A 288,358-nucleotide genomic window follows, 5' to 3' on the forward strand; every position below is an offset into this window, starting at 1 on the left:
GAAGTGGACCAGCAAGCTTCTTATTTTTATTTTAAGGCATTCAATGTATCAAATATTCATTATCAATTTCACATAGAGGTCCAGCTTCTCCCAAATTTCCCTTTGCCAGTAATTCTTTGTAACTGTATTTGCAGTACAAACCACAAAAACAAGCTGGTTGGGAGGGAGTAGTGTTTCCTGAGAGATCTGGAAGCTAGTTAGTATAGTAAGTCTTTTTTCTATACTTGCTTAAATGAATATCTCTTTCTCTCCTAGATGGCTTCCTAAAACAAAGAAGACACCTCAATTTCTATATTTGGAACCAAGACTAAAAACTATGATGTGCTATCTAGAGAAACAAACTCAAAGAGGTTAAATCAGCTGCCTGAGATCTCCATGGTGGGAGGATGGGAATTGATCCCAATCCATCAGAATCTTGGGTACAGGACCCTGGGTGATGCATAGGGCTGCCATGAAAAGGATAGGGGAACAAGTTAAGAGCTAAGTGGGTGGTTTATGGGCCAAGAGATCTGTATCAGTCAGGGTTTACTAGACAAACAGATATAACACAAGATACACAAATGTATAGGAAACTCCAAGTTTGGCTTATAATGGTCAGTCACAGAGTTGGATGAGGAAGTATGCATAGGGTGTCTGTATGCATAGTGGAGGCTGAAGAGTTCTGTCTGAGGTATGGAGCTCACTGCAGAGTTCATGCCAGTTGATATCAGGAGGCCAGTGGGTCTGTGAGGCTGAAGAATCTACTGTCATTTTACAAGACTCATCTGTCTTCTGCACAGCCAAATGAGAGAATTAAGAGATGTGGTGGGAACCACCACCCCTGCATCCTTCAAGTCCTTGATGGTGGTACTAATGTCTGGAATACCTCCAGGAATGTGATAATGCTCTTGGTTTACTATTTTACTAGGCAAGGGAAACTCTAATGGCTTCCATTTGGCCTTCTCAACAATAATAGCCCTTACACAATTGTTTAGGGATCCAATGTAATAATTCTTCCAAGCATGAAGTATATAATGTAATAATTCTTCCAAGCATGAATTATACATTATGGAACAGAGTAAATGACTACAAGATGGATTTGAGGACTTATTGGACCCAATATGAGTTAGACCTTTGCTAAAACAGCATTGATTTCCTGACCTCCATAGGCCTCTACTCTCACTGGAGGGCCACAATGATATTTTAGATACCCAGGAATCTGTTAGTTCAAAACCAGTCTCCAGTAGTCCCCAAAAATGTCTAGTCATTGGCCTTTCCCCAGTGTTTAGTCACTTGGGAAAAAGATCTCAGGTCCCTCTGGGGAAAGATGGAAGAAAGACTGATGATATATACATTTGGTGCATCAGGATCCTTCCTAAGGGGACCTGGTCTCCCCTTCATTTGTGGAGTTCTGGATCTGTAAAGTAGCTCAAATGTGGGAACTAGTTAGGGATCATGATTCTCTGTTACTATTTGAAGTAGGGTTCTATTCATTCGTCCTAAATTTTTCAGTTTTAGAAATGTAATAATTTTGTAGTGTAGGCCTCTTATCTATTTCACTTTTGGGAACACTGTGGCTAATCAACCAGTGCCATAGTTCTGTACATGTCAGATTATTCTGGTCATTGTTCTGCTTCTGATTTCCTTTGTGGTAAACATAGGGACAGTGTGTTTGATGACTGAAGGCTGCCACTTGACCTCTGTCTTTCCAGGATGCAACCAAGCCCATTGTCCTTAAATTTCCTAATTGAGTAATCACACTCCCCACGACAGAGAAGAGCAATAACAGGGCTCTTCAGAGATACTGGTTCCCCTCACAAATCTGTTTCTCAAGGTGTTTTTGAAGGGCACATTTTATTCATCACACCAATATAGAGAACTAGGTTTAACATGACAGATTCATTCCAATATTCTCATTTCACTAAGCCTCTGAATCCCCTCATCACTAGCAAATCATGGAACATCAGGGACCTCTAAATCATTCACAATGGGACATCTTTTGTTCCATATGTCTGACAACTAGACAAATAAACTATTAATATCTTTCTTTACCCCACTCCTGGTACCTGTTTTGGTACCAAAATTCTGTTTTGGTTACTTTTCTTTCATGACTGAGACAAAATAGCTGATATCCAAAATTAAGGGATGAAAGGTTTATTTAGCTGGACGTTTGTAGAGTTTTCAGCCCATAATCAGCTGGCTTTAAGGCAAGGTGGCAGAAAATAGTAAAAACAAGAAGAGCAAAAAGTAGGGAATAAGTCTTTTTTCCTCTATTATATTGTAGGCAGGCTACCCACCTTGGGGCAGTATAGCACTCACATTGTCAATCTTAGTACTAGACAATGAATCAGTCACACTCTCCAGATTCAGCTGCCTCCAAAAGTCCTCCCCGTCCATAACTTCATGAAACTTTGTTGGGAGGGAGACATCTAGACACCCTCCATAACAAAATCTCATGGGTGGAGCAGGAATTTTCAGGCAACGCCAGTTCCAACCAGCTCATGGATGACAGAGATTTGGTGTTAAAGTATGTTTTCAAGTGGTAGCTTGGGATGCATTACTAGGGCCTAACCCAGGAGCATAACTAGTTCTGTCAATAAACATATTACATGTAGTGGATTGGTAACTGGTGATCAACTTAAACACCTGAACTGAATCAGCATTGTGCTGAAAGTAGATGGCCCACTTGAGGAAAGTTGCCAGCAGATAAAGGAGACACGGAGAGCATTGTGAATTCTCCTAAGTGTTGTTTTTTGGAGTCACTGGTTCTCTTGAGGAGCTTGTCATACTGGTTCCCCTGATATGAACTCAGCTGTTCTCATCAGAGGAACTTGGGGCCTTGTTTCTGAGACTGGTTGTGGTTCACTTTGGACAAGCTCTGCTTCTTATTTTGAGTATCATTTCCTGACTCTGGAGGGGAAGACATGTGTTGTTCAGTCTCCAGGAGAAGCTTATCATACTGGTTTTCCTCATATGAATTCCATTGTTCTCGTTGTCAGAGGAGCTTGGATCCTTGCTATTGTTGAGGATAGTCTCTGTTTTCTTTGGGGGAGTTCTGTTCCTTACCTTGAGTGTTGCTTCCTGAATTCAGTGCAAATTGCTCAGGCTGGTGGTACAGATCCTTTGCCACTCTGGTGTAGACCTTCTAGCTTCCACCACTAAACTTTGAGCATTCCCAGTGCAGATTCTTGATACAGACTTACATGAGATATTGTGGTGGTTCAGTCTTCAGCTGAAATCATGGAGGACATTGTCATGGGTTTTAAGTCTTCAGCTGGATTCATTCAGGACATTGCCATGGAATTCAGTCCCCCAGGTGGATTCTTTGGTTCTTTAGTGCATGGACAGATCTCTTGCACTCCTCTACATTTAATTTTTGGGTGAATATTATAAAATAATCCTATAAATTATGTGTCCTGTATTAAATCTATTCCCTTGCACATGCTGACTCCAACAAAATTCTATGTTAATTTAAAATAAATTTTGGGAATATTTGAATGTGGATTTGATGTTGAATAATGCTATGGAATTATTGTTGATTTTCTTAGGGCCATAATGATATTGTGGTTACGTAGGATAGTATCATAAGGAGATCCATTCTGAAGTGAAAATTTCAGGAATAAAGAATTATAGTTATCAACATAACTTCAAAGGAAATAAATGTATATAGATATAGACATAGATATACATGTATGCACACAAATAATGACATTTCACTCTATACCTACTTAATGTCTAAAGCGGGGATAAGGGCCAGGGATATAGCTCAGTGGCAGAAGTATCTACCTGGCAAGTGCAAGGTCCTGAATTCAATTCTTGGTGCCAAAAAAAGAATAATAAAACAAATATAAATATTTGATGGATCTAGATGAGGCTATATGAATGTTCATTGTAGTGTTCTGTAAAGTTAAAATGCTTTAAAATAAAAAGTCAGCAAAAGTTAGATTTAGATGGTTTGAGCTCTCACATGTGCTAGTGCAGACCCAGCCCCTGTGGGATATGCTCCTCACCCGTGTTTCTTTTAGTGAATAACAGTCAGTACACTCACCTGCCCCAACCCTAGAGACACTTGCTTTGGAGTTGGCTGTTAATGATTTCAAAGAAATACACTTTTCCCACCTAGTGAGCTAATTGGGACCCTGACCTATTTAGCAATCTTCTACTTTAATTCAGCAGGCCACAGCCAAAGAAAATCTTGGTATACACTGAGTTAACCATGTCTCTGTTTGCTTCTCCCTTCAAAGATTAAAGATGTGGTTAGTATTCAGAGTTAATGGTACTATCGAAGAGGAGAGGACTGTTATCTTACCACTCTGACAGGGGTTTGGAAAAGGGGAGATATGGTACCCATTCTCATTAGCACCTTTTACATGGAAAAGGGGAAAATATCTTGTGAATATCACTTATTACCCAAGGGTCAGAACATCTTGTGTCCTGGAAAGTTATAAAACAGACCTGTGAATTAGATAAGGAGATAAGCTCCAAGTAATATGGGAAGCAAACAGCTTTGTGCCCATGACACCACTCTCCTCTACTGAAAACTCCTGATCACATGTGCAGATCACTAGAAGGTGAGAAGGGTAAATCATGTTGGCATGGATGGATAGAATGGCCCCTTTTACTCTCCTCTCAGCATCTGTGACATTAAGTGACACTTAGTCATTAGCTTATTGCTTTCTAGATGTTGATTTTCTTTTCCTGACAAACCCTTGTAGCTTCTATGCTTTCTGTCTCCCCCATGTACCTTGCAGCATGGTACTGTGCCTGGCACTTGGTAGATATTTAGCAAGTATTCTGTGATTGACATAATGAATTTTAAAGATTCAAGCATATCATAGTAACAGAAAAAAAATCAAGATGAAACTGTCTTAAAACCAGGAGTGTAGTGTCACTTATAACTTAGGTTCAGATACTAGTGACCTTAGGCATAGATTGCCTTGGGGTCTTAAAAAGTGTCAGTAAGGCCTAATCTTACCAAATCTTTTCTCTTTCCTATGAGTTTTTAGGATTTATCTGGTGATCAGATGCCTGCTCCAGTCCTACATCTTTTAAATTTAAATTTAAATGAAATGAAAGAGGGTCTTTCTTGGCAGAAGTTGCATTGGCTCTCCCAGGTCATGTGTCTATTCTTGGACTGGTCACTGTGACTGGAATGGTGTAGACTCCATTGGCCAGGTCAGAGTCAAGTGCAGTATATATCCCTGTGACCAGGAGGAGATCAGCTTCCCTAAAAAGACAACCTTTGAGAACAGGGAAGGGGTAGTTTTCTTAATCACCTCCTATCCCGCCTCCTATCCATCCCACAGGGAGACTGCAGTTCTAGCGTTGCTGAGTTGACAGATCTGTGAATTTTGACTATGGGCAGATGAGATCAGCAGTATTTATTAGCCACATACACTCATGCTGGGGCTGAGACACTACATGGTTTTCAGGGTTCCATGGAAGCTGCACTTAGAAACAGAATAAATAGGCAGAGGCCATGGATGTCTGATTTGTAGTATCAAGATATCTGATGCTTGATTTTTGGTGGAAGGAGGTTAGCCTGTTTGAATAATTCTGCAGGGTGGCAAGGAACTGCAACCGACCAGTGCAGAGAAATTGGAACTGTGCCTGGTTTTCTTTATAAGAGGGGTCCTCTCTCAAAAGACCTTAGCCACAAGAGCAGAAAGAAGAGAAAGATCTACCACTAGGCCCTTAGAATCTCTTTGTTTTACCTGCTCTCAAGGTAACATCTAATGTTACATCTAATGTTGTGCTTTAATTTCAGGTCTCACATGATCCTAAGAGAAAACTAAGAGACTATTAATGTAAGAAGGGAAAGTAGATACTGGTCAGAAAATTAATATATTCAGTCTCCCTGAGTCAAGAGACTTCATGAAAGTGGTAAGTGGTTGTTGGTCATCAAATGCTAATTCTTCTGTTTATCTAGACTGATCATCTTGATGCTGACCTGTTTTGATAATTTCCTAATGCTCATAATGAAGGAGAGAACCAAGTAAATATCAGGGCACAAAATGAAATCCTGTGGATGCATGAGCTAGAGAGGGGAGCCACTTCTTTGGGGGAAGAGAACTTAAAGTATAGGCAGCATTTGGCAGTGTCAGCCTCAGGAATACCCTGAACAGGCCTGCTGCCTTGCTGTAGGTCACTCACTCATTTTTCGTAAGGTGCAATAGTCTTCACTATGATAAGGCTTTTAGTGAACGAGGGTGAATGGTCCACTAGGCCTGACTCCACATTTAATCATGGCAGCGTACATTAAATGACACTTTTAAAATGGTTCCAATTGAATAACCTTGCATACATCAATTGGAACCATTAAAACAGTGTCATTAATGCATCTTGGACATAATGCTAGAATTGTTGCTGATGAAAGCTTACTGAAATCATAGGTTATTTGATCTGATAATTGTTAAGGCAGAGATTCTTACTTTTTCCTACGAAATTTTATGAGAATTGGGCTAAACTCTATAAACATCAATGAAATAAACACACATCCCTAAACTTATAAACAGTTTCTGGAATTTTCACGTAGTCCCTAAAACCTCAGCATTAAACTTACACTATGATTCCAGAACTCCACAGCTTTTTTTAAAAAAATAAAACAACACAAAAAGGAACAAAGCAAATCATACCATAAGAATGCAAGCAATACAGGACTTTACACCAAGTCAACAGGAAATCAACAGTAGCTACTGTAATGTCTCTTGTTTTCTTTGAAATAGAATCCATACCCTCACACACAATACAATCAACAAAACAAAATAATATAAAACCAATCAAAAGAATGAAAGTATTATGGAACTTCAGAACAAGACAATAGAAAATTAACAATGACTACCATAATATCTCTTGTTCTCTTTAAACTAGCTGTCCACATACAATGAAAAAGTCATATTTGGAGAAGTAGGCTACTACAATTTAATAAAGCAAACTTTTATACCTGGAGGGAGCCAGTGCTGTTTCTTATCTGTGATGACTGCATATCTACAGCACAATAGCTTTAGAAATTCAGCAAGCCTGTGCTATTTATTGGTCATTAGTAGAGTTGTTTTGGGCTCCTGGTTCAACGTGTACATAAAGCTTCATTGGCTTCTCTGAATACATTGTGTTGTATTGTATACAAGCAATTGACTCTGCTTAATATCTTTGAGGAATTTAAGCATGCCAAAGACATTTTTAGAAGTTGTGCTCCAAGACATAGAAAACAAGAAATGATATTGGATGACATCATTAAAAATATGAGAACTTCATCACATTTTTAAGCCCTGGATAACTCTGAACATGAGCAACATACCATTTTGGACATTATTGTCCAGGAAAATTTGAGTTGAACTATCTGTTGCTACTAGAGAAATGGTAGTTGATTCACCTGCTGACTTGGAAGACATAGTGTCATAGATAAAACATACTCTGTACACTCATGTGTACAAGGTTCTATGAGCACAGGTATGCCTGGCCAAATTGTGGAACAAGCCATCTTCTTCACCCTTAGTAGCCTGTCCTGTGCATTCTCTTTCCAGGCACTGATTCGCTGTTCCATTTCTACTCTCTCAATTCAATCAATCTTTACCTGATCAGTGAGGGCCAGGTGCTTTGGCAAAACAATAAATCACTGAGCATAGTATGGGAGGAAGTTTTGGCCTATCAGCTCTGTGTTTCCCATATAGGTGATCTGGGTAAGCTATAGAATATTGGTTGGGATTTCTCTTCCAAAAATAAAGGTGGAATCAAACATATCAATAACAATAGCAACAACAAATTCTCTTTCAAATGAGTTCCTAGTGAGAATCAAAGTAACACATAAAAGAATGTGCCATGAACAGCACATTTACATGTGAAAAATGAGATGCTGTTAATAAACAAATGAAGGTATGACTTTTCTTGGAAAAGGGAATCTTTGGAACAGGGAACCATTTCATTTTCACATGAGTGAACCTATGATGGTGAAACACTGACTTTGAATGAGGGCGGATATTTTGAGTTATGAATTTCTTCCTAACTCTTTAGTTATCTGGAGCAGGCACTTACCCCAAGGATTTTTCCCCCCAGAATAGGAGCTAAGACCTGAAGTTCCTCGATCATAAAAGAGGGCACTCTCTTTTCATGGTAGATATTTTCAGCATTTAAAAAGCAAGAAGTGGTGTGGAGGATAAAGGATAGATCAAATGGATGGCCCACCTTTTCCAGCCAGCAGCAGAACATGCTTTACTTCTGAAAGAAAGTAACCAATACATGGAATATATAAGAAAAAAGAGTGATAGTTCATGAAGTCTAAGAACTTGAAAACAAATGAAAACCTACCTCAAAAGAATGGCAGTTCCAAACGTACTGAGTTCATCAGTTGGATCAGATCAGTGGCCAGATTCATAATGGTTGGAATGCTGGGACTCTAGTTGAAAGGAGTTGATAAATGGTATCAGAATTATGTCTAATTCAGAGATGTTAAATACACAGAGATGCTCAGAGATTCTGAATATCTTCAGTGTGTAGGTTCTGTGCAGTGGAAAGAGAAACACAGATTCTATCTTTTGACACCTCTAGCTAGTTTCAGCGTGGACTAGAATACAACATTTTGATCACCTTTTTAGAGTAGCCTACCATTCAGAGAGTGTAGATTTCAGGGAAAATAACTTATACTGCTATCAGATTGGCTCCTTGTAAGGAGCATTTCAACAGTTTCTATTTCCTGGAAGCAATGTTTAATCTTGGCCTTTGGAGAAAACTGGTACACTTTTTGTGGAGTACATCGAACCTCTGGCAGGCAAATACATAGACAAATTAAGGAACTGGCTGGGTGGAAGCATATATAAAATTTGCTTTAGTGACCTATTTTTTTCATCTTTCTCTTTTAAAAAAATCAAGTCATAATGTACACACAATAAAATCATAGATTCTAAGTGCAGAGTTGGATAAATGTCGGTAAATGCAAGCATGCATATAATAAACATCTAAATTAAGTATTTCTAGTACTTCATATTTCCTTCGTTCTCCTTTGTTGTCTCTACTCAGAAGTAACCATCATTTTGTTTGCTTTCACGTTCACAGAATGCCATCTAAATGGAGCATATGGTATATTCTTGTTTATGTGTGATTACTTTGTTTAAAATAATGCTTTTGAGATTCATTTTTTTGCAGGTATCCATAAATCCTTTAATTATTGTCCAGTATTCCATTGTCTGAATGTGCCACTGTTTATTCATTGTTAAAGATCATTTGATTTGTTTCTAGTATTTTGTTATTGTGAATAAAGATATTAAGGGTATTTTGTACAAGTCCCTTGGTATTGGCTATCACAGAGCAGAACTGAAAATAGTTGGGAAAGAAAACTGAAAGAATCAAGTGGACCCGGACAAATTGTTAGTTTTCACCAAGATGTCAAGGCAATTCAATGTGAAAAGATAGTCCTTTAAGTCAGTGATACTGGAATAACTGAATATTTGTATGAAAAAAAAAAAAACCTTAGTCATTACTTCATGCCACAGGCAAAATTCAATTGAGGTAAAATATAGGCTTAAATATGAAATGCTTCTAGAAGAAACTAAAAAAGAAAATCATTACAAATGTAGGGTAGATAATGATTTCTTTGGATACAAAAAGAACAAATATAAAGCAGGAAAATTTTAGATTAGACTTCATTAAAATTAAAAATGTGCTCTTTTCATTTTCTATGGAATGTGATTACTTGTCTAGTGGGAGAAACCCGAATTGGATCTTCTAGTAATCGTAAAAGTGCTCTATCACAAGGAATAAACAATACCTCACCTAGATGTGGTTGTAAAGTGTGAGGCTAGTCTTTGGAAATTGCTTCAGAATTAGATACTCATTGGGTGCCTCCCATAGAAAATGAAATTCCATAGAAAATGAAAAGTGATGTTAAGAAAACGAAGTTATGTATCAGATGGGCAGAAGATATAAATAATTTGTGTAACTAGTGAGGGATTAGTATTCAAGATATAAGTTCCTTCAATAACAAAAAGCAACAATCCTATTTTAAAAGCAGGGAAAAGACATAAATAGGTACTTCACAAAACAAAGATGAAAAATGCACATGAAAAAACACTCAATATTATTAACTTCCAGGAAAGCACAAATCATAACCACAGTGAGATATCACTCAAGAAGCAGTTGGTGCCATGAAACAGGTCATGGTGTGACTGGGGGACCCAGCTGCTGGACCTGCTCAGACTCCCTGTGCAATAATATAAAACCTAGTTCATTATTTTTTTCTTGTACTACACAACAGGATTCTAATTTGTGTCCTAACACCTATGGCAATGAAAAGCTTGTTTGTGGCTCCCACAGAAACATTTCTCTTTGGATCATTCAAGGGAAGTAATACCTTGACTTTTCACATGACAAATTTGAAAATAATAGACAAAATCATAGGAGGAAAGAAGGTCTTTAATTTAAACTTTCCTTGAATACTCTCTTAATTCCTGGATTTTCTGATTTGGTACCATAACATCTAGTGTAAATATATGAAAGGGTTAAATCAATTTCGCTTGCCTTACCTCATTACTGAAAGCAGTAAAATTGCTCCCTATCATGTGCAATTTGGTCTCATATACTTCAATGTCAAGTCTAATGCCATATTCTCAGAGTTCTTCTAAACATTACTTCTGGGAAGTAGGTGAAAGAACTGAGAATACAGCAATATCTGGGTTCACAAACACTACTTACTGCAAACAATTAGGTTCCCAAACAAAAGCTTTCATTCACAAACTCCACATTGGGTGACAAACATGACCTGACCCTGGTCATTGTCTCCACTTAAGCACAAATGCAGCCATCTTCCCCAAATCCTGAAACAAATACATCCACTGAGATAGCACTGTATTAATTTGGAGAAGAGAAGTTTTTTCTATTTCCCTCTTTCTATCCCTTATCCTGCACCCATCTGTATTTATCTATATCAGTTTTGGTAGCCATGGAGCAATCAGAGTGCTATACTGTAGAAAAATAGATACTTTATTTATTCTGTATAGTCCCTAAAGCATAATTTAAACCCATGGAGGTAAGCTAGACGCAGATCTGCTCCTATTTAAACAATGTAACCTCTCTACAGATGATATGAGAGCGCCTTTGCAACCCTGATAGTGTCAAGTGGGCAGCTATAATATTGAAACCATTGTGGAAGATATTCATGGACCAGGTGGAACTAAATGACCTAACTCACATTCCTCCTGGGTAGTTGATATCAGGCATCTATTACAGAAAGGTGGGATGTAAAGGTTCCCATATTTAAGGGTCACTGTGCTGGCTCTTACTTATGGCACAGGCAAGAAAATGCTGGGGGAGAGTCTTAGAGCTGCTAGATAGGTGCCACTTAGATATGAAGTGTAACTTTAGGAAATAAGATTATAAGAAATTGTAAATTTGAAGTTATCCAAAGGTGACTTTGGTTTTGGAAATAGCTGAAAGGGGTCTTTCTAGAATCATCATGCCGAACAATTCTGCTAGTGGAGTTGAAAAAGAAACACCTTGCCCCAAAAGAATGAAGTTGATTTTCTTGGCAAGTCCATAAGCTCGAAATGAAATACGAGAGAGTTCCTTAAAATGGCACTTTGAAAATGCCGCGGGTGGGAGAAGAGGCACTCAATGAGTATCTAATTCTGAAGCAATTTCCAAAGACTAGTCTCACACTTTACAACCACATCTAGGTGAGGTATTGTTTATTCCTTGTGATAGAGCACTTTTACGATTACTAGAAGATCCAATTCTGGTTTCTCCCACTAGACAAGTAATCACATTCCATAGGAGCCTTAAAAAGACGCAGTAGAACTATCTGGTCTAGTCTCTGAAGGCTCTAGCTGCACTGTTTTTTCTCTGCCATTGCCTCTTCACTCCCTTATGGACTCATTTATTTTCTGGCATGGCAGCATGGCCTTTGTGGAGGTCACTAGCTGCTTAGCACATGTTTACAGCTGGACAGCTGCTGGATCCAGGCATGTCCAGACACTGATGGGTGGCTGCCTGCATTGTAGAATCTGAAACACTGAGTAACATCTGCAACCCTTTTTAGTGGGGATGGAGTCTGTCTGCCTTTCAACAGGGATCTGCTTAAATAATTAATTCTATCACAGGAAGTACACTGAGAAATTCTGGTTCAGATTTATATAATGAATGAGACTAGAGCCTTCTCTGGACAGCAGACTTTGGTAAGTGAAAGAAGAGATCATTAGGGCAGATGACAGCATGCCAAAGAAGCTGGGCAAGAGACTAGGAAGCTGAAGACAACTGCTAGGATGACATCACAGTGTCATTTCAAATCAGTCTTACAAACCTTGATGGATGAAGGAAGAAATTGGACAGCCATTATCACAGAACACCTAGAATAACTCTCTTTTATTAGTTAAAAATCTCCAGGTTGGACAGAATGCAGGAAGCATGTAGCTGTCTTCAGTTCACACGGCTGCGGAACTGATGGTTATTTATCTCCTCATCAAATATTTCCATACTCCAAAGTATCAGCCTTCTGTTTGTGTTTCCTCCATTCTTGGCTGGGGACTTAGGTGAGGATAAACCAAGCAACCCAGGTTTGGACGATCAACCTATCATAATTTTCTACTCACAGCAATTGGTTTGGGATTAGCAGCAACAATGACATTCAGTGATAATTTTTCTGGGACCAAGACATAAGTCTTTCTTGTAAGGTTGAACCTGAGAGAATATAAGGTGAGATAGCTTCCAGCCATCTGGAAACCACCAGGAGCTTGAGATTGAAGCCAATACAAGGCAGACAGAGCAGAGAGGTAGAAAGAACTGTCTCGACGACATTGCTAGTATTTTGAATTCAGCAAAGCCTGAAGCCTGGTCTTCTCCTTAAGTGAGTTTAGTGTGATGCATCTGTTTGCCACCACAGAAGCTATGAGTGTATCATGACTGTATCAGTTCCATGCAGCTGATGAACAAGGAAAGGAACAGTGGGCAAGACTGTTGTCAGAAGTTACTGGGTGGTGAGCTGTAGTATGCCATGAGCAAGAGACTTCAAAAGTATAAAGAGGATACAAGCTCCCTTGAGGGTGAATGCCTTTTTTGATGTGTGGTAGGATTTTCAACCTACACAGAATGGTCTCTTGGAAAGGGCAGTACAGAATACACTCAAACATCAAATGGGAGGAGTTGAATTGGGTACTGTTTAAATCTCCGTGTTTCAAAGTAACTTCTTGGTGACTGTAGCAATAGAGGTTACATGCCTTCTAATTTCTTCTCTAGGTCTCTCAAACATAAAGAAGAAATGGTAAACATAATGTGGCGTAAGGATTGTAATTCTGTGGTCCTGATAATAACCCTGGTGGTCAGAATTTTCTCTATCACTGATCTAATGTTGATCAACCCCACTGTATGATTCCTGAGCTCCCATTTTCTTCAGGGAAAGATGAGTTATGAATCCTAGTACTTACCCTACAGTTTTGCACAGGCTGCACTCAGATGGGGCTTTACAAGTAAGTGATGTCTCAGCATGAGCAGCTCTAGTCAGGATCCCCTTCTGGAGCACAGCTACTTGGGCAATCTTAGATGTGGTCATTAGAGTTTCCTGGGTGGATGACAGACTCTCCTATACCACTTTACCAGCCTATGGGAATCCAGCTGTGCTGAGGGAAACTGCTGGGCTCAAGACACAGAGGAGACAGAATCACACAGTCTTTAAGTCTTTTCTATTTTGTGTGCACCTGACATTGCATGTGGCTGAAAAGATACAAAGGTATGCATTCATTTGTTAATTCAGCAAGTTCTCATCAAGAATCCATGGTGTCCATTTACCTATAAAAGCCTCAAGATCACCCCTTTTTATAGCTGAGTAATATTCTACTGTATAAAAATACCACATCTTTTTCATCTATTCTGCAGTTGATGGACATTTTGGTTGTTTCCAGGATACAGCTATTCCAAGTTGTGCTGCCACAAACATGTGTGTACATATATCACTGTGAGTAGAAAAGGATGAGCTTGAGGCGTTTATAAGGAAATGGAGGCAATTTGAGACTATCCTCATAAGTGAAATAAATCAGACTCATATTTGCAAATATTGTATTGTCTCTCTACTATAAAAACAATAAAAACTGAAAGAATAATAAGATCCAAATTGTATAATAGATATTGCAACAATGAAAAGGAAAGAAGTGTTCAAAGAATATAACTGTATGTATGTTTAAGTGTGTAAGGTAGATAATCATAGTACTAAGTTTTTGTTAGTTTATCAAACAGAATAGTTTGTACTATTATTGTTTGTACACTTTTTATGCTTTGGTTTTGTAACTTGAACAACTACTTCTAAGATAACAGTATGTAATTTATCAACTAGTGATTTCTTACTTTTATTTTTTTTAATTTTGTATTATTCCTACCCTTTTTCCCGATTTGCTCTTTTTTAAATAAAGAAAAAAATATATATATGTAAAAGAATCCATGGCTTAGGTTGTTCAGTGCTGAGCAAAGCAGAAACAGTCCCTGCTGTGGGCTTCCCATGATCCCCTTCCATCCAGCCTGGCCTCCTCCTTTGCTGCTTGCTCTTGAGATGCCTGGGTCTGTCCTGTTTCCTTTGGAGTCAGGACTATTTGCCCTTTGCTGATGCCAAAGCCCTTGTCTTCAGATCTTCTTTTTACTTGCCTCTCCTTTTACTTTAGAAGACACAGCTCCTAGAACCTAGGAATCTATTTCTTAATTGTGCCCGATCACAGAATCCTGGCTGGGTTCTCTAAAATGCAGCTGCGGCCTGGGCTTCGCAGGAACAATTTAATGATTAGGATCATGGCGAGTTTTACATTTTAAATATCCGTTTGGGTTAAATCAGGAAAGCCCAGTTCAAATTCTAAGTATGCATAATCCTGAGGGGGGTGACTGAAAAGGTTAACTTGAGGTTACTACTCCCAGCGGTGGTTGAAACGTTGACTCTAAAGCCTGAGGATGAGGGTCCTGGCTCTACCTGCTACCCAGCTGCCTTGAGTGCTGTGGCACAGACACACTCTGCCTGCCTTCCATGCAGAAAGGATTGTGCCAGGCTCGTTTTTTCCCCATATTTCACAGCCCAGCAACTCAAAGCTGCAGGGGCGGGGAGGGGGAGATGGGATTCCCATCCCCAGGGACCCCCTTGCCCTCCTATCCGGGTAGGATCCGGGTTCACTTTTTTAACCTTCAGTCTGGACCAGGGCTCTAGCACCTGACTGAAACCTCCTTGGAGCAAACAGAAGCCAGCTAGTGATCTCGGGAAACTTCCTCTGTGTGCTGTGTGTGTGTGTGTGTGTGTGTGTGTGTGTGTGTGTGTGTGTAGGGTTGGGAAGGTGTAAAGAGGCAGAAAGCTGGAAGGAAGGAGCGCTTCTGCCAGAGACGGAGAATTCTAATGCTACCCTGAGTCAAGACGATCCCCAAAGCGCTCGTGTACTACATGCCCACGTGCGTGCGTGCACCAGCGGAGCAAAGACCTGAGAGTCGGTGTCTGAGGCAGCACCAGGAGACGCAGAGGGACCGCAGGCAGGGCCCCGGCGAGCGCGCTGCCCTGGCGCTCAGCCCAGTGGCCGCCCACTGGCGGGGGAGCCGGGAAGGGGAGGCGGTGGCCGCGGCGGCGGCGGCAGGGTTTCCCCGGGCTTCCCCTCCCCGGGTCTCAGGCGCCCGCTGCAGGCCCAGCGCGCTGAGGTGGCGCCCGGGCGCTAGGGGTCGGGGAGTTCCAGAGGCGCCCCGGCTTCCCCGGCGGACGCTGCGTTCGAAGCGCCGGGAGCGGCCAGCGCAGCACCCCGGAGCCCCGCGGCCCCGGCGCGAGGTCTGGGCCGAGCCCTCCCCGCCCGCCCCCGCCCGCCCCCGCCCGCCCCCGCCCGCCCCCGCCGGCGCCCGCCTCTCGCCCCCGCCCGCGGCCTGGAGCGCGCCTCCCTCGCCGCTCAGGGTCTGGCGGCGGCGCCGGCTGAGCCGCGGGAGCCGCGGAGAGCGCCAGCAGCCGCTGCGGGAGCTGCTCCGGCCGCACCATGCGAGAGCTGGCCATCGAGATCGGGGTGCGCGCCCTGCTCTTCGGGGTCTTCGTGTAAGTAGTGGCGCGCGGCGGGCGGGGCGCACCGATGCGAGGGCCCACTGACCGAGCCTTTCTGCGCCCCAACTTTGTTTGCGCCGCTGCATCCCTCCCTCCTGAGCCTGGGCGGGAGGTCGCCTCCGCGCCTGGTGGCTGGAATGTGTCCTAGGGGACTCAGAAAAGCCCCTGCCTGGGACTCTAGACACAGAGTGACCCTCGGGGACCAAGGCCAAGGCTGGACCTTCTCGGCCTTGGCCGCACTGTGCGGCGGGTGTGCTGTTCTGATCTCCCCGCAGACGCCTTTCTCTGGCCCCTCACCACCTGTCCTGTCTGGGGAATTTAGGCTGCACCCGTGGCCTCGGACAGCTTCCTGACCCTCGGGAAGTTTCTCCCTTTGTGAGACCTTTCCAGGCCGACTCAGGCGGTCTTTGCTCTTGGTGCCATCCCCTCTCTCTTCCCCACCCCTAGCCCCATCGCCACCCTGCCTTGTCTGGGATCAGGCTGTCTCCTGCACCTTCCCTGACTAGTGCGCCCCGGGGTACCCCTGAGTGTTTTCCCAGGAGGTGTTTGCCTACTTCTCCCACTGGAAAACTGTTGCCAAGGAAGCTGAGGAACTTAGGGACTTCAGCCCGGGTGTGGGCTGTAAAGGTCTGTCTAAAGTGGATATCTGCCTCAGGTGTGGGGCAGAAGGCCTTCTGGGGAGGCAGTGAGGTGTCTTGGGGTCTCCCAGCGACTGGCACCTGGAGACAGCAGTTTCAGAAAGGGGGCGGGGACACTGACACAGATTCCTTGCGACATGTTTGAGTTTCCTCAGCTGCCCCGGGATCCACATCAGCCTCCAGAGGCCCAAGTGGAAAGGAGGTGTCCCATCCCTGTTCAAGAACAAAGCCCAGACTCCAGCTCACTCTGCATCCTCCTGTCCCTCTTTTGCATCCACCTCTGCACCTGTCCCTCTATTAGCAGGCCGGGTTCTTTCTGTCCTTCTGCTCATGACTCTTCTGACACGTTTTAAAAATTAAAGTTGCATGAACTTTCCGGTTACCACTTTTTGGGTCAAACCCCCAGCAAGACAAAGTGGAAGCCCCTCTCTGAATTTCTGCCCCAACCGGATTCATCTACGGCAGGTGTGTGGTGTCAAAGATGACTTCTGTTCTTGCAACCCAGGGTGTACACATGGAAAGAAATGCCCTTTTTTGCATGTGTTTCTTTACTAGGGATTAGATTCATCCAGAGTGTTTATTCACACCATCAGAAAAGGCCATGAGCTCCCCCAGATGCAGGCAAGCCCCCCTCTCCCGCTTTCTGACTGAACACTAGTGTTATTCACTGAGAAGAAGGACTGAGAACTTCATTTGGCTCCCAATGCATTTGGAAAAAAAACAGAATACTTCTCCCTCCTCTTACTCTATTTCTCTACCTTTGGAATATACATCAAAACTAGCGATCGCTGTGTGATCAAATGGGGACAGTTTCTAGTTGGCAGAGAGGCTAAAACCTCATTAAATTATTATGTGATAGAAATGATAAAATAGTGTTCAGTGCACAGCAGAATTTAACATTTGTTGGGTGACTGCTTGTGTGAAAAATACTGAAATAAAGTGAGATCGGCACTTAGTCTACCTGTTTCCATTGCTGCAGGGAATTCTTATGTTAAAAATGGTCTAGTAAAATGTAAAATATTTATATTGTTTTCAAGTTTCCCTTCAAATAGCCCCCCAGCCACTTATGAGATGTTTACAAATATACAATGGCCTGTGCAGTGAATTTAAAAACTTGGTAATTATTGTTTATGTGCTTCAGGCTTCCACTAAGAGTGTTATGTAAAATCAGACAGGCGTTTTACATCCTTTTTGTTCCAGAGTTCCCCCTTGTATTAATTAATGTAGGATCTGCTGTCATCTCCCCCAGTGGGACACAAATGGGTATTGGAGGCATTTTTGGATGATTACATGTTTCATATAAAATTGGAAATGTTAACTTGTAGGTCTTTTTTCTGCAAAGACTGGCTTTGGCACTGATGCAAGCCCCCCCATGGGGGTGGGTCTTGTAACTTCTGATGCTACTATCGGGCAGATAGTGACTTCCAGAAGACCCTAACAACACAGACACAGCTGACCTCTTGTTTTCTCAGAGAAGTTTTTGATGCCTTGACAAAAGCTGGCTTTGGAGGAAAGTTTCATTCTTTCTTTCGCCAGTGCTGGAGGACTGACAGAAATTGGTGGGTTCTATGCAATTCTGCCCATGAAAATTACGGTCTTCCCAGCTAGAGGAGGACTGTGTAGTTTGTTTGGGCAAGGCAAATCTGATTTCCCTGCTTCAGGGTCCAGTGTAGCTGATGTAAGTCATCACCTGTTTTGGCTTGGCATGTTTCCCAAGATGACAGCCTAGTTTTGTCAGGGGGAAGTACACCTTACTTCTACAAATTCATGCTGTGAAGAAACTTTATCTGTAGATGTACTTGTTTTCTGACTGCATCTGTCCCCTTTGAGGAGCAGGGATTCCTGCTCCCAAAGATTCCAAGTTAGACCTAGTAAAATGTATTTTGGACCCATAGGTAATAGGGATGTAGGTATTTTTGTTTGTTTGGTTTGTTTTATTTTGGAAGTGTCTTCTATTAGCAGATCATATGTGGTACTAATGTTTTGTGCAATGAAGATTCCAAGAGGAAACTCTGTGGATAATTTTCATAGATGCTCAGAGCCTTTTGAACAGCCCTGCCTAAGATCCTCAAGTAGCTGGGAAAAAAATTAGCAGGGCTGGCATATAAAGTTTACCCTAAGGAAAAGTAAATGGTTACCCAGTGTTTTGGAAAAATAAAAGTTTATGTGTAGCTTTGAGGCTACCTTTAGTGTTCTGAAGCTTATGGGCTTGGGACCCTATTGCTCTGACTTAGGGACTGGGCAAAGGGAAGAGCAGCACCTCGGGATTCCTTCTGTCTGCTGCCACCTGAGATCTCAGGAGGGATTTGGTGAGTGCTTTCACCAATACCAAAGGTAGACCTGGATTACACTCACCAGCACGTAGCTGTTGGTCCCAGTGGTATATTATTACTAGTGTACTATTTTGCTATCATCTATAAAGCATCTCTTGTTTATTGACTTCTTACTACACATCAGGCAGTAATGAAGACTGTCACAAATGCCATTTACCTAATGAGGGAGCATACTGATATATGTTTGTCGTAGGTTGAGAAAACTGAAGCACAATCAGATTAAGAAGCTGCCCAGGTTATAGAGCACAGAAACAGCTCTGAGATTTAAATTCAGATGCTGAAGCTATATAGTCAGGATCTCATCACCTCTCTTCAGAAAAAAATGCAGCCAGAATTGGTCAGTTGAGGGCTTACTGTGTGCACAGAGTATGCCACATGATTTCTCTTTGAAGCCTCTTCTCACTCTGAGGTGGATCCTGCATTACTCCCAGTTTACATTTAAAGAAGCTGGGTTTCAGAAAGGCTGAGTGACCTGCCTGCTTGTTCAGCTAGGCAGAGGCCTAATGTGGATGTAAACAGGCAGTGGATCCTTTATCCCAAAGCCATGAGCTGCCGAGATAGAAAGTATCCAGTGCTGAGGTTCACAAAAGTGACAACATCGTATGAGCAAGTCCCTTCTGTTACCTGTTACTTCCAGAGAAGCAAGGGTATGTGGTCGAAAGTAGCCATGGGAACAAATACCATTTTAGCTCTAAAATTAAATTTTAGGTTGACTCTTCAAAAATGAAGGGAAAACAGGGATGGTTTAAACTCAGTAGAATATGGGACTTAGACTTGCTGAAAAATTGGAAGGTAGGATATAGTCAATGAGTAAACTGCTGGAAAGAAGTTAGATGGCCATCAGACACAGTTCAGAAAGTCCTGCCTTTGCAGCACTGTAGAAAGGACCTGGAAAGACAACCACCATGAAATGCTCAGCTGGGATGAAGCTACCTGCCACCACTTGTCCTCCTGGGTTTCCGGCAGTCCTCTGTCCCTCTATCTCTAGGCTCTTTTCTTTCTTTCCTCCTGATGGCTCCTGATTCTCTCTGTAATATTCTACCAGGTATAAATTTGCTTTGGATTCTGGGATGCTCAGGTTGTGGCATCTGCCTCATCTCAAATCAGTCCTGCATCTTTCTTTGACTACACAGGAAATCTTTGTCAGGTACTTGGAATGAGAGAAAAAAGGCCTGGAAACCTCCAGTGAGTGTACTGTCCAGTTGAAGAAGTGAAGAGTAGTCCACTACGTACATGTTCCCCCTAATGCAATTGCTGAATTTGAAACTTTTACCTTCCTACATTTCTCTTTTATCACCCATCAAGTTGCCAAATCTTTATTTGGCACCTTTCAGATGCCAGTATTATATTTTTTCCCCTGCAGTAAAAAGTTGGATTGGTGTAATTCTAACAAGACACAGGGAAACTTGGTGCTGTAACTGGTCTAGATGACTTGCTTGAGAGCATTAGATAGAAGGTTCATGTTTGAAATATTGACACTAACATCTTTGTCATTATTGCTCCTAAGAATGCTGTCTGGTGTTGCTCCTAGAGTTTCATTCCAGACTGAGACAATCATCTTAGTCTTAGTTGGAGCAGAGTACTCAGTTTTACTGAAAAGGAGGGATAATTAACCCTGGAAGGGATGATAAGCACAAGGCTGGTGCTAGGGAAGGCTACTAATATCTAACCTGAGACTTGACCATCTAGTGTCAGGTGTAAATGGCCTGAGAACAAGGACATTGCTACAGAGCAAAGGCCCAGAGGCATGTTTTGGGAGGGAATCCACCCTTATTAGGTGTGGTCTCAGGTTATGCTTTAGGGTTTTAGGATATACTAAGAGTGGAGTCTAGGATGAGAATGTGAGAAACCGCAGACCCCTGCTGGGTCATACCATAACTGGGAGGTCCCAGAGATTCAAAACTAAGAGTGCTGTGGTCAGATATTTTCCGAGTAATAGAAAGAGACTATTCCATTGGTCATGCAGGCCTCGTTCACTTTTGTGAGTGACAGTAAACAGCTCCACCGCTTCCACTCTGCTTTACCACTCTCTGAGAGTCTGTCTTTTATTATGCTGTGCATTATGGCCTGTCAAATCCATGCTTTGCTCTGGACTGTCAGCGGCTGCATTCTGGGGACTAGGGTACATCTTTGTCTTCCTCACTTTCCTTTTGTTCCACCATTGGTCTAGCCATGAGCAGGGTCAGTGTCACTTGACCAGATTTCTCATGATCTTTTTCCTAGAACTATGAGTCTTTTGTATCAGTCCAGAACAAAGCTACTTAAGGGTGGTATGCTGACTGCCCGATCAGGCTTCCCTGAGCCTCAGATCAGATGTTGTTATGTTGGTATTTGTATGGATAAAATTAAGGAAAGAGCCCTGGAATCTGCATTTTTATCAAGCAGTTCTTCCATCCTTCAGATTTGGAACTACTAATACAGTCATTTCAGGGTCTCTTCTGGTTCTTCTGACCTTTCTGCCATGCAGCCAAACTTCCCGACCTCCCCAATCCCTGTTGTGGAATGAAATGAGGTCAGGTGATGAGCTCTGATCAGTGAAACATGGGTGGAATGACAGGAATCATCCCTAAATCAAGAAAGCATAAATCCCCTTCCTTATGGCATAGAGTTCTGTGCTGACATGGCAGAAGTCCAGAAGAGAGAGGTCAGGATGACGTCCCTAGATGGTCATGCAAGTGGAAGTAAACCCTGGTGGGAGATGAAGACGGGAACTCAGTGTTAACTGAGATGTAGGGGTAGTTGGCTACTACAGTGTAGGTTTATTATAACTAATATACCTATCATAACTTTCCTTTTGTCAAATGAGCAATTGTCAAATGAGTTGTATAAAGCAAAATGGTATAACAAAAGGCCATGAACTTTAAAGCTAGCCGGGTCCATGCTTGAATTTTGGCTTTGCCACTAATCAGCAAGATGCTTGAAATCTCTCAATCCCAGTTTCTTTATTCGGGAAGATAAGATAATACCTATCTCACAGGCTTGCATTAGATAAGATGCTATTAGTGCCACAGTATATGCGATTAGGTGTCTTCCCACTCTTGTTGATTCTGATCACATATATGTAGTATCTGTGAATGGAATTGTAGCATGGTGGTTATGATCATGGCCTTTGGATGTGGGCTGTCAGGATTTAAGGATGAATTAAATTTCTGACCTTTTACAACAGTGATTTCAGGACAGTGGATCAAAGCATTATCACCAAAGCTGGGTTGAATAACGTAAAGAAAATACTCTGTCCCTCTTGTTGATTGTAAAGTCTTTTTTTTTTTCTACAGAGATTAGTCAAAGCAAGTCCAGGGAGCTCTCACCATTGGATGCAGGCACAGAGGATCATGTGTCCCTGAGCTCTTTTTCTCTCCTTCCTGGGAAGATATTTGTCTGTTTGTCTGATAAACACAGCATCTTTTTTGTTTGAGATATTATTTGCCACTGTAAAATGAGTTGCCTTATCTAGAATTCTGAGAATTGATGGTTTTTCCCCACAGAGAGATAGATGCTTATAGCACAACAAAAAGAGATCATTAGTTTTAGGACTCGTGGCTACAGTTATCTCAATTAGTTATAAAGGTTATACCTTTTTTAGAATCACACAAGGCTTGTAAAAGCTCAGTATTTCTGTTTTTCTGGGATGTGTTTATAAATATGAAAATCATCTTAGCAATATTGCTTCTTTTAAAAATATCACCCTTGATGTTCTGTGTAGAATTAGAAACATTGCTTTGCACTGAGGAAGCTAATTCAGATGGGGCTGCTGCCTGTTGGCATGTCCTGATGTGTTAGCCAAAAGCTAGGCAGGTGTTAGGGGAGCTCTGAAATTTTTGGGATGACGGACAGGCAGGGGAGAGGAGCTAGCACAGGAAGCTCAGAGCCTTATCACAAATCATCCCACAGAAGCCTACCTGCTCTTCTGTCTCTGCTAAAGGCAAAGGAGCAAGGGAGAGAGGCAGTTAAGCTGCAGGGGCATTTAGCTTGGTTTTCAGAAAACTGGTAGTCTTCTGGTCAGTAGTAGATATTTCTTTCTGCCTTACCAAAGGACTTTTAAAAAGACATGTTTTTACTGAAGTATTAGTCTGAACCATATGAAATTGCTGATATCTGCCTATTTTGGACTATAAAACTGGAAATTTCATTCAGTTCAACCTAAAAATAACATACACAAAGAAAAATGCCCTATTCATAATTGTACCACTACCTGGACAGCGCCCACCTTCCAAGTCTACCTCTACTATCTGAAGGTCACTACTACCCTAACTTCTAATGCCAATTTTAAACTCTATATAAAATGAAATTTTAGTGAATGTATGTGTGTGTGCATACACGCGTGTGCATGTGTGTACATGCATCTTTGTGTATTTTGGCTTAGTATGTTTTGAAGATTCCTTTGCGTTGTCATGGCCAGTTATAGCTTGCTCATTCTCATTCCATGGTATCGCTATATCCCTATTTATTTACCCACTTTATATGTAAGGATATCTGCATTATTTATTGTTTTTGTGATGAAGTATAAGGCTGTTGTTGTTTTTTGTTAAACATATTTGTAACTTATGTGGGGTATATATACTTTGGAATGGAAATTCTGAGTTATTCTCTAGAGATTTTAAAAGAAACATTTGACTAAAAGCAATAATCTAGTCTTGCATTGCACTGATTTCCAGCTGTTTAAGCAGCCACCTTGCATAAAGCATATGAGTGCCTGGGAAGTGAAACAAAGAAGCCTAAAGAAGATTGCCATACTGTAGAAGAATCCTGACTCTGTGTATGTAAAGATGCACACTGACTTTTTCATTTATAAAATAGGGACACAGTCTCACCTCTTTTTCTTTATTTAAAGAGAGAGAGAGAGAGAGAGAGAGAGAGAGAGAGAGAGAAAACAAAACAAAGCTGTAAAAGGGTACAAGTAATACAGAATTTCAAGAAAAAATAAACAGTAAGAAACCACTAGTTAATAGATTACATATTGTCGTCTTAGAAACAGTTGTCCAAATTACAAAATTAAAGCATACAAAGTGGACATTCATACAGTGAGATTGCATACAGTTCTGTTAATGACTCAACAAAAACTCAGTAAATAAAACTTTGTAAATAAATGGATGCATATGGTTTTCTATCCTACACACTTAAACATACATGCAGTTATATCCTCTAGATCACTTGCTTTTCCTCTCTTTTTTTACAATAACAATTACACTTTTTGGGTTTTATTACTCCCACAGTTTTTATAGCTTTTTTTGAAGAGAAAAAAAAAAAAAACCAAACAAATGTGACAAAGCAAAACAGAGCCAGTTAGAATGGAAGGATGGATATAGTACATGATGCAAAAACAGAATACCAGGTCAACAATGGTTACCGTTGTGCCTCTTGCTATCTTAAAAAGAGTTGCCTATATCATCAGGTATAGTAGAATTGAACAAAACAGTACAGAACAAGACCAATAAAACCTACATTGGAGACCTTATAGGACTTCAAAAGAAGATAATAGTCAAACCATAATGGGCATCATAGTAAATCTTATTGCCCTCAAAGTGGTTGCCTACACCCTAAAACTTGATATTATCAAACAAAACAGAATATAGTAAAACAAGTCAGAACAAGATGGGGAGAGCATTACAGGGGTTCAAACAGATTAACAGGAAAACAAAAAATTACTATAATATATCCTGCTATTTTTTACTTAGTTTTCCCTTAATTAAAAAAAAAATTAAAAAATAATTTTTTTTAAAAGAAAGGGAAAAAAAGGGAGATTGAGATAAAAGAGGACATAGCAACAGAACAACACAGGTCAGAACCGAACAATTTAAGCATCATTGTGTTTCACCACCAGATAACCTGACATAATAGTAGTCACAATAGTGTCTCTTTCCTTGAAATATTTGAGTATAACTTCGTATACTATAGCATCAAATATATCAAGACATTGTGAAGCCATTCAAGAGAATGAAAATATTACAAGGTATTTAGAACCAGCTAACAGAAAACGAACAATGATTTCTATATTATCTCTTTGCCTATAAAAAATTTTTGTTTATATAATCACATATAGTAAAATATGATAAGATACAATATGTTAAAATCAATGGAAACAGATGAACAACAGCTTGATGGGAATTTAAAACAAGATAATATTAAATCAGCACTAGCAATTATAATGCCTTGTTTTCTTCAAAATAGCTATTCGTACTATCACAGACAATAAAATCAAACAACCCAGATCAAAACCATTCCAATTAATGAGTGAAAACATTATATGGCTTCAAACCAATATGATTGAGAATCATGATTACCACATACTTTTATGTATTCTTATCATTTCTTACACTAGGGAAACCATTTGATGTTTATACATGTGAGTTTGATTTATTTCACTTATGAGTATGGTCTCAAGCTGCGTCCATTTATTTACAAATATCTCAATGTGATCATTCTTTATATCTGAGTAGTGCTCCATTGTATAAAAATACCACAACTTTTTTATCCATTCCTCAGTTGATGGACACTTAGGTTGTTTCCAAGATCTGGCGATTACAAATTGTGCTGCTATAAACATGGGTGCACATATATCACTGTGGTATGATGCTTTCAGTTCTTCTAGGAATATGCCTAGAAGTGGAATAGCTGGGTCAAATGGAGCTTCCAATCCCAGATTTCTGAGAAATCTCCAGACTGACCTCCATAATGGTTGCGCCAGTCTACACTCCCACCAACAGTGCAGGAGAGTTCCTTTATCCCCACAGCCTCTCCCGCATTTGTTGTTGGTGGTTTTCTTGATCTTCGCCATTCTTTCAAGAGTGAGATGAAATCTGTGTGGTTTTAATTTGCATTTCTCTAATGACTAATGATAATGAACATTTTTTCATGTATTTATTTGCCATTTGTATTTCTATATCTGAGAATTGTGCATTCATCTCAGATGCTCATCTTTGGATGGGATCTTTGAATTTTGGGGGTCTGATTTTTTAAAATTCTTTATATGTTTTAGACAAAAGTCCTTTGTCTCAGGGACAGTTCACTAAGATTTTTCCCAGTTTGTGGGTTTTCTTTTCACTATGCTGGAAATTTCTTTTGACGTGCAGCAACTTTTTAATAAGAGATGATACCAGTTATTGACTCTGGGAAGTATTTCCCATGCAGTTTGAGTCCTGTTCATGAATTCTCTACCTTCTCCTATGTCTTCAAGGATTTACCCAATTTGTCTTCCAATAGATTTAGTGTTTCTGTTTTAATATTTAGATCTTTGATCCATTTAGATTTTAGTTTAGTACATGGTGATAGGCATGGGTCTAGTTTTAGTTTTTGGCATATGGAGAGCCAGTTTTTCCAACACCATTTATTTAAGAGACTGTCGTTCTTCCAGTGAACTTGTTTGGCCCCTTTATCAAACATAAGGTGGTTGAGTGTGTTTGTAGTTGTGATTGTATCTTCTAATCTATTCCATTGATCTTCAGCTCTGTTTTGGTTCCAGTACCATGTTGATTTTACTACAGTTGCTTTGTAGTAGAACTTCAAGTCAGGGATTGAGATGTCTCCTGCCTTGCCTTTGCTGCTTAGAATTGTCCTTGCTATTCTAGATCTCTTCTTGATCTAGATGAATTTTAGGAGTGATTTTTCGAGATCTGTGAGGTATGTTGATGGTATTTTTATCAGGATTGCATTGAATCTGTATAAGAGTTTTGGGAGAATGGCCATTTTCACAATATTTATTCTTCTTACCCATGAGCAAGGATGTCTTTCCATTTTCTGAGATCATCTTCAATTTCATCTTTCAGTGCATTATAATTTTCCCCATATAGGTTTTTCACTTCTTTCATGAGAATAATTCCTAAATATTTCATTTTTTGGTTGCTAGAGTGAAGGTTGTGGCTTATTTCTCTCTCTGTGATTTTGTTTTTGTTTTTAGTGTATAGGAATGGTATTGATTTTTGAGTATTGATTTTGTACCCAGCCACATTGCTGAATTCATTCATTTTATCTAAGATTCTTTCAATGGAGTTTGGGAGTCTTCTATGTAGAGTATCATGCCATCTGCAAATAATGATAATTTAACTTCTTCTTTTTCTATCTTTACGTCCTTTATTTCTTTCTCTTGTCTAATTGCTCTGGCTAGTATTTCCAGTACTATATTAAATAGGAGCGGTGATAAGGGACATGTTTGTCTTGTACCTGATTTTAAAGTAAACACCTTCAATTTTTGGCCATTTAGTATGATACTGGCTATTGGTTTGTCATAGACAGCCTTTATTTATTGAGGTAAAGTCCATCTATTCCAATTTTCTGCAAGGTTCTTATCATAAATGAATGTTAGACCTTATCAAAAGCTTTTTCTGCATCTGTAGAAATGATCATGTGACTCTTACTTTTGGCCCTATTGATATGGTGGATTACATTTATTGATTTACGTATGTTGAACCATCCCTGCATGCCTGGGATGAATCCCACTTGGTCATGGTATATGATATTCTTGATGATTTGCTGCATCCTATTTGCCAATATTTTATTGAGGATTTTTGCATCTGTGTTCATTAGGGAGATTGGTCTGTAGTTTTCTTTTTCAGTTATGTCCTTCTCAGGTTTTGGTACTAGAGTAATATTTGCTTCTAGGAATGATTTAGGAAGGGTTGCTTCCCTTTCAATTTCATCGATTAGTTTGAGGAATGTTGGCATAGGTCTTCTTTGTATTTCTTGTACAATTCTGCAGTGAATCCCTCTGGGCCTGGGCTCTTGTTGGTAGGTAAGGACTTAATTACGTTTTCAATTTCATTAATAGAATTGGGTTATTCAGCACTTTTACATCTTCTTGACCTAGCTTTGGTACTTCATATGCTTCTAGGAATCTATTTCTTCTGTGTTATCAAACCTTTGAGAGTAGAAGTTTTCGAAATCAGTGTTGATGATCTTCTGTATTTCTATAGGGTTTGTAGTGATTTCACCTTTTTCATTCCTAATTGCATGAACGTGAGTTTTTTCTTCCCTTTTTAAAATAAGATTGGCTAGGGGCTTATCAATTTTATTTATTCTTTCAAAGAACCAACTCTTTGATTCACTGATTTTTTTGGGTTGTTTTCTTAGTCTCTATTGCATTGATTTCTGCTCTGATTTTTGTAATTTCCTCTCTTCTTTTGGCTTTGGGTTTGACTTGCTCTTTTTTTTTCTAGATGTTTGAGGTGTAACATGAGGTTATTTATTTGTATTCATTCTGTTTTCCTGATGTGGGATCTCAGTGCAATAAATTTTCCTCTGAGGACAGCTTTCATTGCATCCCACAGATTCCTGTAAGTTGTATTTGTGTTTTCATTTGTTTGTAGGTATCGTTTAATTTCTTCTTTAATTTCCTCTGTGACCCACTGATTACTCAAGAGTGTATTCAGTATCCATGTGTTTGTGGGAATTTTTCAGTATCTTTTATCATTAATTTCTAATTTCAGAGTGCTATGATCTGATAACATGCAAGAGAGAACTTCAACTCTTTTGCATTTATTTAAATATGTTCTGTGAGTTAATATATGGTCTGTTTTAGAGAAAGACCCATGTACTGCTGAGAAGAATGTGTATTCTGATGTTGTTGGGTGGAACACTCTGTATATGTCTATCAGGTCCATTTGTTCACAGGTGTGATTCAGTTCTTTTATTTCTTTGCTGATTTTCTGTCTTGTTGATCTGTCCATTGGTGTCAATGGTGTGTTAAGATCTCCTGTTTTAATTGTATTACTTCTAATTTGGTTTTTCATTTCTGTTAATACTTGATTTATATAACTGGGTGCTCTGGAATTTGGTGCATATATAATTAAGATAGTTATCTCTTCTTCTTGAAGTTTTCCCCTAACCTGTATGTAATGACTTTCTTTATCTCTTCTGATCATTATTGGTTTGAAGTTCACATTGTCTCCAAACAGAATAGCTACCCCCACTTTTTTTTGGGTTCCTGTTGCATGAAGTATTGTTTTCCATCCTTTGACTTTCAGTCTATGAGTATCCTTTTGGGTTAGATGGGTTTCTTGTAGACAGCATATGGTTGGATTTTGTTTCTTGATCCATTCTGAAAGTCTGTTTCTTTTAATTGGTGCATTGAGACCATTTACATTAATGGTTAGTTATAATTGTTATTTATTGGTTTATCTTTGATATGTTATCTTTCTGCTGTTGCATCTTTATCTTTCTGTTCTGTTTGTCTGCTTTGTTTAGTGGTTTTTTCCTGAGTCTATCTAAACTGTCTTTCAGTATTCTTTGCAGTGTTGGGTTGGTGATCATGAAGCTCTTCAGCTGTTCTTTGTCATGAAAGTATCTTATTTCTCCATCGATTTTGAAGTACAGTTTTTCAGGGTACATCAGTCTAGGTTGGAAATCATTTTCCTTTAGGATCTTAAATACTTCACTCCATGCTCTTTTTGACTTTATTGTTTGTGCTGATAAGTCTGCTGTGATTCTGATAGGTTTTCCTTTATAGGTGATCTGTCTTTTCTCTCTGACAGCTTTTAATATTCTATTCTTTTGCTCGATTTCTAGGATGGTGATTATATGTCCAGGTGTAGTTTTATTTTGGTTATTGCGATTTGTAGTTCTGTATGCTTCATTGATCTTGATATCAGTTTCAAATCTCATGTTTGGGAAATTTTCAGCTTCTATCCTCTTGACATCCTTTATGTTGCCCCCTTCTTTTTCATTTATCCCTATCAACCTTATGTTGTTTTTCTTTGCATCATCTTGCAAGTGTTGAATAGTTATTTCCTGATTTCTTATTATTTTTAACAGATCTTTCCTTTCCTGTTCACTGTCTGCAATCTTGTCTTCGAGGTCTGAAATTCTATCTTCACATTCATTGAGGTGGTTTTTACAACTTTCAATGAAATTTTTGATTTCCTGTATATCTCTGCATCTGCTTTATATATTCTGTTTCTTATATTGTTCATCCAGGGATTCTATCTTTTTGTTTAGTTCCTCTAATTTTTTAACTGTGTCTTCTTTAGATATGTTCAGCATCTCCTTCATTTCTTTTATCATTTCTTCTTTTACCTGAGAGATTATATCTAGTTTGAATTCCTTTAAGGCTTCCCGGAGTTGCTTCTTTATTTCAGTTACTATTATTTCAGGTATTTCAGGCATGTGGCATATATTTTCTTCTGTGTACATGGCTCCTAGGCTTTCTAGTGTTGTTCCAAAGCTTCCCCTGCGTGTGTTGGAAATTGTCTCTTATGTTCTGGACTCCTGGGACTCCTCTTGTAGTGTTGCTCCCTCCTTGGGCAGCAAAGCCCCCGGATTAAAAGAAGGTTACCAGGCTCCTCTCAGGTAGACCTAAAGCTTCCTCAAGCTATACAGCTCCGGCCTCTGGCAGCAAAGCTTCCCTGAGGGAAAGAAGGCCACCTGGTGTGGTCCAGGCAATCCCAAATCCCACTAAGCCCAATCTAGTGTGGCTGCAAGCCCAGCGGGCCCCCAACCCCCTAAAGCAAGGATCTCATACTCTCCCGGGGATTGGATGTTGTGTAACCATCCAGCTCCTTGGATGGCAAAGCTCCCCAGGCTGATAGAGCATCCCCCTATGGCCTAGGTAGGCCTTAAACCTACTCAGCAGGGTTGTTCCCTCCTCCAGGTGGTGGCAGTAGTGCTGGTGTTCTCCAGGCCAAAAGAAGGTCTCAGGCAAGGTTGGAGCAGTTTCCTGTAGCTTGGCCCAGCTTCTTCTTCCGGGTGGGCAGCTGTGGTGTGGCCTTCGGGTGAGAGAGGGTGGTCCACAAGGCTGGAACGGAGACCTGCGGCTTGGCCCATCTCCCTCTTCCCAGCTGGCAGCTGTGGTGTGTCTTTCAGGTGACAGAGGACAGTCCTCAAGGCTGGAACGTGGACCTGCAGCTCAGCCCAGCTCTGCGGTGTGGCCTTTGGGTTAGAGAGGACGGTGCACAAGGCTGGAAAGGAGTCCCGTGGCTTGGCCCAACTCCCAATCTAACCTCTTAAGAGTTTCTATAGAAATTAGGTAACATAATGTGTGATGAGTTTCTTATATAAAGAAGGTAAATAGTATGCGTGAACAAGTTTCTTTTCATTCTTCTATCTCCTTTTCTTCTTATGCCTGAGATTAGAACATTAGTCAATTAAAAGATGGCTAATATCTCAATGACATAATAACAGGGAAAGGGCCTTTCTCAGCACCACGGGATAGAACTGAGGCTCAGACTGGGATCTAGGAACTTTGGGGAGGGCATTCTGAATGATTACTCAAGAAAACATTGGTAAATTGATTGTTCATATATATGTATATACATTCATATATGTGTACATTGATATAAAGATAATATATGTATATATAAATATTGATTATATATGTATTTGGCATTGATGTGTGTCTCTGCCTTAGTTTTAGGGAGGGTAGGAGGTGGAGGTGGAAATCTTTAACACTTTCTATGTGCCAGCTTTGAATTAGGATGGTTGAATTTCTACAGCTCCATTAAGAAGTGGTGTTTTCCTTTACACGAAGTTATGCTCATATTTGGAGAGCTCTTACCAACCAAGAAGAAACAAGAAGAGAACTTCAGTAGAAATATGGGCAATGGAAATGAATAAGGAGCTAATAAAAACACAAATAATGAATATGACTATAAATAAGTGACTTCTGTGGAAATGTGAGATATGGCCCCAGCCAAAATAATAATAATAATAATAATAATAATAATAATAATAATAATAACAGCGCTGAATATAGATTAGCACAAACTTTGTATGTGCTCCTGTGACAGTGTGTGCAGCCATTGAAATTAGTTATGTGATTAACTATCAGTTGATTTGAGAAGACATTTGTTAACTGTTGCTAAGTGATAAAATGGCTACATAAGTGCACGTGTAATGCAGCAATGTACTATATTCAATTTGTCTTTTTGTCTACAAGAAAAAATGTCTATAGAGATCCACAACAAAATCTTATGGTATTTTTTCCAGGCTGATGGGATTATATAATATGTATTATTTTTTCTTCTGCCTGCTTGTTAGTGTAGTGTTTTATATCAAACATTTCTTACTTTTATAGATAATCAGAAAAAAATCAGTATGCATGCTTACCCTTAAAGAAAACTAGAGAAGCAAATGCCAGTCTTTTTGAAATGGGCATTGCATGATTCTTTGTTACTGATTCAGGAATATTGAATGCAGTTCAGTGTCAAAAATCAGCATTTCTATATTTTACACCAATTAAAATATTTATTTTTTATTTTAAAGAGAAAAAATAAACAAAAGTATTTAGAGAAGTCATAGAGTAAATACTAAAACTCAGAATGTGTACATTTATGTTGAAATGAGTACTCAGATGCTGCTGATGGAACTGAGAATGGGCATAGACTTTTGGAAAAGCAGTACTGTAGTGTATAAGTGGATATAAAATAGTTCCTTCTTTTTTGATATAAGAGTACTGGAAAAAATACGTCAAAGCACTAAACTAAGAGGTAAAAAATCTCCATTGCTAAAAATTTTCATTGTTTTATTTTCCCTACAAAGTATGGTAAATATATTTATGGAATAAAGATAAATTAATTTAAACTCATGGTTAATATTTGAAGGTAATTTGGCAAATTATGCATACATGGGTAATGTCATAACCATTGAAGGAAGCATTTGGAAAATTGTGAAAAAACATGGTGAAATTTTATAATAAAATATGAAAAAGCACTATATAGAATATATCTCAGAATAATAAGCACTTGAAGTATGTCTGCTTTGAGAAAATATTAGAAAAGAATACATCAAGGTGAATGTTATAGAAATAAATATTTTATCTCATCTAAAGAAAAAATTTTAAAGGTTACAAATATTTATCAAATTAAAGAAATACCAAAAGTGCAAAGTTTCTTGAAACTTTTCCTTTCACCTTTCTCTATTCTCCATTCCTTTTATTTGTTAAACTTTTATGTAATTGAAAAATGGAAAATAGATTTTAGTACAAAATTTCTTATTATGTATTGGAGTTATTTCCTACCTATATAGATCTCTTGATTCATTTTACTGGCTGTATGGTTTTCCACTAACTATTCAAGGAATTTTAGAACATTTTCATTTTTGCCATGACAAACACCATTACAGTTGTGCATAAATTGCAGTGCACCTGTTTATTTATCACTTTCTAACAAACTTTTACAATTAATTTTCCAGATCAAAGTCCTCATGTGTATTAACTTTCCCATTGCTGAGGTACAATACCTGACACCCACAAACTAAAAGAGAGAAGGTTTAACTTAGCTCGCAGTTTCAGAATATTCAGTGTATGGTAAGCAGGCTCCCAGGCAAAAGCAGCGTAATGGAAGGATGTTGCAGAATGAAGCTGCTTAGTTCATGACAGCTGGAAAGCAGAGCAGAGGAGCAGTGCCAGAAAGGGGTAAGTGGGCGACTCTGTGTAGTTCCCAAGGCCATGCCTCCATGATCCACCCAGAAACACTCAGAAGTGTTCTTTACTAATCTGCTAGATATTTCTTAACCCAGTGAAGTTAACGTGTCAGTATTAATAGTATATATTTGGTTGGACACTGATAAGTCGCTCTGTTATATGGCTGATATTTACATTGCACTGACAGCATATGGAGGTGTCTGTTTTTCTAGCGCTGGATGTTAATATTTTATACCTTTGTCATGGGAGGTAACATTTGGTTTCCTTTCCAATTTAATGTTGAACACCTTTTACATGTGCATTGGACATTTATATTTCTTCAGTAAAATACTTGTTTTCCCTTTTCCCCATGCTGCTAATGGACCTCTGAATTGATCTTAATGATGTGTAAGGGTGGTTATAGATATTAATCATTTCCTTCACGTATTGAAAATATTTTTCCACATTCATGGTTGTGTTTTAGGTTTCTTTGTGATTTCTGTTAGTATGTACATGCTTTAATTTTTAAGTAGTTAAAATATGCCTTTTTTTTTTTCTTTTATGGTTTCAGTTTCACTGTAATTCTACTTAGGAAGTCCTTTTTTATTTGAAACAGAAATACTCTTTTGTATTGCTTAGTATTTTATACTTTTGTTCTTTAATTTTCATTCCTTTGTCTATTGGTTATTTTTCACTTGTATGGTATGGAAGATTCAGTTTTTTAATCAAATGGTTTGTTAATTATGAAATAAACCATTGTTTTTGATGAGGCCCTTAACCGATGCAACTGACTTAGCTGATCTGACTCAATATTTTAATTGTTGTAGTTTCATTGATACTTAGATATGTGTAGAGGAATGGTCCCTAGGCCTATACCTGTGCCAGGACTGTGCAGAGGGCAAGAATGCCTAGATTAAAAACATTATCCTGCTGTTTCTAGTTGCATGGACTTGGGTAGGTTGTTTCTTCTCTCTGTATTTCAATTTCCTAGTCTTTAATATGATGGTGATTAGTCCTGAAACAGTTGTTATATTGAAGTCAAAAGTACGGATTGTTTGATTTCAGTGTTTTATACTTGATTATGATTTTCTGTGTGATCACACACATGCTTAATTCTTTTGTAAATTTACACAGATTGAACATGATGAATATTCTCTATTTGGTGGCTACAAAATTCTAAGTACATTATAGTAAGTTGACAGTGCTGTTCAGATCTGCTAGAGTCATACTCTTACGTGTGTTCTAAACTTGTTTCTTCAAATGTGAAAATATACTATTTATATCAAACTAAAATAATTAAGGTTTTCACATGGTGTTGTCATTGCCAATGAGGAGATAATTAATATTTTGTCTTACTTCTGCCAACTTATTCTGTGTTTTCTTTTTGGGGTGTGTATTTTCATGTTTCTCCCCCTGCTATGAATGTGTTTCCCTAAAAAAACACGTTGGAAATTTAAGTACCAATGCAGTTGTGTATGGAGACCTAGTGGAAGATATTTAGATCATGAGGGCTCAGCCTTCCAACATGATCTGATTGATGCAGATTATGAAAGGGGTGACACTATGCAGATAGACCCGAGCTCTCCCATGCTTTCTCTTGCTCTTCCTTCTGCCACAGGATGGTGTAGCATGAAGGCCTCTGCTACACAGAGGCTCTTCAGTCTTGGACTTCTTTGCCTCCAGAACTATAAGAAATAAATCTTGTTCTTTGTAAATTACCCAGTCTCATACATTATGTTGTAGAAGTGCAAAATATTCTGAGATCACTTTTCCAGTATTTCTTGCTTTAAGCTGAGTAGCTCATGATAGTTTTTGTTTCCGGTTTAGCTTTTGCTACTCTCCTTTTTTCTTTTAGTGACCTGGATGTCATTATTTCTAATTTCTAGTTAATGTTCTTATATTTTCATCTCTTTCTGATGAATTGAACTTTACCTTCACAAAATTCTTGGTGCAATTCCTTATATTGAACTCTAGTTTATCTAACACTAATATATTTGTGTTATCTTCCTTGAAATTAAAGTCTGCATTTTTCTACCTTTTTATTGTCAAACTATTTGTGTTTTTGTGTTTAAAGCATATCTTTTGCAAATAGCCTTTAGTTGTATCTTTAATTTTATCAATCTGGTCAGTCATTACCATCCCTGTGCTTTTTTTATATTTAGAGAGAAAGAAACAGAAAAAAACAAGAAAAAACAGAGAAAAAAAGATAGAAATAATACAGAATCACAGAAAATTAAACAGTAAGAAATCACTAGTTGATAAGTTACATATTGTCATCTTAGAAATAGTTGTTCAGGTTACAAAATTAAAGCATACAAAGTGACATTCAATAGTGACACTGCCAACAGTTCTGCTCAATGATCCAACAAAAACTTAGTAATATAGTTATCAGTCCTATACCTTGTTTTTAATCTTAAAAAGGGTAAGATTAAACATATCAAAACAGTTCATAAAGAAACAATTTAAAGAAATACAGATTTCAAAGCAAGTTCACTGGAGATCTTCACTGTTTGTCTCATTGTCTCTAGTTTTCTTCCAGATAGTTGTCCCCATCTTCATACACATTGAATACATACTGCATATTATAGAACTAATCAAATCACTACAGGACGATGAAGGCTTTTTAGGTCTTCAAGATCTGACATTGGGGAAGTCAATAATGACTACCATAATGTCTCTCAGTCTCTTCATAGTAGCTGGCCTTATCTTTACGTATGCTGAAATTGAACTTAAGAGACTAGACTAATATCACTCTGAACAGTGAATAATAGTATTGCTAGATTTTATATCATCATGTTACAGAATTAGCATTGAGTTTCTTAGTGTCTCTTCTTCAGACTGTCTGTTCATTACATCTTGCATTATATAATCTGTTCCTGTAAATAGTTTAAAAAATTCTTCCCTTGTGTGAATTTCTACATGTATATCTATCCTCTCTGTATTATAGGGAAAAACAGATCATAACAAGACAACAAAGCAAATTCCTAGAAAAACACACAATGAAAAAGACACATAAGACCACAATATTAGGTGATCTACTGTAGTTACTTTGGTTTCTCTTGTTATTTTCAATAGATTTGTCCACATAATCAGGCTTAATATAGTTAAGCATAGTACTACATAGCTATTTTTATAGAAACACAACTTTGAAGACATTGTAGGACTTGAAAGTGATTAATAATCAAAACCGGTATGGATATCTTTTAAATCTTGTCATCTTCAGAGTAGTTGCCTCTACTTTTAGACTTGATACTATCAAGCATTCCAAATTTGAATAAAATCAGCCAAGGCAAAACTGCAGTCTTACAAGCTTGATTCAAATAAGATCAGTCATAGTAAGACAATGTAAGTAATACAGGGTTTCAGTTTAATTTAATAGGAAATTAAGGATAGTTACCATGGTATAACATGATATTTTTGGGTTAGATGTCTGTGCCCACAAATCTGATATGAGTGGACAGACTGGAACAAAATAAAATCAAACTAAACAGAGTAATAAGACTACTGTGACTTTTAAATCCTGATACACTATTAACAATAACCTCTGCCTTCCTTTTTTAGGCTATTTTTCACCTTTCCCCTTCTCTGGATGCTTTATATGTCTTGGCTCCCACTGGCTCCTTTAGTTTTTAGATTAGGGGGCGAGCCTGTTGTCTACCTGAGTGTTGCTGAACCTTTTTTACCCCTGAGCTTGATCTTGAGCTGTGCTCCTTTACTCACTAAAGTCACAGGGTTTTCCTTCCTTCTAGCTGTGTAGTTTTACACTGCCCAAAAGTGTCATAGCTTTCCAATCTATCTGTGGCTGCTGGATGAGTTGTCCCTATTTCTCTCTGGTTTCCTGTTACATATAGCTTTGCTTTTTCATCCTTGACTTTCAGTTTATTAACCCTCTTTCGGGTTGAGTGTATTTCCTATTCAGAGTGTCTCGATGGAACCTGACTCCTAATCTACTCTGCTTTTTTTTTTTATTTTAGTGTATGAAGGCTATCTATATTAAAGATTATAGCTTACCATCTCTGCCTCATGTCTGCTATTCTATTTTACTGCTATAATTTGTCTACTTTACTCCTTCATTCCACTATCTACCCCGTTCATTGAGGCCTCTCTGTCACTGTTGCTGGAATGTTGGTATTTTTCCTCTCTCTCTCTGGAATGTCCTTGAGTATTTTTTGTAGGGTTGGGTTGGTGGCCATGAACTCCCACAGTTCCTCCTTGTCTTGGAAACATCTTATTTCTCCATTAATTTTGAGAGAGAGTTTTTCTCAGTATATCAATCTTGGTTGCAGATTATTTTCTTTCAGGGCTTGGACTATTTCCCCCCAGGCTCTTCTCGATTTGAGAGTTTGTGTTGATAAGTCTGCTGTTATTTTGATAATTTTTCCATTGTAGGTAATCTGCTTCTTTTCCCTGGCTGCTTTTAGTATTCTGTTCTTTTGGTGGATTTCTGGAATCTTGATTATTATATGTCTGGGTGTAGATCTGTTTTGGTTGTAGGTGGCTGGAGTTCTGTATGCCTTATTTATCTGGATATCATTTCTTATTCCTATGCTTGGGAAGTTTTCATTTATTATATCTGTGAATAGTCTTTGTAGATCATTTTTGGTTATTGCTGCTTCTTCACTCACATGCTTTATTCTTAAGTTACATATCCTTTTGCCATCAGAATTCTAGCCTTTGGATTGTTTATTTGTGGTTCCTCGTTATTTTTAAGAGATCTTTTCTTTCATGATCATGTATCATAAATCTCTTCAAGTTTCAAAAGGCTAACTTTAGTTTCTGACAAGCCATTTTGCTGGTTTTCAATGGAGTTTTTAGTTTCCTGGTAATCTCTTTGGATCAGTTTCATGTATTCTAGGTTATGTTTAAATTCTTCATCAAAGGTTTCTCTTTCTTTTCTGATTTCCTCCATTCTTCCATCTGTGTTCTTTTGGGAAGGGCTTATCATTTCTTTAATTAATCTTTTCATATCTTGCTTCACTTGGATCAGAAGTACAGTTTTAATTTTGTCTATGAGGTCATTAAGGTATTTCTTTATGTTCACTGATGCTGTGTCTAGTATTGGATGGTTACTGCACTGGTTCTGTTCTATATTTACTTCTTCTGGTCTTATTTTCCCAGGTTCAGCAGCTGGAGATATTCTTTTATTTCTATTTCTTGTTATGTTTCTGGTTTCTTTTAGACTGGTGTGTCCGGGGGGTCTCTGGCCCTCTCCCTTTTGCTTAGGGTCTTTCCGAAGCATGCTGACTGGGGTTTTGCTGCCCTCCCCAGTTTGCTGTTATCTGAGGTACATGCAGGGATGCAGGGATGGTGCAGGCTAGCCTTGAGCCTCTGAGCCAGTCAATCCACAAGTTAGGCTGTACTTTGTGGACATTACAGAGTCGTGACAATTTTGTACTTGATTATTGGGTCCCAACCAGAGGCATAGCTCAGCCCCGGGGGACCCTGCCAGTTCTCTCTGCTCCAGGGGCGGCTGTCTGATGTCACTACAGTGCCAGGCTATGCCCAACTCCAAGATGTCCTTCACCAGTCCTCTCTGTGTCAGCAGCGGCTGACTGATGCCACCATGGTGCTGGGCTCTGCCCAATTCCAGGATGTCCTCCAGCCAGCGACAGCATCCATGGGACCTAATCCCTAGCATTCACTGGGAATCAATGCAATTCTTCCTCTTGGGTCCACTGCACACTGTCCTGCATGTCTTCACTGTAAGTGCGGATCAGTCAGAAAACTGCGCAGAGAAACTTGCTTCAGAGCCCAGGTGTATGATCCTCTCACAGTCTCCTCCGGCATGGCCAGGTGGCTCTGGCTGCTCCATAAGGCCCCGGGTCCCAATTTCCAGCACTCACCGATAGTGAATATAGCTCTTTCCCTTGGATCCACTGCTCACTGCACCACGTCCTCCCATTAAGGACCCAGGATTCACCGACTCCCGTTAATGGCAGCTGCAGTCTCAGCGCGACTTTGGACCCTCCAGGCGCACCTAGTACAGTGCACAGTGGGTCTCAGTGAGTGTGTCGGGTTTTAGCTCTCCATCTGCGCTTTTCCTTCATCTTTTTAGTTTTATTTTTCCCTTCCATTACTGCCTTGGTTAATAAGAATCCTTATCCAATCGTCTGGTCCTCTCCATGTTGCACCTGATCTGATTTCTCCGCAGAGACTCTCCATCCAGCCCCCTAGCAAGCCGCCATTTTTTCTCCTCCCATTCCTGTAGTTTTTATATTATTCTTTAACATTCAGTAGTTTCTCTAAAGATTATAATATCCAGTTTTACTCATCATTATCAGAAAATCAGCATCACACTTTCATATACAATGTAAAAATCTTATGATGGCATACAGTGACTTCTCTTCACACCTTCATTACATTATTAGATTTTGCTTGTAAGCATAAATCCAATAAAACATTTAAATTATTGTTTGCTTTAAATAATATGTTTATAAAAATTAATGTTTTAAATATGTTTGTCCACATATTTAACATTTCTGGTGCTCTTTATTACTTGTTTTAGATTTGTTTTTCCATTTAGGGATATATCCATTAAGCCTGAATGTCTTCCTATAGCATCTTGTGCAGTTTTCTGCAAGTGAAATTTCTTGGCTTCTGTTTTTCCTGGAACTGTCTTATTTTGCCATTTTTCTTTGTTCTTATTAAGTATAGAAGTCCAGGTTGGCAGTTGTGTTTCAGCACCTGAGAGCTGTCTTTATGTTATCTTGTGGATTCCATTGTCTCTGAAGAGAAGTCACCTGTTCCTGGTATCTTTGCTTTCCTGAATGTAATGTGTCATTGTTATTGATAGCTCTTAAGACTTCCTCTTTATGTTTTGCTTTGTTTTGTTTTCTTGGTAATGGGGATCGAACTCACAGCCTCACATCTGATGGCAGGTACAAGTATAGTTTACCTGTACTATTTCTGAGTTGATCATATTTGTGTTTTTCTTTCTTGGCTTTATTGAGATTCTTGGAACAATGGCTTTATATCTTTATTAATTAAATATTTTAAGACATTTTTCTAATATTCTTTGTACCCCATTCTTTTGTTTCTCTCCTTTATTTGGTTTCACATATATTGGGCAGTTTGATATTGCTGCATGAGTCTCAGGTGATGTTATGTTTTATTTATGTTTGAATCTTTTCCTCTCTGTAGCTGAGTTTAAGACAATTTTTATATTGGCTTGTTTCAGACTCACTAAGTTTTTATTCTTCTAGACCTATTCTGTAAGTCTGTAAAATAAATGTTTTTTCCCACATGTTCAGTTGTTTAATTTTTAGAATTTTCATTTGTTTTTTAGAGTTTTGGTTCCTCTTTTGGTATTTTTCATGTATTTCCCAATTGTGTTCATCTTTTAACATATTTAAAAAAGAAATTTTTTTCTTCTAATTCCATCATTAAGGTGGTCTATGTTCTGATTTTTTTCTGACTGTGGGTAGTATCTTCCTATTTTCTTTGCCTGTCTAGTAATTTATTTTATGAATATTGTGAATCATATATTGTAGAGATTCTGAATTGTTAATTTTCCCTACAAGTATTGAATTCTGTTCTTGCATGCATTGAATTTATTGTCAGAAGTTTGTAATCCTTGGAGCCTTTGTCTTAAGTTATGTTTGGGCAAGTCTGTTTTGGATTTGCCCTTGATCCTATGTTGTATCCTTTAATCCTGGGATATGGTTTTTATTCTCTAAGTTGACCCTATTGAGGTTTCAGTGGAAAGTTTAACTTGGAGAAATTTCAGCCCCAAACTGGATCTCTCAGCCCTAGCAAGCTGCTGAAATCCCTGCTTGACTCTTCAGACTGCAGCTGTTACTCCCACTGGGTTCCTCGGAGCCTTGGCCTGCGGCTTGCAATTCGGAGTTAGCAATGATTTGAAGGAAATTTTTACACAGAAATTTATATTTGCTTTCTATGGCTAACCTTTACAGGGAAATTACTTTATTGTGTTGTGCATCCTTTTATTCCTATTGGCTTAATCTTTTTCATAATTCTCTTTCCTATTCTGCTTTATTCACTAGTATCATTTGAGGCTCTTCAGTCTGGAGATGGATTTATATTTACATTTTTTTCAGTTTTGAAAAGGAAGAGACATGTTAGGTTCAATCAGGAGCAGGTTGTCTTTTAAAAAGATTTTCAAAATTTTTTGATGTAGATGTTTCACTTTTTATATAAATATTACATTTTAGAAATCCATCAATTTTTACTTTCACCATGAATAATTTTATGGTTTTCTGAGTTATTTTTTAAATGACTTCACATTGCTATTCAAATCCTATTTAGTTTCAGAAACTTAGCTCTAACTTTACTTCTCTGTGGTGACTTGTCTGACTCCATCAGTCCTGAAACCAGTGGATATATCTTGGATAACAGAGTTTTATAGAAACATCATGTTTATCCTTCTTTTAATGACATAAATACTTGGAAACCAGGAAATCAGGAAACACCTGGTTTTCTTATGCTTAATGCAGTCTGGTAGACCAAGGAAAGGGTCTTCAGCCACATGTAATAAGGACATGTTAAACTGAACTTTTAAATTTTAGTGTCTAATTTATGAAAACCCATAGGAAACAGATGGTTTGTTTTGATTTTTTTCTTGACAAAAAAAAAAAAAAAGAGATCCTTTTACTAATTACTAGAAGTACCAATCTGGAGCACTTTTTGCTTTAGAAATGAGGATGATATGGAGGAGACGGAGGAAAAAGAGAAGATAATAGTAATAACTCAAGCATACTAAGTATTTACTGTATGCTCTGCTCACACAGACCCACTTAAATCCTCAAACAGCTTTGTGAAACGAGAACCGCATAATTCCTTTATTTTTTGAATGTGAAGTCCAAGGCTTAGAGAGGTTAAAGAACTTGCCCAGGGTCACACTGTTAATAAATGAGATGTCAGTGCTTTGCGTGAAAGTTTTAAATTGAGTATTTTATGTGTTGGGATAACTTACCTCTGGTTGGGTGCAAAAAAAAAGGAGGAAAAGGGACTGGTTGTAAGGCTTTATGATAATTAAATGACCCTAACAACCTCAGTAAAATGATGGCCATGTGAGAGATCAACACATAATGGAACTTTGACATTCCTCAGATGGCGCCCTAGAGAGAGTCCTGTGGTGCCCAGTGTCTCATTGGAAGAGGCTACAAGGACTGTCTTGTGTATCTTCTTTCAAATCATTTGTTGTTTTTATTTGTTTGTTTGTTTTGCTTTTTTCTTATCAGAACCTTCTGTTGTTCAATGGCAGAACTGAGCCTAGTATCTCATTCTCTTGGCTTTTCGACCCTCAAAGTCATACTGTGGTGTGTCGCTTCCTATAAATGCATGACTTTGAATGTTTGGGCTTGTCCTTGCCATCCTTTTGGGATCAGTTGAATGCAGCCATGTTTCTAGACAGCCTTTGTGAAAGCTACTTCTTATTAAAACCAACTCTTTTCCTAAAGGAAGCACTGACAGTTCACTTCAGTGTCTCCATTGTGCTTGTGTGTTACAGATGAATGATGCATTCACAGACCCAGAGACCTGCATGACAGACAAGCCATGCCTGAAGGGAACCTTCATGGGCTCCCTTGCCTGGGGCTTCCTATAGGCCTTGTTCTGAGTATCAGGAAAACAGATGAAACTTAAATTCAGAGTGAATATTTCTGGAAGTGTTCTTTCCTGCAAAGATTGGCTTGAACATCCTAATGACCCCTCACGTCACACTAGCTATAACTGTACTTTGGGCAAGATGTCTGGATGGTGACACATGATTTTTTCTTCTTTGGTTCAGCCCTTTGTTTTGGGACATGGGCGGCATAGTGTCCACTCTTCCTTCACTTAAGATGATGTACATGGCTTCACTTCTGCAGCTTCAGATATACACACCAACCCCCACTGTGCTGGGTACTGTGTCAAGCTCTGAGAACCGAAATGAATAACGCTACCTGTCTGCCTCATTGCTCCAGGGTATACCAGAAGTGGAAAACAAGACCCCTAGAGAACAGCCTGCAGCTGCGCTTACTGTTCTGAGAAATTGCCAGTGTGGGGGGACATGCCAGCAGGAGTTGTGGGCTACAGTGGAGCTGGGGGCTTGGGTAGGAAAAATGGTAGTGCTCAGAGCTGGGAGTAAGGACTGAATAGAAGGCATCAGAGAAAAGCTTTGCCTGGAGGCAGCTGTGTTCTTCCCTGTGTAATCCTGGCTATTCTCCAGTGTCTGAGTCTGCACTTGATTGTTATTATGGGAATAATAACGAATGCTAGAAAAGCAGTTCTTCCTTCTCCTCTTCCTTCTTTTCCTCCTCTTCCCTAATTCACTAAATGTACCAGGGAGGGGTTTTGCTTTGCTTTGTTTTGTCTTTTTCAGATAAATTTTTGCTATGCAATTCAAGCTGGCCTTGAACTAACTCATTTTGTAGCCCACAGTGACCTCAAACTCCCCACAATCCTCCTGCCTCAGCCTTTTGGGTGTGGCGCCACGCCTGACCTTAGATGGGGGTCTTAAGATTTGTGTGCAGTTAAATCATATAAACCTTACATTGCCACTACAAAGTAGAAATGTAGAGGTTCTCATTTTTCTCACTTTACAGGTAGGCAGCTAAAGCTCAGAGATGCGAGTCATTTGCCTGTGGTAATCTGCCAGTGGGTAGCAGAGGTGGAATTGAAATCCGGTCCTCCCTGACTTGCAGAATTTTGTTACCAGTGCTCTGTTGCTTGCAGGTGGGTGGGGTGCTGTGACTTGAGTCTCATCTTGATTATACAAATCTGTATTTAGATACAGACAAGTCTCATGGTGATGGTCCCAGATCTAGAGCCAGAGCGTCTGGTATCAAATGCAGCTCTCCTCGGGTTACTTTATCCTCTCCTTCCTCAGTTTACTAATCTGAAGAGGAGGAATATAAATATACTGCCAACCAGATGGGGCTGTCAGAGGGTAAATGCTAGCAAGGTGCCACAATACAAAGTCACCATTTTTGCTTTATTTTTGAAGTGCTCATCACAAAACTCCCCTGCTCTTTTTTGTTCCTTTTTTAAACCAAAAAATTTTTTTCTGGGTCATTCTCTCAATGGTCCTCTTGTCACTCTGAGTGAATCTGTCTTCAAGAGCCATTTGTGCATAAGGACTTTCTTTCTTAGTTATTGCAATTGTGGTTTCTTTCTTTAACAAATGAAAGTCCTCTTGCTTTCCAATAGCCAACATAAAGATCATCAAGATGAGCTTTGATTAATTATCTGTGAATTTTGTACCTAAAGAGTGAATCATGATTTTCATTTTCCTCTCAAGAATGTGAGCTGCCTGATTTGAATTAATCCAGGAAAAGTGGTTTTTTTTTCCCCCGTCTTTTTAAAAAAATTCTTACTGCTGCCTCAGCATTTACAATTACTGCCCAAGGGTTTATTTTTCCTTCTGAGACTCTAAAGATATATCAAATAGTTTTTATGTTAAATTTAATTATTTCCAATTTAAATATTAAAAAAAAAAAACTGGTTGAAGAGTGTGTTCTGGAAAGAAGCATCCCCCTCTCATCACTGGCGTTTTTGTTTCTGAACAAGGCACTTTGGAACCAGCTGGAAATCTTGACAGTCTCACCTCCAGTGAGAAGTCAGAAGGCACGTTTTCCTGTGACAGAGCTAGTTTTGATTTCATACTGGACAGACCCAGGTCCTAGTGCAGACCAATGTCAGATGAGACAAGCCTGTATTTCATTCTATGCGTGGCCCTGAGTTATGCTATCATTTGCCCTGCTAGATGTGAGCCCTCAGGAAAGGTTAGCTGTGTTCACTACCTATGTTTCTCCACTCTGGTGCATTCCTGATCCATCCTACATGCTTCAGAAATAGTAAATGATGAAAGAAGGCATGGTAGTAATGTGCCTTCAGATCACACTTCTGCCAACTGGAAGAATGGCTCTGCTTCTTGAATCTGTTGCACCTGGACAGGGAACACTGGGCCTAGGGTATAATTAGATGGACAAATTGAAAGGGCAGGTATTATGATTAATATCTATAATGGTCCCCTTCAGCAGTGAGAAAGTAATTAAGTTAGATTTTGGTGCCAGAAGTGGCTCATTGCTATGACAGTACTTAACTTTGTAGTTTACTTTGGCTTACAAGAAGAGTTTGGAAACCCTTGGAGATGCTAGCTATCGAAGCCCCACAATGTAGTAATCAAAGCTCAATGGGAGATTCTTGATGGAGCTCAGAAGGCCAGAATGTTTATAGAAGTGCAGACAATAAAAGCCAGGTTCAAGAGGCTTCAGTTGGGAACAAGAACTACACTGATGACTAAACTCAAGACTGTGTGTTATACACTAGCAGAAAATTTATTTATATATTACTCATGTCCTGATACTTTTCAGGAGATTGAGATTAAAGACAGAAGACTAATCTGTGGGAGAAAATTTCAAAGTAGCCCAATATTCAGGCTGAAGTGTCAATATCACTTTCTGGGTTTTGGGTGTTGTTGTGTTTTGTTTGTGTATGTGTGTGTGAGAAGAGATTCACAGTGTGAATAAGGAGCATAATGCCCATTTGAAAAATTTTCAGTTTCACCAGAAAAGAAACACTTGTAGAGTTCGAGTAGAGCAGAGCATGGGTGCTGAAAATTAGCATTAGAAAGAATCCAAATACTTTGCATCAGTAGAATAGGAGATGGTTCCTGCAGCATTTCAGGAATCAGCAAGACTCTGACCTTTGCAAACTCAAAGTCTTTGAAAAAGACTTTGCTTTGAGATTAAATTAGATTCCCAGAGCACTCTGCTTGAGAAAGGCCACCTAACAAAATGGCTCCCCAGAATTTGTTTCACAGTGCTTAGCCATTCAGACATGAGATGCCTCTGAAGCTATGACTTAGGAGTGCCTTACTGCTGCTCAACCTGGCAGCAAACCTTTGTATCATCTACATGGTACTTATTTTACAGGCATGCAGAATGCAAGAGTTGCAGGATCGTGGAGGCTTCCACCTAGATTTCAGAGGAAGGACTACAAGGCCAAGCAGTTGACAAACCCCCAAGAAGGCAATGTATAGACATGTAACAGTGAAGCCAAAAGTGCATTGGAAAGCTTAGGGAGCTGGAGATGCTAGCAACCTGGAATGTCTGAGGAAATTCATTGATAGTGAGCAAAGGCAACTCATCAGAGTGACCATGAAGTCTGCAGCCAGTGAGAATACTAGAAAGGCGGGGGTATGCGTATGTGAGCATGTGTGTGTTGAATTAAACATTCAGACATACACTATGGTGTTATGCAGCTCACTGTGACAAAATTCCTTACACAAGTGACCTATGAAAGAAAAAAATTACATTGTCTCATGATTTTAGAGATTTCAGCCCATGATCAACTGGCCACATGACTTTAGGTCTGTGTTGAGGCAGAAACATGATGAAAGGGCATGAGAGTAAGCTGCTCACTTCATAACATCTGGGAAGTGGAGAGAGACAGTGTGAAAGCACAAGCCTGAGGGTGAAAAGTAGCCTTCAAAGGCATGCTCCTAGTAACCTAATTCCTCCAATCAGACTCTACCTCCTAATAGCCTATTCAGCTATGAACTTATCAATGGGTTAATTCATCGATGAGGTTCTTGCCACCACAATCCAGTCATCTCTTTATTCTTGTATTAATGTAATTAAGTTGAAAATCAAGATTACCTTTCATGTCAGGTCCCCATTTCCTAGCAGGCTCATGTCCACAGCTGACTGTCCCACCTTCTGCTGAAGCATCCCTTCTGGAGTTTAGCCAGTTTCCCCAGGTGTAGACCTTCCACTCAGTTTCTTGGCTCTTGTTTCCAATGAGGGGCTTTTCGCGTGACTGCCTCATCCTCATAGCTGAAGTGTCCTTCCAGATCACCACTTTGAGGCAAGTTATCTTTCTGAATTCTTTTATTTTAAATAAAAGCTTTTGTTATGAAACATTATTGGCTTGATGCAGGAAACTTATATAACAGAGAGAAAAATGGAAAGAAAATGAAATTATTTATGATCGTACTACCTGGAAAAAAACCGACTAACATTTTAATTGTGTTTTTTATTCTCTCCCCCACATTTCATAATGTAAATACTTTTCTGCACAAAAGATGCATGCCATCTGAAATAAAATTTTGTGACCCCTGCTTTTTCACTTGACATTATGCCCTTGACAGTCTCCTATGCTAATAAATATTCTTCCTCAACTTCTTTGTCAGAAAGCTTCAACAAAGTCCAGTAGATGAAGGCAAATAATTAAACACAGTTCCTCCTCCAGTGTGGGTAGTGAGTGGCTATTCCCAGTGTTCTGTGGATGCAGACAACACTGTGATGAACATGTTGGTCTGTATATCACTGTGCACATTCTGGTTATGTCCGGTTAGATAAGGAATTTCTGTGTCAAAGGGTTTTCCCTTCCACTTTTACCATACTGCCCAGCAGAAAGGTTGTCCCAATTCCTATTCCTTCTGGCAGTGCCTGTCTCGCTGTCTGTCTTTGAAAGTCCTGTTCATGCATCCCTTGCTGGAGAACCCTTCACAGAGCATTCTGTTTAATGTCCTATGCCTCACTCTGTCACATTAACTTTTATGTATTACAGCATATATTATAATCTTAATTCATGCTGTCTGTTCTTTGTTGGTACCCTATTTTCAGGTCTTTCTGTTCAGTCAGGACTGTGCCTGCTGCCATCCTTGCTGTCCTGCAGTGCCTTTTCATAATTCCTTAAGACTTAGCTTATCTCAGGGTGCAGAACATGTTTGTTGAATGACTAAAAGTTTACTCACACCACCCTTGACACTCATTATACATAAAATGTTCTTATTTTTTTTTAAAAAATAAGATATCAATCATAATTAACCCTATGGCTGGCTACAATATGGTGATATACAATCCTCAGGTAGTCATGTGATTCTTCCATTCTACTAAAGTATGAGACTCTTTTCCTGTGCACCAGTTTTGAGTTATAATCATTCTGTTTTCTTTCTTATAGTTTTAAATATCTTCTCTGTTCTTGAAAGGGTAAAAACATTATGCTGCCTAAAGCAGAGTATATTTCCACTTGACTACTGCTAATCTGTCTCGGCACTTGAACAGTTCTCCAGTGCTAAGTGCTCGAGCATTCTGCATGCAGAGGGTTTTTTGAGGCTGTTCCTCACTGAGGAATGGTTTGAGTGGCTGAGGTGCATGTGAGAGAAATTTCATGGTCTTGTTCCTATGTGTGTTGGCCCTGGGAGTCCAGTAGCTGAGCTCTTTTGGCTAATCCAGTAAAGTGTGGACAGGGAGTGTATGCAGGCAGCTGGGTTTCTGCATCTGAGCACAGCCGGAGGATGCTTCTCAGGGTCATGACTTGGGACTTTAAACCTGACCTCCTTTGTCCAAGAATTTTATCAGCCACTTGAATAAAGACAAAAAAGTCAGGTTGATCAGATTTGTGAGTGACACAAAACCAAGATGGAAGGCTAATATGTCAGATAATGGAATCAAGACTCATACAAATCTTGAGAGGAATGATGGGCCTGCAACTAACAAGGTAAGCCCTAACAGGATTACGTGAGGAGCCTGTGGCGCCCTTCAGTAGGGCCAGCAGCATTAGCCCAGCACTGGAGAGACCTGGCTTAGAGCAGTGTGGACCTAGGAAGACCTGTGGTTTTCCCAGTTGCTAATCTTTAAAGTAGTATGACTTATGCCTTCTGTATATAGCAGTGGATGCTCAGATCTAAAGGCTGCTGGTCTGGTCCCCGTACTGCCCCTGTTCCCACCCACACCACGAGTTTCCTCTTACGGCCTAGATACCACACTTCCTACTTGTTCCTCTCTCTCACATGCTCCTCATCCAATCCATAAGCTTTTAAGGCAGCAATTGGGCTCTTACTTTCTCTGGTGCTTGCTTGAGGCCTTGAGGCACCCTGATTTTTGCTGTCCCTCCAAATGCATGGGTAACCCCCTCATTCCCATCATAGTGGTCCTCAAAGTAGATGTTCAGGCTCTCATGGTTTATCTTTCCTCTGCATCTGGACTCCTTGCAGGCAGGGACTGTGTCTGCCTAGTCAGATACTCCGAACAGTGATGCCTTGATTGGCACAGAACAGATATTCAGGGTACACCCTGGTTTGTGGCATGTCCATTCCACAAATGTGAAGTGGGGCCCGATTCCCACACCAGTGCATCTTGTACCCACATGGACTACTCAAGAGTGACAGCTGTTCAGACTTCGTCCTGTGGGAAACAGCTGGTGGAATTGTGAATGCTTGTTCAGGGTGTCACGTGGCACGGACAAGGACTATGCCCTGTACTGGCTGCCAAGGGAGGTGGTGTAGACTCTTCTGGGCAGCTCAGGGTACACCAGGGGGAGGAACAACTCATTTTTTGAATTAAACAGCCTTCACTCAATTAGTGCTCCAACCACATGTGGACTGCTTGCTTAGTTAACTTCAACTGCCAAAATGTGGAGAGAATTTTGAAGTTATAAATGGAGGAGTCACACAGTAATGATAACAGCAACCCCAGAACCACCAGGCTACCTTCCTGGTGCTTTATTTTCCTCCACCAGAGCTTGGTGCTCTTGTGACCTGCGTGGGGCAGATGTGGATGCCTAGGAAGATCTAATAGGGATCTGATGGTTGATGTTTGTGCCAACCAAGGCCCCCTGAAGTTGTGCTTCTGCTGGTGGCACACAGCACTTCTTCCACTATGTGAATGTAGGAATTTTTTTGGGTAAATACTGTATCAGTCAATGCAATCTGTTCCTTGTTCTCTGTCACCAGCTGACTCTTCACTGGCTCCGTGTGTGACCCATACTGAGGTAGCTCTCGGGAGAGCATAGAGCCAAGCTGGTCGCACTGTCAGCTCACAGACATTCATCTTCTGCATGTGAAGCACTGTGCAGTGATAGAAAGACAGCCTCACAGATTAGAAGTCAGACAACTCTGGGTTTCAGTGCCTGCTGCCACTTACTGGCTGTGTGGCCACGATCCAATCACTTAACCTCTCTGATCTCAGCTATAAAATATAGAGTTAGTATCCAGTTTTATGAAGCATTTGGCAAAGGACCTGTTTTGACAAAAGATGAATGCTATTATCATCTGTTTTTTTTTTTTTTTTTTTAGTTTTCAGCTATGTTGCTTGTAGTCAGAGTTGTTCAGAATCTGTTGTCCAGATAAGCTGAGAAATTCCAAAAGAACATAACTGATTTGCTATCTTTACATAGTGTGCACAGCTAGCCAAGCTTTTGCTACCTAACAGTAAGACATCAGAGCAGAGAAGGGAAGGGTGAAATCAAACTCTGCTGGATTTCTGATGCCTTGAGGGCTCTTGACTCTTTGTCATCTGGCCTATGTGGAGTTTTCCAACTGTCATGGAGGCTATAGTGTGTGTGTGTGTGTGTGTGTGTGTGTGTGTGTGTGTGTGTGCAAGCTTAGTCTTGAAAAATATAATTAACTTTCTGTAGTTCTCTTCTACAGCCAAAAATATGATTACAGACCATGTAAAGGTGTGCATGGGGGATGCTCAGTAAGTGTATGTGACTTTTCCTTTGAAGTTGCAGGGAGGGATTGTTCATTCACTCAGCAAACTCTTTTGATCACTTGCTTAACATCTGTTGGAATTCTAGACCCTGGCTGTGCAGAAGTGAACAAAATAATGAAGTCCTTGCCTCAAAGAGCTTATATTCTAATCTGGTGAGGAAAACTATAAATAAGTGCACAAATGAAAAAAAATGAACTACAGAGAAAAATTAAATTTGAGGCAGAAAGAGAAGCCTGATTTGGGTGAGAGTGTTGCTATTTTATATAGTAATGTCACAGCAAACCTGGCAGGTGAGATGCTGTTTGATCAAAGAAAGACCTGAAGGAAGCAAAGGGTAAGCCATGCAGTCTTGGGAGGTGAATTTTAGGGAGGAGAGAAAACAAGGCAAAATTCCTGACAACCGAGCTGTTTGGCAAATTCAAGGATTTTCATGGAGGCTGGTAGACCTGGAGTAGAGTGAGAAGGTACAAGATGACTTTTGCAACCTCCAATAACGACAAGAGATCTCAGCTCCCCACTGGAGACCTCTAATTCCCACTACTCAGAGAGATCATGGTCCCAACTGAGACTTGGGGTGGGCAAGTGAATACCCAAGATCACAGCACTAAGCGGCAGAGCCAGAATCTCAACCCAGACTCCCAAGGCTCTGAAGGCCTTGTACCTTCCCACTGCTAGGCTGCTGGAGATTCTCACTGAACGCTCCTCATCTGAATCTCTGTCCTAGTCCCGTACACCCCACCTAAGCTGGCACTCCTAGAGGCAGGCAAGCATGCTGGATGACACTTCTGGGGGTCCTGAGCGTAGCTTGAGAGAGGGATGCTGGTGTGGATTGTTCATAGCAAACAATGGAGCACCTCCATTAGAAGGCCAGTGAGGCTGATGGAGTTAATGTACATAAAAGCAGTTAAAAGGGAGCAGGTATGATGAGGATCTTTGGTTATTGTCTACTGTCAGCCACCACCACGGGCTTGGCACCTCTCCATGGATGGAGTTCTGGGCTAGAGACAGAAAGACAGATGAGAGCTCTGTGGTCATGGAGTTTAGAGTCTGGTGGAGCCAACCAGCAATGAGTGATATCTGCGTGGAACTGAGTCCCATTAGACTCAAATGTGAAGTGACAGCGATGAGGCAGTTACTATCATTGGTACCATTGTAGGAATTGTCTTATTGACTTTTTTCCTATCCATATTTACATGTTATTTTAGTAATAAAAAGGAAAAAGTAAGAGCATAGGATCTGCTCTTTTTCCCTGTCACATAACTGTGTATGCAAGTAGCTATACACAGTCAGTGTGTGGCAATCCCGTTTTGCCAAATAAATCCACGTCCTCATAGTTGAGCTTGTGAGTATTTTCCTGACATGGCCAAGGGAATTAAGTTTGAAGATGTAGCTAAGGTTACAAATCAGTTGACCTTGAGATAGATAGGTTATACTGACTGGCACATGGGCTCAATCCAATCACCTATGCTCTTAAAAGTAGATGAACAAGGGGCGTAAAAGAAAGTCAGAGAGATGCAACATAGGTGGGTTGGCTTTGACACTGAGAGGGCCACGGGCCATAGGAATGAAGGTGTCCTGTAGAAACTGTGAAAGCCAGGCAGTGAATTTTTTCCCTGAATCTTCCAGAGAGGAGCACACATCAATTTTAGACTGATGAGACCTACATCAGAACTTTTGACATCCAGTACTCATGCTATTCAAAGCTGTTAACTTTGTGATTGTTTGTTATAGCAGCAGTAGTAACCTCATGCAGTCAGTTTTAAACTTGTGCCTTTTTCTGAGATGAGGATCTCTATGGATGGGGGCTAATGTCTCATCTACTCTGAATCCCAGCACCTGCCATAACTCTGTGGCTCAAATACTCACTAAGGTCTTTGTGCCTACGCAGGAGTTGAGCCTCTCAGTTGGGGCTGGAGAGGGGCCACCTGGTCCCTCTTCCTGAAGTACAAACCCTTCTCTTGATATGTCCAAAAAGAGTGACCTTCAAGGACTACAGTCCTGCTTCCAGTGTAGACTAGTCTAAAACAAGGACAAACAACACAGACAGAGAGAACATTGCCTGCTGGCTTAGCTCCAAACTGACAGGGGAGTCCCCACCACATAGAAAGGTTCATGGGTGGCACTTAAAACATGCAAATGGTTTTTGATGCCAGTTACTGTGGATTCTTATACATTTTTGAAAGGTCCATTATTGATTCATTCAGAAAGGAAACAAATGAAACAATGACAAAAAAATCAAAGAGAAAATTCAAATAAAAGGAAATAAGACCAGTGAACAGGATAAAGAGATGTGTCCTATTGACCTGCCAAATTGCTGACTCCCTGTCTCTTTGTAAGGTGGCTCCAGAGCAGGATGTCCCATCCCAGTTGCACAGAAATTCTGATTTAATTGGTCTGGGGTGAAGCAAGGCCAGAGATATTTTTAAAAGCATGGCGATGAAGTCTAATAAGCAGCTAGGGTGGAGAAGCAGCACTCAAGGTGTCGTTGCTCTGCTCTCTTCTCTCATTCCAAGCTCTCAAGTCTAGAGTATCATTAAATGGTGCCACTTGGAGTCCACCCAGATGGACAAAATATGGTTTAGAGATGCAGGTGTGCCAAAGTTGGTGACGGGGTTGAAACCAGGGCCTCCTCCTATGGATTTATACACCTACCATGGGTCTTATTGGTGCTGCCAACATCTTAAAATCAGGCCAGCCCCACCAACTTCCATCTGGGAGGGGATTCTTTCTATTCATTTATTTATTTTTGCTTTTCCCCAGTGTTCTTCTAAATGGTCAACTTTGCTGGGTAGTGAGGACCTGTTCTGCCTTCCCCTTACCTTGAGAGGGGAATATTGTCTAGCCAATATAATCTTGGAATCTCCATGTGACTGTAAGATCTACATGCATGGATCCTATATGGCTCCTCGAAGCCTCAGTTTGACTATCTATGAAATGGGTTTCATGCAACTACATATTTCATGGGGTGTTGTGGGGTTGAAAAAACGTATACCCAGAACAGTGTTTGGCATATAAATGCCAGCTGTTGTGAGTAATGTGGCTTTAATTATTTTTAATGCAGATAGGAGAATAGCATTTCAAGTGCCCAAGCCAGTAGCCAACATTAATGGGTGCAGTTTTTACTACTGCTTTTCAGCTGTCTTTGGAAGGTATCTTCTGGTAGTCTTGGTATCCTGTCCTTGACCAGAGAGGGCCAAGTCCTTTCTTGGAACAAGTGGTAGTGGATTTCCAAGTAAGTGCAGTGCAAAGAGCTTGTTAGCTTTAGAGTAGGGGCTCATGGGGCACTTATCTGTCACCCTACCAGACAGGATGACCCTCCTGTAAAATACCATTGGTGCATCTAAACTACTACAGGCTAAGTCTGTGAAAAAGTCATCCTGTCACCTGGACATAAAGCTGCTTTGTTTGAAACTGTAACAGTAAAGCAACCTGCCTCTCTCTGAAATGGAAAAAAATTAGAATAATACGAGTTTTCTCACCATTCCTAAGTCATAGAGGGGTTTCTTGGTACAAGCAATAGTGGGTTTCCAAATAAGTACAATGCAGAGAGCTTGTTTGCTTCAGAGTCACTCACTGGATACTTACCTGTCACTTACTCTGTCTCTCACGAGGGGGACAGCTTACCCCGCTGTCTCCTGCAGGGAATCCAGGCATAAGGGCAGATTTGAGCCTTTGATCATTGAGGGTTCAGAAGCGATCTGTTGCCTTCTCCTTCACTGTCTCCATTATGTGAAAGTTTTCCATGCAAGTAATTGCAGAATGGGGTAACAAAGAGGATAATAAGGGAGATAATTGTGGATAAATCAGCTTGATTACACTCTTTCCCAAACTTGATTATCCACATTTGCAGTGCTGTGCAAAATCTTAAAAGCCAATTAAGATCTTCCTGGAAAGACTGCAGATTCTGGGGAAGTCTCTCACATAAGTCTTGCAGGTTGTGCAACAGGTTGGGAATGGTAAGAAAAGTCTCCTTATTCTGAGTTTTTATATTTCAGAGAGAGAGGCAAGTTGTTTTACTGTTATATTTTCAAACAAAGCAGTTGTATGTCCAGGTGAGAGGGTGACTTTTCCATGGATTTAGCCTACAGTGATTTAGACACACCAATGGTATTTTACAGCAGGGTCATTCTGATTGATAATTTTGCCAGTTTCACTGAATATTGATTCATTTCAAGATACTTTGATACTATTTACAAAAGAAGGTAAAGAGCTTTGATAAATCACTTAAGGAGGAGAAGCAACAGTTGATTTACTTCACAGTTTACTATTAACCAACTATAACAATATTATTTGACCTTTAAACACAGTTTCTTAATAGGAAAAAATCCCTACCCTAAAGGGCTGTGCAAAGTCCAAATGAAAGTATAGGTTAAGTGCATCATTTAGCACCTGAGATATAGAAGGCTTCTAGGGCTGTTGGATTCTCCATTACTGGAGAGGTAAGAGTCACAGAATTCAGACCAAAAGAAAAATGGTTTTCCAGTTCAGTTCCTCAGTGAGAAAAATGAGGAACAGAGGAAGATGAGATGAACTATTCAAATTACGTTAGCAGCTGATCCAGGTACAGAGCACGAGAGTCCTGGCTCCCAGTGTTGGTCGGGGCCAGGTTCCCTCTTGGACTTGCCTTGTTTCGCATGTTAGCAAGAGACCTATAGCTGTCTCTCCAAGGGCAAATAGAGAAGCAAGACAAGAGGTAAATGGGACCTTGGGGGTTGAGCCATGACTGCAATAAGGCCCAGGAAATCAAGAGTTCCCAGGGGCAGAGGTGGTGACCATTGGAGAAGGATCAAGTCCCAAGATAGCCTGGTGGGGCAAGACTATTCATGAAGGCAAGAAGAAGTGAACAGGGAGAGTGATCAAAGAACAGAAACGCAGTGCTCAAGGGGCCTGGGATCAGTGGTAGCCCCCTTTGAAGAGGGCGACAGCTTATAAAGCACCTCCAATGTTACTATCATAGTTGAGCATCACAACAGTTCTGCCATGCAGGTGAGATGCCAACATATACTGCATGAATGAGTGAATAGGTGAATAATGAGTAAAAGCTGATGTTTATCAAGTCTCTTTATTATGTGCGAGAGATCTTGTTTAGAATTCTCACACAAGTGATGGAGCTGAGGTACACAGAAATTAAGCGTCTTGGCCAAGGTCACACTAGAGGAAGTGGATTTCAGGATCTATGCTTTGCATTTAACTACCTTGTCTTATTGAAAATAAATAAGAATGTCCATTTCACCAGCAAAGAAGTTGAATCACTGAAAGGTGGGTGATTTTCCTACAATTACAAAGCAGCACTAATTGAGTTGCAGCAAGTTAGTGCTTTTGACCCTTAATCCAAAGCTGCTAACCAGCATCCACTGACATCCCCTTACATGTATGTGGGCAGGCTCTGGCTCTTCCCACTGTGCCCCTTAGAGTCAGGCAGGTGCCGTTAGCCTTTCCATTGCCCTGCCTCCTTCCCCTATTTCAGAGAATGGGCGCAGTGGGAAGACCCAAGATTATGGTTAGAAGTTTGAGTCTTACTTTTGCTCATGTTGCCTAAATCACCTTGGGTTGGTCAGAAAAATCTCTTTGAGCCTGTTTTTCTTCCTGGAAAATACAGAAAATCGTGTCTACCTTTCTCTTGTGAGGAGTGATTGAGACAAGATGTAAGAAGCATATGGCAGGTTCCTGGCATGTGGGAAACACTCAGCAAAAGATCAACAGATCTCCCTCCATCCTTCCTTCCCTCTCTCCCTTTCTCCTAGGTATCTCTGCAGATGTATTTGCTATGAATGCATGAAAAAGGTATCCTGGCATGTCTCTGATGTATCCAGCTTGGTTGCAGTGAGTTCTGTGGGGCCAGTATTCCAGCAATGAACGATGAAAAGGAGAGCAAGTCTACAAGCTGGCTTCTCACTGGGAATATGGTGATGCTGATGGTGGTAGTGGGGTGTAGTTATCACACAACTGCCATGGATCAACTAGTCTTAATAAACCACTCAAGGAAGTCAGGTGCAGTTGTCAACAATGAGCTGACTTCATAAAATAGCTCCAGCGGGACCTGAGGACAGTTACATGCCCTGCCTATAACAAGCTAGCAAACTGTCTCAGTAGCCAGGAGAAGAGAGCACAGGTGCCACATTGCACACTCAAAATGGAAATGGGTCACAGGCACATCTGGGTGCCTTAGTCTGGATGGTCTGGACAATTGTGAGGTGGACATTTCCAAAGTGGGCAGCTGATGTTCCAAAGTGGGCGGCTACTTTTTTAGCTCCTTTGACTGTTGCCACAGAGGGTTGGAGACCCATAGTGACAGGACTGAATTCTTTAATAGAAGCCTGAAATTTCAATTTTGATCTAAAAACTCCTGGTTTTTAAATATTGGCCAAGAGTTGTATTTTTACAACACTGAGCAACCCACAGCAGCAGGCTGTATTCAGTCCAAGGGCTGCCAGCTGCCAGCTTTAACTAAATGTTCCATGTGGCAAAGTATTGCATCTTTATGGGGGCAGCTGTCATGGATGTATTTCTTTGGCACTGATTCAGTGCATATTTATTAAGCAGCTACTACATGCCAGACACTGTGCTAAGTGCTCACAATGCAGCTTTAATCAGAAGCAGATAAAAATTTCTGTTGCCCTATTGGAGCTGACATTCTGCCATTGGCCCTCATGTTCTGTCTGGAGCCACTGAATGCACAACAGTGCTGCTGATACAATTATTTGTCATCTTTCTTGTGGGAAGATTTCAAGTGAGTGGCTCAACTCAGCCACCAAGCTCAGTTGTACCAACAGGCATCTATTGCTTGTCCTCCATAAGGATGCTGGCTGCTGTGGGACCACAGGCACTGGAAGAGGGTTGTCTCCTGGGCCAAATTTAAGCACAGATCCACAGGCCTGTGTCTACATTTGACCTTGGGTTCGGGAGTCAAGGATTTCCAGTGAAGGTGGCCATGCAGACACCTAGTGATGCTCACCATCAGCAAAACAACTTCTGTGCCAAGAATGAGCATACTTTAGCTACTTAAAAACCTTAAGCCCAGGCATTCTATAAGGTAGAGGGTGGAGTTCCCCACTTTCCCAAAGTTTAGCTGCTCAGCAGGCTGGTGGGTTCTAGGGAAATGATTCATCACATGCAGGTGTTCTCAGCCTTGTCCCGAGCCCCTGTTCTTGGTCTCACAGCTGGTTACAGGTTGTCCCCAGGCTTGGGTCTCCTGACTGTGGTTGTTCCTCTCACTTGCCAAATAGAAAGAACACAGTCTCACCCTTCCATGGGGGGACTATGGATCATATAGAAACGGTCAGGGATCAGTTTAGGACTGTGCTGATTTCTGGATCCTTGAGGTGAGACCTTGAGGGAGCAGTAGAAAGGCCTGATGTCACCTGGCTGCTGCCCAGTGGCCCCAGGAGGAATTCAGAAGAGGGGAATTTAGTGGGAGGGAAATCTCAGAGACACTGCTAGACCTCTAGATAGGAGCTAGTGCTCTCTGGCTGGTGTGTTTATGTTAAAATACAGCTTTGAAACTCCTTCACATTAAGTCCCCCCTCCTTCACGGTATTGATTTGTGTTCTCTTTTGCCCAGATCCTCCAATCTCCACTCAGTGCTATGTCCTAGAATCTGGGTGTGGTCTGGCCTAGGTGTGTGTAAAGAATGTTCTATAATGTTTTAGGTTCTGGTTAAATTCCTCAAGGCTTCTATTTAATCCAGGAATAAATATTTTACTTGGCACTACAGTGTAAAATAGTGATTGGAAGCTGAGTTCTCCTAGCATCATTTTCCATGGATAAATACTTCAACATTGGGTTTACATAATGGGTGAGAACTTAAAACCAAAGCCAGGAGACAAAATAACAACAGAAACTCAAAATAACTCCCTCTTTTTAACACCTGATGATATTAACACTCATTGGATTCTAACACTCATTAGAATCCAAATAAAGTCCACACCTTGTTCGGTGTATACATATTTCTTTAGTTATAACATCTCCATGATTAGTAGTATTAATGCTAGTTGCTGAGTGCCTCTTTGGGATCCTGATAATTGAATGACAGTTAACTCCTCACCACCTCCCCATGTCATGTTCCCTTCACTTTGTAGCCAAGGCAGCGTATTTCACAGCATACAGGCTGACTGTCCTCTGCAGCGTCAGGCTCTGCTGCCTGGGCTTATGCAGAACAGGATTTTCTGTTTGCATGCAAGCCATGAACACATTGCCAGTTCTCAGTTGTTCCCATCTAAGGGGAAGCTACTCTCTGTGGAAAAGTTTAGAATAGTTGGAAATAGCAGTTATGCTCACTTGTGCTTCTGGGTGATGCACGCTTTCTGCATGTTGTGTTTGTGCAAGCGTGCTGACAGTCTCACCTGTGCTCTACTGTGGGCATGTTTGATTGTGCACTGCTTTTTCTGTGGAGCAGAGATGGCTTTTAATAGACTGTCCCTGCTGGAAACAATATCCTGAGCCTAGAACAGCCTGGCTCTCAACTGCATTCATTCTGCACCTCCTCCCTTCCTTCCTCATCACTGTTCCCTGAGGTGGGCACATTTACAGCGGTGGCCATCCGGCTCATACAAGATCATCCTTTCCCAAGCTCCTGCATCTTATAAGTGGCAAGAGTAGAATATAAATTTTTTAGCACCCAGGACTTTGGCAGCTAACTGGTCATCTTTCATGGTAAGGTTACCTCTGTGCTCTGTACTGCTCTCCCTTTTTTGGTCCTACTTGTGGACTTGTACAGCTGGAAAAGTAGAATGTCTCTCCACTGACTCCACCAAGATTTAATAGCTGTTAACATTTTATCCTATTTGTTTTACACTTATATTTATGTTTACATATCCATTTTTCTGAATGACCTGAAAGTAAGTTGCAGATACATCACGAGTCTAAACCCATTAATGTTACTGCTGTTAAAAAGGTATTTTCCACACTTCCATGTCTTTATTACACAAGGGAAATGACTTCTAATACTCAGTTCATTATTCTGTCCCACAGTTTCTTCCAATCATCCTCAAAGTTCTTGTACTTTATTTTAAACAACTCTTGTTTATGTATTTTCAACCTACAATCAAGCCAAAGCACATAGGTTGCATTTGGCTATGTTGTTTCTTCAGGCTCCTGTATATGCCACTTTCGTTCTTTCTTCCTGGCTTGCTTGTGGAAGTGTTTGATTTATTACCATGTCCCTGTTGGGTCCAAAATCCTGATAGATTTGGGGTTTACATGCTGGGAAGGAATGCTTCATCAGGATCCCATGTACTGGACATCCTGGCTTCTTGTGGTATAGAGTGCAGGAGGAAGGGCCAGGGGTCCAGATTTAGGGACCACAGGTAGGGAATGAAAACTTGTGTTCTCGTTCTAAAGTCTGAAGAGAAGGTTGGGGTGAGCAGATGTATCCTGAGTCAGTTACTTGGCCTCATCCAGGAAGCTGGTTCCGATCCTCTCTCTGTGAGTCTCTGCCTTCCAGGTTTGGCTCACACATCCCACCACTCTCTGGAACCCACGTTGCCCCATCCCAGCAGGCTGAGCAGGTGTAGAAATGTGCTACGTGTCCTGATCGCGTCCTTTTCATACTGGTGTCAAAGGAGGGATTCCTGTCCTTGGGGTTTGGAGTTGGCCATGTACAACCCCCAGCACTGGACAGATGAGATCAACAGCAGTTTATCTGTTAAATATACTGACAGTCTGGAGGAATACATTGAGTGCCAGACAGTGCCACAATAGAATAGAGATCAAATGCGGCGGTAGGACATAGGCTTGGTAGGATCCACAGGGTTGGGTGTCCCGTGGTTCCCACTGGGGAGTAGGATTGACTTATTTGAATGATTCTGTGTGCTAGAGGTAACTGAAGTTCATTATTCAGGGACAGGCAGGAACTGTTCCTGGTCCGCTCTGTAAGAAGGGTTGTCTGTCCAAAGGGCATTACACCTGGAAGCAGTATGGGAAGGAAAGCGTGGTTAGGACATTGGAATCCCTTCTCTTTCAGGTCTCAAGACAGAATATAACATCAGGGCCTGGCTTAGGCTTCACACTGCTCAAATTTCACACCCTTTTATAGGACGCTGGCACCCTGTGAGTCCTACCCACGGATTAACTCACTTTAGACGCACACTCACCTCTGATCTGAGCATGTTAACAGCCGCTCTTCACAGATGAGACTATCAAAGCTTGGGAAGTGAAGTACTTGTTCAAAGTCTCATTGCTCGTAAGGGATGATTGGAAACTCAGAGTCTGTGTAAGTGCAGCTGAAGAAGGGACAGATTTAGAGAAAGGGATGGAATGTAGATCCTGCCTCAGGTGTGCACTTGGTTGAAAGCTCATCTCAGCAAAAGATTCCTGGAGCTGTTCCTTGTCTGGCCCAGAGCTGGTCTAATGGATGCATGTCTCTCCTATTGTGGTAGGGAGTGGGTTGATTAAATCAGAGATACCAAGGGAAGCTGCCCCTTGAGTAACAGGAGGGAGTTGCTGGAAACAACTTCTTGGGATCTTCCTTTCCTTTCCTCTTTTTTTTTTTTTTTTTTTTTTTTTTTTTTTTTTTTTTGTCACTTTCCCTGCACATTTTTCTCCTCCTCCCTCCTTGCTGACCTGAATTAAACTGCCTTCTGCAGGAATATGATCTCAGTTATTCACACTAAGTGAGACTAGTGATCAGTGTTTGTGTTTTCCAAGAGTGAGGCCATATCATTGTCTGTAAATGTAGGAAAGATTGTCTCACAAAAATATTTAAGATGCTGTGCAAATGGGTGGGGGTAGGGAGGGGAAAGAGAGAGTATTTTTCTATTTTTTTATTTTTAAATGTTTTATCTTTAAAAATAAAAAAAGTCCAGTGTGTCTTCTGAATAGTAGGCACTGGCACACAGGGCTATGTGAACTTTGGCAAGGTACCCTGTGTCTTGTACCCTCAGTACCCTCATTTCTTAAAATGAGAATAATGGTAATTCTTGTTTCATAAATTTCTTTTGAAACTAAGTGAAGGGCTTGGCACAGGATGATCCAAACACAAGAACTAGTTATACTTGTTATTGTAATCATTACTTTTGTGATCGGGGATAACCAATTACTGTAACTCCAAGCAAGATCTATCTAGAGGCAGATTGCTGGTTCATGGCTCACCAAAATAATCCATCAGCACTTTACTGATATTCAACTACATTACACTTCTGTTTCAAGGACTAATGAAAAACCTGATAAACCTCCTCCCTGCCTGGTATGGAGGAGCTGCCCTGTTTTGCTGACCATATCCAATGCCCATTTGTAAGACCCTTTCCTCTTGCGTAGAAGAGGCCAGAGGGAGAGGAAATGTCAATAATGCAATTAGGAAACATGCTTTACTGTTGCTTCTCACCTAGAAACCTTTCTTTTAAAAACATTACATGCCATGTGTTTTTCTCCTTTAGAGAAGTAGTTGAAAGTGACTTTCTGGGCTATTGTTTGCTCATAGAATAGTCAGACAATGAACTGTGGTTATGGAAATCCTGGTGGGTGGAGGGGAAGGGAAGTGACTTCTCTCAAGTTCCCCAACTGGAAAATGCTGACCAGGGATTTGAACCAAGTCTAGTTATCTGATTAAGTTCATATTTCTGTTTAATTTGTATGCTTTATTGTTGGGGAAGGGATGGAGAAGGATGTTAGCTAACGTGACTCTCAAAGTACCTGGAGTATCATCTGATTTAGAAAGAAGATTATTGTCAAGACATATATGCTAAGATCCATTACAAAATTCATAGAATACTTTGGAGGATAATGAGGAGACTGGAGTTCTGAGTGAGAGAAGGCTCAAGGTGACAGTCCCTTGTCCAGGAACTTTCTACTACTGCTACTGTGATGTTGAGACTGGATATTCTCTTGGATGGTTCCATTTTAAGAAAAGTATATTGTCATATTCAGAATGGGGACAGTGATAGAGCACACTCTGTAACATCTCTAGAGGACCAGGGTCCTCACCAGTACCTTTGAGTGTCACTTTCACAGGTCCAACTATAAAAGTACTGTAAACTGGAGAACTCCTTAAAGCAAAGTAAGGTGACAGTCTCATGTGTAGATAATATTCTGAGGCCTCTACATAAAGACATTAGCATGTCATACCCAAATTGATGATGACTTAGGATTCCTGGAGTGTAGTCTCCACAGCCTAGGGACTATAGTTTTGTTATGTTAGTAATGTTATAAGGTGATACTTAGCACATCATAGACTTGGTAAATATTTGTTGAATGAATACACAATTGACAAAGTTGATAATCTGCTGTTTGTCCCCTTCTGTGCCCTGAAGTCAGGTTGAGACACAGGATAGGACTAGCCACAGGAACCTTAGGAATGGGTGAATGTGTCATCTGACACTGTTCTGATGCTTCCCCAGTTGGCCAGGCTCTGGGAACTTCCAGTGGTAGAGCATGTTCTTACTTGTTGCCAGGTGAGTAAAAAGGCTACAGCATACCCAGCTGTGCTGTGTGGTCCCAAAACCTGCACCTGTTGCTTGCTTGTAAGTGAAGATACCGGTGAACAAAAAAGGGAGGAAGATCTCGTGATTTAGAATGAAAGAGTAACCTTGAGCTGGGATGCCCTCCCTGGGAAAATGCCTTTGGTTTTCTGTCATTTGATTTCATTCCTGTTTGTGTACTTCCTGCATCTTATTCTTTGCCAGCATCAGAGCCTCTTTTTCATTTCAGTCAATTTTAATGGATTCTTCCTGCAATTTAAAAATTGTATGCTTTTTCTAGCCTTCTATTCCTTTAAACTTGAATTTGATATGTGTGCGTGTATGTATATTTGTGCATTGTTGTGTGTATGTATTAAATATGTAGTCAAGGAGAATTTAAGCATTGATTCTATGCCTGAACCTGCATGGATTGCTTGGAGAGAATTAGTTGGCTAAAAGTTAGAATTATGTCTGAATTTTTATCACGTATATTTTCTAGATTCTTGGAACTTTATCATGAAATAACTAAGAAGAAAAGTAACAGTCTCTACTTTTTAAGCAAGAAATTAAGATATGCATACATTAAAATAATTGTCTAAAACAGCAAAGAAACAGAAGGATGAATTCTATTAAAATTAACAAATTACTTAACTTTGGAAAGTTACAATTTTCATGCAAAATAGTGATATGTTTTGGTAGTAACGTTATGGTTTTTGCATAGAAATATTTAACTCACACAGTTTAGACATTTTATTTTTAGTTGAATTTCTAGAAAGATGTTGGCAAACATTAACATTTTATGAATGCTTATATTGAAGAAAGAAGTGAGTTGTTCAGAAATTGTACTGGGGCCTGTGGTGAAGCTGAGTTCATTGATAATTATGAAAATACTGGTTTCATACCTGAGCAGTCTAATAAATAGTGTGTTTTATTTGAAATGACTAATAAATGACACTTTATGACATGTTGGATATCCAGATCTCCTTCTGACATAAGACTCTTCCTGTTTAGTTTTGATTATCAAATTTGATGAGATTTTAAAAGTCATGTCCCACTGTTAAAGATATTGTGACATAAAATAGCTAATGGAGCAGTGATCCCTGCATTTTAGGTATAGCAGATCCTGCTTTTTCTACATTATCATCCTAATTCTTTTGTTCTTAACCAAGTCTCTGCAGAGATGGGAAGGTACCACTGATGAGGAGAATGGATCTCAACATAGCCCCAGAGGATCTGTGTGTCCATAGATGTGTTCAAGTCCTTGGGGTGTTATGATGTTTTTATTTGCACTGCATTTACTACCTTCCAGTGGTCCCAGAATTCCTGTACTTGCTTTAGCCTTTCCTTGATAATTCAAGGATGTCAGTCACTACAGTGGCCAGGAAGATGCTGACACATGCAGCACTGTCTGATGCTGGCAGGGCCATTTTCCTCTATGTTGAGTGTTCCTAGAGGGCCAGGCTTTTAAATTTTTGCTTTGGGTTTGTATGTTGTTTTCCTCTCCCTTGATGCAAGTTGGGCTTGAGATAACCTTAGTGGCTCTGTGAGGTGAGTTAAATTGAACATGGATGTAGCCCACCAAGTGTATATGGAGAGGTTGCTGGCTTTGTAACTAAGGAGTGACATGAAATTTCTTCTAAAGTAAGGTTGGTTTACAGGGGGAGTTAATCTAAAGAAAAATAACAGTACGGGTGGAGGAAGGTAAAATTGGGCAACCTGGTTCTCAAATGGCTCAGTGTGGGGAAAGAAACTTTTTTTTTTTTCTTGAGAGCATTGAAGTTCATAGCATGCACATGAAACCCTGGAGGGTCTTGTCATGTGTATGCTCTGATTCACTAGGTCTGGTTTGGGGCCAGGGAGTCCCAGGGGATGCTGATGGCCTTTCTGTCTCAAGGTTTGATGTGCACATCAGCAGCACTATGTCATTGCATCATAGGAAGCTTGCTTGAAATGCCAACTCTCAGCATTCCTTGCATCTGGATCTGTAGTCACAAAAGCCCAAATGTTTCTTAGATACATTGAAATGTCGGTCCCACTGACTTGACATACTATTGGGGTCCTCACTGCATGGCGAGCCTTTGTGAGAAGGCAACTGAAATCACATCTCCACTATTCACCTAGAAGCAGTCCTTCTATTTTTTGGTTTTTCTACCCACTTCTAAAAAGCACGCCTAACAATGCTTCTGGGTCTGGGCAGCCACCTGTGGAAATATCTTCACTATCTCTCCATTCCTTTGCATTCCCTCCTTTGCCCCCATTTACTTTTTAAGTCCTGGGTCTTCTGAGTAACTGCCTCATCATCTGAGTTCTCTGACACAGAAGCTGGTGGCTGGAGCATGGCTGGAGAAGAGACATCTATCATTCTTGGTACTTCCACTCCCAGTATAATTTGCTTGATGGATGTCTTGTGGTTACAGCTACTCTGGGTAGGATGAGGGATTGTGCAACTAGGGTTAGAAAAATTACCATGAGGCAGGTAGAATCTGAGAGACAAAGTGAGTGAGGAAAGTGCTCAGGGGCCTGTCTAGTTCCTGAAGCTATGGCTTACTGTGTGAAGAATCAAATTTTGGGGGCTCTGAGAGTGAGACTGATTAATATGGTTAATAACACTCCATTGGTGGCAGATAGTGTTCTGGAGGTAGCTGTAGCTATATCCTCATCCACCTACATGTTGTAGTGAGATCTTGCTATACCCTGATCAAGAGGCAAAGTTAGTTCCCTCCATTTAATCAGGCTGCTTTTAATACTTGCTTCTAATAAATAATGTGATAGGAATGATACTGTGTATCTCTGAAAGTGAGGTCAGAGAAAGCTACTCAGTTTCTGTCTGCTGCTCTCAGAATATCTATTCTGGGGAGAACCAATGACCATGAAGAATGCTATTAACCATGAGACAGCTGGAGAGGTATGCATAAATGCCCCAGGTGACAGTTCCAGCTCGGCTCCCAGCTGACAACCAACGTCCATGGCTGGCTGCATGGTCAGCCATCTTGATGGGCAGTTTGGTCCACTCCTCAGGTGACTGTAACCATGGCCAATGTCATTTTCTATGAGCAATGAAAGATGCTAAGTTAGAACTACCTAGCCAAACCTCTCTCACTTTCCTGATACACAAATCCATGGGTAAAATAATGTTTTGGAGAGATTTGTTGTGTAGCCATAGTAACTGGAGTGTTATTGAAAGTTGAGTTATAACAAGTAGGTTACATATTCTTAAAATCATCTTTCAAACAAAATTCATTCTATTTCATTTCATTTGAAATGTTTTAAAACCACATTTAGGATCCAGGAGTAGGCTGTCACAAAAACAAACACAACCTCCAAAACTGCCAAGTTAACAGTATACAGCTCTCAGCTTACACTAAAGTGATTATGGAAATAAGATACTGGCTTCTGTTCATGTTGTTAGACATTCCAGGTACATGCTTTCATTTAACTTTCATTCTAACTTTTTAAGGTGTGTCTATTTTATAGATGGCGAGACTGATGTTCAGAGACATTAAGGGAAGAACTATCCAGGAGTCGCACAGTAAAAGCTGGTTTATAAAAACTGATGGGTCTGACTTCAGAGCCTCTTCTGAAGCATGATGCAAGTCTGTTAATCCTTAAAGACAGGGTATAAGACCCTTAGGCATCACTTAGTTCAGTTATAGAGACTCCAGGCCCATCAAGGAACCAGAGGAAGTCTTTTGAATATGTAATAATTTAAATATGCATTATTTTAAATATGCAAGACATGTAGATCTTGGGCAGAGTAGTCTTCCAAAGGTTCTTACTGATCAGCAGTCAAGGCTCCTGATTTAGTCCATACTTCCCTGGTGGAGATGTGGCCCCAGGAGGGCAAGTGGCTTATTCCCACAGCACAGAACAGCTGACAGGAGAATTGGGGCAGAGAGCATGTTTCCCAAAGCCTGAATCAAGCGCTTCTCTATGCTTCACTTTGGAGAAAGTGTGGAAGGCTGGTTGGAGATGCTTCTGTACTGATGAAGTGGTCTCAGTGCACTTATGATCAGATCCTGCAGTAGGTATGTTCCTGGTTCAGATTGATGAATGGTTGGGCTGTGTAATGATGCTCTACATGGGAAATATTTGCAAAGTGACTTCCATAGGCCAGGTGGAGGTGTGGGGGGTACAATGTGGAATAGAACTCTTATAAACACTCTCATATTTTTGAAGTTGTATAAATACACAGAATTTTAGTCCTCAAAGCCTCACAGTTAGTGAAGGGGTCCATAGAAAGAGGGAGGGAAAGACTGAGTATGAAAGACATGTGTGAAAGACAGTGTGAAATTTAGGCTTCTTTTGGATACACAAGAGAATTGCATGTGGATTGATCAGAGTGAGACTATTACTGCAAAGCTATTCAAACTCCCAAGCAGATATTAAGTACTGCAGTATCTGGTTCCCCCAGTGGCCAGGGAATCCTAGTGGACCCTGAGTTTATAGCCCTAAAATAGTCCCTGCCCTTGCTTAGCCTCAAAGTGGAAGAAAATATAGATGAATCTTAGTCACATAGCATTTAGAGTCTGGGATAGACATCAAACCTGTTAGAGCCTGAATTCTGGTTTGAAATTGGGACAGCTTTAGGGATGAATCTCAAAATCGAGGGGTTTCCTGGGATCTGGGATTTTAATTTTTTTTTTTTATTTTAAAGAGGGTAAAATTAAACACAACAGAACAAAACAGAACATAAGGAGGCAATGTAAGAGACATAGATTTCAACAAAAGACAACCAGAGTTCTTCACTATCATATTGTCTCTTGTTTTCTTCCAAGTAGTTGTTCATGTCTTCACATATAGTGAATTCATACAAAACAACATAGTGTAAAACATCCAAACAAGATGATGAAGGCAGTTTAGGTCTTCAAGAACAGATAATAGGGAAGTCGAAAATGGCTGTCATAGTGTCTCTCATTCTCTCCAAAATAGCTGTCCATACCTTCATATATGTTGAAATTAAACAAACAAACAAAAAGGCTAAAATCACCCTGAACAAAGAATAATAGTATTTCTGGCTTTCAAATCATGATGCTACGGAATCAGCGCTGGGTACATAGTGTCTCTTTTTCTTTAAAGTAGTTGTTCATTTTACCATGCTTTACATAATCAGTTCCCATAAACTACTTGTAAATTCAACACATTCATAAGTCTCTACATGTATATTCATCCTTTCTGTTAGAAGGAAAAACAAAACAAATTCCTAGAAAAACATGAAATTAAAAATTCATATAAATGCACAACACAAGGTGATCTACAGTGGTTACTATGATGTCTCTTGTTATCTTAAATAGAATTGTCTATGTCATCAGGCTTAGTATAATTGAATATAGCATTACATAACAAATATTAATAAAAATGAAACATTATAGACATTGTAAGACTTTAAAAGCAGGTAATAATCAAGCCAGAGTGGGTATTCTAGTGAATCTTGTCATCTTCAATGTAGTTGCCTATACTTTCAGACTTGATACTATCAATCATAAAAGATTGGAGTAAAATAAGTCAATACAAAACAGCAATCTAACAAACCAGATTCAAATAAGATCAGTCATGATAAGAGAGTGTAAGTTATACAGGGCTTCAGATTAAGCTAATAGAAAATTAAGGATGATTACTGTACTATATCCTGCTATTTTGGGGATAGCTGTCTGTGCCCTCAAATCTAGTACAAGTAGACAAACTGGAACAGAATATAATCCATCTAAACAGAATAGTGAGAATAATGTGCACTATTAACAATATCCTCTGCCTTCCTTTTTTAGACTATTTCTCCTCTTTCACTCCTACATGGTGCACTGCACATTTTGGGTCCCACCAACTCCCTCATTTTTTGGTGGAGGGGGCAATCTGCTATTTACCTAAGTGGTTCCAAACCTTCTCACTCCTGGACTTGATCTCAAGTTGTATTCCTTTATCTACAAAAGTTCTCTACTGTGCAAAAGTATGTCTTTCCAACCTATCTGCAGGTGCTGGTCAAGATGACCTATTTCTCTCTGGTTCCCTGTCGCTAGAGCATTGTTTTCTTATATTTGATTTTCAGTCTTTCATGTTAATTATATTTCCTATACAGAGCATCTCGATGGACCGTACCTCCTGATCTACTCTGCCTGTTTTTTTTTCTTTTTTTAGCATATAAAGGCCATCTATGCTAGAGATTATAGCCACCTTCTCTGCCTCACTTCTGCTATGGTATTTTTCTGCCATTGGTTGTCTACTTTTCTCCTTCCCTCCGCTGCCTGCCCCATTCATTGAGGTCTCTGCCTCTGTTCCTGAAATCCTGGTATATTTTTTCTGTCTCCTTAGAATGTCCTTCAGTATTTTTTGTAGGGTTGTATTAGTGGTCACAAATTCCCCCAGTTCCTCTTTATTATGGAAACATCTTGTTTCTCCATTAATTTTGAGAGACAGGTTTTCAGGGTACATTAATCTAGGTTGGAAGTTATTTTCTTTCAGGGCTTGGAACACTTTGCTCCAAACTCTTCTTCATTTGATAGTTTGTGTCAAGAAGTCTATCTTGATTCTGATAGGTTTACTTTTTTGGGTGATCTGTTCCTTTTCTCTGACAGCTTTTAATATTCTGTTCTTGTGTTGAATTTCTGGGATCTTGATTATTATATGTCTGGGTATAGCTCTGTCTTGGTTGTAGATGGCTGGAGTTCTGTATGCCACATACTTTTGAATATCATTTACTTTTCCTATGCTTGGGAAGTTTTCCTCAATCATTTCTGTGAATAACCTTTTATTTCATTTGTCTTTACCCCTTCTTCTTCACTCACATTTGTTATTATTAATTTATAGATCTTCTTGTCATTTTCTAACTTTTGTACTGTTACTGCCTGTTTCCTTGTTATTTTTAAGAGATCTTTCCTTTTGCAATCACACATTGCAAAACTGTCCTCAAGTTTTGTTAATCTATCTCTAGTTTCTGTTAGGAAATTCTTCCAACTTTGGATGGAATATTCAATTTTCTGGTAATCTCTTTAAATCTGTTTCATATATTCTAGGTTTTCTTTATATTCTTTATTGAATGTTTCTCTGCTTTTTTGTGTTCCACCATTTTTCTGTCTGTATCTTCTTGAGAATTGCTTAGCATTTCTTTTATTAATCTTCTTATATCTTGCTTTACTTGAATTAATATTTCAGTTTTGAGCTCATCTGTGATGTCCCAAAGATATCTGTTTATGTCTGCTCATGCCCTGTCTGATATTGCATGTTTGCTGCCCTCAATCTCTTTTCTATTTACTTCTCCTGGACTAATATTCTCAGGGGTAGGGGCTGCAGACTTTTTCTTATTTCTTTTTCTTTTCATATTTTTGGTTTCTTTTATACAGCTGTATAGTGGAGGTCTCAGCCCCTTTCCTTGTTGGTTTTGGCTCTTATGAAACACTCTGGCTAGGGATTTATGCTCTCTCCAGTTTGCTGTTGGTCACTGAGGTGCAAGCAGGGGCAGCATATGCTGCACCCCCCCACCCCCAGCTAGTCAACCTGTGGGGTCCTTCACCATGCTGGTGTGTGCTCCACATACTGAATTGGTTCTGGACAACTTATTGGGTCCTGGCCAGGGACATGACCCAGGCCAAATAGATCCCACCAATCTGCTCTGGGTAGGAAGCAACCAACTGAAGTCACTGCCATTCCTTATTTAGGCCCCTTCTGCCTGATTCCAACATGTCATCCAGTTGTACACCCCTTTCCTGTGGGAGGGTCTTATTCTGAGCACTCACTGCATATTAATGCAGGCCTTCATGCTGGCTCCTTTCTCTACTGGGCTCACCAACCCCCAATTTCAGCATGACTGTGGCTCCAGTGAGTCACGGCGATGTGAGTTCAGGTGGCTCTAGCGAAAGAGCTGTGGCCACTAATCTTAGCTGCTCTGATGGTAGCCCTGGGACTGCACATTTGACCCACTCTTTTCCCTTTATTTTCTATCTGGATTGAAAGGATCCATCTCGCTCTGTCTGGTCCTCTCCAGGATGGTTATTCCAGGATCTGAGGTATTTCTCTTAGGGAGGCTCCCTATTTCACTGCTTACTGATCCGTTGTCTTTAACTCCATGCTGGGATCCAGGATTTTCATTCCTGGGAAAGTTGTGGGCAAACCAGGACTGTTGACCACCCTACATGGTTCCCAGAGGATGAGAGAACTGACTTCCTCTTTTCCTACTGCTTCTTTTCTGTGTTCCTCATCTTGTCCCATGCTATCTTTTTCCTGGAAGCCTAAGGCAGAAGTCTTAGCATGGGCTTTGCCCACTCTCACCTGTTCTCTTGTATGTCCTCTTCTGCCTCCCTTTTCTTGTCTACCCTGCTAGTATCTCGCTCCAGGACAGCTGCTATAACTTCCCAACCATGCTCTGTTTTCCCTTCTCTGCTCTGCTCCTTGTCTCATCTTCCTTTTTGCTAGGGCCATGACTGTATTGGATTTCCATCCTATCTGCTGAATAGACTTACTGGCTCAAAATCAAAATTCATTGGCCTGGCACTCAAAGCTCAGAACTCCTGACCCTTTGACCATGTCTGAAATCATGATGAACAAAATCACCAGATAGAATTGGGCTAAAGACCTGAGACAACTGATGGCTGAAAATGCAAATTCTTGCATTCCTTCCCCAACTCTGCTCCTGGTTTTTCCCTTAATGATATTTGCTGGTAACCAATTAATACTCAACGTGGACAGGAGTGTTGTGGTTTCTTAGGATGAATTGAGTGTCTCCAAGGGTGAAGAAATTAGGAAGCAGAATGCTTACAGGTGTTACATCAGCAGACCCGGAATATGCTTCATTTCCCTTTATCTTTCTTGTTTTCCTCATCTCTACATTCCTCTTGGTCCAATCTTCCATCTTATCTTGGCAGCTTTTTATTCTCACTCTGCCTCCTACTAGAGGTGATGGTGGCAGCGTTGCACCATTTAAATGACATGGGAGATGAAATTGTATGGTTCCAGTCCTAGTGGAGCCAGTTGCTCCCTCACTTTTGTTCTCCTTCAGGCCCCCTGAGACTGTGTCTTGCTCCTGTCTGAACCACTGTCAGTTCAGCTTCAGGCTCACTTTGGAGCCCCAGGTTCTCACAGCCTTTGTGAGACAGTCTCAGACATTTCTTTGTGCATCTCATTGGGTCTTCTGGCAGGTGGAGACAGCAGGTTTTATAAACTCTCAGTGACTCTTCGTGTTTCTCCAATTGGAAGTGACTGAGACCCATCAGCAGGGGCTGCTCATTTCTTCTTTTCTGGACAATCGAGTCCTCCCCTGGAGGGCATAGAGCAGGGACTTCTGGCAGAAGTAGAATGTTCATATTTCACCCACTTTTCTTTGTTTTGTTTCAGTTTCACAGAGTTTTTGGACCCATTCCAGAGAGTCATCCAGCCGGAAGAGATCTGGCTCTATAAAAATCCTTTGGTGCAATCAGACAACATACCTACCCGCCTCATGTTTGTAAGTACCGTCATTTCATGGCTGATTTGACCATTCTCCCAAGTGTGAGCCAAAGGGGCTTGCAGCTTAGCTTTTCCAGCCCCCACTGAAGACAGTGGGCAGGTCAGAATAAAGAGAAGAATAACCACCTATCAAATTAAAATTCAGTTCCAGATTGTGCAGTACTGCCTGGTCATATGAGAAGTCACAATTGCCTAATGTTTTGGAAAGAGAAGAGACTCAATTACACAGGCTATGCTGAGCTGTTTCAAAATATAGATAGTAAAAGAAGACAAATAAAAATAATTTCCTGTCTTTTCTCCTTTGATTTTGCCAAACTCAGCCACCATGAATCTCTGTTAGCCACTTACCTGGTTTTACCTGTCCCCATGTAGTCATAAGACTACCCTGTATACTAACCTATGCATACCATCATGTGACTCTCTCTTCCATAGTAAAATGATAAGCATCCAGCTATCTGGTAGGTATATTGAGATTGTTTTTACCTCTTGCCTCTGCTGCATGGTGATTGCAACCCTGTCTCCCTCACTTTATACATGCAAGCCACTTTGCTGGGAACTTCAGGAAGGTTCATTTCATTTGGTTTTGCTCTATCATAGTGGGAAAGGTGTCATTATTGTTCACATGTTACAGATGCAGAAGTACATCCCACAGATACAAGCAACTTGTCTAAACTCACACAGTTAGTGAGCCTGCTCTGGAGCTCAGTTTTCTGCCCAAGGCTGCCCTGTAGGCTGGGAGTATAGTATCTAGGACTCCCAGCTGATGCTAATTACCCCCTGGAGAGCTGCCATCAAACCTTCCTGTAGAAGAGGAAATGTCAAACCTCTCCCTTTTCATGGAACAACAACTGAAATTTATTCCTGTTGACCTACCTTTGTGCCTGTGTCTCTGGGAATTGAGGTGGCAGTTCCAGAACCCTCATGGAACACATGAGGGCCACTTATGCATTTGCAGAGAAATCATTCTGATTTCATGGAGGAAATCCTGTTAATGATGATTAGAAAGACTTTTTCAAGTGCTCCAAAATGCCTATAACACCACATGCCCATTAAAGTATTGTTAGTATGCTTTTTCATAATGACTTTTCTGCTGGAAAATAAAATACATTTTTTTAAATCTTTGGGAAATTGAAATTTTAGGGTTATTGGGAGTAGGGCATAACTAATACTAGTATTTCTACACAACATTTTTTCATTTCAGCTCAAATCTCCTATAAACCCTAGAAATGAAGGAATCAGTGTGTGCCTAATGAGTTTATGGCTTTAATAGGGGGAAGCTTCCATTTATCACTTATTCTTCTTAAGAGTCTACATTTCATGTGCTGTAAACACAATTTAGAGATACATATTCATATGGGACATTGTGAAAAATTTGTAGCTGTGCCCTAGATTTATTAACAGTGTATTGTTTTGAAGACTAGATACAAATGCCACAAATATTCTGGCTACAGACACAAATAGGATGGAGCAATTTGCATGTTGGCAGCAGTAGGACCCAGGCAGCAGAGAAGTTATTCAGTGCTATGATTCTCAGAGAATAGAAGGGTATTCAGCCACACGTATTGATTCACTCTCTCTAATCTCCTTATGAAATAAGCTCGACCTTTTATTTTGTTAATAGCAGTTGATGAATTTTATACATTTGGTTATAAGATTTAGTGAAATTCCATAATAAAACAAAGAAAGCAGTAGATAGATTTATAATACCTGCAACACAAAGTTGAAAAACACTTTGTCATGCCATAAATTAGATTTGTTCTCTAGGATTTTATTAAGAGTTTAATATAAGATATCATTTGTCAGCTTTTGATTTTTTTAAACCTTTGGATGTTTGTGGAAGAATGTTTAATGGAGCATATATTTTCACTGATACTTAAAATACCTTGATTTTTTTGAAAGCTCAAACTTTTATTTTAAAGAGAATAGATAACAGAAAAACTAAGAAGCAAATAAATTAAAAAACTAACAAAAACCAAATGACAACAACAACAACCTCTTCAAGATGATAGGAATTTAATAATGGTTGTTTTTTTGCATATTGTATCTTCAAAATAGTTGCCCATATTACCAGATACAACAATAAATCAGTAAAATGGAATAAAACATTGGACTTCAAAAACAAGACAGGAGGAAATCCCCCACAGTTGCTATAATGCATATTGTTATCCTACGAATAGATGCTCAGACTACCAGGTTTAGGCCTGCAGAGTTGATCGCACAATACAAGCAATAAATTATTTATTTTATTTCAGTTGCTGTCATCTCAGCCTGACTTGCTCCAAATCAGTCCATTTACTGGGGTGAGGTGGTTGGAGGAAAGGGGTGTTGGTCTTCTTGTCTTCTAGCCCTCATGTTGGATGACTCATGGGAAGGTGTGGTTTGGCTTCTTGATTTTCTTTGTGTTTCCCATGACAGCTGCCTGGCTCATGGGAAGTGTGGTTTGGCCTGACAACTCAAATTTCATTATTTAATACATAAACAAAATCTTAGATCTCTTTAATTGGAATCTTTCCAATTAAAGGCAAATTTTATAATCAAGACAACAGTGACCCAGGTGTTTTTCTGTTGGGTAACTGCCTTTACAGTCATGGATATGTGTGTGTATATGTATGTGTATGTGTTTTAGAGAAGCCAATTGATCAGATGTGACAAGAAAGTTAGCAGAATAATGGTTAGGAGATTGAGTAAGTACAGAGCAAGTGGTAATAATGTCACTAGGAAGTGTATTTTCTTTGTCTGGCATCCTCAGCTCAGGTTACATGCCTGTCAACATGAAAGTTAGAGGTGTGTGGGACTGTTCCTTCCAAGAGTGTTTTTGTCTTGATGACTCAGTGTTGACCAGAGGGACAAAGTAAGAATTATTTTCAAAATCACTGAGGTTGGACTTGCCATTTCCTGAGTATTTCCAAGCTTCCAGCCCCAGATATTTCCAATGAGTAATTACAGAAGGCCGCTCTCTTATTCAAAAGAGTCATGGTTCTTTATTGAGTGTGTGGGGTTCATGAGAGCATGCTAACTACCTACTTCTCAGAATGGGACAGTTTGGTTATTAGTTGTTGATTTTCAATACACTCTTTGTTATTGTTTATTATGGCTATCTCTGTATATTCAGGCTTCCATGGAGCCTGCAGTGAGTATGAAACCATATGGGCAATGGAAGGCAATAGAAGTCAAATCAAGTATGTGAAATAGCCTCAGGAACCCCACAGCGACTTAGGAAGGAGGGCACTTAGATACAGAATAGAATCTGGAAGAGGCAAGACTGGAAGCTTAGATGTGGTTCTAGTGTTGTGGCAAGGCAGGATGTACACACCACTCCTCTCTGGAGCATGCAACTGCCTGGATTGAAAACTCAGCTTTAGTAATGAGTTAAAGAGTCAGAGTTTAAAATAAAAGAAAATAATTTATTTGGAAAAAACATGGAAAAGAAGAAAATAGACAGCTACTCTGGGGGAATAGTGGGCATCAGAAGTGAATAATCCTGAGCTCTTGTTCCTAGCTCTTTTTATTTAGACTTAGAGATCTTCCCATCCTCTAAATGGGCACCTCAAAGTTATCATCACCTGATTGGCTTTCTGGCTGTCTTTGATCATAATCGTCACATCTGCCTACATTCTTTCTGGCTTTGTGACAGATAAGTGTGGGGGGAGCTTTATAGGAAGGTGATTAGGCTTAATGATTCAGTAAAGGGGACATGTGTGTATCTGGTGCAGTAATATAGAGATGTTAAAGTGAGAACATACATACATGTGTATATGTGTCGGTGTGTGTTTTACATATTAAACAAGAGTGCTTAGGTTTCTACCCCTTTTCTCCTTTATGAGGTGGGTGAGAAGCTGGTTGCCCTGGTCTATTCTGCTTCTGGCTTCCTCCTGTTTTGTTAACTCTTTTTGGTAAATTATTATGATAATTGCATTAGTTGGTGCCTCTCCCATTTAGATGCCCTCCTTTGTTTTTCTAATTTCTCTACCTGTAGAATCTATCTGTAGAAGGAGAAATTGCTTTTAGTAAGTTTCCCTATTAATTTTTAATAAAGCCTATCTTTTCCTAGACATAGAAGCTACCTTTCCCTTCACTAGGAAGTTTCGTCATCACCACTATCATCATGAACTTCCACAGCAGCCAGCATTCCTTGAAGACAGGGACTGTGCTCATCACTCTACAAGTAGCACCTCAGTTGATTATTCTTAGAGTTCATTGAGGTTAGCCCTTCTGTTGACTCTATAATTTGGGAGGTAAACAACAACTTGTCCAGAGCATTACTCATAATGTTCAGTGACGGGGCCAGGATCTACTGTCTATCAGAGCATGCACTGTCACTTGTAGCCATTGTGCTGTGATTTGTGCTTGGGGCCTGGGATGAAGTAGAGAAGTAGTGAGTAAGAAAACAAACACAGAAGCAGGTGTGTAAAGACCCCTACATGGGAGAGTGGAAGGGTATGGGAAATAGGTTGAAGTGGCAAAGGAGGCAGGGATAGAACCTTAAATAAGATATGGTTTCTTACTTAGTGGGACCAGGTATAAATGTAAGTTGGATGGTTTGGCATCACTCTGAAGAATAAGTGATTTCAAGTAAGGGATTTAAACAGTGATAACCATTTGCAAGTGTCTTTCCTTGACTTTTAAAAAAAAATCTACTCAAGACCTGCAATTTACCCTGGTCTCTTTTTGCTCCTAGTCACAACCTGGCAGTTTTGTTCTCATAGATTCTTCCTGACACTGTGTTGATTTGACCACAAGGTTTTTCCCATTTAGAAGTAAGATGCCTTTAAGGGAGACAGAAATAAAATCTTTTAGGGGAGAAAGACTGGAAGGAAAAGAGACAAAACTGGTTTCTGATAGACAGTTGAATTGGAGGCTCCTTTAAAAAGTCTTTGACAGTTCTGTTCTTTGTGCTGGGATGTAATTGTTTACCCATGGTAGGGCCTCTTTTAAATGTCACTGGGTTCTACAGTTGTCTTTATAATCACTTTGCAGCACACCTTTCTGCTGGGTGCCAGAAATGAAGGCATGTCGGGCCATTGTCCTGTCTGATGTGAGTGTACCTCAGTGACAGTCTCTTCTCTGGCTTATATCCTGACACTGGGGCTCTGCTGGTTCGGATACTTTTTTGAAATCCTTGTGCTCTTCCTCCATCAAACATGCTGCTCCAAGTTCTGTCACTTCCCAGAGCACCTGGACAGCATGGTGCCTTTCATCAGCACCAGGGCTGACCCAGTTTCTGAGAGGAAGAGAGACAGGGGACTGAGGACACTTCCTGTGTTGTTTTTATTGATGGACACATACGGTTGGAGATGTTTATCATTTAGGGTTGAGCAGAGTTCCTGGGGGCTTCAAGCTCTTTCCTTTTCCCACCTCTTTCCTAAACTTGAACTTATATGTTGTTCAGAACTATGGGCACAAGTGGGCTACAGATGAAGATGCCTTAAGCCCATATAACTAGGAACAGGATCCTGGCTCACTGTTCTGGTGTAGTTTAGGTCATTTGTTAACTCTTTTTGGGGAAAAAAATAGTAGCCTGCAACTAGTTTTGCAGATGTCTGCTCTCTGTTGGCATAGGTTGGGCTCCAGAGCAACTGCCTCCTAGCTTCTCCACTTACTGACTTTGCAAATTTGGAAAACCAACTACCTGGTAAGAGTGCCTCACTTTCTTTATCTGGGAAAGGTGGGCTTTAGTATCACATGCCTCCTGGGTATGGAAAAAATCATATGGGATTTCAAGTCTTCAACCTTTCACTCAGTGTGGGGCACATAGGATAAGCACTCAGTACCTGTTAGTGAATTCAATCCTAGTAATAATATTTTTCTATGAATGTTATTATTATACTAATTTTACAGATAGATATAGAATGAAGCAGTGAGAAGCTTAAGTGATTTGCTTAAGAGCACAGCATGCATCAAAGCTGCAGCTTAAACTCAATTTTCTTTCAATCTGCCCAACATATTTTCTTCTACAGAACGTACTTCCTGGCCTATAGAATAAACATCATACAAAACCATCCATGTGCTGGATACTATTTAATGATTTATGTGTAGCATCTCTTTGAGTGGATGCTGTATAGGACAGTTAATCACTCACAAAGTGTTGCTTAGTACAGTCTCAGTTTCCCCATCTTTAAAATCAAATCATTGATCACTGAGGTTGAGGACCACAACCCAGGAGCTTGGGAGCCTCGTCTGGGGGTGCTGGCCTCACTAGTTGTGTGCATTTGGTTACCTCTGTGAGCTTTGGACTTATCTGTACAGTGAAGATAATGTTTCCCTCAACAGAAAAGTTAGAAGTTTAGACACATATAAGGAAGGGCCCTGACAAACAGTGCTTAGTCCATGTCAGTTGTCATGAATATTACTATTTTATATCCTAGTCCTGGAAACAAGCCTCTTTACCTTTCTTATCCTGTCAGGACAAAAGGAATTTCCTTCATTTTATTTAATGATTTTTACTTTGTAAAGATGAGAAGATGCTGTAACATTGTGCTTAAAAGTGCAGAGCTCAATTTAAAAAGCCTGAGTACAAAACCACATTCTAGCACTTACAGCAGGTTCCTTCACGTCTCTGCTCTATGGATTCCTAGCTTGTGGGAAGCGCACTGGAACCACTGGCTCACAAGTGAACACTGTCTTCCTACTTCACAGGGTTACTGTGAAGAATGTGTGAGTTTGCATAAAGTGCCTACAATAGACTCTAGCCTTTAGTAAGTTCTTGACCCATATTAGCATCTGTTATTCTAACCTAGTAATGCCCTTCAGTGACAAGTGAGAAAAACTAAAGTCCAGAGAAGGTTCATAATGTGCCCTGTATTCTGAAGTAGTTTTTGATTGAGTTCTTTGTTCTCTCTGGGGTTCATTTCATAAGCACTAATCAATCACTATCTCCTACCCTGGGCTTATCCTAGAAGTTTCACTTTTTCCTAGCTATAGAAATACCAGTAGGGAAATAGTCCTATCCAGGAATTTTGCCTCCCCATTTTTGTCCCTGTCCCCACCCTGGGGGATGGTAGATGTGACCTTTCCACATCTCTGTGTTCACTTCACAGCCTAGGCTTGGGCAGCAGGGCAACAGCCTCATGAGGCCTGATTAGAGAAGTCAGAAGGAGTGCAAACCTGGGATTCTCCCTAGGGTGTGTGATGGTCTGATGAGGTTTGTTCTGCTTCCACTCAGTTCCAAGCTGGCCATGCTGCAGGAGGGAACTGTTTGTCTAATGTGGTTTTTTCTGAGGCTTAATCTTAGTTCTAATTCCTAATTTAAAAATACTTGTCAAAAGTGAAGCAGGTTTGATTGTTCATTTTTTTATGCTTTGATTTTCTTACTTGAACAACTACATCTAAGATAACAATATGTAATATATCAACTATTGATGATTTCTTGTTATTTTCTTAAAATTCTGTATCATTTCTACCCTTTTTTCTGTTTTGCCTTTTTTTAAATAAAGAAATGATCAGAAAAAAAGTAAAGCAGATCACACCTTTCTTTGTGTTAGTATTGGACAATTAAATCTGGATGTCTTGTATTCTGAGTAAAGATAATAGTTTACAGTGTATTAACCATTGTTATCCTTCTACTATCTTGTTTTGAAATTTGTTTTATTTTTTTTCTCTTTAAAATGAGAAGATAGATATTGAGAAATAGAAACTATTCAAAAGGAAAGAGGAACTGGGATGGAGAAAGGAGAAAACAAGGAAGGTGTGTCAATCAGGGTTTACTGGAGAAACAGATATAACACAAGATATACAAATACATAAGAAATTACAAAATAGGCTTACAGTGGTCAGCCACAAAGTTGGCTGAGGGAGCATGCAGAGGGTATCTGCATGATGGAGGCTGAAGGGTCCAGCTCAAGGGCTAAGCTTACTGCAGTGTCCTGCACAAGTCTGTATCAGAAGGCCAATGGGTCTGCAATGGAACACTGAAGAGTCTACAACAGAAGGCTGAAGAGTCTATGATGAAGGCTGAAGAGTCCCTGGTGTAAGCCAAATGGTCTGTGCCACAAGCCAGGAGAAGACATCCAAGCTGATGGTGAAGACTACAGCTCCTCCAAACAGCAATCGGTCCCTCCTCATTTGCCTTTTATTGTAAGCAGGCTTCTCCCTGGGGTGGGTGTAGCACTCACACCATCTCCATGCCCTCCACTTGCACAGGCTGAGGATGTTACACACTAAGGACCCTGACCCCTGCTGAATCACTTTAGTTAAAATTCTGCCCTTCTCAGATTGACATAATGAACAACATCCTAGAATGGTAAAGGCTTGTCCCCTTACCCAAAGATGTAGAGCTGCAGAGTCACTTAGTTAAGCTTCTAGACTTTTGAAGTTGACACAATATATAAAGGATAATAGAAGGAAAAAAATATTATAATTACAATAGTTATACTACTAATTTCTATTAGTTCTTGAAAAAAAAGATTAGTGTTTATATTGTTTGATCAATTTTGCATGCCTGTATCTTGTAATGAGTGACAACTTTGAAGATAACAATACACAACATGTTAACCATTGTTACTCTCTAACTACTTTGCTTTAAAATTTTGTATCAGTGTTTTTATTGTTCTTTCACTTAAAATAAAATTAACAATAAATAAATAATATTTAAAGAGAAGTTTATCTAATATTGTTTGGACAATTAAATGTCTTGTACTCTGAGTAATTTAAAGACAACAATATGCAGTGTATCAAGCATTGTTATTCTTCTATTATCTTTTTTGAAATTTTGTCTTTTTTCGTTTTCAAAATAAAGTTTTTCAAAAATTGGAGCAGGTCTTGATTTGGGATGTTTGATATCCAGTGACATGGCACATGCGTGCCCAGGAAGAAGAAATGAGTATTGCTAAGATGAGAACATGCACACATGTTCCTCTTGCAGCACCTTGAGGGTGGAGCTTGGCACACTGTCTGAAGGCTTCATCTCCTTGCCCTGGGAGCTCTTGAGGTGAGGAGATCCCTTCAGTGATCCTGGGTACTTAGGATTGGCTCAGAAAGCAGTGGGTCAGTAGTTCTAGAAAACATACTAAAAGGCATCTACCTGGGAAAGTTGTACAGTTGGTTGAATCCAGCCCCAATAGAGTAGTGGGGTGAGTTTTCTAATTAGAAAGTGAGTGGAGGCAGGCAGTAGTTATCAAAGATTCCCCAGCCATCAACCCTCTTCCCCCAGCTGAGAGTCACTGGGAGGCTGTAATGATTTCTCCAGCTCCCTCAGTTGGCTGTACACTCCAGGTCTCCCACATGGTGTCCCATCTCCTCTCAAGTGGGGTTTTCCTGCTACTGGATTGCTTTTGACAGCTTTTTAGAGCAGGGTTTTCATTTCTGTCTATAAATAAATCCAAGAATATTAGCTAGAATTATCTTGTAATTTCTTCTTCCATCCTATGTTGTTCTTCTGTATGAAGCTTGACTTGGTGGAATCATTATGCAAGGATGGGGCTTTAGCTGTTTGGTGAATTGTTTTCTCCTCTTTCAGAACAGGTGGCCCAATCTATATGTGGCATTTCATGGAATGGGAAACAGAAAGCTAGCATGATAGGTTTAATGTATGTATTTGATAACACAAGAACTTTCCATCCTTGGCTGTAACTTTGAATATGAGTAGACACTGCCCCAGCCATTGCTCTTTAGGCCTTAAAAATATGAATTCAAACACACTGCCTCTCAGGCATTAGGATGAGGATCATTTCAGGTGCTTATTTAAAAATGCAGTCCTGTACAAGTTCCTAGGTTTGATTTCCAGCACCCCATACACACATGCATCCCCACACTGGTCATGTGAGTATGTTTGAAGAAATCAGAATGTTAGCCCTGCAGTTGCTCAGTATGAGATATTCCAGAACTTACAGGAACTTGTGTAGTCTCACAGAACCACTGTCTCACACATGAGCACTGCCTTCCATGCAACCTTGGGGAAATTCTCTGCTATTTCTGCTTCAGCCCTGAATCTCATGTCATGTATCTGCCTTCAGCACATGTGCCACTTGCCTTTGCATACCCTTCATGGTGACTAGACATTCGACTATTAAACAGTCTGTGTCACTTAGAGACATAACTAATAAGGAGGATCTTCAAATTAGTTACTAATATTTGTGGTCATAAGGACAGGGTGCAAGTAAGATGAAGGGTTTTTTACGGTATTTCATATACTGTCTCTGAAGATAGCTATCAAAGAGGAATCCCTACAGTGATTTGAACTCTTGCAATCTGGTTGTAGTTAAGTCTGCAGAACACCTCTAATTGTTTTGAAAAGTCATGTTTGTTTGGGTGAATTGTGCTTTCATCAGAGAAAGTCATCTTCCAGCCATGACTGTCTCATCTGGAAGCACCTCTCCAAAAAGTGACATCTCATTGGAATGCAAGAAGATTTGCAAGCAAACAGTATTGGTCAATAGTTACTACAGTCCCACTATTCCCACTAGATATTTGTGGATTTTTATGGAATGCTCCTATCTCCTGATATTGTTACCCTGAGGAGTTATCATCACAAGGATCATAGATATATTTTTCTTGGTTGCCAGCATACTTAAAACAGCTTAGCTGGATTAAAGACTTCATATGGGAGGCACAAAACCTGTTCTTGAAGCCTGGCCTTGCTGCTCACCAGCTGCTCATCCCCAGGCACAGCATTTAGCCCTGGAACCCAGAGCAGAGAGCACAGTGCCATCATGAGTATTTAAGAGGCTTCTAGACTTCACAGTAGCTCACACAGATGCTGCCTCATGGGAAGCTTTGCAGTGCATGCTGGTTGCATCTGGATCCCACCTGTTTAATTCATTAAGTATATGCTAAACATCTTTGTGGAGAAAGGGAAGTGGAGGAAGGGAAGAGGAGGGTCCTTATGCAAAAGGCCTAACCTCTGATCAGTGGAAGACATGAATATTCAACAAAAGAATACCCAAAAGGAGTAAATTGATTAACTGTAAGCAAGCCTCACACTCTTATTTGCCATGGAAATAAGAGAATACAATAATTCTCACATCCTTCAACAGAGGAGGACATAAGAGAGTTCCTGGAAGCCATGAGTCATTGTAATTATAGACTATTCTTTTCTATTTTAAAAACCACCACTTAAACATAGCTCCCAGCAATTACAAATCAATTATAACCTACAATCAGGTCTTTGTTTTTTAAGCCTATGTATTCTCTAAACGTAGATATAGATCATACTTCTTTGTTTGAAGCCAGGAGGACAGTGTGATCATTCAACTAATGATTTGAAATGAAGCTAACTGGATGTAATTATCAATCCATCCTAGTGAAAGCAAACTGATATTCTCATAAGGAATTATTTGTTATGTGTTCCAGGCAATTTCTTTCCTCACACCTTTGGCTGTTATTTGTGTGGTGAAAATTATCCGGCGAACAGACAAGACTGAAATTAAGGAAGCCTTCTTAGGTAGAGTATTCACAATTCCTACTTCAGGGGATGGGGCTGAACTTAATTAGATCATCAGAGTTTTAAAAAAAATCGCAGTTACATCCAACTGACTTTTCCTTTGGTCAAATTAAGCTCAGGAAAAAAACAAAATGAGATTAATTCTAAGGCCAAAGAAAAGTCAATGCACAGTTTATAAGAAAAGGGTTTTTAGCTGGAGTCCTGGCTGCTGTCCTTGGTGCTGAATATAATATATTATTCATATCAGAAACCCTTGGAATAGTGGCTGGGTAGCGGTCGGCTTAGACAAAGCAAATATGAATTTGTCCAATCTGACTGTCCAACCTCATGGCAGAATCATATTATAGGCATTTCAGGAGCTAATGTGTGTTGGAAGCAAAAATGGGTACAAACAGGTGTAAACTAAATTAGAAACAAATGTCCTAACTTGTCTACAGTTTGGAAACATTTTGGTAGGTACACAGTTGTCATTGTGTGAAGAGTGTGCCAGTCTTTACCATTGATCATAGCAATACTTCTATACATTCTACCCAAGCTGAACTATGTCTTCATGTGACAACAGCTGCATATTTTAGGATTAAGTGTTATGCTGGCCTGTGTATCAATCAAATGCTGAGAAAATGATAAGTTCAAGAAATAGCCAGCACTATTTAGTCTATTTAATAACTAAAATAAATTAATATATAGCTAAACCTTCAGATTTTTGATTCTGGAGAAATTTGAATAAGATTGATTTCTTTATACCTCACATAAAAGCTACCCAAATGCCCCCAAATTTGTGTTTTGTGTATGGTATGGACTTACCACTCAATGAGGCAGTAAATCCAGGAAAAAGGGAACCCTCCCTAATATATATGCTTTTTAATTATACTGAAATATGAACATTGCATTTCTGGGAAAACTTAGTATTAAGCTTCAATCTAGAGGGGTATATAGAATAGTCAGGGTCCTCTGTCTTACACAGTACATAACATTTTAATCTAGACATGTTAATCTAGACTCAGATCCAGTCTAGATTCAAAGAACAGGAAAATAGACTCCTTCTCAAGTTAACTCAAACAGATCATGACAAGGCTAAAATAACCAACCTCACAGAAATAGAAAAAGGGGAGAAGTAAAAGTATGCAGGAGCATCATGGTAACTGAAGTGGGGATTGGGGCCATCAAGACAAGAGACTGTCTCAGCTCATGCCTGAAATATACCCTGCCTCTTCCCCTCCCAATCTCAGCCTCACCCTTCTGCCTGCACTTACTTTGCCTCTGCTGCCCCATATCTTTGATTTGTACCAGACTTGGGTTTTCAGTGAGGGTTGCTTCTGTCCCGTGTCTGTCTGATTGTGCAGCTTCAATGTCAATCACTGATGTTCACTGTATTTCTTGGTCTAGACTCCCTAGATAGATTTTGATTCAATTCATTTTGCAGTCAGAACACCAAGTCATGAGTCTCTGAACAGCCTGGGGTTGTCCTCTCTCAGGACAGGTAGTGTGGGGCGTTGGTCACATGGTCTTGGTATCTTCAACTGAAGTAGAAGAAAGGTCATTTTTTTTCATAAATGGAACAGGTGCACTCCCACATATTTCTCAAATGGTCAGGCAGTGTTTGGATGGAGAACACTATGGTCCTCAAGCATCCTTTTGGTGCCCTCTTAGTTGGCCTGGAAATCCCATGCTATGCTCTTGATTCTTGTTTTTCTCCTGGCACAAAGTCCTGAGATAAATAACAGTGGAAAATAACTGTCTTTTGTGTTTGTTTTTATAGTTTACTGCTGGGTTTTGAGTTGGGCTGTTGTGATGGCAGTAAGTAGCTCACAGTTACCTTTTCCAGACATTTTCATTCTCAGCTAAATCTCCCTCAGGTGACATTTCAAAATTGAACACTGTACTCTGCCTCCTACATGTTAACCAAGAAGGTGCAATTATTGAATGTTCTGTTTGCCTAAATAAATGAGAACCTGCCATATAAAAATGATGAAGAGTCCATTGTGCACAGAGTCTTAAAGTAATCACTGCTTTTAGGTAGGCTTGGAAGTAGAGGTTGGAGAAATGATCTTTAAATACTAAGGATAGAAAACTAGGTGTTTGCTAATGTCTGTAATTCAGGACTTTGTTAGTATGAGGTGTTTGGTCCTTGAGTCCTTTCTTTACTTAGATAATATACTTTAACTCAAGCTTCCAAATATGGAGCTGAGTTGCTCCCCTTATCTGTATATGCACAGAGGTCATATGCATACATTTAGAACTGGATGTAAAGAGTAGATTTGCCCCATTTAACATGAGGTTTTCAGGAATTCATGCCACAGAAAACCCAGGACTATATAAAGAGAAACCTGGCTGAAAATGCTGTGATGCTGAATCTCTCATAAAAAACCAGCCAGAAAAGCTCTCTAATCCTGTGGAATGCTTCTAACCAGTACAAGCCCCTTACAAATCAACTTGTGGAAATTATTGGTTTGAATCTCTTTATTAGACACAGTCTAGTTTGTCTTCCTGGTTCCTCTTTCAAACAGTACTGTGGGATTCAGTAAAAACCGCCTGTGAGCCAGACCTACTAGTTTTCTGTTAATCAGCAAGCATTCCTGATTGGAATCATTAGTATCACTTGTCCAGCCCATCAATAGTGTAATCTGACCATAGCCTGCTCTCTGATAGTATGAGGGGGTCCTTGTGTTAGTCTTCTGAGGGCTGTGCTGTTCAGATGAAAATTGTAATCAACTCAGTTTAAGAGTTCAAGATGGCTTCCACTCACCAAATATCATCACTCCAGTTTCCCATCCTTCTCTTTTTCCTTAAGGCATTTGAATCAAACAGTTGGTTAACTCATATCCACAAATTTTCTAGCTCAACTATTTCAAACTTTCTAAAAAAACTGCTCTGTGTTGGAATAGCCCATGAGACTCAGAGGTTGGAGTGTGTAGTGTTTTGGGTCAATGAAGCTGCTTATAAAATCCACCAAGATTTATAGAGACATGAGAGATAAGCTACTGGTACTTCTTCTGATAGGGTTTATCTGTGCAAAGACCATACTCTAATCTGAATAAGAATGAGACCAGCCCCACTGGGAAAACACAGAAGGGTGACTCCCAGGCGAGTCCTAACAGGTGAAAGACCACAATCATCTTCTTGTGCTCTTACAGCTCTCATTTTGTGAGAGAGAGAAAATTCATGTTTTAGAAATAAAGGATTTGTGTGTGCAGAATACAAGTAGCAGATCTTCCTTAGTCCCCAACACTTGGTTCCATCTTATACACCTTGATTGTATGCTCTATGTTTTCATGACAGTGTACTCTTGCTGACTCATTCTCTGCTTCCCAACTACGGCCTGTCCTTCCTTTGCCACCCCACTTTGGATATGGCTAGTTGTTCCCCGTCCGCACTTAGGTTACTGATTTCCCTTTGATAAACATGCCTCTCCCATTTTGTGCCTCCCATTTTGTCTGCTTGTTAAAGCAAGTAGGTTTGAGCCAGTTTCAGTAGTATATGTTCTTGGCCACTCTGTGTCCCATCCCACAGTACTTTTCTCTTGATAAAATAATAAATTTATTTCCCTTGATTGCCGTGAATTGCTCCAGGCAGGCCCTTTCCAAAAATGTCCCACCATTGCTCTCTTATATAAATCTCAACTAGTACTGAGAAGTTAATATTTGCCAAGGGGAAATGGTAGCCCACATGCTTTATTATTCAACAAAGTAATGGAAGAGGTCATCATAAAGCATATATTACTTATGGAAGGCATCTGACCTCCATCACATTGATAGTGATGACAATACCAATGATGATAAATGCCTTTGTGTATTCTTGATAAACCACAGGAGAATAGTGCAAAGTTTTTCTGGGAGAGCTCTGTGATTCACGTTGCTTGTACTATTTGGATGATCTGGATTTAATCTAGCCAAGTCTATCCAAGTGGCTGAAAAGGAGGCACCATGCTATGTATTTTTAAGTAATGGCAGAGGTACTTGCTATTTTAAATGACCAAAACACCACCTTGGGAAAACCTCAAAACAAAGGGAAGCATATGGAGTTTTCTCCTTTACAAAAATGATGATTTGTTGATAACAAATGGACAGCTGTCTGCAGGTGATTGGTCAACAATGATATAGTGGTCTAATGGAGATGTCCTATTTTACAGTAGAGCTTCTCTAGTTAGAGTTATAGCTAAGAAGATTGTTAGGAGGAAATAAGAATAGTTATTTTTTGCTACTAGTAAAAGAAATCTGATATACTACAGTATTAAATCTTATCATATCAGGCAAGAAAGTGACAAATGTGTTCCTCTGTGATGTTGAAAATTTCTGTAAAGGAAAAGAGGAAAATTTCATTTCAGAGGGGGCTGGAATTTTATGAATCATTCTCCAAAGTCCTACCTGGATTATATTTTGTGCTAGAAACAAAATTTCACTCTGTTTTATAGTAATGGTCACATCTCTATGATAATAAGTTAAAAAGCATTACAGTGAAACAATGGCAGTGATGGTGGTCATGGTGATGATGATGATGATGACGGTGATGATGGTGACGATGATAGCAATGATGATAATGATAATGGTGATGGTGGTGATGATAATAGCTGTGATGATAATGTTGGTGATGGTGATGATAATGATAGTGATAGTGATAGTGATGATGATAATTTTGATTTGAGAGCCAGTTGGTTATTTTTCTGTTGGTTTTGTTTTGTAGCTGTATCCTTGGCTCTTGCCTTGAATGGAGTCTGCACAAACACTATTAAGTTAATAGTGGGAAGGTAAGTTTCAAAAAGAAACAAATGGTGACTTAGAACAAATAGTGATAATCAAGACTATCTATATAGGAACCATGGCTTGAAGACTTTAGATAAACTTGAGCTCTTTTAGTCTCTTTAAATTGTTCCCATCTATGGTTTTTGTCTTCATCACATATCTTTCATTCCTTTGAGTTACGAACCTTTTTAGGAAGTGGGAGATGAATAATAAAAAAATGTCCACTGATTGTATATTTTGGGGGGCCAACACCTGCCATAGGCATTTCCAGGGCTACTTATTTCTACATTAGAACTACACCAAATACCCACTCATCAGCTTTGCTTCTAAAAAATAAAACTGCTTATTTATTTTCATTGTGATGAGATATATGGATTGACTTTTGCAATTTAGTTTACAGTATATTTTTCTCATCATTCCTAAGAAATAATGTCTGTTGTCAATTTAGTTTTCTTTTTTTCTATGACTACTAGTAGAGAGTTTGTCTCTGCAGAGATCAGAAGTTCTAGAGCCTGAATTTAAGATCTGATTTGAGCCCTGAATAGTCGTTGGTGCAAATGACAAGTGAGATTCCCCTCTTACAACCTCAGTGTTAACTGATTATTGGCTTGAGGGAGGGTTCAGGCCCAGCACTGAGAAGGTGAAAGATGCATAAAAGCCAGGACTCAACCTTGTCCGTTCAACTCTGTGCTTAGAGTTACACTGGGGTGTTGACAAAACGCTGATTCTCAGGCTTTACCCCTGTGAGGATCTAGGTCAGTAGGCGGACAACCATACTGGAGAACACTTGCCAAATTGGAAACAGGCAGTACAGCAGAATCTCTGGTCAATTGCTGAGGCTTCACTGAGATCTCAGAGCTAGGAGTGGGGGAGTGGAGTAGCAAGGCAGTGCATGTGAACTGTAACCCAGTGTAAGGAATGCTATATTTGCAGCATTAGCACAGTCTTCCCCATAGTAGGTACTTAGAAAATATTATTCGGATTACTGTAAGGAACAAGGACATCACATATCCTGAGGTGAGAATGGGGTGAAGTGCATAGGTATCAGATCCAGTTGCTGGAGTTCAGAGCTTTTGGGTTGTGTATGACTTTGGACAAGAGTTATATCTTCCTAAGCCTTCAGTTTTTACACCTGTAAAATGAAGAAATTTCTGGAGTCAGACTTAGAATTCTCATAAGAGTCATAACATATTAGTATGCATGGAGCCTCTCAAGAACTTATAAATATTAGCTGTGGTTGCTGTAAAGTCTCCACTTCAGGATCAGGGCTACCTCTCTGCCCTCTAAAGATTTCTCCCATGCCCTAGACTAGTATAGCTAACCTGGTTCACTGAGTTCTTTGTACCATGCAGCTGAGATTATAAATCTTCTCAGCAAGGTTAAGTAAGATCTGCTATTAATCACTGAAATCAAGGACATAAAGACACAAACACCTGATATCTTGGGTCCAAGAAGCAGTCTCTGGATTGGTGGAATAGTAGCTTGTGGCAGGAAGTACCTTTTATTCCCTTTACATTGGGTTCAACTCCCTCCTCTGTCATGTCACTTAATACTCAGGACCTCACCTCTGGATAGATACTGACTGATTTCTGGAAACTGAGGTTGGGAAAGGTTAAGTGACTTTCCTCAGGTCACAGAATTAGTAAATGGTTAGCGAGAATTCCAATTCAGTTCTTTCTGACCTCAAAGCCTGAACTTTCCCCCAGCCAACAAGTCCAGAGTGTTCTGTTGGGAGCTCAGTGTAATTAGAAGAGTTGGCTTGAGGAAGGGTTGGGGACATGGGAGGTGGAGTCAGCTTGGGTCCTTTTTGTGATGGCAGCATCTTATATTTAAAATGTCCATGGTGTCTTTTGTAGACCTCGCCCCGATTTCTTTTACCGCTGCTTTCCAGATGGAGTGATGAACTCGGAAATGCACTGCACAGGTGACCCTGACCTGGTGTCTGAGGGCCGCAAAAGCTTCCCCAGCATACATTCTTCCTGTAAGTTCATGGCTGCGACACTCTTTAGTTTCCCCTGCTCATGCTTCCCAATCATTGTCTAGAGAGGTTGAGATGGACAGAAAATCACTGGCAAGTGAGTGCTAAGCACAGTTCATTTTCTTCATTGTAGGGGTGGTTGACTTAGAAACAAGATATTCAACAGGAAACTAATAAGCTGCAGATGATGCTCAAGAGTTTACAAACTAATGCATGTGTTGCTTTTATAAGATGGGCAAGGTAAAACATGTGATGCTTTACCCCTTGACAATGAGATCTGGAAACTTAACAGCACCAGGGATTTTGCCATGTTCTCTGAGATCTGATAGTGTTCATTTCAGTGTTGCCTGGTTTGTTTCTTCAACTCTGTGCATTATATGAATGTAAATATGCAGCACATATATGTATAAATATATTCATAATATCTATACAGATACTAACATACAGATGCATGTGTGTGCATGCTCATATACACACACACACACACAGCAGTATATAGCTTGACTATAGATGTGTGAGCCTGGACCAGATTTACAGCGTGACTAAATGTTTTTAACCAGAAGCAGAAGTTCTAGAAAGAAGACAAGTCTTTGAATTGTGACATATCCTGACTGTCTGATCTTAGCTCTGTGATCTAACCCATCAGAGCCTCAGTTGCTGCTGTATGAACTGGGAATAAGAGTATCCCCATTACTGATTGGAGCTAGGATTTCAATAAGTAATAATGATCATTAACACTTTTGAAAAACCTGCCATTGTCACTGTATAAGTGAATACTCTTATTTCACTTGCACAATAAATTTAGCCCACATGAAGCACCTAGAATCGTAGCTTCAGATAAAGAGTAACTATCCCTATTATTATTTACTGCTAGAGCTGACATTCTTGAATATCCTGACTTATGTCTGCATACATTTTATCAATATTTATTAAATGACTTAGGTGTCAGGCATGATGCCAGTCATTAGGGTCACAAAGATAAATCAGATGTACCTCATCCCTTGGGAGCTTGCAGGGAGTATCAGACTACATGTTAAATTGGTGAATCTTGGGACAGTTGTAGAACTGTGACTGGCTGCTTGAAATGGGACAGGCTTTCTTTTGATGTGGAGTCCTTGACTGCTCACAGGCATGATCACTACATGCCTCAGACAAGTCTCTGATCTTAATCTTTTTTTTTTTCATTTTGAACAGAATAAACCCAAATGAGGGAAAACAAAATTGGGTCAGTCAAAACAAAATAATGGACATAGTACATGATTTAAAACCAAAATTCAAGGTAATCTACAATGGTTACCATGTCTCTTGTTATCTCAATAGAGTTGCCCATGTCGTCAGGCACAATAAAATTGAACATAGCAGTACAGAACAACATCAATAAAAACAAAACATTGGAGACATTATAGGACTTCAAAGGGAGGTAATAGTCAAACCAGAATAGGTATGGTAGTGAATCTTATTGTCTTCAGAGTAGTTGCCTATACTCTCAGACTTGATACTATCAAATATAACAGATTCAAATAAAATCAGTCAAGACAAGACAGTGATCAAACAAAACAGATTCAAATAAAATCAGTCAAAACAAGGTAATAAAAACAATATCAGGGTTTCAGATTAAGTTAATAGGAAATTAAAAATGGTTACCATAGTATATCCTGCTATTTTTGAAATAACTGCTCATGCCATCAAATCTAGTACAAGTAGACAAAACGGAACAAAATATAACCAAACTAAATAGAACCATGAAAACAATATGGGTTTCAAATCATGATACAAGATTAACAATGTTGTCTGCCTTCCCTTTTTAGACAATTCCTCCCCTTTCATTTTCACAGAGTGAATTGTACATTTTGTATCCCACTAACTCCTTTACTTTTTAGATCAGGGAGGCAACCCGCTATTTATCTAAGTGGTTCTGAACCTTTTCATCCCTGAGCTTGCTCTCAAGTTGTATCCATTTACCTACAAGAGCCTCAAGGTTTTCCTTCCTTATAAGGAAGTAGTTCTCAATTACATAAAAGTGTTGTGTCTTTCCAACCAATCTGCCACTGAAGGGTGAGCTACCCCAAATTTTTTCTGGTTCCCTGTCACATAAAGCATTATTTTCTCATCTTTGGCTTTCAGTCCATAAACCCTCTTTCAGGTTAATTGTATTTCTTAGACAGAGCATCTTGATGGAACCTGTATCCTGATCCACTCTGCCTGTGTTTCTTTTATTAGTGTATGGAAGCCATTCATTGCAGTGATTATGACCAGCCTTCTCTGCCTCATCTCTGCCATGCTATTTTTCTGTTATTGGTTGTCTATTGTTCACCTTCATTCCAATGTCTGCCCCATTCAGTGAGTCCCTTCTGCTGCCGTTCCTGAAACCATGGTCATTTTTCTTTCTCTCTAGAATGTCCTTCAGTATTTTTTGTAGGATTGAATTGGTGGTCTTGAACTTCCCCAGTTCCTCTTTGTCATGGAAGCATCTTATTTCTCCATTAATTTTGAGAGGTAGTTTTTTAGGGTACATCAGTCTCGGTTGGAGATTATTTTCTTTCAGGGTTTGGAATACTTCACTCCAAGCTCTTCTTGACTTGGTGGTTTTGTCAAGAAGTCTGTCATGATTCTGATGAGTTTTCCGTTATAGGTGATCTATTTCTTTTCTCTGACAGATTTTGATATTCTGTTCTTGTGTTGAATTTCTGGGATCTTGATTATTATATGTCTGGGTGTAGATCTGTTTTGATTATAGCTGGATGGAGTTCTGTATGTCTCATACATCTGAATATCATTTCCTTTTCCTATGCTTGGGAAGTTTTCTTTACTTATTTCTGTAAATAGACTTTGTATTTCATTTGTGTTTACCCCTGCTTCTTCACTCATATTTTTTATTCTTTAGTTATAGATTCTCTTCTCATCTTCTAGCCTTTATATTGTTACTTCCAGATTCCTTGTTATTTTTAAGACATCTTACCTTTCCTAATAACAAGTTGCAAACCTATCTTCAAGGTTTGATAGTCTATCTTTAGTTTCTTTCAAGCAGTTTTTCCAGCTTTCAATGGAGTTTTTAATTCCCTGGTAATATCTTTAAAAGTCTTTCATGTATTCTAGATTTTTTTATACTCTTAATTGAAGGTTTCTCTCCTTTTCCTATGCTCCTCCATTCTTCCATCTGTGTCTTCTTGAGAGGTACTTATCATTTCTTCTTTTATTATTTTTCATATATCTTACTTTACTTGTATTAATATTTCTGTTTTGAGTTCTTTTATAATTTCTTGAAGATATGTCTTAATGTCAGATGCTGCTTCTTCAGGAACTGTAGGTGTGCAACTCCTGATCTCTTCTGTGTTTACCTCTCTTGGGCCAGCACTGTTTGGGTTGGAGGCTGGAGACTTCCTTTTGTTTCTTCCTCTTGTCATGTTTTTGGTTTCTTCCAGATAAGTTGTTATTTAGGGGTCCTTTGCACTTCCTGTATTGGTTGTAATTACCCTGAAGTGTGCTGGCTGAGGATTGCTGTCCTCCCCAATCTGCTGGTGACCACTGGAGTACCAGCAGGGGTGGAGCAGGTTGGCCCCTTCCTTCTGAATTGGTCAACCACTGGGAGTCTTCACCACATTACTGTGTGCCGTGCAGTTGGGGCCTTTTAGGGAGACCTTCAGGGAAACCTTGGTCTTGGCCATACAGGGGCAGGACTCAGTCCAAACAATTCTCACCAGTCTGCTCTGTGCTAGGAGTAGCTGAATGAAACTGGCTGCAGTTCTGGTTCCAGGATTATCCTGCCTGACTCCAAAATGTTGCCCACTCCAGCAGGGGGACTGAGTTCCCCACGCTCACCGTGAGTTGGTGCAGTTCTCTAGTCCACTGCTCCCCTCTACAACCACATCCTCCAGCCAAAGCCCTTGGGCTTGCCAATCCTTATCTTCACCATGACCATATGTCTTTGGATTCTAGTGGCATTTCACACGTAGTGGGACAGGCTCCAGTGAGAGTATGTCTGGCTGCTGCCTTCTGTCCACGTTTTTCTTTTCTTTTCTTTTTTCCACTTTAGTTTCTTCCCAGGTCAAGAGGATCCATCTCCTTCCATCTGATCTTCTCCAGGATGCTATATTATAGCATCTGAGCTGTTACTCTCAGAGAGGTTTTTTACTTTGCTGTTTGTTGATCTGCCATCTTGCCAGCTTTCTCCTCTTTTTTTTTAAATTTCCCTTAAACACCATACCCAAGACACACTATGCTAGCAATTGGTCTGAGAAATGAGAATGCTTTTTCCTATGGAGTGGCTATGGACATTTTGCCCAAAGCCCCTGGAAACTATGGACTGTCAACAAGGTTTTGGGGTGTCAGGCATTCTGGATGAATCACTATCTATTTGCACCATGACCTCTAAGACTGCGGTCATTCCTGTTCTCCACACAAGGACTCTGGAGCTCAGATAGCCTTAGTAATTTGTCCAAGGCCAACAACCTCTGACATGGGAGTGCCTTGATTCTTGATGAGGTATTATTCATTGTTTATGTTAGCTTAAATAAGTAACTCATTTTGTCCTCTGGTTTTTAGAGACTACAGTAGATTTCATTCTGTCCCCCCAAAAAGGTATGTCTAAGTCCCAGTCTCTGGAATATGTGAATGACTTTATTATGCAAAAACAGATCTTAGTTAGTAATAATGTATATTATATACTGGAAATTTAATGAGAATAATTTCAGGGGTTCTCATCCTCCTAACACACAAGTACATGATGACAGAGGTAGATACGTTAGCTTGTTTGACTGTAATAATCATTTCACTATGTATAGTTTTACTTTTCCATAAAACACTATTTTATCTGTGAGGCTGAAGGAAGAGAATCACAAGTTTGAGCAAATTAGTATTTAATGAGACCCTATCTCAAAAAAGAAATAAAGAGAGAAACTTAAAAGGGTCTGGGGATAGACCAGTGCCAAGACCTCATGTTCAAACTTTGGCACCACACAAAACAGACAAACCAAAAACATCATTTTACATGGCAGAAAAGAAAAGAAAGAAAACAGGGTCTCTGCGGATCTTGAGGTCTTTTTGGGTGTCGGGGGAACCCTAAACCTAATGACAGTTGCCTTTGTCAGAGAAAGAAAGGGAGAAGTGAGACAGCGACACTGGTGGGGGGTGAAATGAAGACACAGGCAGGTGAGAGTGGTGTGGCTGTGAGCCAGGTGATTCTCGTAGCCACCAGAACTGGAAGAAGCAGCAACAGTTCTTCCCATAGTATTTAGTGGGAGCCTGACCTGGCCAACACCCTGGTTTTAGACATCCTGGCCTTCAGAGTTGTGAACAAATGGTGACTGCTGCTTTAAAGCACCTAGTTTGTATGAATTTTCTTTACAGCAGCAGCACTAGGAAACAAATGCAGAAATTCAGATCAGAAGAGTAGGGAAAGAATTTGATTTTAGATTCATGAAATAGATTGAGGGAAAACATGTCACTGTGAATATGCTGATTAAAAATATCCACTGAGAACTCTGTGGCAAGGGGCATGACAGTGTATGGAAGATGCAGAGGTCAGGTTTCTTTTAGTGCGCTTCCTGTCATTTGGGGCCAGACATCCATCTGGAATTACTTCCTTCCAAGTTCATTTTTTTTTCTTTAGGAAATCACAGTTTGAGTATGTGTTTTGGAGGGAGAGCATGTAGAATACCAGCTGGGGATGTTGTACCGACTTACTGTGTCTTTATTCAGGGATTCCCAACACGTCACTGTTTCTGGAAACCTGCAATAATTATCACCTGAGTCCAGCTTCCATTTGCTCTCTGTGTATATTCTTCACACAATCAAGTCCTCCATTTTTGTTATTGTTCTGAGTGGTTGGTTGGGGTGTATCCTGTCCCCCTAAAGACTTGAGGCTGACTTTTGAGGGGCTTCAAAAACTAAAAGCACTAAGAAATTGAAGAATTGTCCTTTCCTATGACAAGAAAACCTAAACTCTGGCTTTCTAAATGGTTATCTGAGGACCCGTTCGTTTAGCATCTGCTGCTGAATTTGAACTTGGGCACAGAAATAGCTCTCCTGTGAATACTAATGCAGAAGATGACTGGGTTTCAGAGATTAGTGGCCAGTCATGGCAAAAATGTTTGTTTTAGATGAACACTTTCTCTTCCAACCATCAAAAAACTTTTTCTCACAGGGATTCCCATTGACTGCCCTGTCAAATGTGTGGGTGATGCCAATCTGTTCTGGACAAACTTTGGCAGAGGCAGTTACTTTTGCTTCAGATACTACTTAAGATATTATGAATTTTTGTTAGTTAGCAGATAAAGAATCCTACCCAGCCTCTAGGCACTGATGGACATATTTTCATCTGCTCTCTTTCTTTTATTTATGACAGGGAAGTGATTGGGTTGAAGTGAGCTGCCGTATCCAGTTTGAAAAACCATCAGTTCTGTTTTGTGGATTTTTAATTGTAGTTTATAGGAAGCTTTGTGATTGGTATTACTTGTTGCTCCTCAGAGATGACCTTGGTGGACACTCATTTTGTTACAAACACTCTGTGTTCCTTAAAAAAAATCAATTTTGTAGGCTGCACTGGAGTGACTGGCAGTGATGTTCTGCACTAAGGGATTTATCTCCCAGGGTAGGGAGATGTGGATTTTGTTTGTCTCTGTTTACAGATAATTTGATCCTACAAAATAGTTCATATTTTCATAGTACCTGGCAAAAGAGTTGGTTTTCTTGGAACTTTAAGAACAAACATTGATTTATTTTGGAAATATAGGGTCTTATTCTTATTCTGTCATAAGCAGCTCTCGCCTGGGGCACTTACCAGGCAAATTCTCTGCAAGTAGCACATTCATACAGCAGCCCTTTCAGAACTTGCTCTGTGAGGCAGTGGAAACCATCCTTGACTAGAAGGCCAGAGGCTGCTCTCAAAGAGCAAGTTCTTTCCTTCCAAATTGGGAGAAGCCTGGAATTTAAAGAAGAGACAGGCAGTGTATCCTCCCCCAGGGCCTGAATGGAGGGATATTCTGCAAAGGAAATTGTCTCTCAGTATTTTCTCTTCTTCTGACTAGGTATTGATTCAGCATCCATGAAGAAGGTAAATTTAAAAAAGAAAAATGGAAGAAAACAAATTAATCCCAAGTCAAACTATTGGGAAATGCCTGTCCTACAAAAATGCTGGAAGTGAGGAAAGCGATAGGCTTCTGTGTGTCATCACATAGCAGCACGAGGACCACATCCAGGGGCTGCATGTTTCTATAAATTTAGTTTTCCTAGAATGCAGAGATGCCTGTTAATTTACATATTGTCTATGGTTGCTTTACAGTGACGAGATTGCGTGGTTGCAAGGGAGACGTATGATCCACAAAATTGAGGATACTTATTGTCTGGGCTTTTACAGAGAAAGTTCACCAACCCTACTGCCTGCCATGCTGCCAACTAGTAGAATTAAAAAGCATTACCATAACCAAACCAATGGGCATGTGGCTGTTTCGTTTTTAAACAAATCCACTACAGCATAGAAATGGGCAGCTGTTGCTTGTGGAAGGCATTATTTAAATGACAGAGAAGGTCTAAAAGATGTCTAGCTGATGGAGATTCAGTAGATTCTCCTGAACCCTTATTGTTTAGTAGGTCGCAGTCCAGCCACATGGGAAGGGGACAATGGACCATCATGTTCTATATCTTTTTTGAGGCTGAGGGCAAATACCAACCACTAGAAAACCATATTCTGGGACTAAGGAGCTGAGAATGTCCTTGAGGTCACAGGGACAGCTGTCAGGAGTAATTAAAATGACTTTCTCTAATAGATGTCCACCAAAAACTAAAAAGGAGTTATATGTGTTGAGACTTTTCTGTTTGAGGTGCTTTAGTACCATTCTTTTGCCACATGTAGAATTCCAGGTTGAAAATCATTGCCTTGCACAGCTTCAGTTTACAGCACATGAGAGAGGTCTCTGGGCACTGCTTTCCTCTCCTTTGTTTTGCTTTTCTCTTTCTTTCTTTGGGACTTCTAGGGTCCCTGAAGTTTTATAAAGATGTAGCTTCCTGGGTTTCAATCTTTGTGTTTCTTGATCTGGTTATTTGGTGGGTCATTTTTATTTATTTACTTTTAATTTTTCAAATTTTATTTTAAAGAAGATAAAACAATAAAACCAATCAAAATAAACCAGTGTAAGAAAAACAGGACTTCAAAACACTACAAAGTCAACAACAGTTACCATGATGCCTTGTGATGTCTTCAAAATAGCTGCAGATAACTTTGGATGTAGCAAAAATCCAACAGAACAGAATAGAATAGAAGCAATAAAAGCAAAACAGTGAATGCAATAAAAAACTTCAAAACAAGTGAATAGTAAACCCAAGATTGCTGCCATAATATATCTTGCTATCTTTGATATAGCTACTCCTGCCATTGGAGCATAATCAAACAAAACAATAGAAAATAAAACTGAAGGAAATGATATAGGACTTCCAAAACAAGACCATAGGGAATCAACAATGGTTACTACCCTCTGAAAGAGATGCTCCCCTACATACCACACAGTGTACTGCTGTCCTCTGAACCTCTGATCAGACCACTGGCCCTAGACCTGCAATATTAGTGAAACAGCAAAAGCATTTCACCTCCATAGCTATCATCACAGCCCGTGTTTCTCCAGATAAGCTGGTTGCTTACTGCTAGTTGGGGGAGTGGGGGGTAGGCGGTGGTTGGTACTTCTTGGTTGCCAGCCCACACACTGGAAGGGACTGGGATGTGGCCGTTCCAATCAGGCTGAGGCCTGCACATGGCACGGTTCCCAGACTGGGCTTGCTTGCTGATGTAGCCTTGTTCTCTCTACCCCCGGTCTGTGAATGGCACTGATTCATGAGGAGAGCTGGGGTCTCTCTGTTCCAGTCTGCCAGAGGCTCATGCATGGTGCTGGTTTCCAGATGATGCTTGATTCCTGATGTGGCCTTCTCTCTGCCCCTAGTCCACAAATGACCTTGATGGGTCATTTTAATATGGAACTTTTGTTACCTTACCTCTGTATTCCCTATTCCTTCTTTGGAAACTGAGTCTCCTGGACTGATCATATCTTCCTTGTTCTTCACGCTTCCATTGTCTCTTTGTCCTGTTTGTTCATCCCTTAGAGATCTGAAAAATAGTATCTACTAACACTTCTACAGACATCTCATTATAGCTTTCATATTTTTAATCCAAAATCTCTTTCTTTCACTGACTTAAAATACTAACATCTTGCTGTTTTTGTTTGCAGGTTTCACTTGCTCACTGGTTCTCTTTCTGTGTTTTTATACCTACCTTTCCTTAAATATCTGATGTCCTGGGCCCAGTGTCCTCACTGAAATTTGGCTCTCTGCAGTTTACTGGGTGGAGTTTATCAATTGGGCTTTGCAAAGAGTGGCTGGGAATAAGTTGGGTTCACTGGCTGATGCTGAGTGGTAGCTCTGACCTTTATCTCAAGGCTCTGCAAATCCCAGAAGAGGCTCTTGGACTCCTGTAGATGTGCATGGACCTGGTTGGCTGAGACCTGTGAAGAAAGTCTGTGTCATTTGAGTCACTCTCCAGACTGTCATTTAGTCTTCCTGCTCTCAGTCTAGTTGTACACTCATGTCATCTATGTACTTTTTTTCCAAAGTCTGAAGGCACAGATAGTTAAACTTCTGAGTTCGTGGGGGTAGCTTCCAGGCTTTGCTGAATAGAGTGGGCACTTTGGAGAGTACAGCTACTCTTTATAAGGGTTTTCTACTTCCCTGTTTCTAACTTCATACCTCACCCCTGCCTTCCACATACCCCACACCTCTAATTCCAAAACTTGTAGGGCCCTTCTGGGTGAAGGGTCATTCCTCATCTGTATTGACCTCTACAGTGTATAGGTTGATCTGTCTTCTGCTCTGAAAGCCAGTGACTACCCTGCCACCTGCTTTCCATCTTCACCTAGTGGTGTAGAGTTCAGGTGCTGCCAGATGGAATCTTTGTTCCTATTTATATAAATAAGGGTTCTCCAAAACCAATAGAGTAATTTCTTTCTCTGTATCTATCCCTCTATCAGTCAAGAGATTTTCTTTAAGGAATTGGCTCTTGAGGTTGTGGGGGATGGCATATCTGTAATCTGTAAGGTGCTGGGTTGGTAATTCATGTAAAAAACTATTGTGTCAGTCTTGAGCCTAAAATCTGCAAGGCGTATCAGCAAGTTGATACTCAGGTACAGTTTCTATGCAGCAGTCTTAAGGCAGTATTCCTTCATATACGGGACATCTCAGTCTTTACTTTTAAGGCCTTCCACTGATTGGGTGGGGCCCACTCACATTATGGAAGGTCATTTGGTTGTTCAGTGTCAACTGATTGTAAATGTTCATCACTTCTAAAATGCTCCCACAGCACCTAGACTTTAACAAAACTGCTGGCCATCATGACCTAGCCAACTTGCCATATAAAGTTGGCCAACACACTGGTACTCCTTCCTTACTCTGTCATTTTAAAGTCAGATAAGCCAGCACAATGTTCTGGTGCCTTTGTTGCTGAGGCACCAATTGCTCTTATGTGCCTGTTCCTCTTCAGCCTTGCTTTTGATGGCACAGACCTTGAGATGCATGCTACAGATCTCTACAGGCTGAGTATTTGGGAGTTTGCTTCCACTGAAGGAATCTAAACAGGTTTTAACTAGGAATTGGGAAATTATCACAAGATATCATCTGTGATAGGTTTAACTCCATGAAGCATGAATGTTCAATATTATAAAATATCTGCTTCTTAGAGTGACTCAGTAGTCTTTTGCATGAAGAAAAAGGAAAGATGAAAGTAGAGGAAATTGCCAGATTTTTTGTTTTATATCGTGTTGTGAAACAAAGTTGCTGCCCAGGAGTTTGCAGGTAGATGGGATGGTGGTAAACTGCTTATTTCTGCTCCTTTCCTCTTTTAAGTGTTGTATGAAACGGTACAGGGCGCATAGATCACAGGTTCAGCCAATGCCTATTGATAGGCATTTGCCTGAAGGTCAGACCATCTTGTGTGGATTCTTTTGTAATTGAAAAGGAAAGCTTCCAGGTTCCCTGCATGTTGAGGGACATCAGCAAACTTGGCAAGAGCCCTTCTTAGGCTTTTTCCCCTAAAACATTTATTGTTCTGTTTTTATAGCTTCTGAGACAATTGCAGAGATTCTAGAAAGCAACTATACTTATTTTGCCACACCTTTCTACTGAAGTGAAGATTTTCTACATTCTTGGTGGGCTTGCTTTGAGGATGCCAAACTCCTAGAGACAGTGAGTCCTTACAGCAGAATTGTATTTATTTTGGGGGCAGTGTTGATTCTCAAACCCAGTTTTTATTGTTAGCCCTCCTCTGAATGAAGCTTTTTAGACTTCTCCTTAATTCCCACCATGAAATTGTAATACCACAAATTTGTTGTATAAACTATTAAGGCACTTAAACATAAAAACTCCCAAACTGACAATTGGGTAAAGGGACATCAGCAAATTTGGCCAGAACCCATTGTAATTCTGTTCCCAGTGACAGTCTTTCCTTCCAAGTCATTGTAATAGCTACAGCTTATCTCTCTGAGGGCCATTTTCATCCCCCCATGGGGTGACACCATGATGACTGAATATGTATCTTCTAGGGCAGTGACTTTTAACTGGGCTATTTTGTCCCCAGGGGGCAGTTGGTAATGTCTGGGAACATTTTAGTTTGCCTCAAATGTGTTTGTTTATGTGTCCGTATGTAAGGAATGCTGTTGAGCATTCAACAGCCATGAATAGGACAGTCCCCCAACAAAGAATCTTACAGCTCAAAATTTCAGTTCAGTCAGGCTGAGAAACCTTGCTCTAAGGTACTTAATATGTGGACAATATTAATCATTAGTATGTTAAATGTATACAATCTTCAAGTTCTTGGTCTGAATGAATAGAATACTTTTGGAAATAAACACTGCTTAATTCCTTCAAAACACTCCCTCAAAGAACTGGTTCACTATTTGATGTCTATAAAAAAAAGTTGTGGTCATCTTAAAGGTTATAATTAAAGCCCGGTGCTCTCCTGCCTGCTGCTTCACATTTCCATAACTCCAACAAGTTCCTTTCTATTTATTTCCAATCTTTATGCCCTTGAGGGACATAGCCATGTTCAGGTTTCCTTTCCCTTTTCTTTTTAATTTTAGATTAGATTCATCTATTTAAAACTTCATACAGATGTAATTATACATTGTATGCTCTTTTGGGTCTGGGAATTTTGCTTGAAATAATGACTTCAAATTCATCCATATTGCTACAAATATCAGTAAGTTATTCCTTTTTATTGCTAAAAAGTAAGTCATCAGAATGAATATCACACAAGTTCTCTTCTTAATGTACACCTGGTGTTTTTCCCCCATTTTTTCCAGTTGTGCACCTGTGTGTATTTGTTTCTAAGGATGTATGTTGCCATTTTATGTTGGCTGAAAACCTGAGTGTGGCAGTGCTGTGTTAAAAGTTGTCTCTATGTCTAACATCAGAAGAAACTTCCAGATCTTCTTACAAAATATTTGTTCTCAGTTTATATTAACACTGGCAAAATATGTATAATCCAGGTCCTATGTTTCTTCACTATAGATATTTGGTGCTGTCAGTTTTTAAAATTTTAGCCACCTTGTGAGGCATATGGTGGTATCTCATTGTGGTTTCAGTTTATGTTTCCCTGATGACTAATGGTGTATACTTTGTCTTTTGTCTATTGGTTGTTCACACATCTTTCTATTTGCATACTGTCTATTCAAATGCTTTCTCTCTTAAATTCTTTTATTTCATTTTGTGGTTAACTGAAGTTTCTCCATATTATGTTACAAGGCTTTTATCAGATAGACATTTTGAGAATATTTCCTCCCATCATGGTGATGAGAGACTTATCTCTTCACCTTCTTGTGTCTTCTGATGAGCAGTCATTTTTAGCGATGTTCAAATCTAATTTATCACTTTTTTCTTTTGTAGTTTTCAAACTTTATAATTGTCTTTACATTTAGGCTTTTCTCAAATTAATTTTTATTCATAATGTGAAGTTTTAAATTCATATTTTTCTGTATCAATACCCAGTTTTCCAGCAACATTTGTTGAAAAAAAGTTTCACTGTGGAGTGGTTTAATGGCATTTCAAAAATTAATAGTGTACAGGTGTGGATCTCTTTCTGTACTCCATCTACTGTCATTAATCTGTGCTCCTCTCCCTATGCCAGACAACACTATACTGATGATTGTAGCCATAGAGTGCACTAGGCAATTTCAGTCAACATGAGGAAGAGGAGGAGACAGCTGGGTCACAGCGGCCTAGGAAGGATCCGAACTGAGACTTGAGACCCATGGAGAGGGATAAATCTACCAAAAATAAGAAAACCAAAGGTAGTGGCCCATATGCAGGCAAAGGCCCTACCGGCTCAGGAGAAGCAGCAAGGAAGCCATTCAGCCTCCCTGTGTGCTGAGAAAGGCTTTTTTGGCTGAGGAGAAGAAGCAAGAAAGCCGTGCAACTTCCCTGTGTACTGGCCAGGGGGAAGCAGCAAGGAAGCTGTGCAGCCTCCCTGTGTGCCAGAGGAGACCCCGTCAGCCGGGGAGAAGGAGCAAGGAGGCTGCCTCTGCCTCCTGCCTCCCACCTCCCCATGAGCAACGGGATGCAGCACAGGCTGAGATGATAATACCTGAAGTAAGGAAGCAACCTGCACTGGTGCTGTTTGATTGACTCTGCAAACCTGGGGCTGGTAGTCCAAGCAACTATTTAGAAGATAACACTATGCAATATAGTGATGGCTGTGGGTATCCTACTGTTCCTGTCACTGTTGTGTTTTGTTTCATTTCACTGTTCTGTTTTGCTCCCTTTAAAATAAAAAAAAACAAAACAAAACAAAGAATCATGCAGTACGTAGTTCCAAACCATCTTGTTTCACTTATATAGTAGCATGCACCAGAAATTCACTTAGTTTTATTGATCAGTAACAGGCTTTTGTATCTATATGTGCCATTTTATTTATCTATTAATAAATGGACATTTGGGTTGTTCCCAGTTATGACTATGATGAAAATGTTTCTGTGAGTATCTGTGTACAAATTTTTTTGTGAAGGCATATTTTCATTTCTTTCGGGTACACACCTAGGAATGGAGTGATGAATCATATTGCAAATCTGTGTTTAAATTTGAGAAACTGCCAAACTGTTTGCAATGACTACTGCTTCATTTTATATTCCCACCAGCAGTGTATGAGGAATCCAATATTTCTACATTCTTCCTAGCACTTTTTATATTATATCCTTTTGATTATAGTTTTACTAGTGGTATAAATGGCTTCTGATTATGGCTTTGATTTGCACTTTCCTAATGACCAATGTTGAAAATCTTTTTCAGGTACTTTTTGGGAATTTTTATATCTCCTTTGGAAATTTTTTATGCAAATTCTTTTCTCATTTTTAAATTGGGCTTTTTATTATTGTGTTTTAAAAGTGTTTTCATAGTATGGAAACAAGTCCTTTTCTCAGACATAAGATTTGCAGATATCTTACCCTACTCCATTGAATGTACTTTTACTATCTTGGCAGCACTGTTTACAGCAATGAATTTTTAAATTTTGATGTAGTCAAATTTATCTTCTTTCTCTTGTCTCTTGTGGTTCATACAATATATCTAAGGAACAGTTTCCTAAGTCATATTATTCCTATATAGCTTTCTTCCCTCTTCTCTGTTTAATGCTGTTATGATTAACATACCATATTGATGCAAACTCAATAATTTATTATTACAATTACTATTTATATAATTTTGTTTCTTTTAAAGATGCTGAGAAAAAAGGAGAGTAAATATATATTCATAGAATTTGTTACATTTATTTTCTTATTCACCATGTCTGGTTCTCTTCATTTGTTCCTGTATTTGTTGCTATCTGGTGTGATTCTCTTATTCCAATATAGCTTTGCTTCTACTTACCTCCTTTATGCTATTAGCAAGCATATTTCATTTTTATATATTATAGGTTCAGCAGTATAATTGGATACATATAGTGATTAACAATTTCTTCTTAAATAAGGCATGAAATATACATTTATACTCTCCTGCAATTACACAATTGCATTTGTTGAAGATCTTTCTTTTATCATGAGGATTCACTTTAATATCTGAGATCTCTTCTTTTGAGTTGGAGGACTCAAAAGATGAAGTCTGCTGGCAGTAAATAAGTCTGAGTTTCTCTGGGAAAGCCTTAGTTTTGCCTTCATATTTGAAAGATGATTTCGATGACTTAATTGACTTTTATTTCTTGAACATATGAATCTATTATATGTTTTTTAAAAATGAGACATCAGCTATAAATCTCATTCTTTCCCTTGTAAGCAACAAGTCATTTTTCTCTTGTTGCATTCAGTGTTTCCTCATCTTTGACTTTCCACATTGTTATTGTGATTTGTCTGTATGTGTATAGCTTTTATGTTTATGTACTTGGAGTTTGTTGAACAACTTCTTACTCTTTTTTTTTTTTTTTTTTTTTTTTTTTTTTAGTACCAGGGATTGAATTTATGACCTCATGCTTGCCAGGCAGGCAGTTAAGCCACTGTGCTAAATCTCGGTCTGGAACTTCTTGATATGTACATTAAAGTTTTTCAAATCAGATTTAGGGTGTTTTACAGTCATTTAAAAGATGTTTTTCTAAACAAAATATGTTTTACTTACTCTTTCTTTCACTTCTCTAAAAGGGTCCAATCACATACACACTTTATATTTAAAAATGTCCCACATTTTTCTGAGACTGCTTTTGTACATTCCTTTTTTTCTCTATTCTATAAAAATGTTTTTAAATTTGCTTGTTTTTCTGCCATCAATAGATGAATAGGTAAAGAAAATACATTTATATACAAAGGAGTATGATTGTCATAAAGAAAGATAAATTTGAGGCATTCGTAGAGCATACATATGAGGCAACTTGAGAACATAATGTGAAATGAAATAAGTCAGATACACAAGATTAAATATTGCATGGTATATTATATATGAGTACACACTCACACACACTTATACATGCAAATTCACAAATAAAGAATTCCAGCCTACTTTTGAAACCCTCTACTAAAGTTTTCCTTTCAGCCATTGTACTTTCTCACTCTATTTATTTTCTTTTTATCATTTATTTTTATTGATACTCTTTAATTTGATGAGACATTGTTGTACTTTCCTTCCACAGACATGGTTTCTTTTAGTTCTCAGAATAGATTTATAATGGATACTTTGAAGTCTTTGTCTACTAAATCTGATCACCCAGCTGCTCTTGTAGAGAATTTCTATCAGCTCAAGTACAAATCAGCCTTTCCCTTTCTTTGCATGTCTCAGTTTTTTTGGTTGTTGTTGATAGACTTGACAATTTAGGAGTTACACTTTAGTAACTGAGTCTAACCACCCGTGTTAAAAGGCTAGCTATTGCTATTTGCTTATTTGTTTAGTAACTGACTAAACTATATGAGTAGTCTATTCTTCCCAGTATGATGCCACTGATGTTGCTCATCAGAAAGAGCAGCTGGTTCATATGCATAGTCACCCAGTATGACATTGATTGTTTTTTATTCTTCTCTGGTTACACCTAGTTGTTTAGGCTCCACCATTTGCTAGCAAATTTCTCTAATGCCTCAGGACACAAATTTCCTCTATATATTTCATTCAGTAAAATTTGGGTTCCATTACAGGGATAGTTTTTGAGTTCAGTATTTGAAGTTTGTTTTTACTGCATGGGGACTTTGCTTAGTTGTTTTTCTGGTGACCTACTTGACCCAGAGTTCATTTTATACCTCTAAGAAGGTACTGGTCTCTTACTTGGGGGCTGTCACTTTTTTTTTTTTTTTTTTTTTTTTTTTTTTACCACAATGTTGTTTAGTAGTGCAGCCTTACACTTGGGTTTCCTTAAACTATTTCATATAGGTATCATCTTTGAGACAAATGCCAAGGCTCTCTGTCTTTCAAAACTGTTTGATCTATATAATCATTAGTCCACCTTGGGTGACACCTACCTATGCATATTAGATCTCGATCATTTTTACTTGCCTCTCGCTCTCCCCCTTCCCCAGATACCCTTCCTATCTTCATAGACTATATGTCTCAAAACCTGCCTCTCCCTAAATGAAATTTCTGGAGCTGGGTTGGAGACTGTCTCGTTAAGCAACAGCTCTGCTTTGGGAGTCAGGTGGTATGGGACAAACTTCTGATCTTTTCTGGATATAAGAAAGGCTGACAACTTTTCCTTCCAAGAAACACACAGTAGTTTTTGACTAAAAGCTGCAGAATGGCAGAGGGAGTCCTTTGTTCTCAGCTGCACCCAGCTAGACTGGAATTTCTGTTAATGTCTGCAGTCATGGATACTAAATGTATCAGTGTAAAGTTACTTAAAATATTCCTATGTTACATTTTGGTATCTTTAAGATTAATTCTTATTTTCCCTCTTTCATTTCTAACATAATCTGTATTTCTCTTATTTTGCTTAATTATTTTTGCTTGAGGCTTATAAATTTTACTAAACTTTTCAAGCATTCAACTTTTGTATTTCTTTTTTTGTCTCTCTTCTACTTTACAGTCTTTGACTGTATTTTGAATATGTCCTTGTTTGACTTGCATATAATTATCCTCGTGATTCATTAATGTCTTTAATGAGAACTTTAACATAATTTTAATTTTTCTTTCATTGTTAACTTTATTGGTACATTTTAGATATATGTAGTGATGACACTCATCATAGGGACTTTGTACTTGCACATGATTACATCTTGATTCTTCTTTTTTTTCTCAATTACCACCCCTTAATTCAACCTCTCTTCCCCTCATTATTTACAAAGTTTTGTTCCTATTTTTTTTCTTTCTATTTTCCTTCTTTTTACTTTTACATTCTTTCTCATCCCTCTTCCTTTGGCTGCCTTCACATCTGAACCTTTCCTTCTAATTTCCCATATCTGTTATAAACTTTGATCCTTATTTACCCTTCCAGTCTCTCACACAAAAGAAACGTGATGTTTAAACATGTGTATCAGATTTATTTCACTTAAAAGGATAGTCCCTAGGTACATTCATTTACCCAGAAATACCTTAAGTTTACCCATCCTTTATGGCAGAGACTGTTCTAGAAGGTAAGTATAAAAGAACACATCTTCTTTGTGCATCCATCTATTGATAAGCATTTGGGCTGATTCCAGGGTTTAGCTAGGGCAAACTGTGCTGCTACAAACATGAGTATGCATACCTCTCTGTGTTATAATGTTTTTAAGTTGGGGGGAAGATACTAAGAAGGGGAAGAGCTGGTCAAATGGGACCTCTAGTTTTAGTTCTTTTAGAAATCTCCACACTGGTTTCCACAGTGGTTGTACTAACCTACCTTTCTGCCAGCAGTGGGAAAAGTACCTTTATTTCCACAGCCCTGTCAGCATTTGTTATTGGTTGATTTTTCGATGGTAGCCATTCTTTCTGGGGTGAGGTGAAATCTCAGTATTGTTTTAATTTGCATCTCTCAAATGACAAGTAATGTTGAATTTTTTCAGATATTCACCATGTATGCTTGTTTGACTGAAAAATAACTGTTTATTTCAGATGCTCACTTTTTGATTGGGTCTTTAACTTTTGGGGGGGTCTGATTTTTTTTAGTTCTTTATATATTATAGATATTAGCCCTTTATAGGGACAGCTGGAGAGAATTTTTCCACTCTATTGGTTGTCTCTTTAGTCTGTTGGTAGTTCTTTTGGTTGTGCAAAGTGTTTCTCTTGGTTACATTTTTCTCATTGTTGAGACAAAAATATCTGATGCCCAAAATTAGGGAAGGAAAGGTTTATTTAGCAAACAGTTTTTGGAGGATTTAGTCCATATGCAAACTGGCTCCAAGGCAGGGTGTCACGGCTAAGGGGCAACTGCTTATGGTGGCTGCAAGCAACGAAAACAAAAGAGCATAAAGGGGGGAAAAGCACACCTCCTTTTCTCCCTTGTGTTGTATGCTAGCTATCCACCTATGGGCAGGTGCAGCACTCACAGTGCATGACAGCATGAGGCTTTGGGGTACACTCAGACACAAACCATGACAGTCTTTAACAATATGAGATCCCATTTGTTGATATTTTGTATTATTTCACATGTAATCAGAGTTTTGTTAATAAAGTCTTTGCCTATAGTTATATCTTCAAGAATTCTGCCTACTCTATATTCCAGTAGCTTTAGGGTTTTTGTTTTAATATTTAAGTCTTTGATCCATTTTTATTTTAGTTTAATGTATGGTAAAAGACATGGGTCTAGGTTTAATGTTCAGCATGTGGAAAGCCAGTTTATTTTTGCTAGTACCACTTATTAAAGAGGCTATCTTTCTTCCAGTGAAGGTGTTTGGTCACTTTATCAAAGATAAAGTACATTTGGAGTTGTTTCTTCATCTTCTCATCCGTTCTATTCCAGTACCATGCTCTCCTTTTCATGCTACTTTTGCAGTATATTTTCAGTAGTCAGGGATTGTGATGCCCCCTGCCTTGCATTTGTTGCCCAGAATTGTTTTTGCTGTTTTAGGTCTCTTCTTATTACAAATTAATTTTAGAATTATTTTCTATAATTCTGTGAGGCATGCTGTTAGTATTTTGATTGTGATTGTGTTAAATATGTATAGCAATTTTGGGAGCATGGCTATTTACAATATAGTCATTCTTCCTACCCAAGAAGTGATATTGTCCTATTTTCTGATGTCTTCCTTGATCTCTTTCTAAAAAGTATTATAGTTTTTAATGTAGAGAGTTTTGTTTTATTTGTCTTTTTGAAACAGGGTCTCACTCTTCAGCTCATGCTGGCCTTGACCTCACTTTGAAACTCAGGCTGGTTTGGAATTTATAATGATCCTCCTGACTCAGCCTCCTCCTAAGTGCTGGGATTATAGGTGTGCACCATCACACCTGGCTAAAGTAAAGGTTTTTGACTTTCTTCATTAGATTAATTCCTAAGTATTTCATTTTATTGAGTACTATTGTGAAAGGTATGATTTCATTAATTTCCTTCTGAATTCATTATTGTGTACAGGAATGATAATTGATTTTTGGGTGTTGATTTGTATCCAGGTACATTACTGAATTTGGTCATTAAATACAGAAATCTTTTGTTGGGGTTTTTGGAGCCTACTCTGTAGAATATCATGTCATCTGCAAATCATGATAATTTAACATCTTCCTTTCCTATTTTTATTCCTCACATGCATTTTTTTGGGGTCTTTTTCTTTTTTTTTATCGGTACCAGGGATCTAACTCACGACTGCATACTTGCAAGGCAGGCACTTATGCCACTGAGCTAAATCCCTAGCCCCCTATTTTTATTCATTTTGTTTCTTTCTCTTATATAATTTCTCTGGCTAATGTTTCCAGAACTATATTGAAAGGGAGTGCTGATCATGGACATTCTTGTCTTGCTTTTGATTTTAGAGTGAAAGCTTTTGGGTTTTGATCTTCTAATATGATGTTTGCTGTTAATTTGTCATAGATGGATTTTATAAGGTGTAGATAAAGATAATCTATTCCAATTTTCTGTGGGTTTTTTTAAAATCATGAATGGGTGATGGATTTTGTCAAATGCTTTTTCTTTGTCTATTGAGATGATCATATGATTTTTATCCCTGATTTTACTGATATGGTTTTATTATATTTATTGATTTATATATGTTGAATCATCCCTATATCCTTGGATAAATAATATTTGGTAATAGTATATAATCTTCTATGATTGATTGCATTCTTTTTGCCAATATCTTTTTGAGGATTTCTGTATTTACATTCATTACAGATTTTCCTATGGTTTCCTTTTTTTGGTTGGATCTTTCTCTGGTTTTGTTATCAGGTTAATGCTTGATTCCAGAAATGAGTTTGGGAGTACTGGTTCCTTTTCAATTTCACTGAAGAGCTGAGGAGTAGTGGTATTAGAGCTTCTGTAAATTTCTTGCAGAATTCAGCAGTGAATCCATCAGGAATTAGGCTTTTCTTTATTTATAAGTCTTAAATTTCATTGACTGATATTTGGTTATTTAGAATTTTTATGTCTTCTTGATTCAGGTTTGGTAATTTATATTTATTTAGGAATGTTTCTCTTTCTTCTGTGTTTTCCATCTTATTTGAATTCTGGTTCTCAAAGTAGGTATTGATGATCATCTGAGTTTCTGCAGGATCTGTTGTGATTTCTCTCTTTTCATTCTTAATTGTGTGAATTTGAGTCTCTTTTTTCCTTTTTATGATATGTTTAGCTAAGGGTTTGTCAATTTTATTTGATCTTTAAAAGAACCAACTCTGATTCATTAATTCTTTATTATTTTCTTAGTGTCAATTATATTAATTTCTACTCTAATCTGTAAACTTCCCTCCCTCATGTGAGCTTTGAGCTTGATATGTTTTTTTTTCTAGAAGTCTGAGATTCAACATTAGAGTATTTATTCGAGCTTGGTCTGTTTTCCTGATATAGAAATTCACTATAAATTTTTCTCATAGCACTATTCTTATTGCATCCCATAAGTTCAGGTTTTTTTTTTTTTTGTTTTGTTTTGGCATTATCATTTTATTGACAAAACTAATTTCTTCTTTAATTTCATCTGAAACCTACAAGTTATTCAGTTTTCATGTATTTGTGTTGTTTTGTGGTTTCTTTTCCATTCATTCCCAATTTAATTGCACTATGGTCTAATAATATGCCTGGTATAATTTTAATTCCTTGCATTTACTTAACTATATTATAGGAACTAATATGTGATATATTTTGGAAAGAGTCCCATGTATAGGTAAAATGTGTATTCTGGTGTTCTGTAGATATTTACTAAGTCCATTTGTTCACAGGAATTTTTACTTCTGGTATTTCTTTGTTGATTTATTTGTCTAGTCAATCTATTTGTGGCAGTAGGGTATTGAGGTCCTTCATTACAATTGTGTTAGTGCTGATTTGTTTTTTTATGACAATATTTGTTTTGTATAGTTGGGTTTTTAAATTTTTTTAAATATGTTTCATCTTTTTGAAATAGGGTCCCGCTTTGCCATTCAGACTGGCCTTGATCTCACTTTGTAGCCTAGGTTGGTCTCTAACAATGATGCTCCTGCCTCAGCCTCCTGAGTGCTGGGATTACAGACACTGTTACCACACCCAGCTTGTTTTGTGTAGTTATGTGTGTCAGTATTTGATGCTTATATATTTAGAACTGTTAACCTCTTCATTTTGGAGTATTCCCTTAACAAGTATACATTAATTTTCTTTGTCTCTGTTGGTTATTTTTTACTTGAAATCCATTTTTTCTGTAAATAGAATAGCTAGCCTGCTGTTCCATGAAATATTATTTTTCATCTTTTAATTTTCAGTCTATAAATTTCATTTTGGGTTAAATGTGTTTCATATATGCAGCACGTTTTTGGATCTTGTTTCCTGATCCATTCTGCCAGTTTGTTTATTTGACTGGTGAATTAAGACCACTTATATTTATGGTTATAACTGACATGCGTTGATTTATTCTTGTCGTGTTTCCTGATGTTGGTTCCCTTTCTTTTCCTCTGTCTAGTTGCTTGCCTTACCTGGTAGATTTTTTGTAAGTCATGGAATTATAATCTTCCTTGTATGTTTCTAGAATATTCTTCAGAACATTTTGGAATTCTGGTTTGGTGGTTATAAATTTCTTCAGATGTTCATTGTCATGGAAAAATCATTATCACATTAATTTTGAAAGGAAGTTTTCAGGGTACATCAGTCTGTATTATAAGTTGTTTTGTTTAGGACTTCAAATAGTTCACTCTAATCTTTCCTTGACCTAAGGGTTTGTATTGATAAGCCTGCTGGTTTTGATGAGATTTCCTTTTTAGGTTATCTTTTTATTTTCTCTAATAGCTTTTAATATCCCATTCTTGTGCTGAATTTCTGGAATGTTGACTATTATGCTTTGGTGTAGATTTTCAGGGTTCTTTTCATCATGATTAATTGCCTATATGCCTTATTTATTTGCATGTCAAATTCTTTTTCCATGCTTGGGAGGTTTTGTGCCATAACTTCTCTGAACAGCTTTTGGATCGTTTGTGCTGTCTACTGCTATTTCATTGACCTCACTCAATCTTGTGTTGTTCTTTGATTTATCTTGTAGCTGCTGAATTGATTTTTCATGGTATCTTGATATTTTTAAGAGGTCTTTTCAAAATCACTAACTGCAATCCTGTTGTCTAGATCTGATAGTCTGTTTTCACATTGGTCCATTCTGCTGCACATACTTTCAATAGGATTTTAATCTCCTGGATGACTGTTTGGATATGTTCCAGGGATTCCATTTATTTTCTATGTTGGACATTAATAGTTCCCATAATTTTCCTTATTGTCTTTTTAAAATTTGTATCTACTCTAGGTTTGTAAGCCAGCTCTTGAATTATGATCATCATTGCTTTTTACCTGAAAAATTATTCCTGATCTTACTTTTTCTATAGACTCAGGCATCTGCTTTGTTTCTTCTGTTGCTACCATTTCAGGAAGTTTAGGTGAGTGACTTCCATTTCCCTTCACTTGTCCTGAATGGGCTCAAAGTCTGGGGTTGCATCTTGCTTTGATATCTTGTCATTTTCTTACCTTTTAAATTTTTTTCTGTGTTGATGCTTATAGATCACTTATCATGGGTAGCTTTATCAATAGTATTGAGGCCTCTATAGGAAATGGCTAATCTTCATAGATGTCTTCTAGGTGTAGCTATTTTGTGGCCTTTGAACCTATCACAAGATCTTACCTTCCCAATTTGTTAGGGATAAGAAGTTGCTGTGTATTTGGCCCAGAACTCAGTCCTTTGGTACTGGATTATGGCAATGATTATGATCCCAAATAATCACATACACGGAAGAGCAACTAGGGTCAAGGATTTAGTGCAGTGGCAGAAGTGCCTGCCTGGCAAGTGTGAGGTCAGCTTTTTGGGAACTTCCTGAGTTCCTGCAGGCAGACCTATACCCTGCTTCAACTTTCAATACACTCTTATGCTTATGTTTTGTTGTGTTTTTAATTTTAAAGAGAATAAAACCAAGCAAAAATAAAACAGAATAAAGCCAATTAAAACAAAACAGCATACGTGATACAGGGTTTCATAACTTGATAGTAGGAAATCAACAATAGTTACCGTAATGCCTCTTGTTGTCTTTACAATAACTGTTCATACCATGAGACATAGTAAAGCTAAACAAAACAGAGCAGAATAGAACCAATAAAAACCACACAATGAATGCAATACAGGACTTCAAAACAATATGAAAGTAAATTCAAAATGGCTACCAAAGTATATCTTGTTATCTTTGAAATATCTGCCCATGCCATCAGATATAACAAAATCAAACAGCATAAAACAGAATAAAACCAAACCAAACAAAACAATGAAAATGATACAGGACTTTAAAACAAGATAATAGGAAATTAACAATGGCCACTACCTTCAGAAGGAGATTCCCCTCAAGAGGCTATACTGTGTATTGTTATCCTCTAAATAGAAGACCAGATTACTGACTTTAGGCCTGCAAAGACAATGAAACACTAAACACTGCAAGCATTAAGTTGTATTTTATTTCAATCACTGTCTGTCAATGTTTCTCCAGATCAGCTGGTTGCTCACAGTGGTGGTGGAGAGTCTTAGGACTTCTTATCTCTTAGCTCATGTGCCAAGATGGGCTAGCATCTGGTTGTCTTCACCATGGCCCATGCATGGCGCCAAATTTTGTTTTATCTACACATTTTTTAAATTTCAGATTGATTTTGGCATCTGGATATATGCCACCCTTTTTCCAATTACTTGTAGTTTCTCTGAGCATCTCCAGCTTGAATCCTCCTCTTTTCAGCCATGTTGAATCCTTGATTTACCAATAATTTTAAATTCTTCCTTTATTATTTAAAGAAAAAGAAAAAAACAGAAAAAAGGGTAGAAATAATACAGAATTTAAAAAAAAATATTAACACTAAGAAATCACCAGTTAATAAATTACATATTGTCCTCAAGGATAGTTGTTCAAGTTACAAAATCAAAGCATAAAAGGTGGATAGACACTCAAACAATGATAGTGCAAACCATTATGTTCAACAAGCCAATGAAAACTAAGTAATATGTTCATCTATCTTACACATTTAAACATACATACAGTTATATCCTTTAGAGCACTTTCCCTCCCTTTCATTTTTATATTATCTATTATACATTTTGGATCTGTTATTCTTTCAGTTTTATTATTTTTACATTAAAGGGATAATGCGATATTTAAAAATGTGAGTCTTTTTTATTTCACTTATGAGGATATTCTCAAGTTGCCTCAATTTACGTATCAAGGCTTAAAAATCATCCTTTTTTAAAGCTGAGTAATATGCCACTGTATAAAAATATCATATCTTTTTCATCCACTCTGTGGTTGATGGGCATTTTGGTTGTTTTCAAGATTTAGCGATTAAAATTATGCTGCTATAAATATGGATGCACATATATCACTGTGACACAATCCTTTCAATTTTTCTGGGAAAATACTCAAGAGGAAAATAGCTGGATTGAATGGAACTTTTAATCCTAGTTTGTTTAGGAATCTCCATACTGATTTCCACAGTGGCTGCACCAGTCTACACTCCCACCAACAGTGTAGAAGTGTTCTTTTTTCTCCACAGCCTCTCTAGCATGTTATCAGTTGATTTCTTGATGGCAGCCATTTTTTCCAGAGTGAGATGAAATCTCAAAGCTGTTGTAATTTGCATTTCTCAAACAAACAGTGATGGTGAACATTTCTTTATGTATTTATTTGCCATTGGTACAACTTCATCTGAAGAATGTGTGTTCATCTCAGATGTGCATTTTTGAAGAGGGTCTTTGAATTTGAGGAGCTTGATGTTTTTTGGTTCTTTATATATTCTGGATATAAGTCCTTTGTCTGAGGAATTGTCAGCTAAAATTCTTCCCCATTCTGTGGGTTTTATTTTCTATTTGTTGGTGATTTCTTTTGAAGTGCGAAAAGGTGAGATCCCATTTGTTGATTCGCTGGTGTTTCCCATACAGTTTGTGTTTTGTTCATGAATTCTCTGCCTACCCCTATGTGTCCAAGACTTCTACCTACCTTGTCTTCCAGTAGATTTAGTGCTTCTGTTTTAATATTTAGATCTTTGATCCATTTTGACTTTAGTTTAGTGCCTGGTGATGGGTTTGGGTCTAGTTTCAGTCTTCGGCATGTGGAAAACCAATTTTTCCAGCATCATTTATTAAAGAGGCTATCCTTTTTCCAGTGAACATGGTTAGCCCCTTTGTCAAATATAAAGTGGGTGAGTGTCTTTGTAGTTGTGTTTGCATCTTCTAATCTTTTCCATTGATCTTCAGCTCTATTTTTTTGTCAGTACTGTGCTGATTTTATCACTATGAATTTGTAGTATACTTTCAAGTGAGGAATTGAGATGCATCCTGCCTTGCCTTTGTTGCCCAGTATTGCCTCTGCTATTCGAAGTTTCTTCTGATTCCAAGCGAATTTTAGGGATGATTTCTGTAGATCTGTAAAATGTGTTCGTGGTATTTTGATTAGGATTGCATTAAATATGTATAACCATTTTGAGAATGTGTCATTTTCGTAATGTTGGTTCCTCCTAAGCAAGAGCAAGAAATTGCTTTACATTTTCTAATATCCTCTTCAATTCTTTATTAGAGTAGCACAATTTTCAGCATATATATAGGTCTTGTACATTCTTAGGTTGATTCCCAGATTCATTTTTTTCAGATTCCATCGTGAAAGGCAATATTTCCATGATTTCTCTCTCAGTGAATTTTTTGTTTGTGTCCAGGAATGCTATTGAATTTTGAACATTGACTTTGTATCTAGCTATGCTGATGAATTTGCTTATTAATTCTAGTAGTCTTTTGATGGGGTTTTTGGGGTCTTCTACATAAAGTATCACATCATCTGCAAATAGTGATAATTTAATGTCGTCCTTTCCTATCTTTATTCCTTTTATATATGTATCTCTCTCTCTCATCTGATTGCTCTGGCTAACATTTCCAGATTTTTTGAGTTTCCATAGGATCTGTAGTAATTTTCTTTTCAGTCCTTATTGAATTTGAATTATTTCTTTCTTTTTCTTGATAATATTGGCTAGAGTTTTATCAATTTTGTTTATTCTCTGACAAAACTAGTTCTTTGATTTGTTAATTATGTGTATTTTTTTTAGTTTCAATTGCATTAATTTTTTTTCTTTTTTTAAAATTTTATTGAAAGAAAGACTAAACAAAATAGAAAAAAGGTATAAATAATACATATATTCAGAGAAGAAAATGAACAGTAAGAAATCACTAGTTGATGTTTACAGATTGTTGTTTTAAAAATAGTTGTTCAAGATACAAAAATGGAACATGTAAAGTGGGAATTCAAACAGTGACACTGCAAACAGTTCTGTTCAACTGTCCAACAAAAGCTTAGTAACATGGTTGTCAATCCTATACATTTAAACATACATGCAGTTATCCATAGCTTCATTTATGTTTAGATTAAATGAACTAAAGCAGATTAAAATCATTCTGAACAAAGAATAATAGTATTGCTGGATTTCACATTATTACACTCCATGATCATCACTGGGTACTGTAGTGTCTTTTTTTAAATTTAATTTAAAGAAAGATTAAACAAAACAGAAAACAGGTAGAAATAATACATAATTTCAAAGAAAATATAAACAGAAATCTCTAGTTGATGATTACAGAGTGTCTTCTTACAAATAGTTATTCAAGATACTAAAGTGGAGCTCATAAAATGGGGATTCAAACAGTGAGACTGCAACAAGTTCTGTTCAACTATCCAAGAAAAACTTAGAAATATGGTTATCAATCCTATACACTTAAACATACATGCAGTTATCCATATCCTCAATTATGTTGAGATTGAATAAACCCAAGCAAGCTAATATCACTCTGAACAAAGAATAATACTATTGCTGGGTTTCACATTATGACACTCCAAGATCAGCACTATTTTAGTGTTTCTTTTTCTTCAGAATATCTGTTCATTTCATCATGTGTCGTATGATCAATTCTCATAAACTGTTTATAGATTCTACACATGCATAAGCCTTAACATATATTTCTATCCTTTCTATATTAGAGGGAGAAACAAAACAAAGCAAGGCAAAACAAACATATTCCTACAAACACACAAAATGAAATAAACATATAAGACCATTGTACGAATCGTTCTACCATAGTTCCTGTGTTTTCTCTTGTTATCTCCAATAGAATTGGTTATATCATCAGACATAGTATAATTTAATATGTTAGTACATAACAGTATTAATAAAAACACAACTTTGTGTAGTATAGAACTTCAAAAATTGGCAGTTATCAAACCAGTGTGTATCATTGAGTCTTGTCATCTTCAGTGTAGTTGCCTATACTCTCAGACTTGATACTATCAATCATATCAGTTTTGAATAAAATCTTGTCTACCTCATTTCTGTTATGCTCTTTTTTTTGCCATCAGTTGTCTTCTTATCTTCTTCCTTCTATTCTCTGCTCCATTCATTGAGGCCTCTCTGCCACTGTTCCTGGAATCCTAGTACTTTTCTCTCTCTCTAGAATGCCCTGGAGTATTCTCTGTAGAGTTGGATTGGTGGTTGCAAATTTCCTAAGTTCCTCTTTGTCTTGGAAGCATCTTGTTTCTACATTAATTTCTAGAGACAGTTTAGCAGAGTATATCAATCTGGGCTGGAGGTTATTTTCTTTCAGGGTTTGGAATACTTCACTGCAGGCTCTTCTTTGACTTGATGGATTGTGTTGGGAAGTCTGCCATTATTCGGATGGACCTTCCTCTGTAGATTATATGTTTCTTGTCTCTAACAGATTTTAATATTCTGTTCTTATGTTGAATGTCTTGTATCTTGATTATTATATGCCTGGGTATAGCTCTGTTTTGGTTGTTAGTGGCTGGAGTTGTGTATGCTCATATATCAGAATATCCTTTTCCTATGTTTGGAAAGATTTCCTTAATTATTTCTGTGAATAACCTTTGTAGTTCCTTTGTTTGTATCTTAGCTTCTTCATTTACATTCTTTATTCTCAAGTTATAGACCCTTTTGTCATCTTCTAGCCTTTGTATTGTTATTGCTTGTTTCCTTGTTATTTTTTAAAAGTTTTCCCTTTCATGCTCCCACAAGGTAAAATTGTCCTCCAGTGTGGATAATCTATCCTTAGTTTCTTTCAAGCTGATTTGCCATCTTTCCATAGAGTTTTTAATTTCCTGGTGATCTCATTGAATCTGCTTCATGTATTCTATATTTTTTTATATTCTTCATCAAATGGTTCTCTCCTGTGTTTGAGTTCCTCCCTTCTTCTGTCTGTGTCTGCTTGAGGGGTGCTTAGTATCTCTTTTATTAATCTTCTTATATCTTGCTTTATTTGGCTAAGTATCTCACTTTTGAACTCATCTATGAGGTCCCGAATATATCTCTTTATGTCCACTGGCACTGTGTCTGATATTGCCTGTTTGCTGTTCCCATTCTCCTTTGTATTTACCTGTCCTGGGTCAATGTTCTCAGGGTTGGGGCCTGGGGACTTTTTGTTGTTGCTTCCTCTTCCCATCTTTTTTTGCTTCTTCCAGGAGGTCCCAGTTTCTCTCTTTGTTAATTACAATTCTTCTGAAGTGCACTGGCTAGATGACCCTTCACACTGCAGTATGTTAGTGAGTTGCAGACAGGGACAGCATATGCTGTCCCTCCCCTCCAGATTAGTCAAGCTGCTGTGGCCTGCACTACTGTATTACTTTGTGCTGCCTCCCTCCAGACCAGCGAAACCTTGGAGGCCCTACTGGGCCAGTGTGGTTAGTGTGTGCCACCACTGCAGGGACTTTACCTCAGATAACTTATTGGGTCTCAGCCCGGTCATGTGACCCAGGTCTAGCTCACTCCATCAATCCCTTTTGGGAAGGGAACAACGGACTGAAGTAATTGCTGCCCCTTGTACTTGCCAGTTCTGCCCAGTCCCAGAATGTTGTCCACCGGGACCCCGCTATTTATGGAATGGCTCCACTCCCATCACTCACCACAGGTTGATGTAGACTCCCTGCCAACTCAGCTCTCCATTTGGCTCACTGATCCTGAGCTCAATGTAACTGCACCTCCAGTGAGTTGAAGTGGCGGGACCTCACTCGGCTCAACAAGTTGCAGCAGGACCTCAGCAAGTCACGGCAGGACCCCGGCAAGTCACTGCGGGACCCCCAGCAAGTCCAAGTCATAGTGGTACCCCAACCAGTCATGGCAGGACCCCTGGCAAGTCACGGCGGGACCCCGGCCAGTCACAGCAGGGTCTTGGCAAGTCGCAGTGGGAACTTGACCAGTCGTGGCAGGACCTCAGATGGTCGGCAAGTCACCTTAATTCCTTCTTGGGACAAGAGAATTCATCTCCCTCTGTTTGGGGCTCCCCACTCTGTGTTGTGTTGAATTCTAGGTTGACTATCTCAGGGAGCTTCTGTAGCCAGTTGTTATCTATCTGTCATCTTTGCTCCTCCTCCCTACTTGCTGTGAATTTCAAGCAGCCAGGTTTCTCAGATTTTAGTTTGCATCTGCCCAATTGCATTAATTTCTGCTCAGATCTTTACAAATTTCTCTCTTCTATGAGCTTTGAGTTTGACTTGCTTTTCCTTTTCTAGATGTTTGAGATGTAGCATTAGGTTATTGATTTGTGCTTGTTCTGTTTTCTTGATGTGACAATATATTGCTATATAATTCCCTCTTAGGACAGATTTCTTTGCATCCTACAGGTTATGGTATGTTGTTTCCATTTTTTCATTGAATTTTAGGTATTGCTTTATTTCTTCTTTAATTTTACCTATAACTGACTGGTTGTTTAGAAGTTTGGTTGTTTAATTTTCATGTATTTATGCAGCTTTTGCCATTTTTTCCCATTAATTTCAAGTTTCAGTGTGCTATGGTCACATATTATGCATGGGATAATTTCAATCCATTTGCGTTTCCTTAATGCTTTATGGGTTAATATTTGATCTATTTGGGAGAATGTCCCATGTGCAACTGAGAAGAATGTATATTCTGATTTGGTTGGGTGGAACACTCTGTAAACATATTCTAAGTCTATCTCCTCACAGATTTGATTCAGTTCTGTTGTTTCTTTGCTGACTTTTTATCTAGTTGATCTATCTCTTTGTGACAATGGAGTATTAAGGTCCCCTATTACAATTGTGTTCTTGTGTATTTGATTTTTCATGTCCATTTAGTATTTGTCATATGTAGTTGGGTGCTCCTGCATTTGGTACATATATATTTATAATTGTTACTTCTTCTTCTTCTTGAAGTTTCCCACTAACAAGTATGTAATGACCTTCTTTATCTATTTTTAATCATTCTAGGTTTGAAGTTCACATTATCTGCAAACAGAATAGCTACCCTTGCTTTTTTTTTGGGGGGGGGTTCTGTTGCTGGAATGCTGTTTTCCATCCTTTGACTTTTAATCTATTGGTTTCCTTTTGGGTCAGATGTATTTCTTGTATTTGTTGTTGAAATCCTGTTTCTTTATCCATTCTGTCAGCCTATTTCTTTTGATAGGTGAATTGAAGCCATTTACATTTATGGATATAACTGATATGTAATGGCTCAACTTTGGCATATTATGTTCCTGTTGTTTGTTTTCTGCTTTTCCCCCTTGTTTAATTGCTTGCCATGCCTGGTGGTTTCTTTCTGTTGTTGTTCTGGAGATTCTGGTCATTTTTATCTCTATCTAGTATTTTTTTCAGTACTCTTTCTAGGGTTGGTTAACTAGATGTTTGAGATTGTATTTTCCTTTTTCATTTTGTCATTTTCATATTTTGCACTAATATTTGGTCTTTCAATTCCAATAATCTCAACTGTCAGTAGTATGTATCTTAGGGGGCTACTGTGTGGTTCATGTGTACCCAATTATTGAGTACCACAATGTAGAGGAGGGCCATTTGCCTGTATTTCTCCTGCAGGGCCTGTGGGGTGAGTCCTATGTTCTTCCTTGGCTGACAAGCCTAGGAGTATTGATGTAGGTTAACCCTTAGTTCCTGCTGTTACTATGTCTTCAGGTTACTCCAGATCACCAGATCTCCCTGTCTATAGTGTTTGTGTTGGCTGAGGCCCTACTGTGTCACTGGGTATCTCATAAAACCTTTTAATTTTCTCCAGGTTGGGGGAGGCCTTATTGGCACCCTCTTCAACCTGTGTTATATTCCCTGTATGGATGAAGGAGTCACCCACACTCTTGTCATGGTCTTACAGTTGGAGGGAGCTTCACTACTACTCCTATTTATCCACTGAAGACCTCTATTTTGGGGGCAAACTCAACACACTGACTGGAGCCTGCTGAGGTCTTCTGTTTGGGTGAAAGGTTACTGAGTCTCAGCACAGTTAGTCCACTGCAGTCCAAGGTTCTGGAAGGAGGGTTGGGAGCTGAAGCTCAACAGCAGTATTAGGTCCAGGAGGTGGGAGGGGTGTCCCCAAGGGCAGAGGGCTGGTATCAGGTTGTACAGTGGGGTGCACAGGAAGCACGCCACAGTAGGCAGCCAAGCTGGAAGGTCCAAGGGCAGCAGGCTGTGCAGAGGCTCACACAGGAAGTGTGCCTGCATAGCTAAATTTTTCCTTTTAATGTAAGTCCTATTAGCTATGCCTCACAAAAGTTGATATATTGTATGTTTATTACTATTGTATACAAAGTATTTTCTTCCTTATGTGTATTAGTCTTTGATCTATGATTTATTTAGAAGTAGGTTGTTTACAAGTATTTAAACCTCCTATAGTTATCTCAGTGTCATACATTCTTAATATAATTTTACTGTGAAATGGAAAACAGTGTATTTTTGTCCTCTGACATTTATTGAGGTTTTCTTATTGCTCTGAATGTAGCTTATCTTGGTGGATGTTCCATGTACACCTGAAAATGTGTCCTGCACTAGTTGGTTCTAGTATTCCATGTTCCAGTTAGTTTAAGACAGTGTTCAAAGATGCTTTACTTTTGTTTGTTTTTCTTTTTGTTTTCCTTGCCCTTCTTTTCCTCCCTCTTCCTCTTCCTCTTCCTCTTTCTCTTTCTCTTTCTCTTTATGGAGAAAAGGGCTTTTGGCAGTTTTCAAGTATGATTGTGCATTTATCAATTTGTCTTTTTATTTCTGCCATATTTTGCTTCATATACTTTGGACCTGTGTTTATAGGCATGTCCACATTTATGATTATCTTTTATTTTTTGTGTTCTGACCTTTTATCACTATTAAAGATAGTTTTGTCTCATTTTATGTCATTTTGTATGACTTCATGTGGATGCAAAAACTCCTGAGTCTATAAATTTTCATAACACAAACTTTGCTCTTGACCCTTGCAGATGAAGTATACTTGAATTATACAGGAACCGATTACTATGTGTAAAATTACTATTATGTGTGGTTTCCTTTTTACCACTGTTTCAAATCATTGGTTTTCAGGACACTCATTGAAATTTTGGCCATTGAATCACTGGATAATTCAGAATGTTAGTATATGTTATAAAAATAGAGGTTTAAGGTTAATACCATTTTTAATGGATATTTTGGGACATAAGTGATGAATAGATAGATAAATATGAAAGATCTGTGTGCTGGAAATCATATAAAGCATCAATTAAAGAAGTTAAAGAGATGAAAGATACTCGTACTCATGGAGTTAAAAAATCAAGATTGTCAAAATGTCCCTACTACCCAAACATTCTAGAGATTCAGTGCAATATCTATAAAAATTTCAATGGCATTTTTCATACAAATTATAAAACAACCCTAAATTTTGTATAGGAATGCAAAAGACCCCAGACAACTAAAGTAATTTTGAGCAAGAAGACAAAAAAAAAAAAAAAAGAGAGAGATAGCATCACATTTTTGTGACTATATTACAAAGCTAAAGAATTCAGAACAGTATATTACTGGTATAAAATAGACATATAGATCAATGGAACAAAGTGGGAAGCCTAGAAATAAATTTGCACATATTCAGCCAACTAATCTTCTACCAAGGTTCTAAGAATCTATAATAGGGAAAGGGCAGTCTCTTTGATAAATGCTATTGGGAAAACGGGTTATCTGCATACAAAAAATGAACTCAGATTCTTATGCCATATACAAAAATTGACTCAAAATCGATTAAAGACTAAAATTGAAGACCTGAAACCATAAGAAAATCTCCTTGACATGTATCTTAGCAATCATATTTTGCATGTGACACCAAAGCACAGGTTCAAAGTCAGACTACAAAATAAACCAAAATCTTTTACATGGGAAAGGAACAATCCACAAAGTGAGAAATTAATGTGTGGAAGTGGATTAAAAAATTTGTGAACCATATGATTAATAAGAAGTTAATATACCAAATATATGGTATTCATATATTATACCAATTATCTTTTAGAATCAGAATCACCAAGCCTTTTGTTTTTGTTGTTTTCTCCTCAGATTCATATCTAGTGTGTACATCTTTAGGATGGTATATCTTCTTTTCCCTCTGGGGGAAGGACTCATAACCACACATAGTTAATACCATGTGGGTCATCCACCACATACATCTCACTCCAGACCTGTTTTCCTATGCCTTCCCTATGGGCCTGGGCCCACTTCTCACCCCTTTGTTGCATCTACTAGGAAAATGTAATTTCATTTTGGTGTCATCTGATGCAGTGTATTTAAGGAACTATGTCAGCAGAAGAAAAGGGGAACAGATCTTTGTAGCCAAGTCTGTGACTGGTTTAGATGATTCAGACTAATGCTTCTTTCAAGTCTTCAACTTTTGGAGTCATACTGATGGTGCCATCACCTTCCTCCAATTCTTGTCCAAGTCTTAATACTGGGGTGTGGAAGCAGAAAAGGTAGCTCATGTTTTTGAAAACCTTGACATTCTGGAATGATCATGCCAGGCTCCTCCTGGCCTTACATTCTTCAGTGGCTCCCAGTGCATCACCAAGAAGATTCAGACTAATCTGAATAGAGTAGAGATATGGCTCTACTGTTGCTTCAACTTCATGTCCTATTTTGGTTCCCTTGTTTCCTGCATTCCTGTCACCTTATCTCCTTGACATTGATGCAAATGGCTGTCACTCATTCAATACATCAAACTGTCAAACATTGTGTTAAGGGCCTTAAATGTGTCTCATTTAATTCTCACAACAAATCTATGAGGTCAGCACATTTATTAGTCCTGTTGTGCAGGTGACGAAACTGAGGCTCAGAGAGAACCTTATTTGCTCCCCATATAATTCAGCCAGTATGCTCAGTGCTGGCATTTGAACCCCACATCATCTCACTGTAGAATGCAGATTCTGCTTAAGAGCCCAGGTCTTGGCAGCTCCCTCAACAAGTGGTGGTTATATTCTTTCCTTCCTTGGCCTTGTCTTCCTCCCTTCTTTTAGCTCTTCTTTTTTCCTGCACACTCTGATTTCCAGCAGTGAGCACCTCCTTCCCATAGACAGCTTCTACTGCCTGCAGACCCAGTGAACCTGTACACAGGGCAGACTGGGTATGCAGGGAACAGATGCTTAAACTGTCCCTGGAGCCACCCACAGCCAGTGGTTCATGGAACTCAGTTTATAAATGCCCCCCTGTCTGCTCCTGAGATAGAGCAGTCTGAGCTGTATATTTTATCCAGAGCCTCCAGTGGGACTGAACTCTAGCTGCCCATGGTGGTAATTATCTCCACAGTATGTGCTCATGGCTTCTTTCTCATCTCCATCTCTGTGTACTTCTGGGTTTCATGGTAACATTTTCCTAATAAAGTACTGCCACTTAAATTCATCTCAGGATCTCCCTTGGGGAAACCCAAAGTAATACAGCTCTATGGCTGAGTCAAGTTTATTCTTGAGTTTCAGCCTCAGTCTTATGCCTCCCATTCTCTGTTGTAACACTTAGTTGAGTCTGGCATCTTCCTTATAGTTTATTTTAATTTTATTCTAATTATTATCTCGATTTGCTTTCACTATCAGCTTTCAGCTCCATGAGATCAGGGACTTGAACTGTCTCCAATGCTGAAGTGTTGCAGTATCTGGCACAAGGAATGGTCTGTAAATAGATGCCCTCTTTTAAAAAAAAAAATTTTTTTTTTGCTTTACTGACAGTTGAACCTAGGGAGTGCTGACTATCACTCCTAGACATTTTTAATTTTCATTTCTTTTTTGGTACCAGGCATTGAACTCATGATTTCACACTTGCCAGACAGGCTCTTATGCCCCTGAGCTAAATCCCCAACCCCTAATTTTAATTTCTTTTAATTTTTTTATAGTTTGCTTTTGAGAAAGCATCTTGCAAAATTGCCCAGGTAGGATGTGAACTTGTCATCCTGCTTTAGCTGACCAGTCAGCTGGGATTATAGGCATGTCCCAAGATTGATTTCTTGGTTTGCGTAAATAAACCCTGAACCAAATCTGCATATGTGCTAAAATTTGCCATTGATGTCAGGTTCTCAAAACAATTCATGCCTGTCTTAGTGCAGAGAAGGAGAGAGACCTGGGTTGTGAGGTTAACTCAGCCAGTGCTCCTGATGGTTTTCTCCCCTGCATGACTTCCTGTCCTCTCAGAAGTGCATGGATTGGGGCACTGTGAAATTCTGTGGTCTGCCTCAGCCTCAGTTGCATTGGTTTTAAGGAGGATTCCTGGATGCCTACCCAACACAGTTGTGGGTCTTGAGAGGCTGAAAAGTGTGGAGCTCTGTAGGTAGGGCTTCGTGCTTGCTGGGATGCCTCGGTGTCCTCCTGCAGAGGGAATGAGATGTGAGTTAGAGGACTTTCTGCTTGGGAACTTGGGGTGGGAGCACTGGGACTGGGGATTTGGAAGAGTAGGGACAAACCAGTTTCTTTGCTTCACAGCCTGGACATTCCTCAAGTCTGCATAAATGAGCAGACTTTTTCCAAAGTTAAAACTTTTTGTGAGCCTCTGTGCTTATTTCCACCAATAAATGGATCAATTTCAGGCCCTGAGTCATCCTCTCTCATGGAATTATCTCCCTCAGGTTTCTAGGTCAGGAGGAACTATACAGGGTTTTCATTAAAAAATAAAAAAGAGAAGAAAATGGAAAAAGAGAGTGAGAAAGGTCGTGGATCTTCTAGTTCATTTACCCCAGTGGGAGCACTTGAGAGCCATGTGTGTTGCTAGTAGGGTTCCCTCTCTGTCCCTAGGTAATAAATGGTCTGATAAAAAATGTCACTCATAGTTTTGCCTTTTCCTAAGGTGGTATTTTGTCCAATATTCAAATATTTTGGCATGGGTATTATTTATCATACTTTACAAATAAGCAAGAGTCCAATTATATTTTTTCACATATTCCCTGCTCCCCCTGCCCACAAAAAGAAGAAGAAAAATGTGGACTGTGATTAGTACAAGGGCCAGGTGAGCATAGTTATCTCTCATGGCTGTACCAACAGAATAGGGTCTTGAGTCCTCCTATATGAAGGCTTTACCTTCTAGGACAGGTGAGACAGCACTCCCACTAGGTGTTTCAAAATTTGTCCTTTGTCATGTGCCTTTGACAGATTCACAGTACTTACTATGCTTGATACATTGTGTCAACTTGAGAAATTTTGATGTTTAACTAAGATACTAGGAAGAGAGCCAGGATTATTACTTTGTAAATATCCTCCTCCTGAGCAAGAGGAAGGCCAGATTTTGTGAATGCTACACCTGCCCTAGTGGGGCTTGGCCTGTGTACAATATAAAAGAGGAAAAGAGGCTTCCTCTTCCCCCTTTTGCTATGGCTGCTTTTGTTGGCTGCTGCCTTGAAATGTTGCCCCAGTGCCATTTCACTCTGACTTGGAGATAACTGATGATGAAATAAAACCTCCACAAACAGTAATCTAAAAAATCCTTTTCTTTCTTCATTTTGGATGTCAAACACTTTGTCCTAACAACAAGAAAAAAGTAACCAAGATAGTAGTACTCTACAAACAATTTGATTTTGAAGCATTCATCCACTCATATATTAAGTCATATATTCATTTATTCCACATGTTTATTGGATGTCTACTTATGACAGGCCTGTATTTGGTGTAGAAGGATATAGTGATGAATAACACAAACAAAGTCCCTGTCCTTATGGGGTTGGCAACACAGAACCACTGTGAGTCCATATGATGCCTTATGTCAGTTAGGAAAATTCATCCCAGCCGTCCTGCAGATGCAACCCATTGCACAGAGGGAAATGAGCAGAGTAGGCTTCCCCTTTCTACTGAGCACCTTTGGGCAGTGAATATCCTAAGCAACCATGCTTGACAAATGATGCACATCAGTGGACCTTAAATAAATAAATAAATAAATAGCCATTTAATTATTATCCTGAAATATATTAATAGAAAAATTCAAAATCCATACTAATTAAATGGTGTCTCTGACATAGAGGAATCTGGGATGGTTGCTTCTGAAAACAAATTGAGGTAAAAGAAGATCAAGAGGAGCAAAAAAGTGTATCTGAATGTAAAAGCCTCAGTGGACCTCTCACTGTGGTGCATGCGGAAAGGAGAGGTGTGGATTAACCTGGTGATGGAAATTAAGACTTTAGCATTTCTAAAGTTTATGAGCATTCATTTTTTCTATCTCTCTGTTCATAGACATATATTTGGTTTTTTATTTTTATTTTAAAGAAGATAAAACATTAGCAAAACAGAACAAAGCACATCAGAAGAAAACAATGTAAGTGACACAGATTTCAAAGCAAGACAACAGGAAATCTCCAGCGGCTACTATAATGTCTCATGTTTTCTTCTAAATAGTGGTCTATATCTTTCACACACAACAAATTCATACAAAACAAAATAGTATAAAACTGATCAGAAGAGAGTAATGAAGGCACTACAGGCCTTCAAAACCAGATAACAGGAAAATAAAAAATGGCTACCATAATGTCTCTCTTCTCTTCAAAATAGCTGTCCACACCTTCATGTATGTTGAAATTAAACAGTACAAAACAGAATAAAATCACCCTGAACAAAGAATAAAAGAACTACTGGATTTCACAGTATGATGATATGGAATCAGCAATGGATACCATAATGCCTCTTTTTCTTCAAAACACTGAGTAGTGTTCATTTCATTACATAATCAATTCTCATAAACTGTTTATTAGAAATTCTAGGCATGCATAAGGCTCTACATATATACTTATCCTTTCTGTATTAGAGGAAAAAACAAAACAGATTACTAGAAAAACAAGAAACAAAAAGGACAAATAAATAACAATAGCAAAGAGCCCAAAACAGTAATAATATAGACCTTCAAAACAAGATAGTAGGAACAGAACTAAGGTTGTTATTTTACATAATGATCTTCAAGAGCTCCTCAGATCACCATACAATAATATGCACAATTGTTCCAGTCCTATGAATGTCAACTGCTTGGTTCCAAGAATTTATAGAATTTGTAGCACAATCATCTCAGCTATTTTTTTCTTTTCCCTACTTCTTTTTCCTCCTTTCCCCTGAGATATTGTTTTTTCCCCTTTGAGCAGATTCTGACCATTTTTGAGGATTTTTATTGATTATTTATTGAGTATTTATTGAGGATTTTATATCTTATGTAGTCTTACCATTTCTTACACTAGGGAGTCTATACGGTACTTACACATGTGAGTTTGATTTATTTCACTAAAGAGTATGTTCTCAAGTTGCATCCACTTATAAATATTTCAGTGTGATCATTCTTTATAGCTGAGTAGTACTCCATTGTATAGAAGTACCCTGTCATTTTTATTCATTCCTCAGTTAATGGACATTTAATTGTTTTCAAGATCTGGCTGTTACAAATTTTGCTGCTATAAACATGGGTGCATATATATCACTGTGGTATGATGTTTTCAGTTCTGGAAATATGCCTAGAAGCTGGGTCAAATGGGACTTCCACTACCAGCTTTTTGAGGAACCTCCAGACTGACTTCCACAGTGGTTGCACCAGTCTACATTCCTACCAACAGTGGAGAAGAGTTCTTTTTCCCCTGAAGCCTGTCCAGCATTTGTTGTTGGAAGTTTTCTTTATCCTGATCATTCTTTCTGGAGAGAGATGGAATCAGTTTTAATTTGCAATTCTCTAATATCCAATGATGCTGAACATTTTTCATGTATTTATTTTCTATTCATATTTCTTTATGTGAGAATTGTGAATTCATCTCGGATGCCCATTTTTGGAATGAGTCTTTGAATTTTGAGGGTCTGCTTTTTAAAAATTCTTTATATGTAATGAACAGAAGTCCTTTGACTGAAGGACTGTTCACTAAATTTTTTTCCCAATTCATGAGTTTTCTTTTCACAATGCTGGAGATTTCTTTCGACATGCAAAAACTCTTTAATAGGACAGGATCTCGGTTATTGATTCTGTGAAGTATTTCACGTGTGGTTTGATTCTTGTTCATGAATTCTCTACCTACCCCTATGTCTTCAAGACTTCTACATACTTTGTCTTCCAACAGATTTAATATTTCTGTTTTAATATTTAGATCATTTAGACTTTAGTTTAGTACATGGTGATAGGCATGGGTCTAGTTTTAGTTTTCGGCATATCGAGAGCCAATTTTTCCAGCACCGTTTATTGAAGAGACTATCGTTCTTCCAGTGAACATGTTTGGCCCCTTTATCAAAGATAAGGTGGCTGAGTGTGTTTGTAGTTGTAGCTGTATCTTCTAATCTATTCCATTGATCTTCAGATCTGTTTTTTTTTTTCCAGTACCATGCTGATTTCATTACAGTGGCTTTATAGTATAATTTTAAGTCAGGGATTGTAATGCCCCCTGCCTTGCCTTTGTTGCTAAGAATTGCCTTTGCTATTCTAGGTATTTTCTGGTTCTAGATGAATTTTGGGAATGATTTCTCTAGATCTGTGAGGTATGCTTATGGTATTTTGATTGGAATTGCATTAAATCTGTATAATAATCTTGGGAGAATGGCCATTTTCACTATATTTGTTCTTCCTATCCATGAACAAGGAATGTCTTTCCATTTCTGATGTGGGAATTCATCGCAATAAATTTTCCTCTGAGGACTGCTTTCATTATATCCCATAGATTCTGGTAAGTTGTATTTGTATTTCATTTGCTTGTAGTTATTATTTAATTTTTTAAAAATTTCTTCTGTGACACACTGATTGCTCAGGAGTGTATTATTCAACCTCCATGTAATTGTGGGGTTGTTGCAGTTTCTTTTTCATTAATTTCTAGTTTCATGGTGCTATGATCCAGTAACATGTATGGGACAATTTCAATTGTTTTTCATTTACTTAAGCATGTTCCATGGGCTAGTAGGTGGTCTATTTTAGAGAATTTCCTGTGTGCTGCTGAGAAGAATGTATATTCTGATGTTGGGTGGAACACTCTGTGTATGTCTACTAAGTCCATTTGTTCCCAGGTGTGATTCAGTTCTTTTATTTCTTTGCTAATTTTCTGATAGTTGATCTGTCTGTTTGTGTCAGTGAGGTGTTAAGATCTCCAGTTACAATTGTGTTATTGCTATTTGATTTTTCATTTCTGTTAATAATTCTTTTCTATAGCTGAGTGCTCCTGAATTTGGTGCATATATATTTAAAATTATTATCGCTTCCTCATGAAGTTTTCCCTGAACTAGTATGTAGTGACCTTCTTTATCTCTTTTGATCATTCCTGGTTTGAAGTTCACATTGTCTGCAAACAGAATAGCTATCCCTGCTTTTTTGTTTGTTTTGTTCTTGTTGCATGAAGTATTGTTTTCTATCCTTTGACTTTCAGTCTATGAGTTTCCTTTTGGATTAAATGGGTTTCTTGTATACAGCATATGGTTGAATGTTGTTTCTTGATCCATTCTGCCAGTCTGTTTCTTTTCATTGATGAATTGAGGGCATTACATTATTGGTTATAACTGATATACATTGGGTTTTCTTTGACATGTTATCTTTCTGCTGTTGATTCTTTACCTTTCCCCTCTTTTTGTTTGCCTTGATTAGTGGGTTTTTCCTGGGTCTATCTAGAATGTCTTCCAGTATTTTTTGCATGGCTAGTGTGGTGGTCATGAAGTTCTTCAGCTATTCTTTGACATTCAATCAATTTTGAAAGACAGTTTTGCAGGGTACATCAATCTGAGTTGGAAGTTGTTTTCCTTTAAGATTGACTTCATTGTTTGTGTTGAAAAGTCTGCTGTGATTCTGATAGGCTTTCCTTTATAGATGACCTTGTCTCTTCTCTCTAATAGCTTTTAATATTTTGTTCTTAAGTTGAATTTCTGAAATGTTGATTATTATATGTCTGTGTGTAAGTTTATTTTAATTATGGCTTTTGGAGTTCTATATGCTTTACTTACCTGTATCTCAGTTTCCATTCTCATGTTTGAGTAATTTTCAGGTATTACTTCTCTAAACAGCCTCCTGATATCATTTGTGTTGTCATCATTTTTTTCGTTTATACCTATCAATCTTATGTTATTTTTCTTTGCATCATTTTGCAGCTGTTGAATTGTTATTTCATGATTCCTTGTTACTTTTAAAAGATCTTTCCTTCTTGTTCACTAGCTGCAGTCTTGTCTTTGAGGTGTGAAAGTCTGGGGTGGTTTTGCCAACTTTCTATGGAATTTTTGATTTCCTGTATATCTCTTTGAATCTGTTTCATGCATTCTGTTTGTTTCTTATCTTGTTCATTCAAGGTTTCCTTCTTTTGCATTGTTCTTCTAATTTTTAAGTATATCTTCTTTAGATATATTTAGCATTTTTGTAATTACATTTATCATTTCTTCTTTTACCTGGAAGATTATTTCTGATTTGAGTTCTTTTATAGCTTCCCAGAGTTGTTTCTTTACTTCAAGTGTTATCATTTCAGGAGTTTCAATTGTTGGGGTGAGTTGGGAGGTTTGAGATTGCTTGCTTGGGATGAGTTGGAGGTTTGAGATTGCATTTTGGTCTTTTGTTTTGTCATTTTCATATATTCCCTTAGGGAAGCTGAAGTTCTCAGTTGTTTCTTAGTTTGAGAATATCCCGTCCTATTGCAAGCAGTTTTCCCAGTTGAGGGGAGGTCCCTGACAGACGTTATCAGGTGGCTACCAGCCACTTGAGGTCACTGGATGAGGCCTTACCAGTCTTGGCTTCCCCGTGGGCTGGATGGAGATCATTGCACGTTCTTTCAGCTCATGAGGTGGAGCACAGGCAGCTGCAGGCCACTCAATGGTCACTGGGTGGGGCCAAAATAGGCCCAGAGAGACCTTTCCTTGAATCCTCCAGTGATGTGGGATGCTGGGCAGGCCCTACCCATCTTGGAGCAACATGCCTATCTTTGCTGTGGGATGCAGATCACTGCATGCCCTTTTGGCTCATGAAGCAGAGCACAGGTGGCGGCAGGCCACTCCGGGGTCACTGAGAGAGGTCGGATATATATTGTTGAGTGTCAAAAATCATGAAAGACTGAGTCTGGGGCTAATAATAATATACAGTATATAATGATTATAATTTTATGATCATTACATTGATTCACATAGATAAATCATCTTATATACATGTATGTTTCTGAATTGATTGTGATGGAGAAAAAGGAATTATTTTCAGACTCAGATCTGTATTTGACCCAGTTTTGTGGCTTGGTAATTATGCAGTAATGGGCAAGTCATTTCAATGACTTTGTGCCTCACTTTACCTATTAAAAAAAAAAAGAAGTCCAAATTGCTGCCTTTTGAGTGATGGGATAATTCAGTATCATTCCCATTCTAATATAGAAAAGTATCAGAAACTCACTCTCTGAGTGTTCTGTCACCAGTGACAGCCATGAGAAGCAAAGATGGTCCCAACAGTTAGGTCTGGATGTTTTCGTTTCTAACTCAGGGACGGAGCAGCTATGCAATTGTCACCTTCTTAACAATGTTCTTCATGGCATTATTTTTTCAGTTTTTATGGGTCACATATTTAGTCAGCATATTCTTTTGGAGTGGTTCTTATGTCTGTAACTACAGTATTAATTGAATTCTAAGTGTGGATCTATATGCTTCTAAAACTCAGTATGTTACAACCTTTCAAAGCAAAAATAATAAATTGAGAAACATTTCTCTGATCATGATTTGCTTTGCATTTATAAAGCAAAGTGACATCTAAATCAAAGCCTGTGGGAACATCAAAGAGCCCTCCTCTGAGTTAAGTTTATAGAGTCACCAAGACTAATAAGTACAGCATGGAAGGCTCACTGACCAGTCTCAGGCAAAGAGGGAAGCCTGTTGGAGATTCATGCACAGGAATACAGAGTAGTGGTTGCACCATCCATGCAAAGGTCACAGAGGTGGGGATACTCAAAGTGAGTCAACCAGCATGGAGGCCTGACCTGCCTCCATGGATGATGAAAATCTTTCCCTGCTATTGCCTGTATGTATTGTTCATTGTATGATAGTGAACACTAAAGAACAATACCAACAGCCCATTTCCTAAGTAACAATCTATAGGGAGAAGCATTGGAGATACATGGAAATCTTGAATACATAAAGGACACTTGTGCTACAAAGTTAAAGACACTTAAACTACTGCACATTAGGCTTCTACTCCAAACCATCAGGAAAGATGGGCATGGCATGGCAGAGGCCCTGTCCTGTGAGCTCATTGTGGAGGAACTGGCTGCCTATCCCAGAAATGTGCTAGGGGAAGACATGGTAACCATGAAAACCTCAGCAAAAAGTTCCTTTGCACAGTAATTTGATCTTTTCCTTGCACCCAACCACTCCTCTCAATTCTGAAAGAGCTGTTAATTACTTAGGTTCCAAGAACTTTTCATGTAGTACCAACAGGACAAAATAAACGTGCTGAAGAGTGACTGTCTATATCACCTTACTCTGGGCATTGGAAATAATTAGAACTCTGCCTGTTGACAAAAAATAACTTTATCTTCCAAAATCTCACAGATTATCCCATGTCACAGTCTCCCACACTTATCTCACAGTCATCCCACACTTTCTTGGGCAGGCTCTTTATTCTTCTGGAAGTGATGTTCCTACTTTATTCTTAAGAGATATGGATATGAGAAGTGTCCCAGGGATCGTGTGCGTAGTCAAAGATTAGTAAGAATATAGATCCTTTACACCCATGGCCAGGTGTGAGTGGTAGGACTATCTGCCTTGGTAGGGGTGAGCCAGGGAGAAGAGCACCTGAGATCCTAATACCACCTGACATCTACCTCTACTAACTGAGGGAGGAATATCATGGGGCCTAAATCCAGGAGAACTCTAGAACATCCTGAGAACTAGAGTCAGTATCTCCAGCACTAACATCTTTCAGGTCTTTTTTGCTGTCAATGGTGTCTAGAGAGGGCTTTGTCTAGCTGTGACCCAGCGTGTCTGGCAACTCAAGGCTGCCTGTCTTTGGGTGTCCTGCCCATACAACCAGGCTGCCCTGACAACTTCCATAGTGGGAAGAATTGGAACCTAAGAGGCTCATGAGACCCATTTGAGGGTAGAGGATCTTCAACTTTTAGACATCCAGTTGATACTAGATAATCCTAGATGTATGAAAGACCACATGAGCTTGTCACTTGTCCCAACCAATCTCTGTGACCTTTGCCAAGATAGAAAGGGGGAGGGAAATTTCCCAACTTATATTTCTGCTGATACCATTTTTGTGTGTATTGAAATATATGTAACATAAAGTTTACCATCCTAGCCACTTTTAGGTATACAGTGAGGAGCATTAAGTACGTTCACATTGAATAGCTATCACTACTTCCATCCACAACACTCTGTACCTCCCATAGCTGAAACCCCTGTCCTTTGAACTGTCATTCCCGCTCCCTCTCCACACCCATACTGCAAGTCACCATTTTACTTTCTGTCTCTGTGGCTTCCATACTCAGCTGGTGCATATAAATGGAACCAAGCAGTGTTTGTCTTTTAAGTGGCTGTTTTATTCCACTCAGCATAAAGGCCCTTGAGGTTTCTCCATGTTGTCAGGATTTTCTTCCTTTTTAAGAGGGAGTGAGATTCCATTCTACATGTAAATCGCATTCTGCTTATTCATTCAGTCATTGGTGTACACTTGGACTGCTCCCACATCATGGTTACAGTGCTTAGTCTGCTGTGAGTGTGAGGAGCGTGCGTATCTCTTCAGAGCCCTTCTTCCCCTTCTCTTGGTGTGTGTATTCCCATCCATGGCATAGCTGGAGCCTATGGCAATTCTACTATTAACTTTTTTGAGGAAACATCGTACTGTTCTCTGCAGCAGTTACACTGTTCTACATTCTCACCATAGTGCACATCAAGCATCCTCATAAACATTTGTTTTTTTCTGGATTTTATTGCTTATTTCTTTTTTTTTAAATAGATTTTCTGAAATTTTGATAGAGCCCTTGGGGGAATGTATTATTCCCTCCCACCTTAGGAGTCTTGAGGGGAGTAAAATAAAAACTTTGTAGCCTTGTTTCAACATCCTTCCCATCCTCTGTGTGCAAACTGCCCTTCCTGTTCCTAATCTCTGCACCCCTTGGGATCCAGTCAAGGCTCTCATTGAAGGCGCTGCTTATACTATCTGCTCCATTGGACAGGCAGGCTCCCCTTCCTCACTCTGCCTAGCACTCCAGGCATAGAATAGGTGGGGAGCATGGTCCTGTCTTCCCCTGTAAGATGTGGTCTCTGGAGAGCAGGAGTGTCTGTATATCCCCCATTTCCTCTGTGCCAGTCCAGCAATTTGTACACCTAGAGGATCAGCAAATACTAGACAAACGGATTATTGGACCTGCACATAGATAAAAGGCAGCCAAGTCTGGAAAATGTCCAAATGAGGACTAGTGGAAAACCCATTGGTTAGGGTTTGAGTTGCTTATCTGAACACAGTCAGGAAGCTAGAGTATTGACCAGGGAATAGAGATATACCAAGACCACGTCTGGTCAGACAGTTCCTTGTCAAATATCAAGAATGTCATGGCCAGCAACAAGAATTGTCCCTGTGCATCAGTTCTTGGGCTGAGAAGTGACAGGTGCTGGGGTGCTGGGCTACATTCCTCTGCTATGAAGGCATTGCTTGTCAGATTTCTGAGGACCTTCCACAGATCCCTGGATGTAAGGTGTTATGGATTAAGAACTGGTGGTCAACTTAGTGTCAGTTGGATTACATCAGCATGGCACTGAGTGAAGATGTTCCACCTGAAGAAAGTTGCCAGCATAAATAGGTAGAGAAGGAGAAGGAGGCTGTTAATGTGTTGATGCATTATTGCATTGCATTAAGGTATTGAGGCGTTAATGCATTGTTGCACTGAGGCATTGTGGGTTCTCCCACGAGTTGCTATTTGAACCATTGGTTCTCTTGAAGAAGCTTTGGTCCTCACATCAGGCATTGCTTCCTGGCTCCGGAGAGGAAGGTGTGTGCCGCTTGGTCTCCAGGATGAACTCGTCATGTTGGCTTCCTGGCATGTAACCGACTGTGCTTGTCATCGGAGGAGGTCGGGCCTCTGTGTCACTGAGGATGGCTGTGGTGCCTTTCAGGACAGCCTTGGTCATTGTGAGTGTGACTTCTCGGCTTCAGCATAGAACCCTCATCCCACCAGTACAGCTCTTTCACCCCGCTGACATGGACTTTCTAGCTTCCACTGCTGACCTTTGGGCATTCCTGGCACAGATCCATAAAAGACACTGGCGTGAGTCCTTCTTGTGGGCTCTGGACCTCCAATTGGACTTGTGGGAGACATTATTATGAGCTCTGGATTTTCATCTGGACTCATGTGGGACACTGCTGTGGGATTTAGGCCTTTGGCTAAATATTCTATGTCTTTGGTGTTGCGGATAGATTTCCTGCATTTTCTTTTGTTAACTCCGGGTGACCGTTACAAAAATAATATTATAAACTCCATGTCCTGATTCTAATTTTCTCTGCACAACCCCTAACTACAACATAAGGCGACTTTGAAGATTTCCAGCCTGCCTTCACAACATTCTGGCTGAAACAGAAAGGCAAGCTGTAGAATTTTCCACTTAACCAACACTTGCTATGTGTTAGTTTCAAATCCATATGCTTCTACACTTTACTGATCCTCTAAAAAACTCAGTCTTCATTGGTGACCCAAACTGCCTCCACTAGGAAAACAATTTAATCCAATAAGAACAATGACTGTTCATTACAAATCTGTATCTTTCCTCTGCCTTGCACCTCTGTAAGCTGGGGATTTGTCACATAAATTCAGTATCTCAGGAGGAACAAGATGTCCTGCCTTTTCTCCTGGCATCGTCTCCTGTCTTCACCCTGAGTGCTCCACATTCTTTTGGCCTCTGCTTATTTCTGCCTTTCATCCCAAGCCTGGAAGCAGACCTCATTCCTGCTCCTTCCTTGGAGTCCCTTCCAGCATCTGGGAAGCCCAGGATGGTGCAACTGGTATGGGGGGATCGCAGGCATTCCCTGTCTCCTTTTGTTATACTTCTGGAGCAGTTTAGGACATCGTTTTTGTTCCTCATTCTGCCCTAGAAGTGACAATGCAGTTTAAAGGAGGGCTGGATGAAGGTTTGGCTGTTGTCTAAGTTTTCACTTAAATTATTCCTAAGTGAAACATTGACCTGGATTCTGCATTTCCTCTGCCCCAAACATTCACTGTGTCTGCTTCCTCTTCAGCTCTCACCTGTGTGGGCACCAGAGCCCTAAGCTCTCCTCTGAGGCGTCAATCTGAAGAATGTAGGTATCTGGGTCATTTACAGTTACTCACTATTTCTTTAATAATTAGTTGGGAAATTCTAGGAATTTTCCAAACCTTGCTTGAACCAATTTGAGTTTTTTCTTCTTCAGTCTTTGAATAGACTTCTCTCTAGCATGTAGCTCTCAAACTAGCTAGCCTTGGATCCTCACATTCCCCGGCCCAAGATGGCTCAGGTTCATTCCCCTAGGAAGTGTTCTCCTGAGTTTTCTCTGCAGGTCACCTTTCTTGGTACAGAAAATTGACAGAATGAATCCTTATTTTACATACCCATCTATCAACTCACTTTCCCAGGTCTTCCAGAACCATGGTGGTATGATGTTGAAGTCCACACTAGAGTCTCTGTATCATCTATTTTGTTTTCCTGTGGAGTGATTGTAGAATAAGATTGGAGAACACAAAATGAGCTGTTCCTCATGTAAATTTAAATATAAAGAATAAAAAGCATAAGTTTAGGATTAGTTTTAGCCCAGAATAAATTATTATATGCATTAATTAACAGGTGGCATGAGCAAGTAAGTGCACAAAAGAATGGTTTAACATGTTTGTCCAGTATTGTAAGACAGGTGAGGGACACTGAACAGCATGTTATTTTTTCTCCAATAGAAGTTTCTGAAATAGTTGGCCTTATTAAGTATCTTTAAAAATGATTAACACAGATGATGAAAAGAAACTTTATTTTTATTCATTTTCTAAAATAAGGCACTTGATAAGAAAAGATCTTGGAAAAATATTTAATTAAAATCTATTCTTTCTTTCTTTTTTTGTTTTGGTACCAAGGATTGAACTCATGACCTCATGCAGTTGTGCCCCTGAGCTAAACCCCTTGCTATAAAATCTATTATTTCTTATTAAGACAAAATAAGTACTTTTTGGAGAAATGTCTCAAAATTACAGGTCAAAGCATAACCATATAAGGATCTAATATTAAATAAAAATAGCATAATTTTGATCAAACATTCTATCATGTTTTCTGTGATATTTATCATCCTCATCAATCACATTTTTAAAGTGAAAGTTGGCAAGTACATTTTTATATAAACAACTGATGATTTGCAAGAGAATTTCAGTGGGAGAATGATGGATAACCAGTCATTAAAAATAAAAAATAAAAAGAGCCATATTTATCTACATTTGATCAAAGAGTTGCTTTCTGCAATTTCTATTAACAATAGTATTTTATTCAGCACAAGATGATCCTCTTTGACAAATGTAAATAGACTGAGTGACATAATTTCTTTTCATATGTTTCCTCTTCTTTTTGCAGGTAGCCTAGTTTCATGGTGTACAGAAAACTTCCACAGGCAGGCTTCTCAGGTGCTGGTGATGGATCCTCAACTATATACTAATGGAAACTTTATAGTTGGGGGGAAATTTGTAGGCATTAAAATCTGAAGAACATGGATCCAAGATAACATTTTAAACTTGGTGATCCATTACTTTCTCCAAGCTTTGATTTTCTTTCCATTTTAAACTTTCTAATTTTAATTTTTTATTAGTACATGTTTCCATTAAATAATGATTACATTCTTTGTGGGGATTTGGCACATGTGTATAACACATTTTAATTCCTTTTTACATCCCCTTTCTCTCTCTTCTGCTACCATCTCTTGATCCCTTTCCCATTTGAAACAGATCTATCTCCCTACTATCTATTATTTGTCTTTTATTTTGATCTTTATCTTATGAATTCCTCACTTATGCAAATCAGTATGGAGGTCCTTCCAAAGAAATAAAACTAGAAATTTTACTTCATCCAGCTATGCCTTTCTAGGTGTCTTACTAAAAGAGTTGAAGATATTATACTAATAGCTGCACACCTATGTTTAACACACAATTCACAGTAGCTAAGTCTTGGAAATGATCTATGTTTTCATCAATAGTTGAATGAATTAAAAATACGACATACACAATGATATATTACTCTGCCATTTTGTGGGAAATTAATACATCTTGAAGCCATAATATAAAGTGAAATAAGTCAGACACAGGTTTTCTCACCTTAGAAATGAGTACAGTGGTATTTCATATTTTTATGAAGATATCACTGAGCTTTCAAAATATACTAACATTTGTTTTAGTCACATATAAAATTTCTTTTTTCCTTTTTTTTTGTTGTTTGTAACATTATTTTTTAAACTGTTAGTGTAAATTTGCATTTCATAACAGTTACATTCATTTTGGGGAGTTGGTTCATAAACATAATATATTTCAATCCTTTCGAGTCCTTTACTCCTACCTTCATACTCTTCTTTTCCTCCTGATTTTCCTTCTAGAGCTCCAAAATATCAAAATACCTGCTTTTTATTTTCTATCTTCTCATCTTTATTTGACTCTTTCTTATTTATAATTTAGATTTTTCATATAAAAGAAACCGTGCCATGTCTAACTTTCCCTATCTGATTTATGTCCCTTACCATTATGGTCTCTATACTAGTCCATTTCCCTACAAATGACATGCTTCATTTCTTTTTTATGGCTAAATAGTATTCCATTGTATATGCATACCACTTTTTTTTTTTTTTTACCATTCATAAGTTGTTGGGGGTCTAGGCTTTTGTCAGAATTTAGCCATTGTGAGTTGCACTACTATAAACATGTATCACTATAGTATATTTTCATTAAAATAGATATAATATAGAAATTAACTTGAGATGGTAGCCATTGTTGATTTACTATTATCTTGTTTTGAAGTCCTGTATCAGTTTCATTATTTTGTTTTGATTGGCTTTATTCTGTTTCATTTTGTTTGGTTTTATTCTCTTTAAAAAAATTTTAAAACCTTTGCAAAAGTTAAGTTTCAGGTTCAAATGGCTTCACTGTTAACATCTATCAGTCTTTTAAGGAAGAGGTAATACAAATCTTATATTAAATTTAAAAAAATAAAGAGGAGGAAAGAATATTTCCTAATTGGTTGTGTAACAAATAAGTTATTAAATAATCTTGGTTACAAAATCTGACAAAGACACCACATAGAAACCCAAGTGAATAGTGCTGGAAGAGAGAGACCCCTCACCTCACCTTTCTGCCACCACAAAGACCCAGGTAAGCTGCACCTGAGAAGAGTCACCTCTCCCTTTGCTGCTACCAAAATAGGTAAACTGCTTGGGAAGGCCCAGAGACCAGAAGGAACACCAATGACACAGTGAGGTCCCAACTAAGGTGCACAGGATGGCAAGGCAAGACTAGAGGTGTAAAAAGCCCAAAGTAACAATAACAATAGGAGCCAACAGGTGACTGAGGCCTTTGCAGGATGGCAACCAACTCAGAGAACCCCAGGACTCAGTAACTGTTCCTTTTCTCTCAATTTTTCTCTTCCTTTTCTTTGTCATCTTCCTGGTTTTTTTTTCCTTCTTTCTTCCTTTTGCTTTTCTCCTCTGTTTTCTAACCAGCTAGGGAAAACTCCAACCACAAAAACCTTGATCCCATCCCCCAAACCCAGAGACCAAATTCAGATAATCCCTTGAATAGTCCTTCATTCCTTTTTTCCCTATGGCCTTCTCTAGTTTCCCAAGCCTTATGTGAACATTATTTCTCCATCATCCTTGCTTCTACTTCCTTTCCTGTTATCTTTATTTTATGCACTACACTTCCTAAATTTCCCCACCCCAGAGTAAAGCCAGTCTAATAAAAGGAAATATTTTACATATGCATTCCTAATTTATAATTTGGTTCTGTTATATAATTATAGACTCTACCCCTGTGGTCTAAAGCTAAAACTCAATAGTTACCACAATTTGTTGATTTGTAAAGTGTTCATGATTCCATTGTTATTGTTAATTTTCCTACTTTAGCTAGGATGTAATATCTGTCCTAAACAGTTGTCCTTCCTATTGTAAATACTGGAAAGATCTTGAGTAATAACTTCACCACAGAATTACACTGAAGGACCAGGAACCAAGCCAAACAGATACCAACATCTCAGTTAATTTGGAAGGCAGAATCTTGTAATAGACACAAACCAAGAATCTTCTACATACCGAAGACATTCCTGAAGAACAGACTTTTCCTAGATCTCCAGCCCACCCAGAGCAAATCTAGGAGATGCTTACATAAAAGAAATTAGAAAACACACACCATAATCTTTCAGGTAAAAAAAAAAAGAAAGAAGAAATGCTAACATTTATAAAGCAATTGCTCAACAAATCCGAATAGAGATAGATTTAAAAAATAGGTGATGATGTGAAGTGAATGGAAACAGTGAATGATCAACATAGGAAAGAAGTAAAATGCATTAAAAGGATTCAAATTTTCAAGAATTTGAAATTTCCATTGAAAGCTGGCAAAACCACTTGAACAAAACTGAAGACAGACTTTTAGGTCTTGAAGATAGGCCTGTAACTAGTAATCAAAAAAGGAAAGATCTCCTGAAAACAATTATTACTACAGGTCAGAAAATAACAATTCAACAACTGCAAGATAACAAAAAGAAAATATATAAGAATAATTGCATCAATGAAAAAGTAAGACTCAACACAGATGACATAAAGAATATTTTTGCAGAAGTAACATCAGAAAATTCACCAACCATGAGAAGGAATTGGACATACAAATTAGTCATATTTAAGCCAAATTATCCATAACTAAAATAAATCTATGCCCAGACATATAATAGCTATAACTAAAATAAATCTACACCCGGACATATAATCAAGACCTAATAAACTCAGTGCAGGAGCTGAATATTAAAAGCTGTAAGAGTAAAGAAGCAGATCACCTATAAGGAAAAGCCTATCAGAATCATGCCAGACTTCTTGAAACAAACTCTCAAGTCAAAAAGAACTTGGGGTGAAGTATTTCAAATCCTGAAAGAAAGCAATTTCTAACCCAGACTGATGTTACCCTACAAAACTATCTTTCAGAAATGAGGGAAAAATAAGATACTTTCATGACAAAGCAAAACTGAAGATATTCACAACCATCAAACCAACACTATGAAGGATACTGAAAGATATTCTAGATAGAGACTAAAATTGCCATAGTCCCAAGAACAGCAACAGAAAGAAACCACCAAGGAGGGCAAGTGATTAAATAGAAGAGAAAAGTAGGGAACCAACAATGGGGAAATAATATATCAAAACATGACAGTTATTACCATCTATGTAAATGGCCTCAATTCACCAATCAAAACAAACAGATTGGAAGAATGAATCACAAAACAAGATCCAACAATATGTTGCGTACAAGAAACACATGTAACTAAAAAAGAAATCTATAGACTGAAAGTCAAGGGATGGAAAACAATATTCCATGCAACAGGAACCCAGAAAAAAGTAGGGATAGCTATTCTGTTTTCATATACTGTGAAGTTCAATGCAAAAATGATCAAAAGAGATGAAGAGGATCACTACATACTTGCTAAGGGAAAAATTCAAGAGTAAGAGATGAAAATCATAAATATGCATGCACCAAATGTGGGAGTACCCAACTACATAAGGCAATTATTAAATGACATGAAAAATCAAATAAGCAATAATACAATTATAAACAGAGACCTTAATACCCCACTGTGACAAAGAGATAGATCAACTAAGCAAAAAAAAAAAAAAATCAGCAAGTAAATAACAGAGCTGAGCCAAAATTGTGAAAAAATGGGCTTGGTAGGCTTTTTTACACAATGTTCCACACAACAACATCAGAATACATAGTCTCAGCTGCACATAAGATATTCTCTAAAATGGATATAATAGCCCATAGAACATGCTTAACTAAATGCAAAGGGATTGAAATTATTCCATGAATATTATCTGACCACAATGCAATAATATTGGAAGTTAATGCAAAAGAAATCACAAAAACTCCATAAACACATGGAAATTAAATAACACTCTCCTGAACAATCGATGGGTCAGATAAAATTAGAGAAGAACTTAAACATTATTTGCTATTAAGAAAATGCAAATACAACTTACTGGGGCCTGTGGACACAATGGTAGTAGTCTTAAAAGGGAAATTTATACAAGTGAATCCTCACATCAGGAAAACAGAATGAGTACAAATAAAACAACCTAGAGCTGCACCTTAACCTTCTAGGAAAAAAAATGCAAGTCAAGTGCATACAAAGGAAGAAACTATAAAAATCAGAGCAGACATCAATGCGATTGAGACCAAGAAAACAATACAAAGAGTTAATGAATCAAAGAGTTAGTTATTTGAAGGAATAAACAAAACAGATACACTCTTATCCAACCTTATCAAGAGGAAAGAAAAAGCTCATTCATGCAATAAGGAATGGAAAGGATGAAATCACTGCAGATCCTTTGAAATTCAGAAGATCATCAGTACCTACTTTGAAAATCTTTACTAGCATATTACAGAAAACTCAGAAGAAATGGACAGATTCTAAAAATGTATGAATTACCAAAGCTGAATCAAAGAGAGATAAAAATTTTGAATAACCCAATATTAGTTAATGACACTGAAAATGTAATTAAAAATTTAACATCAAAGAAAAGCTCAGGTCCTGATGGATTCACAGCTGAATTCTACAAGAAAGTTAAGAGAAGATTTAACATTAATACTCTTCAAACTCTTTAATGTAATTGAAAGGGAGTAATGTAATTGAAAGGAAATTTTCACCAGGTTATTCCTAGAGGCAGGTATTACTGTGATACCAAAAGTCCCAACAACAATAGTTACATGCCAAACTTCTTAGTGAACATAGATACTAAAATCCTGAATGAAATACTAGCTAAAAGAATTCAGCAAATCATGAAGAAGATTATACACCATTACCAAGTGGGATCCATCCCAGGAATGCAGGGATGGTTCAACATATGCAAATCAATATTGATAGAACCAAGGGAAAAAAACCACGTGATCATCTTGGTAGATGCAAAAAAAGCTTTTGATAAAGTCCAATACTTACTTATTATAAAAACCCCATAGAAAATCAGAGCAGATGGTTTTTACCAAAACCTGATAAAACTTTATGACAAACCAACAACCAACATCATACTAAATGGACAAAAACTGAAAGGCTTCAATCTGATATCAGGCACAATTTAAGGATGTCCACTGTCACTACTCCTGTGCAGTATAGTTCTGGAAACATTACCCAGAGTAATTAGATAAGAAAGAGAGCTTTCTTAGAATAAGGAGAGTAGAGGAAGAAGTTAACCTATGATTACATGCAGATGACATGATACTCTACATAAAAGACCCCAAAAACTCCACCAAAAGACTTCTCGAATTAATAACCAAATTCATCAGTGTAGCTGGATACAAGCTCATAAAAAAAAACAATAGCATTCTTGTATATAAACAACAAACTCACTGAGAGAGAAATTAAGGAAACCACACCCTTCAGAGTAGCACCCAAAAATGAAATACTTCATAATCAATCTAACAAAGGAAGTAAGAGATATTTGAATTGAAAATTGTAGCATTCTGAATAAAGAGACTGAAGAAGATATCTGGAAATGGAAAGATATCCCTTGCTCATGGATAGGAAGAACCAACATTGTGAAGATGGCCATATTCTCCAAATATACAGATTTAATACAATCCTGATTAAAATATTAGCATCTCATAGGCCTACAGAAGATGTTCCTAAAATTAATTTCAAAACAGAAGAGACCTAGCATAGCAAAGGTAAGAGCTACATACAACAGGCAACAAAGGCAAGGTAGGAGGCATCACAATCCCTGATTTAAAATTATACTACAAAGCTACTGTGATAAAATCATCATGGTACTGGCAAAACAAAACAAAACAAAACAACAGAGCTGAGGATCAATGAAACAGATTATAAGATTCAGGCACAACTAAAAACACACTCAGCCACCTTTGACAAAGGAGCCTCTTTAATAAATAGTGCTGGAAAACTGGTTTTCCACATGCTGAAGATTAAAGATTGACCCATGTTTATCACTATGCACTAAATTAAAGTCAAAATGGATCAAAGAGAAATATTAAAATAAATAAACACTAAATCCATTAAAGAGAAAGTAGTTAGAAATCTTGAAGCGAGGAAGAGAGTTCATGAACAAATACCACACTGCACAGGAAGTACTTCAAAGAACCAACAATTGGGATCTCATCATCATATTAAAAAATAAGCTTTCCACATCAAAAGAAATCACCAAAGACCCAATCCAAAAATGGGTGTCTGAGATGAATACACTCTTCTCAGGTGAAAAAATGCAAATGACAGATAAATATATGAAAGAAAAGTTCAACATCATTGGTCATTAAAGAAATGCAAATTAAAACAACATTGAGATTCTGTTGTAGTCAGGGGTTATGAGGAGAACAGTTAGAATCAGGACCCAGAATTTACATATTATTTTATGATGGCCACCCAGAGTTAAACATAAGAAAGTGCAGGAAATCTGTCCACAACACTAAAGACAGAATATTTAGCTAAGGGCCTGTATCCCATAGCAATGTCATGCATGAGTCCAAATGAAAACCTAGAACCCATGATGATGCCTCCCCTGAGTCCAGCGGGAGATCTAGAGCCCACAAGAAGGACTCAACACTAGTCTGTTTTATGTATCTGTGTTGAGAAGGCCCTAAGGTCAGCAGTGGAAGCTAGAAAATCTGTGCCAGCAGGGTGAAGGAGTTGTGCTGGTAGGTTCAGAATTCTACAGTGGAGCCAAGAAGTCACATTCATAACATAGATCAGGGATGTCCTGAAAAGCAGCACAGCCATCCTCAGCAACACAGAGGTCCCAAGCTCCTCCAATGATAAGAACAGTTGAGTACATGCCAGAAAGCCAGCATGACAAGTTTGTCCTGGAGATTAAACAGCACACATCTTTCCCTCTGGAGCCAGGAAGTGATGCTTGATGTAAGGACCAGAGCTCCCCATAGTGAACCATAGCCACTCTCACCAACAAGGTCCCAAGCTCCTTGGATGATAATGGTCGAACTCACCCTGGGGAAGCTAATCATGATGAGATCTTCCAGGAGAACTAACCGCTCAAAGCAGCAACATTTAGAGAAACCCACAATGCCTCACTCATCTTCTCCAAGTCTCTATGCTGGCAACTTTCCTCAAGTGGACCATCTTATGTTCAGCACCATGCTGATTTAATTCAGCTGTCATTAAGTTTATCATCAGTTTTTAATCCATAACAGATTCCATCTCGCCCTAGGAAAAAATGGCTATTGTTAAGAAATCAACCATTAACAAATCCTGGTGGGGCTGTGAGGAAAAAGGACCTCTTCTCCACTGTTGTGGGTGCATAAATTGGTACAACCACTGTAGAAATCAGTGTGCAGTTTGGTCAAAAAACTAGGATTAGAGGTCCCATTCAACCTAGCTCTTCCACTCCTGGATAATCTAAAAAAAATTAAAATCACCACCTGAGTCACTTCCTCTCAGGCTATACTCCTGTTATTTTGTTTCTAGCTTTTGGTGCTAAGACTAAACCAGGGCCACACATTTGCTAAACACACATATACTCCACCACTGATCTACCCTTCAGATTCCCCCAGCATTTGTCTTGATTGTATCCAGCTCAGCTTCTTCAAAGCTCCATTGCAGATTCCTCCTTTGGCAATTGTTTCTAATATCCTTTGCCTATCTGGCCCCCTACTCATTTCTCAGTTGTATAAAAAAAATAGGGTCTCCTGTTCAACTGTCAACTGTCCTCTCATCTCTGAGCCCATTTTTTTTCCTAATATATACTATAGTTTGTACTGATTTCTGTTTCTAAATTCCGTAAGGCCAGAAAGCATAAGTCCATGAGATCATAATTTATAATACCTGGCCAGGCACATAGCAGAACTGAATAAATGTTTCTTGGGTAAATGTCTTATTGAAACACTCAACTTCATTACTCTAGGGGATGATGTGATTGTGCTGAGTAAGTGCCTGTGTGTGTGTGTATGTGTGCATGCATCTGTGTATGTGTGTGTAAGTCCACAGATTTTTCTAAATCCTAATGGATCATATTCTTATTCAGCAACAAAGTCTTTTATTATTATCGGGGACAAAGCATCTTTCTTGAAACCCAGATTTTGGCTGACTGTAATTAGATGACCTTTCCTTGAATTATGACTTCTTTATCTAATGGATGAAATAGTGAGGCTGAAATTGGGACAATAAATCATCAGTCTTTCTCCGGGTAGAGATGTGCAATCTGACTTGCTTTTGAGGTTTTCACATCATTCATCCTCCTTCTATCACTATTGGCCATCTGAAAGTGTCCTGGGAGTCTCAGGAACTTAATCATTGAAATTCAGTCTGCATGTTCTCTGTGCCCTACATGCACCTAACTCAGTGCTCATTCCCAGGGAAGCAGTATGACTGGTGGACCAGATAGCCCATTTTGACTGACTCGACAAATGGCTTAACTGTTATTTTTTAACTGAACTTCACTGGATCTGTGACCTACTTTGTCACTGCAGAATGCAGACCCACTTTCACCTCTTAGCTTTATTTCTACAAAGCTATAACCTTACATCAGTCATCACAAAGGTGTGTCAGCTCTGTTCATTTCCACATCCCTGAAAGGGCTGAATGACAAGACTGTAGCTGATGGGACTGATGTAGAAATAGATCTTGGAAGAACAAATTCAATGTGGGGAGTTACGCTTTACCTAAATTCTCTTCTGCTGATTGATACAATACAGGCCATGTCTAACCTACATCAGAGAAGGGCACGAATGTTATTGTTCTTGACCTCCAAGTTACTGTTATCTGCTGGTTATTCTGATTTCTTGCAGTTATAAGATTTCAGGGGAAGCCAGTATCTGTTTGCCATTAAAGAAAATATGCAGCAATTTAACTTGCTCTCTAACATCTATTCCTAACAAATTCTGATGACAGCCTCTTAGTTTTGTTCAGCACTCCCTCATTATTAGATGTTTTGATATGAATGTTGCTATAGTTTGAATGTGACCCCCTCAAATTTATGTTTTAAAACCTAATCTTCATTATCGTGGTTTTAAGGAGATGATTAAGTCACAGGTAGGACCACACGTGAGTGGAATTGATGCCCTTTTAAAAGAAATGCCGGAGAGCATCCTTGTACCTTTTTCCTGGTGAGGACATAGCAAATGAGATCCATTCATGACCAGGAAATCAGTCTCATCAGACATTGATTCTACCTTGATCTTGGACTTATCACCCTCAAAGATGTGAGAAATATGTTTCTATTGTTTTTAAGTCACTTGGACTATGTTACAGAATATTTTTCTTATAGCAGCCTCAGCAGATTAAGATGGCAAACAGTCTCTGTAAACACATTACAAGTTAGTGATGAAGGAAAACAATATCCTGAGAAAGTTGTAGAATTTCCTGAGAGTATTAGCATAGTATTTCTGATTTAAAGTAGGTGCAGCCAAGTGACAAATGAAGATCTGGCAGTTAAACCAGTTATCAAATACATAGAAACACATCCTCTTGGATGAGGTTAGAGTTGCTTCAAATGATATGGATTTAAATAGCAAAAGATTGTGATATATAATAGAGAACCACATAAATTATAGAGTACATATTCAAACCATAGCACTAGGCTGTTTTGTTGTTGCTTTGTTTTGTTTGTTTTTTCTGACTCCCAAGGCCTCCCCTTTCCTTCCATGCTCCAAGAGGAGCTGCTCATAGTTTCTGAAGATTTTAGCTTCTGCCCAAGGACAGCTGGTTTGTTTGCTTGCTTTGGGAAGCTCCCCTTGTCCACATCTTTTCTGCTCCAAACTTACCTTTGGAAAATTTTTGAAAAACTGATAATTTCCCAGAGACTGCTTGTCAAAGTGGCAAATTTGGGGAGTGGAGTCATAAAGGAATAGCCAAAATATCAGGAAAGAAGCATTAAACTAAAGACACCAAGACCAAGCCAACTATAAATAGCAAAGCCTCTGGAGAAAAACTAATAATAATCTGGTTCCCCAGAATTTCATTCTCATAAGGTAAAGTGAACAGTATTTTTCCTTATACTACATATGGTTGATTTACATAGCTTCCACATAAAGGGCTGGCATCAACAGGTTTTTCTTTCTTTACGTTGAAATCTAAGCAGCTTGAATAATAAAACACTTTGACTTCTTGGTAGAGACCACAGGGACTTTATTGGCATCTTGCTTTTGAATTTCTTTCTAATCACTTAAAGACACTGTAAGCAGAAATAAGAGCAGGAACTCTGCTCAAGCTGCCATCCATATTTTTTTAACTATATTGCGTATTATTAGCCTCTACATAGCTGCTGAGACTTGCAAAGTCAATTAAACAATACGGTTCCTCTGAATCAGTTGGCTGCTTATTAGGGGAAGGGGAGGTTTCTTCTTCTCTCCCAGCCAATATTTTCTTAGTTTAGTTGTTCAGTCAGCTACCAAATCTACAAAAGAACTGTGTGCTGTTTAACCCATTAAGCTTCTTAGGTGGAGCTTTGGCAAATACCGAGTAAATTAGGATTCATTGGGTGCAGAAAAAAAGACTGCAGCACGTGTAATCTGCCTACCTTACTGCCCATGTGTTTGAATGACAAGCGAAGGTAATTTTGAGTCTCGTGACTCACGTGATCTTAAACAGATTGTGTAACATCTTATCTGTTCACCCAGCAGACACTCATTGATTGCCTCCTGGGTACCAGGCACTTCGCTAAGGGTCAAGAATACAGAGGTGAAAAAGTTGGCATTCACCTTGCAGGAACTTCAGTCTGGGAAGGACAGAAGGACAATGAAGGCGGGACTCTTTATGGAGACCAACTGTTTCTGTCTGACAGGGAACTAGACATAGATGAGACACTCTGATCTACTGTTTTCTCTGCCTGGTGGCTTGTGACTTGCAAGACTGCCTGCCTGTCTCCCCTCTCTGCTTTAGGGAAAAGTGAGGGCTGTCAGGTCATACACCATTTTGTGAATATTGCCAGAGGCTCATATAACCGACTCACTTCTACAGTTTCTAATTTTTTTCTTCAAATCGTTTTTAAAACAAATCAAGATATTTTTCCATTACCACGCACCTCTCTTACTGCCTATTTTGCAGATTCCTAAAAGGAGCTTTGATCTCATGGTGAAGACCTCTTCAGTGTCCTAGAAAGTATTCCCTGTAGTCTTGCTGATGGCTTACAGCTAATGACATCATTCTTGAATTCTTGATATCTATTCTTTTCTTTCTTGTATTAGCAATCACACCAGGAGTGGAATATGTATATTTTCTTAAACTTTTCCTGACCTAAGTATCTGTGGATGCAGGATTTGTTCAGATTTCATAGGTCACAATGTCAAATGGTGGACATGAGCTTCAAATTTAAACTTGCCATTGACAGATGAAGCAAAAGTAGTCTCCTGAGTATATCAAACTAAGCATTATAGACTTTTTACAGGTTGTATATCAGCTTCCCCATACTCACATTTATTTAGCATTTGTTGTATGATAGACACATCCTACATGTCTCATATTCATTGTCTTATTTAATCCTCAGAACAACTCTATGAGATAGAGATCCCTTTTACTCATGACAATGTAAGTTAAATCCAGGCCACTTTCACGCTAGGCAGGTTCTCCACCACTGAAGTACATCCCCAGCCTTTTTAATTTTTTTAAAACAGGTTCTTGGTAAATTGCCTAGGCTGCATTCAAACTTTTGATTCTCTTGCATCAGCTTCCTGAATAGCTGGATTTGAAGCATGCACCATCACATTTAGCTAGAAATTCTTATTAGTCTCATTTTGCAAATGAGCAGAGGTGAAGTATCTTACTCAAAGTCACATAGCTAGAAAGTAGTGATGCTAGGATTCTCCCCTCTTAGATACTATTTTCAGAAATATCTACCTGTATTGTACGGTTGCCCCATAGTAGCTATGGGAGTTGATTCTTATACCTCCTGTGGATATGAAAATCTTTAGGTATTCAAGTCCCTCTTGTAAAATGACATACTATTTGTTTACTACCTATTCATATCCTCCAGTACAGTTTAAATCATTTCAGATTACTTAAAATAACTTATATAAGTGCTATATAAGTAGTTTATTGTAACTTTTAGGAAATAATGACAAGAAAAATCTTTGAACATGTTTTTCTCAAATATACTTGATCTACAGTAGGTTTAATCTGTGGATACAATGCCTGTGTTTAGTACAGATCAACTGAATTTAAGCTCACATGATGTAGTCCGTGAAACCACCTCCAACTGATAAATGCATGCAACTGCTTTTTTTTTCTCAAACACCTTGCAATAAATGTATTTTCTATTATTTTATGTTTGTAAGGCATGTATCATTGCTAATAATTTTCAAAGAAAAAAATCATCTAAATCCTACTGTATCTTTTTAAGCCCTTGCAAATTGTACAAGACATTGTAACAAATAGCCCGGAGTTACAGGTGTGTGTTGTGAAAAGAATGAACTCTATCTTCAGCCTTAAGAAATAACTACATTAGGAAAATAATAAAATAGCATTGAAGCTTCAAATATATTCTGGTGTTAAGATCTGGAACAGGCAACCTAGCCAGTTTCATTTATTCAGTATTTGTTCCTATTGCAAGCGTGGAGTGCTCTGTGGGCTCTCTCATGCTTAATGAATGTTTTCAGAATTCTCGGTAGCTTGAGTTTTGTAATCTGAGAAATCAATCAAGTGCCTCTGGAGAATGCCATGTCTCACTCTCCTCTGATCCTCCAAAGACCTCTTGTAATTAAGCATCAGTTGGAGCTCATTGCACTTGAATAATGAGGTGATGTTTGGTTAGGTTTCCTTTGTTATTTTTTTCTTTAGGAGCATTGCTTCTGTTTTCTGGTTAATCAAATCACCATCACTGTAAAAACACAATGTAAAGCCTCTATAATTATGATACTTATTTGTCTTTGAAAAACAAACTCCATGTCTTGGCATGCAGAGCTCTGGCATGCGTGGAGCATGCTCTGCAATCCTGGAGCTTCTATAGAGCCTCTTTCACAAAGAAAGATCAGGGTTGTGGGACTTAAAATAGTGGTTCTTTTTTAAAGTGGCCCGACCTGACTGGTGACCAAAAAATGAGTGATTGCAAATCCCTATTATTGAACAAACAGTTTGATGACTGTCCTAATTATAATTTGCTCCTGAACAATATGATTTTCTTGATATCCTGTGGGTTGACATGTATAATTAATGGTGAAATATATGTAAAAAATCTCATATAAAATATATAAGTACAGTTTAAATACCATTATTATTGTTAAATAATAATATTAATGATTTTAAATAATGATAGAAGATCCACTAGGTGGATTAAGAGGTAGAATTTAACTACCCTTAAAAGCTGGGGGCTGATCATTCTCTCTCTCATGGTAGACATAATCTTATTTTAAAATAATTTCTTTGCTTTCCTAGTCAGTGTTTTTAAAAAATTTTTATTTTTTATTTTAATTTAAAGAAAGACAAAGCAAAATAGAAAATGGGCAGAAATAGTGCATACTTTCAAAGAAATGAAATAGACAGTAATAAATCACTAGCTGATGTATACATATTGTCCTCCTATAAATAGTTGTTCAAGGTACACAAGTGGAACATATAAATGGGAATTCAACCAGGGAGACTGCAAACAGTTCTGTTCAACTATCCAACAAAAACTAAGTATTATGGCTATCAATCCTATTCACTTAGACATGTACGCATTTATCCATATCTTCATTTATGTTAAGACCTAACACAACTTACTGGATTAAAATCCTTCTAAACAAAGATTAATAATATTTCTGGATTTTACATCGTAATATTCTGGAATCAGGATTGGGTACTGCAGTGCCACTTTCTTTCCTTCAAAGTTTTTGTTCATTTCATCATGTGTCATCAGATCAGTTCTTATAAACTGTTTATAGGTTTTATGTAAGCATAAGTCTTAAAATATATTTCTATCCTTTCTATATTAGAGGGAGAAATATAACAAAGCAGGACAGAACTAAACTTTTTCTTATTACACATAAAACTAAAAAAATATAAATCTGCTGTATATGGAGTTCTACCATGATCACAGTGCTGTTTCTTGTTATCATCAACAGAATTGGCTATATCATCAGATAAGGTATAATTGCACTTATTAGTACATAACAGGATTAACAGAAATACAACTTTGTAAACAGTGTAGAGCTACAAAAACAGGTAGTAATCAAATCAGAATGGATATCATAGTGAATCATTGTCATTTTTAGTATAGTTGTCTGTACTCTTCAACTTGATACCATCAACCATACAGTTTTGAATAAAACCTGTCAATAATAAGCAGCAATCAAACAAGCCAGATTTAACTAAGATCAGTCATGATACAATAGTAGAAGTCATACATGGATCCTAATTGAGTTAATACAAAATTAAAGATGTCCACTGTGCTATGGATAGCTGTCTGTGCCCCTCAGATCCAGTGCTGGTATACAAACTAGGATGGAACAAGTTCCAACCAAGCAGAGTGGTGTGAATAACAGGGGTTTTAATTCCTGATACACTATTAGCTATATCTTCTGCTGTTTTTTAAGACCATTCCTCCCCTTTACTCCCCCAGAGTGAACTGTGTATTTTTGAGTCTCCCCAACACTGACAGTTTTGTATTGGGTGGGGGGCAACCTGCTATTTACCTAATTGTTTCTGAACTTTCTCACTCCTGGACTGGATTTCTAGTTATATTTCTTCATTTATTAAAGCCTGTCTGTTCAACCTATCCATAAATACTGCTATAGTTACCCCTATTACTCTCTGGTTCCTTATCACATTGAGTTCCGTTTTCTCATGTTTGATTTTGGTCCATATAATCTTCTTCAGGCTAATTATATTTCCTATAAAGAGTCTCTTGGTAGAGCCTATCTCTTGATTCACTCTGCCTGCAATTCTCTATTTTTTTCCCTTGAGTTAGCGTATCTAGGCCATCTATAATAGAAATTATATCCAAACTTCTCTGCCTCATTTCTGTTGAACTCTTTTTCTGTTATTAGTTATCAGTTTGTCTTCTTCATTTCGCTTCTGCTCCATTCAATGTGGCCTCTCTGCCACTGTTTCTGGAATCTTGGTATTTTCCTTTTTTAGAATATCCTGCAGTATTCTCTGTAGAGTTGAATTGGTGGTTGCAAATTCCCCTAGTTCCTCTTTATCCTGAAATTACCTTGTTTCTCCATTAATTTCTAGGGACAGTTGTGCAGGATATATCACATCTTGGCTGGAAGTTATTGTTTTTCAAAGCTTGAATTATTTTGCCCCACGCTCTTCATGCTTTGATGGTTTGTGCCGAGAAGTCTGCTGTAATTCTGATGGGTGTTCCCTTGTAAGTGATCTGTTTCTTGTCTCTGACAGCTTTTAATATTCTGTTCTTATTTTGGATTTCTGGAATTTTGATTATTATATACCTGGGTGTAGTTCTGTTTGGATTGGAGTTCTGTATACCTAATACATCTGAGCATCTTTACCTTTTCCTATATTTAGGAGTTCTCCTTGATTACTTCTGTGAATAGCCTATGCAGTTCATTTGTTTGTATCCCTGCTCTTCTTTTACATTCTTAATTCTTGTTATGGATCCTCTTATCATCTTCTAGCCTTTGTATTGTTACTGCTTGTTTCCTTGTTATTTTTAAGAAGTTTTTCCTTTCATGCTCCTACATTACAAATCTGTCCTCCTGCTCAGATAATCTATCCTTAGTTTCTTTCAAGCTGTTACATTGTGCCAGCTTTCAATAGAGTTTTTAGTTTCCTGGTAATCTCTTTGAACCTGCTTCATGTATTCTATGTTTTCTCTATTTTCTCCATCAAACAATTCTCCCCTTTTTTTCTGTTCTTCCATTCCACCATCTGTTTTTTCTTGGGAGGTGCTTAGCAGTTCTTTAACTATTCTACTTATATCTTGCTTTACTTGGTAAAATACTTCACTTTTGAAGTCTTCTATGAGGTCCTGGAGATATCGCTTTATGTCTATTGGTGCCATGCCTGATATTGCATGTTTTTTGTCCTCCTTCTCCTTTGCATTTACCTTTCCTAGATCAGTGTTCTCAGGATTGGGGACCAAAGACCCTTTCTTGTTGCTTCCTCTTCTCATATTTATTGTTCCTTCCATACAGGCATATATAGGAGGCCCAGTTTCTTTCTTTGTCAGTTACAGTTTGTTTGAATCACGCTGGGTAGGTGTTCCCACCCACTACAGTGTACTAGGGAGACACAGATTTGGGCAGCCTATGCTGGGCCCGCCCCTCCAGGTCAATCAACCTGCTGAAAGCTTCACTGCAATAGGGTGCACTGCCAGGTACAGGGACCTGGTTTGGGCTAGCCTGCTGAGTCTTAGTCCGCAACCTCACCCAGATCAAGCATTCCCCACCAATCCTGCTTGAGAGGGGAATATGTGACTGAAGTCACTGCAGCGCCCTATTTTGGCCAGTCTGCCTGGCCCCAGAATGTCCTCTGTTGGAGCCTTCTAGTCTATGGAAGGGTCCTCTCACTCACCGCAGATTGATGCAGGGCTCCCTGCCATCTCTGCTCTCACTTCGGTTCACCAATTCCCGCTCTCAGAGCTTTTGCATCTCTATCCCTGCTGTGCCGATTCAGATGCAGCAGTGGCAGGGAATTCAAGCCACGGGTTCCAGCAGTGGCACTGAGATTTTAGCTGTTCCAGCACCAGAATTGCATTTCCAATTGGTTTCTCTCAGCTTAGTTCATTCCTGGGTTGACAGAGTATATCTCCCCCTGCTTAGGACTCTCCACACTGCACCATTACTGGAATCTAAGCTGGCTATCTCAGAGAGCCCCTGTAGCTGCTGTTATCTATCTGCTATGTTCTCCATTCTCCTCCTAGTCAGTGTTACACACACGCATGCACACATGCATGTGCACACAAATGCCATATTATATCACACATAGACACATGCATTTCCAAAGGAAAATATTGCTTTGTTTTCCTCTTTTCAATATTTACATGAAAGTGGTCATATAGAATGTACATTTTAATTTACACTTTTGGTTATCATTTTTTGGAGAGTACCTATTTATTATTGTATATAGTACATGTTATTTCATTTTCACTGTTGGGTGGTATTCTAAGATATTACTGTATCATTTTAAAAATCATTCTAATATTCATAAACTTTTGGGTCATCTCCAGTTGGAGCCTGTTATGAACAGTGCTGCTATGAATTCTTGACACATTTACTGTAAAGATTTTCTATTTTTATTGCTACTGTAAATTTTATTTTTAAGTTACAAAAATGAGGTAAAGACCTACAAAATCCACAAAAATAGTTGAAAATTTAAATATGTTTTAGTGACTGGAGACCAGCTATATATGGGAAAATATGTTAGACTTAAGCATCACAGCTAACAAACTTCATAACATGAATGTTATTTCATTTTTAAATCATTTTAAAAATTCCATAACAGATGACTTGGTGGAGGGGGGAGTAGGTCACTGTTTCATGAAACATTTGGCCTTAGATATAAAATACTAAATCAGTATACCTAAGTTTATATAGCTCATAATATCTACTTGTTTACAATTAATGCTGCTGTTCATTTCTATATTGCATTGACTTGAAATATTTCCTAATATTTGTTTCCAATTTAATATTTCTGTTACTCATTTCTGTATTACTTTGTATACACTATCCCTCTTAAGGAGCTTTTTGTTTAGTCTTGCCAGAGACACATCTATTTTGTTATCCTTTCTAAAGTGCTAACTTTTGCCTTGAGCCTCTTTGTTATATTTTGGTCTTACATTCATTAGTTTGTTGTAATGCTTATTTTTCTTAATTTTTGAATTTATTCTGCTGTTCTTTTTAATTATTTTTTATTTTGAAGAGAATAAAACAAAAGAGAACAGAACAAAGCAAATTAGAACAGAACAATGCAAGCAACACAGCCCTTTATAACAAGACAACCGGTCATCAACAGTAGCTACCATAATGTCTATTTTCTTTGACATAGTTGAGCATACCTTCACACACAATAATGTCAAACATAACAAAATAGTAAAAAACCATTTAAAAGAGTGAAAACATTGAAAACCAAATAACAGGAAATGAACAATGGCTATGATAATATCTCATTTTCCTCAAAAAATTTGTTTATACCATCTCACATAATAGAATCAAATAAAACACAGCAGGATTTGGGGGGGGGTAGCTCAGCAGCATAAGCGCCTGCCTTGCAAGCAGGCAGTCATGAGTTCGAACCCTGGTACCGATAAAAACAAAAAAGGCCAAAGGCGGGGGGGGGGGGTGAGGAACAGCAGGATAGAACCAATCAAAACAGAAGACCAAAAGCATGGTAGGACTTCAAAACATGATGATAGTAAACCAGCAATGACTGCCATAATGTCATGTTTTTTTCAAAATAGCTATTCATACCATCACACATAATAAAATTGAACAAAATAATAACATCCATCAAACCAATGAATGAAAGCATTATAAGACTTCACAACAATATAATAGAAAACTATGATTACCATAAAATATCCCAATATATTCAAAATAGCTGCCCCTACCATCTGACAGTGTAAAATGTAACAAAATAAGAGAGAACAAAGCCAACCCTTAGCAAAACTGTGTAAACAATGCAAGAGTTCAAGATAAGACAATAATTAATTGACAGTAGTTTCCACCTTTCCCTCCCAGTTGTTTCCTTCCCTTGCTCTTACATTAGCTATTTTGCTTTTGGATTCCATTAACTCTTTCTATTTCTTATGCTAGGGTTCATGTGTAGGACTTCAAACTGTTTCAGCCATGAACGTGATCCTTAGTTGCATCTATTTATTTACAGGAACCTTGAGATTATTCTCCTTTCTAGTTGAGTAGCTTTCCATTCTGCAGCTGATGGGCAAATTACTCTTGCCTTTTTTTTTTTTTTGTCTCTTATCACATGGAACGATTGTTTTTTCTCCTTTGATTTTCAAAGTCAATGAATCTCCTTTCCCGTTAGATAAGTTTCTTGTATACAGTATATTGATGGATCTTGTTCCTTGATCCACTTTTCCTGTTTCTTTTTATTGCTGACCTGAGGCAATCTACATCATTGGTTACAACCAGCATACAGTGGATTGTCTCTGATCTGCTATCCTCCTATTATTGGTCCTCCACTTTTCCCCTTCATTCAACTGCCTGTCTTTTTTGGTGATCTTCCTTTGAGGCTATTCCTGGAACCATGGTCATCTTTATCTCTTTCTAGAATATTTTTTAACATTGTCTGTAGGATTGGTTTATTAGTCATGAGTTCCTTCAGTTGTTCTTTATCATGGAAATATCTAAGTTTTCCATCAATTTTGAAAGATAGTTTTGCTAGGTAGCTCAATCTTGGAAATTGTTTTCTTTCAGGGTTTGAAATACCTTACTCCAAACTCTTCTTGACTTGATGGTTTGTGTTGACAAGTCTGCTGTGATTCTGATTGGTTTTCCTTTATAGGTGGTCTGTCTCTTTTCTCTGACAACTTTTAATATTCTGTTCTTGTGCTGAATTTCTGGGATCTTGATTATTATATTTCTGGATGTAGATTTACTTTGGTTATGGCTAGTTGGAGTCCTATATGTCTCACTTATCTGCATGCCAGATCCATTTCCCATGTTTGGGAGTTTTCTTCTTTTACTTTTGTGGATATCCTTTTAATTTCATTTGTATTGATCCTTGCTTCTTCACTTACACCTATCACTCTTAAGTTATGCTTCTTTGAATCATCTTGCAGCCATTGAGCTGTTATTTCCTGATTTTGTGTTATTTTTAAGAGATCTTTCTTTTCATGGTCACTAGCTACAATCCTGTCTTCAAGGTCTGAAAGTCTATCTTCAGTATCTTTCACGTGATTTTGCCAGCTTTCATGTGATATTTTAATTTCTTGCATCTCTTCAAATCTGTTTTATGCATTTTAATTCCTTTTTACATTCATTCAAGGTTTCCATCATTTTCCTATGCTCCTCTTTATTGTCTGTGTCTTCTTTAGACCTGCTGGACAATTCTTTCAGTATGTTTGTGATTTCTTCTTTTACCTGAGACATTATTTCTAGTTTGACTGCTTTTACAATCTCATGAAGTTGTTTCCTTACTTCAGGTGTTATCCTCTTAGAGATTTCAGGTGTGTGACTTTCATTTTCTTTCATGACTGTATCTTCTAGACTTATTGAGTGTGGGCTAGAGGTCTGAGTTTGCCTTTTGCTCCTTTGTCTTGACATTCCCCTGAATTCTTCCCAGAAATCTGGTTGTGGGTTCCAGACACTTCCCAAGTTGGCTGTGTAGGTGGATGGGGCAGGCACTTGGGTTTCTCTAATTCCAGATTTACAGGGAGGTAGTATGGTATGGAGAGTGCTTCTCTAAGCTATGCAGCTACACTGGGGTTTTGCTGACAGTCAGGGGTACATGTAGGTGGGGCTGCTTCTTTCAGCCTGTGTGTCTATACTGGGACTCCTATGATACTGGCAGACACACAGGGGTGTGTTTGTCTGATTCCGCTAGTTCATGATGGCTGTCTGAAGGAACCAAGGGCCTCCAATGGTGACCTCAATAAAGATGCCCAGGACTAACCTGACAGAGTGTCCCTGCTCCTGCTGGATGACTGCAAGAAGGAGCCTTCTGGTGACAGCTCCCTGAAGGTGAAGGTGGATCTCTTGGTTCTGTCTGCCCACACTGGTTGCCTGTAGGACGTGGCCTTTTGGTTGCAGCATGTAGTGGGCAGAGGTAGATCTGTCTGTCTTCTTCAGCCTGTGTTGGGCATGCGGAGGAAAGGGCCTCTGGTGGTGGCCCCCAGTGGACAGAGACAAGCCTTCTGGTTCTGTCCGCCCATGCTGGGCACTTGAAGGAAGGGGCCTTCAGGCAGTGGCTCCCAGCTCTGATATTTTTTGAATTTATTAAGTTAACTTATGTACAGCTGAATAAAGCTAGACTTTATTCCTTTTCTAACTTAAGCAATGTAAGCAATAAACTTTCCTCTAATTGTTGCCATTGTTATATTTATTAAGTTTGAATACATGTTGCTTTCAAATTAGTTTGTGAAGTTTCCAAATTTTTGTTAATTCTGTGATCTGTAAGAGCTTTTACTTTAAATCCCAGGTATACAGTGTTTTCTCATTATACTTTGAAAATTATTTGTAGCTTAATTACATTGTGGTCCAACAATATAATCTATAAAAATGACCAAATTTTATCTTAAATCTAACTGTGAGGGTTAACGTATTGATAGTTTTTGTCAATGTTGCATATAGCTTAAAGAAAAGTGATTGCTGAATGTTAAAGTTTTCTGGTGCAATAGACAAATGAAAAATATAAAAAAGAACAGGTTTATTGAGGTCATGGAAAGGAGCACACAACCCATGGTGGTTGGGCTATTGCCTTTGACTAGATACAGAGAGGCAGAGGGTTATATGACCTCTGATCAGAAGTGGCACATGGGGTGGACATTGATGACATGTGAGGAACTGATTGGAATTTCCTTCGTGTGCAAACAGGAAAGTGAATTGTAATTAGGGCTGAAGGAAAAGAAGGAAGTGGCAAGTGTTTCTGCTTTGACCTTCCGCCATATTAGACTACCACCATAACTGCACAGAAATTTATACTAGGGCACAAACCTTGCATTGATTTAAGTTATTAATTATTCTGTTCAAATTGATATGTATCATATCTAAATTTTATTCATTTATAATTTACCAATCACAAAGATATACATTACATTTTCCCACTATTATGATAGGTGTTATAATACTTATCATTTTGTCTATTTTTAACTCATGGATTTTGGAATGATGTTGACAAAGGTTCAGATTGTCATGTTATATTTTTATTGTCTTTGCAATTAAGTCATCACTAATATTTTACAATAATTTTTGCAATAAAATCATCAGCTTTCTTTTTATATTTGCCTCATGTGGTTTTCTACCATATACTTGTTTATACCATATGTTTTATGTGTGCAGTTTAAAAAATTATTTGGAATGCTAATTGAAATTACATTTCTCATCATTGCTCAAATATTACAACTTGTTTGTATAATTTTATATGCTTTTTAATACTTTCTTGTATTGTTTTTATGTACAGTTCCATGTTTTTCCTTTAGACAATTGTGTAAATTGATTTAATGAACAACATTAGTTAATAAAGCCTGACGTTAATAACTGGTTCTTCCCTCTGAGCAATGTAAGGGCATTAAATGCTTTACCTCTGATCAATACATTCTAACATATAATTTTGTGTGACACTTTAATTCTATCCCATTTTTCCTCCTTCTTTCCTAACAAAATCACATAGTTGTGCACAATTTAACTTACATATATGCCAATATCTTTGCTTCTTATTCCTTTTTTTGTCTCAGACTTTTTAAACATATCCCTTAGTATTTTATTTAAAAAGCTCCTGACTGCCTATAATATTTCTATCTAATTCAGTTGCCTATAATAACAGGAAGAATCAATGTTTGTGTACATAAGATAAATAAGTCCCCTTGTTCTGTTTATAGTCAGTTTCCCTTAAAGTGTACAAGATGAACATGGCTACAAGAGGTACAAGATTAGCATGGTTAACCTTTGATCATGGGGATGTTATTTTCAGAAAGAACAGAACTTGGGAGAAGTTCTGGGATGTCATTTCATCAGTTACACAGTCACTGGGAGCTTCGAAACTGATATTGTGGAAACTTCCCACTTACTCATTTTCCAGTACAAGTTCATGTTCTCTAAAATTGAAGAATGAATTTTGGGAACAACTGAGGTTAAGAGCAGAATATCTTTATTGAGAGAAGCAAGCTTCTGTCCATGAGAGAAACAGAAGGGTTCCCAAGTGGGCTGCTAAGGATCCTGCCTTTTCTAGGGACTCTAGAGTAAGACCATAAGGTGAGCCAGGTCCATGATGGGGAAAAATGGGAACTCACAAGGAAAGCAGGCAAGATATGGGACAGAACTATGGTCAATCAATAAGATTTTGAGTATAATTAGGTAAAATTGATTAAATTAGGATCAAATGGGGTGGTGAGTCATACAGCAAGGGGACATGAATAGGGTCTTTCCCGATAATGGGATGAGTTAATGACTCCTTTTGGCTTCCTCAAGGTGATTGATACTATTTAGAAAATCAATTCCTGATGTTTATACTTAGGGTGTGGTTGCATTTGTTTTGTCTTTTGTCTTGAGTTCTGGCCCACAGCACAGGTGTTTGTCTCCTCCAAGGCTGCAAGATATCTGGTCTTCTACACTGGCTCCTTGAGGACCTAGCCCTGTCTGACTGACTATAATTTTTCTATCTCACTCAGCTATCTATAAAGAAACCTAGAATTCGCTACAATTTTCTTCAGTAATTAAATCAATGACCTAGCTTAAGACAGCGACTTTTCAGTATGTGATACTCTGATTGGGCTGTGTGCTTAGTTTACCATGAACTGTTCCTGTTGGTTCCATTCCAAAAGAAATAAGAAAAGCAGATCTTAAAGTAAAAGCCCTTTGTGTCTCCTTTCTGTGTTGGCTTAGATCTCAAATCAAGGCCTCTAAGGGTAGGTCTGTACAGTTCTTTTTTTCCCAGCAAACCATACCGTGGGAGCATCTGATGAAAGTGTGCAGGCCAACTCTTTAGAAGAAGGCAGGCATGAACAGTTATGATTCCAACAGCTTCACTAGAAACCCATGTGCCCCACCCAGTAGAAAAGAATTGGATGAACCCATTAACAAGTCTGTGGCAATTAGTTTTTTGATTATTTCTCAAATATTCACATTACTATACATATCTTACCATTAAATTTATATTATGGTAAGGCCTTTGGAGGTAAAATAAAATCATTTTTCATTAAAATATTATCATTATTTGAGTTCTGCCCAGGCTTATATCAACTCCCTTTCAAGGTTTTATGGACAAAAGTAATCTCTCCCTTTTGAAAGCTTATTCTTCCATTTATGTTTCAGATCATTGTAGCATATCAACAAGACTGAAAGAAGGAAAAGTTGTTCCATTGGTTAGACCTTCTGTAATTTAGGATGCTATGATATGCAAAACCACTTCCCATCTTTGTTATTGTTCCTAGCTCTCTCTAGGATGAAAAGAACATGCATGACTCCTAGTAAGTGTTTTTCATTAAGTGGGGTGGGGTGGATGGAGGAAGCTCAGGTGACGGCTGTTATTTGAAAATCTCACTTCTCTCTGATGGTACTGCCCCTCTTTGTCCTGCATGTTCCCAGAATCTGAGCCTTCAAGGATTTGACAGAAGTATAGCCATGTTCTTACCTTAGTCAGCTTCATCCCTCTTTTTTGCATTTTCTGTGCATTGCAATTGAATTCCTTCTTTTTCTAGAACAAAACCCTCTTTGAAGATGCAAACAGAGGTTCCACAAGGAGTCTAGAATCTGTTTTCTCTGTTTTTATTTCTTGCCTCTGACATTTGCTTTCAGATTAATTATGAGCTTTTTGGTTCCTTTTCCTTTCCTCCATTGTTCATTCTCAAATAAGACTGTACAACCAATTACATGAACTGCAAATCTTAGCTGGCTCAGTCTGTTCAGATATTACACAGGGGGCAAAAGTTATAAACTTTCAGGGTTATATATCTTTCTGTCCCCAAGGACCTCAGCTTGTTGCCAGAATACTTAGTAGGGTTCAATTATGTGTACGGAATAGTCTCTGCTACTTATATATTCATTGAGCTACAATGTTTGGGTGCCTTCTTTTGCCAGTTAGTGTCTAGGACTTCATTGGTGATCTTGATGGGCATACTTTTCCTGGGTATCAAAGCAACAAGATATCTAGTAGTGAAGTAACAGCAATGATGTAAGAATATCTGTGATTTTTAGTCTATAATTAAAGGATTCATAGTTTCTGAGGAGCTGCATTAAAATTAGAAAGTCTTTTCTGAGCCTTAATTTCTCACTAATGACCTAGTAACTGTGTCATAGTATTGTTATGAGGGTTAGGATGATATAGGGGATTGGAACTCCCAACTTACTATGTGCCCAGTATGAGTTCGTGTTCTCTAAAATCAAAGAATGAATTTTAGGAACAATGGAGGTTAAGAGCAGAATACATATATTGAGAGAAAGCTTCTGTCTGAGGGACAGAAGGATCCCGAGCAGGTTGCCAGGAACTCTGTCTTTTTCAGGGACATTTATAGAGTAAAATCACGAGGTTAGATGGGTCTAAGGTGGACAATAATGGAGACTTGCAAGGTGAGCATGAGGTGGAACAGAAGTGTGGCCAAGCAATAAGGTTAGTTGCTCAGGAAAAACTGATTAAATCGGGGACTAATGGGGGAGAGTGACATAGTAAGCATGCATGCTTAATAGCATGTACTATTCCTGTAGAGGGGTGGGATGATGACTCCTGACTTCCTGAGGGTGATAGAGAGCTATTTGGACTATCAATCCTTAGGATATAGCTGTATTTGCTTTGCCTTTCTTTTGTCTTGAGAGCTGGCCCACAGCAGGAGGTGATTGTTTCTTCCAAGGCTACAAGGTTACAAGGTATCTGAACTTCTGCTCTGGTTCGGGCACAGCCCTGTCTCACTGCCTGTAACACTCTGTCTATGTCTCCTAATTCTCAGTTTTGGTTCTTTGTCTAGTCAGAAGCTAAGCCTGCATATAAAGGGAGGGATAGACACTCACTTGGAATGGATATCATATTTCATAGCTCCCCTTCTTACCTCAGTTTCTTAAATGCACATGTTCTTTGAAAAGAGAATAAAATGTTGGGTAGTTAAAACTGGAAATGTTGAGTTTGATTACCTTCTTTTTTCTTGTTCAGCTGATTTAATTTGAATCTAAGCCTTATTGGTTGCACAGTCCTAGCACCTCACAGCAGGGTGTGTAGTGGGAGATGATATTCTGGTCCCACACTTTTTAATCACAGAAAAAATCCTGTTCAGTAAGTATGGATTGGTAGAGTCTTGTTGTGACTCTGTGGTTATTGCAAAAGCAGGAGTGCAAAGGAACAGAGCTTCTTGTAGCTCAGGCGTGCCTCCCAGGCCAGAAGAAATTGCTTCAGAAGTCTTTCGTCAAAGGATATTATGTCAGTTCAATAACTATAAATGTCAGAGAAAAAATGACAAGCATAAGGTTTAGCATGAAACTGGAAATTCATCTTGTCACCTAGAAAAGTAAGGGCATGCAATGATGCTCAGAAATATTGTCCAAAAATCCAGTAGCAGGTGTCAACGAAGACTGGCTGTGGTCTCAGTGCCTGCAGGCTCTATATTGTAGTCAGACTTTGAAAATGTCTGAAAATGCTTCCTTTGCAGAAACAAGGCTCAATGTTCTGGAGGGGCTGTGGGACAGTACTGGCTTGTGCTTTGTGGAAAATACAGAAAATCTTTTAGCCATACTCCAAAGAATGAGGCAAAGACTAAAGTACAAGGGCTGGCCAGATTAGAGTTTTTGGGGCATCCAAGGTCACGTAGAGGCTGCAGTGTTCACCTGAGCCAGGCATCCCCTGCTTGTCTCCTTCTCTTATACTCAGCAGTGCTGGTGGTATAGTTAGCTTGAGCTGATGGTGTCTCTATGTTAAAGTCTCTGTATTCTTTTTCTATGGGAAGACATACAAATTCCTACCTAACATCCACTTTATTCACTGCCTTTGTTTTTTTAAAATCTGTTTGTTTTCTTGAGAGATGCCAACTTGGCAGCACTCAGGCTGGCTGTCTCTCTTCTGATTCCAATCTTGGAGACTTTATCCATAATCCAACAAAGCCCCAGGGCAGTTCTTTTCTGTTCCCACACTTAATATAATTAGGTGAGTAGACTTGCTAAACCTTATGATTTGAATAAAGCCTATTATTCCTCCTGTAAGAGCTTAGGATGAGACCAACACAAATCAGAGCCAACTGTCCAGCCTCTCCCACTCTGATATCTCATGGGAGAATGTAAATGAATAGAAGGAACAGAGAAAAGTGGGTTGGATGAGAATTATGAAGCCTTTGCACTTACCAGGATGATGGCCAAATGGTGTCACTTTGGAACACAGTGTAAATCTCTTAATGCCCTTCTGTCTTAGTAAACCATCCAGAACAGAGTTAGGCAAGGCAGGGCTTCACATGCTCTTACTTTAAGAATAGTACACACTCAATAAATATATGTCTGCACTGCTTTGTTGTTTGAGTGCTGATCAAACATGCCTATTTGAACTTTCTTAAATTGCTTCATTTTTATACCTGGGAAAACCTGATTTAATATTCTCTTTAAAAGAGTAGGACTCCATTGTAATCTTGTTTACTTACTTCTGTTGCTAAAAAGTTCTGCTTTGGCATGGTTTTGTTCATAACTGAGATCTCATTAGGACAATATATTATTTTGTGACATAATTTGAAAAAGGTTAAGGTTATTCTTGTTATATGTCATAGCCATGAATATCTAGATCCTATGGCTTATGCCAGTGATATAAACCTTTTAGAACTTTCAATGATAGCAGCTCACTCTAACATGCATACTATAGGTTGGCCGCTACTGCCCTATACTATAGAATCCTTTTTTTTTTTTTTCTTTTCTGTATTTTATTTGTTTGTTTATTTATTTATTTATTTTAGTACTGGGAATTGAACTCAGGGCCTCACACTTTCCAGGCAATTGGTGTGCTGCTGAGATGTATCACTAACCCAATACTATAGAGTCTTGCTTCTTTCATTTGGCAGTGTTTCTTAAGTGTTAAAGATATCACTGTATAACCACAATTTTTATGGTTGTATAAGAGTTTATTGAGTGCAGATGTCACAGTTTATTTATGTCTGTGTGCTGGTCACTTTAAATTTTACATAATTATAAATAATTTTAAGTAGAAAAATTTCCACCATACTTTGTATGTATTCCCTTCAAATAGACTTTTAGAGATCTTTCAGAAAGATGCTGAATGGTTTTAGGCCAGACTTACAAGACTTCATTGCATACATAGATCACTTGTGGGATAATGTGAAGTACAGATTCTAACTGAGCAGGTCTGCAGTGGACCTGAGAGTCTGTATTTGTAACAAGCTCCTGCCGTATGCTCAGGCTGGGGCTAAGGATTCAGGCAGCCTCTCAAAGTTGTAGGTGTACTGACGAGTATATGTAAAGCCTGTTTTTCCAAGTCATTGGTTGGGCTGGCTACATAGGAGCTCAGCTCCCACAGGAGTATTTTCTAATCAAGAGAAAAGTTTTGATTAGGATGGCATACAGAGAAAATAAGGCAGTGTAGCACTTCACTTCAATGAAACCCTCTAAGTTACTCAAGGTAGCCTTAGGATTACTTGAGGAGTTGCAGTACTGATGCACCATATGCATCTGTGTACATGTGCATACATGCCATCGCTCCTAACCATCACAGGCAGAGTGTCTGGCAATGGGATGTGACTACCAGTAACTTTTAAAGCTTGTCAGGTATTTAAGATGGCTCTATATCTAAACAGAGTGGAGGACCATTGCTCTAAGCCCTCAAAGACCTACCTTACATCTCACTAAGATACAACTGTGCATCTTTGTCAGTATTAATTCTTTTATGTCATGTATTTTGGTACATTTATTGGCTAAAGTATGATCATTTGATAGTTGTATGCAATATGAAATTATCAAATCAAGGTATTTACATTTCCAACTCTTCAAACATTTATCATTTTTTTATTTTGGGAACATTTGGCTACTTCTGGTTTATTTGAAATATGTAATAAATTTTGCAGACTATGTTACTATAGTGCTAGAGAACACTGGAATTTCTCCTATACTTCAGTACTATCACCAAAGCTCTCTCTGTCCCCACTCTTCCTCACTCTTTTAAACTTTTACTAATCACTATTGTACTCTCTTCTTAAAAGTCAACTTTTAGCTTCTACAGGAGTGAGAATACCCACTATTTGTCTTTCTGTGTTATGCTTATTTTACATAACATACCTTCTTCACTTTTCATGTTATGTTGCCACAAATGACTGGATAAAAAGTTTGTGGCTTACTTGTCTATATACTATAATATATAGTACCCCAAAGAATTGAGCAAGACACACACATAAGTAGTAAGAAAGGTAGAAATTTATTAAAGAAAATTATACTAATCAGAGTGGTAGTGGAGTGATGAGAAAACTCAAGAGTGAGTTTGCTCAGAGTAGCTCTATTTTAGATTTGAGGTAAAGTACCTTGGGGCAGTTTTATACAAGCAGAGCTTGGAGGTAGCAACTGTCAGTACTATAAGTTCACCTTCAAGCACAAAGGGTGGACAGAGCCAGAGATGGCAACTGCAGTGGGTTTTTGTGTTGGCTTTTCTTTGGTCTTTCAGAATTTAGGGTAATATTCAGGGTTTGGTTTATTTCAGTGGAAGATTTTGAGTATCCGAGCCTAGACAGAATGAATAGGGCTGCCAAAGTCCACTAGAAATCAACACTGAAACCTGATGGTATCACAATGACTGTGGGGGTACTATTTGTTACTCTAAATCAATTAGATTACCTTTTTGGGGGGCTATCAAAGCTGTCATATCATGTCAGCTATCAAAGAAATATGATAAGGGCAGGAACATATTTTTAAGGCTTGTGTCAGACATTAAAAAAAAAAAAAAAAAAAATGTAGAATGAGCCCAGGATGCTCCTGTAGTATCCAAGAGCCAAGAGGCATCCTGTATATGATGAGCTTAAAACCAGAATGTCTCCCATGTTGTCTCCTGCCTTACTTGCCACTTACCAACAGCAAGAGTAATGCGTGCTGATTCTTTTCTGCAGTTGCCTTTTCAGGACTCGGTTTTACGACATTCTACTTGGCGGGAAAGCTGCACTGCTTTACGGAGAGTGGGCGGGGCAAAAGCTGGAGGCTTTGTGCTGCCATCTTGCCCCTGTACTGTGCCATGATGATAGCCCTATCCCGCATGTGTGACTACAAGCATCACTGGCAAGGTGAGTCCTCCATAGGGAGTCCCTGCCCAGGGTCTGCCCATTCCTTACCATAGTCAGCCCTCATCTCCAGGGATAGATGTAGAAATACAGAAAGTACCCATTGTCAAAACACAGAACAGGTACAGTTTTGAAACTTTTATACCTGCCTTAATGAGTTTTGGGTTTTGTGTTGCCCTTTCTGGGAAACATTTGAAAGAGTTGGAGCTCTTCCTTCACTTCTTGTATACTCAAGGAGGTTTTTCTTGAGTCCTACCATGATGTCAGGCCTTCCATGTAAACACACACCCCCCCCTCCACCCCGAATGTGATTTCCCAGTCTTCAATTTTCAGACTTGGTTAGTGCTGTGTTTTGTTTGTTTATTTGGCTCTTTTTTCATATCAAATCCAACCTATATGGGCATATTTCTCACTATAGATGCTATTCCAAAGGATGTGTCTACCCAGGGATCAATTCCAGCAATATTTTAAACGATAGTCATAAAGTTGAAACTTATGTCTAGTTATTAGTCCACTGATGTCTGTTAGAAATCTGAATCACACAAAACAAATGATGGACTTCTCCCTGGAATGTAACTGAACCCTGCCATGTCCCTCTGCACATAAACTGCAGCTCACAGTATGCCTGGAAGACAGATGTCACCCACCACAAGCAAACAGGGAAAAGAGACAGACAGAAGTGCCATTCATAGGAGATGTGAGCACCAGAGGGATCTGAGAGTATTTTCCAAAGGGAAATTTCATCTTGATCAGGCCGTCCTGAGTTAGGAATTGGACGGTATGCATGGGGAAATCTGGAAACTATTATATATATTTATATTTTTCCCTTTTTTTTTTAAACAAAGCATCTCCTTTCTGATGAGGTCTCAGAAGCATAGCAAAAGAGGTCCTCTGTATATGTGTACTTTGGATAAATGAATGAGCCTGACTCTATCTTGCCTGGATAAGTCGCCTTCCATAGTCTATGGCCCTTGACTCTTCTTCCTTTTCCTTTTGTCCTGCTGCCTCTAGGCATTGTTTCTGTCTTCCCTCTTCCTGTTTCTGCAGCCAGCTGCCTTGTGAAACTGCCTCTTTTCACCTGTTTCAGGGGCTCATTCAGTGGTAAGGGAGGCAGGAACTGATGTCAGAGGTGAGGAGAACCCTTAGTGAGGGCCCCTTTTCCCTTGTCTTCTCTAGGGGCTTCATGTTTCTCCCAGCACTGCCCCAGGTTTTCTTACTTCCCCCAGCAATGGGTCTGCCCTCTACCCTTCTGGAGCTTATGCCCTAGGTATCAGGTGCCTGCAGTGCAGCTTTGCTTCAGGGAGAAGGCAAGAGTTGCTGAAACACAGTTGGGATGAGTGGAGGCATCAGGTATTAAATGCTGACCAAGAACTGAGGCCTGTTGGATGGCTTAGGTGCAGGTAACAGGGTTGTAAACTGAGGCCTTCCTTGCTTTTTAATTTTAGCAAGGAGTCAGATGAAGTTCTAGATGAAGTGGAGCCACATCGTAGAAAGGAGAGAGGAAAAGATGGAATCAGTAGCAACAAGGGCATAAGCCCACTGCACCCTTGAACCCGGGAATATTTTCCCAGAGACTCATTGTTGCCCATATGTTCAGGGTGTTTCCTTACGAAGACTAGTAGGAGTCAAATGGTCTTGTATGGGTTGTTTCCCATGTACTCCTGAGAATAACATTTCCTTCTTTGAGCACAGGAACCATAATCCCTGAATATTTCACAGAACTGTTTCATAGGCTGATTGAAATAATGGACCCAAATGTATTTTGTAATTAAACATGCACTATATAAATGCAAATTGGTATTATTGTTGCTTAGCACATTGTCTCTAAGAAAGGATGAGTTATGTCTGTCAAATAACAGACTTGGTAGCAGATATATTTTTGCAGTACGATCTGTTGTTAAGCTGTGATTACTGGGTCTTCAGTTTTATTCAAACACTTTGGATTTGAATAATGATCAGAAGCTTCAAGATTGAATAAATTTTTCCATTTATCTCATAGGTAGTTAAGAGCCTTTGCATAGTGATTTTGTATAAAATATAAGACATGGAATTTGCCTCTTCTGAACTTCTGAACTACTGCTGGACTATTTGTCACTCGTTGCCTCTGTGGCTGAGGACCATGACCAAGGTGAAAGAATACAGAATTCCAGCTCTTGATTTTAAGGACTGGAAGATTCATAATGCAGCTGGTACACCTAAGACCTGTAACAGTGACTTCACAACCATTCTATCGCACAGGCATGGAAATGGACTTTGAACAGCAGAGAGATTATAAATATCCTGTGGGAAAATGAGAGCAAGAGAATTATGCTCAGTGACGTTAAAGGCCATATTTGGAGGAAAAACCAGAATTATGATTGGAAGACTTCTGTAGCCCAAACTGAACATGCATCAGTTGGTACAGGTCATTGCCATGGCTCAGACGTCAGCCCAACTCTGTCTTATCTTTTATTTCCCCTGAAATCACCTAGGTGAGGAATATGCCTTTTCTTGGATTTTTTCATGGACTCTGCATCAGACTCATTCTTCCTGAGTTCCCATCATCACTATTGCTGTCTGTTCCAGTTGTCCTCAAATGGGGAGTAAAGAGTTTGACTGTACTTCAGAGGACATTTAGCAATGTCTAGAGACATCTTTTAGGGCTGTCATAACTTTGGAAGGTGGTGCTTCTGGCATCTAATGGGTAGAGGGCTAAAGGCTAAAGGGACCTTACACTGCACAAGTCAATCCCTCCTCCATCAGAGTTATCCAGCCCCGAACGTTAACACTGTCAAGGCTGACTCTGATCTACATCATACTTCAGTTTCATCTTTCTATCCCTTGTTACTTTTAACAGGCAATAATGTTTTGAAAATGAGAAATATTAATTCAACATGTGGCTATTAAGGAAGAGGTCAAAGAGGTCTTCGTGTTTGCAGTTTGTCCATGAAATGGACTACAAGACTTCCCACATCACTGTAGGTAGTTGTTTGAGGCGAGACACCTGACTGAGACAATTTACAGTTTTTCATCAGTGGGCTGAGCTGTCCACTGCTCATGGGCAGGGGTCATCACTCATGATGAAAATTCATATAACTACACTACAGATACCAACAGAATCCTAGTCCCTCTTGTTATAGAGTTTAGTTAACAGCATTTAGTTTAGTTAACAACATTATGAGATTTTATGAATCCTTTTCAACTTTAATTTAAGCAACTGTGCTTAGTGTGGAAATGCATCTGATCACTGTATTACATGTTCATTTCCAATATGTAGCCTATAATCTCAAATGGCTTGCTCAGTCAGTCTTTTACTATTATTTCTGCTGTTTCTGCTTTCCCAGCCCACTCCAAGTGTACAAGTCTGTTATTTTATGTGAGAAAAATGGAGGGGTACAAGCTTAGATAAGGTCACATGGATCATTTAGCAAAGTTTCCTCAGAAATAAAGCAGCTAGATCAAGTCTCTATGTGGATGATGTACTCCCAGTCTCTGCAACACCCTGGCTTTAGGTCAGCTGGAAACAGGAGCTTCATAAGGGATGCCAGCTCATAGCCTTGTATCTTGCAGAGGAGCCCATTTTTGTCATTAGTGGAATGTTTTGAGGCTAAAACCTGTTGGATTCCTATGCAGGATAAAGTAAATAGAGAGAAAGAGCAGACGGTATCATTAAACCAGTCTGTTTTCACATGCTTATGTGTTTATGGTTTGTGCTTTGGGGAGTCACAGCTGGGAGTGGCAGAAACATGTTTGCTTCACTGCTGGGCATATATAGAGCCCACAACCCAGGTCTTTGCTCCTAGATTCATGCTCCTCTTCTGGGAATTTGGGTTTAGAGGGAACCATTTAGCTAACACTGGTTTCCATAATCATAGGTCATTTTGAGCAGCCTAGGTACCTGTGTGTTGTTTCATTATGAAAAAGAGCATTTAATTCTATAATCCAGAAAAACAAGTCATAGGGAAGAAATAGTCATTTATTCCCACTCGGACCAGGGCTGGAAAGGAAAGAAAGTTTCTAAGTCAGCCTCAGAAACTGCTGTCCATCTGGGTGGTTTCATGACGGCCACACTTGAGTTTTCCTGGCTTCTCTGCCTAGGCTGTGAGGCATGACTTGAAACAAACTTATATGTAGTTACCAGACTTTGGTCGATTTTGAACCCTGCAAATGTGTTTGGAGAGGCAGGCACTGTGTCGGACTGTTGTATGTACCACAGAAGACTTCCAGTTTCAAAACAGGCAGAGTCTGTTCCCCTTGGAGAAACTCTTTCATGGAAGCCTGATGGCATTCTGTACTGCCCAACTCTCCTTCCTTCCCCTCCATGCCAGCCCTATATCCTCTCTCTCCCTCCCTCCCTCCTTTCCTCCCTCCCTCCCTCCCTCCCTCCTTCCCTCCTCTCTCTCTTTTTCTCTCTCTCTTATCTGTCTATCTGTCTGTCTCTGTCTCTCTCTCTGTCTCTCTCTCTCTCTCTCTCTCTCTCTCTCTCTCTCTTTCTCTCTCTCTCTCTCTCAGAGCTAAGGGATACATGCTCTTAATCAGGCCTTATCTGAGTTTTTGGTCTTCAGAAGCAATCTCCAGGTTTATTCTGAACTGACTTCAAAAGAAGCGCTTGGAACTATATCATTGTTTCCATCAAAAACCTACCAGCTTTTGGTAGAGTGAAGTCACCGTGGGTCTCCCTTCTAGGTTCCAAGTGAACGGTGAGATCCTCCTTTTCTCTGCACAGCAGCTGCCCTGTAAGGTCAGGCCTAAACTTGCTTTTGTCATCAGTGGTCCAACTCCTATCTGGGAACCTCTAAGTGCTGTTTACCCATGAAGTTCTCCCCATCTCTGTAACGCTATCTGTGGCTCTCTTCAGAGTGGTGTGCATAGCCTGAAGAGGTGAGCCAGGTCACCTCTGTCTGATCAGTGCACCCTAGAGGGGAACTCTGGCCCTCAGGAGAGAGAGCTTTTCTCAGTCAGGACTTCTGCTGTCCTGTGGGAGGTTTGCTTGCTGCCTATTTCCCTGAGAAGAAAGACCTTGGTTGGGCCTGTCTCCTGGACAACATTGCTTCACTTTCCTGACAGTTTCCTTCTTTTCTTAGCTTCCTGTAGTTTTCTTTTGTTTTTCCTGTTGAAGTATTTCCAGAATCCAACTTGGTATCCCTCTCTGGTTTGGTGGAATGTACTACATGCCTTCGGGTCAGACTCCCTCTTTCCTCCAACCAGAATGAGCCTTTAGGATATATGATTCCTGCCAAAATCTTCTGGTGTTACCCTGCTCATTTACCACCAAAACCTGTGTCTTGCAGTGGCTCACAAGATCCTGCCCCTCTAACCTCCTTGTTCATGCAACCCCATCCTCTGGGGCCCATCTCACCCCAGGAATTTTACACTGGCTGCTTCCTGTGCCTAGAATGCCCTTTTTCCAGATGAGAGTGCAGCATGATCCTTTTCCCACTCCTGATCTTGGCTTACAGGTCACCTCAGTCTTTTGACGATAACTTGATTTAAATTACAGCCCTTCCTTAACTCCTGAACTCTCTTTGCTTGTAACACTTTTTAACAAACTAAGCAAACTTAGTATTCATGCAGTATTGTTTTTCCCTGTCCCCCAGAACAAGGAAGTAGGTAAGGCAGACTTTTGTAAAGTGTCAGACAATAAATATCTCAAGCTTTCTGTGGCCATATGGTCTCTGTTGCAGTATTTTTGTCTCCAGTAGTATACAGAAGCTGCTTTAGACAATAAGTAAACAAATTGTTTTTGTATCATTTTCTGCCATCTGTACCAAAATATTATCTGCACACAGACAGAGATTTGGGTAACTTTTGGCATAGCCCATGGTACTTATTATATAGTTTCCCAGGGCTGCTGTAACACAAAAACTGCAGGACCATCTTTTTTCTGAAACCTGGAGAGAAGGAGCCTTCCTGACTTTTTGCAGCTTCTAATAAATAGCTTCTAATATTCCTTGGCTTTGGCAAGATAGTTCCAGTCTCTGCCTGTCCTCCATGGTCTCTTCCATGTTTCTTCACATCATTTTCCCGCTTGCATATGTCTGTTCTGTCCAGCTTTGCCTTATATAGGGATCAAATCATATTGGATCACAGCATACCCTAAGTTAGTCCCTTCTGTGATGCCCTTATTTCCCACTGTGGTCACATTCTGAATTACAAGGGATTAGAACGTCATTATTCCTTTTGAAGGGAAGCAATTCAGCTCATCACAGTGCTCAATATGCATTGAATGCATGAATGACTAGATCATTTTGACTAAATCATGTTTCTTTTTTAATAGTATCATTTTTATACTGGTTTTATATAATAAGCATTATTCTTTGTAAGCTTTTTCCCTTTAAAATAAATTTTATTTGATTCACTCATTCATTCCTTTGTGCATCTGGCTTACTGAGTGAGATAGTCGTGGCTCCTGCCCTTTCAGCCTGTAGTGCACCGGGGAGATCATGCTTTCTCCATGCTACATAAGTTTTTAAATAGAAATGCAGACACAAAAACAGGAAAACCTAGTAGTAAAATCACTAGAAAGAATAAAAATAACAACAGCGACAAAGATCATCTGGAGTCCCTGAGTTTTCCAGAGCTGAATTTTGCCCTGGTATCTTGGATCATGGCTCCAAAGGCATGCAAGATCTCATGTCAACGCAGTGTAGTGATGTTGGATGTTGCCATGGTGGCAACAAGGACTGGACTCCTCTTGGGGACTCCACGGCACATCTGCAGAAGCCTTTTTGCTTATTTGTGCTCAAGCAGGTGAACATAGTCTGGCGTCTCAATATGCTCAGCCTTGTGAGGCCTTTTCTTGTACTTCGACCTCATGAGAAGATGAGTTTGTCACCACTTTATCAATGGCAATTCAATTTCCAGGCTTCCTGATTCAAAGTCACTTTTTCCACCATCACTGGAGTTCATCTATTGCTGTTCTCTCTCCCTTTTTTATTCTAAAAGAACAACTTTGTTGAAATATAATTTTTAAACATGAAACTTTCCCTTTTTATTTTGCTAATTTTTAAAACATTTTAAACATAAATATTTGCAGTATTAGTAGTATATTAGTACGTATTTGCATAATGATTGTATTCATTGTGGTCCCTTTGAAGTTGTACAATTCACTGTTTTTTTTTTACATATTCACAGTTATGCAGACATTACTGTTTTCTAATTCTAGAACATTTTCTATCAACTCCTCAAAATCCAAAACCTATTAACATCATTCCTTACTCCTTTATCCCCCAGCTCCTGACAGCCACTATTGTGTGTGTGTGTGTGTCTGTGTACACATTCAGGATATTGTTGAAACCCTTCCAAACGCGGTCTTTTGTGTCTGGTGACATTGAAGCTGTAGTGCATCTTTAAAATGGTGTTCAGTTCATCTCAGATCACCTAACAGTTACTGAATAAAAGCTCGTTGGAACTGTGGGTAAACAAATATGAATTAGACAGTCTAGGGACCTAGACAACACCATATGGTGGGAAGACCAGCTTGAGAGTGGGGTACAATACTGAGGTGTAGATGGAAGATGGCCAGTGTTTGTCTGGGCCATGCTAAGGGTCAACAGAGCTACAAAGAGATGTGAGAAATGTCCATTTTCATCCAGATGACTGGTAGGTTACTTTATGTCCCTCAGTCCCTCTACTAAAAGATGGGCTACTTTCAATTTCCAAAACACACCAAGCCCTTTCCTTCTTTTCCTGGCAGCTTCACACATAATCCTCCCGTTGTCTAGAAAGTTGGGTTCCTCCTTGGCCCCACCTCCCTACTCTCTTAGTTAATGGCTGCTCATCTTGGCCTGTGAGCTAGCTCTGCAGCAAAACTGCCTGCTCCAGACTAACCCACATTACTCTGCTGGGCCAGTTCTCAGACCTTTGTATACCTCCTGGTGCTTATCCCAGGTACAGCTGTCACTACTTAGAGTCCTTGCCCCATGGAACAGGGAACACTGGGATGAAAGGGACTTGTATGCTTTATTCAGCCTTGTGTCCTAGGCCTGGCCATCGTGTCTGACATGTGCAGTGCACGTGTGTTGCAACAATGGCATCAGTGCTAAGTAAGGAGTTTGCATGGTTTTGGATTCCATGCACACTGAGGTCCATTCATATCCTTTGAACTCTCTGGTCACATGCTACCATATTTGGAGTGAAATGGATCGTAAGTGGCTTTTTTCCAGTAAGGGCCTGCATGTCCTCTGCCTGCTTTTGTGTCAACAAGATGTGAATGTGAATTCATTAAAATACATCTTCATCCCACTTGAGTTCTTTGATGACAAACTTCTTCATAAAGTAAGTTATATTTTGGATCTTGTTTATCAGTTTTGTAATAGACAAAGCCCTGTGTTCCTTTGCTGGAAGACGACTTGGATAAGGCTTTCACCCTTGTTGCTGCTCATACCCCTCACAGCTCCTGCAGTTTCACCTTTTGTCATTCCATTGAATGGGAAAATAGTTTGACAGAAATCATCATTTCCTTACACAAAGCTATGTCAGTGAACCTAGGAAGCATATAGTTGCAGTGGTTTGATGCCTTTGGTCAGTGAGTCACCTAATGAAATTCCAAGCCACAGAAAAGTCAAATGGTGTAAGATATATATTTTGCTCTTTGGTCCGTTTGATAGCCAGTAGCTGAAATGAAGATATTGTGGATCATTTTAGGTGCTAATAAAAATAATGTTCTGAGAGGTTGTTCTCTAGGGTTGAGGAAGACAACAAAACAATACAGTATTGCAACTCTAAGGCCTTGGTTTAGAAAAAGCTCTAGTATATTCTGTGGCTGGCAGCCATAGACTTTGTAAATTAATTCTTTGAGTACCCACATCATTTAATCATGTTAACTATGGTTTGTTTCTGTGCTCAAGAATTCATAGCAATTAGCTATTCATAGTTTCATGGGTTATACATTTTTTAAAATTCATCAGAAGTTTACAATACCATGGAAGTATGGCCATGCTGAAGAGGTTAAACATTTGCACTGAGAAATAAGATACGAAAAGGTCAAAAAGCCAGTGGATTAGGATGAGGCAGGGACTATATAACAACAATGAATACAATTTTAGTTTTTATTTTGATGTACTCCATGGTGTAACTTTAGAAGTAATATATTATTAAACTGATATCCTACCTCAGTGAAGTAGAGGTTGGGAATTCAGTTTGAAACCTAAGCAAACTGAGGGTCAAAGGCAGGAAGTGATTTCCCTCACAGGCAGGGGCTAAAGCACCATAGCCTGAGAACATCCCATCATGGTTTGGGGATGAGGTTCAGTGCTCGGTGTCTTACTATGACCGAGTGTCACTGCACTGAGATGGGTATGGATGGGCCCGTCTGAAGCTCACAGCCTCAGCTTCTGCTTCACCAGTGTCTCTCCCCTCCTGTCACCTGGATGCTGCTCACCAGGGTCATGCAGATGCTTACAGGCATTCTGCTGTTTCTGCCAGGGAGTAGCCATGCATCACACTAGCTATTAGTTTAAAGTTGAGCTCTTCTGTGGAGACAGAAGTGACAGTTAATTCAATCTCTTTCTTTGATCAATTAGGATGATTTTTATTTATTACAGATATTTTATCCCAACAGAAGGTATCTTGGTAAAGTTTCCAAACAATATCAATGCGTGACCTTGGGAGGCCAAGTCAGGGGATCTAATACCTGGAACACTTACTCAGGAAGGCCTCTTCACCCTTGCATTGCAGAGGACCAGACCAGGACAGGGGCTCACCCAAAGACACACAGGACAGCAGCCACATCTAACTGCTGAGTTGCTGTGCATTCATTTCCCTTGACTAAGTTAGTTCCACTATGAACAAGGTGTTGGTTTAGTGTTGAGGAAATCAGCAACCACCAAGGCAGACACAGTCCCTTTCCTCATGGAGTTCTGAGGCCAGCATTAAATGTTGAGCAGTTGCACAGTCTGTCATTTCTCAGTACTCTGTGCATGGAGTGAGGATGGGTTATTGAGGTGTGGACCTAATGGCTCAGTCTAGGACAAATAGAAACCAGATGAGGCCATTATTGAATGATGTAGAGTTGAGCTCTGAAGTCTGAATAGCAATTGAATAGAGGGAGGGGTGAGGAGACACAATTCTCAAGAGTCCAGGATCAGAACAGCACAGGTGGAGGTCCCTATGCAGCATGTTGCTTCCTGGAAAATATAGGGAATTTACCTCCCAAGTACTGGCTATTAGAGAAAACCATGGCCCTGAACCAAGGTGGACACACATCAGCCCATGGGCTTGGTGCTTTGTCAAAGCCAGTCCTCTGAGAGTCATCTGGTCATCAAACCTGGAATGATCTTGGCATGGTCTAGCACAGTACCCTGCACCAGAACAGTATTCATAATCACATCATGGGATTAAGGCCAATTCTGGGCCAGATGCTATCTGCCTATAGGAAATCTGTGAGATAATAAATGGATTAGTAAAAGTCTCCAAAGGGTGTCAGTTCAGCATATCAGTAGCCTTAATACAAGTTCTTTTGTTAAGAGAGTTTCTCTATTATATTATGGTATTTCAGTAAGAATAATCCATAAAGGCAGTGTGCACACACACACAGACTATTGTGATGGCTGCTTGCATGGGGTTGGGGGAACCAACCTCTTTGTGAGGAGCTGGCCCTTGGTGGAAGGGCATGTTTACCAGCAGACACACTCTCCTGCCTCATAGGTCTCTCTTGGCCTCTTCAACTTCGTGAGATCTGCTGCTTAGTGAAGAGATCAAATACCTCCCTGCAGAAATCTGCCCAATGTGTGAACTTCAGAGTATTGTCACATGTTTTATTCACTTTGTGACTCTGGTGCTCACTTCGGCAGCACATAAACTTTGTCTGCAACTCTGAGGGAAACTTCTTACTTCAGGCAGAGACCAGCACACCTGCTGGGTTTTTGTGGCCTACCAGCAAGATCTGAGGACTCCAGCAGAGATTTGCCTAGGGAGAACAAAAATCACAGCCTCTTGAGTGTTTACATGCCTGAGAGATGGCTGGAATTTTTCTTTCTGAGTTTAGAATTCACTTTACAAATCAGAAAAATAAATCTAAGTGCATGCTCTGCTCAGATGTGAGTTAGAAAAATGAAGGGAAGAATCAAGTGCTCTTTTATTAAGCACTAGAAAGGATGATGGCTTGAAGAAGACATTGGTATTTACACTTCCAACAAGCTTTCTCCCATTTAGTTTTTCAGGGTGTCCTGTAAACAAACCAATTCCTGAAGCAGGTGGGAAAAGTTCTGTCTGGAAAACCTAACTGGCCACATGTGAATGAAGAATAACACATTTCTCCCATTTTGCTTCTTGCCTAGATTCTTTCGTTGGTGGAGTGATCGGCCTCATTTTTGCGTACATCTGCTACAGACAGCACTATCCTCCACTGGCCAACACAGCTTGCCATAAACCATATGTCAGTCTTCGAGTGCCGACCTCGATGAAGAAAGAGGAGATGCCCACAGCTGACAGCGCACCAACCTTGCCTCTGGAGGGGATCACTGAAGGCCCCGTATGACAAGTGTTCTAGGCTGATGGACGCTGAGCCCCCAACACACTCTTGCACCCTGACATTATAACACAATGGAAAAGAGTTTGCTGTAGTGTGTTTCTCATCAGTTGTCTCTCAAAGTTTCCCTTCTGCTTTCATTTTGCCAATGGTGTTCTTGCCACTCTAAGTGTCCCCTAGCAGCAGTTTGAGTTTACAAGGTTTGGACATCAGGAACAATCTGAGAGCTGTGTGGGAAGGAGGCTGCCCAGATGGGATGAGTGTAGCTCAGCTGATTCTTCCACCTGAAATGTTTGCTGAAGCAACCACCTTCCTCTGTTTTCATGGTTGTAAAACATAATAAAACCTCATATCTGGAAGATTTGGTGTTGGCCACACACTGTGACAGAAATCATCCTTTGGTTTCACAGCAGAGGCGCAAAGCCGGCTCTGCCCTCTGAGCTCAGAATCAAAAGCTCACACCTGAGCCATCATCTTCCCATAGCACATGTTTCTGAAATGAATTTTAAAATTATAGGTATAGCTGTGACATTTCCAGGGCTTTGGAAGCACTGATTCAGAAGGATATGAGATAATTCTGTACTTAGACCTATACGAAGTCCAAAGAAAATAAAGAGGCAAAATACTCATGTTAAGGAGAAATTCACTGTAAAGGTCACTGCAGGTGTCTCTGGATTCGTAAGTACAATATTCTTCCAACTTTCCAATCTAGGTGGGGGAGTCAGTTATATATGTAGCTCAGCCTCTTACAGACAATTCTATAGCACACCAGGGAATGACTGTCACCAATAGGAAAACCACTGCTGTGGGCTAATATTAAAGAAGTAGCTGTGTGACCATCAGAGGTAAGAAGTAGTTTGGCAGTGAATCTTTCCTGGGTAGGATCTGTGTTTTGCAGAGCTCTGCTCAAATGTGTTTTTGGGTGGTGGCATGGCCCTGTTCCACTCTGGTAGAACGTGTCATTGTGACAGGTCTCTGGGAGAAGGTACAAGAAACAAGAGTGGAGGATACTGCTTCTGGCTCAGCTCTTCGCATTGCTGGATGCAGCCAATCAACATTAATCTTTTCAGTCTGCACGCAGACTCCTGCTCTATGGCCAGTCTGTTCTTTTCCAAGCTGAGGGCATCCCTTGTTCACATCTGGTCAAATGCTCTGCATGGCTCTCCAAGTTCCTGGGCCTGGATACTTCAAGGTGATACATCTTTAATGTTCAGACAGTGGGTCTGTTTCCAAAAGTCAGTGGAGACTGCATTTTGAAATACTCAAGTGGCTGTATAAATGCCACCCATGTGGTTTTTGGTTGTCTGTGCCTTTGATCGGTCAACTCTGCTAGGGTCCTCACCCTGGAGTACAAGTAGCACCACAAAAAGACCATGGTCAGTGAGCCCCAGTGCAGACTCTACATACAGCTGAGCTTTCTAAACCGATTTTGGCACAGAGCCCTGTGATTGTCCCATGGGTGGGAACAGGTAGGGGAAGTCCTGAACTGACTTCCATCCTAATTCAAACCATAGATTTTATAAAATCACAGAACTACCCTGCCAAGCAACTTTGAAAATGCATGAGAGGTACTTTAAAAGTTAAATTATACTAATTCATAAAACATAAATTTAAATCCAAACTAAGTTCATATCAAATTAAAAGATTAGTGGTCAGATTTAATAAAAATGCCATAATTGTCAAACATAAAGCAAAAACAGAATTCAGAAAGTGGAAGAACTGAGTCTACATAGTTATTTAATTCTATTTTTGCCCAAATTCCACTTTAGCAGGCAGAAGGAAAGTGAAAGAATTATACTTCAGTTAATGATCACTTAAAATTCTGTACCATGTGGTGTAAATTTAAGATAAATACTTAACGTGGCCAGGAAGGACTTTGCAAAGTAACAAAGTACAGAATATTGTTAATGCTGATAATTAGACTGAAAGCTCTGGAACAGGCTGTGTAAAAGCCTTGATTAAAATGTAATTAAAATTACAAAGGACACGATAATGTGAAGCAAATGGCAGGATCCTTAGGAGTCATAATTAACAGTGAAAGCCAGTTCACAAAAGGCAGGTGTTCTGGTGGGTCCGTATGTTTTAATTTCGTGCTCCGTTAATGTGAAGGAAATATAACACTACACACAAATAAAATGAGGGCAGTTGTCCCTTGGTCCTTGACTTTTCCTGGATATAAAGGATTACCAATTCTATCTCTTTGGTGAGTCAGGTTGCCCACTACATGAGTGGTCAGAAGCTGTGGGCCGCAAGGCTTTTCCTCCCTCACTGGATAAACCTGCTCAGAGTCCTTACTGGAGACCAACAGCCTCTATCTACCTGGAGGGACTGCGGAGGAATACAGTGAAAGATGTGTTGGCCTCTTTAGCTCCATGTTGATCTTGTCTGCTTGGGAGGAAGGCAAACCTAGGTTTTGAAAGAAGTGGAAAGTCCTCATTTTTATTTTTATGTAAAATTGTTTGATTTTACCTTGAGCAATTATTCCCACTGAGATGCTTTAAGGTGTAGCTATGAAACACCCAACTAAAAGCAACTTGACCCGTAGGGTTTGTTAATATTATAAATAATAAGAAATGGAGAGTAATGATCTTAGATCCAAGCCCTTTCCATCCTCTTGTTCCACCATCTCACCATGGTCTCAAAGTGACTGTAGCATCCTCAAGAATCATATCCTTGTCCAATCATCTCATGGGGTAAGAGAACTCAGTGGGGCAGTAGGTACCCAGATACTCAGAGGGCTGACATGGGAGAATTGTTTGAGCTCATTAGCTCATGACCAACCTGGATAACAAGAGTAAGACTATCTCTGACATACGTACATACAGACAGACAGACAGACAGACAGACAGACAGACAGAGAGAGACACAAAATAACTCTATGATGGTCTCTATCAGGAAAAAAAAATGTATTTCACAGAATGCCTGTGAAAAATTCCCCCCTATATGAACTGGCTATGACTGTGTTACATGGCCACTGCCAAATCTTAGAAGATCTTGGAAAAATCAGTATCCAGCATTTTCAGACTCGGTAGGAAGTGGGCTCTACCTGTTTGGGAAAAAAGTTAAAGATAGTGGTTTCACTGACAAAAAGTGGTGCTTGACAAAATCCAGTTTAATTAAAACACAAATAAAAATGGCACATAGGCTACATAGAAGTATAGAGCAAGCTATTGGCACCTGTCATAGGAATTTTGAGGGTAGAGTCTGAGTCAAAGAACTGGCTGTCCTATTAATCCATGGAGCCCTAAGGAGCTGCCTTTCTCAAAACTTTTTCTAACTGAAGTCATGAGCTTGTTGTCCTGGATGTTCTACCCACTGCAGGGTTATGGTGCATTCTTTTTATCAACCCTGTCTTTCTCGAGACACTGTCCTTTTCTCTAAACTCACTCTTCCCTTCCCTTCCTTCACTAATCGCTAATCATTTTATCACTAATAATGTCTCTCATTCTTTCCAGCTCAGTGTCAGTAGGTAATATTGGTGGTTATTCGATTCCTGTTTGTATCTGGAATTGACCCCATTTGGGAAGTCTCTCCCTTCACAGGGAAAAATCTGCCCCTGAGCAGAGCCCAGTGGGAAATACCTGGCCAAGGTAAGCCAATGTCAGGCTCACTCTGGAAAGTTGGAAGACAGTTGAGGTAGCATTTTGAAGAGGTTAAACCCAAGCCTCTGGTTCTAAGAACCCCGATCCCCCAGTTTACTGCCTTCCTGAGAGTTCCTGCTCAGTCCTGTGAGCCAATCTTAGCCTATCCAGGCATGAATTTTCAGTAGAGTTGCTTACAACCAAACCAGCTTCTAAATTTCCTCAGTCCCTTCTCCCTGAAGTGGGAGTTTTGACCTAAGGAATCACTGAGCATTGCTTTGATGACAGCAGGCTTTCAAATCCCTCCCAACTTTCAGAATGGATTTATCCAGCAATCTTCCCTTTATCATGCAGATCACACCTGAAAGGTTCAGAGACTCCTAACAGGCTGGAATCACAACTGGAATGCTTCCCAGGTCTTATGTTCAGTGATACTCAACTGCTACAGCACATCCACAGATCAAAATATTCACCAGACATCTAAAAGGAGGCAAGCCTGATATGGTGATTTGATCATGTTTTCAATTACTAGTTTAAAACAAGAGCTGAAACAAAAAATACTTTCTTAATATTTAAAAAATGAACTGCTAATTTCAGGGTGAGTTTAACCATGACTCTTAATGATATGATGCCTCTCTGGGGAGTGTTTTTGCCCATGCTTGTGTCTTTGTGTTTATGTCCTAAAACTCAGGTGGTCCGGGGCATCTCTGTTCATTGTGTCTCTTGGGGATACTGATTCACCGTTTTTGTTAAACAGAGCTACTAACATATTTAAAAATGGTCTTGATGGCTCATAGATACAATCATCTTCATAGAAAAAGTCCAGTCTCAATTAGGATTCATAGTTCAGTGTGTTTTGCACCAGTGCTGGCATATCTGGAGAGGAGAGGAAATTGGAACTGGCAGATTTGAATGAGGGGAAAGGAAAAGGAAATGGCTTTATACCAGTATGTCTCATAAGGGCCTCACAGAACTGGTCTGACTTTGCAAGAATACATTATTGTGTGATTAACATATTCTAAATTCCCTCTGAGAGATTCAAAACACACAGCATCATAGTAAAGGCTCTGAAAAGTATTTCACTAAAGAAACTGGCCCTGAAATCCACATCTTTTTGTTCTTCCTTGACGTTTTTTAGTACCAGTGTCTGGTGTGACGCTGTTGTGAGGAATCACTGGTTTATTTCTGCAAATGATAGAAAGCCAGTGCCCCCAATGCCGGTGAGTGTAACACCATTTAACACAATGCACGCTGTGTGGGAGCTGAGCTTCAGGGATGAGACATATCATTAGTGATGCCTGACACACCCTCTTAACTTGCTTTACCTTGTCAAGTCCCTCAGCTGACACAGGCTACAATCACAGAAGCCTTGGTGACCTCACACACAGTAGTGCTGAATACTGCTTTTGTCAACATCATGGTACTAACTTTAGCAGACACTAAACCCTCCAGGCACTGCAAGGTCAGCATGGGAGGCCAGGAATCCCTGTAAATAGCTCTGTCACTTAACCTTGAGCTCCATATTAATATGCCTCAGTGTTTACATCTGCAAAATGGGAACACCAATCTTATGAGACCATTGGACAGCTTACTGATCAATGATATAAGATATCAGGCCATGACAGTTGCAATTATTGCAGAGATCCTGGGACATCCGAGATAGAGCTAGAACAACTGCCTTGTCTCAGTCCACTCAGCCTGCTATAACAGAATTCCATAGATTGAATGGTTCACAAACACCAGACATTTAATTCTCACAGTTTTGGAGACTAGAAGTCCCAAATCAAAGCACCTTCATATCTTCTGAGGAGCTATTTAATGTTCTGTTTTACAGATCACAGTTTTTACTGTGTGCTCACATTGGCCCTCAGGTGTCCTTTGAAAAGGGCACTAATCCAATTCATAAGGATTACATCCTCATGAGCTAATCACCACCTAAAAGCCCTGCCTCTTATTACCATAACATTGGAAGCTAGAGTTTCAACTCTGAATGGGGGGTAGGTGAGCATTAATTCCAGAACAGTGATGATGAACCCATGGTATGCATGCCATAGCAGGCTGTTTGTATCACTGAAAACACTAAAAGATTTACTGTTGCTGATCAAGAGCATCTCTGAAGACTAAAGAACCACTAAATCAATTTATTTTATTTTACTTGATTTTTATGTTTATGTTTATTTTTTTGAGAAAGAGTCTCACCATATAGTCCAGGCTGGCCATGAACTCACTATGTAGCTCAGGCTGGCCTTGAACTTCTGGAGCTCCTCTTGCCTCAGCCTCCCAAGTGCTGGAATTACAGGTGTGCACTACCACACTGGGCTTTTGAGCTACTAATTCAAGCAAGGCAATACTGTGATGGTCAGCAGGTATAAAAGCCCTGTCTGCAGTATAAGGCTTTCTCTGACTGTCACTATTACCAGTGGGAAATGGTGTAATTTATCCTCTCAGAGAATCCAGGCTCCCACTATGGGAAGATTGATTTAATGGCTCTATAAAATCCACCATGTTGGTTTAATGAGACTTAAGATTTCTGAGAGGCTTAGCGTGAGAGTTGCTGTAATTATGTGGGAGAGAAAGGCCACCCCGCTGAAGGCATAGCAGGTCCAGGGGGTTGGGATGCCATGGAGCAAAGGGCTCTCATCACAAGCATAACTCTGTGTGAATCCTCTGTGGAGGAGAACAAGCAGAAACAGGGCAGGAACAAGCTTGGCGACCTTAGAAAGAAGGTGAACTTATGCTTGCATTATTTGGGGAGGGCAGAAAATCAGAAAAACCTGTGAAAAGACTCAAAGGCTTGCTAGGCTTTTAAGGATCAGAGAACATTCTGGTTCATACTAACCCAAATTGGGAGACAGCATGCATTGTATTCAGACAGAGCCCTGCTGAACTGGAGAGGTGATGCTTTTACAGAGAGGCAGGGCCAGCTTTCGTGGAAGAGGGAAGGTCTCAGAACTGGTGGCAGAAATGAAGTTTCAGAACTTCATTTGCAAATAGGACTCAGATGCCCTATGTGTGTGCAGGTGGGGGCACTTGGGGACAGCAGGAGGATGTGCATTTCTGTACCTCTCATGGAGGACGTGAAGCATTCTATGCAGAGCATTGTGACTTCTGCAAATCCCCTTAGCCCCCTAGCCAGTCCTTCACCTTCATTTTTTTTCTCAGCTTCACTTTTAAGCTCAGAAAAGATCCTGGAGGGTATTCAGCTAACTGCTGTTGGCTTATGAGGAGACTACAGCCCACGAAGAAGCTGCCTCAGGCTTGAAGTGAGGAAGAGCCCGAGCACAGCAGTTTAGGGGTGGTATTCCCTCATGTGACAGGTGGGAGTGGGTTCGGCTGTGCTCAGGGTTCAGATTCAGCACACACATCTCTTTGAACAAGTTACAAAGCTTTTGAAGATACTGTCCTCTGCATAAGACAAGGCTTTTGTGAAAATAAAGGAGATGTGTATGGAAAATGCTTAATCTAGAGCTTTGCACATGCAACATCCTCAATACACGTTAGCTGTTGCTATAGTTTGGTGTTACCATCACCATGTTGTGGAAAGGGAGCTGTTCTATGTGAGTACATCTGACCTTTTTTATGTGTTGGCCCTTTTTCCTAAAAATATTTGATATATGCATTCTTCACACCCTGGTCCTCCCTGCCCAGAGGCTTCTCTCCTAAGAACTCTGTGCCAGGCCTTAGAGCAGCGCTTGATTTACTGAGGAAGGGTATTAACAAGATCTTTCACATACTCTCCACCACTTTATAGATGAGCAAACTTGGAATCAGAGATGTGTAGTCATCTTCTCAAAGTCGCACAGCTCATGAGAACAAGACAGCAGCATTCAGTTCCTTGTAACAGCAGGACTCATACTGCTTGTGGCTTTCTGAAGCCAGCATGGTGATGAAAATGTGATTGTGTGGTGATAACATTAGGATCCATCTGGTCCTCCAGTCTGGAGACAAGGTGTGGGGTGGGCTGCTCTAAAAGGCCCTCTGAGCCCAGAGAGAGGAGAATAACAAAGCTATCAGGTGCTGCACACTGAGCTCTTGGTCTAGGGCTTCACAAGTTCCTCGCTGAGTGACCTCAGTCAAACTGAGTGTAGCCTGATGAGAAAGGCACTGCTGCTATCCTCCAGGTACGAGTGAGGAGAAAAGGGTGCAGAGAGGCTGTGACACAGAGCATGGAAGCCAGGGTCAGAGATTTAAATCCAGAAATCTTTCCCCCAAACTTCTATATTTAACCACTGTACACAGTTCTGGATAGCAGCTAATTTGTTTGTCTTTTTCCCTGCCTGGGCCCTCCATTTCCAAGAACTTCTTGTCACATGCTCTTGTCACATGCTCCCTCTCACATGCACTTGCAAGAGCAGAAAATGAAAGCTGAAACTGTACTCGAAACATGTCTGCAATCAGTCTCTCTTCTGTGGTTGTCTCCTCTCCAGTCTTCTTAACCTTAGAGAGTTGTATAGGTCTTTACTGTGGAAGAGAGATGTGGGAAGGGTGGGAGGTAAGTGCAAGCTTCAGTCTGTTATGAGTTCCTGAAGTTGCCACTTCATTTCTCAGATAGCTTTCAGGACTCATCATTCCTCATGCCACATGTCCCTGGTGGCATATTATCTGATCTATCTCTTCTGTGTCCCAGCACCACAGTAGAACCAGGCACACAGTAGAGGCTCCATTAGCATCTGCTGAGTAAAGTTAAGAAGTGTAGGACAAGCTGGGTGTGGTAGTGTATATCTACAGCACTCAGAAGGTAAGGCAGGAGAATTGTACATTCAAGGGCAGCCAAACTACATAGGAAGGCTTCGTTTCTACTTAGTTAAAAGATAGAAAAAAGTTAAAAAAAGAAGTAGACAGTAAAGAGTCTTGTTCCTTCAGTGAGTAGCTCTGTGCTTTGTAGCTGCTTGAATCTTGTCAATCAAGATTATTGTTGGAGAAGCAGGAAGATATACTCCAAGGAGAGTGGTATGCAGGGGAAGGAGAACTGTGCAATGAAAGGAGGATCTTGAACTGGAAAGTTTCCTGGAGTGAAGATTTAGGGAACAATGGGGATTAGACGTATAACAGCTCTAGCTAAAGATCCAAGCAGAGACTGGGCAGCCACCTGGACACTACCTGAGCTGCTACTGCACATGACCACCTCCCAACTCCTATGCCTGCCTGGACAGCTCTTCCCTGCCTGTCACCTATGTCTTCCTGGACAGCTCTTCCCTGCCTGGCTCCTCCTTCAAGCCAGCTCAGGTACCACCTCCTCAGAGTTCCTCCTCCATACATTTCCTCAAAATCCCTCCCCTCCCAAACACAATTGCTTTCTATCATATTTTCCTATTAAGTTTCTTGTCACAACAATATTGTTTATACACTTTTTAAATTTCATTAATACATATATAACATCCTAACCTGTATTAATTTAGAACATAACCCGATTTGAAAATGAAAACTTTACGTAGATCATCATGTTAACCTTAGCACGTGAAGATGGATGCTTCTTCCATGTGACCAATGACGTCTCAGAAGACAAGATTCAGTCACAGACATACACACTGGGAAGATGGAGTCCACTGTTTCTGCCTGTGTTAAACAGCCAGTCACCAGTCAAGGAGACTGCCTTAGATCAGGTTCTCCCTTACTGTTTTCAAGAAGGACCAATGCTGCTAACATCTTTATCTCCACAACTGTGAAAGAGAGGAAATATCTACTCAGCTTTAAGCTACTCTGTTGTATTTTGTTGCTAAAGCCTGGGGAAGGTAATGCATTTTCCCCTTGCTACCATCTCTAGAGTGTAGGCCTCAGGGGAGTAGGAATCCTCTGTCACATCACAGCCCTGTCCCCAGAGCTCTGTTTCTCATATATCACTGGATAAGTAAAGAGACACAGTCCTCAGTATTATCCTCCTAGGGTTGGCCCATCAAGTTAGGGTTCCTACCCAAGGTGACATTTAAAAGGGAAGAACTGATTTCTGGTGTCCTGTCATTACTGTTATGTTAGACTTCCCCAGGGGCCTTCTTGAATAAAATAGAAGCTGGAAATAAAATTTACTGTCTTTTTCTTCCCGTGGAATGGGTAATATTTGTTTTCCTGAAAATGTCTGAGGAAGTTAAAAGCTATCTCACTTGGGCAAGACTCACCAGATTCAGAGAGTTCGAAGGTTATTTACATTAAGCAAAGTAGGCCAGTCAACCAGACAAAAACCTTCATTTCTTCATCTAAGTTTAGTCATCACTCATTTGTAAGGCAACACCCATCCATTTTTTTGTGACATCTTTATTACAATCGTGTTATATGTTCTACCAAGAAGCTGTCAATGGCACATTTAGGACTGTGGGCCTGTCAATTACAAAAAGGAGTATTCTCAGAATGGCCAGAAAAAGAGACCAGAGTATCTTTGAGACCCATGATGGAAAGGCTATGAGATAGCAAATTCGAAACACCCAGTGCCTAGAGAAAAGAGGCTGGTGATTCAGGACAACAATAGATAAAAAATATATTACTTTGAATGGCCAGAGGCCTTGAAGCAAGTTTGCAGTATGACAGCCCACTCAAGGAAATTGCTTTTTTCCCTGAGAAGCCTAAACAGTGTAGCTTGAACTTTAATTTAAAATTAGTTAAGCTTGGGAAACCCAGCCAGATCCTCCTCTGCCTGCAAGCTGCTACCATTAGAACGCTTCCTGCAGGCAGCTAGCATGGGCAGGGACGTGCAGCCAGATACATGTGTACCTGTAGGCCACTATTGGCCAATATTAAAAGCTATTAGAGAAAAGAAACAGATCACCTATAAAGGAAAACCAATCAGAATCATGGCAGGCATCAATACAAACCAAGTCAAGGAGAGTTTGAAGTGTTTCAAATCCTGAAAGAAAACAACTTGTAACTAAGATTGATATATCCTACAAAACTATCTTTCAAAATTGATGGAAAAATAAGATACTTCCATGATAGAGAACAACTGAAGGAATTCATCACCACCAAACCAATCCTACAGAGAGCGCAAAAGGATATTCTAGAGAGAGGTAGAGATGACCATGGTTTGAGGAACAGCAGCAAAGAGGAGTCGCCAAACAGGGCAGGCAATTGAATGAAGGGGAAAAGTGGACGGCTGACAACAGGAGGATAGAATGGCAGAGATGAAGCAATGTACATCGATTGTAACCATTAATGTAGATGGCCTCAATTCACCAATAAAAAGAAACGCAGGGAGAGTGCATCAAGAAACAGGATCCATCAATATACTGTATACATGAAACACATTTACCACAAAAGGAAATTCATAGACTGAAAATCAAAGGAGAGAAAACAATTGTTCCATGTGACAGGAGACCAGAATAAAGCGAGGGTAACTTGCCCATTAACCACAGAATGGATAAGAAAGATATGGTATTTTCATACAGTGGAAAGCTACCCAGCTATAAATCAGGATAATCTTGAGGCTCTTGTAGGTAAATGTATGCAACTGAAGATTATGTTAATGGGCAAAATGGCTTGAACTCATACAGGTGCACTATAGCATAAAATACAGAAGGAGTCAGTGGGACCTTAAAAGCACAACAGATATTATAAAAGTGATAGAGGAGGAAGCACCTAGGAGGGGAAGGCAGTAACCACTGTTAATTTCTTATTGTCCTTTCTTGAACTCTTGTATCATTTCACAATTTTGCTAGATTTGGTTTGGTTCTGTCTAGTTTTGTGAGATTTTATTATGTCTGATGGTATAGGCAGCTGTTTTGAAAATAACAAGATGTATTATGGTAACCATTGTTGGTTTTCTATTATCTTGTTTTGAAGTCTTATAATGCTTTTATTCTATTAATTGGTTTTATTCTGTTTTCTTTCATTTGATTTTATTGTATGTGATAATATGAACAGCTATTTTGAAGAAACTGAGACATTATGGTAGCCCTTATTGATTTCCTGTCATCTTTTTTGAAGTCATATAAGGCTTTTATTCTTTTGTTTTGATTGGTTTTATTATGTTGTGTTTTATATAATTTTATTATTTTTGATAGCATGAATGGCTATTTAGAAGAAAACAAGACATTGCATGAACCATTGTTCATTTCCTGTTATATTGTTTTGATGTTCTGTAATGCTTTCTGTAGTTTGATTTGTTTTAGTCTATTTTCTATTATTTGATTTCATTATTTGTGAAATTATGGACAGCTATTTTGAAGAAAATGAGAGAATTATGGGAGCCATTGTTGATTTCCTATTGTCTTGCTTTGAAGCCCTGCAATGCTTTCATTCTTTTGTTTTGATTGATTTTATACTACAAAGGTATGGATAACTATTTTGAAGAAAACAAGAGAAATTACCTTAGCCATTGTTGATTTCCTGTTGTCTTGTTTTGAAGTCTTGTGTTGCTCACATTGTTCTGTTCTGATTTGCTTTGTTGTTTTTTGTTTTGTTTTATTCTCTTTAAAATAAAAAAATTAGTTAAATTTAGAGCATGAAAGGCACACATTTAATTTATGTTTGACACTGGTGCATTCTACTTTTATGTTTGTGTTTGGGGTATCTCTTTCTTAGACATCACTGTGTGTCTGTTCATTTCTTCCTTCTGCTAGTGTGTCCCTGTCTCTTAGTGTCACTGTCTCTCTACCTCCCTGGTGTGCCTTCTGTGCTTATGGGTGCTATTTTGCAGGCTTCCCTTCTCAGGCCTGCCACACACAGAAAGTCAAACTCTTTTGTGGAACAAAGAGCACTAGGGGGAGAGAAAATCTCCTTGAAGTGTATGAATGCCAGCTCATTATCCTGGGGCTGCTAGGAAGAACCTCTCAAAGTTTGTCATTTCATAGAAAAAGATCTTTGAAACCTCTAGTTATCTTTACACTATGTTTTTTTCCCTCCCATTGCCAACTAAACAACGGGTAAAGAACGCTAAGCAATCATTAGCTGATACAGCAGGGCAGGAGGATTTATTGAACTATTAGCTGGGTTCTGACTTTGTTACTGAAGGAGAATAGAAAGCATGAGAGACTCTGCTGTCCTTCTTCCTGGGTCCCAGCATTCTCCTTCTCCAGATCCTGAGTGTCATGGCTTTGGCTGGAAGAGGATGTGTGTGGCAGAAGCTATATCTCTGGATGGCCTGAGGTCACTGAGGAGATTGATGGTGGATATTCCAGAGGGGTAGAGAGGGCCATTGCAAGGCAGAAGGAGTAGAGGCAGCTGTCTGTGTCAGGCTCTGGTTCAGCACAGGAGACACTAGTGAAGTAAGTAGCTAGCTGCAGTGTGAGCTCATGAGACAGGCTCTGAGAACTTTAATGGTTTTTTTGAGAGGAAGAGGATTTCCAGGGCACTGTGAAAGGCGGTGAAGGTTTGACTGTGTAGTCTTCCCAGAGAGGAGAGATCTCATGCTTTGGGGTTCCAACCTCAGCAAACATTGATGGCTGCAAAGTGGCAAGAAGGCAGCAGAATCTCAGTCGCAGAGTTGGGCAGTGAGTTAGCTGGTGAGGAATGGAAATCACAGGAGATTCCCATGTTTTCTTCTTAAAACCCTAGAGCCCTCCTCTTGTAAAGGGGAAGAGAAGCTTTCCAGTTCACTAAACCTGAATTCCTGGCAGTTTCATGAGAGTGGAGTGGGCACTGAATGTAAAAGTTAATCTGATTTAAAGAAAATAGAGTAATAAAATGTTTTGCACAGTTAAATTTATAATTGCCACATCTCACCCAGCCTCGGTTGGAAGACATATGCTTAGTGGCATTTTATAGGTGACTGTCTTGTGATCTTTTTGATAGTGTATCTTCCTTCTGCTCCTCCTCTTCTTCCTCCTATGACTACTACTACTTTTATACCGCTGTGTCTGTGTGTGTGTGTGTGTGTGTGTGTGTGTGTGTGTGTGTGTGTGTGTTATTTCAGAGGTATGTTTTGGTTGCAAAAGTATAGTTGAATGTGTAAGACTGATGGGTCTAGAGTCACTCAGACATCAGCTCAGATGCAGATTTCTCTTTAGTGCCGCAAGCCACATACTCCCAACAGCACCACTATGCCCACCAAACATTTAGTCATATCAGGGGACACAGTCCACACCCAACCCATGACACTCACAGTAAATGTTTGAGTTAGAGACACTCTAAAGTTCTCTACTTTAAATCTCATGATCATAGATATATCAGAGGGCCTTAGTCTCTTTATTACTTTACTTTAAAATAACATGGAAAAGCCATGATTAGAAATTGAATTGAAATGTAATGCCTTAGCACTGTAAAGTTAAAGATTTGGGATTCACAGAGAATTAATCAATAAACTGAGTCCTATATCACTGAAAAATAGAGCAATGTTTGAGTTGTGTACGTCCCAGCATTCTTGGCACAGCTGGCAAATGCATCCTCATGTTTTGGGTCACTAGGCCACTAGTAAGGACTATAATTTAGCCCAAACCATAAGTGACTAATTTGATAAATAAAATAATTAGGAGCATGAAATAAAGAAATTGGCACATTTGACTCACAGAAAAGAATTTTCTAGAGGATAGTTGTATCTCTAAGTTTTCACTTAGATAAACTCTGGGTTCCTGTGGGCTAGACATATTCAAGGGCCCTCTGGCCCTCTTACCTTTTTACTTTTTAGGAAAGATGAGAATAGCTCCAAAGAGGCCTGGATTTTGAGATTAAACTATGTGAAATGACAGGAGTGCAGAAGGGTAATGTCCTAAATGTGCAGAGTCTTGACTGACTGAAATATGCAGGCAAAACTTCAATCCTTTTAAATCCCCTGAGATGGATTCTGCAAGCAGTACTGTGCCGTGAGCCCAAATAGCTGTGTGACCTTGCACAAAACTCATGTCCTCTGTAAAACAGCAATGATGCCTGCCCTGACTAACTCATAGAGAGGCTGCAGGATCGTAGGAGACTATAGTGTAAAAGCCTGGAATGTGACTAGCTGTTTGTGTAGTATTTGGATGGACATAGTGTCCTCTCACTAATGAATTTTGCCCTTATGTCTGTAGTCAAGCATTTGTCCATAAACAGCTGGGTTAGGACTAGGGGGGTGGTTATGAAGCAGGTGTGGAGTTTAAAACAGTACTTCTAGTAAGGCCAGCAAGGCTAGTCCCTCCCACTTGTCTGCTGCCAGGAAGTCATAAGCCCTGTTTACTTTAAATATCACCAGATTCTTCTACCAGTTGAAATTGCCATATTGTGTGATTTCACCTGGAAGAAACTTCTGCTCAGACAGGGAATTGCTGTGAGTCAGTGGGATGACTAACAGCATTCAGAGAAAACACATGACCATTTTATGATGTCTAAAATAAATTCACCAGCCAAAAGGCTCTTGTTTGCCTTCCATGATTTTTAGAATAATTCCTCCCAAATTTCTGCTAGTAAAAGTAATAGAACACTTGGATTAGGCATCAACATAATTCACAAACTTGGACATGATGACCCCTGGACCCATAAAACAAAATCAAAAATAACAAGAGATATCTACAACTTCACAAGTTCACAATGAAAACTTACTTCATAAATAACAAGTCTTAACAGTGGTTTTACCATAAGAGTAAGTAAAGAAAATTTAAAAACTGCCTAAAATAACCAAAGGTTATCTCTATATGTTGTAAGTTAAGTACTGTTAGTCTACAGAACATCTGTCTGATGACTGGTAAGGACAAATTCACTTCTAATTGTTCTTCATAGTGGCCAACATCATCAAATATTACTGCATTTTTTGGGGGGGGTACCACATATTGAACTCACAACCTCTCACTTGCCAGTCAGGTGCTTATGCTAATGAGGTAAATCCCTAGCTCTTGTTACTGAATCTTTATATGGTATATCCATTTGTGATACTGACAAATGAAGCCACCATTTAGTGTTTCTCTTTCTTATTTTTCTTATTATTCAGACAAAATGTCAGATACTCAAAGTTAAAGGAGAAATGGTCTATTTAGCTCACACTTTGTAGAGGTTTCAGTCCATAATTGACTGGCTGCAAAGCAGGCTAGCTTCACAAAGCATAGAAATTCATGGAAGGAAGAAGGAAACAAAAGCAACAAGACAGTGCGAGACAAGCCTTTTTCTGTCCTTATATTGTATCTAGTCTACTGGGATTAGGGAGGTGTCAATCTCACTAGTGAACTGAAACAGCAATCACCCACCCTTGATTCCAGCATTGCACTAAGAATCAACCACACGCTCTAGATTCAGCCACCTCCCCAAAAAATTCTGACTGCGTGAAGCTTTGGGGGGACATCTAGATACAAACCACAAAACAGTGTTGTATTTAGAAGTCCCTCACTATCCATAAACTCTGCCCTCTCCTTTCAATCAATTCACCTCAGTTGGTTGTGGTTACCTATTTTAGTTTGTTGTCCCATATTCTTTTCCTATCCTTTAGGAACTACTCATTCTTTCTCTCCCAAAAGTTGAGGGCAGTGGGGCTGACCTCAAGAAGTAAGTGAATGATCTAACCAGGCCAATCAGGGTGTCACATTCTCTCAGAACATAGTCACTGGTTAGGAGATGAACATGAGCTTTGCAGCAGACATGTTAGAGCTACTGATACTCGTTTGAGAATTTTTGTTTGAAACGTTTGTGAAGGGAAGCTGTTTTCCTTTTGTTTGTTTGTTTGTTTGTTTGTTTGTTGCCTTTTGTTCTTCTGCTAGCAGAAAAGGTGCTGCTTGCTTCTGGGTGGAGCTTACACAGAGGAAATGAGAACCAAAATACGGAAGGAGGGAACTGATGGTTCATTTAGGTTCTAGACCCAGCTGTTCCCCAAAACAGCACTGACTTCAGCTTTTCAGGTTCTTTAGTCAGTGCCTTTGCATCTTTAGGAAAATTTAGTTCCATCTTGAATCCCACATGACCTATATATGGATACTGCTCTCACCCAGAGCCAGTAACAGTGTGCTGCACTCGTGGAATAGAGGTGAAGGCCACCTCCTTCTCACTAATCTCTTTGGGGTGGAGCAGTGCCTATCTGTGCCTGTGTATGCTTTCATGACAGCTCCAATTGCTCCTGGTCTCTTCCCTTGCTCACCTTTCACCCTCTAGCCAGCACTGGCACTCCATCTGCTCATTCGTAACCTGTGAAGTGGAACTTTGTGATATTCAATTCTCCCTCTTATTAACACATTGTTTTTCTGTTTTGTATGACACAGGCTGAATATAAAGTGCTACAGCATGCTGGTTTGCATTCTGTGGCTGGATTTCATCAGCCTGAGCTCCTATATACACGTAGTTGCACTACAACTGCATTTATGTCTTTTGGTGCAAAGCCATAATTTGCCATCATTTATACCCATTATGTCGTTTTGGAAAATGTAGGGTATGGCTGCCCAATTTGTCCAAATATCTGCTATATAAATAAAAAATAAAAAATACCTAAATCCACTCTTATTTTGATGTGATCTTTGTGCAGTATTTGTGATTTCCTTCCCACAAAAATAAAAAGATCAGTAATATAAGCAATGATGAAATACTTTCAATGCCATTTGGAAATTGTTTTGTAATTACAATGTTAGTTTTTCATGAAGGGGGCAGTAATTACCTACTCTGTTGAATTACATTTCTACTTACAGGCAGGTGGGGAAGATTTTTGGATCGCAGTTATTGCTTATGAAAAGAGAAGCAACACAAGTAAGTGGGCAGAGAGCCCTCTCATTGTGAATGTGCCCAAAGGCCGGTCTTCCTGGCATGTAACAGTCCTTTGGCCTGGGATACTTTCCCGAAAACTTTGGGATGATGAAATATTATTATTTCTATCAGCTTATGACAAATGATTTGTCATCTGAATTCTGAGTCCCAGCTCCATTTTGTGCTCAAAAGTAAGCAGATGTGCCCTGAAGTGCAAAGTTGAAGTCTGGTTCCAGTAAATATCATCATTTTGGAAAAAATAAGACTCCAAAGCACTTTTTCTTTAAATGATGATATTTAATGTAAACAGGTCCTTGTATTCCATATTTATGGAGCAAACTAAATCTTTTTCTAGGAGCAGAGTGGTTTTGACTTTTAAATAGTTTGCTGGTAGAAAACTTTTGGTAACACTTCCTACATCCCATGTTTTACAGTCTTATCTATCATAGTATATCAAGGTAGGACTTTTTGAATTGTAAATATTTGCTTTTAATTAAATAAAAGTCATGTAAATTGTTAAAAAATAATTCCCCCCCAAAACATATAGAATTGTCAAGGAATATTTTAGTGTTTTTGAACAATGTTTCCAAATTATATGATTTTGAATAAGAAGAAAAGAAAGAAAAACAAAGGAAGAACAAAAATAGAGAAAGATTGGTAGAGAAAATCAAAGAGGTTCAGAGTCTGTGGTGGTAGCACAATCCAGAGAAAAGTACATTCTGGCAGACAAGACTGCGATATGGTTGTAGCGTTTGAACACATTAAGAGCTACCACCTGGAAAACCAAGTAGACTTGTTTCTTGCATGGAAAAAAGAAGAATTCAAACAAATAAGTAGGAGAGAGACCAGTTAAACTTAAAGAATCTTCTAATAGACAAAGGAACTTCACAGTGAGAGAATGAGTTCATTAACCAGACACATACTAGCAAAGATTAAATACGTAGAGGGCGTATTGACATAGGATGGCAAACACTAAGGAATATTATAAACTGAGATGCTATTGTCTCTTGGAGATTGAGCAGTTAGCCTAATAAAATACCTAAAGGAAGCTCAAGTCATTTGGGAACAAATAACTCTTAGACTGATGGATAGTTCATAGAGGGAGAAAACACAGCAAGAACAAAATGTGCAGCAAGTTAATGCTTTGCTGTAATATGGAGATGAATCTTCTCTCCAAAAACCTCACAGGGAACAATAGTTAAATCACTGGCGTTTTCCCTCATTATCTAAGCAGTGACTTGAGCTGCCCTTCTAATTTGCATCTGTAAGCAGCCCTGTGCTATCAGCTCTAGCTAGCTCTCTTAAACTAGTAAGATGTTGGAGAAGTCACCCAGTCCTAGGAGTTGTGCATGGCTGTTGTAGGTCAGAACATGGACCACTACACAGTGATGAAAGAATGCTACAGAAGGCGTTAAACCTCAGGACATGCAGCATATTAACCTGGGGAGCTACTGCATGATCTTGCAGTTAATGAGTCTCAGCATCTTTCTTATAGGTAGAGATTTGCTTTGGCTCCCAACTTCCCAAGTAAAGAACAGTGTGTGTGTGTGTGTGTATGTGTGTGCACGTGAATGTCTGTGCATGTGTTTTTGTGTATGTGTGTAGGAAGTAAAGACATCTAAAACAAAGGCTTACACTTGAATTGAATTTTTTAAAAAATAAAAGGAAGGAAGGTATTGTTACAGAAAAACCGGTATCAAACTGAATGGAAGACTCTTTGCACCAAGAAATCTAGAAAGCAATTGTTTATTATGCTAGTGGGATGATGGGAAAATCAGTTCCAAAACATCAGCACTGAGGCAGTTTTGGGTTCAGTTTAAACACAGTTTGTCAAGTAGGAAGTACAAGGCATTGTGTGATTGGTTACATGGATTGAATCAAGTCACATATTAACAGAAAAACTAACTCTAAATACTTTTGTTTAAAAGGAATTATCATAACAAAGGAACATCCTGGGGACCAGGGGAGGGGGCTCCAATGGAACACCCAGAGTTAAAAAGTATCTTTGACTGGGTTGCTTCACCCCAACCAAAGTCTTCAAAGCCAGTTAGAAGCAATATATTTTTTTAATTAAGGGAAACATAAGCTGAGAATAGTCAAATTGACCCAGCATGTTATCTGAAGAAAACCAGCTGGACACAGCAGTCAAGATTGACTTCAGTTAGCAGACTAGCTGGGTAACAGTAAACAGGAGCATAGGCAGAGGATACTGTTTGATTTTAACTTGCTATAAGACGTCTATAAGTTTGCTATTCTGTAAGTGTGCCCTTATACTATAATTGTGCTCCAAGTGTATATGTTCCTAAACTAGCACTTCTCTTCCTACGTTATTGGTCTGTTTTATTCCATGGTGGTGACTGCTACTTCCTGCAGGCTGTGCTAGGTAGCTGTTTGTAAAATCATGGATACTGAATGAATGTTAGGATAGTTTCTAATGTGCTCATTAAATAAAAGGAGATAATCTGACAGAATTCCTCATGGATAAGAATGAAAACAACAGCACTGTGTGCTAATAGAGAGATCACTTCTACTTTCCCCCATTTTCATTTTCTGGGAGCTGCTCAGTATTTGCTATCTTCTTTCCTCATTCTTCTGCTCTGAAATCACTTAGGGTGTGGTGGGGAAGTAGGGCTGGCAGACACTTTCACAAATCTTAGAGGATGAGAAAAGCACATGGGCACAGGAACTGTCTGGAAAGAATTCATCTAGTATTTATCATTCTTATGTGCCATGGTGAACAGCTTTTCTTCACCTCCACCAAGCAAGCTCAAGATCTTAGTGCTTCCAAGATAGAGGCTGTCAGCTGGCATCTAAAGACTATTGCAAATGTTTAGTTAATTAGATGTCAGGAACATCAGGTGGGAAATAAATATGAGAGTCCGACAAGGGTAAAATCAATAGGTAATTATGAAAAGATAAATTTGGATAAGAGACAAAAACATACACGAGGATTTAGGTTCTTTGACTTTGTTTCTCTGCCTCATTTTTCTCCCAATTATCAGCCACCATTTCTTGTATCTTGCTATTACAGTAATTTTTAGTTGTATACTGGATACTATCATTTTTATTTGTTGGGCATCTGGATTTTGTTGCCTCCCTTTAAAGAGAGTTGTACTTTTCTCTGGTTGGCAGTTGAATTATTTGAGAACCCAACTGATTCTTTTGAGGCTTATTTTCAAGAAGTTCTAACTGTAGTCCTAAAATAACCTTTATTCTGAGACATTTATTCCTGCTATAAGGTACCATCAAAATAGCCAGTGAATGTTTCAATTTTTAAAATATTACCATAAAAGAAACATTGACATTAATCCTCAAGACACCCTCACTTTCAACACATATCCCCTTCTTGCTACTTTCTGGAGCAGTTCTGGAAGCCCACTTTTGTGAAAGTGTCCTTAGTCGCACTGTTCTGGCTGCCTCGATATCCCTAATTAATTAAAAACATTGATCTTTCATGGTCATTTTGACTTTGGTGAAGACTCAGATATCACACAGTACCAAATCCGGTGAATAAGGCAGATGAGGACACGTGTGATGCTTTATAATCCTGACTTTCTGCTGGGTGGCACTCAGCAACAGTATTCACTGTGCTTTTGATCACACCTTGTAAAGAGACTCACAGAAGACGACTTCCAGAACTGCTTCAGAAAGTGGCAAGAACAATGAGGTGTGTTCAAAGATAGGAAAGTATTTTGAGAGGAATTAAAGGCCATGTGTCTTTTGCAGTAATGACTTTTAAAAATTTTAACATTCATTGTATATTTTGACTACCTTGTGAAGTCTTTACTAAATGCCCTAGATATTTAACATGGCATGACTTGTTAAAGCTAAAATATACCAATCTTGTGTGAGCTCCAGGAACTTTGTTGCTTACAGATCACAAGTAGTTGTCCTTCCTTCAGGGCCATGCATTTTGTTCCTGGAATTTTTTTCAAATCAAATGGTTGAGCCCTGGAGTGTCACTGCACAGTACTATGAAGTTTCAATATTCAAATGCACCAGTTAGTCCTTAACTAGAGACTCAAATCGATACCTATGCAGATATTTAGTGCTCCTTGCTCCAGTAGCACCTTCCTCTCCAGGCCTCTACTCTGCAGAGCTTTCTCAGTTTTGCTAAGCCATGATATCTGCCTCAATTCACTGGGACTTACTTGTTCTATTAAGGGTCCTTTTACTGACAATGAGGTCTGAAAAGTGCTTTGAGATAGAAAGTTGGGGTGATGAAACAGCTGACCTTGTTATTTCTCTTCTCCCATTAATCGTGGCCATATGCTGCCTCTTTCAATGTCTGAAAACACTTGTTTCATACATTCTGTGTGATGTTCTTGGGCTTAGATGGGTTGAAAATCTGGAACTGATTACTTTGTCGTATCCAGAAATGGAAATTCTGTTTCCTAGTTTCTGGATGTATTTGTGGCATTGCTTCTGCTACCAGTGGTTCACCAGAAAATACAATCAAAGGGAAAGCAGGACCTGGAGGTTGGGTTTGGTTCCTCCACGGGAAGGAGGGCAGATAAGTCCATGGGGGACAGCAGGTATACATATAGGCTATGTATGTTCTGATCATCCCTGTCCAGGACTCCCAAAATGACACTTCCTAAGCCGGGCGTAAAAACCTTCTTCCCCCTCATTATTATCAGTACAGACCTACCTTGTTCTACTGAAAGGTGAAAACAGATGCTAATGTTGATCTGATAAACTGACATGGGCTGTCTTTTCCCTTGCAAGGTCCTGTGCCCTTTGCCTGTGGAAGATGATCATGAATAATGGCGTCTTTGTGTAGTATCTGACTTGTATTCTCTCATGAACCACTGGTAGCAGAAGCAGTGCTAAAAATACATCCTGAAGGCAGGGAATTCCAATGGTCTATTGGAATAAAGGGGTCTCATCAAATCATAGGAATGGGAATTCATTGTCTATTAGCAGTGGACAACCTCTGTCCAAGCTCTATTGCTTTTCATAGCCATACTGTTTCTCCAATCTGCTACCAGCAAAGAAAAAAAAAATCCCCAATCCTCACTTGTCCTTCCTACCCTTCTCCCTCTCCTTTGAGTTCATCTCCAGCTTATGCCCACTGTTGGCTTGTTATAGCATGTGTGTCAGGATTCCTGCTTGGGTTTATGGTTCTGGGCAGCATGTCTTTTGTTTCTGCAGCTTCTTTTAAATCAAATAGTTGCGCCACTGGAGCTCTACTGTCTGTCTTTCACAGCATGCGAAGGAACTTGCAAGTTGTTTGGTAGAGAAAAAATAAAAGAAGTTTCCTCATGGCTGAGGAATTGCCACAAGGCAGTAAAATAATATGTTAACATTGATTGTAGCCAAATAGAATTGATGCTGGTCAGCCTAGGGTTCTTGTGCTCTATCCAGATAGAAATCATGAATTGGTAAGTGCAGCTCTACAGCAGTCCTGATGTCACCAGCTGACACCAGGTAATACTGAATGTCAATAGCTGACATACCTGGCTTCTGGCCACTTTTGCTGCTGGGCATCACTGCCCATTATTGGCTCATACAGGACCCCATAGATCGACTCTACCAGGTTCTGGTCCCTTTTGCTGCTGGCTGCTACCTTCTGTGCCAGCTTGTTCTGGACAAGGTGCATCAACTACCAGATAGTGGTCAAAGCTGGCTGCTGGTCTCAGGAGCAATTTGGTGCTAACAGCTCTGAGTATTTGTTGCTATTTTTTCTGAAACATCGCTCTGTCTACATTTTTCAAGATAAAAAATCCCAAATATTTTTTGCAGCTCACACTACTGGAGAAACAAATTACAATCAGGTTTATAGGAATGAGTCTTTAATATTAACAGGGCCTGTGCTACCACAGAGGCAGATCAATACACAGGAAGGAGCTCTCCTAGAGTATAACCCAAGAAGTGACTATGGAGTATGGCTTTTTATGTGGCAGGCCTATTTCAGTGAGGAGCAGGGATGAAATCTTGCTATGAATCCTGGATACGCAGATGAGAGGACCAGATTGCTCCTTTCCTAATCTTAGACATGGCAGAGTGCCCCATCTTTCTTCAAGGAGGCAATAGTAATGCATAAAGTGACAAGAGTGGAGTAGGTCCACTGCCTGCAGTGTCTGGCTGCACTCATGTTGGGGTACAGAGTGATGGCTTGATAGCCAGGAAGAACATTGCTAGATAGCCAGGGAGGACCCTAGAGCACATTGTTCCTATCCATTGGAGGTGGGTGAAGTGGAGCAAAGGAAGTACTAGCCATCACCCAAGCCATGAAATTCTGGAACCTCTCATCTGCTTCGGAATTGTATGATGATTATTAGTTGTTTGCAGGTTGAACTGTGAATGCTGAAATTTGGTCTCTTTAAGGGATGTAAAATCTGATTCCATCTTCTGACTGCATTTGCAAGTCTCAAGGCTAGTTGAAATATGTTTGTCATCTTCAGATAAAGAAAGCTAACCAACCCTTTCCCTGGGCCTGGATCTGATGCTTGTACTGACAGCAGGTATGAAGCCCAGCTAATATGGACTGTAGTTATAACTACCTGATTTTGAGATCATATAACAAACTGAAGAGATCCTAGAATTTTGATTTATATTTTGAATCCCATCCAGAAGGAAAATTTATTAACACAGAATTTACAGTGATTAATTTGGCTTTAGTAACTCTTTCAGAATTTTGATTTAACAAGCCTCAGAGGGCTCCCAGTTACTGGTTCTACACATTCGACTCTTTACTGAAGACACCAGGAGAAGGTCTGAACGCATACCCTTGAAGGAGAAATAAACTCAGGTTAACTGAGTATGAAGGTTTTATGTGAGCTGACTCCTGACTCCTGTTGTCCACCCAGGAGAAGCTGGTTAAAATGTACACATGAACCTCAGATACAACCACCAACAATAATAACAAATTCTTGGCTTGCACTTAAAGGAAAGAATTTGGTCTGGTCACATTCTTGTTTTACCCAGGACAGTGGAGACTCTTGTGCACTCTGGAGCATTATGACCTCTCCAAATGTGGAAAATGTCCTTCTCCTCCTCCCTCAGAGCCCTATGACTGAAGACTGGAATGTTGCCTATGTACTTGCTCGGTTGCTCCATGAGGATGCTCAGCATCCTAGAATACCACACATTTATCAGTCGCTTCATGTCTCTGGAAATGCTATTCTGTTCCAGTATGCCCTGCAGGATGCTAGCTGCTTGCTGCAAGGGCTGGGGGAGGTGGCTGCTGCTGACAGCTTTTCCAGCATGACTCATTTGCATCTGTCTTTTCTTTGGCAGTTACATTCTTGCTGTAGGCTCTTGCAGTGGGAAAGTTTATTAAATCAATTTTATTGGTGTAAATGGAGACCAATAAAATTAATAGTTTTTAAGTGCACAATTTGATGAGTTTTGACAAATGTATACGTCTTTGTCACTGCTACCCCAATACAGAACATGTTAATCTCCCCCAGGAAGTCACTGACACCCCTTCAGAGTTCGTTCTTATTCTTCAGGCAACAGTGATCCAATTTCTGTTGCCATTCTTAATTTTTTCTGGCTCCAAGACTTCATATCAATTCAGTTAATAAGATGCATTTCTATATCAGACTTCTTTTTCTTAAGTCTGTAAGGATAGTCTATGTGCTTGGTAATATCATAAGTTCCTTTTTTGCTGTTATTTTTATGGCTGCATACATTCCCTTGCATGAATATGTTACGGTTTTTAATTCACCTGCTTAAGAACATTGAAATGGTTACAGTTTGGGCTGCTTTAAGTGAAGCTGCTATGGATATTTGTGTGTAAGACTTTTGTTGACAAGGTACAAATAAAGCATGAAAACAACATTCAACATCTCTGGTAATTAGAAAATTCAAAGTAAAACAACCCTGAGATTCCATCTTACTCCAGAAAGACTGGCTATCATAAAGAAATCAAATAATAACAAATGCTGGTGAGGCTGTGAGGAAAAAGGAATGCTTACACATTGTTGGTGGGAATGTAAACTAATGCAATCATTATCAAAATCAATATAGCTATTCCTCAAAAAGCTAAAACTAGAAATTTCATTTTTTCCAGATATTTCCCTTCTAGGTATCTTCCCCAAAAGAGTTAAAGGCATCACACTGCAGTGATACATGCATATCCATGTTCACTGCAGCACAATTCATAACATCTGAATTTTAGATGTGACTACATGTCAATGAGCAGATGAATGGGTAAAGAGAATACAGTGTTTACATGCAATGGAGTATTACTATGTCACAAAGCAGGACACAGTTCATTTGTAGGAAAATGGGTGCACTTTGAGACCACAATGGTAAGCAAAATAAAGCAGATATGTAAGCTTAAATATCACCTGATTTCTCCTGTATGACACATCTAAAATATAAATAAAGAACATAATAAAAGATAGATAATAAGAGGCTGGATATGGTGGCACATGCCTGTAATCCCAGCATCCGAAAGGCTGAGGCAGGAGGATCACTGAGAATTGAGGTCAGCGTGGGCTACAAAGTGAGATCAAGGCCAGCCTGAATGACGTAGTAAAACCCTGTCTCAAAAGCACAATAAAATTAAAAAAAAGAGAGAAAACAGGAAGAAAGAGAGAGATTTTATAAAAGGGAAAATGATCAAGTGATAGAACAAGGGTAGAAAGAAAAGGAGAGGGGCTAAAAACAAGAATCAAAATGTGTTTTGTAAATACAGCATCTCCCCACAAAGAATGTGATCACTCTCTATCACTATGCTCCAATAAAAAAACTAAAAAAAAAAAGAATAAAACAAAAATACGAGCATGCTTTATTTCTCTTAAGTGAAGTAGAATCATTGGATCATCACATGTATATAACTTTGGCTTCATAAGAAACTCTGAAGATTTTGTAAACCTGTCGTACTTTGCACAATTCCTACTAGCAGTGTATGAGAGGCTCTCAGTTGTCCCACCCCCTCGGCACCATAGGCATTGATGACCTTTTTACATTTCAGCACTACTGCTGGGTGCTGGTACTTCACTGTGGTGTGGATTTGTCTTCTCTTATGGCTAATGATATTGAACATCTTCTCAGAAACATATTGAACATTTGTGTTTGTGTGTTTTCAATATTTCATCCATTTTAAATTGTTCTCACCCCCTTATTTTTGAGCTATAGAAATTCTCTCTGTTTTCTCCAAAATGACACAGATTTTTCTCTCAGAAGCTTTGGTTTTAGTTTTTGTATTTAAATCTATGATTATTTTAAGTTACTTTTTATTTAAATACAATTATAGATATTAGAGACAGATTTGTACAACACATACCAGGGCAGCAACCCACCCACCCACCCACACACACACACACACCAAGTGCACCCAGAAGCTTTATATAATCTGAGTTTTCAAGAGATGCCAATAATCCAACTCTTAAGTACATTCTCTCAGTTCTTAAGTATTGACACCCATGTAAGTGGAATAGTCTGAGGATTGCATAAAATATACATGTGACTGGCTTTTTATTGATGACAGGCAGTCTATGCTCTTGGGTTCATATCCAATATACCCTCTGTGGATATGTCAATAGCCAGACTAAAGACATTTTCTTTTCTTTCTTTCTTTCTTACTTTCTTTCTTTCTTTCTTTCTTTTTTTTTTTTTTTTTTTTTTGTACTGGGAATAGAACTCATGACGTTTCACTTACCAGGGAAGTGCTTATGCCACTGAGCTAAACCCCCAGCTAAACACATTTTCTTATGTTCCAAATCTCTTTGAGTGATGGTGCTGAAGCACTGTTGGAGAGTTCTTTGTCTAGAACCCTCTTTTCCAGGTGAGCAAGACAAGGTGACAGCATAGTTACCATCTTGCCTCTAGGGGCTGAGCAGAGAACTCTGCAGATGGTGAGCAGCTCTTCCCCATCCACAGGGAAGTACTGTTGGGAAATATGAGGCCACCTGCATCTGAAATGGAGAAAAGAGGTGTTTCCCTTCCTTTAAAAGAAACATCAAAAAGGAGAAAAAGAACACAGTAGGTGATTCTAATACACAAAGATTCTCTGGGATCTTATTAAAATGTAAGTTTTAAATTAATGAGTCTAGGGAAGAATCTGAGAGACTGTGTATATAACACAGTCCCAGGTGAGGCTGTTGGGCCCAGGGCCACATTCTATGTTACAAGAGGCTGACTGACAATGATTGTAAGTTGTAGAGACAGAATGTCCTATAGACATCAAAAAAGATATTGAACCTGAACATCAAGGAACCTGTCATCACCTCCGAGTGATGCCTTGTTCTGTGATGGTTTATATCCCCTTCTGATTGAGACCTGGGCTCTGCTTAGGGTCTTGTTTATCCCTTACTCTGAGTGCCAGCCCCTTACCATTACAGTCCAGGTGTAATTTGCGACCATGCCTATCAGTTCTGCTCTTCAGGGTCATTGTACACATCCACCTTCTGCCCTGCCTCCCCTTGGCCTTCCTTCACACCTAGATTTGTGCTTCCTAAATGATGTCTTCCCCGTCACCTGGCTTGTTCATCCCATGCGGAGCTGCCTAGATGCCCTTCTTGAGCCCCGATCAGAGCATGTCTGGATTCCCTGACTCTTACCTGTTCCACTGCACACAGCTGTCCCCTTGCCCTCCTCCACCTGCTTTATTAAAGATGTAGCGACTGCCTCTGCCCAAGCTGCTCTTTCTCCAGAACACACTTCAAACTCTCAGCTATCCTCTTCATTTACCTCTCCCACCAGACATGGCTGTCTCACCAAAATCACACCTCAAGGACTAGTTCAATCCATGAGACCACATGGACTCGTGTGTACATTTTTCTTTTAAGTTTTCTGCTAAACTTACCAAAAGGCAATGCTCTTCCCTTTATGCTGAGCTATTGCCCAGGAATTTCTCTGTGACCTGCCATGTCTTCCAGTCCTGGAGATGGACAGGTGCTCAGCCTCTGAGAGGAATGCTGGTTAGGAGATTAGCCATTTCCTGGCCTCACTTTTTCATTCCCTCCCCCAAACGCCTTCATTGGTCCTTGCAGGAGGGATCTGCCTATGTCCTTCACAATTATAGCCTCTCTTCGTGTATCCTCCCAAACACTGGCTTCCCATTTCCTTCCTCTTCCCAAATGCAGAGAACTCCCCATTCATTTTCTAAAATAACAATACTTGTTTGCTTGCTTTTTTACACCTAGTCCTGGACCCAGGGATTTAGCTCAGTGGCACAGAGCCTGTCTAGCAAGTGTGAGGTTTTGAGTTCAATTCTCAGCACGTAAAAAAATAAAATAAAATAAAGCCCAGACCCTCCCCATACCTGTCCTGGCATGTCCATTCTGTATTTTATCTAGATAACTTTTCCTTTTAAATAGAGCCAAAGTAATCTTTGCAGTTCTTTTTTCTCAGATGCCCTCTGTCCCTTCTCTCAGAAGAGGAATCATTGTTTCTTTCTGAATTATCAGTTTTAAAAGTCACCCGTGTCCTTTCCTGTCTTCCCCTAATTTAACCTCAGTTTAAATTCCAGTCAGCTTCTGGCATCTAAAACCTACTACATGCCAGGCAGTCTGCAGGCGTGTCTCATTTCATTTCCACAACCTCATCGAATAGATATTGTTTACTCTCAACTGTGCAGAAGAGAACATGGAGAAACAACCTGTCTCAGCTGTGAGTATAGCAAATGGCAAAGACAGGATTCAGGTCTTTGATATCCGAGATGGCATGTGATGCCACTCCTTGGCTGTGTCATGGATTACCACTTGTGTGAATTTCTTAGGGCTTCCATAACAAATTCCCACAAATTGAGTGTCTGTCTTAAAACAACAAAAATTTATGCTTTCACAGTTCTGAAGCCCAAAAGTCTGAAATCAAAATGGGCAGCACTGGTTCTGGGGAAGAATTCACTCCATGCCTCTCTCCTAACCTCCTGTGTCGGATCCTTCAGCAACATTTAACTTGCTTACTCCACCCAGCCTCCTCTTCCTCTCTGGCTTTTCTCCCCATTTCTCTCTAAGGATACGTGGGATTTAAGGCCGATCCTGATACAGGGTGATCTCATCTCAAACTCTGTAATCACTCCTGAAAGGCCCTTTTCACAAATAAGGTCACAGTCCTTGAGTCAAGGTAGACATGTCCTTTGGGGGAAGGGAATTCATCCAGTACACTGCATAAAAAACAATCAGCATGAGATACATTGTCAGTGACTGTTCCAAGCCAGGCCCCAGTGTTTGTGCCAGAAGAAAATCCATTTTATCAGCTCCTCCTAATGGAATACAAGGAGATTCCCTTCAATGTTAGAATTTTATGAGAACAACAGAGTCATTGAAAATGAAATTCACACTACAGAAGAATCCCTCACCCCCCAAGCTGGTTTTAAATATCACATAGGTTTAATTAGTCTGTACAATAATCTATCAGTCTTTCCTCACAAGGGCAGATGGGTCCCCAGTATAAAATGTTAGGGCTCACTCTCCTCCTTAGCCCCAAACCCTCTCCCTCTACCCCACCACTCTCTGGCTTCAGGGTTCCCATCCTCTCTGCACAATGCCACACCTAACTCTGTGTGACCCCTTTCTCCCATGAACTCTGACACTCTCATCACTGACCTCTTGGAGTTCCAGCTTGAGAGGTCTGTTTTTAATCACTATTATCTTTGGCATTATTTTCCTGCCATTGTCATTCACCTCCAATGACTGATTCTCATATCTTTGCCACAGGAATGTATGCAAGAGGCATACTCTGGTGTCCATGCTGTGACAGAATGCCTCTGCCACCTGCCACGGCAGCCAGGGGATGATTATGGCCCTCTTGGGATGTCATAGTAAATTAATGGCTCACCAGCTGCCTGATGCTGCTGCACTGATTCTCATAGTGTAACTATGGCTGGAGCCAGTGCTTCACAGACTTCACAGTTACAAAATCTGACCCCCAGAAATGCCTGTTGTATGGAGCAGCAGAACAGAAATAACTTGGCTGTGTCATGAGGCTTTTCCCAAAAAAGATATCATGGCTTGCACTCTGTGGGATCGAAAACTGTTAAGAGAATGTCATTGTGTGGTTATATTTAGCCTCTCCATCATCAAGGAGTGTGGCTCTGTGCAGCTTGAAGGGCCCTTAAGGCACCTGCTGGAGGCGATAGAAGTCTCTGGGTGCACAGGGGCTATCCAAAGCCAACCTACTCCTGAGAAGGAAAGAGTTGGCATTGATTCCCACTACTCACCCTCCCAGTGTTAAAGCATTGACTATTTATGTACCAGTGCTAAATAGTCCCAGGGACCCAGCACCTGCAGGTCATCAAACCACCAGTAAGTTAATGCCTCATCTAATGGTATGGTCCAGGACCCCACTCATATGATCTGGTGGCATCTATTATAACAGGATGGTGCCCTGAAGTTGCATCTTAATAGTTTAATATTATCCCTGTGGAATGGAATAAAAATAGGAACCAATGACACTTTGGGTTTTCTGGGCAGGAACAGAGAAGGAGAAATAGTTTAGTCATGCAGTTGGGAGCTACCACTTGTGGAAGAAAAATTTCACAAGTTCTGTTTGAGTTTGTGTGCCACTAAACCCGGACTGCTGGAAGGTAAATCTCCTTGCTGTGGAGTGTAAGAGGCATTGAGCCATTGGCCAAAGCAAAGTCAATCTATAGGAGAAAGAAAGAGAATAGCATTTGCTTGGGGAAAATGCCCAAGTGATTAGGTGCCTGGATTTCGGTGGCTTCAGAGACCTACAGCACTACTTTTCCTGGGGAGGTATGTGTTTCCCCTGCTCAGGGGGAACTTGGTAAAACACACATTGTGCTTGTAAGTTGCTATCTTAGTTACTTTTTCACTTCTGGAACAAAATACTAGCAAGCACAAACTAAAGGAAGAGAGGTTCATTTTAGCTCACGATTTGTAGATTTCAGACCATAATCAGCTGGCTTCAAGGCAGGGTAGCATGGAAGATGGGCATGGCAGAGGAGAAATAATTCATGGGACATCACACAGGAAGCAGAAGGGTATCAGGAAGTGGAAAGACATATATACACACACGTGTATATCCTTCCAGGCCCTGCCCACAATGACTTATCTCTTTGTACCAGACTTCACTTCCCAACATCATGCCCAGCTATAAATCCATCAGTGGACTAGCCCAATGATGAGTATCATACACCCATGATCCACTCACCTCCCAAAAGGCCCACCTATAAGTGAGTGAGGTTTTAGGGTCATCTAAATATAAACCATAACACCATCCTCAGTGTATGTATCATCCAAAGGAGAACAAATGTTACTTTTATTCATGTTTTCTTCTAGCCAGGAGAATTCTGTTGGGGTAGGATGGCTAAAAATGCAATTGCTTGGGATAATGTTTCCTCAGGTAGTCTATCTTTTCCTTTTAAAGAGCTTCTTGTTTCTACACCACTGGTCTCTCATCTCCACAGCTGACAGCATTTTACCCAGGGTTGGGCTTTGATTTGCTTCTGTTCAGCACATGCTCAGGGTCTGAAAAGATGAAAGAGCACTGTTTTGCTTTTGAACCAGTCCCAGCTTCACTGGTGCATCTGCACCTTCTTCTCCAGGGACTTCCCTTCTGTAATCTGGGGTACCCATTCCTCAGCAGGCATCCTAATTCCTTCAATGGTATATCTTTTCCCTGTTTTGAAAGTGTCTGTATTGTGGACCACACCTCCTTCTTCTGCTCATGAAAGTCTCTCTCAAGTATGCTGTTTAGAGTTTAGTCCCTGTTAAATAATCAACCTTTCCCTGCAGTGTTTCCTATATCATGTTTTCTGTGTGAGTTAGATGTTCAACTCTTCAAAATCACCTTTTTTGTATTCCCTAGCCATCAATGTCAAATCTAAAAAACCAAAAGAACTAGTGCAGATAAATTTTGGATTCAACTTCCTAGACTTCTTACCTTTTGAACCTTGCTAGTACTTGCTAGCCCGCGAAGCATCTTTATATAGTTCTAATTACAAGTGTCTTCCTCCAGAACAGAGTCCATTCCAAAGCCTATGGCTTGGTAAGTAGAGTAAGGGCTGGACTTCAGCCCATTCTTACTCCTTTGTTCAGGCACATTGTGAAGTGAATAACTTGTCCAACCATACATGATGGTTTTGTTTCTTAAATGCCATTAAGATATAAAGTTGCAAGGAACAAGTAGACAGTGGTCATTAGTCTTTGTTCAGAACAGATGTTCTCTACTAGAGGTCATTTTGATCCCTTCTTCCAAGAAATATTGGGCAACATCTGAAGATATTTTGGTTATCAAAACAAAAGAATGGAATAGAAGTGTGTTGGTGTGCTACTGCATCCACTAGGTAGAAGATGAACAGAACAGCTCCTCACAACAAATAATTACCTCATCTCAAATATTACTAGTGTTGAGATTGAGAAACCTTGGGTAGGGACTGAGGTTATAGCAGGAGGCACAAATTCCTGCCTTGCAAGCACAGGATCCTGAGTTTGATTCTTGGTACAAAAAAAAAACCCTTAGGTAAAACACAATAATAATTATAATGTACAAACAAAAATAAGGACTAGCAAAGGACAGAGTTATAACAAGTCTAGTTTTACAGTTTCAAACTGCCTTTATTTGCAAAACTAAAACTGAGCCTCAGTCCAGATCAAAAATACTTTAGAATGTTCCCATTCTATAATATGAACAGGTTATGCTTATAGCCAGAAAGAAAGAAATTACATAGAAAATGGAAGCAAAGTACACACATAGCCCAGTTGGTTGAATCTATGGATTATTTGAACACAGTTTGAATTATAAGCTGTTCACTTGTGATTAATGGAGATTCAGCTACTTGTAAAAAGAGTAGGTCACAATTTTGTTTACAGGTTAGGTTACAACTATGAATTGAAATTCTCTGAAGAAATTCTATTTACACTGAAATTCCCATAGGTTGCTTGAGTGAGCTATGCCATTGAAATAGATTCAGTGATTGCCTTTCCACAATGCTAAAGTTTATTGAATAACTCTAATAGACTTACTAGCTATTTTGTCATTTTAAACTTTCTGATTATTCGAAACTTCTCTTAATATTGGGACTGAGGCAATCACAAGTTCCTTTATTCCATCCCAATCTTAATTACAAATATCTATAAAAATCAAGTCATATTTTAGATTTCACACAGTAATACTTAGTCATAAAGGCCTAAGAGTCTAAAAAAAAGGTTAAAATGGCTGAGTTTAAATAGGCCTACAAAAAGGCAAAGAGCTGACACACAGACACATGCCCCTGGTGGAGGACACATGAGGAAGTGTTTAAAGCCCATAACCTTGCAATGGAGCTGTGGAGGTGGAGGCACTGAAACAGGATATCCAATGAGTCCAAATTTGAAGAGAAGGCAGTTTTCAGAGCATCAGCCTGAAGTTCCGTATGCATGCATCATGAACGGGAGAAACCGCTGAGCTGAAGCCCCAGGAACAGATGGAAGTTCTTCGCCTTGCAATTTTCCTGGGCAATGCTCTTGGCAAATGGATGGCCAGGGCGACAGATTCAATGATAACTTCTATAATCGTTTTGGGGTGCTACTCTTTTTATAAGTCCCAGGTGAGGGATTGTATCTGGTATGTTTGATAAGCTCGTTTGTCTTGTTTTCCAGATATGGCTTGATTTACCCATGTCCATGTACTCTTGATTTAATTTGATAAGTTACTTTTGTATTGGAATTAATAAGTTATCAGTTTGTGCCTTGTGGCTATGCTGGACAGATGGTTGTTTGTTTATTTGTACAAACAAGGTATAGTCATTCTGTCTTGGCATTTGTACTCAGAATGGGTCAAATTATTGCTGTATAAAATGAGGTAACTCAGGACAGGCACAGCTTGAAAGCTGCTGCTCTATTCACATGAAGTAACTCAGAGTGGAACACAGTCTGGTCTCCACAGCTTGACTGAGTACTACTCCTGATTGTGCAGTGATAACCAAAAATTCTTTGGGGCTAACATTCTGATGACTTTTATGCAAACTCCTCAGGAGTATGCTACTAAACTCAGCCCCCATGAACCCCAAAGTTAAGAATGCCATAAGGGAGTATTTGTAGCTTATAGAAGAGATTTCTATACCTTGCTGTAGTCCATTTGCCTGATGTCTCCACCAAACAAACTGGTAAATGCATTGATTTATGCCTTTCTTTTATTCCGAGACTATCCTAGTTCATGTAACTTCTTAACAGGGGAGTATGTTATTTAGAGTAGCTTGAATCTGTGTTCCAAGGCCATGATTACCTATGTTTAGCGTTGATTAAGCAATATGCTTATTTCTTTTAAAGCAGTTATATTCAGTGTTGACCCAGTTCACTATGTATAGAAAAATCGTTAGACCAAACTTTAAATTCATAGGTAAGTGGCTTAAGACAACTTAACAGAACTTATTCAAAGGTTGAGTGTGGTACTGCACACCTGTCATCCTAGCATTCTGGGAGGCTGAGTCAGAAGGATTCAGTCCAACCTGGGCAACAGAACATCTTAGCAAGAATCTGTCTGAAAAGAAAAATAAAAAAAGACTGGAGATGTAGCTCAGTGCTAAAATCCTGAGCTCAACTCCTAATACCACACACACACACACACACACACACACACACACACACACACAGACAAATTTTTATTGGGAGTAATTGTAATAGATATTTCTGAACTCAACTACAAATAAACCTATATCTACAACTTGAATATTCACTCTGCAAAACAGACTAGGTAGAATATTACTTTAAAGCTTTATTAAGTACTTAGCTTTCAGTAGCACTTGAAAGGTTATTGACCTTCAAAAGATATTGAAGAATAGCAGTATTTTGCATTTTATTACTGAACTGATATGCTCACATAAATGAAAATGAGAATTCAGGAAAGATTCAATTGTAAAATTAAAATAAAGAAAAAAATAGGTTTAAAAAAGGCACAGAAAATTGTAAGTTTTAAATTGTACTTTTGGAGAGCACCAAGATGGCAGAATTATATGTAGCAGAGAAAGAGCCTGTCTGAGTGTTGACCTCTAGAACTGGAATATAGCAATGTGAGGAAGGGAAGAAGGAGGGAAGTGGGTCACCTGGACTCAGGAAGGATCTGAGGCATGAAATGAAGTCCATGGAGAAAGTGAAGAAAAAAACTTCAACAAAGAAGTAAGTATCCAGTGATGCCTTCTTCCTGAACCAGGACCCACTGCATGAGTGGAGTGGTTCAAATTTGCAGATACACAGTGATGACTGGGAACCCCAGAGGCCTCCACAGAGAGACACAAAAGTAGAGGGGAGCAGCAGAAGTGAAGACTACACTAGATGGTAGGCAGGGATGAGGGCTTAGTCCTCCCATGTGAGAGACAGATTGGCCAGGAGCCATCTAGGAGAGGATCCAACTGAGCTCAGACCCCAGAGCTGCTGCCAGCTCCATCTAGCAGCTCCCAGCTGGGCTCAGACCTGGAAAAGGTGCATGGACTGAATGAGTATGGTCTCAGCCAGAGTGCAGGCTCACTGACATTATTCATTACCCTCATCATAAAGATGCTGCTGACCTGCTGAGATAGATTAGGACTCAGTCTCCACATGTTGTCTACTATGACAATAGAGACAAATCTGGAAATGGACTTTTTTCTCTCTCTTGTTTGTTCTTTGTGGTGGTGGTGGTGATTTTTTTATTTGTTTTTTCTTCATTGTTTGATCTTGTTTTTATATGAGTGTGAACATGATTTCTAGACTGTTTGTGGTTGTGGTTCTGTTCTGTTCTTCTTTCATCTCATCCATCTCTTTCCTTCCAGCCTTCTACACCTGTTTCCCAAAGTTAGTGTGATCCCCTTTGTCCTTTAACTTTACTCTTAATCTCTTCCTTGTCTTCTAGTTCTCTATTTTTTTCTTAAGCCATTTTAAATGTTAATCCCTAAGGGTAAAATCGACATATTAAAGACTTGTACACTGCATATGATTTTATGGCTTGTTTTAGATTGTGTTATATAACCACAGATCTAATTCATACGGTTAAAAGTGGCAAATTTAACAGTTAGCTCAGTTTGTCATTTTCTAGGCTGTGTTTAATGCTATTGTTACCACACATAATTGTCCTAAACAGTTGTTTTTCCTAGTATTCTATGACTGAGATTGACTAAAGTCACAGAAAATATTGCAGCACAGTGCCAAATAACCAGAGATTGGACCTAGTTCAGATTGAAGAAGTAGGATCTTGCAACAAGCTCAAAACTCAAAAACCAGTTACAGCAGGAAGACACCTCAAAGAAGTAGTCATTTCCTATGGTTTATAAATACTAGCAACAAAGCAACCCACCATAAGTAATTCACAAGCATCACCTAAGGAATTAAACTAAAAAACCAGAAGAGAAAATGAAAAGACTTTTAAACAAGATGCAGCCCCAGATATCCAGTTCACCAAATGCAAACCAAGAAGACAATGAGGTGGGACAATCCAAAAGCTTCGCACCTGGCCTCTTTGGAGTACTAACAACACAGCAATTAAGTCTCTAGAAAAAATCAAATCGGAGATAATTTCTCAGATAACTGCAGCAGTGGGTCCACAGTGAAGACCATGCTTTGTGACTCTAGAGCAGATACAGACCAAAGAAAATAGATGAGCCTAAGAAAATTACGGAAGCCATGAATGCTCAGCATAGGAAAGAAATGGAATCCAAAAGGCAGATCTAAGCAGATATCTATGAAAATAAAAATTCCACTGAATGTATCCACAGCAGATTAAGCCAATGAGAGGACTGGATCTCAGAGTTAGAATACAGGTTTGCAGTTAGTAATCATGTAAAGAAAGATTTCTTAAAAATAGCAAGGAATCATGATAAATCAGTCCAGTAGCTGCTAGATGAGGCAAAGAAGAATGATTTAAGGTTGACTGGAGTCATTGTGAAAGTCAATGAAGCTGCTCAAAAGGAAAGAATAACTTGGATTAGGGAAAGAAGAAAAGAAGGAAGGGAAAATATGTATACAAGATACCTAAGGTAATTGTACTACTCATTCTATTAGTTCCTTGAAAGTAACAGTACTTACACTGCTTGATCAATTTTGTATGCCTATATCTGGTAATCTGTGCAACTATTTTGAGGACAACAATATGCAATATAATAATCATTGTCCCTTTTGTATCATCTTGTTTATAAATTCTGTATCATTTTATTGTTTTTGTAGTCTCTTTAAAATAATACAAAAGAATAGGAAAAAGAATTGGTTCTTTGAAAGATTAAATAAAATTGATAAGCACTATTTCAACCTTATCAAAACAGGAAAGAAAAGACTCAAATCCTTACAACTAGGAATGAAAAGAGTGAAATCACAATGGACTTCAGAAATCCAGAAGATCATCTATATCTACTTTGAAATCTTTATTCTAATAAGATGCAGGAGAAATGGACAGATTCCTGGATAAATATGACTACCAAAACTGAATCAAGAAGGCATAGATTTCTTAAATAAATCAATACCAAGCAACGAAATCAAAGATGTAATTAAAAACCTACCAACAAAGGAAAATCCAGGCCCTGACAGATTCACTGCTGAGTTCTGCAATTTAGAGATCTAACTTCCCCACTTCTCAAACTCTTTAATGAAATTGAAAGTGAAATATTACTCTTAAATTGATTCCTGAAACCAAACATTAGCCTGATACCAAAATAGGAGAGGAACCTAGTTAAGAAAGAGAATTATTTTGTCAATTTGAGCAGTTTGGAAGTTTAACTAAGAGATTCAGCAGGAAGCTAGGGTTCTTACCTCATAAATATCCTCATTCTGTGCAAAAGGAGAGCAAGGAAATTTTGTGAGCGCTACACCAGCCCTAGAGTGGGATGATCTGTGTACAGTGTAAGGCAGGAAAACAGACTTGCTCTTGCCTCCTTTTGTTCTGACTGCTTTTGCTGGCTGTTGCCTTCAAGTGTTGGTCTGGATTCATGCTGCCCTGCCTCAGAACAAACTAATTATGAACTGAAACCTCCACATAGTGACCTAGATAACCTTTCCTTCTTTCATTTCAGGTGTCAGATATTTTGTCCCAGCAACGAGAGAAAGTAACCCAGACAGAATTTGGTACTAGAGAAGTGGGGTCACTGCTGTAACTATACCTTGACCATGTGACTCAAGATCCTTTGGGAATGGCTAGTGGGAAGAGTTTGGAAAGGTTTGGAAATGTTGCCTGTAGGAGTAGAGCTGGAATATTTTAGGCTGTTCTATGTAGGAGATTATGATAGGAGCTCAGAAGATCAGAAGTTTGATCCCTACAGCCAAGAGAGAGGAAAGCCTGTTTACTGTTCCACTGACAAGAGACTTTGGCATCATCCACGTAGTGCTAGTTTTAGGTGCATATAGAAGGCAAGAGTTCTGAGACTAAAATGGCTTCCATTCTGATTTCAGAAGGCCTGGGAGGCCAGGAAGTGTGCTCTTGAGAGGGAAGTGTGTGAAGCTGTGAGTGTGAAGCCAAAGGTGCAGTGCAGACCCCAGAAGTTTAGAAAATCTGGGAAAGTGGATCATCTAAGGAAAGCTGGAAGGAGAGATCAAAGCGGGTCTAAGACAGAAGCTGTAGGAGTTAACAACCACCAGAAAAGATATAGGGGTTGAGTCACACAAGCATTTTGGAGCTCATGATTTGCCACAGGTTGTTTTAGATGCTGGGTGTGCTCAGTTTTCACTCTAAAATCAGGAACAACACAAAGATGTCCACTGTCTTCACTTTTATTCAACATAGTCCTGGAAAGTTTAGCTGGATCAATTAGACAAGAGAAAGAGATAAAAGGAATAAAGATAAGAAAGGAAGAAGTGAGACTATCATTATTTGCAGATGATATAATACTCTTTCTATATATACAATTCCTCAAAACCTCCAGCAAAAGACTACTAGATTTAAAAAGCAAATTCAGGAATGTAGCTGGATACAGTCAACACTAAAAAATCAATAGCCTTCCTGTGCACAAATAACAAACTCACAGAGAGATAAATTAGGAAAACACAATTTTTCACAATGGTGCCCCAAAAATGAAATTCTTAGGAGTCAATCTAATGAAGGATGTGAAAGATCTCTACTTTAAAAACTAAACTACTCTGAAAAAGGAGATTGAAGATGATTCTCGAAAATGGAAAGATATCCTTTGCTTTTGGATAGGAATAACCAAAATAGTGAAAATAGCCATACTTCCACAATTGCCATACAGATTCAACGCAATTCTGATCAAAATTCCAAGCATATCTCACAGAATTAGAGAAAATTTCTCTAAAATTCATTTAGAATGATAAAAGACCTACAATAATAAAGACAGTCCTGGGCAACAAAGGCAAGGCAAAGGACATCACAATCCATAACTTGAAATTATACTATAAAGATACTATGAGTAAAATCAGCATAATGCTGGCAAAAAAACATATCCAAATATCAGGGGAACATATTAAAAGATAGACAAACTCCAGACATACTAAGCCACCTTATCTTTGATAAAGGTGCCAAACACATTCACTGGAAGAAAGATCGTCTCTTGAATAAGTAGTGCTAGAAAAACTGACTCTGCATATGCTGAAGATTAAAATTGGATCTTTGTTTTTCACCATGCACTAAATAAAATTGAAAATGGATCAAAGATCTAAGAATTAAAACAGAAACATTAAATCTGCTGGAAGAAAAAATAGGTGAAATTCTTGAAGACATTGTTGTAGGCAAAGAGTTTGTGAATAAATTCCTAGTTTCAAAAGAACTATTGCAGAGAATTAAATGGGAATTCATCTTATTAAAATGCTTTGTATAAGAAGAGAAACCAACAGAGTGGAGACAACCTACAATGTGGGAAAAAATGTTCGAAAGCATGGCTATTGAGGACATATAAATTACCCACCAAAATCAGGCCCTTCCAAATTTAAATATCCAATCCAAAAATGGGTATCTGAGATGAATATACCCCTCTCAGATAAAGAAACATGAACTGCACACAAATACATGAAAAAATGTCTAATATCACTGGTAATTTTTTTAAATTTTAAAAACAAAAGAACAAGGAATAAAATGATACAGAATTTCAATACAAAATAATAGGAGATTAACACTGTATTGTCTTCAAAGTAGTTGTTCAAATTACAAGATACAGGCAAGAAAAAAGATTAAACATTTGAACAGTGAAAACAAACTGTTCTATTTGATAAACTAAAACAAACTAAAATCACTATAATTCCATCTCATTCTGGAAAAAATGACTATTGTCAAGAAATCAACAATAATAAATGCAGTGGAGAAAAATAATCCTTTTCCATTGTTGGTGGATGTATAGACTGGTATAACCACTGTTGAAATCAGTATGGAGATTCCTCAAAAACTAGCATTGGAGGTCCCATTTGACCCAGCTATTCCCTTTCTGGTTATCTTCTCAGCAGAATTAAAAACACTGTGCCACAGTGATATATGTGCACCTATAGTTACAGCAGCACAATTTGTAATAGCTAGACCAAATGCCCATCAATTGAGGAATGGTCAAAAAGATGTGATCTTTTTATACAATGGACTATTACTCTGCCACAAAGAAGGATAAACTGGAGACTTTTATAGGTAAATGGGTACAACTCAAGACCACACTCACAAGTGAAATAAACTAGATGCATATTTATAAAAATCATATTGTCTCTCTAGTGTGAGAAGCTGAAAGAGTAAATAAGATCTGAAATATATAATAGATAATGTAAAATGGAAAGAAACTTCAAAAAGAGAAACTGGTATGGAGGTGTTATGTATAATGTTTGGATGGCCCTCCAAGCCTTGTGCAGCTGATGGCTGAATCTAACATTTGTGATCAGTTTGTTGTATATCACTGGGATTGGCAGTGTGAATGCTGCACCTGCCCAGGGGCAAGTAGCTGGCATACAATACAAGAGAGGGAAGGAGGCATGCTTTGCCCATTTTCATCCTTTTCACTCTTGTTGCTTGAAGCCATCATGAATCGTTGCCCTTTAGCCATGCCGATTTGCACTGGAGCCAGCTGAACATGGAATGAAACTTCCCAAAACTGCAAGCTAAATAAATCCTTCCTTCATTTTGGGTGTCAGATATTTTGTCTCAGAAATGAGAGAATAATAGTCAAGACAGTGAGAATGGAGAAAAGATGGAAATGAAAAGGAAAAAAAATACAATAAAATATATCTAAGATAGTTATACTACTAATTTCTCTTAGTTCATTGAAAAGTAATGTTTGTGCTAATAGTGTTTGGACAATTAGATGCCAATATATAGTGGGTAACTAATTTACGGTTAACAACATGCAATGTATTAGCCATTGCTGTTCTCCTATTATCTTGTTTTGAAATATTGAGGTCTTTTCCTTTTTCTTTAAAATAAAATAAATTGGACAAGGCACGGAATCCTGTCCCAGTGTGGCGGAACTCTCTTCCTCACCTGGGGGCCAGGCCTCGGTTTCCTGCTGGGACCAGTGAGTGGGGAAGAGATGCAGAATCCTGTCAACGCCTGGAGGAACTCTCTCCCTCCCCTGGGGGCCAGGCCTCGGCTTCCTGCCAGGAACAGTGAGTCTGGCTGAGTTGCAGAACCCCGGGGGGAATACCATCCCAGCCTGGTGATCCTCTCTCCCTCACTTGGAACAACACTTGAAGCTTGAAAATAAAGGAAAATGACAAAACAAAAGACCAAAATGCAATCTCAAACATCCAGCCCATCCCAGGAAAGCCTAGGAGCCATGTTCATAGAAGAAAATACATGCCACATACCTGAAATATCTGAAATAATAGTAACTGAAATAAAGAAGCAACTCTGGGAAGCCTTAAAAGAATTCAAACTAGAAAGAATCTCTCAGGTAAAAGAAGAAATGATAAAAGAAATGAAGGAGATACTGAACATATCTAAAGAAGACACAGAAAATTGGAGGAGCTAAACAAAAAGATAGAATCCCTGGATGGACAATATAAGAAACAAACAGAATATATAAAGCAGATGCAAAGAGATATACAGGAAATCAAAAACTCCACTGAAAGTTGTAAAAACTGCCTCAATTAATGTGAAGACAGAATCTCAGACCTTGAAGATAAGACTGCAGCCAGCGAATAGGAAAGGAAAGATCTTTTAAAAATAACAAGAACTCAGGAAATAACAATTCAACACCTACAAGATGACACAAAGAGGAACAACATAAGGTTGATAGGGATAAATGAAAAAGAAGGGGACAACATAAAGCATGTCAAGAGGATATTTAGAGAAGTAATAGCTGAAAATTTCCCAAACACAAGATTGGAAACTGATATCAAGATCAATGAAGCATATAGAACTCCAACTAGCCATAACCAAAATAAAACTATACCCAGACATATAATAATGACCATCCCAGAAACTGAACAAAAGAATAGAATATTAAAAGCTGTCAGAGAGAAAAGATAGATCACCTATAAAGGAAACCTATCAGAATCACAGCAGACTTCTCAACACAAACAATAAAGTCAAGAAGAGCATGGAGTGATATATTTCAGATCCTAAAGGAAAATGATTTCCAAACTAGACTGATGTACCGTGCAAAACTGTCCTTCAAATTTGATGGAGAAATAAGATACTTCCATGACAAAGAACAGCTGAAAAACTTCATGATCACCAACCCAACCCTGCAAAGAATACTGAAAGACAGCCTAGATACATTTAGGAAAAAAACACTAAACAAAGCAGACAATTAAACAGAGCAGAAAGAGAAAGATGCAACAGCAGAGAGATAACATGTCAACAATAAACCAACATATAACAGTTATAATCATTAATGTAAATGGTCTCAATGCACCAATTAAAAGAAACAGACTGGTAGAATGGATCAAGAAACAAAATCCAACCATATGCTGTCTACAAGAAACCTATCTAACCCAAAAGGATACTTCACAGACTAAAAGTCAAAGGACGGAAAACAACGCTTCATGCAACAGGAACCCCCCCAAAAAGCGGGGGTAGCTATTCTGTTTGCAGGCAATGTGAACTTCAAGCCAATAATGATCAGAGGGATAAAGAAGGTCACTACATACTCGTTAGGGGAAAATTCAAAGAGGAAGAGATAACTATCTATATATAACTAAATATATATGTACCAAACTCCAGAGCACCCAATTATATAAAGCAAGTACTAACAGAAATGAAAACCAAACTAGCAGTAACACGATTCTAACAGGAGATCTTAACACACCATTGACACCATTGGACAGAAAATCAGACAAAAAATCAGACAGAAAATCAGCAAAGAAATAAAAGAACTTAATCACACCTGTGAACAAATGGACTTAATAGACCTATACAGAGTATTCCACCCAACAACAACAGAATACAAATTCTTCTCAGCAGTACATGGGTCATTCTCTAAAATAGACCATATATTAATTCACAAAACATATTTAAATAAATGCAAAAGGGTTGAAATTATCCCTTGCATGCAATCAGACCATAGTGCTATGGAATTAGAAATTAATGATAAAAGATACTGCAACAATCCCACAAAGACATGGAAACTGAATAACACACTCTTGAGTAATCAGTGGGTCACAGAGGAAATTAAAGAAGAAATTAAACAATTAAACAAATGAAAACATAAATACAACTTACCGGAATCTGTGGGATGCAATGAAAGCTGTCCTCAGAGGAAAATTTATTGCACTGAGTTCCCACATCAGGAAAACAGAATGAATACAAATAAATAACCTGATGTTACACATCAAACATCTAGAAAAAGAAGAGCAAGTCAAGGCCAAAGCCAAAAGAAGAGAAGAAATTATAAAAATCATAGCAAAAATCAATGCACTAGAGACTAAAAAAACAATCCAAAAAAATCAACGACTCAAACAGTTGGTTCTTTGAAAGAATAAATAAAATCGACAAGCCCCTAGCCAACCTGATTAAAAAAGGGAAGAAAAAGCTCCAATTCATGCAATAATGAATGAAAGAGACGAAATTACTACAGACCCTATAGAAATACAGAAGATCATCAACACCTTTTTCGAAAATCTCTACTCTCAAAGGTTTGATAACACAGAGAAAATAGACAGATTCCTAGAAGCATACGAAGTATCAAAGCTAGGTCATAAAGATGTAAAACTACTGAATAACCCAATTTCTATTAATGAAATAGAAAAAGTAATTAAATCATTACCTACAAAGAAGAGCCCAGGCCCAGATGGATTCACTGCAGAATTCTACAAGAAGTACAAAGAAGACCTAATGCCAACACTCCTCAAACTCTTCAATGAAATTGAAAGGAAAGCAATCCTTCCTAAATCGTTCCTAGAAGCAAATATTACTCTAGTATCAAAACCAGAGAAAGACCCAACTGAGAAAGAGAACTACAGACCAATCTCCCTAATGAACACAGATGCAAAAATCCTCAATAAAATATTGGCAAATAGGATGCAGCAAATCATCAAGAAGATCATACACCATGACCAAGTGGGATTCATCCCAGGCATGCAGGGATGGTTCAATATAGATAAATCAATAAATGTAATCCACCATATCAATAGAGCCAAAAGTAAGAATCACATGATAATTTCTATAGATGCAGAAAAAGCTTTTGATAAGGTCCAACATTCATTTATGATAAGAACCTTGCAGAAAATTGGAATAGATGGTCTTTACCTCAATATAATAAAGACCAGCTATGACAAACCAACAGCCAATATCATTCTAAATGGACAAAAATTGATGGCCTTTACTTTAAAATCAAGTACAAGACAAGGATGTCCCTTATCACTGCTCCTAGTTAATATAGTTCTGGAAATACTAGCCAGAGCAATTAGACAAGAGAGAGAAATAAAAGGCATAAAGATAGGAAAAGAAAAAGTTAAGCTATCATTATTTGCAGACGACATGATACTCTATATAGAAGATCCCCAAAACTCCATTCAAAGACTCCTAGATATAATAAATAAATTCAGTAATGTAGCTCGATACAGAATCAATACTCAAAAATCAATAGCATTCCTATACAGTAACAACAAAGTCACAGAGAGGGAAATAAGAGAGACCACACCCTTCACACTAGCAACCAAAAGATGAAATATTTAGGAATTACTCTCACGAAAGAAGTGAAAGACCTATACAGGGAAAATTATAATACACTGAAAAATGAAATTGAAGAAGATCTCAGGAAATGGAAAGACATCCCTTGCTCATGGATAGGAAGAATAAATATTGTGAAAATGGCCATTCTCCCAAAACTTTTATACAGATTCAATCCAATCCCAATAAAAATACCATCAACATACCTCATAGAACTCGACAAATCACTCCTAAAATTCATCTGGAGTGAGAAGAGACCTAGAATAGCAATGACAGTTCTAAGCAGCAAAGGCAAGGCAGGAGGTATCACAATCCCTGACTTGAAGTTATACTACAAAGCAACTATAGTAAAATCAACATGGTACTGGAACCAAAACAGAGCCGAAGATCAGTGCAATAGATTAGAAGACACAACCACAATTACAAACACACTCAACCACCTTATCTTTGATAAAGAGGCCAAACACATTCACTGGGAGAACAACAGTCTCTTTAATAAATGGTGTTGGAAAAACTGGCTCTCCATATGCTGAAAACTAAAACTAGACTTATGCCTATCATCATGTACTAAAATAAAATCTAAATGGATCAAAGATCTGAATATTAAAACAGAAACACTAAATCTATTGGAAGACAAATTGGGTAAAAACCTTGAAGACACGGGAGTAGATAAAGAATTCATGAACAGGACTCAAACCGCACGGGAAATGCTTCCCAGAGTCAATAACTGGTAGCATCTCTTATTAAAAAAGTTTCTGCACCTCAAAAGAAATCTCCAGCATAGTGAAGAGAAAACCCACAAACTGGGAAAAAAATCTTAGTGAACTGCTCCTCAGACAAAGGACTTCTGTCTAAAACATATAAAGAATTAAAAAAAATCAGACCCCCAAAATTCAAAGACCCAGTCCAAAAATGGGCATCTGAGATGAATAAATATTTTTCAAATGAAGAAATACAAACAGCAAATAAATACATGAAAAAATGTTCACCATCATTGGTCATTAGAGAAATGCAAATTAAAACCACACTGAGATTTCATCTCACTCTTGAAAGAATGACCAAGATCAAGAAAACCAACAACAACAAATGCTGGAGAGGCTGTGGGAAAAAGGAACTCTCCTGCACTGTTGGTGGGATTGTAGACTAGTACAAACATTGTGGAGGTCAGTCTGGAGATTTGTCAGAAACCTGGGACTGGAAGCCCCATTTGACCCAGCTATTCCACTTCTAGGCATATTCCCAGAAGAACTGAAAGCATCATTCCACAGTGATGTATGTGCATCCATGTTTATAGCAGCACAATTTGTAATAGCCAGATCTTGGAAACAACCTAAGTGTCCATCAACTGAGGAATGGATAAAAAAAAGTTGTGGTATATTTATGCAATGGAGTACTACTCAGCTATAAAGAATAATATCATTGAGATATTTATAAATAAATGGATGCAGCTTGAGACCATACTCATAAGTGAAATAAATCAAACTCACATGTATAAATACCGTATAGTTTCCCTAGTGTAAGAAATGATAAGAATACAAAAAAGCATGTGGTAATCATGATTCCCAATTATACTGGTTTGAAGCCATATAATGTTTTCACTCATTCATTGCAAAGGTTTTAACCTGGGTTGTTCGATTTTAGTATCATTGATAGTACGAATAGCTATTTTGAATAAAACAACACATCATAAAAGCTAGTGCTGACTTAATATCATCTTGTTTTGAAGTCCCATCAAACTGTTGTACATCGGTTTCCACTGGTTTTAACATGTTGTATCTTACTATATTTTACTATATGTGATAGTATAAACAAAATTTCTTATAGGCAAAGAGATAATATAGAAACCATTGTTCGTTTTCTGTTAACTGGTTCTAAATACCCTGTAATTCTCTAATTCTCTTGAATGGCTTCACACTGTCTTGATATACTTGATGCTATAGTATACGAAGTTATACTCAAATAATTCAAGGAAAGAAGCACTATGGTGACTACTATTATGTTAGATTATCTGGGGGTGAAACACAATGATGCTTAAATTGTTCGGTTCTGATCTGTGTTGTTCTGTTACAATGTACTCTTTTATCTCAATCTCCACCCTTTTTTAAAAAAAATTAATCTATTTTGGGGCTGGAGATTTAGCTCAGCGGCATAAGTACCTGCCTTGCAAGCAGGCAGTCGTGAGTTCAGTCCCCGGTACCGATAAAAAGGAAAAAGACAAAAAAAAAAAAAAAAAAAAAATTAATCTATTTTTTCTTAAAATTAAGGGAAAACTAAATTAAAAAATAGCTGGATATATTATAGTAACATTTTGTTTTCCTATTAAACTGATTTGAACCCCAGTATTGCTCTTCCCATCTTGTTCTGTCTGATTCTACTGTATTCTATTTTATTTGATAATATCAAGTTTGAGGGTATAGGCAACCACTTTGAAGGCAATCAGATTTACTATGCTGCCCATTATGGTTTGACTACTATCTTCTTTTGAAGTCCTGTAAGGTCTCCAGTGTAGGTTTTATTGGTCTTGTACTGTACTGTTTTGATCAATTCTATTATACCTGATGATACAGGCAACTGTTTTTAAAAATAGCAAGAGGCACAATGGTAACCATTTTTGATCATCTAGTATTCTATTTTTACATTATGAACTATGCCCATCCTTCTGTTCTAACCGATTGTTCTGTTTAGTCATGTTAGGTTTTATTCTCTTCAAAAAAAAATAATAAGAACTGTGGGAGTAAAAAAACCCAAAAAGTGTAATTGTTATTGTAAAAAAGAGAGGAAAGGAAGGTGGTCTAAGGGATATAACTGCATGTATGTTTGAGTGTGTAGGATGGAAAATTACTGAGCTTTTGTTGGATCATTGAATGGAACTATCTGCAATCTCACTGTATGAATGTCTACTTTATATGTTTTAATTTTATAATTTGGACAACTGTTTCTAAGATGACAATGTGTAACCTATTAACTAGTGATTTCTTACTATATATTTTTTTCTTGAATTTCTGTATTATTTGTACACTGTTACTGCTTTGTTTTTTTAATTTCCTTTCTTTTTTCCCTTTAAATAAATAAAAAATTTTAAAAAATAAAATAAAATAAAACAAATTGTACTTTTAAGAAAAATTTCGGTTTTAGGACACCAAAGTTACAAAGAAAGGTCTCCAGAAAACTTACTTTAAGAAAACTCCTAATGATCTTAAAAAATACAATGTTTGCAAATAGGATCCAAGTTTTTTACCAATAAATTGCTCCTCCTCTCATAGACCTCCATTGTCAGGATATTTTCAGCATCTTTAAATGAACAATTGATCTCTAAACTTTAAACCTATGCAAATGGTTGCATTCTAACCAGCCCACCAACAGTCAGGGGTAGCCTGAGAGATAGTAGGAATATACATCCTGCATCACCCATCTTGAGGAGACCCCAAAGACCACATTAAAACCCAGACCATAATTCCCCTCTCTTGAAGGCTTGCACGCTATTCTTCTCATGTCTCTCTTGGCTTTTTGTGATGTAAATCAAGAGAACTACAATGTATCCTGCAGTTGGGGATTATAAGTTGAGATTTCATCTCTTCTTTGAGGAACTTTGTTGAACCTGGTCTAGTAGGAAGGCAGAGCATTCACTTGCTTTGTCCCAGTTAGTTTGAATTTATAAGAGATTTAAAAAATCAGCTTCCATTTAGGATGTAGAAAGATATACCCAACAATCAAAAAAAAGGCAGATAAAGTGATAAAATTACTAGTTTCCTGGAACCCACAGAAAGCTAAGGCAAGAAAATCAAGAAAACCAAATTCCAAAGAAGAATATGTCCTAGGAAAGGGAGAAAGGACACATACACTTGCACCTTACAAGACACAACAGTAGTACATTACAAATATCTCAGAAGAAATCAAATGAATACAGATATATTATTAAAGGCAAAGTATGAACTGGAATGGTATAATTAGGGGCCCAGACACAAAAGAAGCTCATATTTGAAAACAAGCTCTCCCTCATTGGCTTCTACCAAGTGCAGCTGGAAAATCAGACTAAGTTGGGTCCCTGGATGGAGACTCCTTTGGTGGGATAGTGTGGAGCAGAGAATCCAATGCTGTAGGAAACAAAAACCTTCAGCTTCTGAGGGTGGGAGATGGTTCAGCAGACACTCCCAGGCACAGATGAATACCAGCTGTATTGGGGAGAGTAAAAGCAAATACTTTTTCCCCTGCAGACAGTTAGGAAACTGTCTAGGGTCCAGTGTGTTATTACATGGAGTGTAACTGTGGGATGTAAGGCAGCTACAGTGACACCTTTGTTATCAAATTGCTCTTACCTCAAACTTTCAAAACCAAACAACAAAGTTCAAAGATCTGTTTGATATTTTTAACATTTTTCAGTCGAATGGAGAATCTGACTTGGTAAAGCCTGTTTGGGCCAAGAGTGACCCATGGATTTCTTGTCACTATGAACCCCAAGGGTTGACACTTTAGTCTAAGCGCTGCTCTCACCCAGACAGCATATTGTGCTTTGGTTAGTGCATTAAAACATTCATCACTGTGTTCATTGCGCTTCCTTTTTGCACTTTAATCGCATAAATTACCATAACCATGGCTCCAATGAGTTAGTGATACCAACAGTAAAGCTAAGAGGAAAGCTTGGGAACCAGTAGAATTAATGAAATAAATTCTTTGTAAAATTTATTAAAGTTCTGGAATAATGAATTTATAAGTATAAAATTTTGGGTCTTAAAATCAATTGTTTGCTTCTCCATTGTCTCTAATGGGCAAAATATAGTCAGGTCTTTAACTTTTTGTTATTCAGACACAAATTTGAAAAAAATGGAATGTCTATTTCCTTCTGTGTCTTTCTGAGCTACATGTGTGACTGCCACATGGAGAAGGGGTGAGAATGCTGAGAAAGCTAAGCTCCTAGGCCCAGGTACACTGTATTTGCCTAAGACTGAGGCTATACCAAAAATACTGGAACCCAAGGAAGCTAAATGCCAGAAGAGAATGAGTTAATTTACAGCTTTTAGAACAAAGCTTTTGGTACATCCACGTCATTTTACCTAACGTAAACTAAGTGGCTACACAGCAAAGATGCCCAAAGAAATAAATGTGGATATGCTTTTGCTATAAAGCATACATATTTTTGGTGGTCCATAACGTTTTTCTCAGCATCAATACACAAATATCTATAAACAAGTATATTTATCTTGAACATTAAAGTCCTTCTGTGAGGGACAGAGTAGTGGTCATGTCAAGTTTGCTTCCTTACCATGTAACCCTTGACATAATACAGCTACTCCTATGAGACAAACAGCAAGTAAGCTGACATAAGAGAAAAGCCTTCCAACTTGTTCTGATTGACCAAAACCCTTTTATATTTTAAATACTTATGAAAAGAAACCCCACTCTCTCATGCTGATTGAGCAGTCTCTCTTGGAATGTGCCTGCAGCTTACTGGCAGTGTATCAATAGACTTCTAATTATTCTATATTCCTTGACTAAAATTCTTTTAGTGCTTATGTACTGGCTCACCATGTGCCATGTTTTGCACAGTTTTTGGTGGTGGTGGTGGTGTGTGTGTGTATTGGTGATGGGAGCGACCCTTTCTCTTGTCTTTCTTGGCCTATCTTCACTCTGGTGGTTTTGCATGGTTGCTGGCTTGGTCTGTGGGAAACTGACAGTCCATGGCTGGGGCAATTCCCTAGTGGGACTTTTGAGCCATGGCTCAACAGGGTTTGAGTTAAGGAGTTTCTTTCAGACCCTTATGGAAAGCCTTACTTCCTGTTTGCAGCAAAAGAAAACTGACCAACGCAATACCCCTGGGAACCTGAAGGCAGTGGAAAATAAAGATGACCTTTTGTGGTCTATGAGGGAGAAGGGTCATTTTTCTTCCTTCAGGACTCCCCCACGCTCAACACAGAGCACAGGTGGCAGCAGAAGCTCATCCAAAGTGGATTTGTGTGTTTCATGGGGTCTCACTATTAGCTGTTTCAGTGTCTTCTGCTGATCTTTTGCTACAGTGGCCTCTGGTTTTGCTCTCACTCAGCTGAACTTCCTGATCCAGAAAACACAGGTTTTCCATCTCTTTAGATTAATGAGTCTGCTCTTTCTCTCACAACTGATAGAAGTTCAAGTTTGGTTTGTAAATCTCTTCTTTCAGGGGGTCAATTGTTTCCAGTCTGACCAACCAGAAATGATGGTTTTAGAGCCATGGTTGGTGGCTGTCTTGGTCACTTTTCCTCTCATTTCTGGGGCAAAACACCAAACTCAAAATTAAGGAAGGAAAGGTTTATTTAGTTCACAGTTTGTAGAAGTTTCAGTCCATAATCAGCTGGCTCCAATGCAAGATGCAATGACACAGGGGCAACACTCCAAGGTGGCAGGAGATAGCAAAAGCAACAAGAGCAAAAAGGGGAAAAAGCAAGCCTCTTTTTTCCTTTACATATTGTAACAGGCTACTGCTCCTAGGGCAGGTGTATGTAAGCACTCACACCATCTCCCCTTGCACAGGATGAGAATATTTACAAAATGAGGACCCTGATCTCCTGCTAAGTCACTTAAACTTTTAAACTTCTCAAGTTGACATGATATATCAACCATTACAGTGGACCAGTGTTATGATTTACTTCAAAGTGAAACTAGTGACCTTAGTTCTTTGATCCTTGGCCCGAGAGACATGGTTCTTGTCCATGAGGTTTCACTTCCACCAGTGGGAGGCATTCCTTGTTGGAAGACATTCCAGATAGTAGCACATCTCAACTTTCACTGCAAATGGTGGGATGTTGGTCACCCTCTAGAGGCAATTTTTCAGTGGACGGTGCACCTTAGCAGACCCAATGATGGATCCTCAGTCCTTTGCCCCTTATGACACACCTTTGATTTGTATTATTCAAAATTTTATCTAAATTTGATTCTACAACTGTCAAATTTCCATGCCGCTTGGCTCCAATATGAATTCTTGGGTCTAGAATGATGGCCTACATTACTCATACATTAGGTAATTGGTCTACTTGGAGTCACTAATACGATTTTAAACTTCTAATCAGTTTAAGGCTATCCTTTGATTTGTCAGTGATGTTAGTCTACATAAAGTTTTTAAAGATAGTGTCAATCTGATAATCAAAGGGACTAGATATTAATGGGTCAAGACAAACATCTGAAAACAAAAGAGAGCCCACTGATCCTGATATAATTGTTGCCAATTATAATTGTTATCTTAAAATAATATTAATCAGTCATAACTGATATCCCAAGTACCATATAAAATAAATAACCAAATTATCTTGCCAAATATTAACTTTATTGGAAGTCTATACATGCCTGCTCTAAATCTTTTGTCATCAATGGTCTGTTTCTTCTCTAAAGAATTTATAGTCAGATTCATGGAAAAGTCTAACAAGTACTATAGGTAAATTACTTCTTTCTTTGATCATTTTTGGATAAAATCATACAAAAAACTTTTTGGTTCATAATTGTCATACAAACTAAATTTTTTTTGCTCTGTGTTGGTTTTATTTTATATTGTACTTTTAACTTTATAACCATGGTCTCCTAATAATAGAAAGTACAGCTCTTAACAAAGAGATCTGACCTAGTGTTGTGAGATGTTAATCAGCATCTCAAAAAAGAAAAAAATAAACTTAATAGTGAATTTCAGGTAAATTTAGCCTAAGATTAAATCTTTCTACATTGCTCAAATGTAACAAAAAGAGGATATAACACTGACTCGACATTGTCAATCACTTCCCCTCCAGTATGGAATCAGATAAGACCAACAACTGTAAGAGCATTCCAGCAACAAGGGACAACTGAAACAATGATTGAGTGATGCTTTCACAGAGAATCACATGGAGACAAGAGGGAATATAAAGAAAACATGAGATTTAGAAAAATCATGATGGAGTCACTTGTGTCAGCCTTAGAGACTGTGTCAGCCAAAAGAGAAATAGAGCCAAGAAGCTCTTACACATAAGAAACAAAGGGTTCTTGCACATAAATATATAATGATAACTCTCACAAAGAATAATGTCAAAATCCTAAGTTTCTCTATCCTGAATTAATTCAACTGTAACATAACAGGGACACAAGCACAAAAAAGTCAACTTTTTACAGTTATACTTTTTATTTAATATAGTTGGACATTCCAGTTTACAATTCACAAAGTACAGATGGTGATCCAACCATGACCTCAGTTTCTTATCAACCTCTCCTTCTATATTCCGTTGGACTAGACTGTAAAAAAATTTTTTCTCTCAACCTGGCCCCATGGCTCCCTAATGGCTCAGCAAACAGTGTGTTTCCTTTTTCTCATCTTCTACTCCCAGTCAGAAACAGATCTGTAAGATAAAAACTCTGCTCCTATGTCAAAGTTTTGGCTTTGTTCATCTGTTGGGGGGAAGATGTGGAGGCTGAACAGGAAAAAACCCAGTTAATGCACAGTTGCAGTACGGTTATACTAAACCCCTCCTCTTCCCCCACCAAGCATCCCTGAACCATTACATATGAAGAGACTATAAAATTCTTCACAGCCTAAACTATACAAAAAATTAGTAATACGCATAGTGTGGCTTTGATATAAAACACATATATTTTTTCCCATTGGTCCATAATCACTTTCTTGGAGCTGAGGCATATCATGGCCCTTTTCTTGAACCTTAACAGCCTTCTGTGAGGACCAGAATAGTGGATCATGTCAAATTCACCCCCTTAATGGGTAACACTTGACATAATACAGCTACTCCTGTGAGCTAAACAGACTGCAAGCTGTCTTAAAGAAAGGATTCTGGGGATGCTTGTTTTGCTCATCCATACCCTTTCACACTTTTAAATCCTCATAAAAACTCTAGTCTTTCACCCTGATGATGGAGCACTTTCTTAGAACTTGTCTGCTGCTCTCTTACAGTGTATTAATAAACTATTATTTTTTCAATGTTCCTTGACTATTAATTTCTACGTTTCTTGACTATTAAATTCATTTACTGTCCACCAGACTGGCCTTCTACATGCCATATCTCACATCAAGAATCACCTCTTTTCCCTCACCCCTGTCTCCCTAGAATGAGCTCAGAACAAGAAAACTATTCAGAGAAGTTGGATCTTGGGCTAGGGAGGATGAGAGCAATGAACAGAGTCCCCTCTGTAGTACAGGTGTGCCAGGGTGGCTAGAAGACAAGGAACAAGAAGGAAAGCTGGGAAAGACCCTTTGCCACCTCAGCCCTCAGCCTAAGAACAAGATCTCACAGTCGACAATCTCTGAAAGATCCTGAAGTCTGTAATCCCTTACAAGTAATAATGGCAACGACAGCTCTACTACTAACTAGACAAACCCAGCCATTGACACTAACGCCCTAACAAAAAGAAAGGGAGGTCCATCCTTATGCATAATTAGGATTTATCTCTGTCTGTAATATTTTTTACAATCACAAATCATGATATACACCAACAAAAGGGGGAAAAGTATAGTCACAAGATAAAGCAGTGAACAGAGACAGACTCAGGGCTGACTCAGTTGTTGAGATTTTCAGATAAAGATTTTTAAATCATTGTGATTAATATATTAAGCATATATAAAATGGTAGATAACATGAAAGAGCAGACAGAGACTTTCAGCAAAGTGATTGGCACTGGAAGAAGTCAAGTGGAAGTTCCAGGAAGAAAAGCATTTTGTGAAAGAGGAAAAGCATCTCCCAGAAGGACATGTGTACGTCTCATTTTTTCCCATAATTTTTAAATTTTAAAAACAAATAAAGGACAGAAATGATACAGAATTTCAAAAGAAATAATAGGAATTTAACAGTAGTTAATGTATTACATATTGTCTTCTTAGAAGTGGTTCACATTATAAAATTTAGGCATAAAATGATCAAACAATTGATCATTTTTAAGGGAATTGGAACTTAATACTGCTGTATGAAATGAGCACAGTAACAAGTATTTTGAGATCTTAAAATTCAGGTAACCAAGAAATAGAGTTCTAAATAAACCTCCTGATTTAAGCTAAGATTCTACTAGAGCAAACTAAAGATTGTTAGAATAAAAATGGAGTCACTGGTGTCAACCTTAACCAAAAATACATAGAGTTAGGAAACTAACAAGAGAAAACCCTTATGCACACAAACCAATCATAAAAATCATTGCAAGGACTGCCTGAATGACACTTCTGAGCACATGTCTGTCACAGGAACTTTCCTCAAAGACTTTCCAAACTGCACCTTGCCCTATCCAGTCATAATACTAGAAGTTGATATAGAAGAACACTTTCCTTGGTATACTATCTTCGTTAATGAACTGACTTCAGTACTTATAACAATCCCCAATAACCAATTTTCTCTTTGTTTCAAATACTTCCCTGTTTTGCCTTTAAATAATTTCCTTTGACTCAGCATCCCTGGATATGCCCTTGATTCATTATGGTACACATACCATGCATTAAAAAGTTACTGCTTATTTCACAACAAACTCAATTCTTTTTTGTGGGGGGGGGTTGAGATGGTCTCACTATGTAGCCCAGACTGGCCTCAAACTTATAGTGATCCTCCTGCCTCAGCCTCCCAAGTTTAGGAATTGCAAGCAGGCACCACCATGCTCAACACAAACTCATTATCTTTAAGAAGTCTTCATCATTTTTAGGTTGAAATATAAAAGGAAGCATCTCTAATTTAAATGGTCACTAACAAAGTTAGAAAGAATGGAGAAAAAAAGCTCAGAGTCCTCAGAATCTGTTACATTCCTGAACAGAATATAGTCTTCCCTGTGGTTCTTCTAGGAGAAGAAAATCATCTTTGAGTGCAGGCTTAATTTAACTAGCTTTCTATAATTATGTGGACAATAGGTTACACCAAATACAGAAACATCTGAGGTACCTGTAGCATATAAGTTCTGTAGAAGGAGACATAGAGGTATGAGCTATGGTCCCAAGCTGTTATCCTCTACCTTTTATTAACCTATATGTTACATACAGGAATGTACACACATCTTAAGTGTACAGCTTACATAACTTTCAACTAAACATACGTTTGCAATGAGTTTCAAGCTTACCACTTCATCTTAAGGCTTCCTTGCTCCCCTTTCAGTTTCTCCCCTCTCCCAAGAATACTTTTGCCTCTTTTGTTAATATGAAAACAGAAAAATGCACAGATACTATTTTCTGTCTGCTTTTATTTGCTCAACATATGTTAATAAGTTGCATCCATACTGTGTGTAGTTGAAGTTTATTTATTCTTCTTTGTTGCTATAGTACTCCATTCTTCTGTTTGTAGTCATTTGGGTTGTTTCCACTTAGGGGACATCATGAATAAACTATGAACCATTTTACACCAGGCATTTCATGGGAAACATTTCCTTTCCTTGTACACAAATACCTGTGAGTTGAATTGCTGAGGCATATGGTATGGAGATGCTGCCAAAATCTTTATGAAAGTGGTTGCACCAACTTATATCCTTACAACAATAAGTGTGAATTGGCTACTCCACTAGGGATATGAAATTTTAAGTGGCAGCAAATAACATTACCAAATGTAAAGTACTTAGTGTGAACCCTAACTTCACAAAGCAGTGACATTAGTGAGAATAGAAGTGTCACTGAAGTTCTTCCCAGAGAGTGATGAGGGACACCTCAGAGACAGATTTTGGTCAAATCCAGCTTCTCCCCCTGACCAGCTATATGACCTAAGGAAATTCACTTGATCAGTTTGAACCTCAATTTTATCATCTGAGATATGGAGAAAGCAATGATGCTATTATTTTAAGTAAATAATATAAAGCACACTACAGTGGCTACACATAGAAAGTTATTACTTTATTCTATGTAAGTAACAAAGTGAGAAAATTAGTTGGATGCCAGTGGGTGGGTAGGATTGGCTAGGTGAGGGATGGGAGGGTTTTCTGGAAAATAAAATAAGGGGAAAGAGGGAAGAACTTGGTGCATTATTTTTGCAAAATAATGAAGAGTAGAGACTGGTCAAAGCCCAATTAGATACTAGCTGGAAGGTCAGGCTGTCATGGCAGAGAGGGGCCAAAACCCAAAGGACAAACTTGACCTGATAAGAAAAAGGGAGCTATTGAAGACTTTTGGCAGGTGACACTATTTCACCCTGGTTTGTTTTTCTTCATCCCACTAACCGATATGCCTTTATAAATCTGTTGTTATTTCTCTCCTGAACCAGAGTGTGGGCTCCATATGCATGGTTATTTTGTTTTGCTCACTGATCACTCAGTGCAGTGCACGATGCATGGTAAATGTGTGAGTGTTGGAAAAATCACTAACTGGATTACTTAATGGGCCTACTATTCGTTTTTCTTTATAAAACAGTTTCCCATTAAAGGATATCTGGTTGTCCCAAGATTTTGCAATTATAATGCTGCCAGGAACCATTTCCTACACATATTTTTTTCACAGATCTAAAGTCTTTGGGCTCTCCAAGCTCATTAACTAGATTAATGAGGAAGAATGGATGAGAAAGGAGAGTTATTTCTGTAGTCCAAAGTGGTCTCTGGAAAATTACTAGAGACAAAGCAACGGAATGAAATCCCTTCATTTGCTGTCATTTGTGTTTCGCTTGGAGTAGCCCACTCCTGGAAACTCCTGGGAAGTCCCCCCACCCAGCTGTACCGCCCATGATTATGAGGGTTATACTTACTATCCTAATTAAAAATAGTAGATTATGCCCTCTCTTTACCTGTAAATGGTTGACCTCATCATAAACTTACCGCTTACTTAAAACAGTGAGTCTCTGTGTCTGAAGATGTGGATAATTTAACTTTGACAAAGAGTTGTTAAAACATGATAAGCCAATCATGATACAATGGAACCAGTTCCAGTCTTCAGAAGTCAGCAAGTAGAATTTCAGTACTCGGTAGGTGATTGAGAGCAGATAAAAGTTATGAAATTTAAAATATTTGCATTACAGAACATCAATGGATCAATAAGACATATTTCAGTGGCATCAATAACAAATGGCAATAAAATGTTACATATTGGTTTGCAGCCATAATTAAAGTTGCAGCCATAGTTAAAGACTTCTAAGGTAATCATTTTTTAGTAAAAATTAAAGTGATAAGCTTGAGTTGGGTTAGAGAATGTGGCATGGCAATACAATTCATGCATCTCCTTTATGTCTTCCTTTCTACAACCTAGGACCGAAAAAAAATGAACTCAATTTTCTACCCAGAGATATTCATTAGATTTTTTTTCACTCTGTTCCCTGACTGCACTTTGGAACAACTGCACTGCCTGAGGGCAAAGAGAAAGGTGTGATTTGGCAGGAGAAAATGGAGGAAACGGATGAACTTAGAAGTAATGTGCTCACACACATTTGAAAATAAAATATTCAGCAACTTCAAAAAGCACCTAATATTTAACTTCCCTAGTGAATCCCCCAAGGGACATGGATCCTGTCCATGATCTTTGGGTCACTCCAGGACATCTTTGTTAGTCATTTAAAATATATCTGAAATAGTCCTAAGTTCAAAAGGGGTTTAGAGAAAGGGGACATGGGAGTTCTTGAAGCTGAAGAAGGCTGGCATAGGCTAAAATGTACAACTGTAGGGCATAGCCAGAGGCAGGCCAGATGTGGGGAATGCAGAGGCACCTGCTTCCACTTCTGTTTCTTGGGATTGCAGCCTGGAGGAAGTGGCATCTGTTACATAAGCTTTCCTTTGATGAGGGAGCTGATTTCTTAATTTATAAAGCATGGCATCAAAACACTGCTCAGGGGAGCCTAGTGCATTCCCTACCCACAGAACGTTTTACCAGTTATTCCCATTTACAGGTGACAATTATGTCAGCCATACAAATGTACTTCTCAGATTTTTTACTGCCAGGCGCAGAGCCAGTCTTGGTCCTAGCAGGTCATCACAGAACCCACCCACATTACTCTTGGCCAATGACAACAGAGCAGGAATTCTAAGGAACCCATTGCTAGGAATCCCAGGAATCTTCTGACAAGGGCATTTTGGTTGTGAGACCTCTTGTTGGATTTGCCAATGTACCAGAATGATTCTTCACTGTGAGACTTTTCCACCCTCCCTCATTACTTTCATTTCCCCTACATAAATCGGATATGTGCCTTCATCTGTAGTCTGTCTCAGCTTCCACCAGCTCCCTCCTCACTTCCCCTCAAAAATCATGTATATCAAATCCCACCCTGGTATCTGCCTCTCCAAAAACAATAATAAACTTTCTGAAGGGAGTTATGTTGGCATTGAAGTTCTTTGTATGAAACATTAGTGAGGTGAAGTAGGACAAGCCTAATGAGTAATTTGGATTTAAGGGTTCTTAGTTGCTTTCTCACCACTGAGGCAAAATATCCAACACCACAAGTTAAAGATGAAAGCGTTTATTTTAGCTTACAGTTTGTAGAGGTTTCAGTCCATAGTTGCCTGGTTCCAAAGCAGAAAAAAAAAAAAAAACAGTCTTTGTCACGCCAGGCATGAAGCAGGCTATAAACTTACTGTTAGTGCCACCCATATTTAGGATGGAGCTTCCCTTTTGAGCAGTTCCATTCGCCTACAATCACAATGGACAAACCCAGTTATCACATCCTCAATTCAATATCACACACCCACAATACAAATACAAATACACCCACAATACACCTCCCCAAAACCCCATCTATGAGTGCATAAAGCTTTGGGGGACTTCTGGATGTAAGCCACAGTTCCACAACACTTGTTCTCTCTATGGACAGTGAAGGAATAAGGTGTTGTGTGTTTCCAGCGTTCAGACGCAGGTCTGCTAAGTGGCAATTGAAACAGACCACGAAGGAGCCAACATATAATCACTCCTTTGATTTCTATGGGAGGCACATAATCACTTCTGATATTTCCTTATACCACCTGTAAGCTTTCATACTTCTTTAGTAAGTCTGTCCCAGCTGGTTCCTTTCTGGATCACTTTGCTGCTTGCTCAGTGCCATCAATAAATTGTTCTTGAAGATAACTGAAAGATATTAAAGATAAGTAGTGATGGGTCATGACCTCATTGGCATCTGACTGTAGACTGTATAAAAGCCTGGGTTCAGAGGTCACCCTGGCCCATCCATGAAATGGCAAGAAATGGGGTCAACTCCACAGACAGCAATTGTTGGGCATCTCAGGTGAGTGCCTGAATGCCTAACTTGATGAATTTGTTAGAGCACAACTTATATCAACATTAGAATGCTGCCCCCCCCACAGAGCAGTTAACTAATAATTATGGAGTAGGATCTGATATTTAACATTCCTAACAATTCCCCAGGTGATGCTGATGCTACCGACCTGCAGGTTCCATCTTGAGAATGTCGAGCTAATCTAAGACACATATATTTACAGATATGGAGGTAAGAGAGCTTGTTTTACTGTGTTGGTGAAGGTGAGTTTCTTAATGGGTCATCCCAGAGGAGATGACATCAATGCCTGGTCAGAGGGGGCTTGTGAATATGTAATGACACAGAAGTGGTTTCCATGAGGTGTATTGAAATCTATGGGAAATCAAGAAAACATGCTGTGGTGGCAGGTGGCTGCTCTGGCATTCCTGATGACCAGTTATTGACTGTTCCTATGAACTTAGGTGCCATAGCCCAGGGCAACACAAAGACATTTACACAAAAGTGTTTTCCCCCTTCGTGTTATGAAACAATCCCTTTCTTTTCTACTTTATGGGAATACTCCAGAAACATCTGAGCCACTTGGCAGACCTTTCAATAAATGATTATAAAATATCAAGGTGAAGACACTCATGTTCATTCAGCAGACATCCAGTGAAGACATGACATGTGTACTGTATGGTCCCTGCCTTCAAAGCTTCCCTCAGCTTAGTCAAGGAACATCTAATGAACCCCAAGATCCATAACACAAGGAAGTACTTAATACATGCTAAATGCCACAGTGATTATGGTAGTCATGCTTTCCAAAGCTCATGTTGAAACTTAATCCTCAAAGTCATATGTTTATGGTATTTGGAAGGAATTTGGAGAAATAATTAGGATTAGATAAGGTCATGAACGCAGGGCCCAGATAATATTAGTGACTTTATAAAAACAGGTGAGAGACCTAATTCAGCAAGCTTCTTCTGTTTTGACAATACTGCCTTGCAACTCTGTAGAACAACCCATCAGCAAAAAGCAATTCATTGAATGCAACCCCCAGCCTCTGGACATCCCCAGCTCTGCTTACTCAGTTAACTGAGAAACCTTCACTCTTTATAAGTCACAAATCTTTAGGATACAGTTGTAGCAAAAGAAAATTGACTAAGATGCCACATTTGTTCACTTGCTCAATCGTTTGCCACATACACAAAGATTATTTGAAGAGCATCCGACAGAGGAACTGGGAACAAAAATGAAAATGATGCCTCCTTACAACTAACATTCAAAGTCAGATTAGTCTGTTGGATAAATTTGGTGGATTTTAAGCATACATGTACTTCCACTTATTTTATTTATTGATGTTGTTGTTAATTTTTTTTAAAAAATACTTTTATTTGAAAAAAGATGAAAATATTACAAAATTTTTAAAAATAGAAAACACTGGTTAATATATTGCATTTTGTTATTTTGAAAGTAGCTGTTCAGCTTATGAGATTTAGGCATGAAAAAATGGCCAAACAATGAAAACACAAACTGTTATTTTTGAAGAATTAACAGAGGTTAGTAACATAGTTATCTATCTTGTATATATTTACATACATAACACACACACATATATATATATATAATATTTTACCTTCTTTCTTTTTTATTTTTCCCTATTCCAGTTGTTCTTTCCTTTTGAGCACTTTATTATCCTTTCATTTTCACAGTATCTGCTCTACATTTTGATTCTTATTTAATTTTTTAGGTTTTTAAATTTATACTTAGAGAGATAAATCCCATGAAAATGAAAGTCAAAGAATTTCTTTTTAAAAACATAAACCCCCAAAGACAGGGAGAATAGGAGAGGTGATCATAACTAAATAGTTGAAAGCTTGGACATATATTGACAAGAATAAAATAGAAGTGATCATAGCTACAAAGTTGAAAGCTTGGAAGCATATTGACAAGAACAAAAACTAGTCTGAAATCTAAACCTGAAGTATTGAGGCTACATCCTTTTACAGAATCCCTCAAACGCTCTGTAATTGCTGTATCAAGAGTCTTTAAATGGAAGCTAAGGGAAAGAAATTAAAATAAGAATCATGTACAAATAACACAATAAGCAGTTTATCCTTCTCATCCCTCCACTGGAAGAAGGTTAGGTTCCCCTCTGCCCCTACTCTGGAGAGGATAAAACAGAAGATTTCATATCCCCCTGGGCACAGAAGTATCCACTCAAAACATGGAAGGTAAACATTTAACACTAAATGCCAAGGCCTGGTCTTCTTTTCCTAATATGACTACTAGAATGCTGATGGAGAGGAGCCTGCTTCCCTCATCTTACAAAGCAGAAGATAAGAAAATATGTGAATTTATTTCCATTAGAGTTTCTCCAAGAAGAGATGCTACCAGCTCACAACTTTGATGAAATTCACAGCCAACTGCCCCCGTACAGCAGAGCTTCCAGGCCCCTTCTTTTCCATATGAACAGGCATCTGAGAAGAGCCTCCACTGTAGAATACAGAGGCACACACACACACACACACACACACACACACACACACAACACACACACACATACACACACTAAATTAAAGAATAAAAACCGACTTGGAAAGATAAGCTATGCTTGGGGAAAAGGAAATTTTAGAAAATATGTGTTTAATATCCTTAGGGATGTGAGTGAAGAAACTGGAGAAATGAAACAAAACAAGATGTCTTTACAAGGAAGAATCTGACCACAACAGTAAACCATTAGCAATTTTTAAAAATGAAAAGGTACTGCAATGTTTAGAAAATAAAAAATGAAACACGGAAAGTAGAGTATGAAAAGTCAAACAAAAATAGGAAAGAAAAGAACTAAGAGAACCAGTCTAGAGGTGCAACACCTAAATAATGGGAAATATAAAAAGGGAGAAAGAAAACATCCTGAGGAAAAATACCTTTTTATGAAATTATTCACGAATCTTAGTGGAACTCAATGGTACCAACTGAGTGTTCAGCATCATGGATTAAAAAAGACCCTCATTACTACATATCATGATAAAAATTACAGAACAAGGCAAACACAAAGTTCTCACAGTTTCCAAGGAGTAAAATCATAATCTCACATGAAATACTAGGAGCCAGAGTAAGTTGCCACTCGAAAGCATTTTTAGAAGTTAGAAGGTAATGGAAAGATACTTAAATTCCAAAGGGAAATGGTCTCTGTAGCAGATGTCAATTTCCACCTGTATCACCAACACTGCTTCTGTTCTAGTATTGATCTATGGTAGTACCTGATTTTATCTGTAACTCTGGCTTAAGACTTTCTTGGAACTTTCTAGAAAGGAATTACTGTCCCAGGAACAACTTCCAAATTCTTGGCTTTTAGGTGAACCACTCTGAGGTTCTCTGAATCCAACTTTCCAGTGTCGCTGTAAACCTGAAACCCATTGCCCACAGTGATAACTGATAATTAATAATGATAATTTTGTTCATTATCACCATTCCATAGATATTTCAACCTGTATCTGTGTTAATTCCTTATACCTCTATTATGTCTTATTGGGTTTATCTGGGTGAACACCCAGATAAACTCCTAGCACTCACTTCTGTATCTCTGAGTTTGCTTTCTGGGAAACCCAAATGAATATGTCTACTGAGCAATTGTGTCAGATGAGAACAAAGACATTTCCAAACTTAAATAGTCTAAATTTTTATCTTTTGGTTATCTTTTTTAGAAAGATAGTGGATAACATACTTCATGTAAATGAAACCATAAGTCAAAGAATAGGCATTCACTGTAGGAGAAAGGTTAAGGAAGTTGCAAGACTCTACTTAAGTTCCCAGGGCCACTAGGACAGCCTGAATCACAGGTGAAGACTGCAAGAGAGCTTCCTTCTCTAGCTTGAGCCTGAAAGATGAATTTGAAAGAGTGGTGGTGAATGAATCTGGGAGGATGTTTGGACTAATCCTTATGAGTTTGATTTTAAATTAGCTATAAAAATATAGTGTACTATGTACATTTTAAGAATGAAAACAAATAATTACCAGCTCCAGAGAAAAACAATTTATTATGTCAATATTATAAACAATAGGTAGTGATGCAGTTGAACCACAGAAAAGTCTATGGTGAGAAAGAGGTTAAAGTGTGCTCTTTGGCAGGAGCTGAAGTTTTATCTTCTCTAACATAAAGTCAACAAATAGTGCCTTGAACTGAAAAGTCAAGACATGGCAGTTTGAGCTTGCTATTTAAAGACATGAAAGTAAAAATGAAAACTTTTAGTCTATTGCAGTAAATGTGCCTGCCTGTAGGTGAGCAGAAATGGCAGGAAGTGATAGAGAGATGGACAGAAATCTTTCTACTAGATGTCTTAAAAACAATTGATGCTATACTATGTGATTGTTTGCCTTCATGAAAAAAACAAACAATATAAATCAGAACCTCAGCAAAAAGCCAGCTTTTGGAAAGCTGGATGCCAAAGTCGAAACTATATGCTACTCTGCCATGTTCTGTTTATGTGAGGAACACTGATAGTGACCTGTAAGCCTCATGGTAGGATTCCTAGTTGGTTTCCTCAGGTAGACTGGAAGTTCCTCAATCCAAGGGGTCCAACAACCACACCAATTCAAGTCTGTGTGCTCAGCCCTTACCAACACAGAGCCTGGCATGCAGTGGTACCCCATTGGGGCTTATTGAGTGTGTGAAGGAGGGAAGGTTGCCCATATAAAGAGGTGCACCTGGGCAGTGGGACACAGAAGAGACAGCTCAGATGTGCCTGAGGGCAGTGAGGGAAGCATTGCTTGAGAAGTAATGTAAAAGGAGTCTCTGGGGAAGGATGGGTGAATGGGTGAATGGGGAGGATTATACCCAGGCAAGTGGATTAACTCTGTAAAGATATGGGTGTGTGAGGAGACACTGCACACACACACACACACACACACACACACACACACATTTGTGCATGCACATGTTTAGACAGGTAAAAAAGTAGTACAAAATAAAGCTGTCATAGTGGACTGAAGTCAGACCAGGATTGCCCAAAGCTGACTCCTCAGAATCACCAGAGGAGCATTTTTAAGACAAGTACTCTGTCTTGGTTACTTTTCTCTCATTCCTGGAGCAAAATATCTGACACTCAAAATTAAGGAAGGAAGGGCTGCGGATATAGCTCAGTGGCACAGTGTATGCCTGGCAAGTGCAAGGTCATAAGCTCAATCCTCGGTGCCAAGAAAAGAAAAAAATTGAGAAAAGAAATATTTAACTAGCTCACAGTTTGTGGAGGTTCCAGGCCATAAACAGTTGACTCCAAGGCAGAGTGGCATGACACTGGGGCAACCTTTCAAGTTAGCAGCCAGTAAAAGTAGCCAGAGCACAAATAAGAGTGGGAAGAGAAAGCCTCTTTCCTTCCTTATATTGTACACAGACCACCCCTCTTCCAGTGAGGGTACAATACTCACAAAATTTCCTTGCCCTTCTGCTCTTCTCTTGCTCAGGATGAGGACATTTACAAAGTAAGAACCCTGGTTCCCTACTGAGTCTCTTACTTAAATTTCTAAGCTTCTTAAGTTGAACAATGTACCAACCATAATATACCTCTAGACTTCATCCTGAGACAGTATAAACCACAGGTCTGGGATGGAACCTAAGAACCTGAACTTGTCAGTAGGTGCTCTAGGTCAGAGAATGAGCCTGGCTTGGTGACCAGCTTGGAGCCAGGGAGAGTATATGGAGACAACCAAAGCTGGGCTTCAGAATCAAAACTCATATCCAACTTTTTATGAAACCCAACGTGGATGTATTTAAATGAGGAAAAAATTAGTACTACCTTTGTTTTGATTTAAGGCATAATAACAAAAGAGCTATTTTGTGAGCCCTTTGTTACTACCAAATTGGTCAAGTTATTGCTGAAATGAGGTGTTTTAAACAAGGAAAGTTAGGACCAATTTCCCACTTTTATTACTAGCTGACCTACTTTCATTACTGGAATTTAATAGGCTCTCTAATTTTCTTTCTTCCATATATTAGTAGCAGTTAAGTAAGTCCTAAGGTAAGCTTAATGCATTTCCATATTATATGTGACTTTAGTGCCATTAAAAGTATTTGATTTTCCTGAAGGAAAATGCTTTAAAAATACCACAAGAAAGTGCCATTTCTGAAACGTGGGCAATTTGATTTCCACCCTAATGTTTATTCATTTTAGTTTTATCTTTGAAATCAACCAATGTGCTCTGAGTTCCTGCTCTGTGCAAGATTTGGATTTGGAAAGAAATAGCTACCTTGCTGTAGGGGATATAAGAAACCATAAGCCATGAGGCCTGTTTGAAAGCTTACAAGCTGGCTCAGAAGATAAGACTACAATATGCAAAAAAATTACTGAGGCTTCAGAGAATTCTATCTGAGGCTAACTGTGTGATGTAGAAAACACACAGCAGTAGGAACTCAGATTAGAAGGATGGGCCACATACTTAGGAGGAGGACGGGAAAGGCTTTCTGAAGGAGTTGTGATCTGTGCTGGCCTCAGATGCTGGATGAGACTTCACAGAACACAGTGGAGAGAGATTTCTGGGTCTGGAGGCAGGAAAGGATACAAATCCAGAAGGGGGAAGATAGATTTGCAGGTTGAAGGATGGTCCTTACTTGGGGATCAGTGAAGATGTGACTGGACAGGATATTTAGGAAGTGAGCATGAAGGAGTCTATGTATGAAGGTTTCAAAATGGTGAACAATAGTGAGCACTTTTGATTAGGTTAGAAAAGTGAAGGATGAACGTGGAATTTGGGAATGGTAGTCTGGAGCAATGTCCAAGGGTTTAGGAAAACAACAAGATCAGTTAGGAGCCTATTGTAACAGCTGAGTCTAAGGACATGAGATTGATTTAGGCCATGGGGTTGACACACATCAGAGAGAAATCTATTGAAAAATTGAACGCAGAGGGAGACAGAGTAAGGATTCATATTCACTGGAACTGTTGAAGGACAGTGGAACAAACAGCTTAGGGAATAATCTAGCCCACAGCATAGCTTCAGGACCAGCTTTGCAGAGTACTCCCCTCAGAGGCACTTGGCCCCAACAAGCTCATTCCTCATGGAATTTTTTCTGAGTCAGGACAGAAAGCTTATGGGTTAGTTCAGGTCAGGTTATCCTTCCTTGAGCCAGATAAGAGGCAAGATCTCCAGATTATGTTAGAGTCCTTGTCCAGATGAAGAACTGGAGACAGAGGAGAGCTTATTAGGAGAAGAAGGCTGTGGTCTTGGAAGCCGGAGTACAGAACAGAGATCTGTACCCATTCTTGGAGTAACTATGGTACGTAGATTCCTCCCTGTAAGATGGAAATGTTGACCGGTTGGAGGGTAAAAGGATTCTGAGAATTAAATGCAGGAACAATGTCTGCTTTAGTTCCTAGCATGGAGGATGTATTATGAAAGGTAAATTTTGTTTACAACATGAAAATCACTATAAAAGCCAATTGAACCAAATTTCCCATTCAATATTTCTGGTCAATCAGAGCTTTACATTTTAAGTTTGCCTTCATAGACTCAATATCACAAATAAAGCATTTTGAGACCCTTCTCAGTGAAAATACTGCTAACCAGATAAACTGTTATCCCATGGTTATGGTCTGAGGGCTGACCACTTTCGTGGACCAGCTCCCAACTATGGCTCTGCTCTACTCCTGCTGGTGGCTTTTGGGATTTCATGCCCCTTAACTCCCTGCTCTGGGTTTACTTTCTTTGTCTGTATTGGCCCCAGCAAATGACTAACATCTCTATGAAACTTTTCAGGAAGCAAAGTTCTTTAACATCTTTTATTATGACATTTGATTCTAGAACACTAACCCTCAAACATAGTAGAAACTTGATTGAAATCCCTACAGCCCATCATTTATCAGTCAGAAGAGCTGGTGACTTACTGTTTGATAGCCTGTGAGCATATGGCTTAGCATTATTCCTCTTTATAGTCCTATAGATACCATCCTTTCACTTCAACCTCTTAGAAAAGTCATTGAGGTAAAATGAAGCTAAACAACCCACAGCCCTGGAGAAATGGGTCTGAACTAATGAGCTTCCCATGTAGACCTGCATCAGGGAATGAAGCAATGTTGTAGAATCATGATAGAAAGCCTCTTTGCCAATCACTTCCTCCAAAGTTACAGATTCATTTAAGACAGTATTTGTTTCTCCAGGGTGGAAAGCAGGTAGTACCTAACATCTTGTCTTTTAAAATTAAGCTTACCAGGTAGTTTTTTATGCTCCTAAATTGTGCTGATACTGAATGGTGGTTTAAACTTGCTATTGAAGATCATCAGTCTATAATAAATGTAACTCATGAAATTTTTCAGTGGGCAAATATTTCCTCCTTCAAAATCCTTGATGACTAAATACTTCATTCCACTGTTATGCATTAATAGATTTTCAGTTTTTCCTATTATTGTTATTTGAAGACATTTCTCACGCTCTTTCTTAGGGTCATGAATTGAGGGGAGACTGTAAAGAATGCCACAGATATTCTCCTTTATTATTGCAAGAAAATTGAGTCTCAGAGAGGTTAAATGAATTGCTCCAGGTCACAGGGCTGAAAATTCAGGCTCTTGACACCTGCCCAGGCCCTTCACACTTCAGTGGTCTGCTCAGAAGGAAGGCTGCAAGATAAACTGATATTACCTTGGGCGTCATTCCATGTAAAAATATTGATAAAGAGCCAGAAATGCAAAAGAGGGGGGCAGAGAAAGACTGCATGGGAAGGAGGATACTATTACAAAATTAGACAGGGTTAAGAATTACAATGGAAAAGTCAATAACACTTATTAGGGAAGTTTGTTTGTAACAACCTTCACCCTAAATGGCAGCGTGGTTGAAGAACATCTCAGCCCCAGCAGTCTGAACTTTTAGTAACAATTTTCTCTCTGCTCTGAATTTTAGCAATACAGTTGGAGACCTGTGTGAGAACTGCTATTTGTAAGCTACTGTGCGGAACATCACCACCAGAATGTGTAAGGTCTGCCTCTGGTCGGTATATCGTGTTGTACCAAATGGAGAAACAGTACCTGCAGTCTCTGTTTGGGTCCTGCCAGAAAGGGACAAGGCATAGAAAGCGCTGTGATGTCTCAGGCTTAATAAACTTAGCTCAGTGGGAACTCATTTAGAGGAACCAGCGACAGAAGAAGGAAGCAAAGACAAGTCCTCTTTTATGTGCTCCCAAATCCTAGAAGCACCAGCACCTTCACTCCAGAAACAACCACTACCCCAGCCAGGTCTCATTCTCATTCCTTCCTATAGCCACTGAACTCCCTGAGGAAAGTATTGTGATCCTAGGACCCTGTGGTCAAACTGGCAAATCTGATTATTAGGCATTCTTCTATCATGGTTACTTCTTGTGTACTCTACTTCTGGTTCATTAAATGGCACAGGAAAGGAGCCATTAAATATCAAAAGTTTTATGCCTTATGATGCATACCACTGACAAAGACTAGATGAGTTCATTTTTAGCACAAGGGTATCATTAGTTACCTCCCAATTCATGAGAAACAATTTGTTTTATCTAAAAAAATGAATACAATCTAACTAATTAAAAAATCCAAAAAACAAAAGAAGAAAGAAAGAAAGAAAGAAAGAAAGAAAGAAAGAAAGAAAGAAAGAAAGAAAGAAAGGAGGGAAGAAAGAAAAATAAAAGAACCAGAACTCTTGGGCTGCTGTCCCTCAGTCTTCCCACAGCTCAGAGGTAGTATGAGGTGGGCACACCCATAGTAAGAGAATTTGGGTTTATCCACATGAGTTCAATGGTTTACTGTACACTTACTGTTTCCCCATGGGGGAAAATAAATGATGAGAGGAAAAGGACGCCTGGTGATGAGGAGAGAAACTGATCACCATCCCTGCTGACTGCAGAGACATTGAAGGCTACAAAATGTTGAAAAGAGGAGGAAAATGTCACATCCTTCAGCACTGGGATTCCGTGGGTAATAGAGGTGTGGGAGATCTAAGGAGCTCCTGGAGCTCTTGTAGGCTCAGAGCTGCACAGAGTTCGCTTAGGGCTCATGGTGGGACAGGTTTGGGAGCCACGCTTTGAGACCTGTTCATGGTAACTGCCAATTTTGTTCACCCCAGTGTGATTCCTTTCCATGTTTGCCTTTTGTTGTTTTTGGGCACTTTAGAAGAGCCCTGGCTTACAAAAGAAAGTCTTGTCTGGTGTGTGCAAAGTCCTGAGTTTAGTCCCTATTGTTACAAACACATGAGCAAACCAAAAAACCAAAAAGAGAAAAACTCTATGTTTGCTTTTTGCAAAATGAATTTCTACAATCAAACATATGCTTAAATATTTGGATCATGCAAGAAACACTTCTAATTAAACTCTTTACACTTACATAGTGGATTCTTTCCTGCATCCAGTTTGAAACTTCATATTAGACAACACTGTTTGTTTGAGATGACAAGACCTGCTGATGGGAGGCAGGCCACTCATCCAAGAGAAGCCCTCCCAGCTCAAGCTTTCCATTCCTGTGATGCTGTGTGAAAGGAGGGTCTACACAGAAGGTCATTTTGAAATTGGGAGGCCTTTCCTTCTTTCTGCCCCCCACCCAAACATGCCCCAAACACTACTTAACTCAACTTGATGGCAATGGGTCTTGACAGAGAGATCACCAGAATCTGTCCATAAAATCTGTGCAATCTCAGCTAAATCACTGGCTCATCCTGACCCATCACCCATCTCAGTTTTGTTCTCTACAAAGTGAGAGCCATATGCATTTCTCGATGTGCTGGGAGAGAAACCATGCTCAATCATCAGCACCTCTTGTTGTAATTTAACTAATTCAATAAATTCTTTTTTCTGTAAAGGGCTACATAACAAGCATTATAGAATTTGGAGACCATACTGTCCCTGTCATGATGGTTCAAATCTGCCTTTATACTGAAAGTAACCACAGACAATAAGGAAATAAGTGTGTATGGCTCCATTTCCATAAAACTTTATTTACAAAAAACAGGCAGCTGCTGAGACTGGCTTCTATAGGTTACCCTGCATTTGAGGGTGAAATACCATGAAGGAGGAGAAGAAATATCACTAGCCGAGCCCTACCACATCTACTCTAGTTCTTTATAGATGGAATCATGAGCAACATCATGAGTGTTAGGTACCACTTTATTTCACTTTGTTTGTTTTATTCAGCAGTAGACAACTGATTCTATTTATCAGGTCAGATTTTCAGCTTCTCTTGAATACTCACATGTTCTGGTCTATTTCCATTCAATTGTAATTTACTGGACCTGAGTATCCTGGAGGCCCAGAAACACCCTTCGGTGATTTCTTTCCTGTCAGTTGCCACCTGCCCTCGTGCTTGCAGTAACATTCCTTTTGCTACATGCTTCTTTGTGCCTGAACTATCTCAATCATTTGTGCCACTAAACTTTTTCCTATAGGAATTGAGTTTGTCACTCCTGGCTCAGAGGGATGGCCTTTTTGTAGACCCTTTTACCTTTTGGGTTACTCAGTTCCTACCATGTGCTATGTACTATAGAGACAACTATCTATGTATCTATAGAGACACTAACTATCAAAAGTGACTTTTCTGTTTGAGAGGCAGTGGCCCTGCTCAGGGCTACATTTCCAGCCTCCCTTCCACACAAGGTGGTCCTGTGCTAGAATATGCAACCTTCGGGACCAATATTCTAGTTGGGTGTGTTCTTTCTACTGTTTCATTCTCTTCATATAGTTTCAAATAAGCCCTCACCCCCAGGAATGGAAGCTCAGAGTACCTCGGGAGTTCAGGTGCCTAAGTACCACACAGAGCAGTGCCACTACTGACCATGAGCCCCCAGGTGGGCTGATGTATGAGAAGCAAACTTGATAGATTCCTGATGTTCAGGTTTATTTGCTGTTGAAGTTAGTGTTTCAGGATTCAGCTCTTTATATGTGCTATCACACTTATTCCTTAAATAAGACATTCTTGGGTAGACATTTTTCTGCATTTTATAGATGAGGTGACCAAATGGGTAAACCATGCACCTAATGTCCTGGTAAGAGGCAAAGGCAGAGGCAGACTTAGATTCACTATGAATCTAATGAAGTGTAAGCCTCAGGGTTTTGTTTTTACATATGATAATTCAAGATTCTGGCATGTGTTTATGTGCTTATATATTTTTATAAAGTTGCAAAAAACAGAAATTTTATCTGCAGTCTGTCAAGATCACTGTTTTTGTCAGCTTTTAATTAGTGTATATGACACCAGCAGTACAAAGGAGGAGAGGTTAATTTTGGCTCATAGCTGCACAGGTTCCAGTCCATAAATAGCTGGCTCCAAAACTGTAACATCATAGTAAAAGGACATGGTGGAGCAATGCTGTTCACTTCGTGGAGGCGCAGAAGCAGAATGCAGGGAAGAGCACCAGCCAGAGATGTGCCTTACAGGCATACCCTCAGTGACTTACTGAACCTTGTGTCCTAATAGCACATTTAGCTGTGAACATTAGTGGACTAATCCACTAAGGAGTATTGTGTCCCCATGATCGAAGGGTCTCTTAGCCAATAAAAGTGACAGTCATGACTATAAGTCACAACCACTATCTCCACTCAGCTTCCATCCATCATACTTTATTCTTCTTGGTTTGATGTTGGCATGACTGCAGAATGTTTGGCATCTGGATAAGGGGACTGTGAACTGTGTAACAATCTGACTTTGTTCATGGTGTATTTTTGTGATCTGGCTGAGAAGACTAAATACTCTGTCTCCTTGTTTTCCAATCTGTTCCTGAAAACCCATCATGGGACTATTGTTTTGTTTTTTATAAAATCTTCCTTTGTTATATCTGGCATGTAGTAAATCAGGATGTTAGAGAGACTTAACTCTTCCTGCACTGTATGGACTTTCTCTGGGCAGCCTCAGGGTTTTTCAGGTCAGGAAGACCCTGGAAACTTCCTTTCTTCTCTGTTTCACTGAGTGGAGTTCACCCTGGAGCTTCCGAATTTTACTTTTCTAGGTATTGTCATTTGGGAAACAAGGAGAGGGACAGGAGATGTCTGTGTCCAAACTTAACTTCCCATTATTCTCATTTTTGTTTTTAAATTTATGATTACTAAAATGATTTTCGTATACTTGGTCATAATCCTGTCCACCCTCATCTTCTGCTTTGGAGTACGTTTTGAGATGGAGAGTGAGTGGATTGTGTTTTACTTTCTTGCTATTACTGGGTTTTATCTTTTTCAGGATGAATATTGTCCTAGTATGTTTTTTTTTTATTTTTTAGTCTGAATGAAAAAAGTTTAACCTTGCTTTTAATTCATTTAAAAATATTTAAACTACAGTTCATGAAATTGTCAGAGTGAAATCATGCCTCCTGGTTTAATTAAATATAAAAAGAAAAATTTACTGTGCTATTCAGTTTGATAATGTAACTGAAAGATGAGAACTCTTACTTAAAAATGCTTTCAAATTCCTCAGATACATATTCTGAGAAATATTGTCTTCATAATTACATGAATCTCTTAGTTGCATTTTGCAAGGTTTATCATCTTTGCTCCAACCAAGTTCTCTGAGATAAAACTCTCTTTCAACCTGGATCCCTAGGAATCCATTTCTAGGTCCTCCTATCATAGCATCAGGATGGCTGCTTTCTCCATCCATCCTATATTTTGTGTCTGTGATATCTTCAAGAGGCTTGCACTGTTATGCTTTTGAAAGAAATCTTAAAAATCAAAGTCACAATAAATGTGACACTTAAAATTATGGGGTTCAACTTATGTGAAGTCTATAGAGTAGTGAAATCCACAGAGACAGGAAATAGAATGGGGTTGCCGGGGAAGGGGAGTTGTTCAATGAGTTTGGTTTCAAGTTAGCTAGAAGAAAAACTCAGAGAATGGATGGTGGATGATGCTGAGAGTCATATGAATGTACTTAACAAAACTGAACTGAACACTTAGAGTTAAGATGGTGAATTTTATGTTGCATGTATTTTATCACAATTAAAAATGTGTAATTATAATGCCTGATGAATTTGCACATAAATTTATTTACCTTATTTTTTTTCTGAGTATATCAATGAGTGTATTGGTGACTTTTATCAAAAATTCAGATCCACTAAATCCAGATGGAGCCTAAACATCTGAATATATTTAAAAGATCTTTGGGTAATTCGGAAACCCTGAAGTTGAGAATCTCTATTAGATTATATTATGCCAGAAACAACCAAGGTACTAAGAGTTAAAATTGCTGCTATTATCTCATAGCAATTGGCATCGTTAGATTATGTTGTGTTCCACTCAATGGTGAGCTCCTTGGGAACAGAAATATGTTCTTGGCTCATGTGTCCCTTGAAGCATTTAACACAGGGTCTTAAAATTACAACTTCAATGCATAGATATGTTGAAGTTCATAGCAGTGGTCCCATAACTGGCACCAAATTGTTTTGGTTACTTTTCTCTCATTGTTGAGAGAAAATACCTGACACCCAAAATTAAAGAAGGAAAGGTTTATTTAACTTGCATTTTGTGGAAGTTTCAGTTTGTAACCCTCCAGCTCTGAGGCAAAGTAGTACATGGCAGAAGGGCAAAGGTTCATGTCAGCAGAAAACAGCAAAGGCAATGAGGGGTGTATTGCTCACACCACCAATCCCAGCACTAGACAACAAACCAATCAAAAACGAAATTCAGCTGCCTCCAAAAAGCCCCCTTCCATGATCAAAACTTCAGATTCAGCTGGCTCCAAAAAGCTGCCCCCATGACCATAAGAGGCTTTGGGGGGACATCCAGATACAAACCATAACAGCTGAATAAAGCTAAAATTGATGTCCATATACAAATCTCTATAGGCTTTCATTTCCATTGATATATGTTTCATAATAAAATGCATGGATTACATGCTATGCATGCATTCAACTTTTAAAGTACAAGGCAGTTGTACTGTTTTTCACTCTTAAAATCAGTATATGAGAGCTGCCTCCAAAAAGCCCCCTTCCATGATCAAAACTTCAATTTTCATGTCCTTAATGACTAGCAAATACAACTATTATTTAATACTAGTTGTGAGATACTTATTGATCCTGTTGGAAACTGTGCTGAGCATCTTTTCTCTGTAAGATTCATTCTTAACACAATTCCTAAAACCCTACATGGATCTTTGTAGTAGATTTGCTGTTTGTATAAATTTGATAGTTGGCAATTATTTGAGTTTTAGCTACTCTCAGCTTTATAAATATAGTCTCACAATCTTTATTTTTATACAGATAAGCCTGAATATTTCTCTAAATTAAGCCATTTGCAGCTCAGTAAAATTATGAGTGCTTAGTGAGTGGCTAAACATTCCAGATCCCAATTCTACCCTTCCCATTCCACATGTCTCTTTTCCTATAGAACGAGCTTCCTTGACAAATGAGGCACTCAGAACCTTTTCTCAGCTTGCAGAAGAACAAGGATGAAATCTGTCTTTGTATAAAGACAGAGCTAAAAGGAGTGGACAGTATTAAAGTAACTCATAACTCAGGGAAAGAACAGAGATACTGCCTCCTGCCAGAAGCCCTCAGACTTACACTGCTGCATCACAAAGTGTTTGACTTCTCCATATGCGAGACTTGACCTTGTTTGCTTATAGGAAGGAGCAGGACACAGAGAGATGGCTTGTGAGTCTCAGAGACAAGGAGCCAGACTGTTGCACTTCTGGGGATTTTCCCTGTTCCTCTTTGGAGTTTCTATAGTTCTCTAAGAAGAAGTAAATGGGAGGAGAAAGATACCACAGTTGAAGGCTGACCCTTCACTGGTTTTATGGTTTCTGTTTAATCTCCACAGCTTGTTAACCTTTGGACAAAGTGAAAACTTAGTCACCCATTTGTTCAAATATTGAAAAAAAATCTGTTTGAGGAGAAAATAATAATGATGAAAAGGAGAAGGGGAGAAGTAGGAGGAGGAAAAGGAGAGAGTAAGGGAGGGAAAACAAAAATGAGTGAATATCTTTTAGAAATGTTTGCACGAAAAATAAAGGCATTAGGAATTCCTGTAACCCATTCCTAGATACCTAATGAAGAAGTAAAAGTTCTCAGGACGTGAAAAACTTAGGACTCTGTAGAGTATCCATCCCCTGCCTTTCATCAGTGCTGGAGACCTGACAATGTATTGCTTTATGTCTTTCCTGCTCTACTTGGCTAGTCTTATTTCGTGGCCCCCCAGAAAACCTGTATGGTACTGTGTATATGTAGATTTAGGGCCATATTTACATTTCCTTACAGTTGCAATCTCTCATGCCTAAAACAAAATTCTACTTTAAGTATTTATTTTAAAGTTGTAAATCTAAATTATTTTTACATGACAACTGCTGGTGAAGATTGTGAAATGGCTTGAGGAAATGTGGCATCCAGACATGAGACAAGTGCCCTTCGAGAAAGGATATGGTCCACTCAATTTGGGCTTCCAGTCTATGAGTATCAATTTTTTCAGTTCTTACACAATGCTAAAAAATAATACTATTATTATCTCAGTATCATAGGTGAGATTACATTATTTGCTACCTTAGTTACTTTTCTCATTGCTGAGACAGAGTATCAGACACTCATAAGTTAAAGGGGAGGAAAGGTTTATTTCAGCTCACGGTTTGTTGACGTTTCAGTCCATAGCCACCTGGCTCCAAGGCAGGGCTGCGTGGCAGAAAGGCATCACAGAGGAGAAAGAGTTCATGGTGTGGCGGGCAGAAAGCAGAGAGCGCCAAAACAGCACCTAGCTTGTATTTATTTTTTTTTCTATCCAGGACACCACCCTGTTGGGTAGTCCCAGCCAAAACTATGCTAATTTCAATCAATGGACTAATTAGTACCACTTGAGATTAAATCCCTACAGCTTGTTATCCTTTGATCAAAACTAAAATTCCAGTGTCACATGCCCTAGATTCTGAAAAACCTCACCTGGGAACACATGAAGCTTTGGAAGGACACGTGGATACCAGCCATAACACTTGCCCCAAATCCTATTACTAGTAACAGGTGGATCAAAATTCTACTCCAAATCCATCTTGCTCTGAAACATAAGCTTTAAAACATCATGGCATGGCAGCACTTAAGTTTCTTGATGACTGCTTTATGAATCTTTCACCTCCTAATAAGCCAAATGTCTCTCTCTACTTGTCTGTGAAAATGATTTGCAGCAAATAGATCACATGTGGTGCCTTCAATTGACTTTTCTAGTTCTTGCTTTCCTACCATAAGCACTGTTGTCTCTGGGCTATCACTGTATTTCTAGAAAGATTTTCAAATCACTTGAGAATCCTTTTCTAAGGTTCATAGGAAACAGAAATAAAAGCAGCCCAAAGTTGCTGACACTCTGACAATATCCTGTATGAAATGTAAATTCAAAGTGAATGTCATCACAAGCAATTTCCGGAGCAGTCTCTGTGTGTGGAACCAAATTGGAATATTATAGTGTCCACATTAAGCTGTAATTTTTAAAAAATATTAAATACTAAGCCTTCCATTTCTATCTTGATTGTAAATTATTCTATTTAATTATTTATCATCATCTTTATTGATACAACTTTAAAAATTTTTTAGTGTCATTTTAGGGATCCAGCTTAATATTTGACATTGCTTTTTCTCTGTCCAAAAAGAGACTTAAATTATTTGGGATATGTAAATATATAACCCTTCATTTCATATTATAAAGAATACTCATGAGTAAGCTATCAATATCCAAACAGGACGCTTCAGATTTTTTTTCTGGGGAAAAGCTGTGCAAGGGTCAGACGTGCAATTAAAATCTTGTCTGCTATTTTAAAGAAAGATGTTTCTTTCTCTTCCTCTAGGAAGACTTCGGGTGGAATTCAAGATTCACAAAAGATGATACTTCTCTCAATTCATTTCTTTTTTAAATTTTTATTTTTATTAGTACATGTTTGCAGCACATAGTGATTGCATTCATCATGGGAACTTGATACATGTACATTACACTGCTCAAGTTTTTATATCCCTATGTCTTTCCTTCTCTCCTCTCTCCCTCCATCTCTTGGTCTCCTAAGGACTGATGATCAGCTCTTGTTAAATCCTAAAATGCTATTTCTCAAAGATTTATGATAATTCTGACTAATGGCCCCCTTTTTCTACCCCAAATCTGAGAGCAGTAAGTGAATGTTTTTGCTGCTAACACATTTAGAATAGATAATTCTATTCTATACCAGGCATTTTTTGTGAAATCAGATAATGAACAGGGTCTTAAATTCTTTGTTTCTCTCAAGTTTCACAAGCTTAAGAAAATTTCTGTGGAGAATTTTATTTCTTATGCTACAACTTTAATAACTTCATTAAGGCTCTTGCTTTCCCCTGATCCCCAGCTGTGAATATTTGGGTGTGGAATGTAATTTTCTCTGGCCACAGCAAGGAGGAAGCTTCTTAAAACATTCAACTTTTTTGTGAAACAACATCGTTTATTTTTGGAAAATAATGAGCATTTATTGATTTGCTCAGGGGTCTGCAGATTGTTTCTGTAAAGGGGCAGGTGATGAATATTTCTGCTTTGAAGTCCATATAAAGAGTCTGCTACTACCCACATAATGTGGAAGTAGCTTTAGACAATACTAAATGAGGATGCCTGCAATGCTGAGGATGCCTGTACATTGATGTCATTGTATTCATACACATTTATGTTTAAATTTCAATTTCTACCCTTTTTTTATCTCCATGTATTTTTTTTTCGTTTCCTTTTCTTTAAATAAAAAAAAAAGAAATAGTTTCACTATTTTCCTTTTCCCCGATCATTTCTCAAGGTAATCACCACTATTTCTTGCTGAGAGTGCACACAAGTAGACAGTAGGCCATATTTGGCCCAAGAGTCATAATTTTTGGACTCATACTGATTCATTGAGTCGATAAATGTCGTTTTTGAGTATCCATTATCTATGCTGAACAAAACAGACATAATTCCTACCCTTATAAGACTATGGAAGAGAAAAGTATATGGGACAATTGAAAACCAAGAAATACTCAAGTTTGAGAGAAAGGATAGCTTATATACAATTGTCCAAGCAATGCTTCCAAGAACCTTGACTACGAACAGTGTTGACACTAACAACTGAAGAGCAATTGCCTCAGTGTCACTAATAGCTTCATCCTCAGGAAATGCAAACTCTTTGTTAGTCTGTAAAATACAAGGGTTTCATATATCTCAATAGATTCCTAAAATAGATTCATATATCTCAATTGTCCTAAAAAGGACAAGCAAGCTGAGAGCAGAGTATTCTTTGTGCTTGATCTGTGTGCCTCTTCTAGTCACAGGTCAACTCAGAGGTGAGTGATCCATGAATGATAGCAGAAAGGTTTTCTTAGAACTGTGCTGTCTGCTATGGTAGCCATAAATCATTATGTTGAGTTAAATTTAGATTTAAATTAATTAATTAAACACAATTTGAATTTGTTTTCTGTTTTTCACTTGTCATACCCAAGTGTTCAATGTGTGATACAAAGTTTTTTTCAACATAGAAGTTCTCTTGGACAGAACTGTAGAACATGGGAATATTTTTATGCCCTATGCTGTTGCCTTTAAGAAATTCATCATGAACTATGAATGCTTTAATCTCACTGTTCCACAGAATATCGTGAAGAGGTATTTGGGAATATAAGCAAGAAGGTGGTTGTGCTGAAAGGTAGCAGCTACTTGTGAGATAGTTGTTGAATCCCCATGAATCTCTAAATGAAAAATAGATTAAAAAACTAGACCCTAAACGAGCAATTCATGTACAGACCATTAGGTGATAAATTATACCCCGAAAGGTGATGATACAAGTGGAAGGGGACAAACCTGTCGCAGCTGTAATCCTCCCTGTCTGAATAGAAAGAGGTGGGAATGTTGGCATTTGAAGGTCCTTAACAAAGAGACCCTCAGACACCTGACAGATAGTCACTGGAGTCAAATGTGGCAGATATGGGAGCAATGGATAAAGCCGGAGTGAAATTGTGGAAGAGTTCATTAGCAAGTTATGGAAAAAATATGATGCAGTTAACATCCCCTGGGGATGGTAAGTGGGGACCCTTTTCAGCAGAGAAATTCACATTGAGAAGAGAGAGAGAGAGAGACAGAGAGATGGAGAGACAGAAACAGAGACAGAGACAGAGCCAGAGAGAGGTGAGAAAGAATTGAGAGTTGCTCCTATTTAGGTGTAAAACTTGTATTACATTGTGAGTTGATATTTCTCATTTAAATGACTCTAGGGGCCTCTTATATATTACATGTGTCTCCTGCCATCTTGAGAATCCTGATGAAATTCTCAGAACCAGGAGATCTGAATAGCAAACAGATGTTATAACTAACATATTATTACTTTAAAAAGTTAAGTAATTGCAGTAGATTGGTTTTTCTATTTAACATTTACATCTTTGATCCATTTTGATTTTATTTTTCTATTTTCACATTCACATCTTTGATCCATTTTGACTTTATTTTAGTGCATGGAAATAGACATGTGTCTAGTTTTAGTTTTTAGCATGTGGAAAGCCAATTTTTTTCACCACAGTTTATTAAAGAAGCTATCTTTCTTTCAGTCAGCATCTTTGACTCCTTTGTCAAACATGACTCAATGTCTTTGTAGTTATGTCTGAATCTTCTAATCTGTTCCACTGATCCTCAGTTTTTTTTTTTTTTTGCCAATACCATACTGATTTTTATCACAATAGCTTTGTAACATAATATTAAGTCAGGAATTGTGATGCCTCCTACATTGCCTCAGCTGCCTAGAAATGCCTTTGCTATTCTAGGCCTGTTTTGTTTCCAAATGAATTTTAAGAATGTTTTCTCTAGATCTGTGAGGTATACTAAAGTTGTTTTGATTGGGATTGTATTAAACTTTATAAAAATTCTGGAACTATGTCTATTTTCACAATGTTGGATCTTACTATCCATGACCAAGGGATATCTTTCCATTTTCTGATATATTCTTTGATCTCTTTTTGTAGAGTGCTGTAATTTTAAGTGTATAGTTCTTTTATGTCCTTTTTTCACATTGATTCCTAAGTATTTCATTTTTGGATGCTATTGTGAAGGATGTGATTTACCTAACTTCTCTCTAAATGATTTTGGTGTTTATATACAGGAATGTTAATGATTTTTGAGTGTTGACCTCATATCCAGCTATACTAACTGAATTTGTTTATTAATTCTAGAAGTCCATTGGTGGAGTTTGGGGGTCTTCTATGTAGAATATCATGTCTCTTGCAAATAACTATAGTTTAACTTCTTCCTTTCTTACATGTATTCCTTTTATTTCTTTGTCTTGTCTAATTGCTCTGGCTAATATTTCCATTACTATAATGAATGGGAGTGGTGATAATGAAGAGCTTTATTTTGTTGCTGATTTTAGAATGAAAACTTTCAGTTTTGGCCATTTAATATGATGTTGGCTATTGGTTTGTCATAGATGGCTTTAATCAGATTGAGGTAAGGCCATGTATTCCAATTTCCTATAGAGTTTTTATCATGAATGAGTGTTGGACTTTATCAAAAATGTTTCCTGCCATCTATCAAGACAATCATATGATTTTTGTCTTGGCTCTGTTAATGTGATGTCATACACTTATTGATTTGCATATTTTGAACCATCCCTGCAATCCTGGGATGAAGCCCACTTAGTCATGGTGCATAATGTTCGTGATTATTTGCTGCATTGTTTGCTAGTATTTTATTGCTAGTATTTGCTATGTTCATTAGGGAGATAGGCCTGTAGTTCTCTTATTTTATTTTTTGGGATCATTCTCTGGTTTTGGTATCAGAGTAGTACTTGCCTCCTGTAATAAGTTAGGGAGAATTGCTTCCCTTTCAGTTTCGTTGAAGATTTTGAGGAGTATTGGTCTTTTTTTTTTTTTTTTTTTTTGTCTTTTTCCTTTTTATCGGTACCAGAGATCAAACTCACAACTGCCTGCTTGCAAGGCAGGTGCTTATACAGCTGAGCTAAACCCCCAGTCCCAGGAGTATTGGTCTTAAACATTCTCTAAATTTCTTACAGAATTCAACTGTGAATCCATTATGACTTGAGCTTTCCTTTGTTGGTGTTTAATTATATTTTCAATTTTATTAACTGATGTATTATTTGATATTGTTATTTCTTCTTGATCCAGCTTTGGCAATTAATACATTTTCTGTTGCTCTTGGAATTGTGGTCATTTTTGTCTGTCTAGAATATCTTTCAGTATACTTTGTAATGTTCATTTAGTAGCCATGAATTTATTCAGTTGTATTTTGTTGTGAAAGTATTTTATTTCTAAATTAATTTTGAAAGATAGTTTTGCAGGGTACAACAGTCTGGGTTAGAAGACATTTTTTTCCTGGATTTGAAATACATCACTCCAAGAATTTCTTGCCTTGAGAGTTTATGTTGAGAAGTTGTCCATGATTTTAATGGCTTTCCTTTATAGGTGATCCATTTCTTTTCTCTAACAACTTTTACTATTCTGTTTTTGTGCTCATTTTCTGGGATCTTGATTATTATATGTCTGGGTGTAGATTTATTTTGGTTATGGCTAATTGGGCTTTTATACTCATCACTTATCTATGTGTCAGTTTCTTTTCCCATGCTTGGCAAATTTTTTGCCCTTCTTTCTGCAAATAGTTTTTTTTTTTATGTTGTTTGTGTTGGCTCCTGCTTTTTTACTGACACCATATATTCTTATTTTTCTTTGTGTTGTCTTGTAGCTGTTGAATTGTTATTTCCTAATATTTTGTTATTTCCAAAATGTCTTTCCCATCTTCTAGGTCGGAAAGTATGACTTCAGTTTCATTCAAACAGTTTTGACAGCTTTCAATGGAATTTTTGACTTCCTGGATGTCTGCTTGAATCTGTTTCATGCGATCTACTTTTCCCAGTGTTGACCACTCATGATTTTCATTCTCTTCCTATTTTTATCTATTTTCTTACCTATCCCTGCTCTAGATTTGCTGAGCATTTCCTTTAAAAATGTTTACATTTCTATTTCAACCTGAGAGATTATTTCTGATCCGATTTCCTATATAGCCCTATGGATTTGTTTCTTTACTTTGATTGTTATCATTTCAGAAATTTTGAGTGTGTGTGTCCCATTTGCTTCTCTGTCAGTGTCTTCTGGATTTGTGCTGGATGGGCTAGAGATCTGAGATTGTATTTTGCTTTTTCTTCTTGTCATTTTTCTATTTAAAAATATCTTTTATTTTGTTTTAAGTGATGAAACTTGTGACTTTTTGCAGTAGGTAGCTATATAACTAATAGCAAAGCCTCTCTAAGAAAAGACTGTTCTTTGGGGGGACTCTTTTTTTTTATTTTAAAGAGGATAAAACAGAATAAAAGCAATGAAAACAGGGCCAGGGATTTAGCTCAGTGGCATAAGCGCCTGCCTGGCAAGTACGAGCTCATGAGTTCATTCCCTGATGCAAAAAAAAAAAAAGAAAAGAAAAAGAAAACAAACCAGTGTAAGAAATACAGGACTTCAAAACATTACAAAATCAACAATAGTTACCACAATGCCTTTTGATGTCTTCAAAATAGCTGCAGATAACTTCAGACATAGTAAAAATCAAACAGAACAGAATAGAAACAATAAAAATAAGACAATAGTTAATCCAAAATTGCTACCATAATACTTTTTATTATCTTTGAAATAGCTGCTCCTGCCATCAGATTTGATATAATCAAACAAAACAAAGAAAATAAAACCCAGCCCAACAAAACAATAAAAACAATATAGGACTTCCAAAACAGGACCATAGGGAATCAACAATGGCTGCAACCAGAGAATCTTCTGAGGATCTCAGAAGGAGATCCTCCCCCTAGATGTCACACTTTGTACCCTATCCTCTCACCCTATGATCAGACCACTGGCCCTAGACTTGCAAGGTGAGTGAAACACCAAAGCACCACCGGTACCCAATTGCATTTCACCTCCATAGCTATCATCACAGCCTGTGTTTCTCTGGATAAGCCTGTCACTTATGAGAGCAGGCAGGGGAGGGGATTGTTACTTCTTGTTTGCCAGCCCACATGGTGGAAGGGGCTGGGTTCTGGCTGTTCCAGTTTAGCAATGGTGCACACATGGCACTGGTTTCTAGACTGGGCTTGTTTCCTGATGGGCCTTGTTCTCTCCAACCCCATTCCACAAATGGTGCTGACTCATGGGGAGAGGCTGGGGTCTATCTGTTGCAGTCTGGTGGCAGCCCACGCATGGTGCTGGTTCCCAGACTGGGCTTGCTTGCTGGTGTGGCCTTCTTCTCTCTACCTCCAGTCTGTAAATGGCCTGGGAAATTTTTTGTTGAGTTCTGGATTTTTTCTGAGCCAGTTGTCAGTCCTGTAAGGGACTAAGTCACCTGTTGTATTGTCGTTTCAGGGTTTTCACATGAGTAGCCTCCCTTGCCCATCCAGTGTGCCTTAGTTGGGAGTGTGACAACTACTGCACCGCTGGCCTTCCTTCTGGGTGCTGAGCCCTTCTAAGTGATTTGCTTCACTTCTGGAAATAGTGAATGGAGTGACTGCCCCCCTCAGACATGCTGCACCAGGGTCCCTGCAACGGTGGAAAGGTGATAGGAATGACCACTGACTGTCCAATGAAAGTTTCAAAGACCACTAGGATTTAAATAGGCTCCCAATTGCCAGAGATAGTGAAATTTTTACCTCAATAAGGACAATCATTCTAGTGACCTAAAAATTAAGGGATATACCTCAGTTCATAATAACAATTTTCCTGTTTGTTTATTTTTTGTTGTTGTTGTTTTGAGATAGGTTCTTGTTATAGACTTCAGGGTGGCCTTCAACTCACTATGGAGCCCAAGCTCTCCTTGTCATGCCCTGCCTCAGCTTCCTGAGTGCTGGGATTAGAGGCATATGTCAGCATGCCCACCTTTAATAATTGTTTAATTAATTGGTCATTTTAATAGGCTTACACACTTTCCTATATTCTTGCATACTAATAAATAAATATAAAGAATGATGTAATTATCTTTATTTTCCCATAAACAATGGGTAACCAAAACATAGATGAGGGAAAATACCTCTGTATAAAATCATTCTAATAAAAGGAAAATATGAGCTTTTGGAATTAGGATACTACCATTTTGGAGTTCCCACTCAGTTTACAGGCCAGGGTATAGTAGATTAATAGCTGTCAACATCACAGAGACAACTGGGCATTATCTGCTTCCTGACAAAACAACATAACACAAGAGTCAAATTTGAATCTGATCAAGTCTCTGGATCCAGCTACAGTTTACAAGAAATACCTAAGAAGGAAAGGTATTCTGAGCTGTACGATGAGTACATATCAACAAAATTCAGCCTGTTGGAAAGTAATTGGACAAAAGTTCTGGGTTTTTCAACATACAAAGGAAAATAAAGAGAAAAAAGTAATCTTGGATTATTAAAAATTATTTTAAAATGTTTTGAATAATTTTTAAATGACTAGGTAAAATCAGTATCCAGGTATAAACACTGGAGTGAAGAACATAAACAGGAACCAAAACAAGTGACTACTGTAGGAATTAGGAAGGAGAAAAAATGACTGGAAAGGGTGTAGGGGGGAGCTGGAGGTGGCAGAGCATACTCAGTTTCCAGATGTGGCTGCTGTATCCAAGATACACACTTTGCAGTGTTCACTGAGCTAGGTATTTATGTATTTCTCTGAATCCTTTCATGTTTTACAAGGGTATTAAGATAATTTATTTCAGAGAGACCCAGCTAGCTGATGTCAGGACTAGATACTCTGTTTCCTTAACTGCAATCATATCAGACCTAGCTCAAGTTCATATGTCCTGCAGGTTCCCCCGGGAGATTCTAATGCATAGTCATTGTTGAGAGGTACTAGTTGAATGATTATTTCTAGTACTGGACCAGAGGCCTCAAAACTATGTGATAATACGGCAAAAAACTCATTTCCTCTTGGGAAAACTTGCTAGAAATGCAAATTCCCAGACTCCACTCCATCTACTGAGTCAGAAACTTGAGAGGTGGAACCCAGTAATCTGTATTATAGAAAGTCCTTCCTGGGATTCTGAGGCAAGCTCTTGTTTGCAAACTACTGAGGTGCACCAAAGCCTTCTGCAATTTGTCAGTGCAAAAAGAAGACTGGAAGATGTAATAGGAGTGGTCATGCATTTAGATTAAATTTGTTAGTACAGAGAGGCTCCTGGCCTGCCTTCATAGACCAGTGAATACCAGAAGGAATGAAAATAAATGTTTGAACCATTTTTCAAAGTATGACAGTCTAGTGGGGCCTCTCTGCCCTGACAATGTAATATATAGAGATGATGATTATTGCTTTAGAGCAGGCATATTTTCAACTCTAAGATGGTGCCTTTTGCTGAACCTTAACCAATTTTAATGGCCACATCACTGAAATTTATGTGTAGATTTAATATGCAGAAATCATCTATTTTGAAAAACTCAACAATAATAGCAACAAGAAAAATATGAATCTGTGCTCATTTGAGTTCTGAGAGTACCACTGTATCTGACACACTTCAGAGGGAAACTGTAGAAGCACAGTCCTCACCCCCAGGCTTTTTGGGTTAGGCCAAGAAAGGTATTCCTTCCCTTGCAAATGTTGGGTCTGGTTTCTATAGCCTTCATCTAGGAATGCATTAAGTAGAAAAGTCTGAAAATTGCTTTTGGAAGTGTGAAATTGCCTTTAGAATACATGGCACTAAAACTAGGAAGCTTCATTCCATTTGATTATTTGCAAAGGGAGATATTTTTAAAGTAATGTCAGAGAAACAACATAATTGCTCCCTCTGGGTTGGCCTTGGCACTCTGTGGTGATTCACTAGTGAGGATTAGATATGCTCTGTTGACCATGTGCCAGGAGAGCACAGGCTTTGTGCTGCTCCTCCAGGTCCAAGAGAGTTTTGCATTCATCCATCACACAACATGAACTCTTCTAAATCACAGATCTCCTGTTCTAACCTTGGCTTCTAAACACCACTTCTTGGCAATGACTTCTTCATAGCATTGAATGTTCCTAGGTATTCATTACAGAAAAAAATCACAGATCTATCTGTGGTGGTGGGGCGAGGTGACTTTTTTCAGAACCATCCATATCTTCGATTTTTGATACCTGACATAGCACTCCAAATGGACTGAATGCTAAGCCTACATTCAGGTCTATGAGAACAAAGATGAATATAGATATTCCATAATTGCAGGAATCTTGTAGGCATGTGTAAACAGACGCTGGGAAAGGATAGTGTGTGCATAATGATAGCATGTGTCTTCATTCAGAGCAATATAGGGTGAAGTTTCTTTTGGGGAGAACCAAAGAAGGCTGATGCACACTTGACTCTGAGCAGAGGTTAAGAATAAGGGATTTTGTGCAAAGTCAGATAGATAGTAGAAGTGTGCTCCAGAAGGAAATAGCATCCTTGGAAAAGGTTTGAAAGCATAAGAAGGATCTGGTTCTCTGGTTTTACATGCTTAAATGTAAGCCCAATGGTGAGCAGGGCCTATTAACTGAGGTAGAGTTGTTTTCATCTAGTATGGAGTGGGAGAGCCTTTGAAGAATTTCAAGCAAAAGAGGAGCGCAAAACTAAGAGTGCTTTTCAGAATTACTATTATTATTTAGTTCTAGCACATGTAAAGCTCTATACTAAGAAAGTCAGTTAAAAGCAGATCACTGCAGACAAAAACCTAGGACTCTGCTTTAAATCTTACCAAATGGAAGCTGGGTGTGGTGGTGAAAACCTGTAATCCCAGCACTCCGGAGGCTGAATAAGGAAGATTGTTACAAATTCAAGACAAGCCTGAGCTACAAAGTGAGCTCAAAACCAGCCTGAACTGCATAATGAGACCCTGTCTCAAAAAGACAGACAAACTGACAGACAGAGAAAGAAAGAAAGAAAGAAAGGAAGGAAGAAAGAAAGAAAGAAAGAAAGAAGAAAGAAAAAAAGAAAGAAAGAGAAAGAAAGAAAATGCAGATGGCTCCAATGTGACCCAGGTAGTGACTGATGGTTTAATAAAAAGACTCAGCCCTGACAGGATTACTAGGCCCTCACAGAATAACCTCCACCTGCCTTCTAGCTTCTGCCCCATCTCCACTCCTCCCTTCACTCTTCCTGACCTCCAGTGACATCAACTTCAGCTCCATGTTTCTCGCTTACTGTCCTCCTCCTCCTCACAGGACACTGACACATGTGGCAACATCCTCTCCTTTCTACCTAGCCAAGTCAGCTCTCAGCCTCTACCCACTCTTCTGATCTTATTACTTGGAAGTGTTTCTGGGTCTTCTTGCACTAGAGTGGATCCCCCAGTATCCTTACATGACTATGAAAAAGTCCAGAAAGTTTTGACATCAGAGCACAGGTCATGATTATTAGTATGAACTTTATTTGTGTGATTGCTTGATCAATGATGGATTTTCAAATAATATGTGTGGGGAGTCACTCAGACTGTTTCAAAGCTCAGGGACATTTAAGGACACCTGGAGGCATGAGACCACTGTCTAGGGAAAACTCACAGTGGGATACAGTTATGTAACTATGACTTAGTACAGCATACTATGGCATTATGTAAGAATGTAAACAAGAGATAACAACCTGTAGAAGAATTATAGAATAAAGACGCAGGCTGCTGTTGTACTCTTACACTCTTTTCCTCTGCTCTGCCTCACGCTGCCTGCTGTTGTTGCTGGTATCTTGCGTCTTTAACCCGGGGACCTCACTTGCACAGATCTCCCTTGGGCCCCCCCAAGCAGGCTGGCATATGTAAGCTTTGGAGTGGGGTGAGGGAAGCTATGTCATCTTCATTTACACTGAGCCTCCAGCACCTGGCACAGAGCCTAGTACATGGCAGACTAAATAACAGAATAAACAAAAGAATGCGTGAACAAATGCTATTGGTGTAATTTTTGAGTAGTTTAACACGGCATAATTTTATTGACAAATTCCAAATGTGGAAACCTTCAATTTTGTCTCTACATCCTGTGGGACAGTTCCAGTAGCTCTCTGGATCACCCTGTGTATATATTTCAAAATGCAAACAGAATTTTGAGTTCAGCCTTTGGAGCCAAACTCACCTGGTTTTCAATCAGGATTTAATTACTTCTTAGGGAAGATGCTTACTTTTTCTGAAATTGTATCCTCCTACATAGAATAAGGAGAATAGTATTTTGTTTCATAGAACATTTTAAATGAATTAATGTATTTATTTACATTGCAGTACAAGAAAATAAACCCAAGGCCTTCATACTGAGATACATTCTCAATCCTTTCTTTTATTTTAAGGGAGGATCTCTCTTAGTTACCAAAGTTGGGCTAAAACTTGAGATCCTCCTGTCTCTGCCTCCCAGAGTGCTACGACTTCAGCCTCATGCCTTCATGCCCAGCTACATAAATTACTAGAATACTTACCTGACTTTCTTAGTATAGAGTTTAGCATGTGCTAGAACTACATAATAATAGTAATCCTGAAAAGTACTATTAATTTTGTGCTCTTCTTTTGCTTGAAATTCTTCAAAGGCTCTCCCACTCCATACTAGATGAAAACAACTCTAACTCAGTTATAGGACCTGCTCACCAATGGGCCTACACTTAAACATGCAAGACCAGAGAACTAGATCTTTCCTATGCTTTCAAATATTTTCCAAGGATGATATTTCCCTCTGGAGCACACTGGTCTCGAGTTCTGTCTGGGAACAGGATTTTAGAAGGTGTTCAGGTGACTCCTGTGTAAAGACACAGGCAAGCCAAAGGATTAAAATAGATTAGCCGCATATATACCAGCTGATTGCCATTGTGGAAGGCCAGCCACATGAAGAATGGATGGATAGGATGGAGCAGATGTGGAGGGAACCTCAGTGAGCAGAGGAACAGTGTCCCAGGCCACCAGCTAACCAGGCCCTGCTGGAGCACTTCTTTCCCAGCAGCTGGAAGTTTGTTAGAAAGTTGGGAGGGATAATTTTGCTGCTGTTTTTTTTTTTAATTTAAGAAATATTAAGTCTAACTTGCTTTCTTCAGATGTAAACTGGTTTAACTTTTGCATTGGCACAAAGCAGAGCAAGTCATTTTCCTCCCTCATCTTGTCCATAGTGTGGGAGAAGGATTGCAGTGCTCTGCAGCCACCTTTATCTTCTTCTTCTTCTTTTTTTTCCTTTTTATCGGTACCAGGGATCGAACTCAGGACTGCCTGCTAGCAAGGCAGGCACTTATGCCACTGAACTAAACCCCCAACCCCATACCTTTATCTTCTTAATACTGCATGTTTGGACGTGATCCCCACCTGGAACTCTTACCATCTTCATTGTTTTGTTGGGTTGGGTTTTAATCTCTTTTTTTGTTTTGTTTTTGATTATGTTAAATCTGATGGCATGAGAAGTTATTTGAAAGATAGCAAAAACATATTATGGTATATTGAGTTCTGACCTAGATCCCCAATCTCCCAAACGAGTGTACGGTGGAGGTTAAATCAAAAAAGACAAATTGTATGATTTTTAGGGCTCCAGGTTTGGTCAAAACCCTTTAATTAAGCTCGAGAGTTCGAAGGTAAAGACAAAAGATTCTCTGGATCAGTTCACTTATATTAGGACCAAGGGCAAAGGGCGGAGAAACTGAGGAAAGTGCAGGCAATGAGCAGGACCTTGGAAGTCACTTCAAGGAGGTCTCCAAGTAATGAATCAAGTCAATTCAATGGCACTGTCTTATCATGAAGACATGGTAGAAGTGAGCCTGTAGGAGTAATTTCTGCAGCTGCAGTCTCTGTCTTGTTAATTGGGATTGGAGCTAGGTGTCCACAGCTGTGGCCTTATCTTGCCCTTTGAGGTATCTCTGGCCTCACAGGCCATTACAGGCCTCAGCCAGGACCAGTGATTCAAAGAGGTTCACTTACTATGAATCCGCTCCTGTCACCAGGCAAGGGGCCTAGGCCTAGGACAGACTCACAGATAAACATAGAAAGCCAATTAGTAAAATTTAAATCCTGCTCAGAGCCGCTTCTTAGTGGTCTCCAACAATGGTAGCCATTGTGGATTTACTACTGGCTTGTTTTGAAGTCCTTTATTGCACTCATTATCTTGTTTTTATTGTTTCTATTCTATTCTGTTCAATTTTTACTATGTCTGAAATTATCTGCAGCTATTTTGAAGACACCAAAAGCCATTACGGTAACTATTGTTGATTTTGTAAGGTTTTGAAGTCCTGTATTCTCCTACACTGGTTTGTTTTGATTTGTTTTATTTACCTTGATTTTATTCTCTTTAAAATTAAAAAATACATATACATGGGGTTTATAAACTAGCTTTCACACCATGGGTTTTAGACTCCATTGCTGAATACTGTCTATCCTGTGCTTACCTGTAGCATGTCTTAATTGCTACTGTTCCTAATTATTTTTTTCTATTTTACTTTAGTAAGATATTCTAGTTGCTAAGAAAAAAAAGTGTTAAGAACAAAGTTTTGATTTCAACAAATTACCAATTTCATTTCTACAAGCAATGGTAGTTAAATTATATATATATAAAGGCACTTACAATTTTACTGTTGGCCATGGAAAGAGTCAAAGTTAGCATTTGGAAGTCTAACTTCACTATTTGTTCTGAATATGTAATTACTATAACTTCTTTCAGCAAGGAAGTGGAAGCCTCAGGGGAAATTCCTTTCTTTTTATTTCCCTCAAAATTTCAAATTCTTCAAGTAGTGAACTTATAAAAAAAGACAGTCTTTTTTGCCTCCAGGTATGGAAAAGCAACACAAATCAGCACCAGCACTGTTTACTGAGCAGTCACAGTGGCTGTCACAAAACTTGTCAGTTTCCATGTTACTTATCTTATTTAATCTCCCATTACAACTCAAGAGAGAAACATGGTTGCTCTCTTCATTCTATACATGAAGAAGGAAGATGAGTTAAAGAGCTTCTCTAAGTTCACACCAATAGTATCGCTGATGTCTGTTTCTCCAGTGTAGCACAGAAGTCCTTTTACCTATGTCATTAAGAGAAAACATATCTCGTGATTAAAGAATAAGGGCCAGCTTCTTTCTGAAACTTTCCTAGATAACCCAGCGACCATAACTGCACTGTTCTATGAATGTCCTAACACCTATCTATAACTAAAGATACATTTATGATAAGGGCCTGTGGTGTCTAACTTCATTCATGGTTTTAACTACTAAATAAATTCCTTATCTGTGATAGTCCATTGTGGCATCAACTTGAATGCATTATGAAGCAGCTATTGGATTAGTAGAACATAGTTCTGTGTGTATCTGAGTTACTGATTTATAAACTATAGACTGAAGAGGGAAAACTTACTCTGGATATGGGTGGCATCAACCAACAAGTTTATAGCCTGATGGAATAAAAAGGGAAAGAATACAGACCTATCTTTTGCTTCTTCAGGGGAGCTTTGATCTCCACCACTGCCTTTTAACATCTGTCTCAGTTCCTTCTTCATCTTCTAGCACAGACTTCACTCTTCCAAAATAGACCCTTTGGCTTTCCAGTATGGACACGCATTGAACTCTGCAGTGAGCTCCAGACCTTCAAATTATGACTGGATCCTCCAGCTCTCCCATGTGCATATGGTCCTTTTCCATTCTTCTATCCGATGTTCTACAGGCAGCCATTGTAAGCCTGCTTGCAAATCCTTTGTATAGTATATTTTAAATCCATTCCTCTAGTGAACGCTAACTAATAGTTATGTGTATGACGTCTTTCTCCACCTGACTACATGTTCCCTTGGGGGATAACTGCTGATTTTTCTGAGTCTTTACTTTCTCATAGTGCCTAGAACATTGCTCTCTGCACATGTCTAATAATAAATTTATTAAATTAGTGAATAAATGAATGAATAAGTAAAGCTAGTTATTCTGGAAGAAGCAACATGTACACCTTGGGAAATCTTGTGAAACATCGAAGGGCAGAGGCCAGGGTCATAGTTGAGTGGTACAGGGCCTTCCTGGCAAGTGTGGGGTCCTGAATTCAATTCCTGGTACCAAAAAAAAAATACTAACAGTAGAGAAAGAAGTAGACAGATACAGAAATCACAGACTTCTAAACTCAAGAGTTGGCTCTTTCACTTGCCAGGGACCATGTGAAATGTCATTCAAAGGTAATAAAATAGTACCAAGCCCAGAGGATTGTTGTATCAAATAAGATAATATATGTATCTCCTTTAATTTCCTATAGTTATAGTCACAAAAATTATAGCTATCACTGACATACCAAGCAACTACCATGATTTGTCATTCATTGTACTAGTCAGCTTTCCTTTGTTAGGATAAAATACCTGACATACAGAACTTAAATTTCAAAAAAAAAAAGTTTATTTTAGAACATAGTTTTAGAGGATTCACTCCATAGTCAGCTGGTTCAAAGGAAGAAACATCATGGCTGAAAAGCATGGTGGAGGAAAGCCATTTACCTCACATGGGATAAGAAGAAAAGGACTGGAAAAGTCAGAGAGGAAGGGTCCAGGGACTTCCTATAGTTCCCCATGTCATGTCCACACCAAAACATACACAGGGTTGTGCTTTACTAATCTCCTAGGTGTCTCATGCTGTTAAGATCAATCATGCTGTTAAGATTAATCATCAAATTTATTAAGAGCTTTAATCTTGTGATTAATGATGGATGTTTGTAGAACCCTGTGATGTGTTGTTTACAGAATGATGAACATGTAGGGATGGTCCCCAATGCCACAGCGTCCCCCCCCCATAAATAGTGAGGCCTATAGAAAGGCCATAGCGATTTCCTTTCTCCTAAAACAGACAGAAAGACTAGGGAGTGTGTTTAAGGCTGTACACTTGGTGGCCAGACTGGAGCTGTGCAGGAAGTTCTTGCTTTGGCATCCAAATGGGTTATGAGAGCATCGTTCTGTGGGCACAGATGCTTTGTAACAAAGTGGTGTTTATTTGAAGCCCATTCTTGTGTTAACTTAGCTTTAGCCATTTTCTCCAGCTCATTTGATGTTAAATAAATCTGAACAAACACAACATGGTGTAAAATTAAGTACTGTTTGACTCCTTAATGTATTTACGAGTTACTGCTTAATGAGTAACTATGAATACCAAATTATAAGGGCTGCAAATGTATTATTTGTATACACACACACACACACACATTAGAATTGGTAAGAAATTTAAAATGCTATTATGCTTCTTGAAATATTATATTACAAGTCATTGATTTTTAATGATTCTCTGAGAAGAATCCCACTATCAACATCTTTCCAAAGTTAACTTCTCATGATAATACTGGATATTGATTTTATTTTGCTCCTTTTAAATGATTTTAATAATAAATCATACATTTTGTATCTCTAGTTTTGGTTTATACTGGTCTATAGTTTTCATGGTTTATGTAATTCTGTAGATGAAATCTACTCATAACTATGTTTGATTTTAGGAAATGGAAGAGAACTACAAATTTGGGCTGTTTTCTCCAGATTCTGTCAATTTGGAATTTCTTTTCTTTCTTCCTAGTCTCTGATTGGCAACCTTATAACTTCTTCCTGGACAACTCACACACCAGGATCTTAAAAATATGGATCAATGCATGAGAGAATGTTTTTTTAATATCTTTGTGGCCCTTTATAAAGAAGTTTAATCCAGAGACAGGTACACAATGCTAAAATCATGACCTAATAGTCAAAAGGTATCCAGAAGACTTGGAATGCTGTCTCTGTCATTTACCATCCTGTAGATGTGAGCAAATTCAAAATTCTTTGGGCCTTGTTTTCCTTGTTTCTAAAATAAAGATAATGATATTTGGAGGGTCTTTGTGAGAGTTTATTGAGATCACATCATGGACATGGGTGTGACGAATGAGGCAGTTCTCACATCCTACCAATCCCTTGTCTTACCTCCTTCCACAGATGGGAATGTCTCCAGAGCAAGTAGCACATGACTGACATACATTACAGGTGCAGATTGACAGCTTCTGCAAAGATGAAGAAACTTGCCAATCACAATGCTTATTAAAAAGGCAAAACAAACTCTTAGCCAAAAGCTCATGAAGTAAAGTAGGGCAAACAGTAGTCAGAAAGGAAAAAAGGTAAGAATTTAAAATTAGTTACCCGGTTGTTTCCTGGATCACAACAAACAACTGGAGAAGACCCTGAACCTGAAATATCCTTCTTTCTACATTTGTCCCAAATCTGGGGGGATTTATGGATTTAAGGGCTGTGTAATGGAATATTCATGGCCAAGTTTTTGCCGACAAACTGTGGCTTAGTTTTATGACCGCAGTAGAGATGGCATAAAAGTGAAAGAACCATTACAATCTTACCTCCAAGACTCCTTCCAGGGCTGATCACACAGCACACGCTGCCTCGCGTTGGAGTAAGGCTGCAGACTGCAGGCTGTGAGGGCATTGTTGTTGAACCTGGCAAGAAAGGGCATGAGCAGTCTCAGTGGCTCAGGGATCTTCAATCATCAAAAACCAATGACAGCATCAAAACCCAAGGTGAGGCTGGCATGGCCCATGCCGAGCATCCCTGAATTCTGGTGATGACCTAGCTTTCTAAACATCTCAAAATAAACAGTTTGCTCTGTTCTCCTTCTAGGATGCTTTAATATGGAGGGGTTAAAAGTTATAAACATCAGAGTATAATTTACAGAAAAAGTTGAAAACTACAGAAAAGCAAAAAGAAAAATCCTTTGCATCAGATTGTAAGCCTTTAGCATTTTGTTCTTTTTGTCTATTTAGCTTTAAATATGTGGAAATTTTAAATCAACTCTGGACTCATTGCATTTTCAGTTTTCTATTCTGATTTTATACTTGTCAGTTTGTCATAAATGGTCTTTCAAGTCATTAATCATTCTTTAGAAATAAGATTTTTAATATATCACTGGGCTCCCTCATGGCAGCAGCTTTGTGAATATAAGAACATTGTTCTTTAGGCAATGTTATTTCTAAACCAGGGAAACAGTGTTTATTTTAAATACATTCATGTAGACAAATGTTACTTTCATGATAGCTGTTAGCTACTATTTATTTGATGCATAGGTATCTTTTGTGTGAATTTGTATTTTTAACGAGTTTTCTTTTTTTCTCTATTGTTTGTATTATATATCAATTTTGATCATTTATGTCCTTTGTTTTTTTCTTCACTGCAAATAAATCCTGCTATGCATTATTTACTATTATGCATGAAAAACTAAACAGATTAGGTCTTATCTTTTCTAAGAGCAACATATAGTTTAAGTATATAAAGATGAAAACAGTGTGATCATGATGCAAAAATCACGCATTAAATCAATGAACTAGAAAAAACAGTCAGGGAAGACATTCAAACACATACCATGTATTGAAAGACAAAAATGCATCACAAACTAGCGAGCAGGGAGCATTAAACAAATAGTGCTGGAAAATCCTAACTTCATACTGTATGATCCGAATAAATTCTACATGGCACAATGAACTAGGTTATTAAAAGTCAAAACCATAAAAATACTTGGGAAAAAAACCCTTATTAGCTAATGGTTTCAGGGTTTAGAAAGACTAAACACTAAAAAACAGAAAAATTAAGGAGGAGATAATAATTTTATCTACATAAAATATATAAATTAAAATAAACACACGCAACTGTTTTCTGTAGACAGCATGAATGAATGGAGAATAAAACAAACTCACTCCTGAGGAGCTCACATTGTAATGGAAGAAGGGAGTGAGGTAAGGAGAGAGAGAGAATGGAAATGCATTTCCTTTACCAGCTATAGCTACCTGGTAGGTATTGATTCTAGTTTTAACTATGTTTCTTATGACTTTCAAGTTGTTAAAAGACCTGCTTTAATTTATGGTCCTTTAACAATGGAAGACAAGGTGAGAATGGTATCTTTTACTCCTTACAGGAGATGGAGACTTTCCTTCTTCACTCATCCTTCCTGCTTCTGGATCTCAATTAAAGTAGGCTGCGACTGCATACCTGTATTCCTTCATAAAGTCATTGCTTTGTATTTCTCTTCAGTAAACAGTTGAAACTTTTATTTTTGTAATCAGATTTTCTTTTGGATTCAACTTGAACTAACTCAATATAGACATTTTTATACTATGGTTTTTGCCATATTGAATATGGATAGTCTAACTTACGGAGGTCAAATTTAGGATTTTTTAATTTTCCAATGACTCAAAAAGTGATATGAAATCATACTTGGAATTTCAGATTTCACAGTAGAAGTCACACTTGGAATTCCAGATTTGGATCTTTACCAGGACTAGCATTAGACAATTTGATCCCCTCTGGTGATGCTACAGAGTAGCAGCAGAGAGCTCCCAGGCAGCCATGTGCTCTAAAGAGTGAACAACAGACACCTTACAGCGTGAGGTGCTGCTGAGTTATGATTCACAGGGTGGAACCCAAAAGAAATGCATTCTCAACTAGTGATCTTTCCAACTCATGATGGAGCTACAGGGAAAATATCCTACATCTGAACTTAATTTTTCATTTGTATTTTTGCTTCAAATTGAGGTACACCCTCAAATGTTCTTTTTCTTCTCAAAAAAGAGATTTTTTTTTTCTGAGTTCTTGGCTTTGTGCTAATGTCTTTCTCTTAGTTTTACAGAAACAATGACTTGGGGCTAGAAAAGCCTAGGTGATTTATATTTTGTGCTTTAGGTGGGTTATGAAGGTCAAACTCATAACCTTGCACTTACTTGTCATGCAGGTGCTTACTAAATCCCTGACTTGTGCTCTTATCTCTATAGCGGGGACTGCATTCTTTTTCAGTCTTTAGCATTAAAGAGAACAAAAGTCACACCACTAGTTCAAAGCCTTTTTGTGTGTGTTAATTTCTAATTCGATATAAGTGCTTGTGGCATTTTAACTTTTTTAAAAATTTTATTTTGAAGGTTGTAAAAATACAACAGAACAAGACAGAGCAAAGCCAATCAAGACAATGCAGTGAAATTGGTACAGAACTTCACAACAGTATACTGGGATAGTAGTAATAGGTGCTATAGTATATCTCGTTATCTTCACAATAGTTGTCCAGTCAATTAGGTATAGTGAAATCAAACTAATAACAAAACATTGTAAAACCAATTGAAAGAGAGTATTGAATAGAGCAAAACAATCATTACAAAACAAAACAGTGAAAACAACCTTTGCCTTCAAACAGAAGATAAAAGGAAATCCCCCATATTTGCTATATTGCATATGGTCATTCTCCCAAGAGATGCTGAGACATCTATCCCCAGTAGGCTCACAGGAGCCACTAGTACTCCTCCTGGCCCACGCAGGGAGAATTACCAAGAGGGTTGGTGAATAAGCTGCCTTAGTTCCACCATGGCCCAATCTTGGGAGCGCTGGTTCTCCCGCATTTTAACTTTAATTTTTGCAATTCAAAAATTCCCAGAATATTTTAGATCTAGTACTCTTTTCATTACAATTAATATTGCTGCATGGTAAGTTTGTATATAAATATACATTGCCTTGCACCACTGGAAAGCTTGTTTCTTTGTTTACTATTTTAGTTCTAGTCCCCCCCCCAGGGAAACTTGTATTTCTGTAGCCTATTCTTCATCTTCTGTATCTTGTATATTTTCTTTCATTAGTTAATTTCCTCTGTCATCTAGAACAGCTCATTTCCCCGTGAATATCCTTAACTTAGATTTTGGGTAAATTTCATTCTTTCTTGCTTCCAATGCAGGTTTTAATTGGACCCTATACTTCTTTCAATGCTTATCTGCTTCACTTTCTGCCTCAGTTTATACTGTCTTGTGGTATTCTCTTTCGGCTTCAAAATGCCAAATATTTTTGCAAATTATTTCATATGTTTAACTTTCTAAAACTTTTTTTTGATATCTGGGGTGAATTACCAATGTTCTGTTTTAGGAACGATTTACCTTCTTATTCCTTTGTAGTTTTAAAGCATCCTTGTGTTTTCTTATATCTCTTTATTTGTTCTAAAGCAGGGAAGAGCTGTCCAGAGCTGGTGTTCTATAGACTAGGCCTGTCATGATTGCTAACTTTTTTCCCTTTGCCCTTAGTGTCTGCTTGTGGTTTAGTAGAATCTCTGTTTCAGCATTCAGAGAAAGGTCCAAGCTTGTGAACAGAACTCCTGGCTCAATTCAGGGTTTCCTTGGCTTGTATCTGTAACAGTCCTGCTGAGCTAAACAGTATCACCTATTGCTCTTACTGGCTTTCTGTCCCTTTGAAGCACTTATATGAAAAAAACTGTAATATTCCCTATATCATGCTGCCGGGTTTCTGTCTAAGCCCTATAACTAGTGCTTTCTGCAGGAAATACTATACTTCCTATTTCCTATTTTTTTCCTGTCTCAATCACTTTGTACCTGCTTATATGCTAGAAGTTTTATTGATTTCTTTGACTCATGAAAAGGAATGCTGATAGGGAGGGCAGAGGAGAAGCCACATTTGATCACAGGAAAGGACTACAACTTTCTGCTTGACATAGATCTTTCCTGCCCAATTAACCACATGTTGATACAAATTAAATACACACGAATTACATTTAAAATAGATGTAGTATACATAGAGTTCTTGAAATCAATAATCAGAATTCTTAAAAGATGAGTTCTCTGCAATGTTCTCTCAGTAAATTAATTGAATGTTATAGCAAACTGAGAAATCTAGGTTAGTTCATTTACAAAAGCAAGTTTCAAAGGTTTATTAATGGGATACATATTAGACCTTTAGACATATTCACTACACACGAAGGTCTAGAAATCAGGAGTCAAAATATGATCCTTTAAAGATGAATTATCTAGACTGCACTTTCAGTGAATAAAGTATTGGTCTAATGGGCACCTTCATGTTAACTACCCATAGTATATTACACAGGTTTCTCAGTCAGGCACAAAGCCCCACTATACATGTAGGATTTGGAAAGATAAATTAGAAAATGGTTCTTAAAGGATGTTTTAAATTTTTAAAAATTCTGTTGCTTGAATTTGCTAACTATATTTCCAGTGTTGCATATCAATATATGTCTACTGGCTAAATGGCACAGGTTCTAAAATATTCAGGTCATCACAGAGGGTTCTGTTGCACAGTGTGGAAACAACTTGGTTCTAGAGGGAAAAATTGGACACACAGGCACTAAAGAATCAGGTATCTACTGAGATATATTTTAAGGTTGATGGGTTTTCTTAGTTTTACATAACAGAGCATGTGTTGGCTCAGTTCTTGGTATCCATTCATCTCTGTAGGTCTTGTAGATAGCAGAACATTCTCCAAGTGCCCTATGTGAATTATGAGTTTTCATTTTTCAGCTGAGTTTTCAATAATCTAATAAGTGGAGAGAAGCTCCACTGGTAATATGTGGCTAGATAGAGTTGTAAAAAGAAAGCTCAGACATGAAGTATTTATTTTAAATTTGAATACATGCAGTGGAAATTTGAAAACTATAATAATAAAGGGCTGCATATCAGTCTTTTCTCTAGCTTACTGGGAAATTTTCTATAATTTTTCACCATTGTATCTTAATAGAGAAAGAACTTTCCTTCAGGAACCCATTCTCACCAAGAATTGTAAATCAGTGAACAGACGTTGTGGGATGGGTTGGCAGCCGAGTTACCATATTCTTTAATAGCTTGTCACATAACTCTGTTCAACTCCTGTATTTTCAAGGCACAAAGTTCATCTCTATTGTGTTCGTTGCCTGTATTCTGCTATCCCAATTCCTCCTCCAATCACAGCTTTTCCTCTTCCAGCCTCATCACTGCTAGTCTTTGAGGATAGAGAGTCAGGCTCGACAAATTGAACCTGTCTCTGTTTGCCACACTCTTAGAAAAACAATTCCTTGGAGATTTTCTCTTCATTTGCATGGGCTGGCAGAAGAAAAAATGATCTTGGGGTACCATTAAGCTAAGAAAAAAGGTCAAAATATACAGAAACAAGGGAAAACACACAATGAAGTACAACCCTGACTCACTAGCCATTATTCCCAATCATATTGTCTGGACATTAATAGTGTATCAATATTTTGATCTATTTTTTTCCAGTACTACATAATATATATCTTGTATGCTTATAAATCATAGTTTCTGTGTGACTAAGAACATTACAATTATTGGTGAAAATGAGAAAAACTGTTAATACCAAAGCTTGGTAAAAATATGGGAATTTAGAAACAAAGTAGATAGAATGAAGATTATATACTCATTTTTTAGAACAACTTGCAAATCATATCTAAAGTTCTACTTAAACTCTTTGATTAGCAGTTTGATTACAGATTTACATGCAGAGAAAATTTGACATACAAACCAAGAACTACATATTGTCAAGAATGTTTTATGGAGAATTATTCAACAAATTTAGTGAGTGCCCACTGTGTTCCACACATTAGAAATAAGGTAATGTATACAACAGGCAAAATCCTTGTCAGAAGAGCACGCAAGGAAAAAACAAATAAATAAATATGTACAGTAGTAGATGGTAATAAAATACACTCAGGAAAATAAGGCCAGCAAAGAGGCAAGGATGCAGGGGAGGTTGGTATTTTATATAGAGTGGAGAATGCCTAACTGGTAAAGTTACAAGTTGATATCTGGTATTTGGGAATAAAGTTCCCCTGGCAGAGAGAATCACTTCTGCAAAGACTCTGAGATGCTACTACTGTGTTAAGTGTGTTTAAGAAATGAAGAGAAGACTCTGGGAAATAATGAGGAAAGGCTGAAGAGGATGAGATCTCAAAGGTGACAAGGATCTAATTCTGTAGGATCTTACAAGCAACATAAAAAGACTTTTACTTCTGTATAAGGTGAAGAGCCATCAAGTTTTATTACAACTTTACATAAAATTATATTACTTTGCACAAAATTATACTACCATACATAAATGACAACCTCCCTCTGCTCTCCTGGTCTTATGGTTGTGCAGATCACTTAGTAACACTTCCTGTCATATGAAGTTCTTTGTGTTTTTCTACTTGCCTGTTCGTAGGGCAAGCGTTTGTCTAGGCAGTGCATTGTCATATCAATCAAATCCAGTCAAAGTCCATTTCTAAACTTTTAATAGGATCACTGTGATGTCAAGTTAAGAACAGAATGCATGAAAGTCCAAGGGCAGGGAGGCCATCGCAGAGACAAATACAACAATCAGAGTGTGTTACCCAGCTTCCTATAATGATAACAAATAACAGAGATAAATCAATTTATAAAGAGAAAAGGTTTACTTTGGCTTATAGTTTTGGAGGTTTTAGCTTACAGTCCATTTACCTGTTGGGCTTCTGGCATGCCAGCACATAATAAGGAGGAGTATCACTTATAAACTTCCCACTTCAGAGCTAGACAGTGAATGAGAAGGAGCTGAACTCACTCTTATCTCACATCCCTGTGACCTCCCATCAGGCTCCACCTCTTCAAGGTCCCACCACCTCTCAACAGTGCCTTACCTGTCTGGAGAACAAATCTATAATTCATGGGCATATGAGGGGCATTTGAGACCCAAACCATAGTACAAGATTAATGTTCTTGTCTTAGACCAGGCTGGCAGCGCTGGACATATTAAGAAAAGCTTTAATTCAATCTTCTTTGAAGGTATGGTTTCCAGTTAGTGGAGAATTTGTGAATGAATCCATAATCATATGAAGTAATACCTAGAACCGGTGACAACTATTCTTTTCACATTCTGAAAATCTTCTTCCTACACCTGATCGAAGCTTCACTGTATTTTAGAAGACCAAGAAGTCGAATAGAATCATCACTATACAAATGTTGAATTGTGCATTATTTTATGTCTGTGAACGTATTTTTAGTTCTATCCCACACTTTCTTCTATTTGAGTAAACTAAGCCTTCATTTTAAGTCTCAATGAAGGAAAGAGAAATATCTATTGCCCACTCACCTGATACCATAGATAGACACCTGTCTGTCAGTAGCAAGTGCATAATAATTATCCAACAAATAAATGATTGGATAAGAGAGCAGTAACTCTTCATTTGGGATGTAAACTTTTAAAAATTATTGTATATTTGGTTTTTTACTTAAAACAAAAGAGTTTCATTTGGAGTAGAAGCTAAATATTTCCTTTGTTCACAAAGAACAAAGCAGGTGGTGGCTTTTCCTCTTCCTTAAATTTGCTTTCTGACACTTTCTATTATCAGCAATGAGTTATTAATGAATCTCAAAAAAATTCAAACCACCTGTCTCCACAAACTCTCTTTGCTCCCTGAGCCTTCGTTCCATTCCAGGCCTTGGACATGGCCTCAGACACTCCCAAGTCGCAGCTTGGGCCTGATGCCAGTGTAACCTGCATAAACAAGCTCTCTGTGACTCAGACCTGAGGCAGGCTGTAAAACAAGCATCACCCGAGGGGCGGCCAGGAGGCACTTTGTGTCTTGCAAGGATGAAGAAAGCGATCAAAGCTCTGCACAGGAGGCCCAGAAGGAGTGGAAGCCACGTGTGCCTAGAGGGACTTACACTATAGTGGTTGTTGCAGAGGTTTTAAAGATTTATTTCAAAAGGTAAGAGATCTGGCAGAGTTCTGTTCACAGGGAGAGGACTATTCTATGCTGCCACCTGTTCCTAAAAGTCTTCCAGTGTACTTGAGGAGGTCTCCAGACCTACTGTGGGGGAGGAATGCACACTGATCATGTGGAAGGGTGCCTCACTCAGAGGGTCATGGTATGCAGCAGGGACCTCTGCCACTGGAGTATCTTATATGGTGGTTCCACAGACCCCTTCGCTCCAAATCCTAAAGCCAATTTAGCATTCTGTTTTGACTAATGAAACAGAGGTCTTTTTTCATCAAAACAGATTCCTCCTATATAAAAAAGAAAACCAAGAGTGACTTCCCTCCTGCAGGGGATGCAGAAGTCACATGATCCATGAGGTCCAAAGAGAGACTAGTAGATGTCACTATGATACATAGTTTTACAGTTGTCCTCTTACATTTTACGTTTAGGTGTTTTGAGTTTTTGCTTTTTTTTTTCTTTTGTTTGTGTTTTTGTTTTTAATGAGAATGAAGTCTGCAGACACTGGCTGGCTTCATGATGAGCTCAAATGAATGATCACACAGAGCTCTCTCTAAGTGGCACACCAGGGGTGTAATAGTCTCCAGCGGGGCTTATAAAGCTACTTTGGGTTTTGATTCTGGCAAAGATGCATTATATCTAGCACTGAGCCAAACAGAGATTAGTTGGCTCCCAGTTCTGCTTAACCTTCGGACACTGATCTCTCAGAGACCAGCAGTTACACTCACTTTCAGAGAGGAGTAAATGCATCCAATTGCCAGAATCTGCTATCAGGGCCTTCTCAACCCTTGATTCTTAATGCTCCCTTATATCAGTATCGATTTTAATTGTCCTCTTTTAAAACTCGCAACATCAGCCAAACTGAGCAGCTAAGTACAACCGTACTTTCCAATTTCCATTGTGAGTGGAATCAGGAGACTTTCTACCTGTTTTGTTGGCCTGGAATATCCTCTAACCCCTCTCTACTCAACCATCAAAATATTCCCTGTCACTCCATACTTTTAGGACATCCAGATTCCCGAACATCAACAAAAACAACTGTGAAGTAACAGGAGCTCTTATTTATTGTTCTGGGGATGTATAATAGAACAGTCACTTTGAAAACTAGATTGGTGGTTTCTTAAAAAACTTAACATAGGGCTGGGGATATAACTCAGTGGCACAGCACTTGCCTACCAAGTGTGAGGTCCTGAGTTTGATTCCTGTTTTTTTTTTAAAAAAAAAGCTAACACACTTCTACCAAATACTCCATCAGTTGTGCTGCCTGGTATCCATCCAAAGGAGTTGAAAATGAGCATCTACACAAAAATGCATATGGACGTCTATAGAAGTGGTATTCATAACAGCTGAAACTTAGAAATAATCAAGATGCCCTTCAAAAAGTGATAAATGAACTGGCATATCTAGACCATGGATTATTTAAGTACTAACAAGAAGCAAGCTACAAAACCAGGAAAAGCCATAGAGAAACCTTAAATGCACAGTGCTAAGTGAAAGAGGCCAATGTATAAAAGATAGATCCTGTATAATCTCAATCTAGGAGCTTTTGGAAAAGGACAAACATCAAGATAATAAAAAGATCAGTGGGTATGAGAGGTCAGAGAGAAGAAGAGATGAGTAGGAAGGGCACAGAAGATCTTTTTATTTTAAAAACAAACAGCAACAGCAAAAACAATAAAATGATGATACAGAGTTTCAAAAACAAAATAATAGGAGATTAACACTAGTGCAATAGAAATTACTCCCCATGTGCTACAATGATGAATACACTCATTGTACCCATGCTCAGATTCACACAATGTGCAACACAGAGTGAACTAAAAAGTACACCCTGGGCACTACAGAGGCCCTGCCCTTGACTGTGAATTTGCAAAGGTCTTTCTGCTCTCACTGGGCGTCCCTGCACATTTACTTGCCTACCTGGAGCTCCCGTGCCTTTCTGCATTTCTGCCATTGACTCCTTCTTCACTGGATTCAACCGTTAGCCTGTAAAAATCACACAGATTCCAGCTCCTCCATACTAAGGATAAATGTTTCCTCTGTTACCAACAGGGGTTTTCCCAGGACAGTCTCAACCACGTACAGACCTGGCTTTTTTCTCCTCTTGGGTTCTAGAATGACTGAGCATAAGATGTTACATTCAGTTCCTCTCACATTATATGCAAAGGCGGTATGATAATTTTGTACATTTCAACAAAAATGTTTTATTTAGAGACTTAATAGCAAGCTGTATGTTAAAACATAAGAAATTAAAGCTAAATATAATTAAAAGAATTTGGGACTGTGAAGACTCTTTCATTGGCATTTTGCATGTCTTTTCTAAACAGTTGCTAGTTTTCTAGGTGGGATCCATGAGTCTGTTGATATCTGTCCCAATAGAGCAGAGTGAATAGTGTTTACTTGAACCTTCTTTACCTTAAGTACACAACAAAGTTGTCCTCTGGCTTTTATCTACTAAAATATTGGCATGCTAACTCTCTGAGCTACTCTAAGAATATCTACTGCTATTCATTTTGTCATACCTCTATTGCTACCCGTAACTCTTGCCCCTCCTTTGCTATGCAAACTCCATTTCTGTCTATCTTTTTTTGCTGTCACTTGCTTATCCACATTCATTTTCTTCTTGCAGCCAGAGAACTCCTGCAACACACCAGTCTCCTCATGTCCTC

General features: G+C 38.9%; 1 protein-coding gene across 13 annotated transcripts; it reads left to right on the top strand.

Annotated features, from left to right (window-relative positions):
• Positions 1 to 15,230: 15,230 nt before the first annotated feature.
• On the top strand, positions 15,231 to 182,669 carry Plpp4 (phospholipid phosphatase 4). Of its 13 annotated transcripts, XM_013143301.2 has the most exons (7): positions 15,816 to 15,994; positions 72,449 to 72,557; positions 83,846 to 83,936; positions 88,617 to 88,680; positions 90,532 to 90,656; positions 170,694 to 170,864; positions 182,120 to 182,669. In XM_013143301.2, exons 1-7 carry the CDS (start codon positions 15,939 to 15,941, stop codon positions 182,317 to 182,319), a joined length of 816 nt encoding a protein of 271 aa, XP_012998755.2. In that variant the 5' UTR covers positions 15,816 to 15,938; the 3' UTR covers positions 182,320 to 182,669. The 13 variants fall into 13 exon arrangements, 10 of the variants coding, with proteins under 10 accessions (XP_063100921.1, XP_063100920.1, XP_063100919.1 ...); XM_063244852.1 differs by lacking the exon at positions 170,694 to 170,864 and having other exon boundaries at positions 15,811 to 15,994; XM_063244848.1 differs by lacking the exon at positions 72,449 to 72,557 and having other exon boundaries at positions 15,813 to 15,994.
• Positions 182,670 to 288,358: the final 105,689 nt, after the last annotated feature.

The sequence above is a fragment of the Cavia porcellus genome, unplaced genomic scaffold, assembly GCF_034190915.1.
Source record: "Cavia porcellus strain 051 isolate PalLab524CR breed Dunkin Hartley unplaced genomic scaffold, mCavPor4.1 scaffold_2, whole genome shotgun sequence".
NCBI lineage: Eukaryota > Metazoa > Chordata > Mammalia > Rodentia > Caviidae > Cavia > Cavia porcellus.

Coding starts and splice junctions, on each gene's coding strand:
- Plpp4 (XM_063244849.1), top strand. CDS start 15,368: ATGCCCACGTGCGTGCGTGCACCAGCGGAGCAAAGACCTGAGAGTCGG. Junction 15,995..83,845: donor CTGCTCTTCGGGGTCTTCGT/GTAAGTAGTGGC, acceptor TATGTGTTCCAG/GCAATTTCTTTCCTCACACC. Junction 83,937..170,693: donor AATTAAGGAAGCCTTCTTAG/GTAGAGTATTCA, acceptor TCTTTTCTGCAG/TTGCCTTTTCAGGACTCGGT.